We start from the raw sequence: 288,358 nt of genomic DNA, 5'->3' as shown, positions 1-288,358 counted from the left end.
GGCTTTGGGAGATGGTTCTGTAAAGCCACCTGTGTTGGGCTTGCAGTTGCTTGCCTGCAGAGTATCTGTGTGTTCGTTGTGGAAGGCTCAGGAGTGCTACCTTTGAATAACCCCTACATCTCTGATACTGCATGATCCACAGGGACTGTGGGTAACCCAGTGAAGTGGGGTCCGGGCCTTCCTGATGAGGAGCTGGTTTGTGTCATTCTCTTGCTTTGAATCTGTTCTTCCCTGGAGTAAGTCTGACTTCAGTGAAGTCAGTCCTGATTGAAAGGAGTAAAATTGTGCCTCGGCCCTAAGTAATAGGGCCATGTGAGTTGTTAGTGGCTGAAATGCCACGTAGCCCTTTCTTGGAAAATGAGTGGTTTCCTACTGTCTCGCAGTCATTTGGGAATGTGCCACGTGCTCGGACTGTCAGAAAAGGAATAGCTGGTGTGCCTTTTGGTTTATTGGCACTTGTGTTATAAATGAACTGCTAATTTTTCTGCTGGGCAACATTTCCAGTTTGTTACTCTTGCTGCTTCTGATTTGCACGTTTCTGTTTTATGGCTCCAGTTGTACAGCGTGGGTGTTCTCGTGCCAGCCCCTGTTCCCGTGCGTTCTTGCGTTATGGTCTGACGGCCTCTGCTGAATTGGGAACCATTGTGGCACTGACTGGCCGATAAACAACAGACAGAAATACTTCCATGTGTGCGTTCTTCAGGCTTATTAGTAGTTTATTGTAAAGGAAGAAGGCAGTAAGAAGCACATAAAAACATAGCACAGCTTAGTCTGTGTTGTCCTCTTGCTCTTTCCACTGTAGCAGTGCACTGTTTTCAGGCAATGCAAGTTCAGTCTGTGAGGTTTGTGAAATTCATTGCTGATGCTCAGTGGAGACTGAATTAATGCACATTGATTACTCTGAAATATGACAGGACAGTGAGTTATTGCGTTACTGAAATGAAGTCCTTTAAAATTCAGCCCAGCCCTGTTAGATGTTTTGTTGTGCACAGAAGCTATTCCACAAATACTTTTAAGATGACTCTTGTGAGGAGGAAAGGAGCAGAAGACCAAGGCAAATGGCACGGCGCCACAGGAACCTGAAGCCAAGTGACTCATTTCAAAGACTCCTGCGAACCAGCGGCTGAGGGGGGCAGGCACAGGGGCACCCCCTCTGCTGCGAACGGATCTTCATCCTCTGGTCTCTCCTCTGTTGTCACGGCCCTTATTTTCCAGCCTTTCTGATACCAGGGTTGCAGCGGGAGCTTTCCCTGCTTGGCTTGCTGTGTTACCTCATGCTACAGGATCTTTTCTGTGCAAGTTGGCTGCTGCAAGGACTTCAGTGAAGCATTTGGGATAGGTTATGCAGGGAAACTGACATCTGACTTTGGGGTTCTGGGCAGTTAGGGTTGATATTGCTGTGACAGTAATTACTGTTAGCGTGAGTTTACAAAGAGCCTGAAACAACACCCAAGACGAGCAGCTGCTTCAGTCTCAGTGGGTGCCAGTTCAGGTGCCAGTGGTGATACCTGGAAGGCCAGAGCTTGTAATTTACTGCTTGTCACAGGGGAGCACGAGAAGGGGAACCATCGTACAACTGTCTGTATCTTCCTTGAAACTGAGAGGGGAGTTGTATGCAGGATGAAGTCGTATTTTCATGAAAACCTATAGCCTGAAGCTGTGTCTAAACACAGCAAACTTTAACGCATAGATGGGATGCAACCCCTCTGTCATCCAGGCACGTTTATTCAGAAACCTGGTCTTAAACAGTCTGCTAAGGGTTTGCAGTTGCAAAGTAGAACAACATTTTGCACTGGTCTCAACTGTGCCCCTAGGCTGCAAGCAAGTGCGTAGCAGAGTTAGTGCCCTGGTAACACGAGGCGGTGCTGCAGTAGAGACTTTGCAACCTGTTGCCCCCAAGGGAGGGCAATTCAGCTTTCAAAAGCTTAAGGGACCATGGGTTCACAGCGGCACAAACAGCCAGCTTCTGCCTAGCACCCCTCCTGCCTTGGCTTTCCCCCTGTTTGGGCTGATGCTGCATTCAGCTTGGTGCAAGGTCCCACTTTGGTGGGGGTGGTAGAGCGTGGCTGAAGGGTCAGCCCGCTCTGAAGTGCTGAGTCAAGCCTTGCACAGGATGCCATGTCCCACGGTGTCCCTGGAGAGGGGGCTTGTAGCATAATGTGCATCTGCATGAATGGCGAGAGGCATCTTTCTCTCTCAAGGTCGTGGTTGTCTCTGTGAAACCAAATCCTTGTGGCTTTAGCCTTGCCCTCAGGTCCCTGGAGAAATCCCTTGTGCATTGCTGTGCAGGTGGTCCCAGCGCCCCTCAGCAGCAACGGAGCTGGGAAGGCTGCCTGTGCTTGCTTTTGGGGGGGATTTATTTCTTGGGCTCTTAATTGCATTGCTGTTGATCCATTTGCTCCTTAGCAATGACAACGCCTTGACAATTACTTCCTTTTACTTCCTTCAAGTAGCTCCAGTGGTTGAAGTTCCTTTTTTCTTTTTCCTCCTGCTGATCTGAACTTGCATCCTCCTCTGCCTACCTGGCACCTGAAAGAGGGAGCTAAGTAAATATGGCATGCCAAGACTTAATAAGGCAGGTAGCTTTCAACTGGCTTTGCAATGCCTTTGTTACAGTAGTGTGGCCAAAAGAACAACAACAACAAAAGCAAATAACATTCTTCATTTGCTAATGAGTTTCTGAGGATCGAAACAGTGCAGGACGTGAAGTACCCAGATAACAGGTGCTTTAAATTCATATGGGCTGCCCATAGCTTTTATTTTAGAAGGCTTAGGCTGAAAGATTGAGTACAAAATTGCCAATTCAGAACGACTTGCTGAAGATGAAACGCTTTCCTGAAATGCGGTATTAAATCATGCAGGTTGCTTGCTGCAGTTCCCTTCCTAGTATTTTACCTTCCAAATAGGAAAAGCAAAAGCCCTTCTGCAGTTTCTAGGGTGAATATTTGAGATGTCTAGAAAAAGAGATTATTCCTTTTTTTCTTGGATGGGGCAGCATCTGTATTGACAATCTTAAACCCCAGCTGAGCAGGTGGTAGGCGAGGTGCTGGGTGGCGGGTGAGGCGCTGGCTGTCAGCGCTTGCGTTAGAGCAATAGGTACGTGTCTGTGCCTGGGCTGGCTGCCTTAGGGCCCTTCCAGGAGGGGATGGGGACGGGAGCAGGAAATCCCAGCTGTGGGGGAGTCTGGATCGGTTCTGCTGAAGGGAGTTTGCTGCTGTATGCAATTCCTAAATCATTAAAATCCTAAAGCGCTTGCTGCTTCAACAATGATAAAAATATCAAATTAATTAAAAGCACTGAGGAAAACATCAGGGCAGCCGGTGAGTGATGAGAAGCAGAGTTTTTATCAGCTCATCAATAAGGGCGCTGCTGGGCGTGATGGCTCCTGGCCCTATGGCAGCAGATTTACCACTGATTTCAGTGGGGGCAAGGTGATAGTTCCAGCGCAGCGATGCCACGCCATACATCTGGAGACTGCTCTGCTCATCTCTACAGCAACATGATTTTGGTAATTTGATTTGCCTTCCTGCTGCTAAACGCCAGACAGCCGGGGCGGGGGGGGGGGATTGCCTGGCTCTGTTCTGCAGAAGGCAGTGGCTGGGACTGCACAGCCGGCTTTGCTCTGGCGGGGTGTCTGAGTGTCCCCCGTGTGCAGCTCCCGATGCCACCTGCCTGGGGTGGGTGTGCTAACCAGGCACCCGTCACTTACTCCTCTAGAACAGACCTTACAGAGGGGTGTGATTAAGGCATCAGCCAGAGCTGTCTCTGTGTCCCCTGGGGCTGGGGCGAGATGTAAAGGGAAACGGAGTTCAGGCACAGGAAGAACTAACACCCTTTAACTCTAGCGCAGAGGTGGCGTAGGCTGCTGAGGGCAGGGGTGGAACTGTTAGCGCTTTTAGGTACTTGTGAAACCTCTCGCAAAAACAGTTTGGGTCTGGAGCTGAGCCAGCTCTGGTGTGGGGAGGTGCATCAGGTGGCTTTTGAAGGGTGCGTGTCCCCAGCCTTGGCCCTGTAACGCTGTGAGAAGGGGCAGGAAATACAGCCGTGCCCTACACTGCCCTGACGCTGCCGCAATTACCGTGCCCGGCTTGTGAAGTATTTCACCAAAGACTGACCGTTGACTATGCATGTGGTGAAGTCCTTTTGAAAGTGTACCTGAGCATCCCCTGCCAAGCTTCAACGAGGTCGCCGCGTTGCTGGCACTGGAGTTAGTGCTGTGGCACAGCTGGGTTCTCAGTGGTGCTTCCAATAGTCTGCAGTGGCGATCGAAGCAGGTTGCGTTAGTGCTGTGATCCCTTGCATGAAGAGACTGTTCTGGTGTCTCAGAATCAAAGCATCAGATAATTGTGGTGCTGCCAGCTTGCTGCAAAAGCAGGTGAGTCAATGGGGTTGTTTCTTCTTTGCAAGTTAACGACCCTGTGCAAGCCATGCTACTGGAATGAAAGCTCATGAAGGTAAAAAGTACTGTTGTGTTACTGAATGATACTGCTACAGTCATAGAAAGCAGCAGTTTTCCTTCTGCCGTGGGGAAAGTACTAAAAGCATTGTGCTGAGATTGTTTCTTTCCCTGCAGGTTTATTTCCACGAGCTCATCTGCATCACAGAAAGGGAGAAGTTTGTTGTGCCTCTCCGAGCTATAGGTGCCTGAGCTATCCTGGACTTCCCCGACCAGGTGAATTTCTCAGCCTGTCCAGTCAAGTACAGCACCCAGAAAACACTGCTGGTTCGCAAATTGGTAACGGGGCGGCCCGCTACTGCATCAGCACTCAGAGGTAGGGAGCTCATCTCTTTTTGCGCAAAACACTGTTGTGTGATAGTATAGTTGGTAAACAGCGACAAAAAGGAGCCAGAGCATGTGAGCTGCCGTACTGCTGCCGTGGCTGGAAATGGGCAGGGCACGTGGGGTTTGCTGTTGATTATAGTGTTTGAAGCATGGCGCAGCCTCTGCTAAAACTCTGCAAGCTGCAGAGTGGAGTTTTATAGTGCAACGGTGTCTTCAGTGCACAGTCGCGCAAGACTGATTCTGTTAGATGGAACGAGCAAATGTAGGAAGGCAGCTGGACTGCCCTTGGGCTGTATAAGATCCTGCGTGGCAGATGACAGCTCGAGGAGCTCAGCTCCTGAAGACCAAAGGCAGTGTTAAGAAATGGGCAAGCTCTGAGCTGGTGGAAGGGACATTTAAGAATTTATCGTCAGCTTTATCAGCAGTTTGTCTATAGTAGCAAGTGCAATCAGAGATGATAGATCAAAGCAACTGGTATTGAGACCCTGACAAAAACCCTGTGGGGTCCAGAACCTGGTTTTCCAGTAGGTTTGATCTGGTCCCTGGGATCCAATATTCTTCATTAGAATGAGCTCTTAAGCGGAGATGAGCTGGCAGCGGCTACAAACCTGCACTTTAGCCCCAAAGCAGAATGCCAATGGGCGCACAGGCAAAAGGTGCAGCAAATACCTGGTGTGTGGGTTGGGAGCCTTTTCTAGAGCTTTGTCTCTCTCAGATCTCCTGGAAAGTGCTCTAGCATGCTGTAGTAGCTACCAGCAACCTCCTTGATCTTCAGTACCTTCTGAAAGGGTTATGTGGCCCTGTTGGCCAAATATACCCATTCCCTGGGAGGCCACAAGCACGTGGCATTTCGGCAGTCTCCTGGTCAAGCGCCTGATGCGTGCTGTGTCGTGGACAGCCTGTACTGTTCCTCTTGGTCTGAGAAGACAGTCAGTGGTTTTCCAGTTTGCTGAACTGGAGAGGGTAATGCGTTCTGGAAACTGCACCTGCAAGGAAACCACTTCAGCTGGCTGGTAGTTAGCTCCGAGTTGCTTGGTCGCAGAGGTTTTGGTGTAGGAGCTGAGGTCCAGAATGCAGCAAAGACCTGCTGTCTGCCTTAGTGCACCTGAGTTGCTTCGGTTTCTTCCCCAGGAAAACGGGTCAAGAGAAGGCTCTTTGCTCTTTCTCCTGGGAAATGCAAGGGTCCAAGAGGCTTCTACCAAAGCCTGGCAAGGCTGTTGAAGCAGGCTTCCAGGATGCTATTCAAGCAGGCTGCTTCTTTTCACTGTGGAAATACACAGGCAGGAACTTGTAAATCCCTGTACAGCTTCCCTCTGGGATTTCCAGATCTAGTCGTCACCACCAAAACAAGTACCCAGTCGTGCGTAGCATCTCTTGGCAATGTCCTTGCCAACTGTTCTATTGAGTGATACAGCGTATGTTGAATCCTGCTTGATACGGATTTTATGCTGAACTTCATCAATTGAATGTTTCAGTCCTGATTTGCAACAAAGGGATGGGAAGCGTTACGAAAGCTTTATTTCAAACTACACAAGAAAGTACAATTCTGAATGACTGGATTGCGTGTGCGCAGAGATCAAAAGCTGGTAAGATTTCCCATGTCAGCCAAAGGCATCAGTCATCTCTTCCATTTCGTTATGAACTTTTGAAAGCCAGTTTGAAATTTCAAGCTGATGATCTTTGAATATAAGCAGCGTTTTATTCTAATTAGGTCACCCCCACTTTCATTCAGATTTCTTTTTAAATACTCTGAGGTTCCTGTCTTTTTGCTCTTTTTTTTTTTTTTTTTTTGCTTTAAGTGTTCAGCAAAATGTCATAATGAATTCCTCATTGGGAACGTTCTTAAAGGTTGAGTTCCTCTAATGCCTGTCTGTCTACCATCTGCCTATATATATGCACAGATGTATAGGAAATAATATGAGAAATTTGGGGAACATGTGAAATGGAATTGGGCTGCTGGAGAAGATAAAATCATAGAATAACTTTGGAAGAGACCTCTGGAGATCATCTGAGCAAACACAGTGCTCAAAGCAAGACCGGTGTCAAAGTTTGATCAGGTGTGCACTCAACACGAAAAGTAAGACCAAGTGATACCAGCCTTTGTCTTTCCTTCTCAAGGCTGTGCAAAGCCATTTATCCCAGCATCTCCCTGTATGTGCTGTGCTCCAGCCCCTAAGCTCCTCTTCTGTAGAAAGGCTTTCGTGCCCACCAGCCTGTACTGCCAGGGATTCTTCCATCCCAAATACAGGTTTTTGCATTTTCCATCCCTCGGCTGCATGCGGTTCTGCTGTGTCCCCTGAATAGCAGCCCAGCCCTCCAGTATCTCGACTGTACTCCCCCAAGCTTGTATCCTCCACTCAAAATCTGAGTGCTCCCCACTCTTGACCAGGTCACCACGTCCCCTTGCAGCCTGGGAGCAGAACAACCACGTTCTCCCTGTGCGATGAGGCCATGGTGGGCCAGGAGTGGTTTTTCCAGCCAGTGCTGGGGACTGCACCGGGTGACAGTGGGTTCCCTGCTGCTTGTGCTGTGCCTGCCCCGACGTCCCAGGTGAGCTCAGTGGCTCCAGCAACCCCAGCAGAAAAGAACTGGCCTCCCGGCTGGCATGACAAGTTGGCTGGAGAGTCACACCAATACACTGCTCCACAGGCGATTAGGTCATTAGCTGTTAATTGTCTTTGAACAACTCTACTTACAGAGGCTTTCATGGGAGAGACCGCTTTCCTCCTCATGTCAGGGGATTAATTTCCCTGCGTTAGAGGCTGTGACCAAGGCTGCATCATTATTAACGACGGGACGTTTTTAGTTTAATGCCATGCATTCGTTTGAATGACTCCCGTAATGGTTGTTCAGCATCACAAACACTTAAACCTGTGCTTTGGACATTAATGCGTGATGTTTCCTGTCCTGGAGAGCTTAATGTGTAGATACGAGACGCAGTATTTAAGAGTTATGGCATAGGTGGTAGGAGTGCCAGCCTTACAGACTTAAATTCAGGACTGTTTTAGCTTCTTCCTAGTTAGTGGAGAACTGAAGCAGCTTTAGTGTGTGCTTAACTTCTGCTGAGTACGGATGTAGTGTTGTGTTAAAGCCAACATTAATATCACATAATAGTTTTGTGTGCCGCTATGTGTAAGCGTGCGTGCACGTGAGAGGGGGAGGAGGCTTAGTGGAGTAGAAGGGAATGAGAGATCAAAGTTTGTAGACCATCAGCTGGCCTCGGTGTCCTTTATTCTCTCTCTGCACAACTGAGACTTCTTAGTTGCTGCAACTTCTGTCATCTGGCCTGGGCGAATTCAGGCTCTTGCCCCTTTGCAAGGCAGCTGCGGGCGCCACAGTTTCCTAGTCTGATGCGCTGCTCCTGTCACTTCTCTCTGCCTCCTTTCTCAAGATTCCCTTCTCTATGGCATCAAGCGTAACCTACCAGCTTTCACCTTCAGTGCATTTTTCAGCCCATCTCCAATGCTAACCTTTCCTCTCGGTCAGTACTGCGAGCTCTGCTCTTGCAGCGGGTCACTTCATAAGGACATTCCTTGCCTCTTACAACTTTATCTAAGGACTTGTGTGGTGTATTTCACTCCACGGCAGAGCTCTCAAATGAATCCACGGGGCCAATTCAGCATCCTTCTGCTGTTGCTTGTTCAGAGCTCTCCCTTGCCATGGGATCTACCAGAAAACATGGCCACGTTTTGACTCCTCTTTAATAAGGGCGGGGGGGGCGCAGGGACCCTAACACCGAAGCACTCCTCATTATGCAGCTTGTCTTTGTGCCTGTCCTCCCCCTGCATGTCCATACCCAGCTCTTCACTGCATAGCGTAGTAATAACAAAATAATAATAGTATAAATATAAAAAATCTCTTCCTGCCGTTCTCATTGTTAAGGCTGGATCGTGAGTTTCTTCTCCACGGCATTCACGGAGGTAAATGTCATTCCAGGACACTTCAGTTGAAAATGGTGCCTGGAAGCAGCTCTCGGTGCAGCACTGCCTTTTCCTGACGTTACATTGTGCTGTGCTGTGCTATGGGTTAGAGAGGATCTGTCTGAGAAGGTCCATTTAGGAATGTCCCATCAGGCTCTGGAAGCTCAGGAAATGATCCTACATGGCACAGTGCTAGGAGCCGCCTTGCATCCCTCCCTGCAGTACCATTATACTACATGGAGGTGTGGGATTGGAGAGTTACCATGGGGTGTACAGGGACGTGACAACAGAGCCTGCGTGCAGGGAAAGAGGGAAAGAGAGAGCTTGTGAGATGCTGGCTCTGTGCAGGATTTTTTCAGTATGGAGATGGAGTCTTGGATGCTTTGACCTGACAGACTGTCTTTACCGGAGTGGTTACAGTGCTTGACTTTGGCTTTTATACCATTACCAAAACATTAAGTATGCCAAGATTAGATGATCTTTGGGTTTTTCTCCTGCAATAGGTCTTAGTTGACAGATGAGGCAATTCAATCACCAGTAATTTTACTGTCGGTCTTGGGGTTGGAGGCAGCTTTTAATGAAATCAGTTCTCACAAACTCGGATGATTTTATAATGCAAATTAAGGCGCCAGTGGAGTAAAGGGGTTTTGGTTGTAGAAGAGAAACATACCATGGGACGAAGGATGTTGCAGCCTCGTTGCACGCTGCACTGACTAAACGTACGGTTGCAAGAGAAAAGGCGGCGCGGTTTCGGGAAAGCCTGAGCCACAGAACTGTCAGCGTTGTTCACTTGTCAGTTGGTTGCTAAATTGCCAGGAGTATTTTGCCCGTGGTGTCCTCATGGGATTTAACTTTTGCCCAGCTTTGTCAAGATGGGGAGCTGATGCCTGGTGAAAGCAAGCAAGACGTAAACACCAAGACAGATCACAATGAAATTGCTTACTAATCTGGTGTTGTTCCCTTTCTGAAGGGCAATTACGGGCAAGAGCTCAGCAGGTTCTGCTGGGAAGGTCTCCCTCAGATTGGTGCGGCTAGATGAGTTTATACAAGCTGGGGATTGCAAGGCACCGCTGGGAGATCTGGACCTGTGAAAGTTTAGATGTTGTACAACAAAGCAAATGTACAAATGGACATAGTTAAAAAGCATGTCAGAAGAAGAGCTATTAATAAACCTCCAAACCTTATCTTTCCTGTTTTGTCAGGAGCAGTAGTTACTCATTACAAGGGTAGATCTAACAGGACAAGAATTACCGTAAAGAGCAGCTCACAATTAATGGCTAAAAGGCCAAAGTTTAGCCTGCCAGCTTCGTCTGTTGGCAGTGGTTTTCATGTGGCTATTAGTGTGTCAGGAACGTTTCCTTAGCATCTCTTATCTGTAGGCTGCGGGGAACAGCTTAGTGATGTGGACTGAAGTTCGGAGTTCAGGTGAAGCATGGACCTTACATCCCTCTGGGTCTTGGAGAACCAGGTCTACGTGAGGGTTACCAAGCTCCTGCTACAGCAGGAACCAAGTTGTCCTGCGGGTACAGCGTGGGGTGGGAGGCAGGAGGTGCGGTGTCTGACTTGCGCTCAGTTTCTCAGTCCTGAGAATGAGTCCTGACCTCGGTGGGATCCTCTTCTCTGGTCATTTGAAGATACGAAGGTATCTACTTTCTCGGGCATCCCCTGAAGTCATCCTCAGGAGTGTCATTCCCATCCCAGCTATCTGAGGGCAGGGGTATGCAGACAGGGGGACGGAGTAGGAAGGGGATGGGATGGGAGGTGGGGCTGAAGTGTGGCCTTTAACCAGCAGCTTTTCTGTTCCGGCAATGTTTCTGGTAAAAATAATAAAATAAAAAGGGGGGGGGGGCGATTTTTCTGTGCCTTTCCCACAGCAGGCAGTGATGCCAGCCAAGCACCAGCAGAGCCCTGCCCAGTATAACCAGGCACAACCCCCAGTGCTGGTGCAGGGCCATGTAGAGCAGCCCGGTTCTGAGGCTGGCGGCGCCTTGGCTTTCCTCCTCCCTCTCAAAAGTCTCAGCTCCAGCACGTGAACATTGCAGGCCCAGTGCTTCCCCATTAGTCACTGGCGATGTTCTTGCTAGTCGTGATGGGAGCAGGTCAGGCCCCCAATTGCATCAGTGTCTCCTTAACGAGCAGGAACTCCAGCAATTTCATCAGCTGTCACTGCTTACATGAACGAAGCTCAGCTTGCGCATGGCTCCCATTTTTCTCATTATTTTTGTGGGCTGCATTCCCCAATCACTGTAGAACTCTGCAGAACATATTTTTAAGGTGACAAATTGACCAGCAGCAAAGCACCAAACCCAATAACTTTTGCTTTCTAAGTGAGGCTGTACAAGAGCCGCAAAGCCCAGCTGCTGTTGTGCAGAAACATGTTGCAACTGACTTTTCCCTGAGCATTAAAGGACTGAATTATGTCTGTCAGCTGAGAGCTGTTTCCCTGGTGACAAATCATAATTGCTCTTGTTAAATCTAAAGTACACCGACACGTTTTCATAATATTTCCCACACATTGCACAGAATTTCTCTAGTAGGCCAAGCAAACAGTTACCAAGCCTGGATTACAGCCCAGAGCCCCAGACTGCATTGCTTGTGAATACGCAGAAAACCTCCTGTTAAAGGTGCCTTGAAATGCTCTTGGTAATGGTGCTTCATTTAGCTAGAGATTTAATTGTTCAGGCTGTAAATGGGATACTCCTTTTGTGTCTTCTTTTCTTGTTTCTGTATCACTCTAATCTGCCTTTGCACTCGTACAGATTTTTCTTTGCTTAGAACAGCTTTCATTGAAATGCTGATAAAATGTGCCCTTTCTGAGGCAAAACCAGGATGCTTTCAAGGTAAAAAAAAAAAAAAAAAAAAAAGATAGATAGATTAATTCTGCCAATTAAACTCTAATTATTCTCTGGCCATTCAAGAATAAACTTCTGTTCTCCCTGTCTGATTTCCAGGGTGTAATCTCACTGGGACAGGTATCGCCTTGACATTTGCATCTCTTGAGGTTTATAGGTGGCAGGAAAAGACGGATTCAACTCAGTGTCAAGTTGTGCACGCAAATAACTCTTGCCATCTCCGTGCCCTTCAAAAACCTTCCTCCGATCGTATCGCTAGCAGTCAGACTCTTGAGCCTTGCTGCAGAAAACTGGATGCAGGGTATGGGGGAGACGAGGTCATTTTATAGCTTAGGATCTTCTGAGGGCTGGAGCTCTTCAGGAGTTGGGTCGGTGGCTCAGTTCCTGGCCCTGTATGTTCTCTTTTTCTGCTGCTGACTGTGGTTTCTTGGCCCCTTGCTAATACAGGTGAGCTGGAGTGAGCTAGACGGCAGAAGGAACGTAGTCCCCAAATGTCCCACAGTAATACTGATGTGCCTCTCCGTGTTGCAGCCCTTTCTCTGTTGATCCCTCCGTTGGGACTCTTGGGATTGGCGATGCCATGCAAGTAACGGTGGACTTCCACCCAGAGAAGACTGGTGATTATTCCAGACCCCTGACAGTTCACTATGACACAGGTAAGGTCTGGGCGCTGCATGGTGCCCAGTCTCTGCGTCCTTCAGAACAGAGAAACAGAGACCTTTCAAAGCAGAAAAATGTTAAGTGCTTTGCAGACTACTTCTACAACCTTTTATTTCAAAACCTCTGTATGTTTCGGTGCTTGAGTGAGCAGGTAAGGGGCAAAGGCTGAGTGTGCCCTTGTTCTGTGTGGCTGTGTGCCGGTCTCTCCCTGGAGGATGCTGGCGTCGGCTGGGTGCTCTCCACCCAGCACCCCCCATGACTGTCATCTGCCATCATTCCCTGTTGTCCCAGTCACCTTAATTCCCTCTCCAGGTGTATCTCCCCTGTCCCGGCTTTGCCTCAAAGAAAAGTGACAAATAGTTGGTGCTTAGGGGACTTTTAAAGTGCATCCCCTCAAGCAGGAATGAGTTTTTTTGGAATCGGGTTTTGCTGGGAGTTGCTGAGTCGGAGGCGGGAGGAACCTTGATTCTCCGTTACGGTGTGCATATGCACGTGTGAAGCTTCATTCCTTGGCGGTGCTACGTTTGAAGCACAACGTGGGAATGCGTGCCTCTGTCAGACTCGCTCCAATGCCACTGTCTCTTACACATCTGTCCCCTGCACTGCTTCGACGTTGTTTTGCCGCAGACCCTTGTTCTTTCTTTTTGCCCTCTCCCACCTGCGTCCCACAGCTCACGACATCAGGACTAATGCAGCCAGGACTTGAGGGCTCTTGGGATTTGGCAGGAAGAGCTCGCTGCCTCCCGAGATAGGTGTAAAATTTATGTTAGGCTAGGAGAAGCTGAGATCAGGCCACAGAAACACCATCAGCTTTAAGCTTCACTCAAGAGTAAGCGGGGAATATCTTTAGGAAAAGGCGTCATGTTAAAATGCTTCTGTCGGCCTTGGCTCAGCAGGGGTATGTTGTGGTGCCGAACGAGATGCTTCCTCAGTTGCATGAAGGCACTTGGCGTGTGTTTCCTCTCGCCTGAGAGGGAGGTTTGGTTTGTCCCTGTTCCTCAGCGTTGGTCCTTGGAAGTGTGGTGTCCTAACCGAGGTGATACTGTGTGCTGCTTTAGCCCGGCAAAGAGCATTTTAGTTGTCTTGGGTTTGTGGAGTTACAAATGCTCCTGTATCTTCCAAATGCGTATGTAGCCTTACGACTTATTTCAGCTTTGTCTAACGTTTTTCAGTTATTGACATATTCGTGGAGAATGGTTGATGCTCACTCAGAGGAGCTTATTGTTTTGGGTAACAGTTTCTAGGAAGAGTGACTGAAATATCAGCTAGGGAAGCACAAAAAAGTGCCTTATTTGTACGCCTATACAGAATCTATAGGATAAAATTCAGAGGGCTAGAATTTCTCTGGGGCAGATGAGCAGTGACAGTGGAGATTAGGGCCGTAGGGTTTATACTTTGTGACGGAACAGAGTGAGCGAATAATTAGGGCCAGGATCTTTGTGGCTTGCTTTGAAAAACCTGAGAGTCTTGTTCTTACTGAAACAGCTGGTTCCTCCATAGTCGATCTTTGCAAAAGTGATTTGTGTGGGTAGGCCACGGGGATAAACTCTCTGCTGGCTCTGAGATGGGTGTTTTCCCAGGAACACGTGCAGCTCCCTGGGAGATGAACCCAGGATTTCATTCCTGCCTGCCAGTACAATGTGGCAGTTATTTTGAAATAAACTACGAATTGCGAAGGAGAGCAAGGGGATAATGAAGGGATTATCTCTCTAGCTTTGAAGCATACAGGTAAGTGAAAGGCTGCTGAGATTAATTGCTAAAGTGAAGCAGAAACGTTTAATCAATCAGTCTTTCGAGGTGTGGTGCAGAGCTTATTGCAGGAGTAGTGCAGAGCACCAGACAGCGTTCCCTGACCTCGCGCGGCGAGCCCTGGCTAATGTGTCCGGCACCGCGGCAGGCTCCCTGTGACGCGCGTACAGAAAGCAGCCGGGTTGCTCTTTCGGAGCCACCAACAGAGTGTTTATTAAGAAACAGAAGTGCTAAGAGCAAAACAGCAGTTTAAGGTGTTGGGAGGCGTTTCCCTCGCTTGGCTGTGTATCGGTACTGACTTGCTCGCAGGCAGCAGTAGTTCTCAATGGATCACACCCTTCTTAGGGTGACTTACGCAGGATCAGGTGAACATTGCTTAAATTTCTGCTGAAGCAGGGTCAGATCTGTCCCTAGCGTTGCTTAAGCGAGCATGGAGCTCTTCCATGTGAACAAGTCACAATTTTTCCCTTAGCGTATGATTTGGTTGATTTAAATTGTGTGTCCTTTGGGCTGGTTAGGAGCACAGGTACTGTCCCCTGGATGGACTGTGTGTGTGGTGGCAGTTCTGTTGCTACAAATTTATGGATGAGCATGGAGAAAATGTTTGCTGCTATGAGCGTAATGATTTACAATGAAAACTTGTCCTTCAGTGCTTTACGTGCCTAAACTCCTCCTTTTCGCCTGTGTACATGTGTCTGGGTGTGAAAAATCCCAGCTCGTACTGAAATGAGGGTGACTTGGGATGTTCAGGGTTCCAGCATATCCCTGTCCAGCACCTTAACATCAGATTATGGTACTTGAAAGGGTTTCTGAAACCTGCGTGCGAAGCACTCGTACAGCTTTGGAAAAGGTTTCAATACCACTGAAAGTCCTGTCGGTCAGTTGGCCTTTCCCAGATGACGTTCAGCCCACCCTGTGTGGACCGTGTGGATGTGGGAAAATAAGTTTATGGAGGTAAGTCCTAGTCTCAACCAAGCCAGCATTCATAAAGTTTTGATATTCTTTCAGCTGTCAAGTCCTGCTCAAGTGAGATGATGCCCAAGCTGCTTGCCCTGAGTGCTGCTGATTGTACACCAAACCCAGTCTGCTGCAGTAACAACATTTATTGCAGCCTGGCAGCGTAGCACCAGCTTGGTGTGGGAAGGTGAGCTTTGCTCAGGGACACGTGGCTCAGGAGATGCATGACGGGTTCCCAGAGGTGTGCCAGAGGTGCAAAGCAAATCCACCAGTCCAGTTTCATCCAGAAACAATAACGTCTACGGCAGGTGCTCCATGCAGGTGGAGAAGGCTGCCAGAGACAGGAGGTGCTGGAGAGATGCTTGGAGTTGTGGAAGGAGAATTGCTTCTCTACTCAGGGCTCCCTAAATGCTGACTCACATTAGGCTCCTGTCTCCAACGAGTACTAGTATAGTATGATGGGTGGTCTTCAAGGTGTAGGACCAGATCCTGTGCCTGTATGTGGGTGCCTCCAGTGCCCACTGGCCCTTGTGGCAAGGCGCTACAACACGCTTCTAGCCCAGGGGATCTGTGGTGCGGTATTGAAATTCCTCTGTGCAGTTTTTCCCCATCGGTTGCTGCATCCCTTGGCATCTCTTTGTCAGCACAGAAAACTTCAGTAATTAGCAAAGCACCACTGAGCTTGTGCATGGCTGAGAGGCGCTATATACTGAGATGCTTTTATTGCTGTCAGTAATAAAAGTAATGATGCAGATGGCTCTCTTTCAGTAGCTCTGTGAGCCTAACGCAGAAGCAAAAGCCTGGGGGCAGGATCTCACCCTCTTTGAGGGGAGGATCAGAACCCATACCCATAGGAGTATTTTAGGAGACAGCATACCCAAGAGGAGGCAGCCCTCAAGCAGAACTGCCTATTCCATACTCTTCTCTCTCCCCTTGGTTCGGAGCCCCAAAAAGCGGTTTCCCCAGAAGAGAGGTAACGTGTGTGGCTCAGGAGTAGCTCTCGGTGGTTTTAGTCCTGCTGGAAGCCTCCAGCCTTGTGCTAAAAGCCTGGTGAGGAACCATCTAGGTGTTTGGCAGATGAATACCCTGTTTTCCCTCAACTTCCCACACAGCTTGCAGGAGGGCTGACAGCTGCTGAGCAGGAGCTGTGCTAAAGCAAATCTTGGCTTGTTTGCTGTGGATGGCAGACCCAGGCTCAGAGCATCCTTTGTGGTTCTGCACGCCCAGGGCACAGCTGGGGGAGTTCAGCCTCGGCTCCTCAATTGCTTACTTCAAGGGCAGGTAGAAGGTGCGAGCAGGGTCTGATTCTGGCTCCGTGGTTGTTAATCAGGGTGAGTTTTCCTGCGCTGGCTCAGTTCCTGTCCCCATAGGAAGTGGGTGAAGTCATGTCTCCCCTCCTGAGCCCTGGGCGGCAAGACTTGCTCTGTGCCAGATTCAGGTTATTCCTGTATGGCAGGAGAGAGCAGCTAAATAGGCTTCTTCAGTGCAGCACGCTGGGAGCTGGAGGTGATGTGGAGCAGAGCTTGCCTTGCCCTGGGTCAGGGAGGGCTCTGGCTGCCTTGTTCCCCCGCCGCTGAGCTTTGCTGCCTGGCCCTGAAAGCACGGGGTCCCCAGTACCGTTTCCTCCCCATTGCTGCTTGCCAGGCGTGGGGCAAATGCCATCAGCCTCGTAGAATCATAGAATGATGGAGGTTGGAAAAGACCTTGAAGATGACCAAGTCCAACTTAACCCCGGATTGCCAAGCCCACCACTAAACCGTGTCCCGAAGCACCGCATCTGTGTGTTTGTCAAACAAAACACGTCAGGGGTGGTGATTCCAGCCTGCAGCGTGGAGAAGCAAGCCCTGCCGGAGCCGTCTCCTCCCTGGCAGGGTCCCGCCACCCCCCCAGTCCCGAAGGCTGGCCAGCAGCTGCTGCTTAGGCTGCCCGCACGCGGGGGGCTGCTGCAGGGGGGTTTGGTACTGAGCACCGGAGAGCTACTGGGATGTGTGGTTTGGGTTGGTCAGTAAGCGTGATGAGCTGGCCTCAGATCTTCCCCTTCCTCTAAGCCAGCACCAACACTTGCACGATAGACAAGATCTCCTTAGGGCAACGTAAGCATAAAAAATAACAACAAAAGAATTTCTTGGGTAGATCTGGGAGAACTGGCTGGGGATCACTGTACTTAGTGCGGCAGCAATGCTCAGGGTGGCAGGGGATGTCAGAATAGGATCTGGGTCTTCTGCCCTACGCAGGATGGCCTGAGCCACTGCCCTGAGGTGCCTCTGCCCTTCTCGGTCTAACCACAGGCAGCTTCTCTGTGCTGCAGCAGCCTCTGGAGCTGTGAGTGATAGCCGCCAGCTTGAGAAAACACCGAGGTTTCATCACAAATGGGGGAAAAGGAGGCATGAGATCACAGGAAAAATCAAGGCATATGAAACACGATGAATTAGGGAGCTGATGTGGAGCTCTTCAGTCACCTGTGGCACGACAGAGAGTTTGATGTGGTGTGTTAGAGCCATTTGGGTTTGGTGAAGATGACGGTAACTACAGAACCAGGTGTGCTCGGCTGGCAGCAGGGCAAGCGCAGCCTCTGCATCTTGGCCGCGGTGGGAAACTGTGGTAGGGGCAGCATCGCGTTGCATATGGGCCGAGGGGAATTGTCAGGGGCGTTACCGACTGCTCAGCTCCTGCACAGAGCAGCATGGGGTTCCCAGCCGGGAATGTCAATGTGTTGGGGTGCTGAATCCCTTTCTTCAGCTGAAATTGATGCTGGGCTTAGCTGAATCGGCTTACTTTGGTAAATGAGGCCACCTCTGCAAGGGCTTGGCGGTGTGTTAGTGGCCACTGTACACACGCAGGAAGCTCATTAAATCCCAGCCCTACGTGTTTATTGATGTTTGAGGCTGAACAAGTAACGGCAGCACGGGTGTGCCATCACCTCTGGGCATCTCAGCTACTCGCAAGAGTAAAACAGTACCTCGCTGTGATATTAGTCTGTGGTTTTGTGCAGACTTTGGAGAAGACAACCACCTCTGCATGCCTCTCTTCTCTTTCCTTTAAGAACCCCCTTTCTACCGAAGGTCCTGTCATCTTGCCAGGCTGGCACTGCCATCGGTAGCTTCCAGGAACTTGTTTGAAAACAAAATGAAAATCCTATTGACTTAGCCTCTAGATCAAGCCTTTTTCTTTGTCTTTTTTCTCTGCAAACCCACTGATGGATGTGGATAGGCAGCAGGGTTTAGCTGAGGTTCAGCCCTCGCTGTGTTGTGTTTCACGTTCCTGAGATCACTCAGGTTGCTGAGCCCTCGCGGTTTGTGCTGACTCCAGCCGGAGCGGAGGAGGCTCAGGACTTGCCTGAGCAAACCCTCTGCCTCGCTGCATCTTGACCTGAGCTGTGCCTGTGTCGTGCGGGATACCAGGGTGGGAATGCCAAAACCATTTCTGGTTTTAACCTTAGTCTGGTGTGAGCGTTCACAGGGGCTCTGATGTCGCAGTGTGTTCGGTTCCTATCGAGCTAAATTCACGGCACCAGCCCCATAGCTTCTGGTGGCCACCGCTGTGTGCCACTGCTGGTCAGGTCTGTAGCTCTTCATCGCCGCGCAATTCTCCGACCCTTCAACACCAGGCAGGCTGGTAGTGGCTTCTTACCAGTGCTGAGAGGTGGGGAAACCTTCTGCTTCCCTAAGCAGCAGCCTCTCTTGGCTCCAGAGCTTTACTGTAGTGCGTGAACTGATGTAATTATTTCCATTTGTGTCTAGTGCTAGCAGATGCAGACAAACTTGTTTTGTTTGGTGAGTTTTTAAAGATCTTGTTTCCCGTGTTATCCAAAGGTGTAAGCCAGGCTCTGACACCGTGGTTATTACAAGAGGCTGCTCTAGCTTTTCCTTGGACAGCCAGGCATTTAAGAACTTTGCAAAGGGATTTTCCTTTCTGCTTGCCTCAGGTCGTGAGTGCATGTTGTGCTTTTCTTCCTTCACTTGTGAGAATTCCCAGCAGGATTGGCTAGTTTCTGTTGGGCTTTTATGTTCTTGTACGTCTGCTTCAAAGCGAGTGCAGGGTGGCATATACTGTAGGCAAAAAAAGGTGTAAATAGGAGTTTGTGCAATTATATGTTGACTTTGCATCTGAATCGTAGCAGCGCTGCAACGGACTGAGGATTGGTAACTAAGACTTTATACAAATAATTGCTTGTATAGGCTTTTATAGTTCAAATCAATTTGATTGATGGGTGAGTATAATTGGTCTCCAAAGTGTTCCTTTATGTCAGATCAGCTAACAGTTAACAACCGTTTCCTGTCTTTGTTCCCCTTTTCCACAACTGCTTGTAACAATGATTTTTCTTTATATATACTGTTTTAGATAAGGTTGTTAAATTTCTTGCAAACAGAGTATGGCCTTCGCCCCTCTCTAGGGCCTTGTGTTTCAAAGCCGATGGTCTGTCGCTTTGAGGGTAGAAGAAAAGAAATTAAGTTTGTGCTTCATTTGCTTGATCGTTTTTTTTTTTTTTTTGTTATTCATGGCTTTATATCTCCAAAACTATGTGACACCCCTTCTGACAAAAATGCTGCTAAAGCAACCCGTGGAGTTGACTGCATGAGCACGGCTGGGGGGTGGGTGCTCGGAGGGTTATTTGGAGTTAAAAGTCTCCTTTAGGCTGTTTTGTTCATCCCCAGAAGCAGACTTCCATGTGATGCCGCCTCTCCCGTTCTTAGCCTGTGAAGGATTTCTGGAAGAATGTAGTTTTCAGCTCTTTGCAGGGCATCCTGGACTGCAGCTTGTCTCTTCTATCATCAGTGGAAATCACTAGTATGTTCTTAGGTGCCATGAACCCTGGATGCATTTCGGGGCAGAACTGACCATTCATTAGTCTCCTTTCCTCGTGGATCAATCAGCGTCTGCTGAGAAGCAGAGGAGTAGCTTGAAGGGTGATTGATTTATGAAGTGGCGTATTGAGCATGCCTTTGCCAGGCAATCAGAATGAAGGTTCCTGCCCTGTTTTTCCCCGTGGGCCAAAAGCAGTGTTTCAGCTGATCAGGGACCGCAGCGTATCATGGCTGTAGTGGCAATAACGATTAAAAATAGCCCACGGCATCCTGGATATGCGGCAGCGCTGTCTTGCGTTATCCAACAGTTTCATTGTCCTTTCAATCCATTCTGCGAGGCTCCTTCCCGCTGGGCAGCACAAAGCCTCTGTGCTGGCTGCCAGATATTCCTGCGCTGGAGTATTTCATCCTGTAACAAAGCCAACAGCCCTTCCTAAGCACGGTGCGGAGGAGGTAATGGGGAGTACTTTGGGTGCTCCACTACAGGAGGATGCACAGCAAGGAGCCTGGTGGAAAGCAAGGTGACTCCTAAGTGCAGGAGAGCCGTCTGAAGAGCCTGCGACCTGTCCCGTAGACGCTGTGGCTGGTCATTGCTCTCCATCTCCCTTTTCCTCCCCATCTGCTGTCTCACGGTGGCTTGCAATGCCCTGGGGTAGCAGATCCTTTCCTTGCGATGGGCTGCATGGGCTCAGAGGGGGCTTTGCTGGGGACTTTAGCTGTTGACAGCATCAGCTGTGGCAGCAGTGATGATTAGGGTGCCCTGAGCTTTGTTGTAGCCTGGGCAATGGTCCTGTAGAAACCCCTGTGTTGGCAGCAGTTATTTAATGGTGAGGTTTATAAACAAGCTGCTCCTAGGGCTGGAGTAACTAGCACGATGGTTTTAATGATGTCTGAAGGTAGCTCATGAACACTGCCTCAGAGAAACACTTAAAAATGACTGTCACTGCCCTGTGTTTTGCTCTAGTGCTGGAAATACGAGCGTGGGGACTGACAGGTGGCCTTTGTCAGAGACCCAGCACACTTTGTAGGTGATGCCATTAGCTTCCTGACAGCAAAACAGCTCAGAGCAGCGCTCCTGACTCTGACCAAGGTAGCTCTGTGGGAGGTGCAGCAAAAAGCGTATGGTGGGGAGGGCTGGATCCAGCCGCAGGGGACTCCTCTCGCTTTCCAGAGATCGTTAGCCTGGTGAAGTGACTCCCTTCTCCGGTGGTGAAGTGGTGCCAGCAGACCTTTGCACGCTGTTTGAAAACCCAGAATATGCTGGTGATGGTGAGGCAGTTGGGTATCGTGATAGCAGCAGGAGCAAAAGAACTGCTCAGAGGGTCGATGTGGAGGTACAATGACACTCTTCTGAGTGAAGAGCTCGGCTTTCGTTGCTTGCTTATATTTTCAGTGAAAAAGCAGCAGGACCTGTCTCTTTTAGAAGAGGTGAGAGCCAGGCATAGTTTTCTGACAAACTGGGCAAATTAATTTAAACTTGCTTTCCCTGTTACCCAAATATTCTGAACCGGACTGTCATGCAGTCCTAAAAAGGTTTAAAATCCAAATGCAGCGAGGAGGGAGTTACAGGGATAGAGGAAGAATATTATGGTGAGGACGAAAGGCAGCAGAGTGCTGTTTTGTTTCTCTTCAGTCTAATCCATCTGGCTACCAGCTTCCTAATATTTAGAGCAGTAATCGATGGAGGAAGGTACTGGCTGTTGAATGCTGGGAACGCATTCTTCATAAAACCTGAAATTTGTTTTGAAATCTTGTTCAAGGGTTTGCTTAATATTCGGAAAGATATTTTAGCTCTTCTGTAAATTCCCTCTCCTCCTGCACAGCAGGCCCCACAGAGGATGTCCCAGTGCTGGGTTTCTTACTTTCAGATAGTTAAAAGTTACCATGATGTGCTAAGATACCGGTGGCCATAGCCGTGCAGGTGGATGCTGGAATAAAACACGGTGGTGTTCCTGCTGTCTCAGGGAGCATCGTTCAGGAGTGCACAGCCCAAAGCATCTGCTCTACTGCTGTATAAGAAGCCTCTCTTTTAATTTCAAGTTCAGGTGTTGCTTTGTTCAGGTTGCAGAGTGAGCTGTGTCCTGCTGTCTCTGGGAAATACGTCAAAAGCATGTAAGAATGAGAGAGCTGACAGCCTGTAATAAGGTCATCGTGTTGTGTAAGTAACGATAGGGCAGGTACGTCTGGATTCAGTAAATGTGCTTTCATGGCAGCAAAGCATCCCAAAGCACAGACCCACGGACATCACCCCATCAAGTGAAATACCTAGGGCTACATTGCTGGTACAGTACAGGGATTGTTTTGTGGTTGGGTTGGTTTTTTTTCCTCCAGACTTATATATTAAATAACCAAGAGTCTTAAATAAATGTCACATCTAATTTGGCACCCAGGCATGAAGCCTTCAGCTGGGTGCCCTGGGTGCAGCAACCCTGACAGCTCTGCTCTGTGTCAGTTTATCTGCCTGGCAGAAAGACCTGCTGCTCCCTCCTGACTCGCTGGCATCCGCACGCTCTCGTCTGTACCGGGAGGTTTGTGGGTTTACACAGTCAGCACGATGCCAGATCCTTCTCTCTGTGGTAGAAGGTGCTCCGGCAAAGCCCTCCAGCCTTCAGAAGTGTCCTCGGTGCCTGCAGCCGGGAGTGTAAGTGCTCTCCAGGAGAGCAGCAGTAGGGGATGCTTAGCAAAGCGTGTAGAAGCAGGCAGTGCATGTGCTTTCTCCCTCGTGGGCCTTGGAGGCAGCATTTTTCTGTGCTGGAGGCTTTATTCACGTCTTTGTTTAATCGCTGCTGATGGTTTTACCTGCCAAGCCTTTGTCCAGTTGCTTTGTGGATTTATAGAGATGAGCGTCTGTAGGCACCTATGGCAGTACGTTCCAAAGGAAGGAATATTCCTTGGAAAAGTACTAGTACTACTTTTCTCTAATTTTGACTAATACTATTTCAGGCCCTCGGGTTCCTGTTTTACAACAAATTGTGACGTTTTTTTCCGCGTTAAGTTTTTCCCAGGCCATTCATATTTCTACAAACCTACCTATCTCCTATGTGGTTTCTAGGTTGAGGAATCCTGTTCAGTCTTCGTATAGAAGCTGCTCTGTACTTCGGAGAAGGGCAGAAAGAAAGATGAAATTTCAAAGGCTTCAGCTTGGTTTTTAAGATCAGAAGTATACCCATTATTTCAAGACCCACCTGGCCATGGGTTTAGACAGCGAGATCATGATAGTTTTTGTGGAGTTTATTTTGCAGTAGTTTGTTGTCTCGTAGAGCATTTTTCATGTCATGTTTCCATGAACCTGAGTTGTACATGCTCAAAGCACTGTGCATGTCTCCCATTTCTTGGGTCCGAGAAGAATCTTGAGCTCCGCTGTTGGCTGCAACCCAGTAGGCGTTGAGCGGTGGGAACATGTGCCATGCCAGACCTTGATGTGAGGAATGCCCCCCTCTGTTATAAGAGGGTCACCCAGGCAGGAAGAACATAAGATGACCCATTGAGGCACTGATTTGGAAATTGGAAACCACCTGGCCGACCATGAGGCCAGACAAGTAACAGGAAGTAGGAAAGGAGGAATTATCCTTAATACCAGATGATAAAAACCAAACTGTAAGTACAGATCAGGAGCCAAACTATTCTAAAGAAAACTTAAAGGTAATTCAGGACATGAATGATAAAATAAAATTAAGTGGACTTATTTAAGGGATGGTCGTATAGTGGTACCATCCAATTTAATATGGACCACAGCCCTATTATTAATAAGATGCATTGGGGAGCTGATGCTTTATATAAAAGTCTAAATCAGAAATTGATAGGGCGAAACTTGTATACTGTAATAAAACGGGTGACTCAGCAATGTGAAATGTGTTTACGCAATAATCCCAATACAGCAAATAAAATAAAACTAGGGAACATTAGTAGAGGAAATGTTCCAGGGCAACATTGGCAGATCGATTTCTCGGAACTTCCTAGAAAAGGGGGGTATCGATATTGGTACTAACAGATACCTTTTCAGGTTGGCCAGAAGCCTTCCCGTGCAGAACTGCTAAAGCCCGGGAAGTGACCAAAATACTGCTCCAAGAGATAATACCTAGGTTTGGAGTCCCAGCGGTAATGTCCTCGGATAGAGGACCACATTTTGTGTCCAGAATAGTACAACAGATCAGCCACCATCTAGGAATAGATTGGCAATTACATACCCCATACCGACCACAATCGAGTGGCCAGGTGGAAAAGATGAATCATCTAATCAAACAACAGATTGTCAAGTTAGGTCAAGAAACAAATCTAACTTGGCCCCAGTCTTTGCCATTAGCTCTTACACGAATTCGAACTAGACCAAGAGCAAAAGAGGGGCTTAGCCCATTTGAAATTTTATATGGACGACCCTATGGGGTACAAAAGGGGACGTCTTCACAGATTGGTGAAGAAACAATGACTTCCTATATGGTGGCACTAAACAAACAATTAATAAGAATTGAGAAGCATGTGATGGGAACACGCAGTAGGGGTCTGGATGGACCTGTTCACGATATACGACCAGGGGACTATGTATACGTTAAGTGTTTTGCAGATAAAACCCTGGAACCACAGTGGACCGGACCTTTTCAAGTCCTACTCACCACCTACACTGCAATCAAGGTGGAGGGACAGAATTCTTGGATTCACCATACCCGGATTAAGAAAGCCCCTGCAACTTCGTGGAAAGTAACCCCAGATAAAAAAGAACTGAAACTCAAATTTACTCGGACAAATGGCAACAATATGGGTGGCAAGTAAGTGAACCTGAGCGGTTGTGGATCCACTATATGGGAAGGGCACCACAACAAACAGTACAGAACAAAAGAGTCTGGGACTGAGCCAGTGGCCAGTCTTGCCCAACTTGTTATCAGTAAGCCCCAACTCAAACAAAGATATTTTTGATCAAAACAGATTTTATATGTACATATGAGGAACGTTTAGATTCTTAAAATGATCAATAGTGGGTTTAAACCATTTGTGGTTTTTGTACCCTCTCTCTTGCCTACAACCAAAAGCCTGATAACTGGCCTTGGAATCATGCCCAGAAAAAACACACTGGAATAATGGGAAAGGTGGACTCAAAGACAAAACTAGCTATGGTGGTTTATTCTGAAAATGAGGTATACCAAAGGAATCAATGGGACCGGGAGGATGTACACAAAGTCGACCGATTATGGGGAAAATTAGGAGATAGATAAAAGTAGGGTGTCAAACATATAATGAAAAGGATAACAGCAAGATTTCGGGAGACACCCTGATTAATGTCAGAAAGGTAGATAAGGAATTTACCCTTCTAAATACAGCCATGTGCTTCAATTCACGGGAATGTTGGCACAATTTTACCTTAACCGAGCCCATCTTTATAATATGCCTAGAAAAATATCCTTTTGAACATAGAACATGGGCCAGAAAGACAGGCGACAAGTGGCAAACAGTAGATTTAGAATCTTGTATTATGCGAGAGCAGCAGGGCTTCCTCTGTGAAAGCAATACTATAATGGCTCAGGATACTTGTTTAGATACAGATCAGAAAATATGTCATTTCGAGGCCCGACCAAATGCAAACTTGAAAACAGTAATTATATATGCAAGGAAGGGATGTGCGTGTTTGAGAACTAAGTGTAACACAATAACCGTAGATGGGGAGGTAAAGGAGACTGCACAATATTCAAATTACTGTATCTGTAATTTTACTACTATCACAGGATGCGATTTTAGTTACTCAGCCCCAGTAGTGTCTCATCAATTCTTAAAATCTAACTTTACCCTATCACAGATGATAATTCCTACCCCCATAGGACTAAATGTAAGTAGTATAAAAGAACTATTAAACCATGCAGATTTACAACGTGTACTGGAAGAAACCAAAGAAAAGGGACACAAAACTCTTCTTATGATCCATCATGATGTAGATGGGATCAAGAAAGTTTTAAAAAAGGTAGAACAGGATGGAAACCATAATTGGTGGGATACTCTCTTTGGCTGGTCACCTTCTGCAACAGGAATTCTTAACACTATGGTACACCCCATTGTGATCTTATTGATCAGTTTAGGAATTTCCTTAATACTAACCATTATGTTATATTTGTGGGTTTGGAGCATGTTTAAAAGGGTAACACTTATGTATGATGCTTTATATCATTCGGGAAGGCTGCTTAAGTAAAAGAATTTACTTAGTTTGATAGAAAAGGGGGGATTGATATGGAGAAATAGTGTGAAATGGGGACAATGGACATCGATTGTGATTGTATATGTCTGCTCAAGGAATGTGGGTATGGTGACTGGTCATGGGTGCGGTGTCTGGTCACATAGGCACACAGCTCTGAGGAGACAACTACAGTTTTGAGGAGACCCTGCCCTTCTTCCTCTAACAAAGGGGCTATTTAAAAAGAATGAGAAAAGGATGAGAGATATTCCAATGTTATCTAGAGGGAGGGAGTGCTAAGTCCCCTTGCTGGAGAAGATCAGATGGTCACAAGGACATGAATCACCTACAAACCTGCAAGACCACCACATTCCAGGCAAAGGACTGATAAGCTAATTAACATACGAAGCCGGGTTTAGGTAACGAATATGTATAGGCGTTAATTGAATATTCATTTGTTTTATTGTATAAATGTGAGATGGTTCATCACTTCGGGCATGCACGCTTGTGGAGGAGCGATCCCCTGTGCATCTGTGCGCAATAAACATACCTACTTTATAACTTTCGAGTTATAGAGTCTAATTCTGCACGTCACTATATGAGTTCAAAAGTGCTGTGTCAATGTTCTCACCAGAGAAAGCAGGGAGCAGAACTCTTGCGCTGTGCCTCACATGGCTACCATGCACGGTGGGAAGCAGCGAGAGAATTCCTTCCTGGTACCTTCTCCAGGGGAATTTCCCAGTTCCCGAGAGACTCCTGGCACCAGCTGCAAGGGGGCTCCCAGCCGAAGGGTGGGCCTGGGTGTTGTTGGGGTGGGAATTGGTGATGTCTCCTTTCCTTAATCACGTTAACACTTTGGGATAACAAATGGATGCTTCGCTCCTATTGCTCTTTTATCGTATCACTCACAGTAACTGCCACTGGTTCCTTTTATCATATTGCATGCTATTTTCTTTTATTGCAATATAAGAAACTGCGTTTGATATATTCCATTATTTGATATACTTGATAGATTTGATTATATTTGATGTGGAGTTCAGCTTTGCTGTGTATCCAGTCAGCCAGCAAAACATAATTCGGCGTAGTCGGCAGCGTACGAAGTAAAACTCTCTCTATTTAGGAAAAAAAAATGATCCTCAACTTGCTATTGTCAGGTGGGAACCATTGCCTTATGGTGTTTGGGTCAGAGTGGTCTGGTGGTGCTGGGCAGTTGGGCCATGCCAGGGACAGAGGGACGGGGGCAGGGGAGGGGGCGGGGGGAAGGGGTTTAGGGAGGGAGGGGTGGGAATGGATGAAGGTGTTTAGGGATGGACCGGGGTGTGTGGGGGTGGGGCAAGGATGTGTGTTTGTGGGAGTGGGTGTGGGGGGGGTGGGGGGTGGGGGGAGGTGGGGGTGTGTGTATTGATAAACTGGGGGTGGGGGTGTGGGGGGGGTTGAGGGTGTGTGTGTTATTTAGAGAACAGATTGGGGGGCCTGGGGGAAGGGTTTTAGGGACGGACGAGGGGGTTGATGAAGGCCTTTAAGGAAGGACCGGGGGGGTGGGGGAAGGATATTAGGGATGGACTGAGGGTGGGGGAGAGACTTTGGGGCTGGACCAGGGTCTGGGGGAAACGTTTTAGGGACAGGGTGGGGAGGTGGAGGTGGGGGATGATTTCAGGAACAGCCAGGGTGGAGGAGGGGGTCAAGGGAAATCTTTCAGTGTTGTTTGGGGGGAAGGATTTTAGGGACGGATGTGGTGTCTGGGGGGACGCTTGATGCCACTGTATAGATTCCACTGTATATACATTTATGTCCAGGGATTCTGTTAAGGGGAAGCTGCTGGCTCGGCAAAGGGACAAGATGTCTGAGCTCCCCAGTTACCACACTGATTTGGTGTGTAGCTCTACGTTAAACACACCTGCGCACAAAGGTTAGGCCAAGCTGACTCTCTAAAGCTGTTAGAAGTGACGAATTAAGGGACCTCTCATCCAGGGAGTCAGCCTTGGGAAGGATGGGGAACAAAGAATGGATGGGGGAAAGATCTGCGTTCTCTTCGGTGATGCAGAAAGAGCCTCCGGGTGAGGACGTTGTGGTCGCAGGAGGAGACAAGCCGATAGAGTGCTGTGATCCGCAGAATGTTGGTTGGAATTCGGACAAAGGTAATTGTTGTGGGGGGAGATCGTGACCTCTGACTCAGATAGCCCCCCGAGAGAGGGCAAGGCCCCGCTTGGGGAGCACGGGGAGCTAGTAAAAAACCTCAGCAGCGCTGTCTGAGGGTGTGTGCTCGTTTGCATTAAAGCAAGCAACTTGTAACCCATCCTGTGCCTGACTGAAAATGCGTGTGTAATGCGCTATGAGTGTGCAAGTGCTCTGCTGTCCGTAGTGCGTACCCTCGAGGAACTGGGTGAGCACGCTCAGAGGAAACATTCCCCCATGCTCCCAGCACTGCCATAAAGAATGCCGGCCTTCTGAAACTTGCAAGCAAGGCTTAGAGGGTTTCTCTCCATGACCGACTTTATGGCATCATTCCCACCATACTGGAGAAAGCAAATCCTTTTTTGTTTGGTGGTGAAAGCAGCTTGGGGAGTGTCACTGATGTGCAGCATCATTTTAACCTCAGGTCTAAAGTGCCACCGGTCCTACCGTGGGGTACGTCCTTCCTCAGGCTTTCACCAAACGGAAAGGATGCATCAAACCCACCCCACAAACACGTCCTGCGCTTTTTTTATCTTTCCTGGAATGTGGGAACATGACCCTGCTGGGCCATCAGTGCCACCTGCCTGGGAGCCAAGATGGTGCCTTTGCATTCCAGGCTAAGGACTTACCTTCTTTTTTTCCTTTTCAGCGACTTTAGAGCCATCCTTAGGGAGGCTGGTTAAGCTGGTTTACTGCACAGCTGGTCGCCAGTGGAGGGAAACGGTAAGCTCCGCTGTTGCCTTTGGTGCTTACTTGTTACTGTGTCGCTCATTTGAGTGATCTTACCATGCCCCGGCAAGCAGAAGCTATCACGGCACTTTAGGCCTTGGTCTAATAGTCATGCAAAGCAATATTGAAAGTCATTCTGAGATCTGGAACAGGCCCCAATGTGCATTTTATAAAAGTGCATCTTGGCTGCTCTTTATCTTTGTATGGGGTTTTTTCCCATTTCTCCAGACTGTTGAAGCTCTGAAAGGTGCCGATGAGCTGCTCTCCCTCAGTTTGCTCCTTTGCCTTTGGGGAGTGCGTTTCATGTTTTCTTCATGGCTTTGCAGAGGAGAAAATCCATGAATACACAGCCTTGCTTGAATTGATCTTGCAGGAAAGTGGTCGAAAGCTTATTGCTGCCCCATCTTGCAAATGGCATACATTCTGGTTCTGATTTGATGGGCAGCATGTCGGCTTGTCAGATAACTGTAGAACAACTCAATTGCTCAAAGCAGCAATGCTGATATTGAGACTTTACGTACTTCCTTGCACAAAGCAGTTCTGGGCTTTTTTCCCTCTGCGTGTGTTTCTGTGCAGACATGTGCATGAAACACGGGTGTCTCTCTGTGCCACAAGTGGGACTGATGACAGATGTTCATTTCATTTCAACTAGAATTTAAACAAAGATTGTGCCTGCAAAAGAATTTGAGCAGCTGTCCTTGTTTCCCAGAGCAAGCATCCAAGCGCTGGGGAGCAGTTGGCAGGATCAGAACCTGAGCCTGCTCTGGGTGGTAAATCCTCAGGAGAGGAAAGAGAAACCCCACTTTTTTCAATACAGATCTAGTTCCCTTAATACTTCGAGCAGCAGAGGGGGGTGAGGTGGGGTGGTGTGGTGGCAGGAGAGGGACAGGAGAGGGACAGAGGAATGAAGAGAACAGGGGTGGAGCTGGGCAGGGAGTGGAGGAAGGAAACCCCTGCTGAAGAGCCAGAAAACGATGAAGTATTCCTATGTGCTAAATTTCATCACACGAGCCTGTTTCCACAGCAAAGGCTCCAAAGTTACCCAAAGAAGAAGGAAAAGAGCAACTGGTAGCAGTGATGGCAAACACGATGGAGTTTTTGGCAGCATGAGGAAGTAGATAACTACTGTAGGAAGTTCTGCAACCTACCCTGATGTAAACAAATCTCTGAACCATTTAAGGCAGCTATTGCGTAGTTTTTCTGGCTGTCTGACTATCTATCTATTGATCAATCTTGCAGAAGACTAAGTTGCAAGATCTTGAGAACTATACCTCTGTTCCTGGTAATAATACTTAACCTTAAGACTTAACCCTAAGAATCGAACATAAGACTTAACTCTAAGACATCACCCTAAGACATAACATAATGACTTAACCCTAAGAAATAACCTTAAGACTTAACTTTAAGACTTAACCCTAACACTCAACCTTAAGACTCAATATTAAGACTCAACCTTAAGACTTAACCATAAGACCTAACCCTAAGACCTAAGCTAATGACCTAACCAGAAGACTGTACCCTAACACTTAACACTAAGATTTAATCCTAAGAATTAACGCTAAGACTTAACCATTAGACCTATCCCTAAGACTTAACACTAGGTCTAAACCCTAAGACCTGACCGTAAGGCTTAGCCCTCAGTCTTAACCCTATGACTTAACCCTAAGACTTACCCATAAGACTTAACTCTAAGACGTAACCTTAAGACTTAACCTTAAGACATAACCCTAGGACTTAACCCTAACACTTAACCTTAAGAATTAACCATAAGACCTAACCTTAATAATTAACCTTAAGACTTAACCCTAAGACTGAACTCTAAGACTCAGCCTTAAGGCTTAACCCTAAGACTGAACTCTAAGACTCAGCCTTAAGGCTTAACCCTAAGACTTAACTTTGAGACTTAACATTAAGACGTTACCCTATGACTTAACCCCAAGAATTAACCCTAAGACGTATCCCTAAGTCTTAACCCTACGACTTAAAAGTAAGACATAACCATAAGTCTTTACCCTAAGACTTAGCCATAAGACTTAACCTTAAGACTTAACCCTAATACATAACCCTAAGACCTAACTCTAAGACTTAACCCTAAGTCTTAACCTTAAGACTTAACCATTAGACCTAACCATAACACTTAACCCTAAGACTCAACCTTAAGACTTAACCTTAACACTAAGAATCAACCTTAAGACTTAACCTAAAGACTTAACACTAAGACTTATCCCTAAGAATTAACCCTAAGACACAACCTTAAGCCTTCACCTTAAGACTGAATTCTAAGACTTAACCCTCAGACTTAACTCTAAGACTCAACCTTAAAATTTAACCTTAAGACTTAACACTAAGACTTAATCCAAAGACTTATCCCTAAGACTTAACCCTAAGACTCTACCTTTAGACTTAACCCTAAGACTTAATCTTAAGACTTAACCATAAGACTTAACTCTAAGTCTGAACCTTAAGACTTAACCTTAGAACTTCACCTAAAGACTTAACCCTAAGAATCAACCTTAAGACTTATCCCTAAGACTTAACCTTGAGACTTAACCATAAGTCTTAACCTACAGACCTAACCCTAAGACTTAACCCGAAAACTTAACCCTAAGACTTTAACCTTAAAACTCAACCTTAAGACTTAACCCTAGAGTCTTAAGGTTTAGTCCTACTGTCGACTCTTAGGCTTAAGTCTTAAATATTAAGTTTATACGGTAACCCCAACGCTAACCCTACACCCTAACCTAACGCTAACCCTAACCCTAACTCTAACCCTAACCTGAACCCTAACGAACCCTATCCCTAACCTTTCCCCCACGAAGTCTTAGGGATAAGTCTAAGTGTAAAGTATTACAGTTAAGTTTTACGGTTGACTCTTATGGTTAAGTCTTAAGGTTAATTATTAAGGTTAAGTCTTAGGATTAAGTCTTAAGGATAAGTCTTAGGGTTCAGTCTTAAGGTTAACTCCTAAGGTTAAGTATTATGATTAAGTCTTACGGTTAAGTCCTACTGTTAAATCTTAGGGTTCATTCTTAGGGTTAGGTCTTAGGGTTAAGTCTTAAGGTTAAGTCTTAGTGTTGAGTCTTAGGGTTAAGTCTTTAGGTTAATTCTTAAGGTTATACCTTAAGGTTAAGTCTTAAGGTTGAATCTTAGGGTTAAGTCTTAAGGTTGAATGTTAGGGTTAAGTCTTAAGATTAGGTCTTCCGGTTAAGACTTAGGGTTAAGTCTCAAGATTAAGTTATAAGGCCGAGTCTTACGGTTAAGTCTTAAAGTTAGGTTTTAGTGTTAACTCTTACGGTTAAGTTTTAGTGTTAAGTCTTAAGGATAAGTCTTAGGGTTAGGTCTTATGGTTAAGTCTCCATGTTAAGTCTTTGGGTTAAGTCTTAGGGATAATCTTATAGTTAAGTCTTAGGGTTAAGAATTAGTGTTAAGTCTTAAGGTTAAGTCTTCGAGCTAAGTCTTAGGGTTAAGTGTTAAGTTTAAGTCTTAAGACTTAACGCTAAGACTCAACCTTAAGATTTTACTTTAAGACTTAACCCTAAGACTTTACCCTAGGACTTAACCTTAATACTTAACCCTAAGACTCAACCTTAAGACTTAGCCTAAAGACTTAATCCTAAAACTTAACTCTTAGACTTAACCCTAAAACTCAAACTTAAAACTTAACCTTAAGACTTAACCCTAAGTCTTAGTGTTTAGTCCTGCCGTCAAGACTTAGGGTTAAGTTTTAAATATTAAGCTTATTGGGTTACCCTAACGCTAACCCTAACTTAAACCTAACCCTGTCCCTAACCCTAACCCTACCCTAATACGCACGCGCAATAGTGGTAGTGGCAAACTAAGGGCAGCGCCTGCGCAGAATGGGCTCGAGGCCTTGGGGCGGGGTTTCCGGCTACGTACGTGTATGGGCTGCGCACACGGCGGGGGGTGGTTCTTGGCCGGCCGGCGCGGCGGTGGCGGAGCGGGGCTTCCCCGGGAGCCGGGAAGACTTTCGGGCCGGGATGTGCGGCGCCGCGCTGGGTGAGCGGTCGGGCTGAGGGCGGCCGGGGGCCGGTGGGCGAGCCCGGGCGCGGCCGTGGGGCAGCGGCCGGCTGGGGGGACGTGGCGGGCCGGCGGGCGGTTCTCGTCTCCCCGGCAGTGACGGTGGTCAGCGGGCTGCTCACGGTGCTGACTTTTTTTTTTTTTTTTTTTTTTTTTCCCTCGGAGCTGCGGTACTGCCTCGGCGAGGAGGCGAGGCGGGGCGGCCCCGGTGCTCCCTTGTGGCGGCGGGGCCCGGGAGAGGGGTCGGCCCGCGGCGCCCTGCCGCCCCCCCGCCGCCTCCGGGTGCCCGGGCAGCCGCCGCAGCCGCCGCAGCTCTGCGCGGGGCTTTGTCTTTCCCCCAGCCGCCGGCCGGGGCCGTGGCAGCGGGCTGGGGCCGCAGGGGCCGCATCGGGGCCCGCGGTAACGCTGTCGCAGGGGGCGGCTCAGGAGCCTCCTCAGCCCCTGCGAGCGGGCGAGGGAAGGAGAAGCAAGCCGGCGGCGGGATCCTCGGCCCCGACTGCTGATTTCTCTAAAAAGCGTTGCAAAGGGCAAGCGTTTAACTGCCGGGGAGGGTCGGGAGGCAGCAGCTCAGGGGTCTCGCTGATCCTGTGTCGTGACAGTCAGCTCCCGTGCGGGAGCAGCCGAGGGGAAGAGGCTTTGGATTTGCTTCCCGGTGAAACGGGGCTCTCTGTTTTTTCTTTGTATTCATCCGGAATGACAAGGTACGCTGACAAATCAAGGGGAGCTAAAGTGAAGGTCAGCCTAAATGTTACTTTTCCACATGTGCCTTGTGCTTGTGAGTCGGACTGCTGACTGTGGAGGGATAACTATTGTACTTGCCTTTTGTACACTGCTTCCGAGTGCTGCGCTGCTGCTTGGGCAGTAGTTGGACTGTAATGCCAATGCCACGTGTTAGCCTTTCTCCAGAAGTTACAAAAGCAGAATGAGCGTTAAGAATCTGATTACCTTTTAACTAAATTCAAAACAAAGTTGCGGGATGAAGTGACTGGAAGCCCTGCAAGTCTGACTGGGTATTGCTGCTGTGCATGTTATCCGCCTGTCTACCGATCGCTCCTGCCTCTTGTTCTGTTGTGGTAATTCCTCTGGGTAATGCGTTGGGCTCTAGATGGAGTGCATCTTGACTTCCTCCTGACCCCCCGAGATGTTACCGGTGTTTGCCTTCCTCATGTTTCACAGGGTGTGGGAAGGCCAGAGAGGCTGGAAGCCTCGGCTGTTGTGTGCGGGGAAGCTGTCAGCCTTCTAAGAGAGCATGTAGCCAGCAAGCGCGTCGTGGTGCTTCGGTACCGAGCTGATACCACAGGCCTCCATCTTTTTGTGAAAAGGGATCACAAGGAAATGTGCTGATGTTGAAGGGGGAGAGGTGGCGGGGGAAGAGGTAGGAGGCAGCTTTTAGCCACTTCTAGGCTTAACTCCTGTGTTCCTGAGAATGGTTCTGGGCTTTGAGGGGTTTGCTTCTGGCTTTTTGCCTTAAGCGCATCTACCTTTCAGGGTAACGCTTTCTTGGAAGTTGGAAACAGTCCTTATGGGACAACAAACCAAACCCCATACCTGGGAAGGCCATTTAGCGTGCTGCACCTTGTGTTTTATTCCCTGTCAATCACTTGGCCCTAGCCGTACACGCTCTCCCAGTTTGGCACGTTCTTATCCTGTTGGCTGAAAGATTCTGTCTTTTCACTTCCTTAGCTTTTCACAGGCCATAACACTTGTGTGTTCATAGACCGCTTTCCTTGCTTACTGCTTTCAGATTTGAGCGTCGATGGCATGGATGTAACAGGAGAGCAGCAGCAGGACATAGAGCACAAGCCGTTTAAACAACATTTAGATAAAGCTGCCAATCATGTGACTCCAGAAACAGAGAGACATGGTAAGATGCTATTCTGCCATTCTTGTATGGATGCTCTCATATCCTTTCCATCACTGTATGCCTGCTATGAGATTTGTGGGAACAAGGGACGGCTGAATTCACAGCGTTTTAAACACCACGAACTCCTGAAGAGTTTATAGGACACAAATCTATTACACTGGCAGATCAGACAAGCTCCTCTGTGTGTGTGTGTATATATATACATATTATACTTGGTACTTTTGCGAGGCAAGTCCCTCTGAAATTGGGACAAGGACTCATTGATGCATTTCAGGAGCAAAGCTGCTGAGTGAACAGGCTTTTCCTACTAGAAATCAAGCAGCTGCTCTGGCAGAACTTGATTTTGGTTGCATCTTTAAATCCTAGGAGGCTGACAAATCGGACGAGCTGGTTAAAGAGCCTCTTTCCAGGGAAGGCTCCACTGACTTGACCCTTAAGCCTAAATTTGTGTCTTACTACGTTTGCTTTGTGTGTGTTAATGCATACGTGATTCATAGATTTCAGTTGATTGATCAGTTACAAGTTGGAGTAAGTGGTCCTTGGCTACATAAATCTCTCCTCTGCATTTTTTTACATGTTATGACTTACTGTTGTACTTCAGTACAAACCGGGAACGCTTCTGGTAGTGTTGCAATCTAACAGTAATGCTGTCCAGACTTTTCAGTCTGCGTGTCTTCAGAACCTTTGGTCACTGTAGAGTATGAGCAAATGCCTCTTGCTTGCTTGAAGCTGGTACATGGGATAACACTGCCAGTCCTGATGTGAGAGGAGAGTTCTGGGAACAGGGTGTGTGTTGGGATGTGAAGTCAGTACCATCAGATCTGGATTTTCCAAGACCTGTGTCAACAACAAGATGTCTGAGAGGTTCCAGACCACTGAATTTGCCAGAGGGGCTAGCAGGTCCATTGAGCCTTGCGTCTTAATTCTGATTTCCTGAGCTGTGGCTTGTTTGGAGTATCAAGATTAAGAGTTGGAAACACTTCAGATCTTTTTCATCAAGGTGAGCTAAGTGTTGTCTTCTAGCTCCTATGGTACTGGCTTGAGTAGTGTTCCCAGTTGTCGGTACTGCATGTTGTACCTGCGTGAGCACCCGATCTTCCATGTCTGCCCACCAGTGCTGAAATACCTCTTCCTAGGCATCCGTCTTAACGCAGCCTCTCCCTCCGCTCTCACCCACATATGCATTTTTGGTCAGGCATCCCAGGGTAGAGCAACTGTCTTCCGTTAACTAGAGTTGTAACTCCTTTGCTGAAGTGCCCTCGTGTGTTCCATCCTTTGATGCTCCACTACTCTACCAAGGAAAGTGCAGGCTTCTTTCAGACCTTGTTCCCTGCTTCTCCCAAGGTGTGTGCCATGTTGTCACATGAAGGGAGGGGTGGGGGAGCAGTACACAGTCCTCTCAACCCAAGGTGTCTGATCTGTCTGTTAGTGCCCCAGGAAAGCAGAGACCCTTGTTCCCAACCAATCTGTCAGCATCCAAATACAGGGACCCTTCACTGAAAAGTCCTACTGGATCGAAGGGCAATTCAACTGTAGCAGCATTAGGGGGACCCCTCAGCGGGTCTTCCCGCTTTGTTTGAATGTGTTACCCGCTGCCGGCAACTGCCAGCGCCCACAAAGGACTCACACCAACAGTTCACAGAATAACGCTCTTTATTAATAGGAAATTGTGACAAATCAAGGTTCGTGATTGCCAGTGATAGGGCCTGTCTGCAAAAACAAGCTTTGAATTATATACAACTAAACTACATACAAGTAAATTATAGCTAATAACAGCTAGCATGAGTTAGTTATTTAGCATGCATAAAACAAAGTTCTTACCTGATAGGTGTCCCTATGGGGGAGAAAACAGGTTCAGCCCATCGACGAATCCCAGTTCTGATGGAGTCTTCCCTAACTTCTCCCTTCCTCTGTCCACTTTTATACTTCGTAGTACATTGCATATTCATTCATCATACACAGGATTAGTTACAAGTTTCTGGCTTCTAATACAAATTAGTACGTATCCTCAGATAGCACTGCTGAAGTTCTCTGCTAACTACACATGCTCCTCAGGCGGGGTTTTGCTCTCCTTTGGGGGGGCTGTTTGAGTTGGAGGTTGTGATCTCCCACTAAGAATAAGGCAATTGTCTTTGTCTTATTTTCAACTAATTTTCTGTTGATGTCAGTGGATTGCAACACCTTATCATCCTGTTTCCTATCTTGAAGGTTTCTTTCTGCATAACTCTCAATAACAGCATTGTTTTCGTACCTGTTCTTTGTTTCTCATCCTCCCCAAGGCTGACTACCTTGGTGAGAAGTCCCTGCATAACAACTGTAGAGAGTGAGTCAGCTTGACCTAGCTTTGTGAACACTGAATCAGAGTTGGGTAATCGGGGAGTTTAGACAATCCCCCCGCCACCACCTTTGGACTTACTTCAGTCCAGGACCAGTCCATTCCCATCACATTGAGGCGGAGCTTGAGTGACTTTGGTCATGCATATTGTTGTTACTAACTGGTGTTGTGTGCCCAGTGAGGTGTAGTAGTACCTTGGAAGCAGGCAACTTTGAGGTGGAGGTGTGCGTTAGTATTACAATGGGATTATTTCAGCTGAGGAAAGTAATTTCACCATAATGGTTGGCTCAGCCACAGACATCTGGATTCTTCGTGTGACAACTGGTGTGCAGCTTATCAGCTGTGTGGTGCCATCTGGTTCCCTTTCCTGCAGGGAGCACGACAGCCTGGCCGTGGTGTCTCCACTCCGCACCGTCCTCCGTCACCGCTATCCCCGTGCGCTGAGCTGCTGCTTAGGGAACTGTGGTGATAGAGATTCTGTGCATGCCAACCATCCTGAAGGCCATAGCTGTATTTTACCCTAAAAAAGCTTTCTGTAATGCTACGCTTCTTTTAGGATGCAATTTTCTTGAATTCCCACCCCCTCGAGGTGATTTTCCCACACACCTGCAGGCAGCAGGACTAATGTCATCTCCTTTTGCCCGCTTGGGCTAAAATCCCTTCCCTGGCTATTCTTTAGCTTTTACAGCCTTTGAGCCTTCCCTTGGGCCTGGTTGATAGTCCTTTGCCATTTCAGCCTGTTCACAGCCAGTGTGAGTCTAGGTACAGGCTATCTCAAGGAATTTCAGTTACACCATAAACCTGCTTTTCTGTAAATTATTTTTAGCATTTTAATTGCTTTCAAAGGGAACTACGGGAAAACCTGTCCGCATGGTGGCCTAGCATAAGCAATGATGGAAAGGTGCATCAGATGTGACCTCCGTGTCAGCTCAGTGTGCCTCAGACAGACTGCATTTGGCACTCCGTGGCGTGCTGCGCAGCTCCAGAAATTAATGCTAGGGAAAAAATGGGCAAAAATAATAGTCATGTAGAAACATGAGTTAGGAAGAAATGCTATGAGTTAGGTATTTCTGTTGATTGAGGCAGTTGATCTTGCTTTGGATCTTTGGGGTGTGAACTTGATGCTGAACGGCTCGTTTTTCATTTGATATGCCTTGAATTATTTTCAAAGAGATAGAAGAGAGGCTTATGAAATAGAATAGGTTATTGAGTCTTCCTAAAACGCTCACAACAATTATGTAAAAAGCCAAAGTGAAGGATGATGGAATAAAATTCTGTGCTTTATAAGTAAATACAGTACACTTAAACCTGATCTCTGTGCAGAGTCCTAGTTATTTCTGTTTTTAAAATCCAAAAGAAGTTTAGGAAGTCTTAGAGGTTAGTATTGTGGGAAGTAAATGGCTCTTCCACAAAAAATTCCATGTAAGCAAGGCTTTTTAGAACCAATTTCAAAAAGAATTGTTCAACTACAGCCAGTTAGCAGTTTAATGTTGAAACGTATACTTGCTCTCCTATAAAGCAGTATTTCATTTGCATTTCAGTGCTTTGAGTCATGACAAATTTGGGAAGAGCCTGAGGGAAACCTTTCATCCTGCGATACAGAAGGTAGGAGGTGACTTCTTTTTTTTTGTTTGGTTGTGGCTTTTTATTATTTTCTGGAAAAATAAGTTGTTACGTATAAATGCTAGTGGTTTGTTTCTTTCAGTAGCAGGATAATAATGAGGAGTAGGGTTACAGTTACAAAAGAAGCTGTCTTTATCAGTTGAACTGGCTACTTTGAAATTAAACCAATATAAGAGTACGTTACAGGGGGGTTTGTGCTGTACAGTACTGGTGGGCTAAAGATATTGTTTTGTTTATAGGATTTATTGGCTCTTGAAGAGCAAGAGGTAAATGTAAACTTTTCACTCCTAGCACTCACTTGGTGACGTATAACGACTTAGATAGCAATTGCTTATTGCAGTAAAAAAATGTGGTATTTCTGTGCAACACATGAGATCAAAAATCATTTTAGGCACCGGCATAATATATCATATTAATAGATGACCAACTTAGTAATATCATAAAATTCATAACCTATGATCAAAAGTAAATTATTAGGTATATGCTACTCGAGGATGTAATGGAGCTGGTATGAAGTGTATACTCCCGTTTGTAGGACATATACAAAAGATGTATATAAAAGTCCTTAGAGGAAACATTATTTTAGGTCTTTTGTTTGATTGTCTGTTTGTCCTGTCATATTTGGTTTTATTTCTCAGGGACCTATGAATTTTAAATTTGGAGTCCTTTATGCTAAGGATGGGCAGCTTACAGATGATGAAATGTTCGGCGATGGTGAGTTTTTCACCTTTTCCTTGGCTGAAGGTTGCATAAAATATTGAGCTTCCTTGTGAGTACAAACATTTGCAGTCGTGACCCTTTTAGAATTCATCTTGGGAGCCTTGAAGATTTGTATATAAATCAAATTGTTATACTGAATAAACTGTTTCTTTTTCTCTAGTGGGCGTTCCCACAATTAAGTGGTGTGGAGCTGAAGGGGACTATGATGTAATGGTGATGGAGCCGTTTGGACCAAGTATTGAAGATCTCTTCAGTTTTTGTTAAGGAAATTTAGTCTCGAGACAGTCCTATTAATCGCTGACCAAATGGTAGGAACCTGCTTTGTTGATCTTGATGGTGCAGTATGTTGGAATATTAAGATTCCTCGAGAGATCAGAACCAAATACGTTGTTTCTGTAATTTAGAGGTGAATAGGCCTGTATCATTAAAGGAAAGACTCAAAATTGGTTTTCTCTTAAATACAAAGTGCCCCATCTAAAGTGATTACAAAGTCTTCATTGATTTTTAAAAAGCAGACTTGCGCTGTTTGCAAACAGTCTGTTGCACTGCTCAAAGACAAAAGAAGTTCGTCCGAGAAAGTTTTTGGAAACAAATGTAAAATAGACACGGGGAAAGAGCTGGAGAGGTTTATGTGTTGTCTATTGAATTATGTTCTCTTTAATGCCCTTACATTTTACAATAAAAAGTTTCATTACCTCTTTTAGTGTTAAAGACAATGTTGCTAGTGTTTTTATAAGGAAAAAAGTGTATGCCTAGTCTGTCGAGTGATACTTTTTTTCTTTCCACTTTATCTAGACTAGTTGAATTGAATACATTCACTCTAAGAACTTCATCCACCGAGATGTGAAGCCAGACAACTTCATAATGGGCCTTGGGAAGAAAGGCAATCTTGTCTACATAATAGACTCTGGATTAGAAAAGAAGTGTCGAGACGCTCGAACTCACCAACATGTTCCATATTGTGAAAATAAAAACTTAACAGGAACTGCTTGTTATGAATGCATCAACACGCATCTTGGAATCGGTGAGCTGGAGAAAGCAGTAAATAGAAACTTTAGTAGTGTCAACGCACATAATTTTAGCACAAGTAGATGTTGCTTTAATGAGGCATAGAAGACGGTCCTTATTTATGGCACTTAACAGTGCAGTGTGCTTGGCCTCTTATCTCTTGATGGGGTGGGATTTGATCAGATTGTAATTCTCGGGAATTAACACATTTTTTTTTAATACTTGCAAGGGTGATAGGTTTTTTTCTTGTACTGGATGAGTTTATCATGGGCATAGTAACTCAACTATCTCTTGTTTTTCAGAGGGTTTTTATGAGTCTTGTTGCACAGTCTTTTGTTTTTCTAGTACTCTTAATGAGTCCACTCTTTTATACTGTTGTAGAGCAATCTCGCAGAGATGACTTGGAGTCCTTGGACTATGTACTGATGTATTTTAACCTGGGCTCCCTCCCCTGGCACGGACTGAAAGCAGCAACACAGAGGCAGAAATAGGAACGTATCAGTGAAAAGAATATGTCTACACCCGTTGAGGTTTTGTGTAAAGGATACTCCTGTAAGTTACTTTTCCATGGCACTAGGCTTACGTGTTCGTGTTTTAGTGGGATTTCTTTTTGCTTTACACTGAATTCTACTAGTCTTGTGTGTCTCTCTTTTTTTTTTTTTTTTTTTTTTTTTGTAAATTCCCCCAACCCTGCATGATTAGGCGTGTCTGTGATAAAGATACTGTGCTTTCAAGACCAGGATCTTTCTGTTCATACACCATTTCTAATTATCTTTTGTCCTAACTATTAGTAAACAATCATTGAGGTGCCCTCAATTCAAAGGGTAGCTTAGTACATCTGATTTGCACTGTTGTGTGTGCATGTGTTGGTGTTGGCTGGATAACTCTTGACAGCAAATAGCATTTTGAGAAACTACCCGTTTCTTCATATGGGTGGATACTGTTTCTTGAATTAATTGGATTGCAGTCAGATGCACCTATTGCAGTTGTTTCACTTGAGAATTGTCATTCCAGGTTCATGTAGTTTGGCCTCCTGATGGTCAGCATCTGTGAGAGGTGTAAGAAACCCTCCTATATCCTAGCATCGTGCTTCAAACCTTTTCTGTTTCTCAGTTTGGTATTTACGCCACAGTAATAATGAGGTGGTTTTGAGCCCTGCAAAATAGTACTTAAATCGATTTAAAAACTTGTTAATGTTAGCTGCCATCAGGGAATATTGCTGATCTTTGTAAAAAGAGTGCTGTCTCTGTTCTGTCCACGCTCTTGGCTTCAGCAGCTAGGTATGACAATGGGAACTATGGTTTCTGTCATGGTTGTGTGAAAACTTACTGTCTTCGATCTGTTTCAGCTGTCCTTTCATAGGTATTCCTTTACATTCATTAACTGTGCTTTTTCTCTGGGATTAACAGGCAGGAAAGACATAATCAACTTTTCTTGTGCTCTTTGTTAGAATTTCTTTCTTCACATAAATTACTAATATATCATTTCAGCCAGAAAGACTTGAGCTCGTTAGAGAAAATTTGCTTTTAATTTTCCCGGTTCTTGCTTACTCCGTAGCAGGCGAGATGGCTCAAATTGTTGCAAGTTTTCATAGCTTGTGCTCTTACTATCTTCATAATGTTAAAGTAATTCTTCCATAATCAAAACACATCCTTAGATGTTAACCGGGTTACCAATTAAAGTTACGGTTTTCCCATTATCTTTATACCTTGTTCTTAGTCAGGAAAACCTCAAGTATCCGGGTCACGTGGCAAGGTTATTAAGGAGAATTTTGATTGGCTAAGTGTAAGACTATAGAAAATCATTCATACCGCTGCTTACCAGAACAGTAAAGAACAGCAGCTGTTTGCCCATACAAGTGTGTTAGTTTCCTTGGTAAGTCTTAAGTAAATACGCTGCTGCTGTTCCTGTTTCAGGAAGCATTTAGACCATACTCCTAAGTAGAAAGCAAAGTTTGCTATGCAGATCTACTGATGTCTTATGTTAAGGACTACGTTTTTTATTTATAATTTGATAAATCAGTTTTGTTGTTTTATTTGGATGCCTTCGTTTGCTAAGGCAATGCTGCATTTGCAATCCCCAGCTTTCGTCATCTAGAGGAAGGGCTACTGCCTGTTGAACTCTGGGCAATGGAGATTTGCAGAAGTTACTCGGAGAAATAATGAAAGCTGTGTACTTCTAGGTAGAGTTCTTAAAGATGACTCCACATTTTTATCTTTTTTTTAAAAAAAAAAAAAGAGTTCCGATTAGTTCGATCTGAAACTGAGAACTAAGTCTGGGAATGTAGCTAATAGGAATGAAAATTCTCTTATGGAAAATACGTTCCTCCCAGAGAAATTTAGTGCTCGGGAAAATGGTAATTGGTAAGGGTAGCAAAGTGTCATGTATATTCCCCACCTCCAAGGTATTGTCCAGGCAGTACCTAAATTATTCTCATTAGAAAGACTAGCGCTTTGTAACACTAATGAGGGTTTATTGGAGTATCAGCTAGCACGTCTACAAAATGGTTCATGAAACTTCAGTGTTGATAAGGAAATTATGTAAATTCGATGTGTCACATTATTTGGTAGTTCTCCTGATTACATGGAAGCGAATGCAACAGCTACAAACCTGCAAGTTGTGAGATGCTTGACAGTGATAAATGTTAGAGTTGAGCAGTCAGGTAAAGCCTATTCAAATAAAACGTGTGTTACTGCAGTACTCCAAAAAACAATCAGGATGATGAAGTGGAGCCCATTGTCTCATATACAGGAACTATATCTGTGGTAAGTGATGACTGAGGAGGCTTTAGGTGTAATGGTGAAGGGGTTGGTGTGATGTCATAACAAAAGGGAGTAACTTCATCCTTGAATCTATGTATGGTATAGTAATGAACAGTAATTGAGACATTATTTCATGTCATTAATGAGACATGCTGGAATATTATGCTTAGTTCAGTTCTCAGAATCTTAAGTTCTTGGAAAACGGTATGTAACACAGAGAAGAGGCATAAAAGTTGAGCTTGGGAAAACAGGTTGTACAATGCAAGAGTTTCAAATCAGCGTCTTTCAAGTTTGTCTGAAAGGTAAGAGATCATCTTAAGTTAGTTGGTGTAGTATTTTATAAATTGATTTTAACAGGAACTGACAGTTATGCAAAAGACATAGGTGAAGAACCTATTGCTTACTACTAAAACCATTCACATTTTAAAAAAAGTGAAACTGAGATCTAAGTGAAGGCAGTTAGCCACTGAAACAACTTCTAAAAGAAGTAGAACATCTGTCCCCTTTGCTTTTGCATCGAAACTGGATTCATTTCTAGGTGGTGTATTCAGGTCTAAATTAAGCCTAAGTTACAGGTCTCTGAACTACAGCGCAGAGAACCCCTCCATAGGCAGCATTCTCAAAAGAGAAATAAATGCATGTATGATTTTGTTACATATACAAACACATAACGTTAGGCATTATATGTTGGTGATGCGGTAATGTGATGGCTATTTAACAATGATCCTTTCTCATCAGGAGAAACAGGATTTCTCTTGTTTGGAGATAGACACAGCTTTGAGGTCAACCCATATCTTCAGACAGCTTACATTTTATGGACTCTTCAACTTCAGCTATGGCAATGAATCTAAAAAGTAAGCATCGTATCTTTCCCTTTTCACATACACAAATACGATTTTTAAAAAACACAGAAACAACCAAAGGAAAGCGAAGACAGATACCGTTAATGATATTCACAGAGGAGGAATGTCTCACTTAGTCCTCAGAGCAGACTTTAGGGGACAGAAACAGCAAACAATTGTTACCAGTATTTATCCTAGCTAGTGCTAGCCAAGTGGGAACACCTCATTCTGTAACAGTACTTGGTGATACCAAGGGTCTGCTAAATGGCATTTTTGGTTCCTCCTTTCATCCAATTCAGCCACCATAATTCAGAAAAACCTGCTCAGCTGTTTCTCTTTCTCAGCATTTGTTATTATTGATTCCATTCCTATAATAAACTTTGCAGTCTGCTAGAGAGAATGGCTGCAGTGCCCATTTTTATTCGCTAGATGGCAGCAGCGCTCCAGCCAAACTAAGGGCAGCGCCTGCGCAGAATGGGCTCGAGGCCTTGGGGCGGGGTTTCCGGCTACGTACGTGTATGGGCTGCGCACACGGCGGGGGGTGGTTCTTGGCCGGCCGGCGCGGCGGTGGCGGAGCGGGGCTTCCCCGGGAGCCGGGAAGACTTTCGGGCCGGGATGTGCGGCGCCGCGCTGGGTGAGCGGTCGGGCTGAGGGCGGCCGGGGGCCGGTGGGCGAGCCCGGGCGCGGCCGTGGGGCAGCGGCCGGCTGGGGGGACGTGGCGGGCCGGCGGGCGGTTCTCGTCTCCCCGGCAGTGACGGTGGTCAGCGGGCTGCTCACGGTGCTGACTTTTTTTTTTTTTTTTTTTTTTTTTTTTCCCTCGGAGCTGCGGTACTGCCTCGGCGAGGAGGCGAGGCGGGGCGGCCCCGGTGCTCCCTTGTGGCGGCGGGGCCCGGGAGAGGGGTCGGCCCGCGGCGCCCTGCCGCCCCCCCGCCGCCTCCGGGTGCCCGGGCAGCCGCCGCAGCCGCCGCAGCTCTGCGCGGGGCTTTGTCTTTCCCCCAGCCGCCGGCCGGGGCCGTGGCAGCGGGCTGGGGCCGCAGGGGCCGCATCGGGGCCCGCGGTAACGCTGTCGCAGGGGGCGGCTCAGGAGCCTCCTCAGCCCCTGCGAGCGGGCGAGGGAAGGAGAAGCAAGCCGGCGGCGGGATCCTCGGCCCCGACTGCTGATTTCTCTAAAAAGCGTTGCAAAGGGCAAGCGTTTAACTGCCGGGGAGGGTCGGGAGGCAGCAGCTCAGGGGTCTCGCTGATCCTGTGTCGTGACAGTCAGCTCCCGTGCGGGAGCAGCCGAGGGGAAGAGGCTTTGGATTTGCTTCCCGGTGAAACGGGGCTCTCTGTTTTTTCTTTGTATTCATCCGGAATGACAAGGTACGCTGACAAATCAAGGGGAGCTAAAGTGAAGGTCAGCCTAAATGTTACTTTTCCACATGTGCCTTGTGCTTGTGAGTCGGACTGCTGACTGTGGAGGGATAACTATTGTACTTGCCTTTTGTACACTGCTTCCGAGTGCTGCGCTGCTGCTTGGGCAGTAGTTGGACTGTAATGCCAATGCCACGTGTTAGCCTTTCTCCAGAAGTTACAAAAGCAGAATGAGCGTTAAGAATCTGATTACCTTTTAACTAAATTCAAAACAAAGTTGCGGGATGAAGTGACTGGAAGCCCTGCAAGTCTGACTGGGTATTGCTGCTGTGCATGTTATCCGCCTGTCTACCGATCGCTCCTGCCTCTTGTTCTGTTGTGGTAATTCCTCTGGGTAATGCGTTGGGCTCTAGATGGAGTGCATCTTGACTTCCTCCTGACCCCCCGAGATGTTACCGGTGTTTGCCTTCCTCATGTTTCACAGGGTGTGGGAAGGCCAGAGAGGCTGGAAGCCTCGGCTGTTGTGTGCGGGGAAGCTGTCAGCCTTCTAAGAGAGCATGTAGCCAGCAAGCGCGTCGTGGTGCTTCGGTACCGAGCTGATACCACAGGCCTCCATCTTTTTGTGAAAAGGGATCACAAGGAAATGTGCTGATGTTGAAGGGGGAGAGGTGGCGGGGGAAGAGGTAGGAGGCAGCTTTTAGCCACTTCTAGGCTTAACTCCTGTGTTCCTGAGAATGGTTCTGGGCTTTGAGGGGTTTGCTTCTGGCTTTTTGCCTTAAGTGCGTCCCCCATCACCACTATCCACGTGCGCTGAGCTGCTGCTTAGGGAACTGTGGTGATAGAGATTCTGTGCATGCCAACCATCCTGAAGGCCATAGCTGTATTTTACCCTAAAAAAGCTTTCCATAATGCTACACTTCTTTTAGGATGCAATTTTCTCGAATTCCCCCCCCCCTCGAGGTGATTTTCCCACACACCTGCAGGCAGCAGGACTAATGTCATCTCCTTTTGCCCGCTTGGGCTAAAATCCCTTCCCTGGCTATTCTTTAGCTTTTACAGCCTTTGAGCCTTCCCTTGGGCCTGGTTGATAGTCCTTTGCCATTTCAGCCTGTTCATAGCCAGTGTGAGTCTAGGTACAGACTATCTCAAGGAATTTCAGTTACACCATAAACCTGCTTTTCTGTAAATTATTTTTAGCATTTTAATTGCTTTCAAAGGGAACTACGGGAAAACCTGTCCGCATGGTGGCCTAGCATAAGCAATGATGGAAAGGTGCATCAGATGTGACCTCCGTGTCAGCTCAGTGTGCCTCAGACAGACTGCATTTGGCACTCCGTGGCGTGCTGCGCAGCTCCAGAAATTAATGCTAGGGAAAAAATGGGCAAAAATAATAGTCATGTAGAAACATGAGTTAGGAAGAAATGCTATACATTGCCAGACTGTCACAGAACAGGGTGATTCCTGTAAGCCGTTTGGTTCTTTAGTCTTCAGTTTCTACCTTGGTTTTGCTCATCCTCTCCTTTTACTGTGGTTTTACTCTTGATGACAATATCATTAATATCTACCTTACTATATTTAAGTGCCCTTAGCACAGAGGAACCCAAACAAAGCTAATTTGTTTGTTTTAAAATTTATTTTCTGGGAAGTTTTGCACCTCCTTACTTGCCACCGTATTGTACACAAATTAACATTGTCTCAGTTTTCTTAACCACATGTCTTTACAATAGTATTATGTCTGAATGAATTACAACTGCTTGTATAGACCTGGAAGGGGTAAGAAAGAATGAGGAAGAAGGTAGTACATTACCTTCTCATTTAAGCTGAAAGGAGTCTTTGTTCGCAAAATGGTTTCATCTATGTTCAGGTCCAAAGAATCAGTTATTTGCTTAAAAATGGACCTAGAGGAAATAATTTAAACTATACTTAGGTGACACCGAACTCATAACTGGTGGCTGCAATGCAGGAAAGTAACATTGGAGTTCTCTGATGATTATCTTATATGTCAGCTCAAAATATAAAAATAGCCAAAAAAAGCCAATAGAGAGCTGGACATTTCAAGAGGACCACTGAGGAGAAAAAAAAAAAGAAGAAAAACCCCACCATGTAAATAAATCTACAGCAATAGAAAACCTCATCTCCAATCAGATAAAAGCATTGTGCGCTCACACCTTCGATGCTGTGTGCGGCTCTGTTGCCCAGCCTCAGCCCATCCCCATCCTCCGGAGATGCCTGATGCCCAAGGCTGGGGCTGCCCCCACTGCTGTAGGTGATCATGGAGGCGGGCAGTGTTAGAAGGTTCAAAAAATAAATGGATAGGGTTTTAGGTGTCAGGCTGAGAGGTACCAGTAGGAATGTGATATCCCTATCATTGCTAACCCAGTGACAGTGGATGCTGAGGGCTGCCAGGGGGTGCCCTGCAGACAGCAGCCAAGCTGGTGTGCTCCCCTACTGCCAGAGACAGAGTGGGTCCTTCAGTGGGTCGCTGATTTGCCCACCACACATTTGCTCTGCTTTTGTGAAGGGACAGAGGGGTATCACATCCACTCCAGAAACTCCAGCAAATCTGGAAGAATCTTATGTCAAAACAGCTGATAGTTGTGGTCTTATCTATGGCATTCAATCCTGCCCTTGGCAGTGCAGGTTCAGGAGTTCTTGCTGCCTGCCATTGGTCCACCGTTGCCTCAGTCGTCAAGTTGTTCGCATTCAACAGCTCCACTGCTTCATGTTGCACCTTCATCCAGATGTGCTGAGGAACCCACAGTGGCCTCAGACTCCTAGCTGCAGCATGACAGTGAACTTCCCAAGTAGCAAAGAGTTATTTCAACCACATCTCTCTTTTGTGCTTCTTCTGAGAGCAGAAGCAGATGATGCCTCATGAGAAGAGGCACTCTGCTGCTTTTTTACACCTCGTGCTGACATTATTCTGGAGAAGTGCATTGTAATGGCTCCCTGGTCTGAAGAGTGACCATATCTTTCCTTTAATTTCCTGGCTGACACTAGTACCAGTTCTGCCTTCCTCTTTACCCTACAGTTTATAAGCCTGAAGGACCAGAAAATAAAAATCCTCCATCACTGTACTTCTCTTCCTCTCAGAAAGGAACAAACACTATAAGAGTAATAAGGCGTTCTCACACACGTTGCCTGCACAGCACAAGCATGTCAGAGAATCCCAGAACTCCTTAAGTTACACAGAATGTGACAGTTTGATGCTGTCCCTCCACCTCAACGGCAAAGTTCTTTTCCATATGTCATGACAACTATGTGAACGTGAAAAAAGGGACAATCACCATTAGATAACCTTTCAAATTGCCTCATTTAATCAGCTCCTATTGCTGATCACTTAAAAACATTTGGACTACCTTCTCTTTTTGTTGTTTTTTTTCTTTGTTGGTTGGTGGTTTTTTTTCAGAAAATCAGCTGTGATATTTTCCACATAAAGCGGCAGCAGAGTGGAAGCGTTGCCTGTGGTATTCTTGGTCGGCATGTGCACTGGCCACCAGCTCCCTTGGAGCCAGCCTGCTGGCTGGGCTAATGGGATTTCCAGACCTGCCTCCACTCCGTACGATTGCTGTTCCTCACATACACTCAGAGCTCCCAGAAAGCATGCCAGAGAAGGGGTTGCCCTTCAGACAAGCTGATTAGAAAAGGAGTTTAGAGGAGGAAGATGAATCTGTACTTCCCCAGTCTTTAAATGAAGGCAGTGCCCTCCATCCCCAGGACTGTCCTTTCCCAGCCTAAGCATAGTGAGTCAATGCTCTCGGTTTCAGCACTGAAGCTGTCATTTGATAGTGGCTTGGGCAGTGCAATCAGTTGACCCCTAGAATGCATTCCCTGTGCCAGACTTGGGATTTGAAACTGTGCATATCAGGCTGACCACATGCCAATCCACTCTTGGTATGAAGATGCAGCCAGAAACTAAAAAATACAAGTTTGTGAGGGTTTGCAAGTATGAGAAACAGAAAACAGCAGAGGAGGTATTGATTTTTCTGCATTACTTTCAAAAAATTCATAAAGTTCTAAATGCTTACTCTAATGTATCTTTTAGCATATTAAATAACTATATTCCTGGAAATTGAAGTCAGACAATATTGGTTATTAAATGATAGTCAAAATAAACTTCAAAATCTGAATCTTATACCAAATTCAAGGGGCGTTTTACATTTCTGCCAGTGGCACAAATATATGTCTTTGGATGTATTCCTTTATGCCTCCTAAACATTAGGTATAGGTCTAACCAACTGCTGTCCTCACTAACCACACAGCCTTACAAAAAGTAATGACATGGTGATGGCTGGTGCTTTATTCCTTCAGCAACCATGGACTCTTCAAACACAGCTGAATATCACCTAGTTGTATTGACACACCAACACAAAGGAAACAAATCACTGTTTCTATACTATATAGAAACATTAGTTTCTATATAGTCACATTAAGTGACTATATTCAACATTAAGTCATGATCTTCCAGAAGCACAATCTACATATTCCACAAATAGTAGGCTGACTCAAACTCATTGACATTATCTATCAGCAAAAGAGTGGCAAAGGACCTCAATACTTTATGAACGTGTTAATTCTGTAGATATGAAGCAAAAAAACGCATTTGTAGCATGCAAAGGGCCTTGGTAACTGGCTGAAAGTCTACTTGTATAATTTTTCATGTTAACTGCATCACAAATTATGGCTGATGCTTCTGCTGCAGCCTATACTCTTTTTTTCCTATATGCATGAAATAGTGCCAAAATATCAAAAAGACCCACATTTTCTTTCTAATGGGTTCTGTTCAACTGCAGCTTCCCAAAAATGTTAACTCTGCAGGGTTTCTTCTCTCTAATTTTGCAGTGACAGATGCAAATAAAGAAACACATTCCCAGTTGTGGTCATTGTTATTTGTTTAGATTATTAGAACTTAAATAGTTATTTCAAAAAGAATGTTTGTGAAAAAAGTGATAACAAAATACCCTTTAGTAATATTAAATATAAGGAAGCACTAACAAGAGAAATCCTTACTTACTTGCCTTTTAAAAGTTTTTTTTACTTTTCAAGGATTATTTAATTTTTTAAAGGCAATAGATACCTACAGCCTCTCCTCAGCTTTATAATATTAAAGATTTCATGCGAAGAATGATGGGGTCCTAGAAGCAAATAAGATGGTATATTTGTCCATGAACAAATGCACACAATGGATTTTCTACTACATAAACTGTGGCCATAGCAAAGGTTTTGGTGGAACTAGGGAAAAGCATTTGACAAAGTTTTTCTCAAAATCTCGAGTGTCTTCTAGTCATTCAGGGGCTCCACATTCTCATATGTACATTTCTTCATGAATTTTCAACATATGTAAAAAACCCTGTATCATATATCTGGATCTGCTCTGCAGTCTTTTCGCAGATCAGCGTCTCTTCTGAAGTCTCAGTCTCTAGAACTGAAAATTATTTTCCAGCTTAGGTCACACTAGCTCTGAGGATATCAAAATATTAATTTTTCTATCTCATATATAATAGTTGTATGTATTGGCACTTTTTTGGAGTAAGATCACATTTTTGATGTGTTGACACCAAATTTCTTTTTTTTTTCAATATGTAACATACATACATATATATATATATATGTAGGTGGATGTCAAATTACATTAATTAGCCTCATGTTAGACAGGAAAGATAAATTTCCTTATTTGTGTGGTGCTGATGACAGTATTTCTACATAATGCTGTACTTTGAAGATAGTCTAATAGGGGTCCTTAAACTACGGCCCAGGGGTCCTCAGTCCGGCCCCCCGGTATTTACAGAACCCCCTGCTGGGGGTTGGGGAGGGAACCAAGCAGCCGCAGATGACTGCCTGCCGCTTCATCCGCGTGCCGGCCCCCTGGTTAAAAAGTTTGAGGACCCCTGGTCTAATTAGTCTGGACGTTTTTACCTGCAGACTCAGTGGGCAGGTGGGTGAGTGGATCAGAGAATAAGTGAAATTTCCTTCAGCAGACATTTTTCACAGTGAAACGTGTCAGGATTGACCTGGCTATGTTTGACACTACCTCAGGGGAGACTGAAAGTGATAATAAATCCTGAGCTCTTCATTTCTTTAAACCTCGCTTGTGGTGATTTGGCCACAAAGTGGCTATAATTTAGTTGTCACTTCTCAGCCTTTTCATATTAAGAAGACTGTGCCGTTTGTAACACATCTGGGGCCAGTTGACCTCGATGTCACATTAAGGGTGATGAAGTTTAGGCAAGAAAAACAGACTTTTGAAGAAGATAAGGACACAGACCTTTACAAGGCAATGTAACACAGTTATGAAATACGATGCAATGCTGAAATGATTATTGGAATTTTTCCTAAAAATCTGTCAATATACATGAAATGCTACAAACATGACGGTAGCATTGAATCAGATGGGCTTCATTTAGTTTTGTAGCTGTGACAGATTTCAGCTAAGAATCCCTCTGTGCCTTCGGAAAGTATGTCAAGGTATATCCCAGCATATCGCATCTCCGTGCGTTGACCATGTAACCTACTTTAATTTTGGCCTTTTACATCTATAATGAAAATACATCTAACTGCTATGTTTACAATGTCTGTATAGTGCATGGCGTTCTGTTCGGTCCTTTTCACACAGGGAAACTGGACCACCTGAGGCACACTTAACCTGAGAATCAAGGGAAGGACTGACATGGTCTCGGGTATGATTACAGTTCTAAGGGCAAGATGTAGGCATCTAGCTCCCTGTATGGAAATGGAAATGGAACCCTCAAAGGAACCCTCAAATGGAACCCTGAGAAAGGAACCCTCAAAGCTTGCATCATTGGAATCAAACATTCAAGAAACATGATGGGGGAAACAGGCATCAGCAGATGGCAGCTTTCTTGACCCAACCACTAGATGAAAAGCAAATGTGTCAAGAGCTCTGACGTCAAATGGCAGGCATCTTTCCAAGAGAAATTCTGTCAGAACTTCATATAAATCAAAAGACAGATTGTGAATCTTTTTATTGGCAATTGCACTTGTTCATGAAGATAAATTAATAGGGAGCAAAAAGGTAAGCCAAAAGGCATCTTTATTTTGCAGACCTTGCCTTGCAGCTCTGGAATTTCCTGAACTGACAATTGTAAAGAAAATCCAGGAATGGTATGTCCACATTGGATTAGCTGCAAAGAAAATTAAATTGCCATCACAAGAAGTGCTTCCTAAGTAGATATTTAGGAGGAATTTGAGACAAAGGAAAGCATGGGGAAAAGGTTCATTTCAGCCAGCTTTGCACTTCTCTAACACTGGTCACAGCCCGGACGTTAACGCCAAGGAAGTTTAGAGCTTTTCTAGACTACTTATGCCTTTGGATGGCTTTCTCTGTGTTTTATGGTGGCATATAGTTCGGCCAGGAATGTAAATTGTGATCTTGGGTTCAAAAACTCTCTGGAGACTTTTCCAGACTGTCGCTGCTATGACAATTGGAAAGCAGACAAGTGGTTCAGTAACAACAGTCCGAGGGACAGTCTGTCCTCAAAATCACTGCTGCAAATGCAACTTTATTTGCCCAAGCCTAGATTGTTGCTCCAAGAAGGAGCTGACAGAACTCACAGACAGCAGATAAAAACTACAGCTAGTACGTCAAAAATTATCTTGAAGAAGGCAAAATTTATTGCTATTTGAATGTCTCGTCAAGCCTGGCAGTTTTAAAGTACCTGAAGAAAAAATAAAATAAAATAGTTACGTAGTTTTCCTAGCACTGCAGGACAAATATTCTTGAGTCCACATTTTTTCTATTCAAAATGATATCACTAAACAAAATCTAGTAAAGAACTAATAGACAGGTACTGCCAAAGAGACATTTATCTTTTCCTCAGAGGGATAGCCTCCCAAGGTGTCCCCCTCCCTCCCTCTCTCTCTCTCTCTCTCTCTCTCTCTCTCTCTCCTTTGACTACAGAATCAGAAATCTGCAGAGGAAACCTGAATTTAGGCAATGCACTTCAGGTCTGAGATGCATTTTTAGACCATTTATACTAGAAGCTGCTGATGAAAACACATCATAACATTGCCTTCATGCTTACATGTCCTGCATATACCTGTGTTATCACTCATGGGTTACATTTGAGTTGACAGTGTCATTGTTGCACCTGCTTGGTTCTGTGGGAGAATTTTTTTTCTTCATCTATTCTAAACAAACAGAAGCATTTGTATAACGGTTTTATTTTTACCTGGTTTTCCCAGGTATTTTGTTTTCATCCTAAATTATTTATTTTTTCCTGTTTTACAGAAACGAAACCTCAAATCTGGAAAAATGCATAATGCTTGTAATTAAAAATTCTTGGGTTTAGGAGATCATTGCTCTTGAGGAAAATCTCAAACTCTGCAACAAACTCCTGAGTATGGAGACCTAAAACAGAAAATACCTATTGTCTAAAGAATGAGTGTTTATGAAAAATCACAGAACTAGAGAAAAGTTAAGAAAAACTTGATATAACCATTCAAGAAATACTGTTAGACCTATAAATTGGAGTGTTATTATCATCGCATTTCTTATTATTATCTTATTCTTATTTATGAATAATAAATCTGTGTTATAGCTAAAAATGTCCTGGTGAAATTTCATCAGCTGAGAATATGCTATGATTAATTTAATTCAATATAATTTTAAATAATAAGTTTGCTGGGCGGACTTAGTAGAAAAATCTGTGGTGTTTTAACACACAGCATTAAAAACAGAAACAAGATTTGCAAAGATTTCAGAACATGCATCTTCCTCATTATAAGGGAATATCACATAGATGCATCCTAATTTTAATTACAGACTTTCATCAGGAAGGTCACTATATTTTAGGTGCTTGACATAAAGATGTAAAAAAGAAAAAATGGGGACTACTTGGTTACTTCATCTACCCAAACACCAAAACAAGGTGTTTTCTACAAAATAATCTTTGTGCCCATGACACTTTTGTGTGAGTTCATCTGGAGTCCTTCAGGTGGGTATGAAAACTTCCTAGGTCTTACCCACCTCTTCAACAACATGAGGAACTGCAATAAATGACACTGACTTAGCTGGGCCAACAACGCAAGACTTGACTCACAGAAAATAACGTAGTTTTTGGCTGCCTCTTTTGCTTGTTGAGGAATGATGAAGTCCACAACAGCAGTATCTGAATTATGATCAAGGGCCCTTGCTGAGAGGAACAGGCAAGTTTGTATTTTTTGGAACTGCTCCCTGGAGCTTTAACATTCTTCACAGTTTCTTTGGCATTTTTACATTAGTTGTGAAATATGTTCGCCACGTATGTTTGGTAGCTTTGTAATTTTTAACTCTAGCACCTGTGATTCTAATGAGGGCTGGAAATCTATTAATGTGATATGATTTTCTGGTACAGACAGTTTCTACCAGAATGGGTCAGATGCTCCCAGTCAGCCACAGGTGATAATAAAAGCTCCTGTCTGTTGATGCTGAGACAAGGGGAGCCAGTGGGAAGCAAACTTTGGCTTGGATGGCATGGTGGGTGAAGGGGGACTCAGTCTCGGGTGCACAGGTCAGTTAACTCCTCTGTACTTTTATTTGTTTGATATAAGCACCTAGAGAACAGATACACAACTGCAGAAAAATCAAGAGAGAAGGCAGATCAAGAAAAAGACAGCGGTGTTTTCTCCAGAATGAAGAATGTGTTCCTCTTCACTACTACCATCATTAACGCTGAAAGTGAATGATTCGTGAAACGCAGCAATGACAATGCTGGTCTTCCCTATGGTTTGTGTGTACACTTCTCTTGCTTTAAATTCCACTTCATCTTCCCAAGTCTGTATATAAAACATGTTGCAAAAGAAATGCTTCTCACCTGCACAGTTAACAGTGTTGCTAAACGTTTAGAGGGAAAAGAACACCATAGGATACTTATACATTTACGTACCTACCCACATGAATCCTACTCAGAGGTGTCTAAGTCTACACTGGTACTGCAGTCTTGACCTCTTGGCTATTCAAAACCAGAAGATGCTGAAATGCATCACACTTCCCTTCCAGCCTGCTCAGCCAGGAAATGGTGTGCGCACAGGTCTCAGCTCAAGCATCACGTAGGCGTGCAGATGGGGCATGCACAGAAGACCAGGAGCCATAGCCCAAACAAGGAATAGGCTAACTTTTCCTGAGCCTAGATATCAATTTCTGCATTTGAACTGTTTTCCAGACCTCAAACACGGCAATGCTGACATACCTATTTCCTTTTGAGGCTGCAGCCTTCAATAGCCCACACCCTCCTGAGATTAACAGAAATATAATTAACATCCTAATTACACAGATAGGAAAGTGAGGTGCAAAACTAAGGCTGCTGTTCTCTAAATCCTTCAGGCATTTGACATTCAGCTGGCAGGAATAAAACTGACAGACTGTTATACCCTAACCACTGTTCTAGCCCACTGTTGGGTTTTTTGGGGGTTTTTTTTTCTCCTTTTTTCTCAGACATAAGAGATTGGTTTCAGCTCTTCTGGGGCCATTGACATTGGCTTATGAATACAAAGCAGCTGTCCGAAAGACTGTCTGAATGCCCTCAAAACCTACAGAATATTCTACTCTGGTCTGAGCCCCTTGCAGCTGAGATGCAAATACAGCTTTTTGCAGTGATCAGTGCGCTACATTTGAAAGCTGCTTGTGTAACTAATTGGATGTGACAGAGCATAGTTTACCATTTCTTAGAAAATTAGATTTTTATAATTACTACCTCAATGCAACCAAAATGTTACAAACAAAAATGCTCCAGCATTTATATCATATTTATGTATTAAACATACTCATTCCATTTTGCTGTTCTGCAAACTGCAAACTGACTGCATTTTCCTGTTCGCTGGGATCTAAATTCTTTCTAAATTCCAGGCAAGGAATAAAAGTTACTGGAATGTAAAGGTATTAGAAAAATGAATTTAAATCAAGTGAAGCATGAGAGAAATTAAATAAATTGGTCTTTGCTTCGTAATGAAAGTCTACAGCTGATTGAGAGGACTTATAGGAGATGGGAGGGTGAAGGATACTGTAATATGCTGAACTTGGCAGCTCTTCAGTGTTGCAAACAGACTGAAGATGCGCACTTCATCTTTACGCATACATAAGAGAGAAGCAGCAATAATTTATTGGTATAAAACAGCAATTTAACAAAGTTTCACAGTGAATGTGACAGTGGTTTAAGAAGATCCAATAGCAAGGTACACTTTATTTACTGCAGAGAGGACAGGGTCAGACAAAACTGTCAGTGAGACCCTCCCATTGAATCATGAGGTTCAGAAACAATCCCTTTGCTTTCTAAACTCCTTCTCAGAGGGGATTTCATGTGCAGATGGATCCAGACTTAGTCTCAGGCTTGGTCAATGATTTATATCTAAAGGATTATATGTGCACAATCAATCCTTTATACCACTTAGCTAATGTTTCAAAGTTTAGCATGCTAAATCACTTACCAAGAATCTGTTGCAGCAAGGAATCTCTCAGCCTTAAGGAATAACCTCAGAAGATGTCCCTACTGAAAGGGACATCCTGGCATGCAGGAATAGAGCTCAATGGGCCCTGGGTCATCCACTATTTATGGAGTAAGATAATTGACTTGCAGTCCTATTCGCCCACTGACTACTGAGGTCAGTTTCTGTCAAACTTGTCTCGAGTCGGACCCTGACCAGCCCTGTTAGCTGGGTGCACTGTTCAAATTAGCCCTTGGCTATTGCATCTTTATCTGTCTCACCTGAATCAACTTTGAGTCATATACAGCCATGACAATCGGATGCAGCCATTACAACTTCCAGTGGTGGTTATCACCTGTGCAGGGTTACTGAAATAAAGGCCAGGATGGCAAGGGCAGGGAGTACGCCACCACTTTTAGCCAGGCAAGAGAAAATTTCTGCAGTGAAGATTCACCACTGTGCACAGTATCTGAGTGTAACCAACAAACAGTAAGTATGGAAAAGAAAGAAATTGCCACCTTATTTGTGCCATGTGGTTTTATAAATAAGCTACTTACAGAGCTAGGTTTGAGTCATTCAATTCTTTGCAAGATATAAATTAGATATAAGTATCTATTGTATCAATAAATCCTCTTGGCTGCCTTCCTACCTGTAATCTCCCAGAGTTAACACACACATCTTGTGAAACACACATGTCGTGAAACACTGCTACCCATGCCCGTAACTTCTGGCAATTCAGATAATTTCCTCAGCTCACCATTTACTTGCAGAAGAGGTCAACATCAAATTTTAGCCTTCTTAAATCTGAAGTGGATTGGACTTTGGAAAACTCTAAAATGTGTTTGTCACAAAACCGCTGGCTTAAGCACTGCATTTAACACTGATTAATGTTAAAATTTCACAAAATAATAGTTTGGATGTGCCCATGTAAAGTGTTGATGGGCTACTGTAAGGGCCAAAGTGTATCCTTACCTGATTTCATCCATAAAAGAGATTAGTTTCTTCTGGATAAGAGTTGAGCATTTTTTCCTGGCTTGATATGTCTCTGGCTCGATATGTCTCTGGCATACGTTTATGAATCTCTACGCTGTTTCAGGCAGCAGTTGATGTTTGTGGACTACTGAATATTATGTAAAATATATGAAGTCCACTATCAAGTAAAATAAAGGCCATAAAATATAAATAAGTAGTATTTTAAAAGTTTAAGAATAGTATTGAAATAATTAGCACATTAGGATGTTATTTACATATTAAGATGGATAAAAACCTGGCTGGATGATCAGACTCAGGGGGTGGTGGTGAATAGGTCAACTCAATGTGAAGGCTGGGAACGAATGAAGTATCAGAGGGGTCTGTATTGGCATAGTGGGTTAGCTTTGGCCTGCAGCCAGACACCCACCTCTCGGTCAGTCCCCCTCCTCAACAAAAAGCAATAAGTAGGATGGGAAAGCTTGTTTGGTGAAAATAAAGACAGGATGATTGCTTACCAGCTACTGTCACAGGCAAAACAGACTTGAATTGAGGAAAAATAATTTTATTTACTGACAATTCAAATACATTTGGGCAGTGAGAAACAAAACAAAAAAACCAACACCTTTCCTCCACCTGTCGTCTTTTACCCAGAGGGGTTGCCCAGAGTGGTTGCACAGTTTACATCGTCAGAAGTTTTCAAGACTCAGTTGGTTAAAACCCTGAGAAATCTGGTCTGACCTCAAAGCTGAAGCTACTTCAAGGTGACTGGACTAGAGACCTCCCAAGATCCTTTCCTGCCTGAATGAGCCTACGATCCTTTTATCCTAATAATTATAGTAAATTAAAAAGCTAAGCTTAAAGGAAATGTGATCATCTGACAGTTATGCTAGCATGACTCACAGCATGAATGCATGCAGTGATAAGTCCCATTCCCACTGACATCAGTGGGAATCCTGCATTTCAGATAGTTTCTTACTCAGCATGAACATAAGGAAATGCAAAATTTTGACTCCTGAAAAATGTAGTAATGGCAAAATACATGGCAGAACAGATTAAGTACTGAAAAAATATATTCACTCCAAAACATCTTAAGGTCTAACAAAGACCTTTTACATTATTTAAAAATGTAACATGATTTCTTAGTTTAAGGAGCATAAGGTTTTATCCCAAATGACAAAAGCTTCATCTTTTCTGAATAATATCTTGTCTTTTTCGAGCTCCACCTCTGAGGATTCAGATGTGTCTACCACTACCTTTGGAAGCAACATCAAAATCCTGTAATAAAAATGGTGGGTGAATACCAAATATTCTGTGTGTGTGTTCCTGCTACATTTTTTCCTGCAAGTGAAATGCAATCAACCACTTTATTTTTTCCTCCTGTGAACAGTTTTAAGTTTAGAGAGATTTTTAAGACAAATTCAGCTGTAGTACTTCCAGGTTGTTCTTAGATATGTTGCAATCTCTTGGAAGTTATTTGTTCCCTTATTCTTGGTCTGAAAGTTGAAATGTTAAGAGGAGCATTGAAATGTGGCTATCAACATTTACATACCAATACCCAAAGTCTTTCTTTTCCCTGTATGGTTCATCACAACTTGAACTGCATAGAAACCTTAAGAAACCAGACGTTTTGTTCTCATGGACTTTTTCAGCATAGCCCATAAGCTCTTCACTCTCTGTGCAGAGAGAGGTGGAAGTTGGTGATGTTGTCAGATGTTACTTTGAAATTATGCAGCGTGTTTTATTCTTCAGACCTACCCAAACTGTGATCAATTTTGACATGAAATGGGATTTTCATCCCTATGGCATGCCATTCACTGGCAGTTGGCAGAGACGTCCTTCCCCACTGTAGGAACAGGACTGCCAGAGTAAAGACCATCCCACACTCCTGTTCCTTCACGTCTGTGTCATCTGCAAGTGTCTCTTAGTCTGTCCTAGGAAGTCTGTGCTCTCAACACCTGTAAGCAGCCAAATACAGCATCGCTGTATAAAAGGATTACTTTTCAATAATGTATGTATTATTTATGATGTAGAAATTGGATTTAAATATGCCCTAAGATTTATGAATAGTTGTTAAAGCAAGAATGTTGCTGAAGTGGTTTTATGACTGTAATATTCATTGTTCACATATTAAAGAAGATAACTACAATAAACTGGTACAATCAAGAATTTGTTTCTGAAGGTACATGCAAAGGTAAATGCAAAGGTGGTTTGCATTTCTGCCTCCATAAATTCTTGAAGCTATCAAATGTTCTGTTCCTGGCACTTATGAAGATAATCTGCTTCAATAAAAGTCAGCATTGTTTTTCAGCTTGTCTTGTTCTCTGGCACAAAGATACTTTCCTACAGGAAGGATTTCCAGGTTTAAGAATCCAAGGAATGCATCTTGTTCTGACAGAATTATTATGTTTGCAACAGTGCATCTGTCTTAGAGATATTAACAGCTTGCGAGTTCTGTAACAGGAATCTCAGAGTTTTGTAATAACATACACTTTTTTTCCTTTTGAATTCTCTGGTAAAAGATTAATAATTTGTTTCATAGAAAGACAATTCCAATTATATCAAGATTCCTATGGATACCATGCCTACATTATCTTTAAGCAACACTGATACTGTAAACTATCTATGCTCTGCATTTGACGAGCCTGACAGTGTTTGAAAGTTGCTTTAACTGGTCTCACTTCAGGGGAATACATCAAGTATGAAATTACACATCTGGACAGAGTCAGAACAGCTGGAAGGTACTTCCAAACAGCTGAAGTGGATTTGAGGTTTTTGATACTCAGTGTCCAAATGAGATCTGAAATATGACTTATTTCATCTGTGTCACAGAAATGTAAAGCTCACCTTAGTTTAGCCATGATGACCAAGACGAACCTCTTCCCTGCTCCAGTTTTTTCCTTTCTGGAAACATTTTTGTTCCTACTGGAAACTTTTTTCTTTAACTCTTTTCTTTTTTTTACTTGGCACTCTTCATGTTTGATTGTCCTACTTTCGCAAAGGATGGAAGTAGTCACAGTTACTCTCTTACAAAATCTGCCCTTAAGCTTTTCCTCTTCAGAACATTTGCAGTCATCTTGAGCCTACTGAGGGAAAGTAATTTACAAAATAGTATTTGGCTAAGAAACAACAACAAAGGTAAAGAAGTTTTCTTTCTACAAAATGATGCTATAAAAAGACTGAAAAATAAAGCAACAGTACCTCGCCCAGACTGAACGTCAGCTTTTACTTTGCTGCTTCACTTTTCTATCACTGAATACTAACAACGGTGTTGGATGCCTAACTTTTTCCACAAAGGATATATGCATTTTTAAGTACATTTGAGAGAAACAGTATGCTGGCTCAAACAAAATACAGTGCTGCCAGCATTCCTTTTTCTCTGTGAGGCAAGTCATGTCCCTGGAAGCTCAGGAGTGCCGATTTAGCCAAGGTCAGCGTGATGCGCATTTTTGGTATGCCCAGTGATCTTCTTGCTCATCACCAGTTAAGACACTAGTGTTTGTCATCATAAACAGCCAAAAGATCAGTCTTAACACAATGTAACAAACTTAAGAGAGACCTTGACCTGAGAGATTGCTGCTTTTTCACTTTATCCAAAGAATATGAATGTGCAAAACCTACAAAAGTTAAAGATATTTCAACCAAATGTTTGATTTGGGCTTAAATCTCATTTCTTATATTTATTACAGTATTCTTTGCAATTTCTTTTGAACATTCCCAGCTAGTAATGTATTTAATACAGTTCTCCATCAGTCTGTAACTAATTATTCTTTTTTCCTGGCAGTTTTCCTTTTTTTGTTTGTTTCACCTTCCCCGTTGTACATATGGCCAAAACATTCAAAATAGTCTCCTAAAGTCTGCTGAGCATTCAGTGAGATGAGACTATCTGGGTAGTTCTATGTGCTCTTTCAGATTGTCAGTGCTTACTTCTTTTGGAAACTGACATGGGAGGATCATAGGCAGGAGTTGAACACCAGCCAGAATAAATAAAAAATAAATAAGTAGCCTTATAGAACATAGAAAATGGGGTGTATGGTGTCTTCCAATCCGTGCCTCAATTACAACCAGAAACATTTATACCTTTGTCAGTCCTAATAAAATTACTCTTCAGGAGCCCCACAGATGCAGACATTCCCCGGTTTCTCAAGCTCTCCTAAGTGTATTTATATTCCTTATGGTAAGAAACTATCCTGTACTTAAACTGATTTTCCCTGCTGCAGTTTATGTCATCCACCATGGACCTTGGCATACTGTTCTGTTTCTTTTTCTCACATTTTATGTATTTAAAAATTGTTATTAAATGCCTCTTCCTCTCCTTCATCTTTCACCTTTCGTATGTCAAGCTTTCTAGATGTTTCGGGTTTTTTTCCCCTTGGTTTTCTCTACATTGTCTCCAGTTGATCTACACTGGTGTACACTACAAGACCTACTAGAAACTAGATATAGCTGAAGACCTTATTAATGTTAACAAAGCAGAAGTTTATTTCATGCCTTTTGCAAGTTATACTACAAAATAACCTATCATGTTCAGACTGGGACCTACTCTAACTACCAAATTTGCTGAAGAACAGCTACTTAAGTAATCATTCCCCTGTCATATTAGGATTATATTTGCCTAAGTTATTACTTTGGACTCGTCATACAGAATTGCATCCTTAATAAATTTAATTCTGTTCTTTTAGACTCTTCATTTTGCCTTTGCTTTTTAAGGGCATATGTGAGACTAAAGCAAATATGATTCTTAGTTATTAATGAAGAAGTGTCTTCTATGACTGGCTGGAAAGACCTCAAGGATTGAAATATTTATTGTCAAGTCTTGCAGTTTGAGGGATTAGTTAGATTTTAGCTTATCCAAGAGTGAAAGAGTAATAACTTGCCCTGATTTGTATCTTTCTGCCTACAGTTAGGAGTCATTGGTCTGTTCTTTCAAAGTTGGGTGTTGCCCTTGTAACCCTTGCTATTGATTACTCTATAATAAAGTACTGTTGTGAGCTCTCTGAAGGTTTATACTTAAATTCTGTTTATAATCTAAATCTAGGATAGACTTTTGTTAAGTAGAATCTCTCATCTTGCTTTTGCACCAGGACCTCTGACTTCCACTGATTGGTTTTTTTTTGGCTTTTCACTGGAATGTAAAGTGAAACCATGGGAAGAATTACAATAGATGTGGACAACTGCTAAGTTTTCTACCTTTTCCTCCAAAATACTCTATTTCAGATATATTTTAGTGTTTAGCTAAACAAGTAAGGAGGCACCTTTCTTTGCATAATTTTAATGAACAAACAAAAATTTTGATATTTCACTAATTCATTCCCAATTTCTCTGAGATTCCCAAATTGTTCTTTCATGGGAAATACTCAAAAAACTGTCTTGTAAAAAAGAAACCTGTTTTCAGATGGTCTTATTCTAGAAACGCCACTTTAAATTAACTTCCTCCACTTGGTTTCTTTGGATAAAGCATTTACACCAGTCTGATTTCTACCTCCTCTGTGGAGGAGAGGGTTCATGTTTGGGACCTATCTTGAGAGGATAAGGATCTCCATCAATTCCTGAAGCTGCCAGACAAGACCAGCAAACTTTCTTGTCAGCAGTCTACCTGCTAGAGGTCTGATGAGACGTCCTGTTTCAGCTTTGAACCACCTTTTTCCCCATGTTCATGTTTATCCTTGAGTATATCATTGATATACAAAACTTACAGTGGAACAAGGAGGACAGCTAATGCACCAGCACTGGTCTCTTCTTCCAAAAATTGGTTATGATAGATAAATTTCTAAAACTTATACTATGGGTGCACTACAATCTGTTAAATTCAGTAAGCATGAAAGTCTTCAGTGTCAGGTCCAATTTTGGCCGACAGCACCATATATCTTGCTAGTGAAAGTTTTTGGTAGCATCGCTATGAAAAGCTGCAGTTTATGTCTCCCACACATCTGAGTGTGTCCAACACATTTGAGCTCTTTAGTTCAAGTAGCTTGCTCTGAAAAGTATGGATAGACTGTAAGCTTGCTGAATCCCAACATGAGCAAGACCAGGCAGAAGAAAGACTAGGATGTTAAGGAATACTTTAGCCTTGTACACAGGCAAGATCTTAAGCCTTCAACAGTGGAGCTGCTCCCATTCCATTGCATCTGGAAAAAGAAATTTGTGGGAAACATTAGGAATGGAAAGTTTAAATAAGGCTAAATTGCAAAGATACCAGGTGTTATTTCAAAAAGTTGGCTTCTCACGTGGTTCTCTTCCATGAGAAAGTGAGTACAGTGTGTATGAATCTCAGGAAACTATGTGAGATTTTACCAAAAATTGCATGAAAAAATAACAATTTTCCCCTCTTTTTTAAAAGCAGGTTCTGATGGAAACACACACAAACACAAAATACAGTGTGTTCCCTGTTCATAAGATGTAACAAGAATATTTAATTGTGCCCTATTTTAACTCAGCATCCTTAACTGTACATTACACCGATGTATTACAACGTTACGTACCTGTGCCATGTCTTGGTTGCAGAAGGGAACACAACCATTTCAACTAACTGCTGTGGAAACAACGCTTGGTTTTTCCTAATCTTTTTAGTGTTTAAATGTTGCATGTATTTGAATTAAATTTTGTCCATTTTTTACCAGTCTAGGAAGATTAATGCGGAATTTCTTCTGAAAATGCACATTTCTCTGCTGCCTAGAATAGAGGCATTAAAGTTACATTTTATTTTATAAAGATATCCTTATACCTTCCTCCAAATTCAAAACTGGAAGGAACATCTTTTAATGAACTGGAATAGCACATTACTGGGTTTCTTTTTCATTTTTTTAACAGAAACATGGAAAAATGTCTGAAAATTGACATCTATTTACTTCCAAATTAGTAACTGTTTTTGGAATAATCTGCAGTATTGTATATAATGCCACATTTAAAAAATAATAATATTGAGTGAATTATTGCTGTCACCCTCACATTCTTACTTCCTTTTTGTCAACTACCAAATGAAGCTTTATTCAGCAATATGTGATATCCTAAGACCCGTGATTTAGGATCTGGATCCCTGTTCCAATCTTTCTTCATGAATCTTCTCTAGTAAAAGGCTAGACTTCGATGAGATTAATATGTCCCACCACAAACTACTGAAAAGTGGCAGTAACCACAAGCTCCTAGAAATGGGATGGAGTTCAAAATCTTAGAAGTTCTTCATCACAACTTCTCTTGATGAAGCCTGGATTTCTTTGTTCTGGTTTTATGGTTTGTTCATTTTTTTCACAAAATAAAGATACTTACACAGACCTCCAAGACAATCTACAATCTAACCTAACATACTTGATATTTCCTTTGCTATTAAATACTTGTTTAATATTCTCATGCATACTACAACAAAGAAAAAATAGATCAGTTACAATAAGAGAATCTTGTTTCCAGATTCTAACAAGGATCAGCAAAGGGAACTGCAAAAACATATGCCCATAAGGTGACTCCAACAAATGTTAGTCTGTGTGCAGAGCATTTATGTGAAAATCATCAGGAACTGGCCACAGAGGCGGCAGCAGCAGCCCTGTCTGTCCTCTGTCCTAGCTAGACTGAACCACACACAAAACCACAGTTCCAGTTTTCCTTGCAGAACCCAGTGTCTCATGTTCTCTTGAATAAAAGAAATCAATAGAGGGGTCTCATCTGCAGTTGGTAAGAGCATTCCTTTCACCAAATAATGACTAAGAGCAGAGGAGATTCTCTTTCCAAATGGAACATACTTGCCTTTCCCAGATAATGCCTCTTGAGATTCATAATGTGATCTTTTTAAATTTTTTTTGTATGTAAGACCAATCCGCAAAACAAATGAGTTCTGCTTATTTGACCAAAAATGAACTGATTAAATGATACCCTAAATATGAAACAGCAGAAACAAAATCTTTTTTGCGGGGGGACGAGGGGCTAGAGGGAAGAGGTTTCTCATTTTCCCCTCTCTTGCTCTGGTGTGTGGCAAACTGTCAGCTGCTAAGAACTGAATAACTGGAAACACGTACAGGTTGGGAAAGAAGCTGTGAGTGTCCTGAAGAGGTTTTCATCACATGCCCATGATGCTGACTCCATCACATGCACAAGCTTGTAAAAGGGGAACCATATCAAAGGGAAAACTACAATTACAGCTGCCTGAGCCTAGCGGAGAGCCGACATGGTGTTTTAGATGGTTTGTTTCTCTCTGCTTAGTAGCGTTAAAAGCCTCTGACATTTCAACAGATATTTTCCACCACAGCAGGGATGAGTTAGTGGGCATTCCACATGCGTGTGGTTTCTCATTATGACGCTCCTGTCTCACACCTATTTCAGTGTAGCATTTTGTTCCCGTGCACATAAAATGTTCCACTAGGTGTTGTTAAATAGGAATTGTTCATAAGCATACAGGAAAGGGGGTGGGGGAATGGAGAACAACACACAAAATTATGATTTTCAGTCTAAGCACATGTCAAAGTTGGGCCAGCTACTGGGAGCCTTAATAAACTGGAGTGAGATTAAATTCCTGTGAATAGTGTATGTACTTCCTTTATGTTTCAAGGCCTGTGAAGAGAAGATATTAGTGCAGGTCTTTCCACTCACTGCAAGGCCTTTGGAGAATTCCTCTTTCTATATGGCCAATTTACTATGCCTTGTACATATTAAAAGGTTGGAAATGTCTATTGCTTGCCAGACAAAACTTTTGGAGAAGGTACTGGAAATTAGTTTGGAAGGTATTTTGTGGCCTGGAAATAGCTACAGATTTTAATTGACAGGTATATATAGTTTTTTTAAAAAAGGAAAATAGGAGGAAAAGGCCTACCTCATAACTATACATGATTCATTAATAAAAGGACAGTTGTTTCAGGGGGTTATTTACAACATCGTTCTTCAGGCATCTAACAGAGACCCAGGTTAAGAGATGGGGCTCCCTCAACGGTCAGCGTGGAGAAATGGACCTCTGCAAAGATGACTGCTGGAACCAGCTGTTCATAACCTAACAGCTTTGCTGCTCTGGTTTGTCCTCTTCAGGCACCTGTCTTTCTCCACTGACAACAGAGATAGCTGGTTTTGAGTATCTAACAACAGCTCCTTCCCCACACCTATGCTGGACTGTGACGAAGAGCAATGTTGTCAGGAACTTGACATCAGTTATGTGATGGCCATGAGATACCTTAAGTAATGCCTCCATGCGGCATAAATACACCACCTTGTATTTTTTACTGTTTTGTTTATTGTCTTCCAAGACAGGGCCCTCCACCATATGCAAAGGCCCTGTTAAGAAAGCAGGAAAGCATCAAACCCGCTCCATATTTTTCTTCTCCACAAATTTGGGGTTTGAAAAACAATTCATGCTTAATGGTGTTTCCAGACATTTTCTGATTCATATTAGTACCACTTCTTTTTGCAGTTTAATAGTATTGCCTATAGAAATTACAGACATCAAATGTCTAAAAACCCAACTGTACATCAAGTAGTCTGATGGACAGCAATTTTGATGGAGGAAGCAAGCAAAAACTTATTTCCAATTGTGAAAAAAAAATAAAAATCATTAAGAGGTCCCAGCAAGAACCATAGATGGTGGACAGGGCTGTACTACACAAGTCCTGGCCTACTTGAGTCAAGGTCCTGTTTCAGCTTTACATTTACAAATCTAGTTGTAATGTTCATTACAGAGCATTGAAATGATTGTGCAAGTTGAAAATCAGATTTTTTAATCTGCTAAAAGTATGAGCTAAGAGTTGTATCGTACTTGTAGGAAACATCATGGACATCATCTTAGTGTGCCTCATTTTTATTAATTGAATCATAAAGCATCTTGACACATTGTGCTGATGGCACCCTTATGCCCAGATTGATTATGGAAAATGGACTTTAAATCACAGAGGTCAAAAGGAAGGTTATATTTTCTAAAGCATGTATCTGTAATCTCAAGAAATTAACCAAGCTGCATTTCAGCTTGATCCCATAGATCTTTCTGTCCCTATTCACTTATCCTGATCCAGATTCTGGCCTGTGTAAGCCTTGATTTATATCTAATTTTACAAATATCTCAATGAATTCTGTAAAGGACTTTCTAGACTAAGGTAATGTTTAGAAGCAATAAAGCAATAAAAGCAATAAAGATGACAAAATGTCGCCCTGTAGTTTGTAAAACTGTTCTGTCATGGAAACAACTGTTTCTCCTAGTAAAATGTGAGGGTATGAAAGCAATTGGTACAAATCCTCTTTTTCACCACATTGTCTCATGTTAGGTGATTTAATTATTATACTCAGGACAACTAAGACTATAAGCATCAAATAGGAATTCAAGGTTATTGAGTACAGCCTGCTGAATTCAGAGGATTTACGATAAGAATATAGCATTTCTATTACATTTGATTATGCCTGTTGAGGAAAGGAAAGAAAAAAAAACAGCTGAAACATTGCAGGGCAATCTTTATTTGGAAGCAAAATTGGTTACATACCAGAGAAAAAATGTGTACAGACACCAGAGGTCAGTGAAACCTATCTTGTCAGCAGGGATTGAGCCAAAGAGTAGGACAAAGGTACAACTTTAACCAGCATCTGAAATTCATTATATCTCCAAATGTAAATTCCAACACACATGGGGAATTTGAGCTCTGAGTCTGTATGATATTCAGTACTTACACACTGCCCCCCCTGTAAAGTCTCCTATTATTTTTGAATGCTTTCTTTGCTTTATTTTGACCTTTTCCATCACAATGATGTTCATTTGAACTAAGTATGTATTACATAGGAATTAACAGCATATTCTGTAATAAAACTGTTAAGAAACACAGTGTTACATCCTAGCCTGAACCTGCAAACACCATTAAAAGAAGAGAGTGGAACATGGGATGTATATTTTTGTTTCTATGTATAGGAGGTGATTTACAAATTTTGTAATACTCCTTTTCACACAGCTATGTTTCATGGAGAATTATACCCCATCTGGTTAATAATGACCACAAAGCAGATCAAAGTCACAGCAAGATCAGGGCTGGAATGTCACCCTGGCTCAAAATAGTGAATAGGTTTTCTGAGGTATTATGCAAAGTTCTTAATGCCCTGTTCTTTCTTCTCCAGATGTCATGCCCCTTTTTACTGGAATTTTTCTCCTCTATTTCTTTCCCACTCCTCTTTTTACAAGTTTTCTTATGGGAAAAACAAATCAAAGAGCTTTTAGTTTGAATCTAGCTTTAAGAGCTCCAAAGCCTAAGTGGATCCGAGATCAGATAAAGTTAATAAAACTCAGCTCTAAGAGGGATCATTTATGATAGTCCTCATTTAAGTTCCTCCATGGTTTCCTGCTTAGGAATACTGCTGTTACCTTTCATCTTCTCTTTTAATCTAGACTGTTCTTTCATTTTATCTTTAGATGATGCAAATCACTGTAGCTCCACTCAAAGCAATACTGTTGTACTAATTTAGAGCAGCTGAAATATTTTTCTGTCCTCTACTCTGTACTTATTTGGCAATGAGAAGTCTTTAAGTTACCACTTTATTTTTTTGGTGCTTAGACAGTTGCTCCATATTAATTTTGCCAAATTGATTTTATTTTTCATTCAAGAGTGCTTTTAACTTTCCTACAGTTCAAAGATACACTCCCTTTCCTCTTCTGCTTTTCTCTGCTGAACATTTTCTTCTGGAACATCCTGTAACTCTATAATGCAGCCTCTTCCTTTGGAAGAAACCAGGCCTCTAATAGTTATTATGTCCTAACTTTCATTTATCATGCCTGTGTCCACCATTGAGCTTCTTTCTCTGTTTGCACTTAGAAACACTTAATTTATTTTCCAGTTTCCTCAAAAATAATCATGATCGAGTTTTTATTATTTGCCTTGTTTTAACTTTGAATTCCTTTATATATTCTCTGTAATTGTAATATTATAAACATTTATTGAAAACAGCTATCTCTGTCTATCTCCATGTTAAAATGCAATTGTTTTCCTCCCTCTTCACCAGAAAGAATTAGTTCTGACTTAATTTGTTAAACTTTCTTGATCATTCCTCTTTTCTCTCATTCCCATGTGTGTAAGCAGGCATATTAGGTTTGCTATCTGCTGCTTTGCTCAATGAGAATACTTCTACTCTCAAAATGTTGTTCCGGGCAAAATACCTTATATAAGAAGCTATGAATTTGTTACTAGTTCAACTCATTCTTTAACAGTCAGATAATCAAAATTCTTAGTTAATACAAAGAGTCTCGTAACTTGTTTAACTTCTAGCACAAAACCATCCCAGCATTTACCCCTTTCTTATGGTATTATCTTCAAATTTCCAGTATCCCTCCAGGTCCTAATCTTGACAGTTCTTGTCTTCCTCAACAGAAAAGAGGTGTGGCACTTAGCATAAGCTGTCAACATCCCAAAGTCTTCACCAGGAGGAGTGTGATGCTTCTTATGAGGGTATGTGTGCACTCCTGCAGTGGTCATTGATGGACAAGTCTGATTGGTGTACACCATCTCGAATATCTGGTATCATCTTGAGCTGATCACCATCTCGAGCTGATCATCATCTCTTCTGCACTGCATTTTTTTCTAGACATATACAGTTCATTCCGTAAAGAATCACTACCTGTCATGAATGTAAACTAAACTGCAACAACCTTAGACATTCATAACCTGACTCTTAGATAGTTGTTGCCACAAGTGAAATGAGCTAACATCAGCTCAGGCCAAGAAAAGCCCAGATAAATCCACAGACCTATATTGTCAGGCTACTACAGAAGCCAGAGTAAGAACATTGACTTTTGACTTCCGTTGTTTTGGAAAAACAATTGTTTATAAAGAATCGACAATTTTATACAGCAATTACCTGAAATTGCAAGCCAAAATTAAGATTTCTGCATCTGATAGCTCAAACTAATGAAAGCCAGCCATATAAATGCTGCTTCTTTGCATCATCATTGTACAGGAACATCTGCTTAGACCATGTTCCCACTGAGGAACAAAACTACATACGCAAAAGCGCCTTTGTGATAGAGTGAATTAGAGAATGGGGAAAAAATCCAGTACTTTCCCCTTGTGAAACCAGAACTTAGCCATTCTCGGATGCCAGGAAAATGGCTCATGAAACTAGAAAACCTTAAAAAGGGTACTAAGGATTTGAATAGCTCCAGTATAGTTGGTATACTGGCAGCAAAATGGCTTTTCCACCAGAAGTTCTGCCACAGATCACCATGCTTCTTAAGAAATACGGGCCACTTGAAGCCACATAAAAGCAGATTTGAATTCCAGTAGAGAACTGTAAGCAGCAGAGAACAAATGAAGCAATGATAAATTATTATTATCTTATGTGAAATGGTAGAAAATGTAGGTAAAGAGCACCACTTCTCTGATGTAATGACCACAAATCAATTTTCTGGCACTATTTAAGGAAGAATTGTAATTCCACTCTTCAGAAATGGTTGTCCTGGTCCACAACCAATCACTCCAAGTGAGATTTATGTTCTTTGTTGGTGATTCTTTCTACACTTTGTAACATCGAGGCAGGAAGTTTTGAGTTTTGCAAGGTATCAGATGCACCTCTGCAACAGGTCCGTATCTTCCTTTGATGAGACAAAGTTACCCAGAAACTGCAAGTAACCTTATAATAAAAGTGCTGTGTTAAAGGAAAGCATCTTCACACCTTCAGAGATCTATTAAATGCATCAGTTTAAGTTTAGCTACTGAAGCAGTGAACCTCACTAAATTGTTCTCGTTCGTTCTAGAGCTATTAACAGCAAAATCAAGGTCTGGTTTCAATGCCACTTTGACTGCACAAGCATTATTGATCTGAAATCTATACAAAGTCTATATAAAAACAATCACAATTGGAACATAGGAATTAAATTTTATATTTACACTACTATACAGAAGAAGGTTTGGTTTCAGCTTCAAGAAAACAGCTACCTAATTAAGGATGACATTTCCATGCATTGGCTGAAACGGGTTTTAATGTCTGGGACCAGCTGTTTCCTAACAGAAACCCACAGTAGACAGGCTGGAAAAATACTTCCCAACTGATATTTCTGTAGTGTTACTGCCATGGGACTACAAAAGGGGTTAGTGAAAGGAGTCAAATAGCTCCGAGTTTCACCTGCTGCTGCTGTCTAGGAAAAGAGGTAGCAATTCCAAGGTGGAGAGTGAAGGGGGAACAGCAGCAGATGGAAGGAGGATAATGTTACCTCCCATGTTTTGGCTCAATTTGTCTGGTCACCTTTAAGTTGGTGCAGAGACTGTGTAGGCAGGATATATACAACTTGAAAATGAAAAGAAATTTTTAATTGACTATCACACAAAAAAATATTGAGGATTTGAGAAGCTGTTAGACTAAGCATCCATGTGCTCAGTACTCCATTACAACACCCAGAAAGTCTTTGCTGGCTACGCAGGAGGGGAAGGTTGGCCTTTGCAGCTTCTGGGGACAAGTTCTCAGTCTTGTTGAGTTGCCATTGTCCCCTAGCTCCATCGATACTGGTGACTGATGACTTGACCCAAAGCTTCCTAACCAGCCTCTAGCAGACTCTTTTTTTTTCATTAGTATTACATACATTTCCAAGTTGGTATTTCTCCTCTTGAACCCTTGAGTTACTAACAATCCTGACTCACCAATCCCACCTCTACCTTCTCTTTTTACAGACCCTCTCAGAACTCTTTCTCAAGACTGAGGAATTTATTCTACAGTCTGAGCCCAGGTGGTACTACTGGGGCTGGTCACGGCCTGGGGTCCTGGGCTGGCAAAGGGGGAAGGCTGCAGTAGGGCTTATGGAGACACACTAAGGAGAGATAAAGGTGCAAGAATAGAATGCGTATTGAGCCTCAAATATTTCTTGCCAGACCTGTGTGGATTCAGTCAAAATTCAAAAATATTATGCTCAAAAGCAAAGTAAAAAAAGGAAATAAAAAAGTAAATCAATTGAGTCTGATGAGAAGCCTGCATTAAGTGCTCCACCTTACACTGAAAGAGATTAGGTACATTGCAACCAAGCTGTACACAGTGGGATTTTTTTTTTTTGGTTGTAGCTCTTCACAAGTATTTATAAACTTTTGTATTTTTTTTACATCACTCTATCTTCATGAGTAAAGACATAAATTAAAAAGTTTGTTACAATGATCATAGGTTAGCATACATACACTTTATACACACATAACACAGTTTTTAAAAGTTTAGTAGAGCAGACAGAAAGTCATTTATTTGGTTTAGAAAGTTTTAAGTACCCTGATTGCAACTTGCATGTTGCCTGACAGATAGCAAGCCTGTCCAGCTACATGTTGAAAATAGTTTGGGGTGTTAGTCAGGATGAATCATCCACCAGAAATGCTTACAGAGCCAAGTAGGCTTGCCACTTAAGGTTCTTGTTTAAATGTATAACACAAGATGAAAACAGGCATCTGCAAGACTCTCAGCTTGTAGACCACACTTTTGTTTAAATCCTTAATGCAGAGATTTTGGCCTGTGGGTGTGAAAGCAAGCTGCATGTCACTGGGAGGGCACAACCCATGTGAATGCAAGAAGAAGGGAAAAAAACCCAATGATTCACCTTTGTGTGCTTAAACATCTGAGGGTGAAAACACCTACTTTGAATGTGTAAGTGAAGAAAATTACTGTTTATGAGGTGGTGGTGTGAGAAAAACTAATGATATCAAAGAGGTTGCCTTTCAGGGAAAAGAAAAAACAGACAACAAAGACACTGAGATAAAGCCATCAGAGAGCAGGAGAGGAAGAGAGGGACAATACCAGCAGAAGAAATGCTAGAGAAAAGGTAAATAGGTTAATAAGTCAGACAGAACATGTAATGACGTTGGTATGATACTGAATTAAAAAATAATCACAGGATCACAGAATCATATATATGATGGGAGTGACAGCAAGTAGAGAGGCTATCTTGCCCTGTGTCTAAATCTTATTATACCTAGATCAGCCTTTACTGGTATTTTACAATCTGTTTCTAAAATACTGCTGGTCGTCTAGGCCATCTGTTCCAGAGCTTACTTATCCTTGAGTTTGTCCTAATGTTTTTCTGCATGACTTTCTGCTCTACACTTGGTACACACACAGTTTGGCCCCCTACTATACGTAGCAATCTTTTACCATAAGCCAAAAAGCATTAGCATACTTCGCCCTGCCCTTCCCTTCAGCCCTATCTTCTCTAGAAGAACCAAACCAAATTCTTTCTCTTCTTCCCAGGCCAGGTTCTTTTTGGCCTCCAAGCCAAAACACTCCTCCATGCCTTCCTCAGGGCACTGTCCAGTTGGAGTTGTGAAATGTAGTAATTGAAAACGCATGAAATTTCAGAAGTCTTGAAAAGATGAATAAAGTGAAGAAAGAAATACTGACTGCATCTTACCTTCCACTCTTCTTCCTATATCTGAGCGTGGCATCTGCCTCCTTTCACAGCAGCACCAAGCCTATGACTCATGCTCACTTTAATCATCTGCTCCATCTCTGAAGAGCTGCTGCTTAGGCAGTTACCCAGTCTGCATTTATGTAGTTCCCTATTACTACCCATGTTAGGTTCTTGCTGTAGCTGGTCAGGAACTTTTCAATTCTAATCCTGCCTTTTGAAGTGTTTGCATTTCTCTCCTCTCTCAGCTTTGATCATCCACAACACCACTGAGAGCGTTGTTTATTCCCATGCCAGGACCATTAATGGATACATTGGCTTCTGCTCGGCCTGGGACTGGTCCATAGGGAATCTGTTCAATAAGGCCTTCAAGTCTGATCATGGACCCCTGATAACTACCCTTTGAGCACAGTTTTCCAGCAGATTTATGACTTATTTAGTCCATATTTTCTTAACACGCTCATGAGAGAGTTTCATGGAGCAATACCAAAGCCTTGCTGAAGTCACTGGTAGGTCATTTCTCTGACTCATTGGTATTTCTCTAAGAACGTCATACATATGCATATCCGGTCTCTGGATGGATGTGCCTTGTAAGCACTTGAGACTGGAGACTTTATCAGTATTAGCAGTATCTATTGGAGTAGGCCAAGCCAAGATCAAGAATAGCATGGATTCATAAGCCCACAAGCTCTTTCAGTCCAAGTTTGTGGAGACGCTTACTAGACTGCTATGAGGAAAAGGAGAAAAGAAAGTTAATTAGTACATGGATCGACATGCGCTGAAGAATATCACTCACTCTGTCAACTCTCAGTGAGCACACACAGTGCCCCAGGTATTCACAAGTGCGTGGTGGTTTGTTTCAGGTTGCTTCAAGTGAACAAGGATCTCAGCACACCTTTTCCCAAGGAAAAATCATTTTTCAATGCTCTGAAAGGACACAAGGCTCTGTGAAGGCCTGAAAGGGGCTCCAAGTTGCCATAACTAATGGGAAGCTTGATTCCTTCAGTACAGGCTGTTCACCTCAGATAAGCAGAATCAGTTCCTACCAAGATGAGCCAGACCTATTCAAACTTCCAGGCAAAAGTTGTCTCCTGATCCAGGTGAATCAAAAAATAGGTCTTCCTGCTATGAAATATAGGTTATAGGTTATCTTCCCAGAGAAGATGGTCCCTTGCCAATAGCATCTTTACATTCTGGGATCAAACTGCATCCACAAGATTGTGCTGACCACAATCACAGCTACCTTCACCTTTCAGAGTACTGGAGGTTAAAGAGAGTTGGAGGTAATTCACATGTGTCCTGCAAAAAGTATCAAAAAGTATTTATTAGAAGGCCCAGATTTTTGCTTTTTTTCTGTAGAAGTCCAAGGAAACAGATGAGCTTTGAGTATTTTGGAAAACTGCATATAGCTGTTGCTGAAACTCTGGGCAGAACAGGCTGCGGTAGTTGGCAATGTATTCAGTGTCTGGTTGTTACAGCACTGGGAGGAAAAACATGTACATGTGTCATGCACAAACCCAAAATAAATGTCTTCTCTGCACAATAGAGGAAACTGAGCATCCTCAGCTGCTTCATACAGAGCATTGTAAGGCTTGTCAACACTTGGATATGGCAACATCAAGAGACCTTCCTCACTGTTCTGGGGGCTAAAAAACTGGAATTTGTAGGCTAGCCCTTTCCTAGGGTCACCAAAGGCTCTGGGCCTTCAGGTCTTACGAGTAAGTGTCCCCATCCCAGCAGAGAAGGAAGAATAAATCATGATAAAGAGAAATGTGAGGAAGACTGGCATGGCATGCCAATCAGTTTGCCAATACAGAAGAGTAGACCCTGTTATATGGGGTGTTTTCCTGAGAAGTTGGCATAGTGCAGTATTATTTGCAGAGTTAAATAACACACACCAGCAAGAGAGAGGCAGCCGTGTACTTACAGTGTACTCCCAGGTGAGCTGTAGAGTATGTCCCTGTCAGGGACAGAGCCTCAGGAAAGACAAGTCCTGACCAGAATCACATTCAGATTGCCCCTGTGAAGCCCAGGGACTAGATTGTCTTTAGCTTTCTGCCTGTTCTCCAAAGGATCTGAGGAGTTGGAGAGCTCCACAATGACCCTGCGGAGGGATACCACGCTGCTGAACTCAAGCAGCTGTTTTAGTTGACATTGACAAGGGGCATGGGGAATATGCTCCCCATGAGGATCCATTTTGCCTGCATTCCCCATCATTTAATGTTGTAGGGTTTATTTGTCCTTAAGCTTTAGCTTCATTTGTCGAGCCAATGTTTTTGGTTCTGTGAGCATCTCTGAGAGCTGGAATACCAATGCTGAGCTTCACTAGTGGCCATTGGGGGCCAGGAAATGTGGAGCAGGGTTGTATTGTGCCAGAGTTAAACTCAAAGACCTCTTATCCAGTTACCATGTGGCCAATGGGCAAGTCCTTGTGTCATCCTAAAAGGCAGCCTCTTCGCTAATACTGGTAAATAAAACTGGGACAGGACTTGTTCTTTTGCCTTAAGGACAGATGGTAGATGGCGTGGCACGGTTTGCATCCACCGGGCTAAACTCCTTCACTCCTGTCTGTACTGCCTGTAGGGAGCAGCTTCAGACTGAGCCTGAGGAATCGTCTGGGGACTGCCAACTGACACAGGTCAAAGCCATGCCAGGCAGTATGCCAGCAGTTGCGCAGCTGGGATAGTTGCAGGCAAATGCTCCAGCCTATACCCAGACCCTGTTTATTACACTAGTATAGATGTCATCTTCGGTGCTGATATGGACTGGGCTGGCATTGCAAAGCCCAGGGCTCTGTTAAGACACAGAAAATTTTAATGAGAAATTTCTGCAGACTTTCTTCTCCAGAGTTTTCTGTTGCATACTGGTTTTGAATCCCAGGGTTAAACTCTTGATACTGTTGGAATTTTACCTGTAGCAAATGGGTTATATGTCTAAACCATGCATCCCAGAGGATTTCCATACGTTCCCATACATCCTCCTGCTTTGGGTGTGGTCACTGAATCTGGACTTCAAATGGAACTTCAAAAAACAGACTGTGTCCATATGCACCAGGTCTCTGGGCAGACCGGAGGCTCGGCAGCTCCGACCGTCTGAATATCAAAGATTAAATAAAAATGCCTCTCCCTTTTCAGGGAGAAATGTGCCAAAGGGAGAGAATGAATGAAAGGGGTAAGTCTAGCTAACATCCAAGCTGAATATCTAAGGCTAGATCAAAGAAAGCTTCAGTCATAAAAAGGGTTCCATCTAGATGTGCAAGGTGATCTGAGGACGCATGGGCAATAACCAAACTATACATTATGCATGGTCATTGCCTGACAGGGCAAAGGCAGGGCAGGCACTTGTTTGATGATGATTAGGCTAGAAAAGACTATGGCCATGAGATGTGGTGCCTGTTCAGTTTGAATGGATCTGTAGACAACCGCTCCAAGAAATGTGAAGTCAACTGCTCTTTTCTTATCAACAAAGTTGCTTGCTGTTTTTCAGAAATGGATTCAATGCATCTGACATTACATATTCTGGACAGATATGTGCTGGCTATTGCTCATCTTTTTCAATTTTTTTGTCTATGTTCTTATTTTTCCCAGTGCTTTTCTGAGAACTGAGGCTTGGCAAACTGGTCTATAATGCCCTGAAAGCTTCTTTCCCCGCTTTCTGAGTATATTTCAATGTATTTTCCAGTCCTAAACATTACCATCCTCCTTGAGTGTCCAAAGACAGTTACTACTGGGTCTGCAGTTGCTTCTGCTGGCTCCTAACAACTCCAGCATAAATTGCAAGCCCAGAAGATTGAAAACACCTCCCTTTCTATGTATTCTGCAACTTATTCTTCACCTATGCAGGCTTCAGCATTTACTGTACTCATCTGTGTTAACTGTGGTAGTGTTCAGATCCCAGCTGAAAGTCTCAGTGAAGACAAAAGCAAAAAAATCCCATTAAATATTATTGAACCCTTTGTTCCAACCTGTGCTCAGTAAGAAAATTATGTGCATTAACAAGATGAAGAGCAGTTCATTAAAGTAATAATAACGGAAAGATGGGGAAAGATGTGGTGTGGATGTAGGATTTGAACCTTGCACAGTGACTAGCCTCCTCCAGAGTTGACAAAATTTGTTAATGAACCCCTAACTAAAATGCTAATAATTTCTTTTGTATAGTCATGAGGAATTCATGAGCTATCAAGACTCAAATCAAAGCAAGTTGAGAGCAATATAAGCTTTCAAAAGACACAGTAAGAGTGGTGGTGGTGGTGACCGCTGTGTTTGACAAATCTAATCATACTCAGGAGAAAAGCAACAGGAAAAAGACTAAAGCAAGAGTCTCTCCATGTAGCAGGGAGCCATGAACTGTAAAAGAGCACCTCATGCTGCAAGAAATCAATTGCATGTTTTATGGTAGTATGAACAGAGGGAGTAATGAGAGCACAGACATCGTTCTTCTGGATTCACAAGAGGGCTGGATGTCTGTTTGGAAAAAAAAATGTGCTGGGCATTAATATGTTTACAGATCAGCTGAAGAATGGTAAGTAATGGCATCTTGCAGTTTCAGAGTTTCCCTCTTTCTGCCTTTCTGATTTGTTCTATCAATAGCTGTTGTGGTTTAACCTGGGCCAGCTAAGCCCCGTGCAGCTGCTCGCTCACTGCCCCCGCCGTGGGGCCTGGGGGACAAGAACCAGAAAGGTAAAGGTGAGAAAACGTGTGGGTTGAAATAAAGATCGTTTAACAGCAAAAGCAAAAGCCACACACGCAAGCAAAACAAAACGAGGGATTCATTCACCACTACCCATCAGCAGGCAGGCTCAGCCTGCCAGGCACACAGGGCTCCATCACGTGTAACGGTTACTTGGGAAGACAAACGCCATCACTCTGAATGTCCTCCCCTTCCTTCTTCTTCCCCCAGCTTTATGTTCTGAGCATGATATCATACGGTCTGGGCTATCCCCTTGGTCAGCTGGGACCAGCTGTCCCGGCCGTGTCCCCTCCCAGCTCCTCGTGCCCCCCCAGCCCACCCGCTGGTGGGGTGGGGTGAGGGGCAGAAAAGCCCTTGGCTCTGTGCAAGCGCTGCTCAGCGGCACCGAAAACATCCCTGCGTTATCACACTGTCTCCAGCACAAATCCAAAACACAGCCTCATACTAGCCACTGTGAAGAAAATTAACTCTATCCTAGCCAAAACCAGCAGAGAGGATTCCTTTCCCTTTGGCTTGCCCAACCTTTTATTCTCTCTGCAGCTCCCCTGAAGAACACCCCTCTCCTCTGCCGCCTTGACTCATCTGGCACCCTTCTCCTGCTGCCCCATAACATTTCTGACTAGCTCTGAGGGGTTCTTCACCATGGCCCAATTTCTGAGATCTAATGAGTGATGTTAGGGCTCTGTGGGGAGGCGGTAGGTAACCAAGCCGTTTCCCAGCTGAGAGGGCTGCAGCTGATACAGACAGATACACTGTTGTGCTGGGCAGGTCGGGACCAGGGCCCTCACCCCAAAGGGCCATGCAAACCCCTCCTGAACCAAGATGCTTCCAACTGCCAGTGCAAGCAGCCTGCCTGCCGAGCACAAGCCAAGCCAAGAGGGGTGCACACAGACATGCATGGCACGAAGTGGCTCCCAAACATCTTCCAGAGGTGTGACAGCTCAGTTCTCCTGGGCTCCTTCTCCCACATCCCTTCTGGTGAAAAAGGAGGCCTGAGAAGGAGGTCCTGCTTCTTTCAGTGGCTGGGGGAAAATGCATTTGCTCAGGAAAGGTGGTGGCAGTCCCTGAGGGGCAAACCCATGCCCATCAGTGAGACGCCCATCGCTGGACTGGGCTGGATAAGCAGAAGAGGCCATCTCTGCCCCCCGTGTAGATGTAGCACTACCGTACAAAAAGGCAGGCTGAGAAATGAGATTTCAGGAAGGTCAGCAGCAGTTGAGTTGGTGGGGACATGGAGAGGAGACACCACAGCAGACACGGTCCCATCCTCCTCCCTGCACCAGTGGCTGGGTGGGACTGCTGCTGACACACCGCTGCTGCCTCTTCTCAGAGTTTACGGAAAGGAAGCAAAAGACATGAGAACAGCTGTAGGTTTTGATTTCTTGCCAACATATTTTTTGTCCTTCATTCAGGGTTAAACCTGACATTTCAAATTACCATTCCGCATGCAAAGATAAAAATAAAACCTGTGTTGAAACATGGGGCTAACACTGTGCAGCTCCATTTTCCATGCAAACAGAAAGTGTTTTCAGGGTGAGCTGGCCTCCAGAGCAGTGTGGGGTGGCCCCTGTTTTGGACCCCCCATACTGCTCACAGGTCCAGGCACCAGCTCACACGCAAGGGCAGTAGCATGTCCTTGGAGGATTTCTAAAGTGAACACCTCAAATGTGAAGGCAGTGGATGGCCTGCAGGCTACCTGTTGGTCCTGATTATATGTTCCAAAGTCCTCTATATGGTGTCCACCTCTCTGCTGTAGATCCAAAAGCTAGTTGGAAAAGTGAATCCTTACTCAAAAGTGATCTTTACTCTTGTTTCATATATGGAAATGCAGAGGTTTAGGTGATGTGTTCATGTCCGCACAGGAGTTGCTGGGAAAGCTGAGAAAGAGCTCAGTGCTCCCTTCCACACAATCCCACGTCTAGAAAAATGTCCACAGCTGGTAACTGCTTCCAAGGACAGGACTTGGCTGAGCAGCTCTGCCCTGCCTTGCATTCAGGTTAGATTTGGATCAACACGGTTGTGCCAAAAGAAATTGCTGTCTTTTAAGTTGTTCTTTCAAAGGAACATGAATCAGATCTGTTTTACATAAAAAGGTCTAGCTCAATAAAACCATCCAAGTGTCCACATCTCCTTATCTCCTTTCAACTATGATGGAAAGAAGGTCTCAACTAGTAACCGTTGAGAGTCCAAGAGAAGCTGAAGGGAGTAAAGGAAAGGTAGAGACCCCAGGATGGGACTTCCTACTACCTTTGCTGACATTACTCATGGTTATATTTGTCTTTGGCCAATGTAGTACTGCCTCCTCCCTCTGTCAGATCTGTTTACAGTCACTGTGAGGATCTGTTTCTTTGTGGTTGGGGGGGGGGGGGGGGAGCAGATCCCCTGTGCCCCACTTCACCGGCTCCCTCTGGGGACTGCTGAGGGTTGGAAGGGAAGCATCTGCAAAGCATTACCTTCGCCCTGCTCTGATTCACAAGTAAATGAACACGAGTGATCAAACCCCCACTGGTTTAAGAGAAGAGTGGTTGCTTCATCTTTCCAGCGCCGGTGCGCAGGAAGACACCTGTGCTCTGGTTAAATTGAGCTGGGGGAGACAGGCAGGCAGGCAGGCAGGCAGGAAGGAAGGAAGGAAGGAAGGAAGGAACAAGAGATAACTGTGTTTGCCGCCGCCAGGTGGGCTGACTTTGGCTTACATTCATTTCAAGTTATTTTTAGTTGGATACACATTCCCGAGCCAGGAGTGTTCATAAAATAGGAGTTTACTAAGTATAAAGAACAAACCCAAACCATTGCCGCTTTCATAACCCTCAGAGGGGTTGAGACTCACCAGAGCCCAGGGCCTTCTGCTGTGTCAGGTACATCCCAGCTGGTCCCCTGTGTCCTCAGCCCTCCAAATCCACAACTGATTCCAACTCTTATGCTCCTCTGTGAGTGCTGCAATGCTCCCAGGGACAAGGCGGCCCAAGTTTATGGCTCTGCGTTCATATTTGTTAACATACAGTTTACATAGCGTTAACAGCCTGGATTTACCACACAAATTTATGAGCAAAGGTTGAGCCAAGAGCTTCCCTTGGATCTAGCACCACGTTGTGTTTGATGCCTGGAGTGAGGCTACATTCCCCATTGCTTTTAAGGTTATCAGAAAATCTCTGGGCTTTCTTCTGCTGCAATTCTTTTAAATGTTGGCAGCATTTTGGAGTTTCAGTTGTACAAAAACCACCTCCCCAGATAAAGCTGTTGGGAGGAGGTCATGCAGCATGTGGAGTGGGTAAAGGAAGGCCTAAAGCAGTATATGCCAGGGCTAATTAAATGGGACCATTAATGAGACTGTTGCCAAGACAGCAGTAAATGGTATTTGTACTTTCATGAAGAAGTAATTCATATCACCTGTTTAAATTGCCTCATTATAAATTATCACCTGTTTACATAGCAGTATTTTTTTCTTAAGAAGACAATCTACCTTTGAGCAAACAGATAAAATTCTTTTGTTTGAGTGATCATAAATCACCCTTCCACCATCCTTCTTTCTCCTGTTACAGAGATTCTAACTCATCCTCTTTGTTATTAATAGATTTTTGCTGGCTACTCCCAGTGCCACAGAAATCAGAGAGATATAAAATGCGCTGTAAATTACAAAGTCTTTCTCTCGGCCATAAATGGACAATAATCTATTTGTGGTAACATCTGCGTAAAGTGGCTTTCAGCAGACTTTTTTACAGATTTCTCATAATATTTACACATTGAGTGCAGAGAAGTATTAAACAGACCTCAATTCAGCAATGAGACACACGGAGCTCTTAGCCAGCACCAGCTGAGTGCCGCTGTGGGCAGGCTCGGCGTCAGCCCAGGGCAGCACACAGTAGGAGAGGTGGCACTGAGCTCCACTGAACGGGGATGGAGTGGAGAGCCAGGGAGCTCAAACCTTCATATGACCAAATGGAACAACTGACCAAGAGCCTCAGCCCTGGGCGTGGAGTTTGAAGCTGGGATAAGGGGAAGCCTGTGGTGGAGTCGGTGAGTGATGGGGAAGCTTTGGCACCAAGCACATGCACCTCGCCAGGGCTGGAGAGGAACAGCAAGGGCCAGGGCCACACACATGGTGAGACGCTTGGCAGGTCTACATAAACCTGTCCAAAGCAACCCATGGAATACACCATGCTTGAAGAGCAACAGCTGCACTGGGGAACACGGCTGAGGCTTGCAGGGACGGTGTGAGGTCCCTGGTACTGCCCAGAGGGGTTCTTTGGCAAGTGGGGCTGCTGGTGTGCTCTTGCTTTGAGAATTGGGACCCAGCAGCTCTTTGCCTCTGGCAGCAGAGAGCTGTGCAGAGGAGTGACTCCTGCTTCCCTGCGGGCAGACTGCAGCTTCAAAGCGGCGAGGGAGGCAGGGCACAGGGCAATACCCAGGATCTCCTTTAATTTCTTCTTTTCCGAGCACCACATTTAGACACCAGAATATATATTTGCTGCCCCAAAGTACCATGAGCTCAGCAAATGGACCTGTGGTGTTTCCTAAAGGAAGACACCAAGCCCCACCAACCAGGTGTGCACCTAGGTGGTTTCATCTCCTCCGTATGTTGCTAACTGCACCACTCCAGCTGCCTCCCAGCACCCACCAGACACAGCACGACAGCTGTGACGGAGTCCCGTGCCTCTTTCAGGGAGGCTGCTTGTGTTAGACCATCCCAAATAACCATGCTGCCTTAAAAAAGATCATCCCATCTAAAACAAATGTAACCTGTTTTCCTGGTCTTCAAACATTACACCATGCTCAGGCCAAAGTCATCCTCTTTCTTCTCACTTGCTTTCTGTCCCAGCAGCTCTTCTGTGGGCCAGCAGGGAGGGAGAGCTACCCCCAAACACCACCCTGCAGGGTCCGGTTGTGCATGATAGAGGAATTTGATTAAGAATGATGACCTGAACGAGGCAGCCAGTGGGTGTGAACCTGCCTGTCTCTCTCTGGAGAGACACACACCAGTTCTCGCTGGTGGGACTTTGTGCCTTGCACAGAGTGTGGTGGGCAGAAACCTCACCAGCCCAGCACTTAGGGAGTCACCAGAGAGCTGCGGGGTCAAATTCCTCTTGGCAGGAGGGAAATGCGGCTCCTCAGCGTGTGGTCTGCGCTCTCCCATGGGGGATAGCAAGGCTTTGTCTCCTGCAGCAGCAGCTGGAGGAAAAATCTGTTGCTTTGTTCCTCCAGTGTTAATTATGAAGACCTGAAATCAGATATTTTTTTATATATATATAAGATATATATATATATATATATAAGATATATATAAATCTCTTCTCATCAGATGCATAGAATTTTGTTTCTGCCTCTGGTCTTTCACCAAGTAAGAAAAAAAGAAAGATAAAAAAAAGGAAATGGGAAAACAGTTTCCTTTGGGACCACATTGCTTTTTCTTTTAGAGATTTTTAAAAAATTTGGCCACTGACCCAATTATTCCTATAGGCTCTATGCGCTCCTGAGGGCTATGCATCAGCACCCGCTCATCACCTCGATAATGAGATCAACTGCTTAGTTTAATCAAATAAACAGAAATGGGCACATTCAGACACAAAGAGAGAAGGCTTTGTGTGAGGATGTTACTACCAACCCTCCCTCCTGCTACGATCCCAGTGCAATCCATGGTTCCAGACCTAATCCTGTAGCTCTTGTCCCCACTCCCCCCCTGCCCTTCCTCTCAGCCTCTCACTAACCAGTTTTTTCCTGGGTTTCTTTCCTCCTCCCTGGGAGCCTAGGAGGCCTTAGCTGCCTGCCCAGCTCCACCTCCTGTTCTGCTTGCTGCTTGCTCTCCCTCCTCCCCCTCATATCCAGGATCCTCAAAACCTCAAGGCTTTTGTTTCCAGTATTTTGATTTTCTTTTCTTCCTCTTACCACCTTCCCCCTCTCTGGGGCACTGAAGCAGCATCTCCACCTCTTTCTTAAGAACAAGCGCTGCTTTTTCATTTTTCCCTGCTTCTCCCTCGCCTTCAACAGCCAGGTGTATCCTTTGCTCATTGAGATTTTCTTCCTGTTTTTTCTTTTGACTTCTCCTTCAGGGTTATCTTTGATGGAGGTGTTATCCCACTATTCCTTTTATACCTGCTTATTTGAATCCTTTTCCTCAGTTATAACTATCATATCTGCACTAACAACTCTGAGTGAGCAGACAGACTCATGTATTTTCCTTGCTCTCTTCTCCTGCAAGGTCTCCTAATATCTCAAAACTGACTTCATATTTTTTTTCTCCTTCCCACCTTCTCCACGACTATTAAAACTCCAGTAAAATTTCCATCATTACAGCTCTTAACCTGAAGCTTATTTCTGGCTCCTGCACCACCCTCTCTCTGCTCAAACAAAGGCCATCCCACGACTGCACTAACAGTTCTGTAAATTCCTGGTAATTATCCTGTTTGCTCATCCTTGCTGCTCAGGCAGCGCTTCCTTCTCATTCAGAATAATTTTACATCCTCCTACCCAACTGCTCATCTCCCATCTTTGACCACAGCTCTTCCCACTCAAAATACTGCCCTGGATTTGCCTTCCACGTCATGGGTGTAGCTCCTGCCCTTGTGTGCAAACTGCTCTGTGTGCAACAGCCACTGTGTGCTTGCCAAAGTGCTCAGCCCTGGCACAGAGCTGTGTTCGGGGGTCCAAGCATCCCTTTTCTGTATTACAATGCATTTGTAGACAGTCTAGAACAAACACAGCGGAAACTGTGTTTATACTTGCAGAGAGGGCTATATAGTTAAATCGCTTTTATCATACCACCTTCTCTTCCATATGTAAATTCCGATAAATGTGGTTTATGGGTTCTTAATTAACACTGAGGTTGAATTTTTGCAGCACTCCCTTGAGGAATTTTACCGAGAGATAAATCTTCAGATATCAGAAAGGGAGTGTTAGTTTATATCTCACATCCTTTTATAAACACAGGTTTCACACCGCTTCCTCCAACTCTCCCAAGGCAGGATACAACACACAGGCTCTGTAACACAGGCAGCTTAAAAGGAGAGAGTGGTGGGTGTTGACCTTGGGTACTGGAGCCAGATGTGCTCAGAAGAGGCAGGGCACGGGCAGTAGTAGCTGCACCGCTTCAGGGAGGGTTCCTTCCCAAGCTGTGGAGATGCTCCAGCCTCGCCCTGCATCCCTGCGGACCATGGGTTGGGGTGGAAAAGAAGGGCTGGTCTCGTGCAGCCACAACACCCAGACCTATCCAGGGAGAGTAAGCCAGCACAGCCCACAGCCATGGCTCCCCACAGGCTCTGGGGGAAGCTGGGGGAAGCTGGGGACAAGACCTCCTTAGCTGCCATGCAGTCTTGCAAAGAGAGGACAGAAGAAATTGGGAATGAAATATAGAAATTAATTTCTAACCTGGAAATACCAAAGCAGAGAGACTTTTTTATCTTCCACTAGTAGCAGATACCAGATACAACGACACTTCAACAAACTAGCTGCCATCTTTGAAAGACTGAAAGAAATGCTAGTAGTAATTAAAAAAGTATTTCAACTATATCTTTGCAATTCATAGCTGAAGTGCTTTTGAAATGTGGTATGAACAACAATAAATGCAGATTTCCCTGCAGGGGAAAGGTCTCTTCATCAAGGGATGACTAGCACATTTGATGTTTCAGATTCCTCTTCATAAAATGCCCAGTTGGGAAATTTGACCAGATTGCTTCATAAAACCAAAATAGTTCATCCACTTCAGGTAGAATTAATCTAAACACGTACTTGAGCATGAGAATAAAATCTGGTTTGGAACAAATATATCTCTGTAACCTTTACAGTAATTATAAGGAACGAAAATAGAAGGTAATTAATTTCAATAGTTTAGCCTGCAAAATCAGTATCATTGCACATCAAAATTTTAAAATAAGCATTTTGAAAGCTTAGGCATGTGCTTACAAAAAAGAGCCACCATCGTCTTAACACTGACTGTCCACTCTCTTCGCTGCAGTTGCCTGAATACTCTCTGTGACTTGCTTGCACCTACTTAACCAGGGTGTTAGTGCTTTTATGCAGTCTCTGGAACAACCGATCAGTGCTCCTCCAGGGACCTTTTATAAGACTGAGGTCTTGATACCTCCCATAATTCCCAATTTCCCAGCCTCTCTTTATGGTATTTTACTACTGTTTCAGCATAGAAAATGAAGCCTGCTGGCATCCTGCATGAAGGAAAGCACTGCTGATTGATGCATCAAGAAAGACAAGAGCAACTCAGGTACTTAAAGCAGCCTCTTGGGGTTTAAGTTATCTTTCATTGATGACATTAGGGGGAAAAAAAAACCAACAGGCAAAAATAATCAACAAATCATGCAAATCTAATCTAAAGTGAAATGCAAACCCAATCTTGGATTTCATGCATTTAAATTAGGAGAAGAGACCCCACTCCCCTGCAATAGATGTTGCATTTGAAAGGATCCCTGGAACATCTGCCTTATAGTGCAGTAGACACCAGAGCCCACAAAACATCACTGATGCCCAATAGCAAAGATACACCCTGGAGCTGAAAAACCAAAAGCCACAGCCCTAATGGGCCAGAGGAAGTGAGCACAAAGACAAAAGGCATCACCAGCATCCCAGACCCCTGCAACGCTGAACAATACTGCCTTTGTTAGGAGTCACTAGTTCAACCCTGCTTCCACTGAATTCAGAGGGGTTTTCATCACTAATGTCAGTAGCAAAAGAACAGAATTCTGTGCAGAGCAGAACCAAAATCATCCTCCTTCTTACCCAGGAACCATGGCTGTGTTGTGGTTAACATAACAATTAGGAAATTAAGACAATGAAATCCTTGCAAAAGCATGCTTAAGTCTAGCTCTTGTTTCTAGAAGCAGACAATTATTTTTAAGGAAGTAAAGCACAATATGCCATGCAAAAAAACCCCACTCAGATCCTGAAAATCTTGTGCTTGATCTAACCATAAGACCTGAAAACAGATAAGCATTAGAATTGTCTTCTTTTTTAAGAGGTTGGAATTCACATGCTCCACAGTTGTAAGGGTTATACATGGACTTTCTCCCCCTCCTCTTTTAATGAAAATTTAGTGTCACGTAATAATAGAACTCTTGGTGCTACAATGTGAAAAAATATTTTGAGGCACAAGATGGTAGCAACATATGACCACCCACACAGACCTGTTGTTGAAGGTTCATCAAAAATGCTGAACACCGTGATTTCCTTGGATAACTGGATAACTCATGAGACTTCAAAGAAAGTCTTCTCTCTCACCGGTTGCTCACCACATTTTGGAGTTTGTCAGAATATCACAATTTGCATTTTGAGTTTCTGTGCTGAAATAAAAAAAAAAAACCCAAAGTTTTTTACTAAAATGACTAAGAATTTCTCCTGGAATGAAATGTAGGCCCTACTTCCAAGAATTGCGCTCTTTTCCAGAAAGGGGAAAAGATCACTAGGGACGTGCTCCAATGAGCCTTATCCTTGCACATCCAATGACAGGAATCCAAATCTAAAAATACTTCATATTACAGCCTAATTTGTGTGAGGTATTTGTTGCCAAGAATTCTCAGACTCTGTGCATCCACTTTATTGTTCTTGGCACAAAGGGCACTTCCATTCTGTTGCTATTGTTATTTGAGCAGTCTGAAACAAGACATAAAGTAATACCAAGTCTATCTCTATGTTAATTCTCCCCAGTGATGCTGTTGCCATAGCAAGGTTATACATGGATTTCAATGGACACACACAAATTGAAATTTATTGGCTTTTAAAGTCAGTTCAGCATGTTTACAAGTGCTATGTCTGCCTTTTGGACTCCTTGCAAACTTTGGGAATTTCACAATCTGATTTTCTGTATGTAAGAATGTTTCTCTGGTTATATAGAAAAATAAGAGAGTAAGTTACTACTTACTTTCTAATAGAGAAGAAAGAGCAGAAATGACCATGCGTAACATCTTGTCAAATGTGTACAAAATCTGAAATCTGAATTTTTTACACATTTGTAGAATTAATTTATTAAAGCAGTATGCCACTTCCAGAGAGTAAATGCACCATGACTTGTAATTGAATCATATTTGATTAAGGAGGTGCTACAGTCACCACATACCAAATCTGTTTTTATACATATACATGCACACATACATATACATGCACACATACATATATATCTATCACTATTCATCACCACCTATGTGAGTCAAAATATTTCACACATAACAAAGGTTCTACAATGTATTTTATTTGTGTGCTGATATGTAAAATATATATTGAAGTTTTTTAGGCTTTGAATTTATGAAAAATTTCTAACTTTTTAATTTTAAAAAAATTATAGAGTAGGCTTTGATTTAGTTTTGAATGCTTTATAATTAAAATAGCAAAACAGTAAATGGAAGGAGATACATGGTTATATTTGAGATGATTGTACACTTACAAAATAAAATCTTGACAAGTGCCTGAAATTCTTGTTGGCAATGTGAACTATTAGTGTTTCAACTACAGCAAAAGACTATGAAAAGCTTTGTGAACAAATGCTTACTAAAAGGTGTTGGGGTTTGTACTCTGTAGTTCACAAAACCAAGAAATTCATTCTTGTTCAACCTCGTGTCCAAGCCTCCCACTGCACAGTGACTCATTTTCTTTGAAGTTAAGAAAACAGCAGAATTCTCCCACAAACAAACAGACACATAATTCTGAATATAAATGCTATTTCTCTAGAACTTCAAGTCTGCAGAGAAGGAACACTGTGGATTAAAGGTGAGCGGGAGAGCGAGGAATGGCTCCTTCTTCTCCAAGATTTATGGAGGATGTAAACACGGACATGCCATAAATTAAACAAGGTGAGTTTTTACTCCCAGTTTCTGTAGGTTTTTTACTTTTAGATTGGAAACTTTTTCCTCATCTTGATAAAGGAATCCCAAAACACAGATCACACAAGTGTCTGAGTGCCAAATACAATATTGTCTCATAGGATTATCATCACCGGAGCCTGCCTTTCACCACCCTGAGCGCTGGCAGATACTGTACTGTTGTGGTTCTCTTCCTGTGAATTATTTTTTTCTTTGTTCCAACTTAATGCGTGCAAAACCATATTCTTGAAGGGCAGATTTGGCTCTGTCATATCTAGTAATGACTTCCCAGTAAGGGAAGGGCCAGCACAGGCAAGGGCCAGTGACCAAGGACACGTTATCTCCAGCACTGAGGAATTTGGCCTTGGACAGAAGGAGATGATGTGCATCAGCAGGCATCAAGGGTCACACCATGGGGACGGACAAGGACTGGGAATCGAGACAGAAAAGAACAATTATGCTCTTTGATGTCACCAGTGCATAAATCCATCACATCTCTTACTTTGTTTAAACTGGCTGAGAAGTGTAGTCAAGTTTTTTAGTAATAAATTATGGGAAAGCACTGCCATAGCAATGAACCCTTCCTCTCCACCTCCTTGCAATGCCCCCAAACCCCAGAGCTTGTGGGTGACTACAGTGGCTTCCCCGTGTTTAGCTCAGAGAGAGATAAAATGAGCAGTCGGATCAGGTGAACATCTCATGCCTCTCTCTGAGCCAGTGCCACCTGTCACGCTGACATTTCTCTGCAGACAGAAGGCAATGCATCACACTGAGAGCCCCTAAATTCATCCTAAGTGTGGAAAAGACATTTGAAAAGCACAAAGCAAGCATGTAGAAAGCTGAGTAACTACAGAACGACAACCAAGGAGGATGCAAGAGCAATGAATCATTCAGTGATACATCTTTTGAAGAACAGTCTTTAGGAGTGTGGTAACACCCAGAAAACCTCCTGAACAAATACCAGTGCCGCCTTGGCTGGAAGGAGTCTGCCAACTGAAGAACTCAAGAGACATATGCACACAAGAGCCAAACCAAGAAAGAGGACAAGAAAGGGCCCCACAGGCTACATTTGTTTTTCTCTTTCCAAACCTATGGAGATAGGACTCATCCAAACTGCAATTGCACAGCATGAAATGGAAAAGGTCAAAAATGGTATGCATTGAGGGACGGGACTTTAAAAGAAAAGGAATAGGATGTGGGACATGCTGTCTGTGTTGTATTCTGAACCCTCTCACCACTGTCCAGCTGGGGAGCAGCGGGTGATTCCCGTGACCATGTTCTGAGAGGGGCAGACAAGAAGAAAATACATATTCCAACTGTGTTTCTAAAATCCCAGACAAAATACAAGCCCGGAAAAAATCTGTGGGATAGGAGGAAAAGCTGTTTCCCTGAGAATACTTGGTGACCCCAGTATAAATATGTTGGGTTTGGGTAATAAGCAAGGGATCAGATTTAAAGTAAAACCAAAGGGGACTGGAACTGGCAGTTTCAAAAGTGAGATGGTGGAGCGGCCACCACCATGGAAAGACTTGGGGAGGGGACAGGGGCACTGAGTGCCAACCCATTAGTTCAACCTTGAACCAGATTCTGAGGGAGACGTGGCAAGCAGAGCAATGCTTGAACTGGAGCCTCCAACTAGGAAAGAAGAAAGGATCCCAGGTAAGAGATATCAAGCCACTAAAAATGTCCCTGGTTTCTAAGGGGGTGTGGGTTTGGCACTTTGAGTTGCATTTACGCAATAATTTTTCTTCTAATCTTGAAATTAGATGCCACAGCCTCAGCTGATGCTGGTAGTGAAGTCGGTGAAGATGAAATACATTGAAGCCTACTCCATGTTAGGAAGAAATCTGTCCTATAAAGCCATGCATCCACGCTGTGGGGTGCCTCATGTCATCTTGCCAGGACTGGGGTGGGAGCAGGTTTGGCTGAGCTCAGAGGGAAAACCCCTCAGAGCGTGCTGCAACCAGCACCCCCCTGGTGAGGGGCCGGCAGCAGAGGCACATGGCAGCGGAGAATGAGCCGGGCAAGCCTCCGAGCACCTCAACGGCTCACCGGGACATCTCGGGATTTCTGCAGCAAGGCTTCACGCCTCCTGCACAACACCGAGATGCGCAAAAGCTAACTTAGAGAGATCAAAATGTTCATGTGTGAGTGTAAAAGTCTGACAACAAAACATATCCATAGCTCCCAGTAACTGACTTTATAGGCTGCAATGGGAATTATGTCACCCTAATTTTTTAAGCCCTGCTTTAGTTATGAGGTTTTCAAGCAGCGCAAGAAACTCAACATATTCCAACAGCTATCTATAAATCATCTGAATTAATAGAAACTATGCCTAAGCAACAGGGCTCTGGTTTTCTTGTAGCAGCAGACCATGGGAGGCAAGAACTAAAAAGTCCCTGGGAAGCCACACACCAGCAATATAATCTCTTCATAATGCGGCCTTCCAGCTGATTTCACATCACGTCAGATGGTGGCGTTTGGTCTTTCTGGTCTGTGACCAATAAACTGGTCAAAACCTTTCCACAAGGTGCACTACACCCAGTGCTTTATGGATGCAAGCACCGTGAGAATTTGCCTATTCTATGAGAGGCAGAACAACAACAAAAAACAAAAAAACAAAAACAAAAAAAACCAAACAAACAAACAAAAAAAAAACAATTGAAAACCCCAAAATTGTTGCCTTTATGTCTGACCATTTTATTCTCAGACCTTCTAGGTATATTCAAAGGTATTATTTTATCACAAAATTGTACCCTTTTGGTTATTTGTTCTGCTGCTCAGTGTTTTTCTCTTGAGAACATCTCTCTAGGACCTGTCCCCAGAAAACTGAATTATTTTTATCTAGAAGCTAGACAAAATAATTCTGCAGAGAGAAAATGAGGATGGCTGAGTGACCGGTTAACAGAAGGCAGGAGAGCTGGGGCTCACGCTGCACACGCAGGTACCGACCGGTGTGGGGAAAGACAGGGTTGCAGCAGGTGTCTGGAAACCCCTCTGCACCAGGGGCAGCCAAGCTGATAAACGAGTGGCCATTACTGTGGTCTGCAAAAGCAGGGGCGGGGGGGGAACCAATCTGTGCAGGAAAGTAAAGGACACTGGAGCTTCCCAAGCAAACAAGAAATGCTACTTTATCCCCTCCCACTCTTTGAAAAGACAAAAATTAGACTAGCAGAAAATGGTTGCCACTAGTAACAAGGGACGTATATTCTGTCTGGGACGCAGCCACAGTGCTGGCATCAGTTCTGTGGGATATGGAAAGGCGAAGGGAAAGCTCCTGTCTCCAGGCTCTTTGTGAGACAATCTGCATCTAACAGCTCCTCCCCCGTTTTGGGTTCCACCTCACTAGAAAGGGGAAGCTGAAAGAGGGAAGAGGCAGCTGAAATAGCAAAGGGTGGGCAGGTGAAGGAACGGCACTGTGATCACTCCAGCAAAGCCAACAGGGCAAGGACAGGAACGCTCAGGAACCTCCTTCGTGGCAGTGCGGAAGGTGCCAGCCTGCCTTTTGCTGGAGGGAGCAGCCAAGTGTCCCTCCACTTCTCCAGCCTGGGGGCGAGCCCACGAGCTGGTTCCTGCCCATTCCCACCCATACGGCTGCCCTGAGCACCTGAGCCAGGCCCTCCCTCATCCCGCATTTGAATCCCAAATCCAAGCCCATTCCAAAAGCTCTTCCCAGGTATCTGTGCAAAAAAGCAGCCATGCGCTCAGGAAATATTTCAGTCCTTATGAACAAGGCAAGGCAGGCAGCACAGCCAGGTTTCTTGCCTTTACCCCTGTCTCTCAGCAGCTTCCCTTGAACTACTTCGTCTTGGGTTTGCAGTTCTGTGGTCTGCCGGGTCCCATAGCTACACGGGGTCTGTTAACACACCCTTGTACAGCCTGAGATTCCTTTTAGCTGAAGTCGTGGGATTGACTTTGCTCGAGCTAAACTTGTACGAAGATCCCTGGGTGTTCACACATCCAGAGACATGCCCTGATACACAGACCTGGAGGACATAGTTATTTTCTGAGTGATAGGGTCACCCCGCAGAAACCGGGAAGGGGTGACTCCAGGGGTTAGACACAGATGGACAGCACTGGAGCTGGTCACCTAGCACACACCTGAGGCTGGAAGCTGGTCCATTGGTGCTGTCCCCCTGACTCCAGTCGGGGTTGGGAAGAGGACCAAAGACATGTCCTTGCACAGCTCTGCAGTCAAGTCCAGTGGCCCCAGAGCCATGTCAGAAGCATGTCCCTCCAAATTCTTCTCCTGTGCTGAACAGGCTGGGCTGTCTGCTCCCACCCAAAGATTGATTCGAGCTGTCTGCATTGGAGACCTGTTGGCCATGCCAACCCCAGGCATTTGTCTGGATCTTCAAAATCTAGGTCATCATCCTCCCAACTAAATAAGGCACCATTCAGCAGTTAGCCGCCTCCTGGTGCAGCCACTGAGTTCTATTGCTGCTGGGTAGACTTCCAGCCCTCTCAAAGCACAGATAATGGGTCACATCAGTTTCTCAGGGCCTCTGGTTGCACACCCGCTGTATTTATGGGATGCTGATGGCGCAGATGTTACCATTGCAGAAGACAACAGTAGGAAAAGGAAAATAATAGAGAAGAACAGCAATGGCTGGGGAAAGCAACAGAAGTCAGGCTAAGAAGGTCAAGGTTTCCAAGAAAGAAGATGAGGTAGGAGACTAAGAAGGAACAGAAGAGACAGAAGGAACTGAGGCCTGGCCGTTGCAAGGAAATCTGAAAATGCAGCAGGTCCTTTGTACAGCAGAAGACACATTCAGGATGTTGCAGAAGCGTTTAGTGGTTTTGAGAGATTTCAAGTAGCTTGTGCATGTTCAATACATGCTGGAGGACTTTGCGGTTGTGCAGCCTGCTCATTGGTTCAGATCCTGGTATCTTCATCAGTGGTTGGAGCACATTTGGTGTTACACTTGGGACTGAGTTTCTGATTCAGTCTCCTCTTAAAGGAAGCCAACTCACAGACACCAAAACAGTTTTGCATACCAAATAACACGTGGTAAGTGGTGGTAATCAGGGAGTTCACTTCAAAACAGAACTATAGCTTTGAACCAAAACATTTATGCAGACACAGCCTTAGGCATTTAATTCATGCCTAAGAACATCTGAAAGCAAATGCCCACATTCTCTGCAAAGCTAAGGAAGGGAGCCTGATGCTTTTCAGGACCTGCTGGAGGACCTGCTATCCATTTACATAGCTGCACCTGAGCTAGATGATATGGATCCTTCTGACAGGTACCAGGGAAGATGGTAAAAATTATTAGTTGAAGTGTGGGCAGATCATCAGATGCATGGAGGAATAGCAGCTCTTCACTTAAAATACTCACACCCAGCTGTGGTATTAGTAACCACATCCACATGCTGCTTTCCACCTAAGTAGGTCACTACTCAAGCAGCAGTCTTTGCCTTTGGACCTGACTCTGTAATTTGCACCAGCACATGCAGCAGGCACCAGCCACTAAGAGGGTGTAACATACCATCAAACCTATCACACCCTCAAAAGTTATTCTGATCTCCACGGTCAGCCAGCCCTTTCTCTGGCTATGCCTATGCTGTTCATCACTCCTGGGTCTGAGTTTGTGCTGAATTCCAGCACCACCTACCATCCATGCTTGTCTTCTGAATGCTAAACACCAGATCTGCCTGGAGTGGTGAAAGCTTGAATACTTGCATTATGCTATCACATGCATCCAAGCTTTCTTTCGCCTAGTCCAGACAGACTGAAGTGGTCCACCAGAAGATGTCCTGAAACTTGGGTCTTCCCAAGCACAGCCCAGATGATTTGTGCCTAAACCGCAGCTACTAAAATGAAAAGAAAATGGACAGATAATATGGTTGAACCTCTTTAATATGTATGTCCTCAAATCCATGTTCCAGCTAGCCCTAAAAATCATGGTTAGCATGTTTGATGGGACTTCAGTGCACAAGAAGCCTAGAGCCAGGAATGGGATGTGCTCCAGGCTTTGCAAACCTACAGGCTTTACAATGACTTTCCATAAACACTCCCAGCTTTCATGGGAGCAGCAAAAGACTGCTTTGCTATCAAAGATCATCTGCACCTCCTCACAGGTCCTCACACATGGGAAATCCTGGTTTGACCTCACTGCAGTTGTTCAAAAGTATGCCTAGAGATATGTAAACTGTGGCTCCCTACATTGGTACCTGTGTCCTCTCCCCTTCCAATAGCCTTGTGCTCCATCAATTTAAAAAAAAAAAAACAAACAAACAAAAAAAAACAAAACAAAACAAACCACCAAACACCCCTTCTCAAGCCTCATAACCATGCCAACAAAACCTCTCCTACAGATGCTTTCATACATGCAGCAACTCCTTTCTGGCCACGTAACTCCCCTCTGGGAAGCTGTCTAACTTTCACCTTCATGGGCAGGGTTTGCCAGCTGCAGTTCTAACAGGAAACCCCCTTAAGTGGAAACAAGCTCTGATGTTATGGCTCCCATAGCAGCAAAAAGCTGCTTCCCTGCATGATTCCCTCATCTTCTGGGGTGCCTGCTGCCCAGACGGATTCCAGACAGCTGTCTCCAGCCTGCTGCTCCTGTTCACACGCAGGCTCTGGCTCCCTCCCAAGCCTTGTCTTCTCTGACCCACGACTGCCAACTCTGGGATTTTATTGCCAGGATCATGGTATTTGATGTTTTTCTTACTGTCCTCATTCCTAGACCGAGAAAACTTATTTACCATTCAAAATTAAAATGAGATTCTGTCCTTCTTGGAGGCAAAGAAAATCTTGAAAGGCATGCAATTTAGTGACTCGCAAAAGTTGCAAGGCATATATATATATAATTAAGTCTTTTGATTTTTTTAAGCCAATCTTGTGACAGGAAAAACTCAGCAAAATGATTTACACGTTAATTAGCAACACTGCTGACATGAAATATTATGTCCTTGTCTAGCACTCCTGATATTACGTGGCATTCCAATGAGGCAAAAGAGAGCTGCAATTCTGACACTCTGTGCCCAAGAGAAAATCCTGTGCGGTGTAGGGGGGCAACAGCCTTTCATACTGCCTTCCTTCAGGGAAGGGGTCCCTTGTGAGCGGGGGGACACCAAGCATCAGCAGGGAGAACGTAGCGATCCTAACACCCTACCATGCATGCGAGGGCTGCGCCCAACACAAGGACCCTCCTGCTCTGCCAGTGCCCGGCTCATCTGTTCAACAACCCCTTTAAGCAGGTACCTACAAAACCCTGGCCTAGGCACTACTGGCAAGAAAACCATGGAGAAAATGACTGAAAATAAATTGAGTTCCCAGTACTCATTGATACGTTGTTCTGCATTTATAAACAGTGAAGTTACTTAAATAATGAAAAAAAAAAAGTCTAAACAGCTTCCATCTCAGTTATCTTTTCTACTTCTGGCAGAAAATGAAGTTTCCAAACATTTAATGAAAGACTTTCTGCAAAAATAAAAGATGTTTTGATTAAAGTGTCAACAAAATGAATCATGCAAAAGCAACTGGCTGCTTTGTGCTTTCTTTTTCTTCTAAATAGGACATTTTTCATTAAGTCTGTCAACCTTCTATTTTTCAGAATCATTTCAGGCAGCCCTCCAAAATCCTTGAGGTTTTGTTTCATTCAAATTGTTCCAAGTAGGAAGTGATCACTGCCATTATGACCTTTTTTTTTTTTTTTAATAGGAAGGGGATTCTTACATACTACAGAAATATGGAAGAGGAAGGTGGACATGAGGAAATAGACAACAAAAATGTTAAGCCAATTCAGAAAAATACAAACATCAAGTGATTATTAAAGACACCTGGTCTGGTGGAAAGATGGATGAAACAGTTTTCATTAGATACTGGGCAACAAGGTGAAATTTATGTGCAGACAGAAGTAATTTACGCACAGTTGTTACACAAAGGATCATCATTTATTGCTAATAAACGAGCACATTTGATGAATCTAATCAGTATTCAAATACCTAACGTATTTTAAGAGCAGCTAGGGTATAGTCTCTGTAGAACAGCTCATTGCACTCAGGAATTCTGTCAAATTACATGGAGCTGTAGTGAAAGGCTGGAATGCAAAACAAGGGCAGAAAAGCAGATGGAACAATTCCAAGAAAATAAAAATTGACAACAAAAATTTCCTCCATTTTCTCCTCTACCTCTTCCCATTTGTCCAGAAATAAGTATTGGCACGTTTCTGTTCAGCAGCATTAATCTAACCATCCGAGCTACGGACAAAAAGCTCCAAATGACACTGTCGTCACAATGTTCAGATTTTACAGTATCAAAGACTGCCTCCTCTTATTTTCTTTCATTATGGATTTCAACCCAGGATATTTTCCTCCCATTGTTTCTTAATTAATTCTCTCCCTATTTTTTCCTGTGTCTTTTTAAGAAGAGTACTTAGGGCGTCTTTAAAGGACCACTTTTCAAGACATCTTTCATCTGTGCTTGCCCAGGTTAACCTCTGCGAGTCCCTTCCAACCGGAATTTTATGTTCTACACACACAACTCCCAGAGCAATGGATGCATCTTTGGGAAGAAAAATAGTATGGGCAGCACTTAAAAGATTTAAATTTTGAGGTCCTTAAAAGGTCTAAGGATGAAAAGAAAATCTGTCTAGTACAAGCTCAGGTACAAAGTACTGAGAATTTTTATGGGAAAAAAATTGTACCTGACATTTACAGTCACATCAAAGCCCATTCAGGATCAGCACAGCACTATTTCTGTGCCTTCACAGGAATAGGTGCTCTGTGTTTCTTCCTGAAAAACGTACTTAAGTGGAAGGCATTTTGTGCCTGAGCTGTTTGACCCCTTCTGCTGAAGGCCACTCAACAGCAGCAGGAACAGCACTTCAGACTTCCAGCTAAGAAAAAAGATCAGTTTTAAAATGTTCTGTCTCTGGTGGCTTCCTCTGTCAAACTGCCACCAGAAGAGTAAAAGAAAAATCAGATACCCGTTCTTCTGGAGGAGCTAAATCCCCATCACAGACTCCCAAGGCTGAAGGTGCCAAAAGATTCTGCTTTTGTATTCGTGCATTTGACATAAGGCAGAAGCCCACAGAAATCTTACTGGGAAGTAGTTTCTGGATGGGATAACGGTTAGATAGTACATGAGGTAAATTCCAGGAAGGACTGTTGTGGCCTTGGGACAGTTTTGCTGAGCCTGGAAAGCATGGAAATGTGGGGCATTTCTAGAATATTCATGGGATACAATGGCATTGGACAAAGTCTAGAACAAACGCATCTTATTAAAGACAGAGCTGCTTTGGGATACGAGTACATGTGTGTGTATACATATACACACAAATACTAGTAACAAGCTTTCATAAATTCTTGTATGCATCATCTATAACATTTAGTCTTTGCTATACATAATTATACTCATCATCATTAGGAATTCATTGCTATTTTGAACCTGACATTGAAGCTTGGGTAGAGCGAAGGATAAGCACAGCTCAAGACCATGCCATAACCCTGACCTGTTTCAAAAAAGCTTGCATCCCTAATCCCCATCTGTGCCACCAACTCCCAGTGGTTGAGCAGACATCTCTTTAGAGAGGGTGAAATGCATTGTGTCAGCTTCCTACACAACCTGACACCACGCAGGTAATTCATAAGTACATGCTCATTATTCACCAGTTATCTTACAGAGCCATGGGACAAGTTCAGTTATAAATTACTTTAACAATCCCGAGACGTACAAAGTGGATGGTTGTTATTTCAACTGCTCAACTGGAAAAGAAATTAAAAAAACCTATAGTAACATAGCATCTTCATTCTAGAATGTACATGCATGGATTCATGGGGAGATGGAAAGAAACTTTCCGTCCTTTTCAAAGTCTTTGAACAGGTTTCTTGGATCATGCAGACTCAATCACAAGGAATCATCACACCAGGTTCTTTCAGTCTGGTTTCTTACCTCTCATCCAAGAAATACCATCCATTTGGAAACAGCACCTGGTATTTTGCGTAAAGTCCACTGCTGCCCAAATGTGAGGTTAGGATAACACTTATTAAAAGTACATGTACTTGTGAACACGTCCTCTGCATCTTCACATGTCACTCTCCAAGAAGTTGATTTGTCATGGGCAACGTAAGCAGGTAAAACAGGCTGCTCAGTCACACAAAGTAACAGGCAATTAAAGATGGGTGAAGGTAAAGAGAGTGAAGACTGAGGAGGTGGAAAGCAGCAACCAGCTACACACAAAAGAAAAAAAAAAAGAGAGAAGAAAAACTGTTTCAGAGCAAGAATTTCACCTCCCATCTACTCTAGACCATTCACTCTGCCTCTCTCCTCAAAACCAGCCTAGGAAAAGAGGGCGGGTACAGACTGTCTGCATTCCTGAAGCAGCAATGGGGAGAAAAACCCAGAATGATCAGAGCAGTTCAAGGGACAGGCCTTTCCCGCTGGCAGGGTTTTAACTTGGACACTATCAAGCCTCATCTTTTCTAATCTGAAATAAGGAGGTTGAAAAAGAGAACTGGAATGGATGCTTCCTTAAAGGCCAGTGGAGAGTACAGGGAACCACACGCTTTTCCATTTGGCTGGGTATCTTGCACACCTGTGAGTAAAAAAGGAACTGCATGAAGGAAGGCTCGTTTCTTCCATCTCCTATAACGTCAAACCCTACTTAGCTTCCTCAGGAGCTTCACAGTAAATAGATTAAATGAGACTATTCTTGATATCAACCCTCGAAAATATTTTCAGGTCTTTTTACAAAAGAAAATGGCAGCAACAACAGAAGAACTAAAAGAATTTTTTGGTAATTCTACATTTAGGCACTAACGTGGAGGAAATATGCATTATTTTTACAGTATGGAAAAATGGCTTTGCCTTGATTAGGGAAAAGAAGTACTCCAAAATTCTCCTACATGGTCCTACTACAATACACATTGGATGCATCATGATAGTTTGGGAATAAACCATCAGGAGCAGCACACATTTGGGGTCAGTGCCTGAGCAGTCCCCCTACCACAGAATACTCTGCAATGGGTCTGCCTCAGTCTTTCTTTAGTTAAGGCAGTTACGCTTACATAAAATAAATAACAGATTAAGAACCAAGGTGTTCCCTAAACCCCATGATATCCACAAGTTTTCTCTAGCTTAGTGAATATTTATTATACAGGGTGAAACGGTACAAGCTGTTGTAACCTACTACTCAGGACAGAGAGCTTCAAAGTTCCTCCACCAAGTGAGACAGAGGGGGCACTGGAATCTGGGTCTCTAGAAGTCCAGGACATTGATCAACTATCTTGACATAAATTGCCTCATTTCTGTGAGGCAATTTGGTCTTGTGAATGTAGTCCTTTGCTTCCACATTTCCTGTATTTGTAGACACAAGCAAAGCTGGAGCATTTCAAGTCAAACAAAACATTCTGTTCAACCCAAAATCAGTGGTTTTGACTCATACGCACAAATCAGAGAAGTTTTTCATTTCAGTCCACTGGGCCAAAAGGAAGAAGATGCTTCCAGTACTACTGGTTTCAGGTGCATGGAAACCTTGGACTTAAACTACAGCACAGATCCATCATAAATTAGTGTAAGACAATTGTTTCAAACAGCATGAAGAGCCCAGGACTCTGCCTTACTGAAGCAGCAGTGAGTGAAAAATTATTTGGCATCAAAGCTGCAATCTACAAACTGGACTCACTCCGCCCTTTGCTTCTGAGAGGCAAGGAAATACAGATACACACAACATCCCCTACCCATTCAGAGCAAAACCCAAATACCACAAGTCTTGTCTTTGGCAAATAACATACAACAATGCTCTGCATAAGGTTTGGGCATATACAGAGTTTGTTGTTTACAGGCTAGCAACAGATGGTTTCAAGGACCAGTTGTACACTTTGATCCTTTTGATGTGAAAACTTCTAAGCAACATTAGAGTACACGGAAATTTTTGCAAGGCACTGCTTTCTCCTTTTATGAGCTTCAGTCCTAACAAAAAATTTGTACAATGACTAAGAGGAAAGCACTGCCTCTTGAACATAAAGCCTACACTAGGCAACACGTTAAGACACAATGGTCACCTCAACTCTCTCTCCGACCTCTGGGGCCATCACACAACTCTTTTTGGTACCGTGGCATTTTGAAGTTCAATAATTTTTGAGCAACTGGATGAAAATTCGGATTTGATAAAGGAAATAGCACAACTTCCAATACACAAGTCACTGTATGAAGGGAGCTTATAAGGGAGGGAACCAGCTACTAAGAAATCTGGCAACAGAGGCTACCACAAGATTCCTGTTTAATATGAAACCATCTGTGCTGACTGAACTAGATTGGGCATTGTACACCGGACTTATTCTGGGCCTGCGTTTCATCAGTCTCAGAAGCAGCCCCATGTGACAGAATGCAAAACCATGGAGTTAAATCAGGCAGATCACACCTCTCACAATGCTTAGCACGGAGTCATACCACAAGTCCACCTAATCCATTACGCTTTCTCCAACAGCATACATACAGGTAAAATACAGCAGTATTATTAGCCCGTTACGTAAAATAAAACCTAAAGCTTCCATACTTAAAAACACCTAACAATATTGCTGCAGGTCTGTGCGCTCCTTTCCTACCTTCCTCAGCTCTGTCTACAGCTAGAAGGTGGAGCAAAAGTCAGCAGGAATCAACCCGCCCAAACATAGAATTGAATAGTCTTCTGATTGCTTAGCTTCCTCAGATGAGCACAAAGACAGAGGCAGGTAGGAGTTGCAGCTTTGAGAGGGAAAAGGGGGGGAAGCTGGAATACAGACAACCCTGTCCTGGATTGCCACAAACTGCCATGAACATAGTCATGAAATTAACTGTCGCTCTCCCTGTAAGCTGTTAGCTATCACACCCAGTCCTGTACTCGGATCGTTTGCTAAGCTATTTCGGCATGTTAATTCGCCAGAAAACCTGACTAAAGATGTCCCCCTCTTAACTGACTTCACAGACTGAAATAGCTCAGTTAAGACTCTGGAAATGCAGCTGCCAGAAGAGTTTAGACTGCAATGAAACTTCAATCCAACTTGCTAACAGGGTATCAGAGCAAAGCATACTATAGCCCCCAATAAAGCTGCCACTTCAAAACCAGGAAGTCAAAGCACAACCAAGAGACAAATAAGCAAGCCTTGTGCATACAGCCCACACAACAGAGTTAAAGTTGTACCCACACAGAACATTTCAAGATAAGCCTCCAAACAAGACAGCACAAATCTAACGCAGTGTTTCCCATATCATACCTCCGGCAGTCTTAACTCTGCCCTTGACATTCAATCTATCCTGTCCTGCGCCTGTTTACAAGTTAAGTGGAGAATATGCACAAGACAACTGCTTACTACACATTCTTTCTACACGGATCTTTCAAAAGAATACTAAAAAGGTAACTCAGTCTAACAGAAGCAGCACTGAAATCAACTACACACCTCAAGAACGAAGGATGATACTCTTAATTTGCATTTCTGAAGTGGAATGTCAAAACTGAAATACTTGGAGCCTTGGCATTTGGTCACACTGCAGCTTGTCTTACTGGGTTTTATATAAACAGAATTTTGCCTTTACATTCAAGCAGGTATTATAGCCAGATAAACAGCACAGCAACATGCACCTTTGAACTTTCATTTCCAAATTCACTTCTGAAATGTGACTTGACACTACCGCAGGGATCACCAGGCAGTCTAGTGTCATGTAAACAAGTTCAAAAGCCTGATAGATATAGACTAGATTAAGTGTTAGTCTGGAAGAAGAACTTTGCTAAGAACTACTAAATATAAACAGATTTTGGAAGCAGCTGGCTGCTTTAGGTTAGCACTAGCTGGTTTTTACAAGCAGCCTCTACACATCAAGCTGTCTTATTGCCTGCCAACAACAGGGTACAAGGATTCAACAGCCATCAGAAAAGAATTTTTAAATAGTCACCAAACAATTCTATAAGCAAGATTTGAAGCTATTCATTCCACCATGGAAACTGGTAAGTTGGTCTCATTTGTTGAGATAACAGGGACATAAACCATATATTCCCAAGCATTTCTTATTCTTCTTCCAAGCATTAAAAAGAATAAATAAACAAAATTCTCTGCAACACACACATTTTGCTCCTCACATACCAACTGCAAGGTGTAAGATCTAAAGAAAGCCCTTAAATCATTTTAAAGGGAGACCACCTATCACATGGAATGACATCACAGTATTTTTTTCAGTCAAAATAATCAAGCTACAGCATGAATTTTACATCAGACTACTGTGAAACCCAGGAGAGGTTTATAAAAATAATTATGTGCAAGTAATTACGTTGAATATGATTATCCATCATGAATCATCTCAGAACTGCGGGATAACCAGCACTATTTTGTTACAAAGCAATCAAGTATCAAGTCTTGCTCTTTTTGCAGAGAGAGGCACTTAAGTGTGGTACTTGCGTCATGCGAGCTACTACCTTCTGGCTGACAGGGCCAACATTGTATCATAGTTCACCTTCAGACACCTATACTTGTTTCAATGAGCACTTACATTCTTCACAAACTCTAAGCTTGTTTGCATTAAGCGCCTAGATAGCAGACTTCATGGAGGAACCCATCCCTGTGCAGTTTCATTGAACTGAAACGCCACTTGCTCTTTGACTTTTATTAAGTTCACTTAGGTTGACCAAATGAGCTTCCCTCAAGTAAACAGGGTTATAAGATACCAGGATGATTCTATTTTTAGGTGCTCAATAGAAACAAATACTTAGTTCCTAGAAAACTTTTAAAATTACTTCAGATACAAAAGTGTAACAATTATACTGTGCGATACATCTTTATATATCACTAAGCCCATGAAATTAAGAAAAAAAACCAAGTTTTTGCACCATCAATAACAGCCACAAGTCCTGAACCTCCATTCTTTACGCATCCTTGATCAGAGTAAACTGAAACTTGGGAATGCTTGGGATTCAAAATACCCTGAGCACATACTAGTGCAACACCACAAAGCATACACGATCCATCGGAAAGGGGGGCGGGGGGGGGGCAGGAAGAATCAGATGGTGCTTTATTATACAAGCATGAAAGTAAGTTCCTTTGGAAAATAACTTCTTGGGTGGACTTCTGGACCAGTGAGGTAGCCCAATGGGGGAGGAAAAAAGTGGAAGTGGAACTTGGTCCCCACGCACGATACCTGCCAGACGGTCGCTGGCGCCTCCCCGCGCGCCGGTGGGCCGGGATGGGCCGAGGGGCGCTGCGGCCCGGCCCGGGGCCAGGTGGGCCGCCCCCGTGCGGCTGGGGGGCCCGGCCCCCGCCCGAGCGAGCCATAAAGTGCAGCAGCAGAACAAGATCCAGACAACAGCAATGTAAACAGGTGACTGATATTGGTCCCTTTGTCCGTACCGCGGCGAAGGTGAGGCGCCGGCCTGCCCCCCCTCCCGCAGCCTCAGGACGGCGCCACGGGGAAGCGGCGCACCCGCACCACGGGAGACAGGTCCACGCCGAGGACCCGCTGCGCCCGCCGCCGCGCCGCCACCAGGCTCCGCTGGCTCCAAACGCTGCCCCGCACCCGGATGGTGGGGAAGGTAGTGAGGCGGGGGGTGGCCGCCTTCCAGATCTCCTCCAGCGACTTCCCGCCGAAGGGCTCCCAGGCGGCTACCGCCGGGCTATCCCGCTCACTGTCCGCCTCCTCGGCCGGCGCCGCTGCCGCCTCCGCCTCGCCCCCGCCGGCCGCCGGTGCCGCTGGCTGCTGCCTCCCCCGTTCCCTCCTGCGGCGCCGCCGCCGCCGCCGCTTGGCGCTGCCGCCCGCTGCCGCTGCCCGGCGCCTGGCGGCGGCGACCAGGACGCGCCGCTTGCCGACGCGGCGGCGGGGCCGCTCCGCCGAGGGCGGCGGCGGGTCGGGGACGACGGCGCGGCAGGAGGCGTATCCGTAGACGTCCTTGCTGCGAAGGATGACCGGGGAGAACTCGTGCTTGAGGCTGCAGAGGAAGTTCCACAGCTCCGAGTCGGAGCTCATGAACTCCGTGGACTTGGGCATGAAGAGCTTGAGGGCGTCGCCCAGCGCCTTGGTGCCGGCGAAGGAGACCTGCGAGCGCGAGTACACAACTTTCTCCGCCTCCCCTTCCAGCGCCCAAGCGGCGGGCTCCGCTCCGCCGCCGGCTGCCCCCGCCGCTGTCACCGCCGCCCGGGCTCCCGCGGCCGCCTCCGCGGCGCTCCCCGCCTCTTGGTTCATGTTCCCGGGTTTTCCCTCCAGCGCCGCCTGCTTCCAGCTGCGGGTCATGGAGGCAGAGGGACGGCAGAGACGCCGAGAAGGGAGAGCTGCACAGAACGCTGCCGGGGCGCCGCCCGCACCTCAGCGGCGGCCGCCGGACGCTCCCGCCCCACCACACCCCGCCGCCTCCGCGCCGGGAGGGGAGCGGCGATCGATATCTCGCCGCACGGCACAAAATGGCGCTTTAAACTCCCAGGCGGGGACAGCGCGCCGGCGCGCCCTCCCTCCGCGCCTGGCGGTTGGCCCGTTTGAACGGCGTCGGGCGGCCCCAACCCCGCCTCCCGGGCGGCGGAGGCGGCCATTGGGGGGTCGGCGGGAGGCCCGCCGGGGCGGGGGCGGCCCGGGGCCCGCTGGCTGGGGGCGGCGGGGCCCGCCTGCGCCACCCGGAAGGCGGCCCGCGGGGTGGCCCTTCCCTCGGGGACCGGCGCTGCGCCGCGCCGCCGGGATGGGGCCACATGGGGCGGCGGGCGAGGGTGGCTTCTTGCGTGGCGTGGGCTTGAGTAGGGCTTTGGCCGGGGGCAGGCTGCCCCGGGGGGGCAGCAGGAATGGGTTAACAGACACGGTACCGTCAGGCCCGCCGTGGGATGTGACACACACCCGCCCTCTCGCAGAGGGAATTTCCGTCATATCACGGGAGGGTTGAGGTTGGAAGGAGCCTCTGGAGGTCTCTTGTCCAAGCTCCCTGCTCAAGCTGGGCCACCTAGACCAGGTTGCCCAAGACCATGCCTGGCTTTTGAGTATCTCCAGGGGTGGAGACTCCCCTCTGGTGACCGGCAATAGGACACGAAATAGAATGAAGCTGCATCGGGGGAAGTTCAGATGGGACATTAGGGAAAAGTTCACAGAGAGGGTGGTCAGCCACCAGAACAGGCTCCCCGGGGAAGCAGTCACAGCACAGAACCTGTCAGAGCTCAAGGGACACCTCACTGATGCTCTTTGTCATATGCTTTAGTCTTAGGTAGTCCTGCAAGGAGAAGGAAGTTGGACTTGATGTGTCCCTTCCAACTCAAGATAGTCTAGGATTCTGAGATTGCACAACTTCCCCCGACAACCTGTGCCAATGCTCAGTCACTCTCACGGGGAAAAGCTGTTTCCTGAGGTTCAGAAGGAACATCCTGTGTTTCAGTTTGTGCCCATTGCCTCTTGTCCTGTCACTGAGCACCACTGAGAAGAACCTGGCTCCGTCTTCCCATCAGGTATTTGTATAGATCGAAGAGGTCCTCTTGAGCCTTCTCCAGGCTCAACAGTCCCAGCTTTCTCAGCCTTTCCTTGCAGAAGTACTCCAGTCCCTTTGTCATCTTTGTGGCCATTCATTGGACTCTCTCCAGTGCGTCCACGTGTCTCTTGTACTGAGGGACCCAGCACTCCATGTGTGGCCTCAGCAGCACTGAATAACCTGAAAGGATCACCTCCCTCGAGCTGCTGGCAAGACTGCCTAATGCAACCCAGGATATTATTAGTCGTCTTTGAGACAAGGGCACGTTGCTGGCTCATGTTCAACCTGGTGTCCACCAAGACCCCCAGATTCTTTTCTGCCAAGTCATTTTCCATCTGGGTGGCCTCCAGCATATATCAGTGTGGAGGGTAGTTCCTCTCTAGGTACAGGACTTCGCACTTCTTGTTGAACTCCATGATGTCCCCGACAGCCCATTTCTCCAGCCTGTCAACACTGAAATACTCACAGCATTGTTGGGCTTGGCTTCGTATCCCAACAAAGCATATCCTAAATGAAGTCGAAAAAACTCAAGCCTTTGCATTGGTTGAGGCTTTGTGAGAGTCACCAGCACGCTGAGTTCACAGCACCATTTCTTCCTGCATGGCACTGCTATGCTTGCAGCTTTATAGCATGATTTTTTCAGCTGTTGTGGAATCCCGTGTGCCTCTAGAACATGCTTTCCGATACTTCAGAGATTGCTGTCACAGGGAGAGGATCTTGTTAGGTTCCTGGATTGTTTCAGTTAAACCAGAGCTTTTTCCAGCACCCAGAACAGCAAGGTGTCAACGAGGGCAGAGGTGGTTTAACCTTCCCTATAAATCCTACTCAAGGTTTGATTAGACTCCTAACTAATTACTTTCTCTCAGCATCAGTAAAGGACGAGGAATAACATTTTTCTTCATAGACAGTCTTTGTTCTGTAATTAATCTTTCATTTTAGAATAGGGAAATCTTTTATTCTCAACTCATCAAGAACCTAAATTGGAGTGTCTAGAAAGCCAGTCAAATCAGAGGCAGAATTCATGCATAAGAAATTATTCCTTACTGCCAGTGGAAATAAATGAATTTTCTTCACAGTGTAATTCGGCTTTTGTATTCATGGGAAACTCAAGAATATTAATCCAAATAACCATGTAAAGTGGATAGTAACAAAGCTATTTTAAATCTTCAGGGGGACAGTCTTGAGGTGCAGCCATATTCTAAGCCAGCTTAATAAATGACCCATTTTTTAAAAAAAAACTTTCCCAAAATGATGGTGTTTGTGCTGGTTTTAATCGGATTAATTTCACAGCGTACTTTAGGGCACAGCCGTGCAGTCAGGTAGATTTACCTGAGGGAGGTATCCTACAATGCAGAGGATAAGAGCCTGGAGCCAGAAGCGTCAGGGCCGGCCATCTCTTGATCCAGCCATGCTGCAGTTAGTCACGCTCTGGCATATGCGTGCCTGGTCACAGCCATGGGGGTCACCAGAGCTTAGCAAGAGGCTCATCACCTGCTGGACCAGAGGAGCTGACCTGTGCTTACGTACTTGGCGGCAAGAGCTCCCACACAATCAGATTCAGCAGCTCAGCTGACAAATGGGGCCCTCATTAAACGGCAGAAACCCAGTTGCTTATAATCATTGGCCATAACCTTTTTCCAGAAATTACAGACATTTCTGGCATATGACTCGAAAATAATTGAGGCAGAGATGGGGAATTTTCAGCAAGCGGTAAACGAGTCACTGTAGCTACAAGTGAAAAGACAGATAACCGCATTTTTGTGTTAATCAGCATTTATTAATTATTTTTACTTTTTTGCTTCCAGGATGTCCAATACCATTTTAAGGCATGGGATGTAATTTCACTTTTACAACTTCATTATGAGTTTGCTGCAGTGTAACGCTCTCCTTTTAATACCTTACAAACTAATCTCAAGAAAATCCACAGTAATTGGCTATCTTTTAGTAATTTACAATAGCTCAGTATGGTAATAATGAGGAAAATAAAACTAATAATCCTTTGGAAGTGCATAGCTCTTCATTTTAATCATACTACTTCTTATAAGCATTAATTATCACTCAGGGTACTCCTGAGTTATGTAAGTAAATATTGGCTTTCTTTATGAGATAGCTAAGATGAAGAAGTGGATTAAAATGGCTTGAATAAGATACATAGACTCAATGACTCAATATTCTGTAGATGTTAATTTCTAACAATCATTATTCTAAAAATATAGTGAATGTATACATTGGAACAGAGAAGAGGAAAAAAAATTGTAATCTTTGTTCCCAATTATTTGTTAGAATTTATTTTCTTTATAGAATTCTTGAGAAGGGGGGTGGGGGCAAAGTATCAACTGACAAATTAATGCAGGGGCACTTTATTTTTTTAAATCATTCCTGCCTAGTACCAAAAACCCACTTGTAACTGCTAATTATTTTAACTATTAATATTATATCTGTACATATGATTACATCGACTTTGAGTCCTGCTGATGAACCCTAAAATCCTGGATACTAAGTCACACCACTTCTGCTGCTGGGGCTTTTTCTCCAGCATACTCATGCCCTTCTACCCAGATTAGCAAGGACACTCTTAACGTTCAACACCTCTGAAGATAACTACTTTCTTCTAGTATCTTTACCTCTGCTGTTGAGAAGTTGCATGAGCTGGCAGCCGGCTTCAGTTAATTTGCTTCCTAAATGTCTTTAGTGTACTTTCAGGAAAGTTTGCATGAGAGTACAAGCATGACTCCACATTCATTAGCAACTAAACTTCACATTACCCAACAGTCATCAAGTTCGTGGGTCTGGGAAGTGCCCAGACAAGCACTGGCAAAATTCCTGAAAATACTTTCAAAGGGAGACAAAAGCAAATAATTTACAAGAATAGTCTCTCAATCAGTTATTAGAAGAAAAAAAAAAAAACCCAAACATATGGAATCGCTGTGTGTAGGAATCACAGTTGCAGTCAAAATGGGAAATAAGATGTTAGGAATCACTGTATCACTATAGAAGGGATATAAAGCAAAACAGAAGACAGCATTTGCTGAATATAAGTCCATTGTGCCTCCACAAATCTTGAATACTGTGCATTTCTAGTCTTACCATCTCCAAAAGGATATAGCAATGATACAAAGAAAGGCAACTAGATGAGCAGAAATTTGGAACAGCTCTCTATGAGAAGAGATTAAATAGGCTAAGGCTCTTCAGCTTGAAAAAACAGATGGCTGAGAATATGATAAAGGTTTGTAAAACTGTGATGGCACAAAAAAGGCAGATAAGTGATTACGTCTTGGTTTTCATAATGCAAGAATGACAGGGAAGCACATGAAGCTATAAAGCAGAATTTTTTAAAAGACCAGAAAGACATAGGGTTTTTTTTCAGATGAGTCATAATTACTCTGTGGAGCTTGTTTTCCAGCAAAGTTGTGGGTCCCAAAATGGAAAAAATGTACCCCAGTACTGAACATAAGGGTGAGCTCATTAAGAAGGGGTCTCACGCATTACAGAGCACATCATTCAAAATTATTAGACATGAATGGAAGAAACAAAAATCCATCACGGGCTGTTGTACATGAAAAGTAAGTGTAGCACCTTAGGCTCAGAAAGCCTGTGAGCCAAGGGCTAGGAAAGGAAGGAAGAATACATGGAGGAAGTTAACCCTCAATGTATGCACTGTTCTCACACTCTTTCCCTAACCCTCCTCTACTGGCCTGGGACACTGGACTAGGTAGACCCTGAAGCTGGCCGTCATGACTGGCTCTACAGACCTGCTAGGAGGCAGAAGAGGGCAACCCCAACAACAAAGTGTAGTGTTTCCTTCCCAGAGCTTTACTGTTGCAAAAGCTTGCAGCAACTGGAAGAACGTACTCTAGAGCTAAAAGGCAACGAAGCATACACAAAGAAAGAAACACAGAGGTTACGGAGTCCAGCCGCAGCTAGGAGCCACAGTCGGGCAGAAGCTCAGCAAGGACTGAGCCTGAGGTAAAGCATATTCCACTGGCTCTCGTTGTTGCATGCTCTTTTTTCACATTCTTCGTAGCCTCAATACACCCTCCTTCAAAATGGTGACTGACTTTGTGCAGAGAGGAAGAAAGGATTATTAAAAAAAATAAAAATAAGCCTTTTATTTAATAACATATGTTGACGATGTTTGGAAGAGGAAAAAAATCTCTAACATATTTTAGCAGAAGACTCTTGATACATTCAAAAAAACCCTGAAGCAATAGTAAAAATAAAACTAAACAAAGGAGCATGCATTGTGATACAGCAAGCAGTCCTAGAAGATATTTTAGCAGAAGCTGTTTAACATTTCTTTCCACATTCTGGGAAGTAATCTGTATGCAATGCACATAACCATGCAAACTGTACATCACTTACGTCATCATTGCCCTGTTATTAATAAACATACTGATAGTCACTACAGTCTTAAGGGTCGATAATGGTCCCTTAGTCTAAAATTGTGAAGTCGTCCTTGGTTTATATATCCAAAGTGAAAACTTTTATTGCTAATCCTGGTTTTATTTCATCTTATTTCACCTCAGCCATCTGTTTAACCACCCATGTTGGCTTTGACTATATTATACTCCCAAATCTTCTGTCTTTTTTACCTCTGGAGTAGTTCAACTGATGTTAACTTTACCATAGACAAGGTAGCAGTACTTTAACCACTATACCATCTTTGGAAAGCCAGTACAAAGTGAGCGACATTGTGGTAGCCACACTGTACTGTCTTTGCCAATTAAGCCAGTAAGGTGGAAAAACACATGGGGGGGAAGTAGTGTAGATAGAGCATGCGGGTTTTGGAAACTTAATATGCTAGACCAGGAGAAAAAAAAAACACCAAACATTCTTACTGTAGAATAAATGCTTCCACAAATGAGATTATTTCAGAATAGCTACTCCACTTTCTTTTCTGTTCCCACCTATTTTATTCTAGGACAACTTCCAGATGGAGGTTCAGAAGGAGGATGCAGCTTTGCAGGTCTCAAGCTGCAGGGAGTGCCTGGGACCCCTCGTGGGGGCAGGGGCAGGGTCTATTAGCCTGCAGAAGACCTGCCATTGTTGAGAATCTGTGTCACCAGGTCAAGGAGCCATGAGATATCACCACACTGTACAGCAACATCAGAAAAAAATGTTTTTATTATAATGGTGATTGTATATTCGACCAGGTTGCCATTAGTTGTGGAGTCTCAATCCTTGGAGGTGTTCAGAATCCTTCCGGACACAGTCCTAAGCAGCCTGCTGTATCTGACCCTGCTTTGAACAGTGGGGTTGGATTAGATGATCTGCGGAGGTCCCTGCCAACCTCCACAATTCTGTGATTCAATGATTTCACTGATTGAGGAAAGGCAAACCCTTTCTTTATTTTCCTTTTTTATCTTCATTTTTAATTCTGTTTTCTGCTGGTATAATTTATGCTGGAACATTCTCTTTCTCCTATTCCCTCAGACACTTTCTGTCTAAAATGTGTATCCTACTGTACGTCCTTCAAATGGTAATACTCATTTGTAAAACAGAAAGATGATCTGCACTACTTTCCAACACAGGACCAACTGGTATGTTTTCAGTCAAAACTCTGTGTTATCAAAGGTGTAAAATACATCAGTCTAGTGCTGCTTTCTGAATATAATTCCAACATAGGAAATATGTTGCTCCAGAACATGGCGCTCACACTGAACGGACCATGTCATCTTGTAATATTGATCACAGTTTCCTGAGGCACTCTATTTATTAAGTACCAAGACTATTAGAACAAATGTGAATTTTATTCACTTGTTTCAAACCAAAAAATTTTTAAAGCCTACTAGCAATTATTTAATAAACATTAATTAAAACTTATTTCTTGATACCAACTGCTGCAGACTATGTCAGTTCAATAATTCTTTTCATGATACACTCCAGCCTGTACTTCCATTTTCCTTCCTACCAGATTTGTGCATTAACAGATGAGCTGACGGTACAAATTCACTCCAGAACAGCGGCAGTATGCAACTGATTTTTTTGTTGAACTTGCCACAGGATACAATGCAATGTTTATATTGGATTTATGTTTTATGCTGGCCTAGGGAGGGCACGATACATGGTCCAGCATAAAGTCCGTGGAGAGAAAGTTACCTTTCAAAATGCTTTGAAAAAATTAGAGCAGGGGAGCTGATACTAGCTCAGCTTTGTATATCATATGGATGTGGTTTTATTAAACGGATACTTAGAGCAGCTTTACCATGTCACTGGACCACGTCTCAGTCAGGCTTCGCTCTTACTTATTCTCTTTGTCCACACGAATCTTGCAAACCTTAGTGCCCGCTGTGTTTTTGCTTTAATGGAAAGTGACAGAAGCCTGTCCTTTTTCAGGTCCTTTCTGGCACTTTCACAGGACAGAGGAGTGTTGAGCTTCAGACGCCTTAGGTGAAAAACGGTCCTGATCTCTCCGTTTCAGTGAATGCTGGAAGCACTCAATTATTATGTAGATGTTGGCTGCTAGCATTAACACCTCCTTTTGAATCTCTCTTTTTGTTCTCCGAGTTAGGCGTGGCCTTCAAAAGCCTGAAGAAAGCCTGATCTCTGCTTCCTTTTGCTAAGACACCCCCGCCCCCGCTGCAGGGGTGGGGGTGGGGGGTTAGGTGGCCTCTGGGAGCCGGCACAAGGGACCCGGCTTTGGGAGCTGTGGAGGTGCCGGCTCACCTAAGGTGAGCTGAAGTTCTTTACTAAACTGAGATCCTGCCCCGGCTTAAAACCTGCTAGAAGTCTGCCCATATTGCTTTCAGTTGTAGCATTTTCTATTCCTTAAATGTATTTCAAATGTTATTCAATGCAGTTCTAGTTCAAAATGCCTGAATTGTGATTTATATCAATGTCCCCGAATATTCTAATAATTTACAGTTTGGTAACACTTGGTTGATAGCATTCCTTACAATCCATTTTAAATTATTGTGAATTCATGTCAGCACATAATAAATATCTAAACAGGTTTATCTGAACACATTAATTATTTTGACCATTTTCGAGAACACTGTTAGAAAGAATGAACATAGGTTGATAATACTTTGAGAACTGGGCTTTTAGATTGTATGCTTTAAAAATGAAAGACAAGATTCTCCATAGCTGTAGATGCTCTTCATTTCAGTACACAGTGACTGATACTAGATGAGGTTTTGACCCTGTACATGATCTGCATTATTATAAAGCCTCTCCTCAAAAGACAGTAATATTCAAGGCAAGTTCATCCTCTGTGAACCTGCAGTGGCTCCAGGTGGGTGAGTAGCTCACTTACTGGTATTTTATCTTTCAGAACTGCAGTGAATTAATGTGTTTATTCTCATGAAGGCAGAGACATTTTATGAACGCTATCAACCAGCAATTGCATTAAACACTTTCCAAAATATACAAGTGCCTCAAACTCATTATAAAGTGAAAAAGTCATCAGAGATAACAAATCACCCACATTTGATCCCCATTCCCCTCAGCGACCTTTGGAAAGCTCCTCTAAATAAGAAATGGCAGTGGTTTAATCTTTTACTAATTTAATTAAACTCATGCTAAGGCCTAGTGTGGTCACTCCCTCCAGTTTGCGTGTGGTGCATTTCAGTTTATTTTATACTGGCTCCTGTTCAATTTGAGCTCGGTGGGCCATTGTTACTCATATTTAAGAGTACCCACATAAAGGTTACCACTGGTTTAATTAAAGCCATCTAATTAAGCCAGAATTTTCACTACCATTAGCATTCTCTTACATTGGCATTTGGAGTTATAAGGTTTTGACACTAGGAACCTACAGTTAAAGTCCCAATGCATTGTCTGGAGGGAGCTGCTCAGGGTTATCATTGGCAGTTCATGGCCTGAACCATTCATTATTCTCTTGCAGGTAATGAGAACTGCAGAGGTCCCCTCACTTTGGAAAAAGCGGTCATTACTTAGACTTGTAAATGAAGATACCAAAGGAGAACCTCAAGTCCTGCCTGAAACAGAAACTGGTGTCTTTAATCTCTGGACTGTAGCAATGGATTGGACGTATCGTAACAGAGAAATACCACATTTATCCTCAATACTACATATTACATGCACCAGAACTATTTTTCCTTTCATATTCCTCATACTCTCCATTCCTTTTCTAGCTTCTTCCTGTTCCACATTCTTCCTGATCATCCCTCCCTGACTGAAAGCTGAATCACTGAAATTCCTGCTCATTTGCTTCCTGCCAAAATGAGCCAGTGTTTCCAAAAGCACCACTTCCTCCCGGTTACTCATATGTTACAATACAGGTTTTCTTTGCTTGCTGTGTGTTCTGTTTTGGCCCAGAATGGTTATAGAATGAAAAAAATTAGTTACAAAGCAAATATGATATGCAGATCTTGATACGTACGTGCCACGTACAATAGCAAAGCTAAAGTACATCAGGAAAGAAGCAGAGAAAACTGAAAAGCTGAGACTCCAGGACTGATGTAAAAGTTACCGCTAATGAAGAGCTGAACCATTGCTGAGAATGGTTGCCAGATATGATCTGTATTTGCATGACATCTGGAGGGAGGAGGAAAATCTACAGTCTGTATCACCCAAGGCAGAAACTATAGAATGGCTTTCCCTGGTGGCAGGCATCTCCTAGCAGACGGCTCTTTTGCCAGGAGAGGTTAAAACACATGGAGAGTTGGCCAATTATAGAAAAGAGGAAGGATTAGAAAGGGATTAGAAAACAAGCAGAGAAAGACAAGTACATTGCAAGGAAATTGCTCACCTGATGGCAAATTAAATCAGGCACATTTTAAATCGCTATAGTGTCTGATGTAGGCTAGCTGTCAGGGTGCATATGGGCATTTCATCCATTTATCTGCACGGGGTTTAGGAACGTGTTATGATTAGTTTAGATGGGAGTTCTCTGGGAGTCCTGATTAAAGTGAAATTAGTTCTGTCACAGGCATAGATATATTTTCAGTCAAAACTGATAATTTCCTTCAGCCAGTCTGTCCTTTAAACTGACCACCATCAGTTACGTGACACCCAGAGCAGAAGCAGAGTGATCTGTAGCAAAATCAAATTCGTCATTGCTAAATAAGTTCAGCCTCTAAGCAGCCTTCTCCTGTCCTCATGGACTATCTTCCAGTACTTAGCTTTCCTAGAAGACACTCACCACTTCATATTTGTTCAAATCCCTATCTACTTCCACTTTGAACAGCATCTCCAGGTTCTGATCTAGAGATGCACCATCTGGTTATGGCTGGTATAAAAGGCATTGCTCTTAGCAATATAACATGTGCTGTTATCACAGATTAATGAACCTAGAAAAAGTATGTAAAAGAGCTTTCACTGGGAAAACTGTTGGATATACAGCTCCTAGTACTACTGGTCATCTGGCACATCCATGTTTGACCCTAACTTTCCCATTGTCACTCTTCAACCCAATTGCCTCAAACTATGGCTAATATAGTGTAGGATTCCTTTAGTATAATTCATTGGCACTACTGCATTTTGTAGAGCTGACTAACCATGCACTGGTAGAAAAACATAAGCTGTGGTCTCCCAATAGTGCTGTAAGCCCTGAGCCAAGACACCTACTTTGGATTTATCACCAAAATAACTATTCTGAACATTCTGATGTTTACAGCAAGATAAAATATTTTTGAAATTTGGAAAATTTCTTCAGGACAAAAATCCCTTTTCCCTGCCAAGCGCAGTTGGCATGCAAATACACTTCATGTCTAACAGTTTCTCCATTTGAAATGCAGAGCTCTGTAAGACGACAGGAATGGTGCTGGGGGCAGCATGGGCAGGCTGCTCCACCAGGGAAGGCATGGAGGCCAGGAGCTGAGGGTGACAGTGACACAGGCAGGAGCACTGCCTTGCCAATAGGGTGTCAGGAAGTTGAGTCAGCGAGTCCGGATCAGGAGCAGGTCTGGAGGCAGCAATCAGAGCCAGCTTCAGGCCACCTACCAGCCAGGAGGGCTGTCATAATGAAGCAGGTCTGAGGCCAAGCCAGGGAGTCAAGTGAAGCCAGGGTGTCAAGGTCCGGGTCAGAATGAGAAGGACTGAGAGGAGCTGCAGACACAGCTGCAAGGTAGCGCAAGCAGCACCAGGCAAGAGCATCAACTTAAAAGCAGCTCCCAAGGGAAGGATGGGCAGGCCCACTCTCCATTTCTTTCACAACACCTCTTATCAGTGAAGAGGTGGAGCTTGACTCAGCCGGCCAAACTCCCCAGAGCTGGGGGAGGCACGGAGGGCTCCGACAGCGGTCTGTTCAGGTAGACTGAAGGACCATCTGCAACAGCGTCCACCTGTAAAAAACTGACTTCACCCTCTTTGTTTTGCCCTGTAGGTCAGGCAGCCTCACTTAACAAGAAGCTCTGCTCCTAGCTGTCTTTCTCTGCATTTCCTCCTCCCCTAACACCCAGGTAAGGAAAGGTAGAAACAAGGAGGAGAAGAACAAGCACCACTACGGCCGCAGCCCTCAGTGGCCCCACCACCAGCATCAACAGTGTGAGAATTGCCACCACCATCTTCTGGAGTTTCATCTTGCGTTATGCCTGGGAAAAGCCAAGGACTCTGTGACTACTGCGGTACCCAAGACCTTAGTACAGCAAAACCCGTAAATCGTCACCTGAAAAAATAGCTCCCACCATTCCCAAACTTTCTTCTGAGTCCCCAGGTGGGGCTATCGGGGTCAGCCTTACTTTGTTATGCATATCACTACCCTCCTCAGCTACTGCTTCTCCTTTCCTCCAATTATTGCCTCCCTTTTTAGTGCAAACAAAAGCCATTCACCTTTCATTGTCTTTCTATGTAATGTTTCTTTTGCATATGGTTCCTTCTGCTCTCAATCTGTTTTCATTTTCTTCTTTGTCCCTTCTTTCGTTTTTCTTTCACCTGTCACCAAACCACACCATTCCTTTCCACCTGTCTACAGGCAAAGGGTGACTTGCATTGTGTCAGAGCACACCTCTTGGCTCCTGCCACTTGACCTGGTTACATGGTAGTATCAGTGGAGGTTCAGCCAGCAGCAGAAGTGCTGCACATTCAGCAGTAAGGTGGGAATTGTGTAGTGCTGTGGTGGCGCCCCTCTTTTCTTTCCCTGGGCAAGGGTTGCGAGGGTGCAAGAAGAAAGCTTTAGTCTACTTGCATGCTTCTGTTCCCCTCTGTGCTGGATGCCGAGGGAGAGAAGATGCTCTAATGTCACAGGTGGTGACAAGTGGTGGCCAGCAGCTGGGCTAGCACCCACATTAGGTGGAACGTTGCTGCTCTGGAGCAACTGAGAGACCACAGAGTTCTCCTCCTTGACTATGCTTAGGCTTCCTTCCCCTAACACATGTGAATTTTTAGCATTCATAACATCACCTGCCCGGAAACAATTGTGGGTCTTCTGTGCAATGAACACAGTCTGGCAACCAGCAGCTGAGGTTTAGGTTACTCTGGAAAGAATGGCAAGGAGAATATAAAGTATTTTAAGGAGAGCTGCAGAAAGGCTAAGGGCAACAGCTCGGAAGAGCCTAATTTTATGAAGAAGTAGACTGCACTACTAGTACCACAAACACATGGCGTAAATGTACCCACCACACAGCACAGAACTAAAAGCATTATAAAGAGATTGAGATCAAGAGTGAAAGTGGATGCGTTGCAGTGGGTTAGCCAGAAATGTGTGGTTCAATCATTTGGTTTTGGAAGGAACATTTGTAGTTGCTGTTGGCAAAAACATTCTCCCTCACTTCACAAACATTGTGCAAAAGATGCGATGCCTCTAGACGGCTGCGGCCTTCCTTACACCACAACACCAATCGCTTGGAAAGCGCCATGGCAGTAGCTTCAGGTAGGCAGCAGTACACACTACTATCATCCCTTTGCTAAGTATGCATTTGTATAGCGTGCAAGCAAAGTTCCTGAAATAAATTAATCATAGCCAGCCAGCCAGCCAGCGACAAATGCTTTCTGTGCTTGTGTCTGAATTCATGGGCTTTGGTGTGGCACTGGGCCATGTGTTGAGGGTACCTCTTCTCTAGCATCTATTGTCACAACATTTCTTACATCTTCAGGTAGCATGAGACTTAGCAAGCTGCAGATCAAGCATCCTCCTCTCTCCAAGGGGCAAATGAGTCCAGGTGATGTTATTTAAGTGAAAAAGTATTTTTAATAAAGGACAGGAGGCCAAAATAGAAAAAAAATACCAGTATGTGACTGTAAATCCATAGTGCACCCCCCCGAATACAATGTACAGGTCTTATCAATACCTTTGGTATAGTAGACCTAGAAAAACTGTGGGGATGAAAGTTAACATGGTAAAGAAGCAATGAGACTGTTTCTGTGCAAGGAATGAGTGCTTGGACTTTTAGCCTGTGAAAAACAGGTTTATGCCAGAGAGAGAAAATCCCAAGCGCCTGAGAAAGACAAATGGGGAACGGTTATGTGCTGTCTCTCCTAATACGAGACCTAGAAGGCATAAAACCAAATTCTCAGGTGGCAAACAAAAGAGACACTTTTCTACACGGTGCATAATTAAGCTGTGGAACTAATTGCAAGATGACATGAGTTTCAAAAGCTTACATGATTCAAAGAACAATTACACAAATTCATGGCTGAATATTACGTACCAAGCACTATTAAAAGACACCATACTGCAGGATCAGGCCTTGGTCTAGATCTGCTAGTGAGAAGTCTGGTTGTGTCTCCAGGATTAAGCCCAGAGGATAGCCTGGAGATGCTGATCCTCCTCCAGGTACAGAAGTGGCAGTTGCTGTACTGATGATGAAAGTAATAATTAACATTACAGGGCTAGACAAAATTATAGTCCTGAAGGATATTGCAACAGGGTGTACCTAATTTGAGGGTGGGAAGAATGACAGAGACAGGGGCCCTGGGTCCCCCTCTAGCATATGAAAACTAAAACCTGTAAGGAAACTTCTGATTTTTGTTTACACACTTCACACTTATTAATTTAAAAAGGAATAAATATTGGTAAAAGACATCTGCCATGATCACTGTAGCCCATAAGCAGGCCTCAAAGGCTATAATTAGAAGCTGGGGGGAAGGGAGTGGGGAATAAAAGATTCTCACCATAACCAGGTTTAACTGGGAATATGTTAATACAAGGTGGAACCTGCTGAACAAGGTAGTTTAACAAGAGGAAATAGAAACCTGATAAAAATATCAGACTTGTCCTAACGAAGCAAGCAAAGGATGTAATCACATACTTTAGGCATCTAAGTTAGATCCTGAAATGCCCATGGAAAATGCATAACTCTTCAATTAAAGAAAAAAGCAGCCTTCTAGTTTCAGATGCTCTGAATTTGTGTTTAAAATAGGCTAAGGTAGATAGTGTGCATGCCCCAAGATGGCATTTTTGGATTTTTTCCAGTCACTGATGTACAGCATACTCATACATTTTCTAAGCTTTAGCTGTACTAAGGTGATGCAAGGGAATTCTGGATCCGTTACAAGCAGGAAAAATATTGAAGGCCAGTAACGAGACAGCAATCACACTTCAGCCAAGATAAATGGACATCAGGATCAGCACAAAGCAAAGGGAGAACAAGAGAAATACCACCCTGAAGAGGTGCCCGTCACCTCCCTAAAGATTTTTTGACAGAATGAGGGCCAGCCAGGGGTAGGTGCTGTACAGATATTTGCTCTGGTTACCTGTGGGAAACACTGGAAGATCCTGGAATAGGGCTTCCTGTAGGCCAGGACAGGCAGATGTGTCCTGGGACATCCACCTGTGCATGGTAAACTACCCTATACCAAGTGTTGCTCTGAAACCAAGGCCACCCTTAAGATACCATGCTTCACTAATGCCAAACAGCTGCAATCTAGTTTTGAGTTCAGCATTAACACATTTGTAGCTAGCTGTTTGCATCTGGCTAACTGTCTGTCTGCAAAGATTCGAGTAATATCAAGATTATTTTATTAACACTGAATTTCTTGATGAATGGATTTGGTTGTGACACACGGCTGTATGAGCACTTACAAAAAATGCAAGGCATTGAATCTAAACCATAAAATAGCTACCTATCTTAAAGTATCATAAAACAAACATTAGATAAATAGTAATAAGACAAGTGACTGCAAAGGAATGGGAGTATGACCTCTTCATTGCATAGTGCTATATCCCTCCACTGCAGTCCAATATGCCCTCATCCGAATTCTTACCCTTCATCACTACAAGCCTGGTGAGCACAAGACATTCCCTGTTTGTGTCACCATCCCTGCCCAGCTGCTATGAGTCATTTACCTCCTAGCTGCCTGTTCTATATCACCGATGCCTTAAGCCCACTTCTGTGCATATATGTCTTCCTTCTCCTGATAAGTATTTTGGAGGTGACGGCATGCAGCAGTAATACAGATGACATTGGCTTCACCAGTGTGGTAGGAAGAACCATGCCTGTTGCCAGCCGTATGCTCTCCTGTCACTACCGAGTCATTGAGCATGGTAAGACCTGTTCCCCCACGTAGGGCACCTTATCTGCCTGCGCTGTTCCTGTGCCTGGCAGGAACAGACTGAAGGCAGGAGTATTCCCATATGGAAAGCCCTAGGCTGAACACATCGGCAAGCTACACCCCCTCCAACCATACAGCAGATATTTCCTCTTTCAAGATGGAAACAACTGCTTTTTTCTCTCTCTTTTCTCTGGGAGAAAACAAACTTTACATCAGCTTTTCTTCAGCTTAAGACCAACAAGTGAATGCCCAAGAGACACGTTTCCCAACAGTCCCTTGCACAGAGTCTCCCAGTGAGTTACAGCTCTTCCTGTTGGAAATAAGTTGCTGCGCTCTCACTGGTATTTGGGGTTACTTCCTAACCAACGAAGGGCCAAGACCACCTGCAACTTAAACAATATAGTCCCTCTCCCATGGCCAGTGACTGAGGACAGAGAAGCAGGGAAGGCTATGACACCACCAGCTCCAAAGAGTCAGTTCATGCTTCTACTTACCCATACAGATTTTCTGGAAAACTTTTAATCCAAGGAGGCTTTTGGGACGTCATAGCACCAGCAAAACTAGCTGGCTGCAACAAGGCTTTTTTACCATCCCATACCAGATTAACTTCAATAAGTAGTTCCCACACCTTGCCCCGGCATGGCCACCAGTCCCCCACAAGGTTCCAACAGTTCATCTACTGTCTGTACTGCTTCTTCATCCTCTTCAGGCCAGTCCACCCTGCCTTTTGCCTCTACTGCATCCCGATTCTTTCTTTTCTGGACTCCTCTTCCAGCCAGCCTCTCCTCATCTGGGCCCCCTTCTTCTCCACGAGCCTCTCCTTCATTCAGGGTGCGTGCTCGCACACGCGTTCTCTCTCTCTCTCTCTCCTCCCTCTTTTTCTCCTAGGTCTCTCTTCATACCATACCCCTCTCCTATACCCCTCAGAGCTATTTAACTACTTAGCAGGAACCAGCCACAGCTGCACATTATCCACATCAGCCAAGCCAGCCCCCAAGCCAGCCCACAGCTGTATATTATCAATGCTAATTAACCTGCCTTCATTCCTCTATAATTCTTCTACATTGTGGGGGTTTGGTATTGTTCTAAATGCATTTGAAACTTATTGATGGAGGTGTAACTCCTTAAATTCCCATCTTTCAACTTTCTTGTAACATTCAATTTGCTGCAGAAAAGCCTAGTGTTGAAACTAATTAATATCACTGACCACATACCATTCAACTTCATACTGTTCTCCAGAAACTGTGACTTCTTTCTAAATACCATTTCCCATAAGTCAGCATGCAGTTCTACTTGTATGCTTTTCTTTCTCTTTTTTTTTTAATACAGTATAACTTGATCCCCTTCTCATGTTACTGGAAAAGTATTTGTGTTTCATAAATATGTTTCATTTGGCTTCTTTTACTGAACTTGATAATAGCTGCTGTATCCCTTCTGCTAATACCTTGACTAGGTTCTTTACATCTGAATTTAATAATAACTTTGTCCTGTACTCTGCATACCTGTGTTAGGTGTAATTATTGTCTTATGAGCTTGAATAGAAGCCAGCTCATCAGCTCCCCACCAGATCCACTGGTGCTGTGAGGGTGCAGAGTCTTACCATCCTCCATGGTGATGTTCTGGCAGATAATATTCTGTCATAGATGTCCCATTATGTCCAATAACTGGAGTAACAGTAGCTTTCATTTAAGGGTTTTCAAAGACTTTTACCTGAGAAGCTGGCCGCACAAAAGCAGAGGGTTTGAGGAAAAAGGTTGGGCTGGGTGCTGGGGAGGGTTTTAACACCTTTGATTTGATGTCCAGCATCACACACGGCAGATTCAGTATTTCTGACACCACTCAGGCAGCCCTTCATGCTTGGGGTAGTTATCTGGTCCAGATATCAGGACAAATAAAGTATGTATGTTCCTCAAACCTAGCCAATGTACAGCTAAGAGAAGGGAGAGCGCAGGGTTGATGGAAAGGTCCAACAAAAGTACAGGCAGTGCTCATGCGCCTGGGTACACGTATAAAGCAGGGAAACATTTTGCAGAAAATGGAGTCAGGAAGATGAAAAAAGTTCAAATTAAAATAGAGTTGGAAAGATTCAGGTTGCTGGGAAATTACAGCAGCCAGAAGGCCTGAAGCAGCCCCAGCATCAGCAGCCACCCTGTCAAGCAACATGTTCCTCAGTGCCAGTCTCAGACCAACCTTGTACATGAGGGAGACCTCTATGTCAGCAGCCCTCAGCAGTCACGCTGGCCTCCACGGTGCCCCTGGATGAGTGAGTTTTGCCGGCCCTCCCAGCTGTAACCACTGGCAGGGGCAAGTGGGAAAGCTGCTAGAGACCATTGTAGAGGAATGAAGCTGGGTTAATTATCATTGATAATATCCAGCTGTGGGCTGGCTTCAGGGGCGGCAGGTTGGCTGATGTGGGTAATGTGCAGCTGTGGCTGGTTCCTGCTGAGTATTTAAATAGCTCTAAGGAGTATGGGATGGGGAGAGATGTGGGAGAAGTAGAAGGCTGGGAGAGAGTGTGTGCCCTGGATATAGGAGAGATAAGGAGCAGGATGCAGCAGAGGCAAGAAGCAAAGGGGCTGGCCTGAAGAGGCTGATGGTAACAGTACAGACAGTAGATGAACTGTTGGAACCTTGTGGGGGACTGGTGGCCATACTGGGGCAAGGTGTGGGAACTATTTATTGAAGTTAATCTGGTATGGGATGGTAGAAGCCTTGTTGCAGCTTGATAGTTTTGATAGTGCTGTGACAGACCACAGGTCTGTAGCTGGGCTCCTTCACCCTGGCTGGCTGCCCAGCTTTGCCGAAGCCTTGGCTCTGGATGCGGCGAGCAGCAAACAGGCGGCCCCAGCACCCGTGCCAGGCTCTCCCATGGAGCCCATCCTCAGTGAGGGGAAGTCGCTCTTCCCTGTCCTGCTTCTCTCTGCTGAGCCATGTCCAGGACTGGATTTAGGTGCTTACATGATACAGTGGTGACCTGGCGGAATGCTAAAGCTCACTTTGGACAAAACACAAAATCACGTTGTCAGCTCCCTTTCATAAACACGCAGATACTTTGCATTTCTGTACCATGAGGATCTTGAATTACTTCAGATACTAATGAATGAAAACAGAAGAGCCCCATGGGTAGCTTTGGCGAGTAACATTATTCTGCACATCCCACATCTGTGAAGAAGACGCCGATCCGCCGGCTTCAAGGTCTCCTCGTCGAAACTCTTTGTCTTCCAGTTTCGCTTCCGAGGGACGGACAGGCGAAGGGGGCGGGCGCAGCTGTCCCCGCAGTACCGCGCCCGGCGGCCCCCGGCGCCCCGGTGATGCTCCCGCCGGCCCAGCAGGTGTCACCGCAGCGCCAGGGTCGCCTGTGTCCCGCCGGCGTGACGCGATGCCGGCGCGGGCGGGCTGCGGCGACGGGCGGCTCTGGAGGGCAAAAGTGCGGAGGAGCCCCCTCGCCGTGCCGCCTTGCGCCAGGCCGGCGTGGCTGCTCCGCATGGCGGGGCGCTGGCACCCGGGAAGGGGCCGGGGCCGTGCTGCAGGGGACACAGGGTGCAGCTGGCCACTGAGGCGCCTCGGCCGAACGCTGGGAGTGAGGGGCGTGCCGGTGGGTGAGAGGGCAGGGGGTGAGGTACCAAGGCGCCTACAGGGTGAGGTCACGGAGAGCATCTGTGGTCGGCGGTGCACCTGAAAGGCCTAGGCTCATGCCAGCCGGTGCAGCCGACAGACACACACCTCCACGGGCTGGTGTAAATCCTCCTCCAGGGGCTGAATCCACACTCGTGTTCAGGTTCCTGGCAAGCTGAAGTGCCAGAAATGGCACGTGTGTCTCCCCAAGCGCATCAGACATGAGACACCCCCCCTTCTCTCTGGCTGTGACAGATTTGCTTATCTCAGAAATCCAATGTTTCAACATACATAATTTGTTTAAATGGGATTAACAGACTAACTCGGATTCAAACAGCTGTTTTCCCTAATCACTAGCAGAAAGATTCCTTGCTTTTTGTGCTCCTTTCACAGAATTCAGACTGGATAATGGGGTAATGCCAAGTCCCTCTGAGATGACTCCAACACAGACACTGCCACCACTGCACATGCACCTCGTGTGTACACAATCAGATCCTTTTTGTACTTTGTACTTCTCATCCCTTAACTATATGGAACCCTAAAATAATATTTCTTTTTTCCTGTGCACTGACCATGCATAACCTAAATTGTGGTTTTGTTAATTAAGGAGTTCATTTGGCTTGGGTATAGTCCCTTGGCCTCCATACACTTTGACTGCCATAAGTTTCAGTGGGGTTAGTTCTTGGTAGTCACCTCACTGGTACTGGAGCATCATGTGAGCTAAGTCTGGGATTTCAGAGCAATCAGCCTTTGACATGCCTTCGCTCTTAGCGGATGGACACTGCCTGGAGTATCTTGCTGTTTATCTAAGTGCAACAGAGAGAGTTCACTCAGCCACTATTGTTTTTTCCTGAGCTATTAACACAGGCAATTCAAGTTTTGAACCCCTTGACTCAGGTCAACGCAGGTATTGAGCATGTCACAGTCAAGCCATGGTCTTCTGGGCTGCTTCCCCTCATCAGTACCCTCCAGGATGCAAAACCTCAACTCCTAAACTCCCAGAAACACGTTTTCAAAGGTCCCTTTCATCTATAACTGTTGTGATGCCAGTTACTTGAAACAGAAGCAAAAATAAGGAAAAGGATGAACTAAAGTGGGGTTGGCACCTCCAGTGCTCAGCCTGTCAAGATACAGGAGTCATTACACTCTTCTGGGGTTCACTTTTTGAAGAGAAGTGCCATCCTCTGCAGAGGTGCTGATGCCCAAGGGACGATGCAGCCTTGTGCTGGCAGGTCACCCTTCTGCAGGGCCAGCTCCACGCACTGCTGCAGTGCTCACCATCCTCGTTTCTAAGGACTGGCTTCCTATCACACTCCTCAGGGGCAAGCCCTGCAGCGCCTGCTATCCCACTCCCAGCAATTTCTGTGCCTAAAACAAGCTCTGCTATGTAGCCTTCTGTGATCCATCAGGGGGATCACGTCTTCTTGATGGATTTTCAAAATGCTGCCTCCAAAGTCACTCATTCATTTGGGTTTGTTACATATCCCAAACATCAATCATTCCTCCATGGTGTCCTCTTGCCCTCCTCCTCTGGACATAGCAGGGATTCACCTTCCCCGCATCTACTTTCTTCTCTTAGAATGGAATCCAGGAAGAGTCAAAGGACAATCTGGAGTATTTTAGATCATCTGAGACCAGAGAGGGAATACCCTCCAAGTATTCTCTCACGTGTCCCTCATCTCTATATCCTTATTCTTGTCAATCTACCAGATGCTTTTGGGGTACTATTGTACTTTGGAAAGACCACAGCATCTGGTCTATCCAGTACTAGGTCACCCTCTTCAAGGGGGAAAATCACACCATCTCAGCCAAAGCATTTTGTTATTGGAGACACATGGGAAAAATACTGGGAAAGAACATCAGCTTCCCAGAGAAGAACAATTGCTCCCTGCTGGGATGAAACACAAGGCTCCTGTATGTCTGCCTCATTATGTGAATTTAGGAAGACTTCCTGCAGCTTCTGAAATGCATCAAAGAGCCTCTGAATGTTGTTCAAGAGATTAATATCGTGGGCTGTGCCTGTTCAGTAGCTGATAGATAACCAGACAAACAGCCACAAAGAGTTCCAACTCCATCCCTGGCCTGTTTTCAGCCACATAGCCGCACACAGGCAAGCTGGCCTAAACAAAGCCTGGAGGTGCATCAGTGACCAACATACTTGGGATCACTTTGTCCTGCACACTCTGGAAAGCACGATCTGGCCATCTGCCACATTCTACCTGCAGAAATAAGAGCCATTAAAAGTTTCTATCACACCTGCCTAGCTGATACCTGAGGTGGCGTGACTACGGCCGAGTCACGGTGCACAGACAGACGTTGCTACGTCCCCTTTGGGCTTTGGGGTGCAGAACTGCAGATCAAGGGAGAATAAGGCACAGCTTACTTTCTTGGGCACAGGGAGTGTGCGAAGAGCAGACTCTGACCAGCACTTTGCAGCAGTTACTGCCTTCCATGAGGGACCAGGATAGTCCCATCCAAACTGGGCTCAGTTACCATGTCCTCCCCTGATGAACAGCGCAGGCTTTGTGCTGTAAAACGAGATGACTGAAGAGGCTTCACAAAAGTTTTCTGGAGAGCCCTGGCTTTCCGCTACAGGCAGGAAAGTATGGGGATGTGCATTTTATAAGTAAGGTAATAAGGTAATGTAATATTTGTGATGGTAACTTCAAGTCCTAAAATAGATGGGATATCTGGCAATACCAGCTTTTTTTATCTGGGCAGTGCTCCCACATTTGTCTTTTACCATCCCTAGCAGACACAGACGATGGAGGGCCATCTACACAGACCAGACTGCCACGTGCTGAAGCACTAATATCCTCACCATAATGCTGCCCTCATTTTGTGTGTAAGGGTTGACACTTCCCATCCTCCTGGTTCCCAGCTTTCCTTAGCTTTTCCTTTCTAGGATGCAAAGTTCCGGGTCGGAATCTGGCTTTTTCCTCATTGTGGTTGTGCTGGCTGGCTGGCAAGGCTTTGATCTGTCTGTAATGGCAGAAGCTCTATATTCCAATGTGAAGATAGGTGTTTGTTTAGCAAAGCTACCACTATGAGGAGGTACTGTCTCAGGTGCATGAAGTGCTGTCACAGATGTGATCCTGGCACCCCAACAGGCTCACCAGCACCCAGACAGGATCTCCAGCCTCCTCGTGAAAGAGAGACCTGCCCAGAGGCTCTCCGTACGAGGGATTCGGCACTTTGGAAAGAAATCTTATTCAGTCAAAAGAACCCTAGATGTGGTGATCTTCTGGGCACTCTGCTAAGGCCAGCCGTTACAGCTGTTGGAGAAGTTTTAAGGGTATGTTTCCAGAAGGGATCAGGCTGGGAAAGAGCTTTCTTTGTAGCTGATTTTGAATTCAACTAAACTCTGAGGAACAAATATGTTCCTACTTGAATGTTTTCTTAGTACGCCCAAGTATTATGACAGCAGATCAATTAGCCCACCGGGTGCCTGGAACTCTGGTAACACTTTTGCATAAAGGATATGTTACTTCGATATACAGAGAGAGGCAATGAGGTAGTTTAAAGGGAAAGCATTTCGCATTACTCATTTACAACAACAAAAATACAGAAATCCTCTGATGAAAGGCTACCCTTATGTAACTCCTACGGCAATGCGAATGTATTTGCCTCCTCACAGACAGGAGGATACACTAACAAATAAGCATACAGCTGAGCAAATTTTTGAAGATTAAGAGAAATAAATATCAGGACAGGAAAATAACACAGCAACACAGTTCAGAGAGCTTGTCTAGAGAAACCTCATAATGTAGTCCCTGGGCAGCAAATTAGACTCATTATTTTTGGTGTCAGAAACTTTCAGAGATTGCCTACCTGTATCTTATATTTAGGAGTACTTAATATAATGTTATTAGACTAGAGGCCTTGTTGGAAGTGTGAACTCCTTTTTTTCATACTTCTACTTCTGACCTCTTTCGTTTTCTCCATCAAGTCCCAATGCCACAAGATGATGCAATATTGCATCACCACCTAATACTGAGACCTCTGACAGCAGCCACAAAAACTCAGGAGTTTCCCCCACCCCCCTTATGAATAACCAGTGGTCTTTACGCACTCTGGTACCATGAGGAGTCCATCTCTCTCTGACAAACTCGTACACATATGAACAGACAAAAATAGGTATTAAAGCCAGTAAGAGGTATTATGTGAGTTTTGCATCTCAGCTGATGTGTGTACATATGTGGTATGGAGGAAACAGCTTGCGCTCCCACCCCTGTGCTTTAAATACCTAGTCTGTGGTGTAAGAGCCTAAATCAGTAAAATAGCAGACAAAGCCTTCAGCAGATGTATCTCAGAAGGGTTCTGAACACCTGCCGTTTCCTGTTTTGAAAGCTTTAGATGTTTGAAGTGAGGGATTTTGTGCAGAATCTTGATCACCAGGAGCACCAACCTAGTAGGAGAGAAGGACAGAGCAGGTATTTATTGGAGAAGGCACTAGAGATAGGCAAGACTCCTCTTTATCTTGTTTGAGCTTCCCTGACTCTGCTCTGCCTGCAGAGGTTCACAGGGATCGTTCTGGATCAGGTCACAAGGCTGCTTTCGTGCCCAGCAGATGTTAAAACATTCCCTGGGAACACAACCTCATATAGGACACATCTTACAGGGGATTTAACTGCCTGCTGGCATCCTTTCAGAGGATGGGCAGCAAAAGCCCACTCTTAATTTGCTCTTCTTCTGGACCCCTCTACTCCCCCAGGGCCTGCTGCTGCTTCCCCAAGCAATGACTCAGAACCGGCATAAAAAGAGATGGGCTGCCTTTCCCATGAAATAAAAGCTGTGAATGGAGGACAGATCTGCAGGCAACACTTAGCTATCAGTTATACCCACTACATGAGCAGCTATCATACCTGGAATGTGATGCAAAAGCCAAACCAAAGTCCGGCTCATTCCTCCTCTGCTTGTTGGAAAGTTAGAGTAAGAAGAAAAACTTTTTTTTGATACCGAAGTTATCATATGATAGTGCATATGGAGAAAGCAACTGCAATGATGTTAGCACAAGTGATCGCATATTTACACAATCAGTTTTCAGAGCACAGCCGTAAAATAAAAGGATTCTGTCAATTTATTTTAAATCCTGCATTGAATGCATCATAAAGTGCTTACAACCCAACGAGAAAATTCCAGCTTATAAATTCCACAAGAAAGGAGAAAACTACCTACTATTCCATCAGGAAGCACAATGTATCCCACAATGGTTTTTTTTCAATTTTCTTTACATAAACTAGCAATTACAAAACTGAATGTAGCTATTGCTGGGATAAGGCAAGCAGGTTCTGGCTTTGTTAGTAAAGACCTACAAAGCTTCTGCATTTAATTTTTTTTTTTTCTGCTAGCAGTATAGAAAATAAAAAAACAACCCAAACTATTAGATACTATTTCCTAAATTGTAATGAAGCCAGTCTGTCAAAGACAACAGAACATTTACATCCAGTTCTAACATATGTCAGTATATAAAGTTGTTGCTGAGCATTTAATGTGGCTGTTACTCTTTATTGCAGTTCTTCATGAAACAACATAAAACCTGATGTTCGACTGTGCAGAGGACACAAAAGATACCATCTTACATTTTTTCAACCTCCCAAACTCCCATTTAAGATCATGACAGCAATTCCTTGTCGTATTTTTATTACAGCTGAAAGAGAAAGGAAATAATTGCATTTTGACTGCACCTCACAAGATTATATTAGCTAAATGATTGCTTCTTTGCATGACTAATTTTGATTAAATCAGCTTCATTTAAATATCAAATTGTGTTCTTCACCTTACTTCATTAAGCTATGGTATTCCTGACTATTTTGAGGTTCCACTTTTTATATGGTAAGATGTGCATTTCAATTTAGTGTAAAGGCTGTTATTGACTGGGGGAAAAAAAAAAAAAAAGACCAACAGGTAATTTATGGGAAAGGTTTTAAGTCATATTTGGAAATCAACAGGAATAAAACAACGTTAAAGTGTATATTTCCAAAGAATATGCAACCTATAAGGAGAGCATCCTTGGCAATAGGGAAGCTTGTATTACTTGATTTGCCACAAAAGGCAATAAAGGATATTGTGCTATATATAGAGGACCTGAAGATAAACTCCAAAAAATTATTATTCTATTAACTTACTAAATCCTGAAGAGACAAAGATTTTCAGTTTGCCTCCTTTTCTCAAATATAATACATACAATACTTTATTCTTTCATTTCCAATAACATTATGTTGATTTATCGCTATTGAAATAATATTTTATACAGTTTCGGCTGAAGTCAACATCAAACGTGTCATTTGCTCGAGCTATAAATTATTACCTCTATAACTGTCTTTTGAAAATTGACAATCTTTTTTATTCAGCTGCTCAAATCTCCGTATATTTGTGCATCCCCAAATAAAGTCCATGGATTTTAACTGGATTAGTTGCCAGACTGGCTACACTGGCTACATTCCTGGAGTCATCCATCTGGGGATCCAGCCAATAACAACAAAAAAAAGGCTTCCTATTTTGATGAGGTTTTTTAATCTCTTTTCAAGTAATACACATGCTGTGTGAAGCTGAACTTCTTTGACCGATATTACCCATTATACCATGCAAAACCAAGCACGAAGTGAGCGAGTCTTCACTATGTTTCCCCCATGCTGCACACACATCACGTGAAGGTTGTTAAAGGTTTTTACTTTGCTTTAGTATTTGTAAAAAGGGGAACTAGAGGCCAGTAGAGTTATGATTTCCTATAGCCACAGTTCCTTGTAACGTATATTCATTTTGAAATTCTGTGTTTATACAACAGTTTCTAAATTACTTTCTGCTTCAGGCTGATATTATGATTCTTAATGTCACACAAATGATTTTTTAAGTCAAAAGAACCCTACTGCTATAATGACAATTATCCAGCTCTTTATAATAGCATCTTTATGTGTAACACGCCAGTTATTTCCTCCTGATGTCTTATTTCTATGGAAGTTAATAATGTGTACCTAGAAAAATCACATTCATTTATACAGTCTTTGTGGCAACCTGTGGTCAGCCTATGAGTCCTGTAAAGCTCTCCCTGAAGATGTAACCTCGCCTGGCTTTCAGGGCGAGTGTGCAGGCTGCGTGCTGTACAGGGTCAGCCTGTGAATCTCATTGCAAGACCCGGGTCAAAACAGGTCTCAGCACAGTCATAGAAGGAGTTTTGCTGTTCATTCCAAAAAGGAGCTGCAGAGATACAAACACTCGGCTTTGTTCAGAGCCAAACAGCCAGCAGCCAGGGTGGGGAAAGAGTGGTGGTGGGGGGAGCTGTGTGTTTGAATTGGATGTAAACGGTTATGCCTGGGCTGCACTTGGAGCCCTGGCACTGCAAGGCTGGTGAATTAATCCTGCCGTAGGCAGCCCTGGCAAGGCCTTAGCTGGAGTACTACTGCGTCCAGTCTTGTGCCCTGCCTTCCAAAAGCAACGTGGCCCATTTGGCAAGGACCCGGAGGCAGGAATTGCAAGAGGTTTAAAGAACATGACCTAAAAGGACAGAGCCAGGATTGCCCAGTCTGGGGCTGGGAAAATGGTAGGAAAACAAGAATACAGCACCCTCAAATAAAAAGTAGCCGGGGGGTGGGGGGGAGACAAGTAAGAGGCTCAACCTGTAGCAGGCATTTAATCAGACAGTGTGAGTATCTCTCCGGAGGAGGCCACTGTGCTCCAGAGCAGAATGCCACCCCTGGGGGAGTTGAGGGCAACTTAGACAAACCAGCCCAGCCCTCGCCGGAGGAGCCGCCGCCAGCCGCGGGCCGGGCCGCTCGGGCTGGCACTGGCCCCACCGGTGGCCGCTCCGCAGCAGCCGGCCGAGGCGCGGGCCGGCCCTCGGGGCGACGAACCCCTCTTTGAAGCCGCCTCGAGCGAGGCTTTGCTGCCTGTGCTGACCGCCGGACGCGTCCTGCGTGCCTTGTGCTGGCGATTAAACCCCGCTCAGGCAGCGGCGGTTCACCCTACCGGCGGGGACACCCGCACCAAGGCCGATGTGGCCGTACCGGGCCAGCGGACCCCGCACCACGGCCGGGCTGCCCGCTGCCTCCAGGCGGCAAGGCCGGGCACCGCGCTCCGCGGAGCCGCAGAGCGTCCCGGGCCAGCGCCGGTCCCTTCCCCCGAGCCCCCGCCTCGCCCGCGGGAAGGGGCCCGGCCCCGGCAGCCGGCTCGGCGGGCCGCGGCTCGGGCCGGTCGCAGCGGCGGGGGCCGGGGCCGGGCGCCCCGGGCCCGCGGCGGGGCAGGGCGGCGGCGCCTGAGCGGGGCGGGGAGGCCCCACAGCCGGTTCCCTCTTTGCCCGGCGTGTGATTGGCGGCGGCTCCGGAGCTGCCTACCGCCGGCCATGGAGCCTCCCCTCCGGCCCCCGGCCCGCTCCGCTTCCTGCTGAGGAAAACACCTGTCCGGAGCCGGGGCCGCGGCCGCGCCGCTGCGGTGAGTAGCTGCGTCCCGGGCGCCGGCGGGGGCGGCCTGCGGACCCTGCCCCCGGCCAGCGCTGCCCGAGGCCCGGGCTCGCAGGTGGCGGCGGGGGCGCAGGGCCGGGGCGGCGCGGCCCGGCTCCCCGCGGTGGCGGTGGGCAGCCCCGCCCGGCCGGCTCCCCGCGGCTCCCGGCTGCCCCGCCGGGCTGGGCGCGGCTCGCCCTCATGCGGAGCCGCCGCTGCTCCCGCGGGCGCTGCGGGGCGGCGCGGCCCGGCCGCCATCTCGGGGCGGCGGGCGGGGCGGGTGCGGCCTCGGGGCCCGGCCGGCGGGGCCGGGGGAGGCAGGCGGCCCCGGCCCGCTGCTCCCCGCCGCGCCGCGGCTGCCGGGCTGGGCGCAAGCGAAGCGCTTGGGCCAGAGCCCCCTGCCAGCCGGGCGGGTGTGACTGCCCGCGGTCAGCCCGCAGCGGCCGCTGCAGCCCCCACCGCCGCGCCCTGGGCTGCCCGGCCTTGGCTCCAAGCGGCCCGGCTCCCCGCGCACAGCCGGGCCCGAGCAGGAGTTACAGGTGTGGTGCGGAACCTGCCGAGGGAACTGCTGCAGTGCCGGATAACACGGTGCAAAGCGAAGGAGCATGCTAGACAGCCGTAACAGTTCCCACGGGTCTTAATCCATGAGTCATCTCTGCTACAGCGCGGGTTTTAAACAACAACTGTGTTTCCTTATCCAACAAATAATAACCTCTTGTGACTCTCCAGTACGTGTAGACTGTAAAACCTTCCCCCACCACAAATCACCTGAAATAACAGCCGAGGGCATTTGGGAGCTGGTGTCGGTCACAGCTGCCATCTACCCGCCTTGAGCTCTGCAAAGTGTTGGGCTGAAGGCAGATGGCCCAGTCACTTGTGTCACTCTGGCTAACCAGAGCTTTGCCAAAATCCTTACCCAAGTTTTCGGAATCAGCTAGAAGTCACTGTTTGTTCCAGGAGTGCCCCCCAATAGGCATCTCTTGCAGAAACCAAAATAGGCAAAGGTCTGTAGTGAAGGGGGGGGAGCTGAAAGTATTGCAGCTGTAACAGGCGTCTGATTGACTCGACAACCTCCTGACTGAGATGTTGTGCTTTATCTGCTGATTTGTGTACTTTTTGATGAAGAATGTGACTGTATTATCTATGAAGTTTACTAGCTAATGGGAACCTGCTCTGATTTAATTCCCATGAGAGCAACTAGTTGCTGGAGAAGTCCACAAAAGGATCAAGCAAAGTGGGTTTGGCAGTTGTGTTCATGCTTAGGGTATCTTGCCTATGTAGTTCAGCACTGGATCATCGCAGATGTAGGGAAGATACATTGTACTCCTACCCAGCAAACAGCAGTCCTCTGCTACAAGACAGTGCTGGCAAGTAGATACAGTATGCTGCTTGGAAAACTTCAGGTCATGTACGGTCATTTTCGTTCTGGTTCTTTTTCTAATTTATCTTTAAACTTTGTGAATGTTAACACATTATTATGTTTGCATAATGTGTGCATGAGGTGAGTCTTACTCCAATAAAGTGCCTGCTTTCTTGCAGGTTATATTGTCTGGGAAAAAGTTCACACTAAAGTGAAAAGAATAATTGTAAAATAAGGTTTTCGCATAGTGGATTAAGGCAGAAGCAGGAACTAGTATAGAATAAGCATTAAAATAACCAATGAAGAATAAGTAACTGGTAAAACTCTTAACACAGTCCCAACAAAGCAGTGAAGCTTGACAGATAATCTGGAATTTTTTGTAGCAGAATATGCAAAGTAATTAATGATAGTAACACATTGTCTCTTTAAAGCATCTTACAGCCAGTGTTTTCAAATCATTTAACAAGTTTACTCATGAATTTATCTCCTAATCCTGCTGTGAATTATGTTTCAGTCTCGGTTACCGTAAACTGCGCTGGCTCCATTCCCTTCCCTTCTCTTCCCTCCCCTGCCAAACCACTTCTGCCAGTGATGAGTCAGATCAAGGAACTGATCCGGCTGAAAATTAACCAAATTTTGTGGTTGTTCTTGTTATGATCAGTTTGCTGACCTGAGTGATGTGATAGGAATACGACTGAAGACAAAGGCAAGTCTGTTTGCTTGTCTTAGCTACCCTTTACAGGCCCACCTCCTCCTGCTCTATTGCATCCCGTCAGGATTCGTGGACCAGTGGTACCACAGTTCTAATACAGGGAAATTCGGGGTTGATGAGGCCTATCAGAATTATAAATTTAAAAGAGTGATTTTTTAAAATTTTGTGGTGGTGTTGTTGCAGTAGGCATATAGAAGTGTCAATACTCTTTAAGCAATGTTTAGGCATGACAAAGGTTTCAGGAAGTTCTTTTAAATGATTTTCCATTATAAACATCAAAGTTTTCTGATGCATATCCATGAGAAAATACGGTCTTGTCATGACTACACATGGACTAGTAGAAAACAGATACAATTTGGTGTCACCCTCTGAATGAGGACACTTCTATGTCTGTCATTGCAGAGACTGATTAGAGACAGTCATCCCTCCAAGAATTGGCTTTTAAAGGTGCTGAAAAGGGGTCAGAGCTCAACTGGAGATGGAGACTGGACTGGACTGGATTGGCCTAGACATGACAGGTCACAGCCCAAATGAATGTGGGAGAAGAGACAGTCTTGTATGGGCAGTTACACAAGTGTCATACATTTGCATTGTATCTGCTGCAATTTGAGGGGGAATATCTGAACCTTTCACAATATTGCTCTACCTGTCTTTTTAAGTGGATAAGTGTGTCAAACAATTACATTTCTTGAGCAATGTACAGAGTAGTTTTCTGCTGTATGAGGTAGCGTTGCTGCCTTTGATTGTCTTGATAGTCTTGGTCAATGGTGTAGTGCTAGAATAGCTTAGCAGGAGATGGAATATTTGAGTATATGTGTTTGAAAAATTGATCTTTACGTGTATAGCACATGGTGGCAAGATGAGGGTATTTTAAATCAGTATGCTTTCTTAGCTCTGGCAAAACCCAATGAAATTGGTCCAGGTTTACTTAATAGGGTCAGCACAACTTCTAGATTGAGGGATATTTGCAAAAAAATCTATGTAGCCTGTTGGTGTGACCCCCCCCCCCCCCCCCCCCGCCCCCCCTTACTGCTAGTTACTTATGTTTAATTGAAAAATAAGCAACATGTTTTAGAGATTATACTTCAAAAGACAGATTCTGACAAAGCCTTGCAAAGGTAAGCTCTCCAAAGTCAAGAAATTTGAAAACACAGGTTTTGCAAAATAAATTTTCCCCTTCAGCATAACTCCTTTTCCTACCCCTCCAGCTCCTTTTCCTTTTTATGTGAAACTGTCTGCTTCCATCTTCTCCGTCACCCTGGGCACTGCCATGAAGGTTGCAGGTGCTCAAGTTTTCCAGCAACTGAGTGCTTTTTTCAGATGAGAGGAGGTCCAGAGGGGAAAGTGGTGTCTGGTGCTGAGATGCCCCAGAGACTGGCTGATGAATGCTGACAGGCTGCACATATGCAGAGGATGAGTGTTGGAGATGTCTTGGGCAAGATGGGTAGATTTCGTGGCAGTGACAAAATGTTTGGGGCAACTTCACCAGTTCCTTGAGAAGTTCCAAATCCTGGCTCTAAAAGATAGAGGGAGCTAAGACTGAGTATGTTTTCCCCAAACTCACTTCCTGAAAAAAAGAACCTCCTAAAAAGAAGTCAGTCTTAGCTGAGAAGCAAGATGATGCTCTGATAAAGAAAAGCTACATCTGTGGTGGAGGGTATTCTCTGGGGTTTTTTTAACTTTGGCAAAATCTGAAAATTTCAGAGGTTGTAAGCAGCATATTGGAGGCAGGTAAGAGACTCAGATTTTTTTTTTTTTTGCCAATACAGAGAGCCCTTTTTTTTTCCCCCCTCCTTTTTAGTAAGAAAGGTGTCTTACAAGATAGGAAGCATGCATATGTTAAAAAAAAAAAAAAACAACAAAACAAATACATCACCATTTCACTGTTGCTAAAAGACTTCTCAGTTGTTTCAGATTTTTTTTTCTCAAAAATCTTAATTTTTGTAGGCTATGTACTGCTGTAGGATATGTTACTGCTCTTCAAAATGGTCAGTGTTTCATTGGAAAAGTCATAAGGAAAAGGGATACAATTAGAGGATTTTCTGTCTTTTCTTTCTGATTTGTACATGTTTTCCAATTTTTTCCTGTGGGGATTTTTTTTAGTAAAGGAACAGCTCTTCAGGTTGTAGTTAACCACAAGGATTAGGGTTTAAAGGCCATAGTTTAAATTCTTCCCAAATTTTAAAATATCATATTTAGTGGATTTCACTGTGTGTTTTTAATCATAAATGAGTGAGTTGAAAATATTAGGAGGAAGATGACCTGGCAGTTCTATTGCTGAGTTTACCCTGCAAGATCCTTGGCAGATACCATCTCCATGTGATGCCTGTACAGAGACTGGCTTTAAAAACTCGCAGGGGTTTAAGTTGGGAGACCTCAAAGGGCTATCAACATGAAAACAAAAATAAGGAAACATTGCGGATTTACTTGTCTTTTATCTACTATTTTTATTTAACTCTTTTATAAAGTAGTTAGGCTCTCCAAAATATACTGTTTTTAAAATGTTTTATTTGGATTCATTAGGTTTATTGCCTGGGTTATTCTTAGGTGTTTTTAAAAGGCTTTAAGCATGCCTTCTGTGCATATGTGTTAAAATTAAATCGGTGTACTGTTAGTGTATTTTTAATGTTGTAACAGGAAAAGCATTCTGACTTTTTTTTAAATGAGCAATCATATGTATAATCAACTTGGTTAAAACTTCCTTCCTGGTAAGTGCAGCACTTCCTTTGCATCTGGATATGAAGGCGAGCAAGAAAAGCAGAACAACTTAAACAAAGAATTTCTTTTTTTGTGAATGATCTTCCTTTAAAAATATAGGAAATTCAGCTATAAAACAGATGAATCTTCTTCAGCAATTCAGCCTTTATTTTATAAGCAGGTAATATTTCTTTGTTCTTTGTCAGTTATAGAGGTGGTGCGTCCATAGTTGTTGCTTTCCGGAACTTGAAAAAAGAATTTTAGTTAGCATGCTATGTTGTTTCAGTTTAACCTTTTACATTTTCATCTTATTATTTTGTTATCTGCTAAGGCATTGGTATATTTGATTTAGTTTTTCCAGCAGTTAAGAGAAAGATTTTGTGTATAAAAAGCGTTGTCTGGAAAAGTTCAGTGTGTTTCTGTAACTTAGCTTGTGCAACCATGCTCGGTCAGTGCTGCCTTCCTCTTCCAAGCTTTCAGTGAATAATTTCCACTTTAACATTGTTCAGTGAGGATTAACTGTAACAGTATTTTTTGTTTACTGAAAGCTGATAAGGTAGGCCATTCTTGTTCGATGTTGTTTTACAGGTGTTCTAGGTGTGATTTGGTTTATAGAGTAATAAATCAGCATCAGCTTGGGAGGTTTTTTTCTTCTGTAACAAACTATTTGTTTATACTTGAAGTATTTACTTTAAAAATGGATGGATGTTATCAGTCTGGTGAGTTGATTTATTTTAAATAAGCACATTATGCATACTAGGCTTGAATTTAGAGGTGTGTTAAATACCTGTCTTCAGAAGTAGTCCCTGACTTTTGAATCCTAAGGGCTTTTTTTGGTGTAAGTCCTTATTCCTCATCGCTAAAAAGAGAGGCAGAGGAAAGTGGGAGTAGGCTCACCTCTGTCCAGCCTGCAAACAAATTGCTTGATGTTTTGCTTTCCTGGAGCTTGGTAGGGCCACTTCCTGCTCGTAGACAGTAGCATGGCTTTTGATTTCTATGAAAATACACTTATGTTAATATCAGCAGCATCAAAACAGAGGAGGCAGCAGAATAGTCAGTGCTTGAGCAATAGAAGCAAGAACAGATCATTGTGGAGGAAATACAGAGTCAGACTGCTTATCCTCGGTGAAATCTGGGAAGGCTGTTTAAGAGCTCTGTTTTAATTATTAAATCACTGGAGGATTGGTGTTTTGTTGTTGGGGGTTTTTTGGGGTTCTTTTTTTTTTTTTTTTTTAATATTTGGTATTGAATTGAATGTATTACGTCTGAGGTGGTTTATGTAAGTCAAGTATTTGTGACCAGAAAATCAGGGGAAATATAAAAAGCATATATATAGCAGGATTCTGACTGGCCTGTGATTTTAATTAAGAAGATTTAAAAAAGAAGAGTAAAGAAAAATGAGAAACTAATCAAGTATTTGTATGTTTTGCTAGATTTCTTCTGGCATGGAGTTGGGGGATTATGAACAGCCTGTTGTTATGAGAGAGGAAAACAAACGAAGGAGAAGAAGAATGAAACCTCATTGTACATCGAGTAGTTTGTCATCAATGGAACTGATATCCATTGAATTCATTTTACCTACAAGCAACAAACATACTAAAGTACCAGAAATGATGTTACTTGAAATAGCTGGCAACTGTACAGTCGAGCAAATGAAAGCACAGATTTGGATGCGTGCAATAGAGATGAGTCAAACCACAGACTTCTACCATGCGTTCACCCCAGATCAATTTATTCTGCAGTACCAGAAGAAAGGGCAGTGGTATGAAATTTATGATAAACATCAAGTATTACAGACCTTGGACTGCATACTGTACTGGAAAGTGTTACAGAAAAAGGTAGGCAAGATCTATGTTGTCCAGAAACAGAAACCATCAGAAGAAGTTCAGGAATTTCAGCGGCAACTTAACAATTTAATTGGTTATGACGTCACTGATGTAAGCAATGTGCATGATGATGAACTAGAATTTACCCGTCGCAGATTAGTCACTCCACGAATGATAGAGGTAGCCTGTAGAGATCCTAAATTGTATGCAATGCACCCATGGACTACATCTAAGCCACTCCCAGAATATTTATTTAAAAAGATCACTAATAATAACATTTTCATAAACATACATAGAGGAACAACTAGCCAAAAAATTAAAGTGTCGATAGATGACACTCCAGATACGATTCTCCACAGCTTTTTCACAAAAATGGCAAAGAAAAAGTCTTTGATGGACATTCCTGAAGATCATAGCGAACTGGATTTTGTTCTCAGGATTTGTGGCAGAGATGAGTACATTACTGGAGAGACACCAATCAAAGATTTTCACTGGATAAGACAGTGCCTTAAGAATGGGGAAGAAATCCACCTCGTCTTAGACAACCCCCCTGACCCGAGTGAGGATGAGGTTCAGAAGGAGGAGTGGCCCTTGGTGGATGACTGTACAGGAGTTACAGGTTATCACGAACAGTTGACTATAGATGGAAAAGATCATGAGAGAGTCTTCACTATCTCTTTGTGGGATTGTAATAGGAAATTTAGGGTGAAAATAATTGGCATTGATATTCCAGTTTTACCGAGAAATACTGATCTTACTGTGTTTGTGGAGGCTAACATTCAACATGGGCAGCAGCTCCTTTCACAGAGGAGGACTTCATCAAAGCCTTTTACTGAGGAGGTTCTGTGGAATATTTGGTTGGAGTTTGATATCAAAATCAAAGATTTGCCTAAAGGAGCACTCCTGAATCTTCAGATATACTGCGGCAAAGCACAGGGACTGTCCACAAAGACCAACCTTCAGTCACATGAGTCCCCCAACTCTGATTCCAAATGCAAAACTCAGCTTCTCTATTATGTAAATCTTTTGTTGATAGATCACCGTTTCTTGCTACGCAGTGGGGAGTATGTGCTCCACATGTGGAAAATTTCAGGCAAGGGAGAAGAACAAGGAAGTATCAATGCAGACAAACTCACATCAGCAACTAACCCAGATAAAGAAAACTCAATGGCTATCTCTATTGTGCTGGACAAATATTGTCACCCAATTGCCTTGCCCAAGCACAGGATAACATCAGACCCCCAGGGGGACAGGACACGAGCTGAAATGCCCAACCAGCTTCGCAAGCAACTTGAAGAGATCATAGCAACTGACCCACTTAATCCACTTTCTCCTGAGGACAAAGAACTGTTGTGGCACTTTAGATATGAAAGCATAAAGCACCCCAAGGCATATCCTAAGCTGCTTAGCTCTGTGAAATGGGGACAACAAGAAATAGTGGCCAAAACATACCAGTTGCTAGCTAAGAAGGAGGTTTGGGATCAAAGCACTTTAGATGTTGGACTCACAATGCAACTTCTAGACTGTAACTTTTCAGATGAAAACGTCCGAGCAATGGCAGTTCAGAAACTAGAAAGTTTAGAAGATGATGATGTTCTTCATTACCTTTTACAGCTTGTGCAGGTAAGGTTTATTTGCACGCTTGAACTCTGCCTTCTGGGAATGTTTGCATGACCCCATCATCATTCCCCTGTTGGTAAGACTAGTTAGTAATCCCTGGTTTTGAAGTCTCCGGCATTTAGTCAAAGCAGTGGTAGTAACCAAATTAACCCAAAACACACTTTCTACATTTTGCCTTTTGCCTGTGTTGTTATTTTTATGTTACTGTAGCCTTGTGTCTTACAGTTCATATCTTGCATTTACAGTAGTACATTTTTCTGGAAATTGTCAACACTAGCACAGTTACGATGGGAGCAAAGCCTAACTGTGCTGTCTCTAATTCTGTTCTTATCAGGTCTGAATCACACAGCATTGAAGAATTGTTGACCAGCTGTAGCAATATTTAGAAAGACTTTAGACAGAAAGAAAGTAAAAGCAGATGTTGACATGGGCAAAGCCTGAAGATCAACCTGGGGTTGGGTTTTAGGTCAAGAATAACTGTGTAGTTACACAGCATGTTGCAGTGACTTCAGTCTTTTACTTATAAGGGCACCAAATTTAACTAGAAACTTCTAAAAAAATTTAAAAGTAAATCAATTGTTGCTAGGACCCCATAGTAAGATTAATTCATTCTGGGAAGTTGGGTGAAAAATTGTGGTTTTAATGACAGTGAATCACCACTGTATCGATTTGAAGCGTTTATATCAGTTATACAAGAAAATTGGTTTGTTTGCTTTTTTGCAACACAGCGCCAGAGCTGGGCAGCCTGTCAGCGGTGAAGTGTGTCTGATGGCTGATGAAAGGTGTAACCCTGCAGTTCTTCCTGGTAAATGCATCCCCTGAAGCAAGGCAGCGCTGCAGGCTTCCCAGCACCTGGCAGGGCACTGGTTCCTGAGGAAAGGCTGTTGCCCTGCAGAGCAGGAAACACTTTTTCAGAGAATCAGAGGACAAAATTGGCATTCAAAATTAAAAAAAAAAAAAAAAAAAAAAAAAAGGAACTGCTGCACTGCTGCAGTCAGGGAAACTGCAGGATTGGGTTTTTAATTTCTGTGGGTTCAGAGAGAGCCCGGGTTCCCAGGAAAATGAAGTTAGTATTTCAGATTTTGCTGCACATCAGTAGTGCTTTAAACAAAGCCTTCTTAGTCTTGTCTTTGCTTGTCTGAAGATTAGGCTCCCCAGGCAGAATTTATGCACTTCTGCATTAACCAAGGGAGTTGCTACGGTTACCTCATTGGGCCTCCCACGTAGCTACTGCTATATATATATGCTTGGCTTGTGAGCTTTTGCTGTCTACATGTGGCTCAGCAATTTTATTCGCTTTTATATCCAAATTAGGAGTTTGGGATGGTGATTCGTTGATATCAAAGTGCCTGAGAGAATGGGGGAAATACTAGGGTTTCTACCATTTGTTTTTTAAATTATTTGTTTTCAGGAAGTACAGATCTGGAGAGTTTTAAAAATAAATCTCTCTAACAGTAATTTAACTTACTGTAGCATAAAATCATAGTAGTTTAACTTCATTTTTAGTAAGACATGTAGTAAGAAATAAAAAGATTGCCATCCCCCAAAAGGAAAACAAATACTAGATCCCAGCTTTTACCTCTCTGCTCCTTCCTTGCTTTCCTTCCTTGGCTAACAACAGAGCATGGGCCATCAGCATCCTGCAGGAAATATATTGGTACCACAGTGTATTTGAAAATCCAGATTTTTGGGAGAATGGATGTCAGCCATTCCTGTGCTCTAATGGACACATCTGAGATGCCTCTTCTGCAAACAGTCATCACTTTTCACGTGCATGCCTTCATGAAAGCTTTATGGCTTATTTCACTCTGCAAAGGATATTCCTGTTTTACCTCCCATTCGAGTTAGAAATCAAACAAACATTTTATTTCCCCCCACATTTATCCCAAATGGAAGCAGCCATGCCATAAATAAACCTATTGAGTTTTCTATAAAGATCTGTTGTTCTCTGTGCAGTTGATAAAACATGGATAGGATAGTTAAAGTACAGCACAATCCATTTTAAACCAAACACCAACGACTGTACTGGTTGTATATGGCAGTGAGTAAAGCTCTTCTGCTGAATTGACAAGAAAAGGTATGTGCAGGGACCTGATGGAGTGCCAGCGAATGGGTTTTAATGGGTAGCTTTTATTATTGCTCTTCAAATGCTGATATTTGACTTTGTGGGGCAATAAAAAGAAGAAAAAAAGAAAAATGTGATTGACTTTTAAAATAATTATATCTAAAACTTAAGCGTAATAAGGATGCGCATAATAATTTTTGCTAATACTATGTTAAAATACATTTGCTACCTTAATCTAATGAGGTTTTGTTCTGAAGCAATGGCCGGTTGCTTGGCTGTATTTCATTCTTAAATTGTTTTTCAGGGATATACACCAAGAACATTCAGCAAAGTATATACCAGAATTAGTTTTTTACTAGGCTTTCTTGGAACTGTAAGCAGATCTGTTTGAATTTATGTAATAATTATTGCTTTTGAGTGCCTTATTGCAGTGAAAAATAACTTTTATTAAAAACGCCTTGTATCTCATAATGCCATACACAAAGTAAAAGGGTCTATATATTTTAAAATCAGTTTACGTTTATGAGTTCTCATTATCTTTCCTAAATAAGATGGTGTTGCTTGGGGAGATAAAGCAGTATTGCAGAGATGGTCAAGACAGTTCTTGCAGAATTAAGGAACTGTAGAAGGGCAAGTTTGGTGCTTGGCTTTCTTGTCTGTCCGTTCGCCAGCAGCTGGAAAGAACAAGTCTTTGTAACATTTTTGTAAGTTGGTTCATTCTAGAAATTTGGCTGTAAAAGCTTGGGTTGTGGGTTTTTTTTCCTTTTTTTTTTTTCTTTTTTTTTTTTTTCTGTTGAATAAACCCATAGGACAATTTACTATTTCAGAAATAGTGTTGATATTTTAATAATAAAAACTACAACTGTGTGCTGCAGTACTTGTAAGAGTTTATAAAACCCTATCATTCGTTTGATGGATTTAGTAGACCTCTGCTGATGGCTCGGTTGCTTCTTTGCAAGCCGCAGACCAAAGTGATCTTGAAAGAGCCATTATATTCTGTTGAAGAACTATCGCTAGAAGTTTGCATACTTTGTTGCTTCTGAAAGCTGAGCATACCACATGCACCCAGCTCTCTGCACATCCCTTTGTTTTCCCTTGATCTTTCTAGTGCCTCTTCCTGGTGCTCTGTTTCCAGAACCTGAAGCCATTCACCAGCCCCCTCAGTCCACAACAGGGATTTTGTGACTGTTCCAGAGACTGTATGCTTATTTCTCTTTTCTTGCCATGAGATATACATGCATACTTTTTTCCTGCCATTAATCTTAATAGAAATATTTTATAAATTTAAGTTCCTCAAGCAACAGGGAAGAAGCTGCTGGAAAAAACACTTGAAGTGGACAAGTTCCCTGGTACAGCCCAGTACCTAGAAGTATGATAATTCTTTGGCAGACCAATTCGCTTGGTTATTGGGGTGGGGGAGAGAATAACAGCAAAAAAAATCCAATCCTGGCACTTAAAAAAAGTTGTTGGCTTTTTGTTTCCACCCTTTTTTGGTGCTAGCTTGGAAATATCTGTGAGCTTGGGTGGAGGGGAGCAGCTGTTGGAAGAGAAAAAATATATCTGTGCTCACAAGTCATTTAAAAAGCTCCGGTGAAGTTTTCTTCTTAATTGTACTCCATTAATATAGGATGTGTATCGGAGCCTTTATTCTGTTTTGTCGTTCAGTGAGGGGCTAAAGGCCAGATTAGGTGCTCCAAAATACTGCTCCAGTATCCCACGCTTGCTGGGGAAGCCAGCAGTGAACACTAGCACCCCAGTCCCGGTGGATAAATAATAAACCCAGTGCTTTATTATTGAAAATTTGTATTAGAAGAGTGATTACAAATACATCATTTCATTTGCCAGTAGTCTTTTTAAGCCTTCACAGTGTCAGTCAGACCACAGACTGTTTTCTGATCTTGTTGGTTTTTGCTGTGCCCTGAGAATGATGCTGCTTTGTTCACATGCCTTCATATGCTCGGATCAGTCTCGCTGGTTAGCAACTCTCTGCACTGCTTTATTTGTCATTGATAATATACCTGAAAATAACCTGTTGCAAAGAAAAAGTGCTTCTTGAATCAGACACAAAGGAGCTTTGCTTTGTTTTTTTCGACTTTGTTTCCTCAAAAGACCTGCTTTGTTACACATTTTCTACTCCTGCTGCAGTGTTCTCTAGATGTCAGTGGTAAAGTGTAAGTGCAATGGGATCATAAATGTGTTAGTAACATGTCTTCTATGCTTGTATTACTCAGGCTGTGAAATTTGAGCCATATCATGACAGCGCATTAGCCAGATTTCTGCTAAAACGTGGTTTGAGAGTAAGTACTTCAAAATGCAGCCAACTTGCGCTGAAGTTATGGCATTATTAAAACCCTTTGTCAAGAAATGTGTGCTGATTGTAGTATTTTTCTTTACCTCTAGAACAAAAGAATTGGTCACTTCTTGTTTTGGTTCTTAAGAAGTGAGATTGCCCAGTCCATGCATTACCAGCAGAGGTTTGCAGTCATCCTAGAAGCCTATCTTAGGGGCTGTGGAAAAGCAATGCTACACGATTTCATGAAGCAGGTCCAAGTAATTGAATTGCTGCATAAAGTCACAATGGAGATAAAATCAGTTTCTGCAGAGAAGTATGATGTCACTTCTCAAGGTATTTGCTAACAGGCATTTCTTTGTTTGTAATAATACTGCTTTTTCTCTTTAGGTGTAAAAATCTAGGCAGCAAATTGCACTGTTTATTTAGAAAATTAATGGATAAATTACTGTCAAAGGGCATCATTATTACTTCTTTTAAAATGCCAATGTAATAAGTTATTAGTGATTGACCAATAATACACTGTTTGCTCATTCCACCCCAAAAGGAGAAGTATATCAATGTTATAGACACCCAGTACTTCCCCATGCGTTGGCTTATCTTCTTGAACCTCACGCCATAAAGCTGGAAACAGCTAAGTTCTTGTACATAACCCTTAGCTGACTGCCAGCACTGAAGAAAGAAACAACCCGGGACACAAATATTAATGGAAAATAAAGAGGAAAAGTGACACTTGCCAAGAAACACGGCCTTACCTAAGCAGTCACTAAAAGACTTTTGGCAAGAGGACTGGGGAGGAGTCCAGTACAGCCTCTGCTATGCCGCAACAGTAGCTGGTGGATCAGCATATCGTTGGGGCTTTGCGATATGCTGAATAGGAGTCCTGCGAGACACAGATGTGGTATTGTTTTTTCTAGTTTTTGGAAGCCACAGTAAGGTTATGCAATGTCTGTTTACCTCTGGGTTTTGCCTGCCTTTATTTTTTCCCCCCACACTTCCTTAAAAGCTTGTTTGTCATCATTCCTGTTAGTTGCTTGATGTTGGGGGTAAATACGAGAAGACATATGACAATATTCAAATTTTAAAAGCTGCAGAGAGACCAGCTCTTCCTGCATGTTCAGCCTGGTATGTCCCAGCCCAGGAAATCCTTGGTTTGGAAAGCCTTTCCACTCTGGTTATGCAGAAGTGGCTGTGGTGGTGTTTAAAAAAATATTGGAGGAAGTACGCATTTATTCTTCAATATATAATGTAATACCAGTTAACATTACCACATAGTATGAGTTAGGGGTCTTACTGAACACCCATATAAAATATTCTTTCTAAACAACTTTCTAAAATTTATCTTAAAATGCTATATTATCTAAGTGTATTTGGTCAGAATCCTGTATTTTGGAAAGAAACTTTACAGCCTTGCAGATGGACATGTCCGTAACAGCAGTGGTTTCCATAATACATTATCTTTGAGAGGTATGTGGGCAAAGAAGAAAAGTTTCAAGGAAAAGCAATCACATTAACACCCACCAGGTTTTGAAGTTAAAGAATCTTTGCATGTAACGTACAGCAGAACATTGAAAGATGACTTATATTTGTGTCATTTTCACTGAATAAGGCTTCCTGAAACTGTGGAGTGTCCTACTAATGCTATATCTAATTTAATTTATTCTCAGATTATTGAGGATATGATTTTTCCTACAGGCACTCTGTACTTCTGACATTTTTAAAAATGTATATCCTAAAATTTCTTCTTTATTACATTTTTTCCTCCCTATCATTTCTAATGTTCGTCATTGTTTATGTTTTCAGTCTGAATGTTTTGGACTGTTTCACTTCATTCTGCTATGCAGCCTCATCTAATTCTTGTATATATTTCTCTTCCTCCAGTATTTGTGGATTTTTTAAAAGAATACATTCTTTCCTGTTAGGTCCATACTAGTCCAGTAGCAATAATGCTGTCAAACTTTCTTTCGCTTTCCACGTAATCTCTTTGCTTATGTTTGAACACAGAGAGTAGTATTAAATAAATCCTTAAGATCTTAATGTTACATAGGTTTATCTGCTTTCATCACCACTCTGTTAGATGATTTGTCTCCCAAGAATGTGTCTATGCAACTGTTTCTTCTCTTGAAATGCATAGCACTTTGTTCTTAAGCCAGATCAACTTGAAAATTGTTTTAGCAAGCGCCTTCACTTGTGTTTTAAAATCAGCTAATTCCTAATCTTTACTAGCTTCAATTGGTTGGCATACAATTTTCAAATTACATTATATTACAATGAGGAGACTTACTGAAATAAAGCTGGATTTGTCTAGGAATTCAATAGTAACATTTTAGAAAGCTGTTTTGTAACCCAAGTTACTACAACCTAGGGTTTTTTTGGGTTTCGTTTGTTTGGGGGTGGGTGGGTTAGTTTTTGGGGTTTTTTAAGATGGCTGATTATAAAGTCCACTCACTAGCTCCTATATATTGCTGTCAGATTTATTTATGTTTTGCCAGAAATGATACCACATTAGTCACCTGGCACTGCTGGGTAGTTCTTTTCTAAAAGCCTTTAGAATAGATGTAACATTTGTGGTTTGAGTTCTCAGGTAATCCCTTTGGCTTGACTTTTTAAAATTGATAGCAGCTTTTGAAATGTCTTCATTTTCTGGACATAAGACAGCAATATGTGCTCACAGCCCAGAAAGCCAAACATATCCTGGGCTGCATCAAAAGAAGCGTGGCCAGCAGGGTGAGGGAGGTGACTCTCCCCCTCTACTCCACTCTGGTGAGAGCCCCCCTGCAGAGCTGCATCCAGCTCTGGAGTCCTGGGCAAAGGAAAGACATGGACCTGTTGCAGCAAATCCAGAGAAGGCCACAAAAATGATCAGAGGGATGGAACATCTCTCCTGCGAGAAAAGGCTGAGAGAGTTGGGGTTGTTCAGCCTGGAGAAGAGAAGGCTCCGGGGAGATGGGCAGACTTTGTAGTAGGACCTGCAGTATTAGGACAATAGGTAATGGTTCTAAACTAAAGGAGGGTAGATTTAGACTAAATACAAGGAAGAAATTTTTTACAGTCAGGGTGGTAAAACACTGGAACAGGTTGTCCAGAGGGATGGTAGATACCCCATCCCTGGGAACACTCAAGGTCAGGTTGGACGGGGCTCTGAGCAACCTGACCTAGCTGAAGGTGTCCCTGCTTATTGCAGGGGGATTGGGCTAGATGAGTTTTAAAGGTCACTTCCAACCCCAACCATTCTATGACTGTATGATTTTAGAATTTTGTATATTAAGATATCTAGGTCCATTTCCTATTACAAATTTTTTGCTCTTTAATTTTTATCTCCAAAATTACTTGAACATGTATATGCAGCCTACGCTGTGTAGCTGCAGTTTCTTTTAGACCAGTGTGCAAGTCTTTGTTGATGAACAAAGTTCATCATATGTAGTTTGATGCATACTGCTCTAAGCTGAAGATTTAGAAGCTTGAGGTTCTGAGTGAAAAGATTCAGTTCATATATGAACATTAAAATTCTTGTTTTTATAAACATACAACATTTTTTCTTCATACTGGAATGTGAGATTAACAAGGCTGCACTGTGAAACTAGTTTTAGGAGGACAGGAAATTCAGTATCTCCATAGTTGGAGGCCTTATAAATGAAATATAATTGAATCCAAGAATTCAAAAGCCAGGAGTCTATCTGCAAGAGCAATAAGATGTGTCAAAATAATACTGGAAAATGCAAGGCGCTTTTAAATGCCTCCTTCTGAGCCTTTGATAGATAGATCATCATCTCCTTGGCTGGAAAGGAAAAAGGGCAAAATATTTTTTAGTGTGTTATACTGTGTTTCGTTTTGTTGTTTAAACAAAAGGTGACATTGTAATGTAATCTCCTGAGTCTTCAGAAGAACACCAAGTGCTGTGCAGTGTTTCCAACACTTTGTAGAGGGCACATGACTTTGTGAGGTGCTTGAAGACTTTTCTTTTAGGTATCTGAAACAGCCCTGGCCATTAATAGTGTAAGTTAAAAGAGTTTTCCTCCATTCCTCAAATCAGAAGATCCTTGAGGAGAACAATTTAAAAAGTAGCTTAACAGAGGAGGTTTTTAGCCAAATCATCATGGTTAACAAGTTTGGTTACCTGTAATGGTTGGACTTGGTGATCGTAAAGGTCTTTTCCAACCTATATGATTCTATGAGCTTTTTTTGCCTTCCAACTTTTGATTTCATTGTGTTGTCTTACTTGTAATTGCAGTTATTGCACAGCTGAGGCAAAAGCTTGAAAAACTACAGAGCAGCAAACTTCCAGAAAGTTTTAGAGTTCCATATGATCCTGGTTTAAGAGCAGGAGCCCTAGTGGTAAGTATATTCTGCGTTTCTACAACCCCTTTTGGAAAAAAATCTCCTACTTGCAAGTATGTGTCACTGGATAAAAAACCTTTGCTAATATGTCTAAAGGTCTTATTTTACTGAGACTATAATGACATTTCATGGTCTCAGAAAGTTTTTATTCCTAAAGCTATTAGTACTTTTCTGAATGTAATGACATGCCACCAGGCGCTAAAAAAAATGCAATTACCCATAAATTCCTAAACATTAAACAGCAGTTATGATTTTTCCATTCATTTAATCCAGGATTTAACCAGGTAACTGACACTTTTTTTACATTTAATACCTGTATCACTCTTTTATCTGACTTCAGGGGCTTTGGGATACTCAGTTTCTGTTCTTCCAGTTACTTTCTTTGTCTTGCCCTGATTTATATCTGTCATTAATGTTTAGGTCCAGACATCTTAGTAGCAAAAACGTCTACCTTATCTGTTTCTGATTTTTCAATATCTCTATGTTGCTTATGTTGCTTTTGTTGCTTGATTAGAAAATACATTAAGATTTTGTTAGAAATACATTAAGAAACACTTGGCATTTTCTGTGTTGCTGCGTCAAGTTTTGTGGTGAGATTGCAGTGGATAGTTTTGACTCAGAGTTAAAAATAAGATTAATAAATCAGCAGATGTGTTGTGAAAGGAATTGGCTCATGCATCTGCTATGCAATGTGATGTTTGGGTAAAGAAGCACACCTTGGGTTCACTTGATGTGCAGCAAGGAGCCTAAAAGAAAAGAATCCCTTGATTTTTTACCTTAGCAAAGGACGACAAACCATCTCACCTAAGGAACAGGTTGCTGAATAGTAGGGTAGTCAGTTGGGTATTAGTTGTCTAGATCTGGCCATTTTTCTGTTACTTAAACCTGTGCCTTGACAGGCTATAAGCTAGTCTATCTTCAAGCTGAGAGAGTTAAACCCCTCCCAGCTACTCATGACAGAGGTGATGTCAGTACAGAAGTCAATTCAAACATTGTTTACTCAGAAATATAGAATTTGCGGCTTCTTAAATACCATTTTCTTGACTGTGTTTCTCTCTCTTTATTGTGTACAAAAATCATCAACTGCTTGATAGGAAGTAGATTTCAAAACAAAATAAAAGATCTTGCAGGATTTTCTAGTTTTCCTTCACTTAGGAAGTATTCAGCCCTACCAACACCTTCCTAGATGAAGGAAGCAGTAGATTTGCTATGGAAAGTAGTTATGTCCAAAAACAGATGGGTTAGAGCCTTTTTCTTTTTTTTCCAAACTATATAGACAAAAACATTTGATATAACAAACTGCATCGTTAAGCTTTTGTTTCATCTTTATTCTAGCAAGTGCTACTTGTCCATAATCTTCAAACCCTGAAATTTGACTAGTCTAAACCAAATATTAGAAGCAAAATCAGTGTTTCTATTAAGTTCAAAGATTTAACAACTTCTTTCCTTTTTAAAAATAAGGATAGTAAAAACTCTTTTGTTTTAAACTTCAAGCTCAGAACTCCAATCTATGAAACATGAATATTGCAAAATACTTTTCTTTGATTTCATTGATTCTGTTGGCTCTCAAACACTAATGTGCAATTGCTTTTATTATTTTAGATGGCTTTGTTGTACACAGTAATGTTCAACAATGGGCCATGAATTCCAGAATAGAAAGTATTACATACTGCAGTTGTATTAGACATAATAAGTTGAGAAAACATTTGAAATAATGCAATTTCAGTAGTTTTAATGCTGAATTTCTCAAGATGAGAAATGTAATAAAACTAAACAGGGAATTACTTTTCTTATTTTATGAATGAGTATGTTAAATTAGTTTCACAAATGCCATTTTCCCCATGAATTTGAACGATTTCCTAAGGGAGTTGAATCAAGCAGTCTGGAATAACTGAAATTGCTGGAAGTCACAAGGGTGGATGATGTGGTAAATAGCATTGAACAATGTTTCAGTTTTGCAAAGCACCTGCCAGAGTGCTGTTGTGAGGGTACATATTTACCATTTTTTTTCAGAATCTCTTATTCCTGGTTTAAAAGTGTGGGGTTTTTTTTATTCTGTCTGAAGCAGATTTCCAAGTTAAATCCAGTTTCAGAGAGTCAAGGTGTTTCCTTTATCATGAGCAATGTTAAAAGTTGTGCAGGTTTAGTGTGGCTTCATGTGGCAATTGAATACCGTTGCTTGCATGTGCTTTCAGTGTGTTTTTTGTGGTATAACTGATTGGAAGTCAGTAAACTACTCTGTAGCTGGTGTGTGAAAAGCTCAGTTGTGTTGATGTTGGAGTACAATGGCTAGCAAGCAATAAATGTGTCTTTCACAGATAGAGAAATGTAAGGTAATGGCATCTAAGAAGAAGCCCCTCTGGCTTGAGTTTAAATGTGCAGATCCAACGGCTCTATCAAATGAAACCATAGGCATAATCTTCAAACACGGAGACGACCTACGTCAGGACATGCTTATTTTACAGGTATGGTAGCTAAAATGTATAAAATAAGTAACATGAATATTTTAAAATCCTTTTACTTTTCAGAAGTGTGTATATGTTGTCTTTACTGTCCATATGAAATATGAGGATGTCTTTTGTTTTTTAAACTGTGTATAGCAAGGCTAACATCAAAACTGGATCTTCTTTCTTGTACTACAGTTTTTATGTTGTTGTGCTTTGGGTTAACCCTGCTGGGATGGGGAAAGAGGAAAGGAAGAGTAAAAGCAAGAAAACTTGTGAGTTGAGGTAAAAATTTTGTAAGAAAAGGAGAAGTGGAAGAAGAGAGAAAGCAAGCAAAACAAGTGATGCAAAGGTGGTCACTCACCACATCCCATGGGTAGACCAATGCCCAGCCAGTTCTTGCGCAAAAGATGGTTAACCTACCTAACCCCCTTCCTCTCTGGTTTATTGTTGAGTATGACATTTTTCAACATGGAATATTTCTTTGGTTGGTTTGGGTCACCTACCGGGTTGTGTCTTCAACCAACCTCTTGTGCACCCCTGGTCTATTCACAGTGGAGCAGTGAGAAAGAGAGGCAGCCTAGATGCTCTGCAAACACTGTTCAGCAATAGCTGGAACATCAGCACATTACCAGCGTTGCTTTGGTCAACAGCCTAAACCACAGCACCGTGCGAGCTGCTCTGAACAATATTTGAACGTCAACCCAGCCAGACCCAGTACATACTGTTACCCTGTTTTCCCCTGCCATGTGCCATGCATACTTCACAATTTGGTGTTCTAAAGAATCTTCCTTAGTGCAATATGGCCTGTTTTTCTGATGAAGCATTTTTATCATTTATTTATACAATGAATGAAGTTAACAAGTGAAAAAGAAATCAGCAGGTATCAGTGGTTAGTCTGACAAACTTTGACAAAGTTTGTTAGAACTTTGGGGGATACTTAGGGGAAAAAGCTGGACATACCTGTTAATGTACTCAATCTCAGCCCATGTAGAAACCATACAATATATTTATTAATACTTTATTAAAAGTATAGATTGCCTGGGCACAGGACAGATGAGAAAATACAAACCCTTGTTCTGTAACTGATAATCTTGAACAGCTGCATACTTTCTGTATTTATTTCTTAATCTGCAAGACAGACAAGTAAGTAATGTCTGAATAATTTGAAATATCTTAGCTTCTATGTTTGTTTTTACTAGATTCTTCGAATTATGGAATCCATTTGGGAAGCAGAATCCTTGGACCTCTGTTTGTTACCGTATGGTTGTATTTCTACAGGGAACAAAATAGGTACGTGATCACACTGCGATTATAACTACAGTATTTTGAATTTCTAGAAGTTGCATATAGGAAAACTTTTCTGGTCTGCACTGCAGTCCTGTGATAAGTAGCAGTTCAGTATACTTTCTGTGAGCAGCCTTCAGTTGTCTCTTAGCGATGGTTTCTGCCCTTCCGATGATCCTTAACTGCTGCGCTAGGTTAGCTCAATGCGATTCCTGTGCAAGTCCAACTGTTCGGGTCCTGCTCCAAGTTGCTCTTTTGTTATGAAAAAGCGCTGAAGGTGACCTGCTCAAGATGTGTTTTAATGTATTGATAAGAATAAAACAGAGAAAAGAGTTAAAATACCAAAACATTTTTTTTTTTCCTGACCTTCATATCCTATACTACACAGAAGCATTACTCAAGAGGATGCGCAGGCAGTATTTCTTAGTGGGCATTAGCTCCTGCAGTGCAGGTGAAATTTTCCGGAATTTGTGGTGGGAGAAATCGAGTAGTTGCTTACAAAGCTTCTGGAGAGCTGTGTGATGCTGTGTAGATGTACCGTGCTGGGGCGTCAGGCGTGTGCGGCGGGCCGGGGCGGCCGCCGTGCGCAGGTGCCCGCAGCCGCTGCCCGCCAGCCCGCGCCCGCCGGCTCCGAGGCGGCCCCGCCGCTGGGCCGGGCCGAGCCCTCAGCCGCGGCGGCGGCGCCCGCGGGGGGACAGATGGCGGCGGGGGGGAACCCCGGGCCGGGGCAGGGGGTGCCCGGAGGGGGCCGCAACGCGCCGGAGCGGCTCCCGGCAGCGGGGAGCCCCGGCCGGGGCCGGGCTGCGGGCAGGGCCGGTGCCCCCGGGGGCGGGGGGCCCGGGCTGGAGCAGCCTGTGCCGGAGGGGCTGCGCCCCGCGGGAGGGCCCCGCGCAGGAGCGGCCCGGGCAGAGCCGCAGCCCCCCGCGGGAAGGGCTCCCGCTGGAGAAGGGCCTGCAGGAGCGGCTCCCGCCGGAGGGCCCGGGCTGGAGCCGGGCGCCGTGTGAGGAGCCTCCCCCGGAGGGGGCCGCGGCGGCAGAGGCGGCGGCGGACGGACCGGCCGCAGCCCCGGCCCCTCGGGGGAAGGAGGTGGAGAACTCGGGAGTAAAGTTAAGCCCGGGAAGAAGGGAGGGGTGAGGAGGACGTACTTTTAAGATTTGCTTTTACCTCTCATTATCCTCCTCCGATTTGGGGGTATAAATTAATTTCCCCGAGCAGAACCTGTTCTGCCCACCGGTGAGCGATCTCTCCCCGTTCCTATCCCGACCCACTGGCCCCTGTGCCATGGGGCAGTGTCAGAGCAGCCTGGTGGGCACCTGGCAGCCAGCCAGGGCCGACCCACCACAGCAGAGCAATCTGATCGGCTCTGCAAGACTCCAATGACATCCAAAAATGCCAAACTGTTGCATAATTTATCCGTCCTGATGGCTCCAAACTGACTCTTGGTGGTTGGATTTTTATGTATTATGTACCCCAGCACGTCCACGTTGCAGAGTTTCCTGGTATCCAGATAATACAAAACTGGCCATAGAGTCAATTCTGCTGAGCAGTTCTGGAGCGATGGGCTCGAGAAAAGCCTCCTCAGTATAGAAAAATTGGCCATGCGCAAACGCAGCTATTGTGCCGAAAAAAAATGCTTTGGCTGGTATAAGCAGCATGTCAGTGAGACGGATTAGCAAATACAGCTCTGCCATTTACTTACAGCTTGAACATGTGTAAAAATTAGCAAGTTTGTTAATTCCTGTCATCTGTGTAGCTGGCAGTGTGAGAGTAATTGCATGGATTAGTAAAATAATGATATGCTGTGTGTCTCCCATGATGCCCAGCTTTTTAGTTCTTTTCTTTTTCAGCAATATATTTTGTTTTATGGATTGAACAATAATGAACTGAGTCCCAGTAAAATTAAGAACTCTTTGTAATACACATCTGTAATGTAATTCCTCTCTGAAATCCATTGCCCACATAGAATTTTTATCATCCTTTTTTTGACTTCAAGATATCTCAGCAATGTAGAAAACCCAAACTCGTTGATATAATACTTGGTAGTGTGACACAAAAGAATTTCCTTTCTCCTAATGTAAGTGTTTTAAAATTATATAAATTGTATTGATAGAATTCTAATAGTAAAGGAAATGGAAAATTATATATAAAAATACTAACTAGATATAAGGAGGGTTGGTTTTCCCCCTCTCCTTTAGGTAACCTGATTTTTAGAGAGATTTTTAGGACTTGATTTTGTTTAAAATCATCTTAAGACAATATAATGTATCAAAACAGTGGAGGAAGGTGGAGCAATTCTGCAGTCCTAGCATTCATATGTTGAAGTTACAGACTGCATTATTCTTTCATGAATTTTTAATTGACTCCCCATTCTTTTATGTCAAGGAATTAATTGTTTATTTTCCTATACACATGGGGGAGATGTAAGAATTGGGCATCTCTTCAGCACCACAGTAGGAGCATGGTTAATTACATAAAGACTCCAGTTTGCTGAGAATACCTGCAGCCTAAATTAGTAATACCCAATGTGGGACACTTTGATGTAGAGCTTATGCTTGTTTGGAACAAAACCAAAGAGTAGTGGCATGCAAATGTTCTTTCACAGTATTCATATGTGGTTTTCTCCCAAGCTGTTTCTTCCCTCCCTCTTAACATTTCCATGGAATCTGGGGTAGTTTCTGTGGGTTGACACAAGGACGGTACCCCATTCTACGCTGAGCCCAGGGAAATAGCCTGGTGTTTTACACCTGGGGCTGGCATCCCTTCCTGTGTAGAGCTTAGTCTGCTGAAGACATCTGCATTCAGTGTAGTTTGCAGTTTTAGAAACCATCCGTCCTCTGTACCGCGCCACCAAATTGACCTCTGTAGGAGCAACTTGCGCTTCTGTGTATGACTGGTAAAAGATCGTGCCCTATTCTCTCTCCGTTTGACATGGCCATGTGTTGTTCGTGGCTCTGCAAGGCAATTATCACTACTTATTATGCTGCGTCACTGCCAAATTTTGAGAAGTTCAATCTGGCACTTAGTTTAAGAGTCACCTGCTTTAGTACCACAGATCCTCAGAAACACGTAGCATGGTGTGTTTACTGCTCTACTTCCTCCCAGTTAAATACAGCCCAGCTGAGATCCTCTCTCCAGTTACTGAAGCCTCCTCTAGGGCTAACCAGACCTACTGAGAGGCATGTCTGTAGTTAGAAGGATTTGCCAGTGGAGCTGTACTATTCCAGCGGATAATTTTTTTTACCATGATACCTTTGAAGTGTTTACTTGGGCAGAATAAGCTGCACAACATTCTCTGTAGGTTTTACACCACTCTTGGCAGTGCAGTGGAGAATGATCAGTAAAGGGTTTTCTTTAACAGCTGCTTTAAAAGCTGGGGACTTTTCACACTGCTAATCTGCATAGTTATCCTGGGAGAAGTTTTAAATGCAAGGGGAAGCACAAGATGCCTCTTGCCGCAGCTCTGCTCCCCTGAAATCCAGGAGCTGTTGGCCGGTAGAGGGAGATTTGTGAGCACAAGCGGGGAAGCCTTTTCCACAGCTGGAATGTGATCTGGAGCTCACTCCCAGGAGGAAAACAAGAGCTTGACAAGCACAGACCAAAATGCAGAGCTTTTTAATTTGTTGGTGTTGGTGATGGGTTTTGGAGGTCGTGTTTCCACAGTATTTTATTACAAACAAATCCAGGCCACTGTCAAGGCAGAAGAAATACCTCCAGGGGTATTCAGCTATGAATTCAGCCATGTGTGGAAGACAGGGGCAGGAAGAGGTTACTGTGTCATTACTCTGTTACTGAAAAATTTGCACATAATTCAGTAATTTCAAAAGAGTAGGACTGTGAATAGATAGAAATTCATCCATTTCAGAGAGAGTCAAACTGAAACCAAATGAGAAACTGCTTTGAAACACTTTGGGAAGAAATGTTTGCTTGCTTATCTTTGAGCTGGAGCTGAAGCCAGACTTTTACCTAGAAGACACTACTGAACTTGAACCAGAGGAAGAAAATAAAGTATTTCCAGTTACCAAATAAGTTCAACTAAAATCTGACCTTCTGCCATACAGGTATGCCCAGTATGAGGGCAGACTGCGTTTGCTGGTCTTGGCTATAGTGCACAGTTGCGTTGCAGGGCAGAGTTGTGTTGCAGCCTCTCTTTCTGCTTTTCTCTGTAGCCTTCATTGCATGCCATGTTAGTATGAACAGTACTTGTTTCTGCATCATGTTCCTGTGATCTGCTGATTTGCTTTTGCAAGGATCTGTTCAGTTTAGGGACTGACCTCTGGGCCCCAACAGCCAGAGCTTTCCATGAGCAATCCCGCTGCTGTACCTCACTGTGTCATAGAGTTTCTGAACTTTCTGTGCATATGCACACATAAGCTTAAATTGGATTTATCGCAGGAGGCCCAGCTCTGTTCCTCTGCCACAGCTCTAGCCACACTTGCATCCCTATGCTGCTGCAGTGCTGCAGTGTCTCTTCAGCTGCTCAAATCTGTGAAGTTGGAGAGAAGCTGGTGAGAATGTGAATGGTACACGGGCTTCTGCAGGGGATCAAAACAAGAGATAGTTCCTCTCCTTGAGAAAAATCTTATGCAGAGGGTCCCCACTCATCATCTGACTCTTTCCATTTTAAAAGATTTTAAAGTGTCCTGGAAGAGTTTAGGATGCCAGGCTAGTTACGAGCTCTGGCTGGTTTCAGCTGGGAATGAGCAAGAACCACTGTTGATTGTAAAATAAATTTCTGCTCATAACCTATGAATTTCTGCAGTTGATTTTAAAACCAGAGTTTAAAATTTAATTTTGCATATTTATAATATGTTTGATATAAATGTAATAACTTATAACTTCCTTCTTATTTTCTCTAGGAATGATTGAAATTGTGAAAGATGCGACAACAATTGCCAAAATTCAACAGAGTACAGTTGGCAACACTGGTGCATTTAAGGATGAAATACTAAACCAGTGGCTCAAGGAAAGATGCATGATTGAAGAGAAGGTGAGTTCTTTGAATTTTTAAGTAGGATTTTCAAATGCACCCTACTAATTTAGGAGCATGGAGCTCACATGGTTTTCTTTGTGTTACATGAGTTTGAAAAATCCCTTCATTTTCCCTGTACTCAGCCACAGGTGTCTGTGAAAGAGCCTTTAGCATCCAGCTGGCAGGAGAGCTGCTGAGAAGCAAGATGCTTTAGAAGTGACTCCTTTGTCCATAGTATTTAGAATTGATACATGAGGGGCAAATTGAAAGAATAGCTAAGAACACTGAAAGGCAGTGTGGTTTTAGAAGACTTAAATACAGGTTTGGGTGCTCACAGTTCCTTTGCTTATGTAGGTCCACTGACCTACTAGAGCTTTCTGACAGCTTTTTTTCTCATAAAGTGTAAACAACTATATGCTTATTTTATTTGTGCTAAGGGATAGGAGCATTCTCACACGGTAATCCCAGCTGTGCAACAGTGTATTTTAAAGGACAGGTTGTCTAACTGTTGATAGGTACGTGTTGACAGAAGGGTACATGACTTTGAGAATGACTGAATTTAGTTTCTAGCATCGAAGTATTAAGCATCTCTAAGATTTGTTTTTAGTTTCAGGCAGCTGTGGAAAGATTTGTTTATTCTTGTGCTGGATACTGCGTGGCAACCTTTGTACTTGGAATAGGAGACAGGCACAATGACAACATTATGATTACAGAAACAGGTGAGTTATTTTTTTGAGAATTTCATAGAAGTGGGACTTCGCTAGATTTGTCTTTCATTTTAATAAATAATGTATTTAACAGTGCATGAAGAGACACAATCCAGTTCTGTCAGCATTGCTTACAAGTTCAGCTCCTCCTGTGACATAGAGATGTACAGTCACCCCTTTTGGCCTTCATGTTGGCTCTAGTTATTTACCATTCATAACGGCATTCTTTTCAAAGGACAACTTTGTTACAGACTAACTCATGAGGAGTAACACTGATATTTTTTTTTTAGTGTCTAGATCTAAGATCTAAAAGCTAAAAAACTTTAAAAAGCAGACAGCTGTTCACCTGTCTGAAGTGTGGATGTGGTTCTGACAGCGTTCAGTGGAACTGTGTCTGTGTCAGAATTCAGATGTTACTGGACTATTTTCACTCTGAGGAACATTATTGATTTATGTACCTTTGTAAAAAATCCTAGAAGGTAAGCGTACATGGAATGTATTTGTTTTGCTACTGAAGTCTGTGGGATGGTTGCAATCCTCCCAGAAGAACTGCAATTTTACAAACTTTGGTAATTATTTCTGTTGCCGCACGTTGGTTCATCCTTAATTTTACTGACCTCTGGAAGCCCTGGAAAGGACCCCAGAATGAGCAATACACATGGAGGAGTTTTATTTAGTCTAAGAAATTCACTTCCAGTTTCATGATCCCCTTACTTCATAAGCCGTCTTTACATAATGCTAAGAGACAGAAGATACTTTTGAGCTTAGTTAGAAGGCTGTATATTTAATATTAATCATATTATAGTTAAAGTTTTACCAGTTGAAGGTTAGAGAGAAGATGTACCCTGAAGGCAGAAATGAGCTAATTGAAGAGTACAGTAAAAAAGTTCCCCAGAACTCCTTGAGGACACGAAGACATGAAAATGCTGTAATTGCAGCATTATATATAACATAATGCGATGTTAGTGGCCATTGGCAGAAAATAAGGGACAGTTCAGTAGAAAAAGAGACAGAGAAAGAAAGGTTATTCTGTTGTGGCCAGGAGCAGATTTGCCTTAGAATCTTTAATGGGAGCTGTCTTGAGCAACAGAAGCCAGAAGGATTTCCGTCTGAGAGGTCTGCAGAGCGTGTCAGATTCGGTAGGTGGGTAGGACTCAAAAACTGGCTGAAATGCTGGAACACTGAAGGATATTCCACTGAAGGATTATCCACTGAAGGATATCCACTGAAGGATTTTGAAGGATGTAACACTTGGATGAGTGTTAAGTCTCGCCTTACATCATTTGATGTCTTACCTTTTTTTTTATACATGTACCACTATTACAAATCTATGTTTTTAAGTAATCATACTCTTTTATCCTTACATCTTTTCTGCCAGTGAAAGTAATAAAGTAATTTGAAGAGCAGCGGCACACTCCAGTCCTGTAGGTGTAGTGGCCCTTAAAAGGGGAGTTTTTCATCATTTTCCTGGGAGCTGACACAACCTCAAGGTTATCCAAAGGGTGACAATGCACGGTACAGAGTGGTTTAGAAATCAGTAATGCAGGTCTGTGAGGAAGAAGCATGTTCTAGTGACTGAAGCCAAGGAGCTGGATAGCACCAGAATCCCATGGGTATTTGAAACATAATCCACAGCCTTTTCCATGTAGTGGTGTAGTGAGAGGTGATTGTTAAGGATCTGTGGCACAAGCTTTCCTTGGTTGATTTTTGAAAAGCTGTTAAGTGTATGGTTAGAAAATACAGCAGTTCTGCCAGGTTTTTAACAACTGCCAAAGAGACATAAAAAAGTAACTTCGCCAAAAGGACAGAATTATATATTTAAACAAAAAGAGAGAGAGAGAGAGAGAGAACAGTCTTTTCTGCTGAACTAAAGAGTAATCGTGTATACTCCAACAAAGAGTTTTTAGAATTATTGTCGATACAAGTAAGTGTTCCTGGCAGATTATTGTATTTGAGCCTAACTGTGACTTCTTCTCTTTACAAAGGTAATCTTTTCCATATTGATTTCGGTCATATTCTTGGGAATTATAAAAGCTTCCTTGGAATTAATAAAGAAAGAGTTCCTTTTGTGCTGACTCCAGATTTTCTGTTTGTCATGGGGACTTCTGGAAAGAAGACAAGTCTCCATTTCCATAAATTTCAGGTAAAGAGTGAATATCTAGCTGCAAATCAATTAAGCAGTGTTTTTTTACCCTCTGAAATGAACATTAGTGCCTTAGTATCCAAAGGTCTAGGCTCCTGGGTATTATGTTAATAAAATTTACTGAATAATAATACAATTCCAAGATATTTGAGGCCAAGCTAAGAGCAAAAATTATCAGTAGGATTATGGGAACTAGAATTCAAACATCAACAAAGCCACAATGAAAAGATTCAGTTAGTAGCCGACCAGATAGGCTGTCCTTTCTTGTCTTGATTAAAAATACTTTGTAGAGGGCTTCAGTATTTGTGCAGTTGGAGGAGACTCAAAGCACTGAGCAGAGCCTTTTGTGTAGTACGAGCAGGTGCGAGGCATTCCTCAGCTGGCTCTATCGTGTTACTCCCTCCTGATTCTGCCTTCCTGTTCTGGGGCTGAGACTAGTGCATCTGAATAGAAATCTGCAGTGACCCTAAGCAGTGTCAGGTTCTGGTTTTGTGAAGTGGATGGACTTAATGCTCTGGAAGAAGAGAATGGTGTTAAAGATCTGTTCCATTGCGGCTTCTCTTTGAAACTGAACCCCTCGAAAACAGTTGCTATTTTTCAAGCTTGTGTAGGACCTGGCCAAGGAGGGAGCAAAGCAAAATGTTCTTTAGTATGTTTAATGAAATGGCTAGAGCATGGCTGAGCAGGAGTAAATGGATGTCTGCGGTGTTACTCCTGTGCTTATCGTTAGGGTCTTTAAATTCTTTAAATAAATGCCTGATTTAGAAAGCAGGTTCCCTATAATATCAAAAGAAAAAGTTTCCTCCAGAGGGTGAGTCAAAGCAAAAGCCTGACTTAGGTGTTCTGGATTTCTTGTGGATGAACCAGTCTCTCTGTCCTTGTAAGGAGTCTGTTTTTCTAACCTGAGTACCTAATTAAGGATAGTGAATACATCACTTTGAAGACATACATGACTGGACAGCAAACAGCAAAGCAGTTGTCATCCTTGAGCCCAGACATCTGAAAATAACTAAAGAACCAGTTGCGTTTTTTGAGTCTGTTTTGCGCAAGGACTGGTTTTATCACAGTGCAGGTGTTTTGAAGGAGGCTTGTAGCTCAAAAGATTTAAAAGCAGGGTGGTTTTGCTGTGGGAGGGGAATGCTGAGCCCATGCTCTCAGAGAAGCCTGTGAGCTGTGCTACCTACAGGAAAGATACTGTTGCTGCAGCTGTAAGCTGTGTGCAAGTGTGGGGCTGAAACACCACTCTAGGGTATGTCATTTCATAGAAGACCTCTGTTCTGGAAGCAGAAAATAACTGAAAATGTGAAACTGCGCTAATGGAGAATTGGAAGGCTAGCAACCTGTTAGTGTCCGCAGTGAGGTGATGGATCGTCCAGCTTTTTATAGAATATCTGACCTTTACTTCAGCAGCCGAAATACCAAAATCCATAGGAGGTGATTTTGGTCTTAACCTCTCTTCCGTAAGCCATGCCTTCATCATACACTCCTGGATTTGACTGGATACGCATTTTGTTAGTCTGGTACACGTTTCTAAATACTGCTACCATCCCACTAATGTGGATGGTTTAGGAATGCCGTGATAGTGCCAGTGTCATTTCTGCTGGTGTCATTAACCAGATGAAAGGTGATTGATGTGCTTTACCTTTGTGAACTGTGACCGTGATATGTGACCTGGTCATTTTAAGTGGATGATTTAAGCACCGGCAACAATAATACCAACCAAAATGTGTAAGTTCATGTACAATTCTACTGCATTAGATACTGTTTATAAACTTCTATTCCAGTAGTACATTGAAAGGCTTTTCTGTCTTAAACACCAATAAAAAGTTAAAATACTTCCATACAAGTAAAATAGTAATACAGAGCAAGATCTGCATCGCATATTTTTTGGTAAAAAAAGTATGTTTTAATTATATAGTCAGAGTACAAAAATAAATGAAATATAGCTTCACTTTTCAACTGGCTGATTTCATCATGTTTCCGAATATTGAGGGATTCATGCAGTGTGCCTGCTGACTCATTCGTGTATTAATGGAAAAGTCTCAGCATTTATCCTTCATTAATTTTTAAGAGCATCTCTCATTAATTTGTACTTCAACTACATTAAAATAGGTTGTACTTTAGAGGAGTCCTTTGTTTTTTACAGGCTTCAGTGGTTTTAATATTTTAAAATATCTACTTAAAAAAAAAAAAAGTATTTCTCTGTCATCTGTTGGATACAGTCCATACAGATGTGTTAGCTATAGCTCTTGTTGCAGCTGTCAGAGGAGGCTAATTAGACAAATAATTTTGACCAAAGTTCACTGCAACAGAGCATAGTTTGTTATTAGTGAACTTCTAAAGCTGCCAGTGGCCTGGCAACTTTTCTGGAACTAGCAATAATGCTCATTCCTATAAGCTTAATCTAAATTTTGCTTCCCTTTTTGTTTGTCTTCACTGTGATGGTTTAATGAAAATTAGAGGCCAGAGGTTATTAATGACATCACAGAAATGCTTAGTAGGAAGCAGTATTTGATGGTCTGTTGTCCTAATTGCAAAAAATGTATTTAAGCATGACTTAATCTGAGAAGACGAGTGTTTTTCTGTTCCATCTATGAATTTTTCAGCTGCCTTAGTACTGTCCAGATTTCTCTTGCTGTGAGTATCATATGTGGTGGCATTTCCTTTCCAGCCTTTGGCTGAAACCCATGCAACTCTTACTCCTATGTGCATGTGATTTTTTCACTTCTTACTTGTAGAAACCCTTGAGAGAACCTCATCTGAGATCTTTGTGGTCTTTTGAGCTTTCTCCACCTACCTATTATTAGTTTGCCTAAAATTGTCTTTGCTAGTTTTTGCATTAGATTTTGAATGCATTTGTATTCATTACATTTAATTTAATTCATTCATTTTCATTCTCTGCTGACTTGATAATAGACAGCTGTATTTTCAGTACTAATCAAATTCTTCTATACCATTTGTTTACAAATCCTCATGTGTTTGTCAAATAAAGGTGACAGAAAGCAGAAGGGTGTCCAATTCGTGATTGAAAAATACTTACTTGTAGTACACTGTACAGGGAAGGGATGGCTTATAAACAGAACTCGGACACTTTGTATTATAAAAATGTCTGACCTTTAGGATACTAATACTTTGAACAGTTTCAAGCTCTCAAAATAATTGGGTTTTTATTTTCTGTTGGACAATGGGATTTTCGTTTCTTCTCATTTTGCCTATGGCTTATGATTAGTTAGCAGCTTCCTCCTTAACCCCATGGTAAACATCTACATATCCGTGACACATAACTATGTGTTATTTTTAGTTCTCTCTGCCTCTCTCAGAAGTGTAAAAATTAGTTTTCTTGGAAGATGTTAATTCAAAATTCCATTCAGTTCCTGTCTGAATAAATAACTGTAACAGGCAGATACAGATTTTTTAAATCTTCTGAATTCCTGGAAAGACTGCCTTTGAGATGCAGTGATGCCAGGTTCTTGACTGCATAATTGTTTTACTGTCTCAGACACTGCAGTAGTGAGATGCATCATCCATAGAGAAATATAAAACCTTTGATATAACTATAAAGAGCTTTCATCCCTTTCAAGGGGAACAAAACACACACTAACTCTTGTGACAAGATTTCCCTGTTTGAAGTTGATAATACATAAGTAGAATTTGTTTTTTTTTACTTTTCCCCTTGGTGTCATGGAAAGAAACTAATCCCTGTGATAAGATGATGATGTTTTTTGTTGCAAATTGTGCTTTGACCATTGCAATTTATCTTCTGCTTCACTAGAGCTAAACTAACATTAGAGATCATAAGTATGACCTTATTTCAGGACAGGGTTTATTTGGAAACAGTGAAAGATTTAAGGGCCCAGGCAACAGGAAAAAAACAACCCTACAGACAGATCTTCAACATATCATCTTCCTTCCTTAGTATCTTCCTAACCTGTCTGGTTGGTTGTCCTGGTGTTGCTGATAGGAACAGTGATAGATGTTAAGACTATTCGGGTACTTAGTGTTTCTAAGGAAGAAAGATACCATAGACCTTGTCAAAAATAAACTGTGTTCTAGAGGGCTGATGAGATTTGGTGGAACTTTACATGACAATATTTGGATTTCTTAAGAATTATTTAATCAATTCATGTACATTTCTGGAATTATTAAATTGGATATTTACTTGGTTAAAAATTAGCATTGCTTAAGCTTTGATTTTAATAGCAACAACTTTCTTAGAAATATTTTTAACCTTTTTACATTACTGCATTACAGGCTCAATTTTCTATATATGATTGATTTCTTTGCATTGTATTCCTTAAGATGTTATTTCTAAAAGTAAATGAGTAATAAATTTAATATAAGACATAATAATGTCAGTTTATGTATTAGTCACTTAGCATTAAGTATTCTTTTAAAAAGCATTGCATGTTTTTCCAAGCTGCAGAATTTTCATTCTTCTAAAGGTTATGTTGTTAAGCACAAATTACTTATATGTGGAAGTGAAAAAGCTATAAAAAAAATATCTATGGAATCCAGTATGACAGTACATAAACATAGAAGTCCTACAGCAAGGCAGTGTGCTTGAAAACTAGAGCTGTCAGATGGAAAAATTTATCAGAACGCCAAGCCTGAAAAATCTTCTCCATTAAAAAACCCGTCACCTCTGCAAAGTTAATAGACGTATATATGAAATAAAGAACGGTCCCCTGGAGGTGCTGCTTTATTCGGTATCACTTGCCAGCTATGGTCTTTAAATGGGAACATACAAATTGGAAAGAAAGATAGTGAATTATTGCTGTCTATTTTAACAGCCACAGAAAGAGATTATATGACAGGTAAATTAATTTGAAGTTTTTGTGAAGCTAAGGTTTTATGCTTTAGCAGTTAATATTATTAAAAAGAGCCTTTAGTTTCTACGTCAAAACAGTACCTGTTGCCCCAAGGTGTGGTGATGAATGAATATCAAATGACAGATGCAGAAGTTTGCTTCATGTTTCTGCTCAGGTGAACGTTTCTGTTGGGTCTCCTCTCTCTGATGTACTCGAGCGATTCCGTAGTGTTGGTTAATGAGAGTCCTGTGAAATTCCTACACCATCCCTCTCAGTTCACTCATCAACTAACAAAAAATCTTCTCTCTTGTAGGATGTATGTGTGAAGGCTTATTTAGCTCTTCGACATCACACAAACCTGCTGATCATCCTGTTTTCCATGATGCTAATGACTGGTATGCCCCAATTAACCAGCAAAGAGGATATTGAATATATCCGGGATGCACTGACAGTAGGGAAAAGCGAAGAAGATGCCAAAAAGCATTTTCTTGATCAGATAGAGGTTTGCAGAGATAAGGGCTGGACTGTGCAATTTAACTGGTTTTTACATCTTGTGCTTGGAATTAAACAAGGAGTAGAAAAGCATTCTGCTTAATATTTTATGTAAATTAACTGTGGGCGTGAATAGGAGGTTAGTTAATCTACATGTTATTTAAGAATTTTGAATAAATGAGCAGTCAAAATTGCATTTACTTTGCTGGCAGCTTAAATGGATCTTCTAAAAAGGCAAGGACTTTTGCTCTGCCCCTCCAGAAGATCTTCCTGCAGTTAAGATTTTATTTTTTTTTTAATGTCTAATGACAGTTCAAGTTGCTGGATTCTTTTAACTAGTTACTTTGCTGATGTTGCCTGCATTTTTCTTGTTTTCTTTAGTAATAATTTCAGATAAATATGAAGGAGGAGCTTGATTAAGACGATAACCGGCAAATTCAAATAGCGAATTCCCTGATGTTACCTCAATTGTTCATGAGGGTCAAGTCCTTCAAAAGAAGAAGAATCTATTTAAAATCTATGGTTGTATTGAAATCCCTGTAGGCAATTCACTTCTTTCTCGGGATGACTTACACTCAGGTGTTGTTCACCCACATCCTTCTCTTTTGTCCCTTCCTTAACACTTTGTCCTTTTTGGTTTTTAGTATGTTGTCAGTAGAAAACAGCTTTGGCTCTACCACTAGAGGAAATTACCTTACTATTATTGTAGTCTCCTGACATAGCCAACTGAGCTTGCCTGTCCTGCCAGGAGAACTTCGTAGTTACCTGGAAGTTCCTCAGGTTTGAACCTGAAATTCTGAAGGTTTCATTTTGAAAGGTTTTTTATTGTACTTTTGAATGGGGAATGTCCATATTATATCGCAGATTATATTCTTACTGTAAAGTTATTAAAATTCCACCTGTATAGTAAAAGCTTTGTAAAAAGCAATGGTACTTCCTTAGTCCTCAGAGAAAACTCCTTATGTAAGAGTAATTGACATTTTACCAGATATTTGAGAAACCCAAAGTTATTTATTCTTTGGTAATATATTTTCAGGATATACCTAGAAGAAATTAAATGTAATCTTTGAAATTGTGTATATTTTGCTATTTATTTTTAAATTCCTAAAGAGACTATACTACTGAAAAACTATTTATGAAAGAAAAAAATCCTTATCTTTAATTTCAATATTTAAACTTAAAAGAGGAAAAAATGGGCAGTGTTAAGTAGAATTGTAATTTCTCTACTGTAGGATGCTTGCAAATCATCAAGTCTGCCTATGGTAGGAAAACAAAAAAAATATATAGCATGAATTAGTCTTTGACTTGAATTACTATGGTATACTTCCTGCTAATTGATCTTTACCAAAGAGAGAAGATGGCTTACACTATTGCTTTTTTGCACTTGTGCCCATGTAATTTCTTCTTTCATTGTAGTGTTACATGGGTTTTACATTACATATAAATGATTAACTGAATTTTTAAATTCTGTTATCATTTGCTTTGATCATTTCACAGAACTTAAGATTTTAACTACTGCTACCACTGTTACTACTGAGTGTATTCTTGAAGGATTTTTGATAAATGTACTGTAATTGGTGTCTCAGTTATGAGATATAGTCAATCTATTCTTGAAATGTAGATGTTTAATTGGTTAGTGTGCACAATTTTTTTTGGATGATGTATATGGTAAGACTCTAGTTAAGGAAATTTTAAAAGTTAAAATATAGACTATTTTGTTGTTCTGTTACATTATAATTCTGTGCAAGATAGGCTTAAGACCATACTAAAATATAAACTAAATGGTGAATATTGTCTGTAAAATGATATTTTTTAGATTTGTATTTTCTAGATCTGAAATAAATTTACATGTTATATTCATTTGATTATCATTAATGAATAAGCAGCTTAGCCCCAAATACACATAAATATTTTATGTTCAGTTACATAAAGACTATGTAACCTCAGTAAGAAATCATATTCAAAGTCTCACACAGAGGAATTGGTTTAGCTCCACATTAATAACTCCATATGATGTCAGATATCTGAATTTCAATAGGCTGTCATATTAGAATTGCAGTTATTAGAATTGTAAAACGTGAATAGAATATTACCACATTCTAAGACAACTTTATTGATTCCTAGTTTATTCTATAAAGAAAAATCTGAAGATTTTAGTAAGTTCCTAGTTTTAAAAAGTAAATCTACTGCTAAATTTAACTGCAGCATGGGGAAATAAATGCTAGTCACAACTTCAAGGGAAATGGCATTTTTGAAGCAGCCTCCATTTGCAGAAAAGATCTGTGAGAGATCAGCACCCAGGGGAAAGCAGTTTAGTCCTGCACTAAACCGATGATTTTTATCAGCAGTTTACAATGTTCTGTACCGAATTGTATACAATGTTTGTTACAGACATCTGAAATCCTCTGTGCTGAGCTACTTAGCAGACTTCTGCATTGCTTTCCTTGCCCGTGAAGCCCACCCTTGGGCTGCCTGGGCAGAGCTAAGCTGCCTTGTGCCTTCCTTTGAACACCCCTTCTGCATCAGGCGTTGGGTGTTCGCCAGCCTGACTTCCAGGAGATCAAAAGTAGCTGCCAGATCTCCTTTTTACCTACAGAACAAGCTATTAGGCAGCTTACCAGCACTTTATTTATAAATAACTGTGCATTCATGTGGCTGATTTTCCTTTGGCTTTCATATGCTTCTGGAAACCTCCACCCGCAACTGACTGTTTTCTGGCAAGCCCTGACACAAAGGAGAACAACGCAGAGATGTGGTTTCAGGCAGCCCAGCTTCAAGGCAAGTGGAATTGCTTTTTGGGTGGTGAGCGGGTGGGCATGAGTACATGTCTGCCTGTCCCAGCGCAGCATTCTGCGGTGGCAGCTCTGTACCCACGGCCTCGAAAGCTGGAGCTTTAGCACAGCCACCACTGCCGGAGCAAGAGTCTGAACCACGGTTTCCTGAGGTTGGGCCTGATGTCTTCCAGTGCATAAACACACCAACTCTTCAGAATAGCTGTGTGACAAGGGCCATAAAACAGGAAATGTAAATTAGTCACTGACCACATTTTGCACAGGCTCTAACACAGCCTGCAGAGAAAGAAAATTACTAAAATTTCTGAGCAGGTCTCTATTATCATCCTTGTTTCCTGTTAGCCTCAAGATTTTTTTTGAAAAGTATTTTTGAGGGCTACTTTTTCTTTAAGACGTATTATATTTTCTTGGTAGTCTAATTTTGTGTTACTACTCTGTTACTAACAGTGGAAATTTGTATCTATTCTTAGAGTCAGTGCCTCGAACTCAGCTATGACTTGACCTGTACTTTGGCTCCAGCACAGAGATGTCGGTTAGTGATGAGTGTGTCCCTAAGGTTCCTGCCTAATTATATTCCAGGACAGGATGAGAAGTTGAAATGGACCTCAGGTGTACAGTGTGATTATATTGAGATTAAATACACTGGTTGCACTTGTTAGAGGTATTTAATCTATCATTAGCAGGATATTTAGTCTTATTTAACACATTTAGTGTAATTTCCTCTAAAATGTGACCAATTATACAGAAATACAGATATGAACAACTGACGAGAAAAAAAATAATCAATGGAAATTATAACTCTTTTAGGGTATTTTTCATTATAAACTTTTTTACTGTCTACCACCAGTGTTCTGCAGATCCCCCTGAGTAGTCCTAAGGATTATGCAGATTACAGACTCTCTGCTGATGACTTTCTAATGCAGTTTGTGTAAAGTGATTTTGAAAATAAGAAATAACTAAAAGAAAAATGTGGGATACTAAACTGTCTGCAGGGCCTGGTGGGCCCTTTGAGTCTTCCAGTAACACTGAAGTATTTTAAAAACAGTGATGTGCTTTCATGAATTTTCTAATTGCAATTTATACAATATATGTTGGCAACAGCATTCCAGAAATCACCTATTCTGGACAAAAGTCTGCAGAAAGAGGTTCCTGCTGTGCTCACCCCACTCCGCATTTTGGAAGGAGGATTGGCCAAGAAAAAGTGCTCATGTGTTTTTAAAGTGTGTGGCCCATTTACAGAAAATAAGATTCATGCTGCAGAAGAGAAAGCAGTTCGTCTGCAGTTACACCGTTAATAATAATGACTAACCAAAGATACAATTACATGGTTATACCCGTGTGAGGTTTGTACGTTATTATGCTGTTAGAGAAGAGAGGCGTTGGCAAGCGCTTCTAGTAAAATACAGGGAGGGGGTCAGAAGGACATGGCTTTTCCTGGCTTTTTGAGCATCAGTGGGGGGTCTCATACCTGGTGAGAGAGAGGCTGGTGTCCTGCCTGTTGGTGATGAGCAAGTGGGCACTTGACAGGAAAAACTTCCCTTCCTGCCCCTGGGAGTGGTTGTTTCAGCGGGTGCATGGCAGCACTTGACATGGCAAGAGCCCTTTGCATACTGGAGATGGCAAGTAGGCAGTGTTTAGAAAAAGATGTAGCGCTTCTCAGGTGTTCTCTTGGGGATGCAAAAGAAGAAGCTGTCACTTTGGAAACAGCAGCAACACAGTGCCAGAAACACATGCCAGTTAATTTTAGCTACCAAGAAAGACCTACGTATGGCAGAAGTGCTATATCTAGTAAGTACGAGCACAACCCATGCTTTGGTGCAATCTCTCTGGTATTCAGCAGTAGGAGTCACGGTTTGCAAGTGTTGGTCACACCCTCAAAGCTGTAGTGTCTATGGTCAGACTTTACCACCGACCCATTTATTAAAAAACAAATGGAAAATAATCGTATATAGATAGCAGCATTTCTTGAAAAGATAAACGTAGAGTAGATACACAAAGTTCAAATCTAATGTTATGAAAAATAACCAGGGTAGATCCCTGAAAGGAGGAAGAAAATAGAAATGTTAATGGCCCATCATACAAAAGAGTTTTAAAACTATAGCTCAGATTTTGTATCAGATCCTCCTTTGCCTTTGAATATGTCTTCCTTTATTGAGACTAACTAATTTTCCTGCAAAAGGTTATGAGGGCTATGGCTGTTTAATAACCCAAGAAATCTGCTGCCACAATGCAGTTCCATGATAAAGACTTCATTAACAAATCAAGATATGGCCAGAGCTGAATTTTGCTCAGAATATTTACTGTTAAATTAGTTGAGATTAAAAAAAAAACTAAAACCCAACAAAAATCAAAGAAACCGTTAGTCTTGTGCTTCTTGCCCAAATCAACCAGCAAGTGTCTGGGATTGGCATTAAATACATCACATGGAGAAGTTATTTCCCATCATGATGGAAACACATTTTTCTTTGAAGCATCTGGAGCTGGCCCTCATCAGGGACAGGATACTGGCCCGGACAGACTCTGGCTCTGATGCAGGATGGCAGCTCTTCTGCTCAGCTGTCAAATGTCTCCGCACAAAAGAATCTCAGTGAGATAAGCAGGTCTCCTCAGGAAATGCTTTCCCTCCATCCAAAGTTATCCTTCATTTTGATGAAGTTCATGACAGCATCTCTGTTTTACAAACCTGCTTGTTTCCCACAGAATATAATGTATTTTCCAAATCTTATAAAACAGTAATTCTGCCTGCCTGGAGGTAAAAATATCCAGAGATCTCAGTAACTTCAAAGCAGCCCGAAACCAAAACACTGTAGGCAGGGACCTTTCAGTTCAAGGTGGTGCCTCATGCAAAGGCAGGCAATTATTTTTCATGCCACCACAGACCCTGCGTTCTAGAGAGAAGCCAATTCGCTAAATATGGGCCCTTTTCAGGGTGTCATTGCAACAGCACACTGAAATGAAGGTGAAGAGTGGCTTCTATGAAAACCAGACACTTGAAGGTCCCGTGGAGACTGACACCAGCTTCTGGGGACTAGGGGGCCATTGGGTGCAGCTGCATCTCTCCCAGGGCAACAGGGACCCAGTAGCAGCAGCCTGGGAAAAAAAGGGTGTTAGAAGTCAGGGTTTATGCACCAGGATGTGCTGGGTGCACCGAAGGCCAGACAAAAGCCATCTGATGACAGATTCTGGCCTCATCACTCAGGTTTTCTGAAAAAGGGAAGGCAGACCCCTGACCCTCCACCTGAGGGTCGCCCCCCCTTGAGGGCTCTGTGTGAGCAGCCAGCACCACCAGCCGGGTTGAGACCTCAGCAGATAAGGTACGTTACTGAAAGGACCCTTTCATGGGATTCATGCAACTGCTGTGCACAACTGCAGTTTGTTAACTCAATGTTAGTTAAGCATCCCTCTCAAGGGTTCAAGGAATGCATCTCTTGGAAGACTTTTTCCTCAAGTCTCATTTATTCCCACTATTCTCCTTCTATTATTCTGCCCCTTCTTTCTTCTGTAAATGCTAACATGAGCTCTTCAGAGATTAGTGTGTGCTTAAAATCCCTTATTTATCCTTGTATAAAAGTTTGTTAAGTTTCCACTGTCTCCTGGAGTTCTGTGTTCCAACAAGCCATCTAAACACAAGCAACAGTGTATAGTGTTAGGATTTAAAAAACGGACCAAGAGGACCGTTTTCACAATGTTGTTAGCACTAGAAGAAAGGGACCAACTATCTTCAAGGGGGCTGACACACAAGACCCTCACCCCAAATCGGAGATTAAAAACAACCTAACTCATCAAGTGTATTCTTAGAGTGCTGACTACTTTCACTCCCTTCTTTTCTGTCTCTGTGTACGCACAGTCATCTTATTCTGAAAAGCCAGCTGTGGGTGTGCACATAAATACACACCACTCCGTGGCTGCTCCGATGGTGTCTCCTCTAACCCTCCGTCAGTCCTCCAAGAAGGTGACCACCACTCACTCCCTGCTCTCTCTTAATTCTCTGTTGGACTGCTTTCCCACAGGGCCCCATATTCCTTTTCTATATCAAGCCTACAAAGTGCATCTGGAGAAAGAACAATGAACATCCAAGAAAAATAAAGCATTCTTCTTCTACCTCATGTTTCCCAATAAAGATTCACGTGAGCTGCAGAGATCTGTATGTGGAGGAATATTTTTATGACATCAGCCACCCACATAAATGCTGGGAGAAAACCAACCTGTGCAGAGTGGTTTTAAGTTAATGCCAAACCTGACCTCACAGTCCTTAAGTACTGGTGTTATCAGAACTATTCAATGAGAATAAATACAGTTTATAAAATCTAAACTTGCTTCCTTTTTTTTTCATCAGTGAATTCCCTGCTGCTACTCAGGATCTTTGCCCCAGTTCCTCAGTTCTATTCTCTTGTTGCTGTTGCTTGGATCTCACAATCTAAAACCAGAACAGACTGTCCGCTCCTTATAGCCAGGAAATGCAAAGCCGAATGTTAGCAAAAGAATCAATTGTCCGAAATACAGGTAACTAGGGATGCTGTCAACAACTGCACCGCGAGAAACTTGTTAAAAATGCTCCTGACTGTGAATCTCTTTAGAAAAGGCATCTAACAGCAAAAGAAATCAGGAAAAGCTGTGTGTATGTGCTTCAAGGTGCAAAGCACTGGAAGACCAAGCTTTCCCAAGTTTGATGTTCTGTTTTCACCCTCCTGACTACTATCATCAGTGGGCTCAAGGTGGAAAAGGAACTTTATAGTGAATACACATTTGACTGGAAAAGTTGAGTAATCTTAATGCAGTTAGTGCAGTAGTAGCAGAAATACAGCTCTTCTCCAGGATGACCAAGACTCAAAAAAAGCAGAAAATACCCAGCTGGTGTTATGTGTGCATCCTAACCAAAACTGTGATTGATCTAGCTAGTGGCATCAGCAACTGGACCTGCTCAGAAGCAAGTTAGCTACCTTCAGTACTCCTCGTAAAGCAATGCTTCACTGAGTACCCTTTAGTATACCATCTTCACGAGGGACAGGCCAATAAATAAGATACATGGAAAAGTCTTTATCATAATTGCAATATCCTAATTTACAACCGCATCAGAGGCAAAGCGCAAGAAATATCAAAAGATCAAGACGATATGACCTGAAACTGAATCACAGGAAAGCAATTAAAAGCACCATTTTGCGAACAAGACATGGAAACTGCAGTACAGATGGTAACAATCTGCCAGGATTTGTTTAAATAACGCAGATACCACGTAGTCCACAGCAAGACCCCCCCAAAAAAACTTAAAGGATACCACAACCCTTGAAAAACAACTTAAACACCACTAGCAGACAACTACTAGCACAACTACTGGTGTCTACTAGTAGCATCTACTAGTAGACAACTTGTGGGCACCAGGGAGAACAGCACTGTTAAATGGAGAAGCTCCATGAGTGCAGGCAAGGGCACAAAAATCCATATAGCAACATTTCTGTCCAAACAGGGGGAGGAAACATTTGTAGATGTCAGAAATTTCACAAATCCACAACGGGTATGATTTATAAGGCTTAAAAGTATGGCATGAAAACACAAAAGTCAACAGGAAAAAATACCATTATAGAAGGCTGAAAAATCCCCCAACATCTGGAGAAACACAAACAGGTAATTCCCACCAGCTGCTCAGCACCTACTAGAAATCAAGACAAAATAAGACCAATGAGACAATGAATCTTCTGGGACAATCAGTCCTTCAGGAGAATTTAGGAAATCTGGCTAGCTTGCAGGATGATGAAGTATTCTTGGCTACCAAAGACTTTTGGAAACAAGAAACAGAGCTAACTCTAGAGTATGAACCGCAGAAACGGAGTACCTAGTCGTTACAACTGAAATGCGTCAAGGGCTCTGAACAGGACACCCAGGAGACCCCTCAGAACGGTACACATAGGGAAAGGTGGGCTGTGTGCTTCCCCAGCAGGGATGATCAAAACCACTTAGACTGTTCCCTTCGTTCTAAGCACCAGACCCAGAACTCAAGGAGCTCGATGGCAATGCCCGATGCACCCAACAGAGCACAGCAGGAGCTGGCTGCCGTGTTATCATGCCTGTAACATGGGGGATAATCGGGACGTTTCAGGGCAGCGTGGCTTTTTCCAGGTGAGAGACAACTCATTGAAGTGCGAAGTTAAGAAGCAGTGTCATCATTTAAAAAACCAGGGCATAATCTAGTGAATCTTCACACCATGTTTTAAGGTCCTAAACCCTCAAATGAGACTGCTCCACCTCCAGCTACTTTTAATATATGTATTGGTATGTACTAAGCTCTGTGACAAACAGATTGTCACAGCTGTCAGAGTGGGTCACAGAGAAATGAGCTGCATTTGAGAGGGAATTGGCTTATCCTTTAAAGAACAGGCATGCAAATAAACTGTGGAAAACCTATTTAACTTAGTATATGCATTTACTTTGCTCAGAAAATGAGCTAATCCTGGGGGAAAACCCCAACTTCTTTGTAAACATCTTTTGGTAGATTATATCCTCATAGACAGACTGGTCCAATTTTCAGTAGCTTAGTCATCAACAAGGTCAAACAACAGACTTTAAACTAACACAAAAACATGACGCTTCCATTTTTTCAGGACCCCTGATCTTTCCCCCAAGAAAGCTAATCAGTTGCAGTCTTACACTGGAAAAGGATTATTTACAAAAATACTTCTGAGAAATAAAGTACTAAGACTTTCAGCCAACCGTGAAACAACCAAGGTCCGTAGGCACACATCTACTTACAACATCATGACCTAGAACAACAGAGGAAACCACTGAGTCTAGAGAAGGGGATTGCTTGGTTATTCCAAATACAACAAATATGTTCACCGATATCCAGAAGTAAAGAAGGAAAGCAGCGCTGGCTAGAAGTAGGTCTATGCATACATAAGGAGAAGAGTCTATAGAGTTTCCCACGTAAGCAGCTACACTAGACATGTTCAAAGAACCATTTTTTCCAGTTGAAAAGGCTGAGGAGAAGGAGAATTGAATGCACTGGAACGATAGTAAGGATTTTTGTATCGCCCATTAACTTCTTCATGAGGGAACCACCACAGTGGGCTAAGCAAAGAGCTTTGCACTGGAGAATTTGGTTTTGTTTCCAACCTACAGCTAGGGAGCACCTGCCATAAACAACAGATAAGAAGCAAGTTAAAAAGTTAGTTAATTATTCATGGGATCATCACCTTTCAGAGGGGAAATCAGAAATGCCACAAAAGGAGTAAATAGCAACGGGACCAGCAATTCAAAAGTTTAGATGCCCTTTAGTAGGCTGAGATCTACTACCTGCAATTCCATTAGCTGTGATGTTTCGAAGGATTCAGAATTCCGGACCTTCCTCTGTGGTAAATGCCTTTTGCTACAAATGGCTTTGAAACTGGCCAGGTGTGGCAAAGTCCTCAAGCAAGGTCTGGTCACAGCAACTAGACTGTCTTTGAATCCCAGGAATGGGGTACTGCCTCTTCCAGCTAACAAGGTGAAGATCAGTGTAGAGGTGCTCAGAACCAGAGAGGATGGTGCTCCAGGTAGAAGAGGGCTAGAGAAGAGAAGATTTGTGGGTTTGGGGATTCACCGCCCCCCTCCTACCTCCCCCAACCCCTTTCACTTGGAATAGTGAAAGAAGAGACAGAGTTCTGCAGCCTATTTCAATATTCTTTAATCACTGTCAAGCTATGAGTAATGTTCCCCTTTAAAACCTCCGTGACACGTACCATGGGTTTCAGCTGAGTGCTCTTTGTCTGGAAAACAGCTATTAGGCACTCACCCTCATCTCAAGAGTCAGACAATCAGTATTGTGGTGTCATGATGTGTTCATTCTCTTCAGGTTCCTTATGTACAAGCTGGATTGCTTGGAATAAAAGTGGCTTTTCTCTCCTACTGTGTCAGGAAATAGAGATATTTCTGCCATATAATACTTTTTGTCCAAGGATAAGGTCATCTTACTGTGCCAAGGAAACTCTTTTTAAGGACACAGAATGAAGTAATTCCAAAAATGCCCTAAGTCTTATTTATGTTAATACATAGTTTTCAAGCTTTCTGTCTAGCCCAAGGCATTGTTAATATTGTCATGAATACATATTTGGCTTCCAAACTGGCCTGCAATCACTGTTGCTCATCTATATTAAATATAAAAACTTTAAAAAAAACCCAGTTGTTAAGACTTCACTGCAGTCTAACCCTTAGCAGGAGATTCTCATCTGTTTTCAAAACAGATTTCCAGTGGGTTTCAGCTGTGATCACTTCTTTAAAAATCACAGATTTCTACACTCCTGCTTGTCCTGTTTCATCAGTGTGAATAATCTTTTCCATGTTTGAGTTATTACCGTTTTAGTAGAGGAGCTCAGCCTCATTTTGTAATTTCTGCTGGATGGGTAACTCCTCCTCACCCAAGTAGTTCCCTTGAGTTTCCATTTGAGCAAGAACTTGCAAGATCAGGACCTTTCACTCAGCAGCACTGCCCCTTTATAGAGTGTAGCTATTTTTATTCTCCAGCTTCCAGGCATAAAATGTTGATATCTAAACTGAGGAATGACAGTCAATGAGACACAAAAAGAAAATAAAAGCCATTAATTAAATCATGCTGATTTTTTTCAAGACATCATACTGTTAAGCAAGGATTTGTTTACACAACGGAGTAATTTTAAGATATCTATGTGTTTTAAAAGTTAAAATCTTAAATGCTGCCCATGTTTAAATTTAATTGATCTTTAATGCTTTACTGAGTAGTAGATACTTTAAAATAGTAGATATTTTAGTAGTAGTTATTTCAAAATAAATTCTAGCACTTATTAGTCTGTTTCCAATAACATACACTCTTCCATAACCATTTAAAACTCTTCTTACATTTCCATATATTTACAAGTAGAAATTAAACCTTCAAGGGACAAAATCCTTATCTGCTCCTTAAAACAACTTGGGTAGATGTTAATCTGTACTTACCTATGATGAAAATGCGGAAGCCAGTCACTAGCGCCATCCCCAGAGGTCACCCTGTACTAGGGTGCACCTGCGTGAACAACCTGGGTGGTGGGACAGAGTGCACCCTCAGCGAGTTTGCAGAAGACACGAAACTGGGAGAAGTGGTGGATACACCAGATAACTGTGCTGCTATTCAGTGGGACCTGGATGGGATGAAGGCTCTCCAGTGTTTTTAGTGGGGTGCTCCAGTACAAGAGAGACATGGAGAAACCACAATGAGTCCAGCCAAGGGCCACTGCCATAGATGAAGGGCTTGTAGCTTCTGGCATACGAGGAGAGGCTGAGTGAGCTGCGACTTCTCAGCCTGGAGATGGTGTCAGACTGTTTGTGGAGCCCAATGACAGGGCAAGAGGCAACAGGCAGGACCTGACATACACAATCTAGACAATCTCCAGAGGTCCCTGCCAGCCTCACTTGCCCTGTGATTGATTTTTCTCTGTACTTTAAAGACTATGAGACATTGTTCTTATATCTTTTTCACCTCTAAATAAGTTACCATTTCACACGAGAAAATAATAGTGAACCCAGGAACCTGACCCAAACATCTTCTGTCGTGGTCAGCAGCTTTCAGGCAACTTCACTGAGCTCTGTATTGGTTCCGCACATGGTGCACTGAAACACTGACAGGACGTGAAAGGTTTACACCGCTTGTAAAATGTAGCCATGATTAATAAAGGCTGCCGTTTTCTGTGAACGCAGACCAGTTTTACTATGATACAGTCAATACTGGCTCCATGCTGCCCTCCATCATTTGGGAGTGTTGTACCATTTCCATGGCAGAAAGGAGCATGCCCTTTCAATCTGGCTGCCTAACGTTAGTAAAACAGGACACCCACCGCCTGCATCTTCCTCTTCTATTCCTGTTCAGGGAATCTGCGAAGCACCTGTACTGCAGTCTTTCCAGCTGCACCTTGACATTTTTGAGAAAGATGAAAAGGTGAGGACTTTGGAAAATGGCTGGTCCTGCCAGGGCTGTGGTTGGTCAAGGGGAATTTTCTCACCTGAAGATCCCCACGCTTCTGTGCCTGCATTCCTGTTGCATTCCTTCTGCATCACCTTCAGAAAAAGAACCTCAAAACAAGCATCTAATTATTGCAGACCACCAAAGACAGAGATGCTCCATGAGTGGTTCTTACCTTTCAAAGTGACTGTTCTGGGAAATGTCACTCCCCTTTCTTCCTTACAGAAGAGGCAGACAGGCTATGTTTTGAAGTCTCTGCTGGTGTTTCCACCCCAGAAGTGTCCTGTCCTAAGACACTTCAGAGTGAGTCTGCAAGGAGAGATTTGGATCTTTCAAACACGCACTCAGGAGATGGAGGGGATATGATTTTAGAAGCATACAGATCCATATGGACTCCGGAAGCTGTGCTGTCTGCACAGACCTATTTGAGCTCAGAGGTCCTAGAATCCTTTAGCCGATTGCTCACAACGATCTATAAAAACTGTGTGAAAAAAGACTTGTCTTATTCTCAGAGCCAGGTCTCTTAATAAGCACCATCCTTTGAGGTGCTCAGAGCCCAAACCTCTGACAGGCCAGAGATGTTACCAGGGACGAGCCTACAGCCCTTGCAGCTCTTGGTTATACTGACTTTTCCCTTTTGTTTCTTTTCCTTTTGTTTTTCTTTTGGAAGGAAGGGAGCATTTTGCAGTGCATGCCTAATGTGGATTTCTCTTGGTCAATTGGCTTGGTAGACCATTTTTGAAAACAGTTATTTAGAAGGCTGACTGGAAGAACAGCAGTGTACCTTTCCTTGGTAGCCGTGGCTTTTCAGGGAAAGATGCATTTGGCGCAGTGAATTCTGTGGAAGGACCTGGCCTGGGAGGCTCCTCTTGATGTTGCCAGTTTGGGAGGCTCCACTTCCATGCCACTTCATGGAGATCTGGCTCCCTGTAGGTGCCAGATTTCAGAATATGTCTCCTCTTTCCTTCATGAGTTACGTGGCTTTGGACCTTGAGAGGACTTTTTGCCTGGTGCCTGTGTGAGTTAAAAGCTCTAGACCAGGGGTCCTCAAACTACGGCCCATGGGCCGGATACGGCCCCCCAGGGTCCTCAATCCAGCCCCCCGTATTTATAGAACCCCCCCACCCCCCCCTCGCCAGGGGTTGGGGGGGGGGGGGGGGACCAAGCAGCCGCAGATGGCTGCCTGCCACTTCATCCGCGCGCCGGCCCCCTGGTTAAAAAGTTTGAGGACCCCTGTTCTAGACAATGGTATCAGTTGAGAAGACTTGCTAAGGAAGAAGTGTGTATTACTTGCAACCTTGCAGTTTTGCTTCCTGACTCACTGCCCCAGCAATGGACCACAGTTTTGACATGTGGTCATTGACTCAGACCCAAGGACAACCTACCTTCTTGCCTTCCCACATCTCGGTAGTCCATGTGCCTTGCTAGCTGATACCAAACCCACATGCTTCTGGTCCAAGTCCCTATGGGACAAGGAAGCTGTGACATCATCTAGGCAGCAGAAGGATGGTGGAGAAATCCACAAGGCGAGGGGTGTACCCTGGCCCTGCCTTCTTGCTATATGCGTTATGAGGGGAAGGGTCTAGCCACTTCTGCAAGCATTCAGGCCAAACCTCTAGGGACAAGCTCACACCTAGGCTAGCAGGTACAAGTCAAGACAGACAGAAGAAGCAGGAAGGACTACTGACCTAAATATCTGGCCTCAAGACCACACCTCTTCCTTTCCCTATTTGCCTGAAGGCTTTGCTGGATCATGCTGTGGGATAAGGGTAAGGCATTTATACAGGATGCCATGGCGCACGCTCCGTGGTGCACGTACTGCAGGTGAGTTGGGGTTGGGACAGGTATTAAAATGTCTTTTAAACAGCACACAGCCACGGCGTTTGGGAGAGGTCTTCTCCAGTGCTGCCCCGTTTATGTGAAGACTGGGCACGTCTCGGGCACTTTTGTAGAGGACTGTGCTTGAACTGCAGCTGTGTCTGAGCACAAGAGACCTTGACTAGGTTTTATGGTAATGATATAACAGGACTGTTTGCATGGATGTAGGGACATTGTCAGATTGATTTTAACACAAATAAACCCTTAAAGTAAATGAGAGAAAAAAGTTCATCAAGCGAAAGTGATCTTAGGGTAGGGAATTACGGAAATTTCACCTGGAAAGCATTGTGCAGATTTGGGTGGGTATGTTGACTAAGGACCATGTCCTTATTTAGATAAATTGTCCTTCTGGGGCAGGTTCCACAGCCAGATCTGCTCTCTTGTACAAGAGATGCATCATCAGCTTGAACCTCTCCATAGCTCTTTATGCAACTGGTATGTTGTAAATCGGTGTAAAGCTTGACGTGTTCTGGCTAGCCCCAGATCACGGGTGGTTCCTACAGATTAACATGCTATGAATTTGGGAACCCTCCAGATTGTCCTGCAATGTAGGGCCAGAGCGAGGGATTTCAGCAGAACATCAGCATCTCCCCAACAACTGCTGGGCCCTGTTACACTCAGCAGAATCTGAACAAAGCAAAGATTCTGCCCCGTTGGCTCCAGACACAGCTACATGCATGCAGCCTTTAGGTGGAGTGAGCATGAATAATGGCAAACCCTGCAAGGGGAAGAAGAACAGACTGTTACCACCATGGTGGGAGACTTTCGCTAACTTTACATGGCCACCCTTTCAACTGCACTCATGGAACCGCTGTCCTCAGCAAACGGGTTCAGTATGAGCAAGGATTACTTATACGATAAAGCATAAAAAATTGCTGTTGCAAAAGTACTTGAATCTGAAAAAAAATGCACTTGGAAATAAATAGGGGGCATTGGGAAATCGCGTTCTGGCAACTGCACAGTATGTGTGCATTTCCCATAGAATTGAATAAAAATAGATTGTGCTGAAAACAACGATAAAACCCCCATGGGAATGCATGTCTGGCACTGTTTATATTCCGCTCCTGCGGCTAAAGTTGGAATATCGAAAGGGTGGTGCAATTATGAATTTTACTTGAAAAATGTAAATAGTTCTGTTTCTTATAAAAGTATGAAAAATAATCACATACTTTCTTTGATGATCCGTAAGTCTACATTAAAAAGCCAGTCTTCACTCACTGCAAGTCAACTAAGTTAAGTTATTTATACTGCATTCATAGAGTGATTCATATGATGGGGTCTTAAGGTTCTGCCAAAATAGAAACAGTAATGTCACATACAGACATATATGTATGTGTGTGTGTTTATGTATACATACGCACACATATACTCATATGAGAGAGAGAGATAGACAGTCTTTCTGTTCCAGAATCTGTAAAGGTCATCACATTTAGATTACTTTTTAATCAAATGCACATTTAAAAGTTCTTATAAACAAACCATCCTGAGACAAACTGGAGACTTGGCACTCCAGTGCACAGCTCTGAAGCATCCATATTTGTCCTTTAAGGTCTGCTGGTTTGAATTAAGGTTCTCTCAAATGTAGCTCTTTCAACTCCAGGCACACGCCTTCCCTCACAGAACAGGCAATACCTGAATCCCTCTTGTCTGATGCCTTCAACACAAAAAAGTGTCTGTCATACAGCCCAGTGTCTCTACCTACCCAGCCCAAGCTGTGTGTAGGTGTGCAGAAACACCCAGTTTGAGAAGGAAACACATCCTTCATTAGAGTCAGAATGGTGTTTTACTTACTAATGCTATTGTCAGTTTTCACCAGGATGAAAGTCTGCAGGAGCGTTACCACTGCATTAAGGTTCAAACCCAGGAAAATATTTCAGCTGGTGCTTATATGTCCACTTTATCCAATACTTATGCAGATGCTTTATTCCTCCTGCCAAGAATAACACTGATTTATTCAAGAAAATAATAACAATTAAATCTATCAGGAAAAAACCAAACCAAAACAAAAAAAAAACCAAACCAAAAAACAACCCAACCCAAAACCTCAACAGTTAATATCCACTGAAAAATTTGCCTCTTCTCTGGGAGAAGACATCACTTAGAACCACAGACTCCACAGCATTGAGACCCTCCATTTGGAAATTAGCTCCCGAGAAACCTAAGATAATTCTCATAACAGATCTGTTTGGAGGAACATCGGCAGTTAATGAGCAATGCAAGGCACAGAATTGTAGGGCTCTACTCCATCCAACAGCTATTTCTACTCCTTTGCTCCTTGTTTTTGCCACACAGCAGATGATCTGAAGATTTCAGATCTAAGCTCAAGACTACTAAGAGGAGAAGAGGGTTTGCAGGGAGACAGTTAATTTTGCAAAAATCATCAGATTCCCCAGCTCCCTCAAGGAAAATGAAAAGCAAACCTATTCACTCACTATAGCTCTTTTGCATTTAAATAATACCCAAGCATCCACAGTGGTGACTGTAGGTTTTAAAAAGCATATTTGTACTATGATTTCCTCATTGTTACCTCATATTTCATAAGAACTAAGAACTACTTCATTTTTAGAGGTATTTATGCGTTCCTCTAGAGACATGAAAGAGCTTGCCTTCCCAAGAGAGGTTGAGCCGTTTTCAATAAGCAAGACCAGTATTATTCTTTGCCTTAAAGGGGCTAGAAGGATCCACTAGACTATCTAGACTGATACCCTTCATCACTTAGATCACTCAGCATAAGCCTCTTCTGCTGAGCATAACAACAACTGCTTAGATAAAAGCTGTGAATTCTCCCAGTCTTTTCACCTCAAGGCATTTCCTTCAGCTTATGAATAATTCCCGTGTCTTTTTTCTGCACATCTCCTATTTTTCCATATTCTTTTGAACATATGCGCATGAAAATTGTAGGCCATACATTTTTACTGGATCTCAAGAGTGCTTTACAAAGGGAAGATCCCCCATTCCTATTTTCGGTCTCCCTCTTGAAACAACCAAAAATCTCGTTAGCCCCTTTCTCTACAGAATTATACTGGGAATATGAGTCAAGCCTGTTTCTCCATTTTGATCCCTAAACTCTTTTAGAAGCACTGCTTTCCAAGATAAAGTCCTCCCATTCTGCAGAAACATCTTGCACTCTTTCTTCTGAAGTCAATGACTTACTATGTAGCTGTGTAAAGAAAAATTATATTTAAAGGACAGGTTATCCAGATCACTCCGTGCTTTCCTGAGCTCACTGGTATTACTATTCTGACTGGGTTTTGTGTCATCTGGAAATTATGCCAGCGACATATACAGTTGCTCCCAAATGATTGCAGGAGGTGTTGAACAGAAGCAGCCTACTGTCAATTCCTGGGGAACTTCTCCATCTGATGATAATTTTCTGTTGTCAGCTACTTGGAGACATGTCTCTGTTAGCCATTTAACAGGTTGTGTTGGCAGTGTACAATGCCATTTTTATAAACGGAGTAGGACATTGTATGAAATAAGATCCTCAAAATAGCCAAAGTCTACTACATCTACACTGTCATTTTATGTCATTACTTTTGAAACGGCAAGGTTTACTTTTAATGGCAAATTCAGCACTATATTGACTTTAAAAATTATAGTCAACTTTTTCTGAAATTACAGGTCATTGTGAGTGCCCAGATTGAGGCACATAAAGAGGACTGATTTTCTAAGAGAGGGTACCCAGTATTTTCTGAATATCAAGACCCACAAAAGATAGATTTCAATGGAAATCAACAGCTCTTCTTTCACTGAATCATAACAGTTGTATGCAGAGTTTGCAGTAAGTCATGAAGCTCTTACTTTCTGGAAAGTCCAGCTTTGAGTTAAGAAGGACTAGGGCTAGTGGAATAGCAAGGGACTTGAGGTCAAAAAGTGTGATGCTCTGAGATTCTTCGGACCAGATATCTGACATATCTCTACCATTATCTCAGTACATGAGGTTGTTTGAAGACTTGGTTTTGCGACCAGTGTAAGCCAACCTAAATTTCAGTTGCTGGTGAAACGATAGTCTGACACTACCCCTGAGCCATGGTTTCTGCTCTCTTCTCCTTGTCAGAATGATGATTCTTCTCAGCTCTATCAGGCCTTTAATTTGACTGATTGCATAGCCCTACAAGTGCTAAAAAGGTGATACAGTGGAGAGGAAAGAAACACTTGTTCAGTGGTTAGCAGGGTGCCGTTTTGGTGGGAGGAAACTCCTCAAACCTTACGTCAGGTTAAACTGATTATGAATTGGTCCTGGAAATGGCAGGGTCTATTTCATTTGCAGTACTTCACCGCTATTGTGTTTCCTGCGGTGGGTTCCTTCCACCCCAAGTTTTGAATGTGGCCTTTCTGCTTGCTCAGGGAAAACCCTCATTGGCATAAATGAAGATTTTACTTGAGTGTGTAAATGGCTACTTGGTTCTTGCTATTCTAGACTTACATTAGGCAGGATAAGAGCTAAGTGTTTTGAATCCACAGAACAATAACTACAGGCAGGGCAAAGGGTATGAGCTGAAGAACAGGAGACTCAATAAAAGAAGAGTCATGAGGAATGTGTTCAAATTTAATCCGTGAATTACAGGCACTAGTTTCTTACGTTGTTGATAGAACCAAACGTTTTTTTCTGATAAACAGATTTGGGTTTGGTAATGAATCTGGTAAAATAATAATAGTGATGTATTCTAATGAGAAGAATAGAAAAGCAGGAAATTGTGGATCTGCACAGCTGCAAGTTCTGTTATTGCTGAAAAAGATCTATGGTCAAATGATTGCCATTAAAAACTGTTAGTAAGAAAATTATGTGAGCAAGATTTTCCTAGTAAGCCTGCATGAGCTGAGAAGAAAAAAAGAAAGTCAATAGATGTGACATTTTAAAGGTATTTTTAAAGATCAGAAATGGGTACGTGATTATTCCTATGAACCGTGGTTGTTCAGAACTTACAAACCAGCTATTGTTTGATCAAGATCCAGCAAGGAAGAACACTGCCATATAGCTAAAGAGATTTTGAAGTAAATATAAAACATGGAGGGATTTGCAGGTTGCTTGTCAGCAGCAGCTTTTAATCATGCAGTATGCAAAGTGTGTCTGAATTTAAAATTTCAACAGCCAGGACAAAAAGTTTAAGATAACACAAACCAAAAATCTTTAAAACACAGGAAATACAGAGAGTAACATCTCCCACACCCGCATGTCATCTTTTCCTACTACACTGCAGTAGGTATAGAGCCAGGTTTTGTCCTGTGTTTTCGCCAGTACTACACAAACTCTCCATTGAGAGCCACCGCTGGGCCCAGGTTGCCGCCTTAGGAAAGAGACTGCTATAGACAAGAGATCAGGGTCTCTTCATTCTGGGCTAGCTGCGCAGCTGGTCCAAGCAGACGATAATAATAGTCCCTCTTGCCTCCAAGGAGGTAACCAAGAGAGGAGTTAAAAAGCCTGTACACCACTAGTGTGCTTGCTAAAGTTACTTCCCACTCAAGAGAAAAGTTTGCTTTACCCAGACTTACACTCACAAGATGAAGTGCACACTCGTGCTCCCTCCGTACGGCACGTATCGCGCTGCAGAGCTTCGCCAGGGTTACTCAGGAGATGGCTGTTTGAGAAAATGTCTTTGGAAGGACTGGAGAAGGATGTTCCCATCAGGCAGAAAGTTGAAAGTTGGCAGAAAAAAGGCTTGTAGTTGGCTGCTGGGTGGACTTTGTTAGTTGAATTTTACAAAACTTACTAAATTTGCATTTACTCTGGTAAAGACAAGGCTTGAAAGCCTGTCGTTCCTTCCTTCCGCACCCTGTTCATTGGCACCTACGCGATCAGAAAAGACCTCATTATCTGATCTCCGACAGAGCCGTCCCAACCACGGTCTGAAGTATACTGTCCGGAATTGTCACCTGGGAGACAGAGTGCTTGCTATTTCTCAGCTGCTAGCTGAAGTCTCCTAGTTTGTCACACCTCAGACCAGGTGAAGGGACAGATTGGCATGCAAAGCTGGTAAGCAGCATGTTATGAAGAGTGCATCTGTTGGCTAGGAGGAGAGGAGACAACACATGCTGTTACGTCATGTTCTTGGTAATTGTGAGGGGAACGTTCTGCCCGATTCCTTTTCAGCACAGAAGAATTTTTGAAGGTTTTTACATTCTCTTTCATTTCGAGATGTTTTTCACAGCTGAACTGGGATGACACAAAAATTAGTAGCAACTAATAAAACTCTTCAGAGAGGTGTGAGCTGATTCTCTCATCACCTAACTGTTCACTCTGCTAGACAGAACACATTTTGGGACAGCTGTTCGCCTTAAGAGGATTTAAAAACAATTTAAATGTCAATACAAGCTCCTTGGAACAGAAAGTATCTAAGGAAACCAGATGACGCCAACTTGAACTACAAAGTTCACAGCCATCCTTTGAGATTCACCAAAAGTCAATATAAGTCTCACTGCACACAACTGTTTTGAAAGTTTTAACAAAGAATCATTCTTTAGAATACCACCACTTAGGAATCTCTTATTCAAATTATCCCAGTTTTGCATACAAACATCAAAGACTGTTTTTTGAGGATATCCTCAAGAGAAGCAATCTCCTTTCATGTCTGGGAGGATGGGGGCTCTGGCAAGCTAGGGAAGTCCTTAATTAGATGGCAAAAGACACTATGCTGCTGGTAACTTCCTAGAACAATAGTGCCTTGTCTGGCTAAGGGAAAACCTCAGGGATGGCAATCCTTTTAGCCCTGGAAGACTCCAGTAAATGGGTTACTGTATGCTCACAGAACACCTAGTGCCTGGAAGGCACCAATTACCAGCACTTCCCTCCCCAGACGTTTCCTCAGAGCTTAGGTGTCTCTCAACCTGGTGACGAACAGATCAGCCCTCTCAGTGGTGTGAGAGGGGTTTTAAGCCTCTAAACTTGTAAAGGAGCCAATCTGGCATTTTGAGCTAAACCAGCCTCTAGAATGACTAAGGGCTGTAACGTACAGACATCAGGTCTCCTGCTGCACTTGATTCTTGGCCCTTGTAATGTATGTAGCTACTTGCTACACCCGCAGCACTTTGCAAAGGCAGCTGTGGTCAGGGCACGGTGGCGCTGGGGTATGGCATGGAGCACGGGTGTGCTGGGTTAGGCGGTTAGCCCCCCCAGGACGCTGCAGCGACTCTTAGAGCCTGCTGCTGGAGCGAGCTCCTGCAGCCCGGAGAGTGTTCACGTCTGTCCCCAGAGGACTGTGCTTGACCGTGAAGGTGTTCCTCAGGCTGGACAGTGCTAAACAGCAGTGAATTTCACTTCAAATAGGAACTTCATAATGGCTAGTTGTAGGCTTTACCTGTAGAGAGAAGGGAAGCCGCAAGATGTTGCTCAGAGGCATCCCACAACTGCATTGGCAGAGGCGTCTCTTGCCAGCTACAGGGCAGCAGTTATCGCCCGTGCATGCATGGGTCACTTGCTTCACTAATTTGCCTGGCCCATAACACTTTGAAGTTGCCACTTGTGGATGAAAGCTCCATTTGAAAATGCACAAAAGGGGACACTAGGCTCCACTTGGAAACTAATTCGATTAAAAATGGCTTTGAGATCCAGATGTGCGTGAAAAGCACCATAACGATTGCTGTATTTTGCTGTCACATTGCTTTCTTGAAGGCAGGTCTTTCAGCATCTTGTTATTACAAACTCAGATTTTGACCATTTATCTTACCCTGCGCCCTTATCAAGTATATATTTCAAGGCAGTTTGAGTAGTGCTGAACGTTTAGCGAAATCAGTTATCAAACAGCCAAGTAGTCCCACCCTTAGACGTTGTAGCAGTTAATTTGTTTGGTGCATAAAAATGAGATTCTAACAGATATTTCTGGAACCCCAAAACGTTGGTGAGAAGCCCAGAGGTGATTACAAATCAGGGGATGATGCAGTTTTCACACATTCCAAGGATCTCGATTTCAATAAGCATTTATAAAACCTTATGAAAAACACAGCACCCGTAATCACCACTTAAAGACATTTACGCTTCCAGATGATGGCAAGTGGCACTCACTTGCCCCTCGTTGAGTGCTCTCTGCAGCATGGCTTGGAGGAGCGCCTATGCCGTGCACAGGCACTCGGCAGTGTTTAAATAGGAGTGGAGGTGGGGTTTTTTTGTTTTGTTTGTTTTATTTAGTTAGTTAGTTATTGTTTGCAGTTTGTTTGTTTGCTTTGTTTAACAAGTGTTTCCTTCTCTGGCTAAATTTTTCACGGACCTTAGACACGCAGCTGACGAACAGGATGGTTTTTTTAGCATCGCATCACCACTCTCATCCTAAATAATACCGCTGACCCCGAACAGACAGCGCATCCCTGTGAGGGGGCAGCGGCCGTGAGGCAGCGCAGTGGCGGCGGGCGGTGACAGGCGGCCCCCAGCGAGCGGGGACGCGCCCGCCCGTTGGGAGCCCCCGCTGGGACCCGGCGCAGGGGAAAGGCGCCCGGAGCCCGGGGGACACGGGGAGACGCGGGAGGCCGCGGTGCCCGCCGGCGGCGGCCCGGCAGGCGAGGGGGCGTGAGGAGAGCGCACGGCGGCGGGGGGAGCCCCGCGGCAGGCCTCGGGGGGGCTCACAGCAGCGGGGCCCGGCCGGCCGCCCGCCCGCGGGAGGCTCTCCGCCCCAGCGGGTCCGCGGCGGGCGGGCCGTGCGGCAGGCCGCTCTCCCTGCCCGCCTGGCTGGCTGCCTCCGGCGGCGCGGGCGGGGGCGCGCTGCGGGCCGCAGTCCCCGGCGGGAGGTTGTCATGGTTTCCCGGGTCACATGTGTGCGAGGTTCCCCCGGCGCGGGGGGAGGAGGCGCCGCCGCCGAGGCTGAGCCGCTGCCCCCCGCGGATCCGCCCCCCGCCCGCTCCCACCTGCGCCGCCGCCGCCCGCCCCTTTCGCCGTTGCCCACGGGCGATCCGCCGGGCGCGACTCGTCCCCGGGCTGCGGACCCCCGGCCCCGGCCTCTTCCCCCTTCCTCCTCCTTTCCCCTTCCCCTCTCCCTCCCCCTTCCCAGCCAGGCTGCGCCCCCCCGGCCGGCCCCGGCATGAGCATCTCCATCCCGGCGGGGCTGACGGAGCTGCTGCAGGGCTTCACGGTGGAGGTGCTGCGGAGCCAGCCCGGGGACCTGCTGGAGTTCGCCCTCCAGTACTTCGGGCGCCTCAAGGAGGAGGCGGCGGCGGCCAAGGCGGAGAAGGAGGCGAGCGGCCGCAAGGCGGGCACCCCCGCGCCCGGCCATGACAGGGGCAGCCAGCCGCCGCGCCGGCCCCCCCCCGACGCCCGCGGGGTCAACTTCGCCGAGGAGCCCATGCAGACCGACTCCGAGAGCGGCGAGGACGAGGAGCAGCAGTTCCCGGGTACGGGCCCCCCGCCGCGCCCGGCCCGGGGGGGAAGCAGCGAGCCGGCCGGGAAGGGCGGGCAGGGCGGGGGCGGCTCCCTCAGCTTTCCGGGCTCAGGTGGGCAGCTGGGGAGGGGACGGGACCGGGACCGGGCGGGGCGGGAGGGGGATCTCGCTGCAGCGGCCCCCCGCGCCGTGAGGGGCGGCCCCGGGGCAGCCGGGGGCCGCGCACAGGCCGCGGTGGTCGCGGGCGGTGCGGGGGTGGCTGCGGGGCCGGTGGGCGGCGGGCAGCGGGGGCCGCGGCGGGGCACGTCGGCCCGGGCGGCTGGTGGGTGGGACGGGGCGGGCTGCGCCGTTGGCCCGAGGGAGCTGCCCCGCGGCGGAGCCCACGGGAGGTGCCGTCTCCCGCCGCGAACTTGGCCCTCCCGGGCAGCCCCTTTGCGCGGCCGGTACCGGCGGAGCCCGCAGCTGTGCGGCTTAGCGCGTACGGGCCCGTAATACCCCTGACAGAAAACCTACGCGCTTCCCTCTGGTAAGGGCACAAGAGAGCAAATCCACGTTTTGTGATTAGTCCGGTGCTGCGTCTGCTTTAGAAAACACCTGCCGTGGGCATGTTACTGTATTTACGCCCTTGATTAAGCATTTCACGTAGATGTACTAATCCGTGTTTCAAAAAGTAGAGCACAATTGAAAACGTAATTTCTTCCTGAAAGCCAGGGTGAGATTTTCTGCGTGCTGGAAGGGCCTGCGGAGCACGCGTGGCGGCGAGGCCGGCAGAGAACGCGTGCGGTACCCGCGTGTTGCAGGGCAGCACCTCTCTGCTGGCAGCTAATGACACCTCACCTTCGTGTGGCTGGCGGGCTTATGTAGGGGCTGTGTCAGCCCCAGACGGGCTCGTTTATGGGGCAAGTCGTAGCTGTCTCTGAAGGGTGTGTAGTGCTTGGTCTTTGTGTGATGAGCAGCCTAGCTGAAGGGTCGGCCAGTACGGCTTGATGCTGAGGGTCAGTCGGTGGGGTTAGATGGAGAACAGAAAGCGCCCAAGCATCTTTACCGTTAGCTTATTTTTTTGAGAACAGCTTGAAATCCAAGTCTAGCTCATCAGATCATTGAAGCATTCATCCCTCCAGGTCATGCTGGAGGTAGATTTACTTAGTGGAGTACAGAAGCCAGCTGTTTGCTAGATGAGTAGCAGTGCAGTTTGTAAAATAATGTCTGATGTGCATTTCGTCAGGAAAAGAATACAGATGTTTAAGAGCTGGGTAAGTTTTCTAAAGGCTTTATGTCTAAGACTGTCCTAAGACCCTAAAACTGTTGCCGTTCTCTTCATCTGTTCTTTGCAGCTATACTATGTGTATTTAAATGAGAACTCGAATCTGTCAGTGAGGTTCTGCAGATTTATGTGGTAATTTTGAACTTTAATGCTGATTATGTGAGATTAGTAAAAATCTGGAAATTTGTTGTCTTTGAAAACAGAAGTGGGGATAATGTGGAAGAACAAAATTATTATCTTAATTCACTAACACTAGACATGGTGTTAAAACATGAATTACTATAACACAAACCAGACTCATTGGTGAATGGAGAACTGGAACGTTGTGTGGAGGGAAGTGCAGAAATGTAGCTTGATTTATTAGCATGTATGTATTACATACGTAAAACTTTACAGGGTGTTTTATGAAGCTTTCTAAGCTTTTCTAAAGAATACCTGTAGTCAAGGTTCTCTTTGTACTCTCTTTGTCGTCATCATGAAGAAGGGAAGCCATTATTGTCAGTATTCTCATTAAGGGACATGCTAAAATGACTTAGTTTAACTAACCGATGTACCCATTTGACAAAACCCCTTTAAAGTATTGCATTTTTAAAGTTTAATTGTATTATGGCTTGCAATCTCCGTCAGTTGGAATAATTAATAATTAAAAGTAACAAAAATGGAAATATTTGTGAAACAGTGTGGAAGGTGAATAGCAAGTTTTAGTAAATGATTACTAATGGTGTGCTTGTGTATGCGTGGATTGTGCAGGAGTGTGTATTTTAAATTCAAATTTTATGTCTGCCCTGAATAGGTATTCTTTTAGGTAACGTAACAATGCATCCACTCAGCCTTTTGTTAATAACTGAAAGCATAGACTCGCATTCAAATCGTTAATGGATTTAAATACCAATTTTAAAGCATATTTCTTTTGTGCTTTTGCTTTCTGTTTCTATAAGTAGCAGTTTTTAAGTTTAAATTGGAGGGTTTTTTCTTAAGAACTTAAGTTGGAGGGAAAATTTTTTTCTTTTCTTTTTTTTTCTTTTGTCTTTATGAATAATCAGACTACTTCTGAATAGTCAGTTTTTCCTGTTTGTATACTGTTTTCATACAGGAGAGGAAAACAAAGCTTATAAGCAGATGTAAAATAAAAATCTCTGGGAAGGAGCTGAGACCTGGTGGTGGTATCTTTTCTTTGCTAAAACAGTGCACTTGAAATGTCAAGCTGATAGTGTTCCTTAATTATTTTAAACAGAACATTGTTGAGTGCTCCTTGTAAATGCTATTGTCTCCAACCTTCCACCCCCCAGTACGTGTTTCTAAATACCTACAAGAACTGCAGTTGAACTCTTTGTCAGTATTAGTTTTGTCCTTGAAATGCATTTTGGAAGGTACATCAGCATTATCCTGTTTCAGAAATGACAAGCTGAGGCATAAGCTGTGTTTAAAAGAAGAAAACCTATACTCGGGATTGACTCATATGTGAACCATGAATTAAAATCACTTCAGGCCCTCTCCTGTGTCTGTTGCATCAGTTGCCGAAATGAAAGATAAAAGCAGTTATGTTGTCTGGAAGGAGAACTTTGTCATATTGGTGTTGTAGTTCTGAATCGGCACCTGGAGTTAAGGTGACCTTCTTTTCAGAGAATTTAGATCATCCCCTTCTGAACACACAGCTTAATTTGGGAGTGATTTTTAGGTCTCCTAGTTGTTGTTTCATTGGTTGTTTTAATATATGTTGTCCTACACGGGTGTATTAGCATTAATCAGTGATGACAACTAATTCCTACTAATACTAACAGCAATTACTAAATTGAATAGGACATATAATAAAAGAGCCCCTTGAGCAAATTCTTCTAACTTTTTGCAGGTTTGAAGTGCATCTTAAAATTTACTGTGTCTGGAAAAATTTGAAAATGCCAAGTTATTTGTTCTTTTACAAATGACTATATTTTACTGCTTACATGTTGATGCGCAACTTATTTAGATGGGTAACAACCCATGTAATTTGTAACAGCTGTTTTTAAATATTTGCCGTAGCTAAAAGTTCATATTTCATCTAGCCTTAATATGTATTAGGAGAGATGTTGTTAGAGGTAACATTGCTGTTCTTTAAACTCAAAAATTGCAGTGCTGCATGTACCGTCTGGCGTCACATAGCCTTGGTTTACTTTGTTTTTCTTTTGTTTTACTTTGGTTTGTTTTGGTGTTTTTTGTCAGATAGTGATGTATTTTAACAGGAAAATACTACAGCTGTCCCTTTCCTCCCCTGTGTCCTTCTGTTGGTGTGTTGGTTGCTTTGAGTACCTTCCTTAAAAACTTGAGCTACAAAATGCAAGTATGTATCTCAGCTTCACCTACTGATTATGTTCAAATAATACAAGATCACTCCTTAGGTAAAACATACGTATTCTAGCTTACAGTATCAATGTTAAAGGCATGTCTTTATTTTAGTTCCTTTATTGAGTCTGAATTGCTTTACGCATATACACAAATTTTGAAATAATAGGTAAATTGTAGAAACCAGAGCATCAGAGAAGACTTAGCATAGAACCACATCCATGCCGGCTTTGTGATAATAAATGATATTTCATCAGTTCTACTAACCTTACTTATGGTTTTCTTCCTGAAATTAAACAAACCCAGAAAGCACTGAACAGTTTGTAACCTTCCTGCAAGTCTGTTGTGCGATGACAACGGGTAGATTAGAGCAGTGGAAGGAGTCAGTAAGAGCAAGGGGGCGATACAAAAATGTGTATAGGCTGTAGTAGGATATCATTAAATCAGGGACCATACAGCAAAATGTGAAATTCTTAAGAATGTGTATATTCAAATTAAAATCTGGGTTACGATGGGCGGTGGCTGAAAGCATTACTGTCTGATACGTGTTTAACCAACTTTAGGAATGACGATTTAATAATTTCTACAGTCACTTACCTGAAGTACAAGAAGAAATAAAGCATTGTTTGTATGGTTGTAAGGACAAACCCAGTCAGGCGCACGCTGGAGCAGCCTTACTGCAGATGCAGTTTAGTCAAGTTTCCAGTTACAGGTGAGTCCCTTGAGAGCGTGTGAGCGTGGCATTGTGGTGCACTCCTTCGCAAGGCTTTGGGCTGAGTCTCCGTGCGCTTTTCCAGACTCCGTCTGTCTGCTGTGGTTCAGAGCACGGTGTGTGTAAGAGACCATTCAAGGTGAATGTTTGGGAAGAAGACAGTTTTCTGGGAGGGAATTAGCTGCGTGGGTGGGTGCCTTTCTGGTTCAGTGGGTCTTGGTAGGCAGGGGATGGCTACTGGCCACTCTTACGTAGTAGTCACAGTCACAAAAACTCGGAGTTTTCAATCCTTGTTATAAATCTTCAGAATAATAGAGCTTTTTGAAGTAATGGCTTCTGGTATTTTTGACAGGAGCAAACTAAAATATTTTCTTTGTGTTAACAGTTATTTTCGGGAGCAAACCTGGGCAGGTTGGCAGGTAGTGTCTTTTTGTAGATCCCTTAGTTTGACCCAGGTGGTGTATTCAGGTTGGGAAAACTGCAGTCCAAAAACTTAGTTTGTGAAAATCGTAAGCAATTAAACAACTAGAATTGTGAACTTGTAATGGGTAGCATTAATAGTCCTTGTGGTAAGGACTGTGATTCCCTCTCAGACATGTGTATATATGTGATTGTAGATGAAAAGCATACTTCTTCTGTAACCACTTTCTTTTTTTTAAAAAAAGTGCGTTTGTGTTAAGAATTTAGTTGAAATGATAGCAGCCTCCACTCAAAAGTATGTATGTACCCCTGCTCAAAACAAAAGCGCTCATAAGTGAAGGTGTCTGCCTGCTATTATTTTGTTAAAGTTTGTGTGTGTATTTAAGAGAAGCAGGAGAAAATTTGAAAGAACAGAATGTATCTCCAGCTTCTTTTTCTCTAAAGTAACAACTTGAAACTGATTTTTGCTGGCTGCTCAGCTCAGAAGGAGAGCAGCATTAATTCAGTAAGTATAGGAAGAAATAAAATTTTGTTGGCATGAGTTTGCAATGATTGCATTATGAATGATAAGGTATAAACAGTGTCAGTACTAACATTTGCATACCACTGCTCCGTTTCTTGCACGTATCATGTCTGTTTTAAAGAATTGGCTTCCTCAGCAATGCTCTAGGAGTTTTGTGTTACTTGCTGACTTCAGTTCAGTTTCCCAGAGAAGCTGAATGTGTTTTGTTCCCTTTGTTTACTCCTGTTTATACATCTACATGAATGAAAAAAACAACTGCCTTTTTAAAGTGAAGAGAGTAAAGATGAATCCATGAATGTCGAGAAGGTGCCTGCTTTTAGAATTTACTCCTACTGAAGTTATAAAACCCAACATAATGGCCTAGCATTTGTAACCTGCACAGACAGAGGTGCTTCATGCATCTGTCAGCAAGTTAAGCTTGGTTAAATACATCTATATCTCAGAGTTTATCCCCAATCTGTTATGCAGAAGTATTGCGTTCTGTTCTCTAATTCTGTCGAATGAGAAACCTCAGTCTGAGGGAAATCTACCTTAAATAGTCAAATCTCTGCAGACTTACTGGCCTTAGCTGCTCCTATAAATCTGGAACATATGGTTTGGAAATTGCACATTTAGGTCACAAGGTACAGATTAATCAAGGTATGGGCTGCTGCCCCGCTTTTGGTTTTCCAGTATCAAAGATGATCTCTGGATTGGGAAATTTCATTTGTCAGGACAGTGATGAAAGAAGTAAGAAGGCAAGGTGGAAGGCAGGACATAGAGGCAGAAAAGGAGTTTGTGTGTGGTAAGGAAAATACAAAGGTAAAAAGCAAGAGGAAGGAGGAGGAACAGAACTGAAGGGGAGGAAGACAAAAGAACAGAGCGCATTAAATTCTCTGCTCTTATTTTCTCTACCCAGATACAGCCTGGTCTCCTTGGATATACATCCCAAATTTATGTCCTGAAATTTTCTGTTGAAATTGTTTCGCTTATAAATGTGTTTCACAGGAACACAAATGCAAACAAACTAAAATTAGTGGTCAGTGCATTGTATGAAAATGAACTTGGTCATCTGATGCTGAGAGATCTTTTAAGTATTTTTGACGTGGGTCATCTGTCATATTGCTATGTCTGGAGACTCATAACACCTATATTCTGTTGAGTGTGTATTCTAATGAAAGTTTCAACTTAAATTTTAATGTAGAATCCAGATTCTTCGCAACCGTTTTCTGTTTAAAAAAGAAACGGTAGTGATCATCATCAAGAAAGTCAATAGGCATGTGGGTACAACCGCAGGTACAATTGCAGTCTTCGTAGAGAGCTAAGAGGGTCTTGGTGCTGATGGAAAAATGAAATATTGTGTAGTATCTAACAAACACTTCATGAAATGTCCCTTAGTGCTTAATAAAAATCAGAGCGGTTATCTCACCAACTATTATTTTAATGGGAATGCCTGGAAGTCATGCTATAGAAAAACTATTCCCGCTCCAGGTTGCAGCTCTTCTTTTGAGCTTCAAGTGAGTGTAATTTTAGAAAAGTTCTGTGCTTTAAAAAGATGAGTGATTTTTTTAAAAGTGAATGATGGGAGGGAGAAGGCTTTGAGAAAGAGAGCCATTTAAAATGGCTCAGTATTCTCTGCTGCTGGAATAGGTCTTGACGTACATGAATTAAAAGGGGTTGATCTTACTGCAGATGATACATTTATCACATGGTCTTTTTTTATATTGTAGGTTGTTACATGGGTGTAGGTGCATAAAAGACAAAGTCCATGCATGCATGAGTTACTACGTGCTAGGTGAATCTATTAAAAGAAATGTGCACCTATACAAGCAGGTATTATTCCATAAACATCTATCAAGGATGGTATTGTTTGAAAGCAGCCTTATGAGAATTCTAAAGGAAATAAATACTCTTTTTTTTCTTGGATGATGACACCGATAATGCTTGATAGCTTTATGTAGAGGTTTTATACTAAAAGCCCTTACCCTTTCAGGCTAACCCTTTCCATTGCTGGGTAGGAGTGATAACCTCTTCACTTTATGGAACTGAACAGGATGTTCTTACTGTGAATTTTGCTCATGACAAGTAATTACAAACTTCATTTATTTATTTATTTATTATTTTTAGAATACATTTTTGTTCTGTAGATCAGCTTTCAGTTATAGTATCTAACAAGATGTTGTTAAGAGGGTGAAGTTTGACTTTGAGTGTCCTTTGTTTTCTTTTCTTGTTTTACTTTTCTAATTGACTGGCTTTATTACTTTTTTCTGTGAAGAAATTCTTCATGTTTGTCAATTCTGCTTTTCATTTAAAAATTTGAAGAGCTCTATTTTAAGATTTTGTGCATTTGGTAGCAGAACTACTCGCACAGAATTTCTGTTTGCAGTCTCTAGGCAGTGCAATACATGAATCAAGATTTAAATCAATATGGCAAGTAACCTAGAAGACGTACGGTTTTGGGGCTACATCAAAAAGATGATGCTAATCAAAAGTCTGGTGCCTCATTCAGCATTTTAAATTATACCATGCCATAGAAAAAAGTGTGAGATCTGAAATGAAGGGGGATGTAGACAGGCAGGGGTGCCTGAAGTGCATGGCAGTAAAATGCAGGTTGTAGTCACAGAGTGAAGTTTGCCACACTTTCTATAAAAGGCATCCTTTTAGCATTGCTGCTCAGAAAAGTAATTTATGGACCATAGATAAAATGAGGAAATCGTAAGGAATGAAACAATAAAAAATTTCCAAATTTTAGTTGAGTCAGCCTTGCCTCATTTTTCTGTAACACTCTGGATAATGGAAGGCAGTGTGGTAAAAAACATACTGTAACAACAGAGGGACTTTTTCACTTGTATGTTTGCCTCTTAAATTGCTCTGCTTAATGATATTAAGAAAAAGTCATCAGAGCAAGAATTTGTAGCTCAGAGCTTGAGCAGGTAAAAACTGACAATGAGAATAGCTTTCTTACACATACTGTTCCAGTTATTTGACTAAAGTGGTTTTTGTAAAGCTGGGCTAAAAGGGTCAATTAGAAAATATTATGAAGACTTCCTTAATGGAGGGACTAGAAAATTGCTGTATAAAATATATTTTGAAAGGAGAAGTAACATGATCTTTCCTGCTCGGAGTTGTTCCAGATACCATCCTGCTTGTATAATAGAACTTTATAACAGCCTCAACCTCTTCTGAATCCCTGTGATGCAGATTTAAAATGTGTTTATATAAATAGTGATAGTCTCATCATAGTATAACTTTCTAGCAGATGTATCTATTGTAAAATGTACTTGACAGGAAGAAGAGAAATCCTTGCCCAACACTGGAAAGAAAACATTCCTTGCAAAGCCTCAGTGTAGACTATAAATAAAAGATGTACAGAATCCTCAGTGTTGGGATGATTACAAGTTGGAACCAAGTGTCAACCTTCAGACTTGCTAGCCTGAGAGCACAGGCTGAAAGGTTAGGTGTGTTTTCTCATTTTGATTTTAATGATAGGCTTGTTATACTAGTGTAAAAAATAAAATCCCTTGCCATGAATTTTAAGGCATTTGTAACTGTTGCAGGGCATGGATTAACTTGAGCTCAGTCTGTCCATGAAAGCATTGTTGTGTCATTTTGTTGGATGACCCCATGAATGGGTATGTATTGGACTTAGCTGGTCCTTTTAATTTGATTCCCATTACTTTCATCACTGAACTTGTTCCCTGTTCGATTCTGTCTCTGCAGCTCTAACACTGCTTTTCATTGGTGCTTAAGGAACTCCATCATTCAGCCAATAATTGCCTTTGGTAAAAAGTGCAGACTAATGTCACAAGTCCTTGAAATAGGTGTTGATCATGGAATTTTAAGGTTTTGTAAATGGATGTGTACAAGGTAGTAAGCATATTTAAACACTCTTTTTGGATTAACAATGGTTAAGAACTTTAATGACAAAAACTTTGTCTAGTGGAGAGCTGGGATTGTTCTGAAATTTCTTGTTCTTTTCTGAAACTGTTTGTGATACTCATCGCACCGTTGGAAACAAGTAAGATGTGTACTATAGATGTATGTTAAAATTTTCTTAAGGCTTTGAACACAATGTTTTTCTGCCATTCTAATAAAAAACATTTTTTCATAATGAATGAGTTTTCAAAACTGTAGTTCTTAATAGTAGACACTATTAAACATTAAAGGGCCAAGTTTTTGGGGGTTTTGTTTGTTTTTTTCATTTATGCCTAATTTCTGTTGAAATTGAGGAGTTAGGATCCAGTACTTTCTATAGATCTGCTTCTTCATAAGTCTCTTTAGTACTAGACCCGGTCATCATTTTCTCTTCAGTTCTGTTTTTTTCCCTGTTTTTAATGCACAGTGTTTTCTCTTTCCAGCCATTTCGTTCAATACCTTTGAGTAATGTTCAGGCATCTTGCTCTAAAAGCCATCTTTTAGCTGGTAATTTATCTGTCTCTATTGGTTTTTAATAGGTACTCAAAACATGAGAAACTCTGATCTAGCCCTACCACTACATTATTTAAGCAGTTCTGAGGTAATTTAAATATGAAGTTAACAGCCTGCCTTCCTTCCTGTTGCCTCAGTCTACAGGAAATATTACTTAATAGCTAATGCATGTATAAAAAAATTGGTCTGAAAGAAGGTAGACGGTTATTTGGTCTTAGATACTGCTAACTTCAATTCTTGATAAAAATGTATCTGCATATCCTCCATGCTAATCTGTCAATTTTGTCCTTCTACTGGAATGTAGCTGCTGCTGGCAGTTGAGGTGGGAGTAGATGCAGATTCATTTCCATTATCCACCTTGCAAAAAGAAGTAATTTGTTCTTCTGGTTTTGCTTTCTTAGAAACATTAATAAAATGGAGTCGCTGTTTGAAGTGCACTCTTAATTTGCCGTCTATCTGGAATATATTGTCATATGAACATGGCCTCTCTGTAATTGTTTCAGGTTATGGCCTCAAAAAATTGAAAAAAGAAGAGAAACAATGCCATGCCTTCTTAAAGTCCATCTTTCAAATCACTGCATTCAGCACTGATGCAGGCTGTGGGATGTATAAAGAGATTGGGAAGTCTTGGGATCTTGGGATGTCTCAGTCAAGGAACAGTTTAAGCTTGTGAGAGGAAAGGCATGCTTGCTGTGCAAACATGTAAGTGTTTCTCCTTTGACTTTGTGTTTGGGGAGTTTTGGGAGTGTGGCACAGCCTCTAGATTGAAGGTTCTTAACATGAACTTCTCTAAATACTACTGGAAAGACCCGGTGTTCATGCTGCTGCCAAGATTGGATGTCATTGATCCATTACCACCAAAGAGAGGGTTTTCTTGGGGAGGTTATATGGAGCTCAGAAATAAAGCAATGAGTTGCAACCTACTTCTTCAGTCTCAGCTTTTTTTTTTTCCCTTTTTTTTTTTTTTTTTTTTCTGAAGGATCTTTCTCATGCACTGAATTTAAATAAAAAAAAAGTAAGAGACAGTAAAAGACAGTGACAGCATTTGTTTTTCCACCTTTTGTTGCTGTTAAGAGTATATAGAGTGTTTTGTTTTCCTCCTTTTGCTTTTTGCAATATGTAGAATTAAGAAGGTTGCTTGACCTGCTATTTAAACAGAAGCTTAATCAGTGGCTAACATCCATTTTCCTTGTTTTGAGATATAGGCGTATTTGCAGTTCTGCTTGGCAGTGATGGAAGATATATCACAGAAACGTGTGTGATCACACTTGTCAATCGAAAGGAGGCAGGTTGATATTTACAATTCCAGCATGACACTCGCTGTCTTTATAGCTGTAACACCAGATAATGGAAGGCAATCTGGGAGTGAGTTTAAAGGTGCATGTATAGACTGTTCAGAAAGAGAGACAAGTTCTCTTGGATCCAGACCATTGTGGTGACCTTGGTATCAGCCTGTACATCATTAGGTGCTTAATGGAACATTTTTTTTTTTTTGGTAGAAAAATGTTTTCCTGTCTAACTCTGGATGAATTCTGCCACTATAGCATCTGAATCATTGACAGAATCAAAACAAAGCATGCAAATTTGCTTCAGAAAGAAATGGCCGTAAATCCTACAGGTTAAGGAGCCTGTTAGTACTTCTCCCTAATAAAGTATGCCCTTTGTTACTTCTTCTGGCCCGGGGGTGGCAGAGCCAGGGTCCTGTTCTGGGGTGGCAGAGCCAGGGTCTTGTTTTGGGGTCCATGGCCCCCCTGGCAGGCTGGGCACAGCAGAGCCTTGTCCCATTGGGACAAGGAAATTCAACCATTGAGCAAAATACTATTTGTTCTTCTTACGTGCCTGGAGTTTTCCGTACTTTCTAAGATGTGGTTTACTTCTGAGGAAGGAGTTACCGTTTGTGGCTGTGGTAGAAGTCAGTACATTGCAATCTGATCTCTCACCTTCAGTGTTTATTGCAAGTTCCTCTTCGGTGGATTATTTTTTTTTTAAGTTTTCATATTTTATTTGCTGAAGTTGTTACACAGTTGCTTGTGAAGAGACGCTGAACGTACAAACTGGCATATGCCTTTATTGTTTCTTTAAGTCACAGTGTAAAAATCGTAGTGTGAAGTTATTCCAGCACTGGGTTGGTATACATCCGGTTCGGTTGGGGTAAAACCAAACCAAAACATGTTTTATGGCCTGAAAGAGACAGTTGGTGTATGGCATTGTGTGTATTGTACACTTGCAACATCTAGTTTTATTCAGGAAGTACATTACAAAAGGTACGTTACAGCGCTGAGAATAGAGGCAGCACCTTCAGAGCTATCTAGCACTGATGACGTTCAGAGCTGTCTAGCACTGACCAGCTGGCTGGCAGGCCAGATGAGGCAGGTGAACACTGAATTATGTGAATTCTTTCAGTTAGGTACTAGTTTGGTATCAGATAAGTTTCTCAAATTAGTAGGAACTTTTTTTCTTTGAGGCTTTCTTCATTGTTAAATTTAATTGGAATTGTTCGGCAAGTTCAGAAGCTAGTAAGAACAAGCAGATGGGTAATGTAGTGGTATAATTTTTTTCTGTGAACCAAGACAAAAGAAATCAAGCAGGAAGCAGTTTTCTTGAAATGAGGTAGTTATTACTGACAGCAAATAATAGCAACAGAGTATGCAATAGTCCTTATTGCTTTTTTGTTGTTGTTAGAAATTAGCTTGCAAAATGAAATTACTCTTGCTTGTTTCTGGTGTTTGCATAGTTTGTATTGAAACTAATTAAAAATTGACAGGTTGGGTTCTGTGGAAGCACACCCTTTCTTCCCAAGTGTCAAGAATAGAAACATAACTGCTTTTACACTTAAGGCAGTAACCAACACCTGGAAAGTAATAAGAACCTGGTTATTGCTGAGAAGTATTTCTTGGTTGTTTTTGTTTTGTTTTCATTTAGAAAATGGACAAAGTTCAGTACATAAACACATGGGCTGGTTTAAAAATGTAAAGGCAGAGCCAAGAAGATTTACGCATTCATTCCGGAAACTCTACTTTATATTTACTTCTGGCTTGGAACTGACATTGTTTAACTTGCGTTTTCTGCATTCCAGGACAAAACAGTTTATAGAGGTGAAGGGATGAATTTAGCTTCTATCTCGATGCTAGAGTTGTTTTTTTTTTTATGGAGTACATCTAGGTAGTAAAGTTTTGCTTTATAAAACTAGCCTCATACTTTTTCTTGCACAAATTGTGTAGTAGAGTTTCAGGAGTTGCAATGTTTTCTAAAGATAACTTCTCTTAGTGTAGTTTGTTTGACACTGGGTTCTGTGTTTATAGAGTGAGGAATCAAATGCATATAACCAATTGCACTTTAAGGAGTGGAAAGAAGGTTGAAATTTTGTAACTGGAAAGTCACGGAAATTCCAGTTAGGCTATGAGGTGAAACTCGCTACTGAATATGAAACTTGCTTTTTTTCTGTTTTTCTCGTGATTAAACTTCAGTCATAGTTCTCAGTTTTAAAAAATTATTTTTGGTCATCAGTAGTCTTGATTTCTAAGATAGTAAGTATCACTGTTATTTGACTACTGTTTTCTATTGGTCAAATCCTACGTATTTTATGTAAGTGGTTTGATTTCTAAGAAACTTCTTGTTTTAATAGCGAAAAGGAGAGTTTGTCTGTGGAGCTGTGAAACAAATGAAAGAGGCATGTTAATTAGAATTATTGGCATGCCTGTAAAACTGGATAGCATTCATCTATAATACCTCTAGAAATTTTAAGGTCATGATACAGGAACACTTACAGGGCCTATGAACCTATATGCTTTAGAAAATATATACACATCTATTTTTATATGCTGGCCTGATGAAGCTCTCATTGTCTGCCAGGTTGATAAACACTTCAAAATGAGTACGTATGGTGCTGTATATATGTATACTAACTGAGGGCAACTTTTTCCATATCCTACCAGTCATAAGAGATTAAAAATTATGCAAAAAAAATTATTTAAATACTCCATGGGTCTGGGTGGAATCCACAAGACAAAGAAATTTGCACTGAAGTCTAAGGTTTGGTCTTTTCTAATCTCATCCCTTGATAATCATCCTTTATGGAAGAAGAATGATCCAGCAATTAAAAATAGGGTTCTGAGAGTTAAGACAAATTGGGTTGAATCTCCATGTGTGTTACAGGCTTGCTGTGTGCCTTTGAGTTGTTTGCACTTTATGTCGGAGCACATGCTGTAACTTAGTAAAATGGAATATTTGCCATCCCCATCTTTCAGGGACTTTTGTAGCAATATGTGTGTGAAGCATTTTGAGGGGCTCGTGTAGCATTGTTTGCCTGTAATACTTCAAAAAAACCCTAGCATCTAGAGTCCAGGGCCTAGCTGATGCTAGAATTTAAGAAATTTTTGTCTGATGTGTTTTTTTTTTCTGACCAAATATAGAGAATAATGAATTTATCTTTCACTGAAATGTGCAGGAATATCTGAATAATCAGCAAAGCTCTTGTAAACAGAGGAAACCTGGGCTACAAAGGTCACTGATAAAAAGGAGTACCAAAACTCAGAAAGCTTCAGTGCATTTTGCCATTGTCCTACATAGATTATATCTGGACCAGCTTGCCGCCTTCCAGATTTTATCGTAGGAGAGTGCTATAAGGCTGTTGATAACTTCAGTACTGTGCTCTAATGAAAAGTATATTCACAAATGAGCATGAACTCATCTAGGGGAGCTTGGGGGCAGAGCCATGGGACTCTGGGGTTGGAAACTCTGTAGGAGCCCGAGTGAGGAGAAGGGAGCTGGGAAAGGCAAAGCTGTTTGCCTGGCCAGCAGCTGCCCCAAAGGGGGTTGGCTGTTGTGGGGAGTGGAACGTGCTGGAGATGGCCTTGGGTAGCTGCATGCCAAACAGCCAGTCCTTCTCAAGCAGAGCAGACTGTCACAAGCACAACCTCTCGTCAAGGGAGTGCAGAACTCCCTTGTCTGCACGCTGAAGAGATTGCATTGCTTAATATTCCTAACTCATACCGTCGTTTACCAAATTGTTTATATAAAAGGCAGTTTGTGGTTATTAATACGGACTCCTGCCGTATAACCATTACAGAATCCTACATTGAGCCATGTGTTCTTCTGGTCATGCTTAACATGAAGGTCACGTACAGACCCAGTGTATGAATTCTTGCCTTGTGTTGCTGTTTTTAAAAACAAAAAGTTATCCTTGTTTGTAATTTTTTTTCTATCTGCTACTAGGTCAAAAAGTAGAATTAAATTATTTTTTATTGTACAAAATAATTTTTAAAAAAAAATCATCAGGAATACTCCTCATCTTGACTTCTAGTAACCTAATGTCCGTGCTGGGAATTGAAGTTAAAAGTAGTGTTTGTCCTAAGTTTATGAAGTTGAGTATCCTTTAATTTCAGAAACTTTCTGAAGCAGTCTGCATCCTTTTTTAAAAAAATTTTTTGAGAAAGCAAGGAAGAAATGTTAATTTGTTAAGTAATTTACAGAAGTGGATTTTATTTTTTTTTCTGCTGAGGGTATAATGTAAAAGCATGCGTGTTGGGAAATAAACTCTAGCCTGTCTTTGTGGATACTTGGAGTCAGCTTGGAGTCAGGTGCCCTACTTGCTTTTTAGCATGCTTGCTTGCATATTGACTTCAAGAGAAGAGCCTTTAGTGCTTGCCCTTGGAATATGTCATGGCCTGAGGAATAGGGCTTTTTTTTTTTTTTTTTTTTTTTTTTTGAGATGTGGGTTGCTAGTTTGTATGTAACTAGTCAAACAGACTCATCCCTTAGTTTTTATTTCTCCCTTTTTGATGTAATCTTGACCTTTCCTGTTTACCTGCTCTAAAAGAAGTAGAATTTGTTGCAAGGCAGTGGTGGCTGGAGTTGGACACTAGACAGGCCAAGTACCACTTCACCAGACACAGAGTTAAGAGTTATTGCCATGTCCCCAATGCAGAGCTTGAGCAAGACTCCAGATCTCCAGCTGCATCTCTTGGTCTGCCTTTTTTGTGTATAGTTCCCTGTTCAGTATCCAAATCTCAGGTTATCTGCCCAGGTAGGTAACTGTAAATAGACAACATGCAAAAGTATGTGTCAGGCATCTTGGATCAACGTGGAGGGAAGGGATCTTTGAGTCATGACCACATACATTTTTTATGATTTGTTTTAGCTCTATTTCAGGTAACGGTGTCATTATCAAATGTAATTTTGTTAGGGAATCCAAATGGGGAGCACGGTGGATTTTGTTTGTGTTCTTTTTTTTAAAGCCCTCTACTGGAAGACCGTTATTTTATGCCAAGAGTTATTTCATTGCCTGATGACTAATCAGCCCGTTGGAGAGTTTTGTTATCAAAAGCCGTGGAAAGTTGGCCCCTGGTAGGAATCTCACAGATAGTTATTGAAGGAAGTCAGGACTATGTTCTCAAGCTTTGCTAGCCAGGAGCAGGAAGAAATGGGAGTGAAAGTGACTGTGATACCAAAGTTTACTTAAAACAGATGTGACTTTTTAAGTGCTGGCCAAACTATTGAGCAAAATGGAGTAGCACTGAAAAATCCACTACTTTCCATTACTAGACATTTCTGAATGTGACCCATAAGTAACGGAGCCATAAGGCATAATGGGATTTAGTTTTACGTCATCTCATAGAATGCTTTTAATGCTACTGCAGTGTTAGAAGAAAAAAAATGACAGAAGATAGGTCTTTGTATGTGCTTTGACTACTCCTTTTCTTGGGGGCCATTGTGCCGGTGCTACCAGTAATCTCTGTTTCACGGTAACACTACAGAAGGTACTGAAGTGAACTGGTATCTGCAGCTTTCTTTGCCACCCCTCACCTCTCTTGCACAAGTCCATTGGTTCAGGACAGAAAAGACATATCCTATTAACCTGTCCATAAGGTCTGTTCACACTGAGATCTCTTTGACCTCTCCATTCTCTTGAGAGAGTTATTTGGTTGCAAAGGCTCCATAATTGAAGCACAGGTACTGACTCGGCAAGGAGCAGTTTGAGAATAAGACTAGATTTATAAAAGGGCTCAAGTGACAGCATTTGGTATCATTATGCCCAAATTTTACCTTTGGGACACAAACTTCTCCACACCAAGTTAGGCAACTGAGCTCTATATTAATTATCTTACGTGTATTCTGCGTAGGCTGGGTTATAATCCTGGGTTGTTCTGGGGAAGTTCTGAGTTGTTACCACGGAAGAGAAAAGCCAGTTTGAGATGAGTGCGGGCCTGGAAAAAGAACCTCAACAAAAGCATTATAACATATATACACTATGTTGTTTGCTGTTGTTTGTGTCTTGGCACTGGGACAGTAATGTGAAACAGCATGGTTCTGTGTTTGGTCATGGTCATACAAATGCTGGCACAGCTGTATCAAGACTGAGTGCAAGACAGAAACTGTGCCGTGCTGCATATTATGCTGGGAGGTGCAACATGTTCTGCATGCCTACATTTGTGAGAAAAGGGGTGGCTGATGGGACTATCATGTTCCAAAACTGAAAGTTGGCTATTCAGGGGACAGTTACAGGATCAGGATGGTGGTGATCATGGAGTTGTGGTCCGTGTTTTGTTTGCTCTTTGTTCAGTAGCTAGCTGTCACGTGGCAATGGGTACAAGGGAGGGTGCTGCCTGATCACTTGGAAAGTGGTCATCCCTAATAGCCACCATTATTTACCTGCTCAATTCAGGGGAGTAGACAGCCAGCTGTGCAATTTGGGAGGTGCTATTTGTAAGACTTTCAGTTGATACCCTTCCAGGTTACAGAAACACATTAGATAATGGACTTTGCTTACATAAGTTTCTGCAGCTTTTTTTGGCACCGTTGACAGGATGATATGTGTATGTGGTGCTCCTTTGTGTGATTCTTTATCAATAGGGAGAACAATGATTTGTTCTATTGCAAGTCATGGTAGTTCATTTTTGATGGATTTTTGCCATTATCCACCGTCCTGCAGTTGGTCTGGCAGATTTCACGATGTCTTCAGTAGCGCCTGCACTGCTGGTGCCATGTTGGCAGGCCAGTGTGTGGCTAACTCAGGATTAAGCCTGTGAAGATTAGTGGAGTCACTTAGGTATTGTGGTCACCAGGGATTCTTTGGTGGCCTTCTCTACCCTTTTCCTTGACTCAGAAAGGCATCATGAAGATCAGCCTGAATCACACCTGGGCTCTCTACAAGTTAGTGCATCACCAGTAGTCTTTTGGATGTGGATAGTGGTTTTTACTGTCTGAAAGGGAGGTACAGGCTGGTATTATTAAAGATGGATCTGTATCCTGCCTTCTCCCTGGAGTCACGTTTGCATGCTGTCTGCATGTTTGCAAGAGTAAATGAGAACAGATACTGTAAGGGTACCCAAAGCCAGTGCTGAAGCAAGCGCAGCTACCAGCACTAGCTGTGCTTCGTTCACGTGGCCCTGAGAACTGGAAAGTCTAAATCATGAAGGGTGCTTTGGCTGACAGCTTCAACATAATTCCTGACAGTTTGCAGTAGTTTAGCATTGTACATTATGGGAGGTGAACAGTAAAATCTGTTTTTCTTTTCCCTTCCCACTCTCCTCTCTCCTCTTCTAACCTTTGGCTCAACCTCTGAAATCTTAACATTGCAGGTTTTGGTAGCCCAGGCTTTTATGTTGCTAGTGTTCCCAAGCTTGCAGCCTGACTAGTACTGACTGGCTGAGGGTGTATTATCATGAATGCAAGAGAAACTCCCTATAAGTACACAAGGTTCTTAAAATATGCAAACTTTTAAACACACCTCAAGTCCAAAATCTTAAATTTCACCAGGAATTGAAATAAGCAGGCAATGTAGATTGCAGATCATACATATTGATGTACTTTTTCATCAAGGTACTTTGTACCACATGTTTTTGCCAAGGTAGTCCTAGGAAGCAGGCAGAAACTTCATATAAAATCTTAACTTCAGAAAGTTTGAGTGGTCTTTGCCCATGTAAGATTTGTTGTAATAACCTAATGGCAAACTGTCAAAAACATGAATAATAGTAGGAAAGCCTGAGTCTTAAAAGGTTTGAAGTTTTGGTTTAAACATGGGTAGTGTGAGTGCGTATGGGAGAAAGCAGTTATGTTCACAGTTGTTAAACCATATAAAAGAGAGCAGATAATTATAAACTCTACACAAAGGTGTACTCCCTCAGAGAGGAATACTGACAGCCATGACATGTTCTCCAACCCACTACCATCAGCAAGATTGCAACACTATTCCTTTGTAATAAATGTATCTTGCAGGTACTGTCAAGAGACAAAAGACATAAGCTAAAATTTTGTAAAAAGGGACAGCCTAAAGCGTTGTTTGTATAATGAGTAAAGGAAGCTGTTGGCTATCGGGATTTCAGGACAACAGGTCACTCTTGTAAAATCTTGGCTGATCTAGTTTGCAATTTGACAGAAATACTGATTCAAGGACAGGTGCAGTTTATTCTTCATCTTAGGAGATGGCGATCCTGAAGCCTCATGCCATATCAAATGTCAATGTGATAGTTTTACAGATGAGCAGCACCACTCAACTGACTTGGGCATTGCTGGTAGAGCTTTGGCAGAATCACCAGTTTTTCTCCGGTTCTGATAGGCAACATGCATACTTTAGTAAATATGCTTCAGGCAGCAAAATTAGAAAGCAGAAAAGAACATGAAATTGGATCTAAACACCTACGCTGCAGTGTTAGAAAGCAAATAACCATAATATTCTTAAAATAGCTTATGAGATTTCAAGTGGAAAGAAGCCATTTACAGGTGGTAAGAAGATAAAAGTATTACTGACATTTTGTATCGGGTGGGGTTTAGTAGCAATTGTAAACTGTGCTATGGGCTATAGCAGAATATTCCTTGAAGATGGTAGTAAATTTCTTAGCAAAGAGGGATGTTACCACAAGTGATGTTGGGGTACAGTGATAATGTGAAAAAAAATAATTAAAAAAACCCAGCCCACTCTTCTAGGCAGAACTAGGCAGTTTGGTAAATTGTACAGAACAGAGAGTGAAAGAAAAATGGGATCTACGGGTGGTGACCAAGCTAAGGCAGTGCCGTGCTTCATGTCTTGGGTTTTGGCTCTGTGGGAAGGCTTGGGTCTTCATGGCCCAGGCATGTCTCAGGAAGGCTGACATTTATTCCATTGGTATTTTTAGGTGCAGTTTCATATTCCCTTTTTGCTTTCAAAGTATATTGTCTTTGGTGGGTAGAAATCCTCTCATATACATGCTGTTAGTTTTCACCATATGTACCAAGTAACCTGGCTTTGAGGGCAGCAAGTACTCCAAGCCAGGGCTTCCACACATGTATCATCTTCAGCTTGTTCCTAGATAAATTCTAGCACAAATTAATTTGTCACAGCCTGTGGTATAACTGGGGATTAGAAATATTGCTGTGAATGATCCCCCCCCCCCTTATCTAGATGACTGATTACTTTTAATGAGATAATGACTAAGTGTACTGGTTGCAAGCAGTAACAAGTATGAATTTCTAAGGGGAAAAATGCTGTGTAGCATGCAGCACTGTGTAACAGAATGCACATTTAAGATAGAAAAACTCAGTACAGGAATGTCTTCACTTTTATGTTCTAGCATGAGACATTAAACTGAAAGAAATTATAGATTTTAAAGGGGGGGGGGGGGGGGGGGAAAGGCAGCCCAAATCTCAAACAAGCTGCTTGGGTGGAAAAGTACATACATTCTCCAAGAGCAGCATTTCATTCCCATTAATGGGCTACGACAGCCCATTTCCCTTCCTTGGGCCTTTGGTCTAATACATCAGTCAGGCATTTCATCTTTTTATTTTCAGTGTTAATAATTACGTACAGCATCAATTATTCATAAGAGCTGAAATCTCTTAACCAATAAAGTGGGAAAGATTTCTTTGCTGCTTTTTTGAGGTTTGTGTTATGATGGGTTAAATAACCAGCCAACTTGTGGCATGATGACTGGCTGTATGTATATGCCAAAACATGACCATGAAAGTGCGCAGCTCCATAGTAGCATTTTAAAAACAAATGTAATTAACATCAACACTAATTATAACCTGGGAATAATGTAAAAATCCTGAAGTAATATATTAGGTTCTCTGTTTGTTAAATGGGACTCCATTTATAACACTGCTTTTTTTGTTTTCCTGACACCATAGTGATGCATTTAAATGGATGCATGGTATTTTCATCTTCAGCAAAGCAAAACCCAAGGTATCTATCCACATATTTAATTCATGTTCTTGTGTGGTGACATCTTAATAATCGATGAGCTCATTTGCCAAAAAAATCTACGGAGCTTTTTTGATGCAGATTATCCAGTGAAGCTTTTTGGGTTTTGAGAAAATTATTTGTGTCTTGTTACTATGTATGTATGTATGTTACTATGTAGTCATGCAGCCCTTGGAAGTGGAAAGCCCTTGGGTTTGGAAAGGGGCGATCCTAGTATACTAGCACATAATTCCAGACATATGAGCTGTAGGGCTAAATCGCAAGGAGTACAAGGCAATTATCCAGTCTAATTTACAATCGTGACTATAAGGCTTTCCCAGCTTTCTTGAGAAAGTGTTCTTCAGTGAAATAGAACTTGTTTTCCAGACTGAAAAATGAAAAGAAGTTATCTATAGAGCCAATAAATATCTTAGAATTTGGTTTTGACTAACTTCATTTTAGGGCTACAATCTCTTGTATATTTAGTTTATTTTATTGCATATTATAAAAATGGTTATAACAGGATATTGTGGTTTCTTTTACAGATATGTTGACGTCTTCAGAGATAGGAATAATTATGTATATATTTATATGTTGTGGTACAGATAGTTTTAAAATCTATAGATGTAATTTTTAATTAAAAAAGAATCTTAGGGCATCCCATCTGATGTAGCTATTTTCTGTCACCAACATCTGCTTTTCTTGCAACAGCCAAATTACTCTCTCTCACTTACTACTCCAGTAGCATGTATATACTACCACTGTAGCATTGTTTCTTCCTCATCTTGGGCTTCTCAGTCTGTGTCTATGGGAGTCCTTGAAAGCATGCATTTACTTCATGTCTCACTGCCTGCATTCTTCCTGTGTATATGAATGCGTGTATATGTATGCATTGTGCCTCCTTGGGTACATAGCAGCCGTGGCTCCTTAGGAAGCACTCTTCCGAGGAGCACTTCCTTGCAACGCCTTCCAGCAACACACCCGTCTTTGGGAGCCACGTCCCTCTGTGTACAGATCCTACCCTTTGAGGAACTGAGGATTTTCCTCTGGGGTGGACTTCAGATTCTCCTGGAATGTTAAGGCTTTTTTATTGGGAAATTCAGCAGCGGTGTTGCTATCTAACCTTTCAGGTTCTTTGGCCAAGTGTTACAGCATGCACCTGTGTGGTCCTGATTTACCCTTTCTCCTGTGTAAAGGCCCAGCCTCTGTGCTGTTCCTGGATTTTGTTTTTAATAAAAAGTAGTCTTTTGAGACTGAGTTATTTGGTGATGGATATAATAAAATATATTTTATGTATTTCATCATTAAAATATTACTGTTGCTGTTATATTTCCAGAAATTGAAACACGCTTATTTAGAAAGCTGTCCTGTCTCGACTGGGTTGCAAGGGCTGTTTGTCTTGCGAATAATGGTTGTGTATTCCCTGGGCTTATCCCTTCTCCTCATTCCTCAGTTCTCATGGCCTTTCACAGAGAAACAAGAATAAGTCTCCACAGACCTGACAACTCCCTCCTTTGTCACAGTAATTTCTTCAAACTGTCAGTGAATGTACCAACCAGAGCCTGGTAACTAGAAGGAAGGATAGCTTTTTCAGAGTAAAGCGAACCGTTTCTGAAGTTATTCCAACTGTAACAAATTTCTTAAGGAATATAGAGGTTTGTATTGTACAGTTCTATTATGTAATTTAACAGCTTGATTTTATAATCTTCCTAGATCTGTATTCTAGTACTGTTTAATATTTAGAGATCCTGAGAAAGGAAAGACCATGTACCTTGACCTCGGGTATGATACTGACTGTAAATGCAATCTGCCGTTAATTCTTCACTGGTAGATTATCTGTTTTGGATAGTCTGTGCCGTTGCGGTTGTGGATTACCTGTGCCACTGCTACCTGTGCTGGTAGTGCAGCACAAGCACAGCTGAACGGCTGTTGGAGCCAGCTCCAGTGCAGCCCCATGGCTGCCCCTGGGCCTGGCTGCCCCCATGATGTGCCTGCAGAACTAGGCGTGCAGAGGTGTCTGGCTGGATTTAGTCTGGGGAAGACTGTTTTGTTAGCCTGGGCTCAGCATCGGCCATGCAGAACCTACAGCAGCACTGGGACAGGTAGGCATGCCCCTGCTGAGACTGGCTGTGCGTGACTCCCGTGGGTGGGAGCACACAGAGTGGTGGTGCTTGTCCTACCTTCATTGAGATTTTGTGAGATCTTACTAGTGTGAAGGTACATTAACATAATTTTATTATCTTATGTCTGTCTAAGCCTCTGAAATAATTGTTCTACCTGTAATAATCTTGACCTAAATAAAAATTTCCTGTGATGCAGGGAAATTAGAGGGGCTTCGAATTATTGCTGCTATTATTACTGTTATCATCCATGGTATCTCCGTCTGTCATTGTCCTGGGTAATGGGGAGTTAACTGTATTTCATCCATTTGGGACATAAATATGTGAGTCTGACTAAAGCATGTATTTGAGAGAGACATTGATTTAGGTTTGATTTTTCTTTTGTTCTGATTAGTTCATTCTCATTATTTATCTGTTTATAAAACAAGGCAAGTAGATGTTAATTTCCATAATATAGGAATTTGATTACAATAGCCATAATTCAAAGTATTTCTGAAAGGTGCTGGAACTCTGAGAAACAGCTGAGCTTGGAACTGAAAAGGTGGAGCCTGTAGCGCCCATGATGCTCATCACTTGAAACTTGGCCTGGGATTTTGAGATATGTGATGAAAAAAATCTGCATAAATTTGGAATAACTCTTCTGAAATCACAGTGTAAAATCATGAGGTGCGTTGAGAGCAGGTTCTCAGACTCTTGTTGAAATTTGGGCTATGTTTAACCCACTGATCTCCGCGAGGTCCCTGGGAGTTTTAACCCTGCTTTGCCCTCAATAGGATAAAAGAAAAAGGTATGATTTGGCTATAACACTTGTTTCGTAACCTCACTGGGGGCACTTGTCTCTTTCACGCAAGGATTACGCACCACAGTGCAGATATTTCTGTTTGTGTCTGCCCTTTAAGATATATTAGTGGTATCCCTGCTGTGTGAGTAAAGCTGGGTTTTTATGGGCTGTGGGCTGCAAATCTGAGGGTTTTAAGGCATGTTATGGCTGAATTTAATATTATTTTTTTTAAGGGGTTTAGCCCTTCACTCTATGGAGAAATTTCAGTGGCTAATTGAAAGTGGGCCTTGTGGAAAGTGTTCTCATTTTTAATATGGAAGATTAATTACTAATCTGCCAGCCCTCATCACTCGGAGCAAGTGTTTTGGCTTTTTGTGTGTTGCTCTAAAAGAGCATTGCTTTTCATTGCCATAAATGTGTCCTGAGCGGTCTCCTGATGGCCTCCATCCACTGGAGCAGCTGCAGGGAGCCATGTAGGCTCACTCTGGCTTGGGCACATGTAGGGGTCCCACGCACTCTGCAGCATGCCACAGGGTTGTGTATCTGCCCTGGTTTGCAGACCTGCAGAAGGCACTAGTTTACAGGTCTGGTTGTCAGAGGGTGCTTGAGCATGTCCTTAGCATGCTGCCTCTGATAAGCAGAACCTCTTGTTAAATCCCAGGGTGACAGTCCCAGACTACTTAGGAAGGCTGCATGTCTAGTGATGTCTAATGTCTGTGATGTGTTTAGCTTCTTATTCCAGGTGACGTTAATGGCACAAGAACCTCTGACAGTTTCTGAACCAAAGCTGACTTTGAGCGCTTAAACTGGGAGCCTGCAGAAAGGGACAGCTCAAGCTACCAGAAAAAGTTAACCCTGTAGAGGATGCCCAGCTAGGAATCCTTTCTTAGCGTTACCTTATTAGTCTTGGTGCTCTGCAAACAACCCCATGGACTCCCGTTTCCTCTGCTTCCAAAATTATGCTGCTTTTGTGGTCTGTTTCACTGGGCTATTGTGATGACTGGGCTGCTTAATGCTCATGAAGAACGGTGTGAGAGATGAAGTACAGTGGGGAGAGGAGCAATGGTTAGACAGTTGTTGAATGATGGAAAAATGTTTAGTGTGTGTTTCATGTAGTTCACTGTTTTTACAGCTTGTATTCTTGGTGAATGGATATATTAAAACACTTCAGCCTCTTTTAGTAATTTACCAATTATTTCTGTTTATTTACTTGATCTATATGGCCAAAATATCTCAAACCCTGTACTTTTATACAGTCATCTGAACAGGGATTTGCAAATGTGAACTTCAGTCACCAGCAGGTAATGTCTTAGATGGTGGAATTTTCTTATGTAGCACTAACAACAGAACAATTGTAATATGTCATGTATCGTATCAATAGCTTGCACAGTTTCAAATGATAATTTAATCAAAACTTTGTCAGGATACAGACCCCTGTCATTCCCCCCCAGCCCCCACTACATTTTCCCCTATGGAAGTTTATGATATAATTTCGTTGAGACAAACTAGAACATGAAGTCATGTTTAATATTGAGTGTGACACCATGCACTTAACAAGATCTGTGCACAGCAGTACGTTACTTGGTTGTCGTGCAGTGCTCTTTTTCTCACTGTAAAAAAAGATTAGATGTCACTGGACACGTTCTCAATTTATCTGCATGTCAGTTTACCCTATATTGGGAAAAAAATCCCTGGGTTTTGCAATGGTGAGGTTTTGCAATTTGTTTTTTGTTCCTTTTATATTTTGCACAAGTCCGTGGTGGGTGGTGGTGTAGTTGTAAGTTCTGTAAGCAGGTTTTTTCTAGCAAGTTATTTTAGTGAGTCATTCTAAGCAACTAACACTCAGCACAACGTCACTATAACCTTTAAAATTAAGTATATTTTTGGTGTAGAGTTAACTTAGTAGCCGTGTAGGTATTGCCCCAAGCCCATTTCCCTCCTGAGTTTACCCTCGCTGGAATATTGCGGAGCTGAGAAGTGGTGAGTGTCAGCAGTGTTGCAAGAGGCTTGTTGTCAGGGATGGGGTGTCCCTCCGGTGGGGCTGCCTGGGTTTCTCACAGTATGGAGCAATCCTCCGGCAGCCTGTAGAGCCCAACAGCCAGCTGCTTTGTTCCATGCCTGCGGGCAGGCACTGAAAGCCCTGAGAAGCTGTTTGTGGGCATGGCTGGGAGGAGAGTGGTGAGCGGGAGCGGTGGGGAGAGGCTGCAGAAGCTGGGTGCAGCGCTGCTTGTCGTGTGTGTGTAGCTTGGGGCTTCAACCCACAGATGTAAGTGCAATATCGCTGTGGCCTGTGAGCGGGATTTCAAAGCCGCTCTCGTAGTTAGACCTGGATGCCAAAACTGTTTCTCGGCGTGGTGCTCTCTGGGTGGCCTTTTCACTTGAGCCTTGTGAATTGTGACAGTCATCCCAGTCCAAAACTAAGTGTCAGCCTAGGCCAGAACTCGGAAGGACGGTGGCTAAAAAAAGATATCCAGGGAAGATGATAAGCACAGGCAGAGCAAGTGGTGCTTCTTCCCTAGAAATATCTCAGCTGCTCCTGGTGCTGTGTGGCTCCAGGAGGAGTGTTTAATAGCCCTCATTGAATATTTCTGCCATCAATTTGTCCATTTGTTTCTGAGCCAAGATTTCACCTCCCAATGTGTATGAAAGATAATATATTTTCTTTTATGGCTCCAGCAAAATGCTTCTTAGACTTTCTTTTGCTCACCTTACTATGCTTGTATTGCCAGCCATTGTAGCGACCTGGTTGACCATGCATCTACTTTGTAGTGAAAATACCAGCTAAATTTCTGTAGGGGTGATGATTGTCTGAGACCTTCCTGTAAGCTAATGCTTCTACCTTTCTGGGCGAAAAAAGTATATTGTGATTTGCCACAAGAGAAATACGGAGCAAGATGAACTACTGTTTTAACAAAGAACAGCGGGTGCTGCCTCTAAATCTCCCAGCAACACATTTGGATGACCTTCGCCAAATATGGTGTCTATCTAAATTTCTTGTCTTTTTATTAAAAAAAATATATATTGTTGAGGGGAATTGGAATTCATTTTCAAAAATAACTTTGATGGTTATGTTACACTTTTGTTTATCTATATATGTGTTTGGGGGTCGTGATGGTTTATTCGCTAGGTTGCCTTGCTTCTGACTAGCACTCTGAACCACCGTACTTGGGCTTCCTCATGTATTTCTTGCCACTTGGACCTGTAACTACTGTATGTGCTTACACAAACCATCTGTGACTGTGGTTCAGAAATTGTAGCTTTGGTGTGGTTTTTTTGTACCCAAAGGAACAAAAAGTCAGTTTGTGTCTCGAGCTGTCACTCTCTCTCCTGTTCTCTCAGCAATTTTTTTTCTCTTGGTTTAGGCTCAAAAAATTATGCCTAACTCCTACATAAAATTAAGTGGGATCAAATAAAAAAGTTTGATACCTTTCATTTCTCAATTCCATGTAAACATTAAGAGCAGTTTTTAAGGTTGAATATTAATAAGCACTGTAAGGGCATACATTTTTAATGTAGCTGCTGCCCATGTTTGAAATTAGGTCATTCAGATTTTCTTCTTACTGTTTATTCCAGCAATGTATCACATGAAAGTAGAGTTGAAGATCAGTGTTTTATACTAATTAGGGGCCGACTGAAGGTTGTATATTGAAAGCAAAATATGAAACTTTTTAGAAAATGTATTTTATCTCTAGTAGCTCTTGAAGAAGCTGGTAAACCTGGAAAGAGAGGCAGAACTGTGTGCTTCAAGATGTATTTTTGCAGTCTCTCCCAGTTGGAAACAAGACAGGAGTCTGACTCCAAATGTTTGCAGCACACAGTTGGAGATGTGCCAAGGTGGCATTATAAAACTATCATTTGCACTGTAAAACTGGGGTTTGGGTGGGGGTTAGCATTGTTTATTGACTTACCCAAGGTGTTTTAAAGGTTAGTCAAAGCAAAAGTTGATCTTTCAGATGGGATTGCAAATTAGTCTTTTTCTCTGTAGGAGTATCTTTGTGCCAGGTTTCTAATGGGTATATTTTGTAAAAGTAAAATTAACTTTTTTTACATCTTTTTTTAATCTGTGTCTGCATCATTGTTCACAAGATGCCAATTTCTGTGCTCTCAATAAATAATGGACGTACAGGTCTAAATGTTTCACAGCCAGTCACGAACAGCAATAAGTAACAGTAACTCTTCAGAAGCTGAAAATTGTCTTGAAAACTTACTGGTTACTATCTACCATATCTCTTGCAAAGCTGCTTAAAAGTTTAAGTGTGTATGAAGTTAACATGGGTTTCTATAAAGATACAAACCCAATGGTTAACAGATTTTTGCGCTTCTGAATGAAGTACAACATTTTTGTATTTAAAGTGTGTTGAACTATTACAAAAAGAATCTAATTGAAATATCATGTTTTCTTTCAGCTCCAGCGATAAACCGGTTCACCAGACGGGCTTCAGGTAAGCTGAATAAAGTTGCACATTTCATTGTTCTACATAATAGTTGAAACATAACACTCGTGGTGATTGTCCTTGCAAAACAATCTGACGTCAGGTTTCTTGAAAGATGACTGAGGTTAACTTCAAATTTGTTACCTGGTTTACTGAAAAATGTAGCCGAGGTTTCAGGTCACAGAACTTGCATGAAGCCTTGTTGTTGCTGTGGAGTTTGTGAAAAAGCTAAGCTTTTCTTATTTCCTTTAAAGAAAATAATTTTAGTCCTAACAGAACAGAACTTTGAAGGCAAGAACTGAATGTAATCTGATGCAGGGTTGTCTTGTTTACTTCATGAACAGCCTGAAACTACAATTTGGCGGTCATCTATGCATAAGAAAATGTACAACTGTGCTAGAAATCTCCCTGCATTTTTCAGAGCTGAGCTGGTTGGTGTACCTGGTGCGTTGTTCCGCTGTGCAGAGCTGGCAGATCGGGCCCTAGAAGCAGCATTGCTGTGGTGGTGGTGTAATTTGCTGCCGATTTGTGCATTCTTCAAGTTATCTTGGTTTGTGTTGGCTCAGAGAACTATTTTCCTTATTCCATTAGATATGTAACAGATCCCTCCAAGTTACGCATTATTAAAAATTAGTATTCTTGGCCTCTCTTTATTGTTCTGTTGTATCATAGCCTTCAGGCTTAATTTTTGAGGGCTTTTTCTCCTGAAGCATGAGGCCCAAGAACCTAAGCTTATTTGCCTGAAAGTTGGGTGTAAAAGCCACCACTTAATGTAATGACACTCATGACTGACTCATGAGTCAACAGAGCAGGAGATGTGAGCTGTTCTAGTCCTCAGTATGCTAAATTTCAAATCTGAGTATAAAATGTGTTTTGTTTTCAGCTGTAGATCATTTTGAGTAAATGTTACAAAGTTTGTATTCTGTAATGCAGTAAGTCTATCCAGATATCTAATTTTGCTAGTTACAACCTCATTTATATAGTTCCTTGTCAGTATAAAAATATTAGTGGATTACTAAGGAACTGTATAGAAAAATGGAGGTTTGCAATTGCAGGATTGGTGCATAGCATATGTAGCACAAAGTAAGAAAATGTAATGAATTCTAAATATTCTCATGTTTTAAGTAATGCTAATACTTCATGAGGTACTGTAGCATGAAATGAAAGGAATGATTTGTTGCCTAGCTCTCGGCAGCAGTGAGCAGGGCTTTATGCAAATTAAGCTGTGTGTTTTAAGGAAAGTTTTGCTGTGACTGATTGATAGCTGACTTTAATGAATGCAGTCCTTATAACAGACATATGATAAGCTTTTGCATTTCTGTAGGAGAGGTTGATTGTTTGAAAAGCTAATACTTGCTCAGGAAAAAAAAATCTGTTCTTTTTAATGTTCCTCTAAAAGGAAACTAAAAACATGTTAGAAGCCTGAAATTTTTGCACAATTATTGCGGAAGTAATGTCTATGGGCAATTAGTATTTCATGTGCTTCAGTTTTGTTGTGGAGAGATAAAAAAGAGTTTTCAGAATAATGAGTCAAGTTGTATGGTATGGTCCAGATGTAAATCATGTGAGTGCACTTCAAGCTGGAACAAGGTAATACTGCAGTCTACTATATGTACTATTTTATTAAGTTTCTGGCAGCTTTAATAGTCAAAATAATTATTTTTCAAACAAGAAAGCCTGTGAAAGGTGGTAGTCCTTTTTAAATACTAAATGACTGCTGGAGAGGTACAATACATCTAAGAAACTTGACTGATAAAATACAAAATTTAAAATACGTAACAGACTATGCTGATAATACAAACATTTTACAGGGATGTTTATAGTCCTAATCATATTTGTAGATAATTTTTTATTTTTTTGATTGAACATTTAAAGTTTGGATACACTAAGGTAGACAAGATTCCTTGCAGGTGGAAAAGTCAGGTATTTTATGCTCGGTAGCTTACTAGCATTCTGTAGTCAAAGTTGATTTTCACATCTAGGAAATGAGAGGCTGACCAAATGAAACATAAGGGTTTTTTTTCCTTGAATATGGGTTTCTTTTAATTTTAGGCTATTTAGCGAAGAGCTATTTTAAGATTTGAAATGTGCAAGATTGTTGATTCTTGAGTAGTTTTGAAGATTTGCTTCTGAATGAAATTATTCCAAGATAATGATGAGCATTTGGAGAGTTAGTTGTAGCACATTGTTTCATGTTGCATCTGATCTAGTCGTACTGCAGACTGATACTGAGAGTGTGATTTTTAGAATCTCTGCTTTTGTCACACCTCTGCCCACAGGTTGTCTCTTCTTCCCTTGCATAGACATAGGAGTTGGGTTGCCTGAGGGTCCGTTGATTTAAAGTAAATAGAAATACAGTAGGTTTCGGTGTGCTGATTTTCATTGGGTCTCCAGCTGACTTCTGCTGTGGCTCCCATATAACTGCGTCTGAAAGAGGGGTAGCTGCTAGGCTGCCTCTAGCCAGTGGTGGGATGGGGAAAGAGCTAAACTGCTGACATTAGTTGAGGTCAAACATCCAAAGATATCTGCAGCAAGGGCTCCTAGACTATTCTGCTAAAAGTTGCTTTTTCAGCTCTTGCCGTCCAGGAGATGACATACATTTCTTCAAAAAAAAAACAACCCAGTAATTCTCTACAGTGGATATCTTGATTTTGATGTTTCTGTTATTCTTTGGATAATGCCTGGCATTTTATTTGGTGGCACAAGATAGAGTTGTTTTTCCTAACTGAGCTAGAAATTAAGCAGCTAGAGTATAATTGCTGAAGCACCTGCTGAAAACAATATAATAAGGCATTTATTATTTAACAGCTGTTCCTGTTAACATGCTGTGAATGTATTAATGTACTGTCATTGGTATGTAGAGGATAAAGGCATAAGTAAGCTAGGATCAATTAATTGTTCTTGAATTTCAATTCTTAAAATTTATTGAGCTACCTAATTTAGTATCTCTTCTGTGTGTTCATGCATATGTGTGTATATATGCAATGTGGACTTTATGCATAAAATATACGTATACCAGTGCTGATGATGTAGCTACTTAAAGGCTAGTTAATAATGCCCTCTGTTGTTCTAGGCTATGCCCAAAGAATAACGGATCTCATAGCCTTAAATAGAGGAGTTTAGCAAGAAGAAGAGATAAAAATACTTTGTAGAGCTCAAATGAACAATGAGACTGCTTTAAGTAGTTAATCCTTAATTTGTCTTTTAAAATCTGGTGGGACTGTGATGAAGAGAAAGGAGAAAAACTGTTGAGGCATTCAAGAGACTTGGATGAGAAGAAACGGGAGGTGTGAAGGTAGAAGCAGCATTAAGTGGAAGAGAAAGCTGTATGTTTGAGGTGAAGAATGAATGGAAATTCCTGAACAAGCTGAGACAGCAAAGAGGCGCAGTTTCTGAATATAGACAGATAATTTCTTGCTATGGATGAGATTAGTTTTCATGAGATACTTAGGGGTGGAAAGCTAATATGGTTCCTGCTTTTCAGCATCTTGATAGGTAGATAAGCAAGTAAATTATCTCATTAAATACTGGCAGGATTTTAGAATAATGCAGAAAAACTAGCATGGGTTTGCTACAGAAGGAGCTTAAATGTATACTTTATAAGATACCGTTTCCAGAGGCTATTTATAACCATTTTACTAGCATTATATACAAATGTATAATTTTATCTTAATTAAGAAATACGTAACTGAAGTAACTTTATAGACTTATCTGTCTGCTTAAGCTTCTGAAAGAGTTAAGAGAACCTAAATGAGGTTGCTGTGAGTTAGCCTTCTTAAACTAAGAAGAGCTGGTAAATAGGCTCAAAGGCATCTCTGGGGCTTCTCTTATTAACAACAGAGATAACTTCCTCATTTTTTTTCCCCCCAAACAATATCTAACTTCAAAATGCCATTTCTGTCCTGTGGGGAAAAAAAAATGATGCTTTAAACATTGTTCTCTCAATCAAATGGGAAAAGAGAAGTAGCTTTATTTGTTTGCCAGCTGCTCCACAAAGCTCTAAACAAAAATAATGTAAACATAGTCAACAAGCAGAGTACATCAGCGCTGAACGTCCAGGAAGAAACTGTCTTAGGTATATCTGGAATAAAGTTGCAATCAAGAAGATGCCACTGTTGTGGAAGGAACTGAAGGAAGCAGAGAAGGCAAAAACTTTCAGGCTTCTTCACTGTGGGTGCCAGTAAGAACCTCTCCAAACAATAGAGAAACACATTATAGGTAAATCGATGCTCACATGATACACCTACTGCATCAGCCATCAACCTCAGTGAAAAAGAGGTAGAATGTCAGGTGATGCTAGAGGAGATCTCTGTGTGACAAACACTATTTTTCTTAACTTGCAGTTGCTGATATTAGTGCATTTACACACACTGCTAAGTACTGTCACTTTTAGGTACGTAACTGATTAGCTGAAGAAGAGAGGCTGAGAAAGAAGGAAGCCATTTTTTATGCCCTGTGAAAAGGACGTGTTTAATTCGTGTAGTGTTGCAGCGCTCGAGCTGCAACAAGGTCTTTTACCATCTCATACCAGCACACTCTTCACGCCAGTCCCTCTGCTGCCTTCTTCTGGTCTCTCCTCACCCAGGGCACGCTCGCACTCTCTCTTCTCTTGCTTCTTCCTCAGCTGCCCTCTCTTCTTTGGCTGCCCAACCACTTAACAAACCAGCCACAGCTGCACCTTGTCTACATCGGCCAGCCCACCGCCCCTGAAGCCAGCCCACAGCTGGATATTATCAATGATAATTAACCCAGCTTCATTCCTCTACAGTGTAGCAGTTATTCAAATTCAGAATATTTTTCTATATACACTTACGTACTGTGGTAATTTCTTACTTAAGATGGACCTGCATTTAGTGGCTTGTCTTCCCCCCACCTCTGCCTTTTTGTGGAAGTATGGCAGTTTCTCTAAGAACAACCTCAAGTTACACCAGGGGAGGATTAGATTGGGTAGTAAAAAAATTTCTTCATGGAAAGGGGTGGTCAAGCATTGGAACAGGCTGCCCAGGGGGACGGTGGAATCGCTGTTCCTGTAGGTATTTTAAAAACGTGTAGATGCGGTGCTTAGGGACACGGATTAGTGGTGGACTTGGCAGTCCTGAGCTAACAGTTGGACTTGATGATTTTAAAAGTCTTTTCCAACATCAATGATTCTATGATGATGTATAATGATGACATCAGTGGCGGGTTGCCTGTCAGACCTCCAAGCCCTGTGACTACACAGCTGGGAGCAGCATAGTGCCACCACATCAGAGGCTGGACACATGCATGCACACTGTGTCACATACAGGTCATGTTACAGGGCTGTTCCTACAGTACGTCTGGCAGGAAGGGCCTGTCCCCTCATCGCTTGGCTGTGGAGATGGGTGGTCTCAGCTCTCCCTGTCCGACACGACTGGGCTCACACCACTGCATGGTATGTGATAGATGCCTGTGTTTTGGCACACTATCAGAGAGGAGGAGGGAGGTTCTGTGCATCCCTCATAAAAGGGAAAAATCTGTGAGTGATTTTGCCAGGGCAATTTATTCTTCATCCCATTCGTCACCTTTCTGTAAGGTGCCATTAGGAAGAAAGTGGCAAAATAGACGTTTCAGGCTTCATTATTCTGAACAGATGTGTGGACTGTGGATTAGTCACGCCCACGGTGGCTTTTACATATATCACCGCTAGTTTTCAATTTAATGATTTCTACAAGAAATGTGACAACCTACTTAAGAAACACTGAGGAATTTTACTGAATTTAGACCGTGGGAGTCCTGTTAGTGAAGGAATGCCTAATGGCTTTCTTAAATTATAAGTATGGAAGAACATAGGTAATATTAAATTCAATTGTTAAATATAAGCTAGTATTTAGGAAAAGCAAATCAATACTGTTAGCCAAGAATAGAATATGCCACCAGGAACTATATTTCATTTGTAATTTCAATCTGCTGGAACTATATTGAGATTTTTTTAAAAAGATTGGCACTTACTTTCCTATGGCATGTTAAAAATTGTTGGAGAAAGGCAGCTAACTGAAATGAAATGCTGTTCATTTTTATACAGTAAGGCAGAAGCTGGAGCTGTACCAAAAATAGTGGTGAGGAATGAAGTAACTGTAAACTTCCCTTTGGAATGCTCAGGTAGGAGGTAGTGTTCTTGCAGAAGCATACCAAGTCATAGTGACAGAAGGAAGAATAATAATGAACTTTATTGATGAACCAGCAATTCCAGTGTAGTTCTTCAAGCAGAGTCGCTGGTGGTGGTTGTTCTGAGTGATGAATAACCCCCAAACTGAATTCAAGTGATGTCGAATTAATCTTTTTTTTCCTCCATTACAAGCATGTAGTCAATCCATAATTTAAAACCTCCAATCCTTCAGGTTTTTTAAATAAGGAACATAGCTGACGTACAGTAGTATCTAATACTAAAATTAAGTTGAGCTCGAAGGCTGCCATTGTAGTGGTGAGGAAAACCAGAAGAAAAAGTGCTGTCAGAACTTCAGGGTGCATCTACGTTGCATGACATGTCAGTGTATGACAGTAAAGGCAGCACCTAAGCTTATAGCAGCACATCAATGTGGCAAGCCGTGGCTTCCTGGAGGTCACAGAAGCAGAGCACCTTACTGACGTTCAGCCTGCCAAAGCGACCGTTAGACTGTGCTGGCTTCTGCAGGGCTGCAGCTGTACGTGGGTGCAGACATGTGCCATGCAGCACTGTGTGAGTGGACATGCCCTTCCTTTACTTCCTGCTCCTCTTGCAAGGCAGGCACCGCTTCTGTTTCAGGCAGCTTTCCTACGCGGCTGTGCCTCTTCCACCATGTTCTGGAATAGCAGCTGTCTCGCTCTCTGAGTACTGAGAACATACTCCCTTCTTTATTCTATGATTTTGCACAAATGCATTGTATAGTCTGTACTCTTCAGTCCTTACAGAGAATATTGTCTTTCCTTGTCATGGTCTCTCTTACAATTACCATCACTGTCACACTTAAATCCTTTGTGAACCTTGAGGAATTGCCCAGCACCCATTTCCATTAGCAAATGAGGAGTATCCCAAGCTTATAGGAACTGGAACATTGATATTTAAGTCAGAATGTGTATCACTAATTTTGTCTACATCAGAAATGGAATGCCCTACATGCAATACCTGTGTGTTTTTTTTTCTGTGAAACGCATAGCATCATAACTGCTACAGAGTATAGCTGTACTTGTATGCGCACAGCAGTTTAGAGATAAGGTGATTATATCTCTTTGCCCTGTGGTATGTCTGCGCTGTATTTTTTTCTGTGTGCCATAGTGAAACTTGCAGCTCGTATTCTGTCTGCTCTTGCAAGGTTATCCCATGGCCAGTGTTACAGGTAGAAACGAGCCATGGCGTTTTCCCGAGAGTAACCTCTGAGACCAGGTGCCACAAGAGCTGGTGGGACATATCTCTGGACTGAGCTTAGGCTGCTGTGTAACAATATGGGCATGGTGCACTGAGCTGTAGACATCTTATAGCCACTGGGTCAGAGGGAGCGCTGTGCTTCAGTCTGGGGTCCTGCTTCTGCTGAAAGCACGTGTTTAACTCTTGAGAATGAAAAACTGATTTCAGTGGCCTGTCCCACAACATTTTGGGGTCTCTGGAAAGTTAACGATAGATGTTGTTTCCTACCCAATCCATAACCAAGTGACCCAGCTTCCTTGCTTTAGTTTCTCTTGTGTGGCTTATGTGCTGTGCACACAAGTTCTGCTGCAAATGAGACCGTCACAGAAACAATAATTTAATTTGCTCTGTCTAGTCTCCTCTTTATGGGAATTTGAGAGAAGTTACTGTAATAAAATTATGGAATAACATAGGCTTAGAGAGCATGCACATTTGCTTCCCAATGCTAACTGTTGTTTTTGTTCAGAATGTCTAATAAAATAACATCATGACATTAAACTTGGAGTACTTGTTCCTGACCTGTTGTTACCTTGAGATTTGTTGTTTTTCATGCAGATCTCAAGAGGAGCTTGTGTACTCACAAGCTTGTCTGCCTCCTTCCTGGTTTAGTTTTAGCTGTTTTGTGAAAGATGCTGCCTGTGAAACTTTTTCTTCTCTAGATTGCATTGCATCGATGCCATTACTATTCCATCCTGCGGCGTGTAGTTGGACAGTAGTATTCAAAAGAAAACAAAATTTAGGGTAGCTGTGCATTGCTTCTGGAACTTTTTAAGTGGTTCACTTTCAACATTCATTTATCCCTGTAATAAACCTCCAAAATCTGAAAAAGATTCTAGCAGGTTGTATCAAAATGTTTCCTCGTAGAGATCATCAGCAGAGGCTGAATACAAATTTTTCAGAGCCCATTTATGGAGCTGAGTTAAGAGAAATAGGCTAACCGTTGCAAATTAACGTCATGCCAGATTTTAGATATGGCTGTGCTTAAGCTGTCTCGTCATAACACTTTAAGCTTAATAAAGGAAGAAGAAACGTAGTAGATGCATACTAGAAGGCAAAGTTTGAGGTGGTGGAGGAAGGGAGGAAAGGCAGCAAGAGGAGGGAGGGAGAGGTGGCAGTGGGAATATATACATGTCTTGTGCTGTGTGATAGGTTGCTACAGAGAGGATTATCGGAATTAGTCCCAAGGAGGTGACAGGGAAAGAAGGAAATAAACAAATAGCGATTGGCCTAATTTTTACACACACTAATATTTAGGCTATACTTTGGGGAGAACTTTATAACTAAACCCTTAGTGAAGCAATAGACTAAACTGCTCAGAAATCCTGTGTTATCTGAGAAGTTTTAAGGGAAGGTTAGATGTTTTTCTGCAGAGACAGGGGTGTAATTTATACTGCAGCAGTACATAGGGATGATTTAGATGATTTCTTGAGGTTTCATCTGTAGTCTTGTGTTTGTTTAGATGTTCTTGCAAGCGCATATTTCTAGGCTGCATTTTATACATTGACTAATGTACAGAGTAGTTACTTTTTTAATTTCACAGTTTGGTAAAGCTAGATAGCTGCCTCTTTATAACTGTGTTTTGAGTTCACAAATTACTGCATACATCCCTTTATGGGACATCATATTTTTTTCCTGCTGTTTTAGTATTACCTTTGGAAAGTATTCTGTGTATATTTTTGTATCAGTAAAATCAATCACCGTAGTTTTGTCAGCTATTTGGGCTGATCTTATTTCACATATATGAAGCATAAACTGGAGATTTGTGTTGAAATATGAATCAAAATCATCTTAATGGGCTATTGCCCAGTCAATTTGATTAAGAGCTCAGATATTCTAGCAAGGTATGGAGCTGTTACACTGGCTGAGCAATTCCTTTAAAATCGTTTTATGTACATAACTAGTAAATAAGATGGGTGCAGGAAAGTGCCACAGTAGACCTTGTGTCTATATGCTAATCCCTTCTCACAGCCAGCAGTGTGGCCTCATCCATACTGCCTGTTTGGGACTGTGCCAGGGACCAGGCTGGAGCCTGGCTCCCCCAGCTTTCTTGGGTACTCAGGTCAGTGTAGTCCCCTGTTCTGCTTGAAATTAGATAGGGGTCTGTCTAAGGAGCTAATTTTTTTTCCCTCTTGGTTAAGACAGACCAGTATTTGCACTCTCATACTTGGAATGTTTTAACGTAGTATCTAATATTTCTTTTGTGACCAAACAAATGCATTCTAGGCAAAGAGATCTTCTTGCTGTGTAACTAAGTAGTAGTGAATAAATTCCAGAGAAAGCAGGTTTTTCAGACAAAACATTCAAACTATCAAACAGACTATTTCTATCAAAATAAATACAGAAATGAGGCCAAATGTTCATATTAGTAACAGTAAATATGCCTGTTATTTATCTCAAACAGTCATTTGCACATGTCAATGATTATTGAATAAATGTACGAAGATTTCTCAATGAATGCTTTCAGAATGCAGTGAGTGCTGTGAACTAATTGATATAAGATACAGGTTAATCTCTGTTGTGTTTTAATTTATCTTCATTTTATGCCCACATTTTTCTAATAATTCCTCTCTTGTCTCTGGTTAACATTTGACACACCGCAAATTCTTTCTCTGCCTGATAACATGTAGATCATACTGTTTTTCCTGTTTTAACCTGCCTTTGAGTGTGTGTTCACCATTGATAATCTCAGCAATCCCAATAACACCCCAGAAACTAAACATGATGAGAGAAGCCAATAATTTTCTAATGCTTTTATCGGGATGCTTGTAGCTCGTGATTTCTAAAGAAATAAAATAATTGCTGTTTTTTGGATGAGTATGCACATTACTGAAAGAAGTAGGAAGGACTTTAAAATTATTTTTGGAGCAGATGTGTATTGATAGTCGTTATTTAATAATTTGGACTTCTCTAAAATATTTCTGTATCTGTGTTTATAATAAGCTCAACTTCAGTTGCTGTGCTATTTTGTTCTTCAACACCTGTATTTAGATCAGGGAGGTATGCTTCTTCCATTGTAGGTGACAGAGCATGAATCTGTAGGCTGTACTATCTGCTTACCGGTTTTCCAAAACAATTCCATTCCAGATGTGATTTCATGTGATTTTGTTTTTGTGCTATAGAAAATTTGTTCTAGAGTATGAGAGATGAATAAGACAAGTCATGTTTTACATAGTGAGTTGTTAAAAATGGAATAACTGTACTTGAGGAACATTTTGCTTAGCAAGTTTTCTTGTAGAACACTATAGTACAGGTGACTTGGCCTTTGACCTCAAGTTTGGTTTAATATTTGGCAAGCACTGCTTCTCTTAAATACTTAGTCAAAGGGGAAAATTATATATTTAAATATCTTTGCTAAGTACTGTGGTGCTTAAAACACCAGATGCCATTTATACATGTTGTATAAAATGAGCAGCAGACTGATGTTTTGCTTCCTAAACATTCAATGTCAGTTCTGTATGTTTTGTAGGAAGCGTGATGCCTTGAGCTGCAGTGTACTTCTCGGTTGTTTAAACAAAATGTCCTTTGTCAAAGCACAAGCCAAAGGGTTTCTTGCCATCAAATGCTCCCTATTTCCTGCACCCACCCCCCTGTTGCCACATAATCCTGTTCCACAGTCTCTTTGCTTCGTGTGTCTTTATCATGTATCTCTTAGATCAGCTTCTCCAGTGTCTGGTTTGTAGGATATAAACAAGTTTGAAGCATGGGAGGAAATACAGGATAAAGATAGCATCTCTGAAATCAGTATTTGTTTTCTTGTCAGTAGGTCCCACAAGTCCCCCAGAGCCACTCATACGTTTGTGTAGGATGTTCATATAAGTTTATAAGCCAAGCACTGGTACATCCCAGTAATAGTTTGTTGTAACTGGAAACTGTATTTCCTGTCTGTAACACTAGGCAATGCCTATTTTCTCACTTCAGATCTTGCTTTCTTTGCTACATAAAGATGTGAAAAGTCTTCCTAAACTCATTGGAAATCTAATTTTTAAATAGGTGTGTATGTATGCTTTCAAATGGTGTTAGAACCATGCTAGGCAAGTCAGTATTGCCATCATATTAGTTTTAACACCTGTGGATCCTAGCTCATTGCTCTTTGTGAGTTAGATGTGTTTTGTTTACTATTGTATACAGAAACTAATGGAAGTGGGTTTGTGACCATTGCATACAAACAGTTGGGGCAGACAAAGCAAGATTAACTAGTTCTTATACAGTGCCTAGTTGTGTTTTAGCAGCTTGAAATGACAGTGCAGTATTGGCAAGGCATATTGCAGTAAGAGACTAAAGACATCCTTCTGCATGCACTATTTTTACTCCCACTTGTCCCACTTGATTATTAGCTTACTATAAAGGAATCTCCTTAATAGATTTTGAACCAGGGGTCTCTCCCTGTGTTTCAATCTTAAATTGACTAAGTCAAGAAGAGTCCTGCTCCCTCCCATGGTGTTTGATCACATGGCAAGTGAAGAATCCGGCCATTGTATGGCAGTGGTGTTTCGTGTATGTGTGTAAAGGAGAGTATACGTAGCTTTTTAGTATAAAATTTGTAAGGAGATTGTAGGAGGACTGAACATGAATTTGAAAATCTCTCCTGACTTGTAGTTTCAGAAATTCCTCTGAATAAATATTATAAATATTTTTCTTATTTGTATTTCTCTCACTCAGATTAAATCCCTTTTCTTCTTTAAGGGAAAATTAAATTTAAAAATAATAAAATGTTGTTGTATTAATGCAATGCATCTTTAAAGGTTTAGTGTTTAAGCTAGTGGTGTAGACCAGTAACAAGAATGTAAATAATTCCTGTTCTTGTTCTGATCACTATTTAGTGTGAAAGTGAGAAAGACAGTTTTCTGGTTTCTTCACGATTACTGTGAAGAATTATTATGGGTGTGCCAGAATAAAAAATTGCTATGTGCCACAATCCACTCATGAAGAAAATTGCGTGTATGTATAATAGGTACTAGAACTTGACCAGAAAATAAAGAAAACTGAAGTTGTCAGAGGAATACATTTCAAATGGCAGTGTTAAAGACTTGCTTGCTTTTCTTGTTAAATGTCAGTCTGCATAGGAGCACTCTTTCCTTTCTCCATACACAAGGAAGTAATGAAAATATCACGCAAGAAGGACCCCCACCAACCTAATGTCAAAGCTTCAGTCACCCTCTGAAACCATCTTTCATGCCGAACATCAGCCCCACACGGCGACAAAACTGCGAGTTTATACCTTTACAGTTGCCATGCATGCAGTCTAGTAAGCGATGAGTGCGTTTTTAAACCACAAATTCAACACCTACTTGCCAGCCTTGATCTTTCCCGCAATCACAGTCGTTGTTTTGGAAATACAGCTTTAGAGTGGAGCAGTACTGCAGCAGAAGTGTGCTCTGTGAGCGGGGGACTTAAAACAGTGAAAGGGGTGAATCCTAAACAAGAGTTACTTTCTGCTCCCTCGTATTCTTGGCAGTGAGCAACAGAGAGAGGCATCTTTCTTCCTTTTTTCTCCTGCTAGCATTGATTTGGGAACACCTGTTCTATGTAGGTCTAGAGCAGAGTGCACCTACTCTTTTATTAATTTTTTTTTCTGTCTCATCATAGTAATATACTTTGGTATTGTGCAAGGAATAGTCATGCAGGACACAATTTTTTCAGGCATTTTCTTTACTGAAGAAAATGATTTAGTTTTTAAAAATTTTTTTCAAAATATTTAGAAGATAGATATTTAATCTTACTCTTTTATTTTAAAGGAACTGCTGCCCAATTTATGCTAGCCATTTGGGAATAAATTCCTGTGGAATGTCAGCCATCACCGGTTTGGGGTTTAGGCTCGAATAGGCTAAGTCAAAGAATCAGCCATCAACAGACAAAAGTGTGTGTATGTATTTATATGAAACATGGCAAAAATGGCTCCTTATATAAGGCTTACCTGCTGTTCTGTGCGGTTTTTAGGCACATCACAAGGAGTCAATCACATTTTTCTCATGGTTGGTATGAAGGAAGGGTTCAGGTGCAAGACAGCTAAGAAAGGAGAAAATAAGTACTTAACGCCTACTGTGCGGCATAAATTACACTGAAAAAGATGAGCTCTTAATCCAAAAGATCTTCCTAGGGCGTGCCTCTGTGATCAGTTCCTTGGTGTGTAATTACAGAGGAGAATCTGAATTGTCATCATGGTTCAGTAGTGCCCAATGACACTGTTATGTTGTTGCATGTTGGTGAAGACCATCGGTTTTGCTAATCAAATTTCTCGATTATACAAGTCAGGCTATGTAGGAAGGGTGAGTATGGAGTGCCCCATACTGCATCTTAATAAGCTCCATGTTAAACCAACCCAGTGAGTTTCTTTTGTATGCCACCCAAGAAACTTGTCTGCTGCAAGAACGAGGAAGGGGAAGCGGTACAATTTTTGTTGATTGTGTTCTTGAGCTGATCCATGTGTGAAGGATGGTGTGGAAAAACACGAAAAGGGCTGTTGAAAAACTGATCAGGCAGCTGTAGCAAAGCAGAGACAGAGGGGAGTAACACAGTGTGACAATAGCTGATACTTCGAGTTAGTAAGGGCCTGGAAGAGGAGAGTAAGAAGCCTGGGCTCGATACTGTCAAAAAGAAGAAGCTGAGTGGATTTCAAAGACTTTGTGGTACACCTACCACCAAGTGCCCAGCAGGGCTTGTTTGGTGCAAGACATCCTGGTTTCTTGCACTGTGCACATTCCCATCTCTGCAGAGAACCTGGTCTCAAAGGGGAGGAAGATTAAAATGCATGATGATGGAAAAGCTGTGCTGCATAAAGGAGAGAAAGACTGCCTGCTGTTAGAGAGTGCTTTGCTGCAGTCTGACAGAGGTGTTAACCATGTGTATCACTATGCTAATAGACTACACTTCATGATGCAGTCAAACAGCTCATGGTGTCCTCACACCTGATTCTGGATGCCAGTTGCTAAAAGCCTCCTGAACACAACTTGACTGTGAAACGGTCAAGAATCTGTGTAGATTTAAAGTTGAAAATAACAGGAATAAATTCATTCTTGTAGATGATCTGGCCCCCACAAAGATGGAATATTACTGTCACCTGACATAGAACAAAAAGCTGTCCTGACAAATTTACCTGAAAAGCAGTTAATTGAATTCACAAGTACATTTAGTTGATCATGACCCAGTGGCGATAATAAACAAGAGTACGTGGGACTGTACCCCAGATCAGTGGGAATTACAGCTCAGGCTCTTGTGATATTACAGAGCAGCAGCAGAAATGGTGTATTGAATAAATAAGAGTTAGAAATGAAATAATCTGTGTCGTTGTTCTCTAAGTGATTGGGAATGGTGTGCCTGGAGTGAGCTACAAGCTCTTAAGGAACAAGAAAATAAAATGGGGGGGAGAAAAAGCGTTGGTTGTGGTTTTTATTGTGATTTGCAGAATAGTAGCCTCCTGCCCTTCTAGCGTAAAAGCATACACGGAACAGAGAGGTCTTGGTCTGAGTTGACGGTCAGCCCATGGCAGTCTCAAAACAGAGTGTGCCCATGGAGTGAGGAGAGTGTGTGAAGCAGCGAAAGGACTAACAGGCGTGGGCACGCTCAGGCGCATGTGCTCATGCACATGCAGCTTTTGACATATATATGCTTCTCTTCCAACTGTATAATAGTAAATTGTACAGTTTTTGTGGCCATGTGTGCACATGTACAGGCATGGCACATTACCTTATATTTTATGTTTTCTATCTTTTTAAATTTGGTAAATCTAGTGGAATATTTACAGAGTGTGTAATTGTTAGTGTAGAGAGGTGCCTGAAGTGGAACATGGGGTATGTTCATGATTTTGTTAAAGAATAGACTCATTTGGAAAAAATAACGATAGATAGATAGAAAACACTAAGTAATAGTGTTTGCTAAAGTCACCTAAAAGCTGTAATATGTTTTGTCACACACTGTTGTTCATTTATGCATTCTTACTTTCTAAGCAGAATCGCTGACATGTTTTCTTTCTCAGTGCTTCTTGTGGAGTCCTAATTTTGTTGTCCTTAAAGTAATACTCCTTCATCTCCTATGGCAGGTAGACATGTACTTACTTTTTTCTTTTATTTTTAATCACTGTCTATTGTTTGTGTTACATTTTAAGTTTCTTTCATTCTGAAAGAGCAGACAAGGTTTCAAGGGTGCTAACTGGATTTTGCTGTCAGTTGCTGTGGCAATGATTTACCAATTATTTTATTTATTTATAGTATTTTGGTGATCAAGTTGAGGGGAAAACCACTTGAAATTGTGTAGTGCACTGACATTTATTTGAAATGCTTAGTTTGAATTGCAATTTTTTCTAGAGTGAGTGTACCAGCCTTAGTCTTCATGAATCATAGAAATTTATTGAGTTTCAGAATGTGTTTATTCTATTAAACAACTCTTTAGGTAACTGGACTTACATAATTTTGGTTACTAAAAAGTAGCAATGACACCCATAATTCTCACATACACATAAATTTCTGGCAGATAATTTTTAGGAAGTAGTATTTTGTGGTTCATCTCTGACCATAATGTAATTCTTGTCTGAACTTTGAGCCAAAGTTCTTTCAATATCTGTGACATTTTCAAGGCTGAAGCAAAATCAGTTTCTGTGCTATGTGATTTTAGTTTAATGACCAGATACGTGACCAAAAAAAATAGCTTTAAAATTTGTGGTTAAAAGCTCTGTGTTAAGGTTGAATTACTAAATAGAAGAAGCTTGTTTACCAAAAGTTAAAACTGACTGAGAGTTACGTTTTCTGTCATAAATTTATTAAGCTTATGTATTCAGGACTAGGCCTTATTTTTAAAAAGCACCGAGTATCACTCACCTATTTCAATAAGAATGAAGGTGCTCAGTTGGATGGAGATTGAGGTGGCAAGTGGTTGTATTGTGCAAGAGAGGAAGCAAATTTCAGGGGCATTTCTGTTCAGTTCATACTCCTCATGCAGGGCGCCTTAATCACAACACAATGACTGATGGATCATTTTCAGACATTATTTATATGAGCATTTAGAATTGTGTCTATTTATAGGCTGATTGCAATCACATCTGACTACTGGGTTTCTTAGCACATTTATCATATGAGTGGTAGCAACAGGAACTCTGCATTTACATCCCCCCATGTTGCAATTTTTAACGAAAAATGTTTTTTTAATGAAATGTTTCCATTTTGCTGCCTTGCATTGGTTTTAGGACTGCAAAGTTAAAACTACCACTGTCCTTCCTTCTGAAGATAAAATCAACACACTTTAACAACTAGTTTGTGAAAATTGCACATTTATTCAAGTGAGTAGAGCATACATAAGTGGCTTAGCAGAATGGAATAATATAACCCTGGGCTGGCTGGATTAATGGAAGGTCATTGTTCCCAGCCATCTGGGATATGCGTGCACACTACTTTCTCTATTAACCAAATGTTTAGTATCAGAACTTTGGGGGGTTTGTAAACTATGGTTTTATTTTGTTCCACACAAAATGAAGTAGGACTGGCATGACCATTTGCTTCTTCGTATTGTCTTCTTATATTTGCAGAGGATCGTGTCCAATGAAGACTTACAATTCCATTTTCTAGTTGTCATTGATCCTTTAGTTGATACAGCCACAAACATATTTTGCCATTTCTCTTTACCTCTGATAATGGATGTTGGGGAATATGTTAGAATTTTAATTTCTTTTTGCGGGCAACAAAACTGGTGACTAGGAAACTTTCTTTTTAGGCTTTTGAGGGTTCCTTTTACTTTCAAGGCTTTTGGTCTTTGCTTCCTTGAGAAATCCAATTTTATTCATGCTATCTCTTCTATGCTTATCACATTATATAATTACAGTGATAAACATTACAAAACAGTTTGGAACAAGAGCCTGTTTTTGTAATCCATTCAGCAGTGCCCTGCCTTCTAAAAACTGTGTTAAGCATTTTGCACCATTCCCTTATGGCCATTAAACTTCAGAAGGGGTTTTTTTTCATGATGGAGAACTGAAGGTCCAGAGTTCTTGGGTAGTCCCTGGGTGAGGGAGTGGATACCCTGAACCCTGTGTTCCTGTCTTCTCTCAGGTCTTGAAGCACCCTGTTATGCCTTTTTTGTCTATAATATTCTTGCAGATAAACGGAATGTCTGGGGACTATGGGGGACAGCGGAGGCTCTGTATGTGGTATAGCCACAATTCTGTGGATCGCAGAGGCTACACATACTGTCTGTACAGTGCTGTTGTGTTGTGTCTCTAATTCTTATATAGTCCTATAGTTATTAGCTAGCCTCATCCTTACAGGTGTATTGTGTTAATAATATTTAACCTCAGGAGGGCCTAAAAGTATTCTGAGGGCTTTCTGCTGGGCCCACTGAAACGAGTGGTAATATTTATTCTTTTTTTTTTTTTTTTTTTTTTTTAAACAGAGTGTTTTGCTGATTGACTGGATACCAAGCAAAAATGAACTCCAAATCAAATATAAGAATAAATGCGATTTATTACATTACAATACAACAAAGGAAAACAGTATGCGATATGATAAAAGGAAACAGTACTAGTTATGCACAATATGACAAAAGAGCAGTAGGAGCAAAGCATCAGATCATTACTGCAAAGTGTTACAGAGACTATGGAAAGGATACACCACCAATTACCACTTTAACATCATCCAGGCCCACACTTGGGGCAAGGAAGCCTTATTGCAGCTGGCACCAGGAGTTTCTCAGTAACTGGGGAAATTCCTATGTAGTGCATACACCAGTAGGTGAGGCTTCTGTCCCAGTCCCAGAGCTTGTCCGCCTTTATACTCAATGAAAACCAAAAATAGTTTACACACCTAGTATATGTAAACTTTTAGGTTTAGGCGAAGTGCAGGCGTGCACTGTGTCACGATTTGTAAGGTTCACACATGCGAGGGTTGTTGGCCAGATGCCTGAGCGTGGTGGTGTTACTGTCATGACACAGCTGCACACAGTATTTATTGTCTGGATGATCTTGCTCATATCTTTCTTGTTCAGGGGGCTCAAGACAAACACCGCCTGCCCATTAAAGTTGTCCTTGAGCTCACTGTCCAAGTTAAAAAAATCCCTAATTAAAGACAAAGACCCTTTCATAAGCAGTAATCAATTTAATAAATTTTCACTACACCAAGTTTTGACTGATTTTTTTTATTTATAATTTTCAAAGGTTAGTGTAGTATGGTAATGAGTTATGAATGGGTTTGTATGATCTGGATGATCTTAGCATCTCCTTTCATTAGCAGCTCACTGAATTTATCTTCCCTCTTGAACTGTGCCTTTTCTGAGTCATTAGATTTTCAGTAGTGACAGCGTAATAGCAAACACTTTATTCTGAACTGTTCTTGAAAAAGAATAAAAGAAAATATGAAAGGCCTTTTTCTACTGGATGTAACAATAGGAATTCATGGTTATTTTAGGTAGTTTTGTTATTATCAATAAATAATTCTGTCTTTCAGCAGATGATGAACATTCACAGAAAGTGAACATTGACAGTGTCAGTATACATACTCCTGACTGCAGATCACATCGTTATTTTCCCTTGGCAGTACCTGTAGGCACTCGATGCCTGACCCTCTCTTATCCTCAGAGGGAGGAATGGGTTACAGCATGAGCTGTAACGTTCTCAGGGACATGTCTGCTCCTCCAGCCACTCTGCAGAGGTGAACCAGTTTCTACTTAGGCAGATTTTTTTCTGCATGGTGGATTATTCTGTGTCCTGTTCTTTTTGTTTAAAGCAGTAATGCCTTTATAATTCATGTCTATTGCTGTGAAACTTGGGAGGTTTGAATGCCATCTTTGATCAATATGTGAAGTATTTTTATTGCTTAGAAAGTGATGAATAAGTGCTCTATTTGATGTTCTTTTAAATTTAAAAAGTGAAGGGATCAGGTGCCTGTGGTGCACAGGAGTGGAGCTGAGAAAGCCACAACGGCCTCATCTGGTTCAGGTGTCTGAGGTTGCAGTGAGCCTCTTGGTCACTGCCAGGGACCAGCACCATGCTGTGCAGCTCTGGGACCAAACCGACTGGGATGCTGTTCCTAAGATTACTCCTCAAGGAGGTGCCCATCTCTTTCTCCAAACTTGTCACGATAAAGATGAGACCAGTGGGGCCTGTGGAGTTACCACGGAGTCTTGTGACATGGATGGAGCTTATGTATTGACACTGACACACACCAAGATGTTCAGCATATGTCAGCTTTTCCTAGTTCAGCAGCTGTGTGATTTACAGCTCTGTTGGATCCCCAGCACCAACTGGGGATACCTTTGCTCTCAGTAGTAATACACAGCACTTTGTTCGACAAAGTTCAAGAAAGCAAATTTAGGTTGTTACAGTACCATGTTCTCTCAGCCTCATTATTAATCCCTCAACACCAGAAATAATCAGTAGACCCTCAGTGCTGTGATACAGTCCTTGGGATGTGATGGATATGAAAATTAGTGTTCTCTTGGGCACTTTCTTTGGTGGGTGGTAGTGGTCATTTGGAAATGCATCTTATTCCAGATGGGAGGAAAAGGAGCTGTGGGTATTTTAAGAGCAATTGTCATTCACTGCATCTGATGAGTTACTGGATTCTTGATGTAAATACCAATCTTCTCGATTTGTAATTCAACCAGCACTAGCATTGGATGCCTCAGTTCAGCTGCTTAATTGTGAAGTAGATAGACGTATGTATCTCACTTCAGGTTGTGGGCTCAGCCTTTTTCCCTCCCTGCATTCCCTTGAGACAGTGGCAGTGGCTGGGTGTTCTCCGTCTCATGCTAAAGAGGAAAGTGTTGTCAGGTTACATTCAGGTGAGTGGAAGCTTAGCTGAAGATTTCTTGTAATTAAAACATGTGGAGACCCCATGGATATTTTGCATCAGCTCTCTGTGCTTCTGGTATTACTGCCCAGGAAAAAGATTGACTTTCTTAGGAGAAATGTTCTCTTTCGCCATTTTACTACCTATAGAACTGCTGAGGTAGGATTGTGTTTTGATGAATGTGGACTTTCTGTGCACTGATGCAGTTTGTTCATTCCTGGTGATGTTAAATGCCTGGTAGTCTGGAAAAAAAATGTTTTAAAAAAGTAAAAATAAATAAATAGCGTTTCATCATTCTGACTTGTGATTTATCAGATTCCATCTGCTCTGAAAGACGGCAGCTTGTGGAGATCTTGCATTGTCTTTATCCAGCTTTCTCTAACAGGACTCCTTGCTGAGGCCCAAATTGCTTCCAGAATATCTCTTTGAGGTACTCCAGGTGTGTAGGGGTGGCCTCAAAGTTCATGGCAAGAGGCTGTTTTCACCAGGTTGTCATGGTTGCAGAGTTCTGGCCTGTACAGAAACATGCTGACATCTGTTAAGAATCTGTCATATGATGGCTCCTCTCTCTTTTCAGTCACCAGGGCAATGTCCTGGTTTCTTTCAAAAATTGCCTGACCATTGTTAGATATGTTCAACATTTTCTCTTTTGACTTTTCTGTGCTTTTATCAGGGTCAAAAGCCTCGGGTGAGGCCTCAGATGGTTAAGTTAAAGGCAGTATCTGCAAAATAATAATTTGAAATGAACTGCACAAAAGCAGAAGTTTCTTTGTAACAAACTTCGGTCCCTCTAATCTGTTAGGGTATTGGGGCATAAACACCAATAATGTACTCAGGGCTACAATTGATAGCATTTTTGTCTTGTATGCATTTGGCTGTCTGCAGTTCCTGCAGTCTTCACCAGCATGCTGAAGGCAGATACTGCTCATGTTAAGCATTTGGAAATATTTTTTTCCATATTTTGATAATCATTCTTCTGTATATCCCATTATTAACTAGATTTCTCAGTTTCTCTGTATTATTGATCTCTCTTTATGCATCTGGTTCTCAAAATAAGCATTTAAAAGCCAAATCTTGTATCATCACAGAGTATAAAGTTCATTTGACCAGTTGTTGACTTTGGAACAATAAATTACAGTTTATACTAACTGTGAATCAATGGTTTTCCTTCTGGTCAGCTGCTCAGTGTCAGTGTCTCCTGTGACAAGTGATGTGCTGAGTTTGTGTGATACTTCACATGAGATTTTACTTCCAGTTCTGGCTTCATTGTATTCTTTTGTGATAAATCTACACAGCAAGCAGGTCACTGTTATGGTTCTGCAACACTTTCTTGCGACAGGACCAGGCTCAGCTCTGCAAGGCAATGTCTCCAGTTTCCCCGTCCTTCAAGAACAGTGACATCGATGTGTGCTTTACTCGGTGATGACAGAAAAGCCTTGAGCTTGCTTGTGGCATTTTATAAAGTGGTTCTGTAATTGCTCTTTTTGATAAGCGTTCAGATACCCTTTGCCAGGTAATTACTTGCATTAGTGGAACAACTTGGAACTACAGGTAATATGAATATACTTGTGGACTCAAAGTAAAAAAGATCATTTGTCAGTGACTGAATTCTTCTGGATCTTAGGATAATTCAGGTTGGAAGGAGCCTCAGGAAGTCTGTAGTCCAACCTCCAGGTCAAAGGAGGCCAGCTTAGATCAGACCTGGTTGCTGAAAGTTGGGTTTTGAAAACCTCCAAGGACTGAGAGGGACTGCACAACCTCTCTGGGCAACCAGCTCCACCACTTGACTGGCCTCATGATGAGGAGTTTTCTCTATATCCAGTCTGAGACTCGTAGCTTTGTCTTCCCACCATGCACCAGTGTAGAGAGCCTCAGCGACCTCCCCGTAGCTGCTGCTAGGCTGCTGTCAGGCCCCCCAAAGCTCTCTCTCCTCCAGGCTGAACAAACCAGCTGCCTCGGCTTCTGCTTGTTGGGCAAGTGCTTGACCGTGCTGGTTACTCTCCACTGAGCTCATTCCTGTTTATCAAGATCTTTCCTGTGTTGGAGGCCCCCTGAGCGGACCCAGTTACTCTAGATGTGATCTAATCAGTGTGGCGTAGAAGGGGACAATCACTTCTCCTGTTCATACAGCCCAGGAGGTGGTTGGTCCTACTTGCTGCAGGGGCACTGCTGGCTCGTGGTCAGCAGCTGCCCACCAAGATCCCTGGGGCCACTCTAGGAGTGGCCAGAGCAGCTCCCTAAGCATGGGGTGTCCAGCCTGTGCTTTTGCAGGGCTGGGGGTGAGGACAAGGGATGTTTGGGTGCATGTGCCTCTTCTAAAGGTAGTCTAAGACAAAAAATGTTCACCAGTCTTGAATGATCTATACACTGCTTGTGTGTACTATGCTCCTTTGAGAGCTTCAACTAGTTATAAGAAACTTTACCTTTGCTTTATGTGTTGGTACATTACAAGGCCCGCTGAGAGTGTAAAAAACCAACCCCATGTTGATTTATAAGTGGTTACACTAAATGCAGTACCTACCAGTCAGTTTGTCACAGTATTCCAAGCCTGGCACTGTTTATTTTTAACACTTGTAGCTTTTAATTTTTATTGCTTTTTATTATTTCCTATTTCCTTAAAATTAGAATAGTTTAATATATCAGCAATGGGTACCTCAGTCAACAAATGGTCTGGTTCATTCAACAGGAATATTTTTGTTATCTCCCAGCTCTGCTGCTATCTTGGTAACTTTAACACTGAATAATTATTTAGTCATCAAACCTGAAATTTCTAAAAGTGTCCAGGCAACTGTATATGAATTAAATCAGGAAGTTCTTTAGCACTGCTGCTTAAACACAGGATATTTATAAAGGAATAAATTCCTTGGGGTTCTTTTAGCTTCTCTGTGGCCTTGATTATTCCCTCTAAGTTTTATCTCTATAAGAACATTCTGTTACGAATGACTGTTTTGGCTGAAGAAGCTAGATGCTGCTCTGTCTTACCCTAAGGGCTCATTTCTTCTCCTTTTGGTATTTAACAGAGTTGTTGCTGAGGAGCATCTGTAGGTACTTCCTTTCTCAGGAGAAAAAGAGTGAACTGTAACCCTGAATTCTAGCACCCTGCAAAGCGAGATGTTAACTCTTTGTTTAACTTGTTCTGTAATTCTAGGAGCTTTTCTGAAAAGTGGTCACCTGGGATACTCGATTTCCTAGGATATTGGTTTCAGTAAATGTAAGGTATCTGGCTCAGGTTAGGATCTCTATTTCCCACTGCCCTCCAAATGTAAAGGAATTGTAGTTTACAGGGTGGGTATATTTATTATCTCTCCTCCCATGAAGTAAAAGTAGAAATAAAAATCTTTCCTCCCTTCCACTCAGTAAGAATAATTTCATGTGTATATTATTTCCCTGGAAGTATGGATCTGTTTTGTGTGTATAGCTGACCAAGAGGAAGCAGAGTTAGAAGCATGAATTTTATGTTTAGTTTTCAAAATGACAGGTCCACTTTTATTCTGAGGTTTTCTGATCTGTATTCAGTTGCTGAGAAAGTTGCTGCATTCATACTCATGAGCTTTCTCGTGTTGTCTGACAGTTTTAATTTTCTGCTGAAACAATGTAAGGTCATGGTTGTGCAGGGGGGACACAGGTTGGGTCCCAGTGGAGATACTGTGTATTAAGACAAGAGACTATGTGTTGAGATTTGTGTCAAACAAGGAACTCTGCAGAAAATGGAGACTACTCGAACAGGGACTGGAATACAGCAGCAAAGTATTTGTGGAGATGTGGTCAGCTTTTTCTGAGATAATGTTATGTAGCTATTAGAGATTCATTGCAGAAGACTGCAGTCCATTCATGCATGGATCACTTTGGTCCTTTCTTCCTTAAGTGAAAAGAGCACAGTCTTTCTTTGTCAGCTGCAGGTGGACAAGTGTACTTCTGTCATCACAGCCATTTAGGTATGGAGTAGACCGGGAAGTCCAAAACAACTGTTCTGATGGTCTTAGGCTGTTTGAGGTCACATTTCCAGGTGTTCATCAGTGATCTTCTCCTGCATACATTATGTCAGTTTTTCTGGGTTTGTCTTTATCCAGCTTCTCTTTCAAGTGTGATGTGGTTTTAAGTAGGTACTGAGAAAAGAGTTAAGTGATGTTGACCAGCATAAAAGAGTAATACAACTCGGAGTATCCTACACGTGTTGATGACACCTCATCCAGCCTTTATGCATCTTCTTATAACAGTATAAAACAGGAGGGCGCAAAACAGCACTGTGGACACCTGCAACATCCCTTGATAGCAGAAGAAATAAATCTGATTTTACAGAATGCAGAAGAAAGCTAGATTCACCTAATTTTGTGTGTTCACCCATTTAGTCTCTTGAATAAAGTAGCATTTAGTTCATAATGGTACCAAATGTGTATGTGTGGGAGAGGTGGAGGGTGTTTAGAAAGCTGGGAATAAGGATGCCTTTTTTTTCAGTCATCAGAGTACACTACATTTACCTTTGGCTAAGGACTTTCTGAGAAATATTAGTTCCAAGTAGTGAAGTAGTGACAGCTTTTTAGCTGAAAGGGTGGAGGTTTGTTTTTGTTTTTTGTTTTTGGTTGTTTGTTTTTTTTTTCTTTGAGAAAAAGTTTAGTTCTGTGAGACCTTGGTGCCTTCTTTCTTGTTCTGAGTGCTAAGTAGTCATGCAGTTATGGACAACTTCTACTGTTTGGAAATGTGTGGTAATCTGTGTTCTTGGGGTGATTACAGTCCCAGTTCTTGAAGGAGAGTATTTATAGTCCATCTTTTGGCTTGTTGTAGTTGTCTGCACCATAAGGGAGGATGTAGGTGAGCGTGTAGCGATTGCTATGTTGCTTTCTTACTTTAGTATGTGGTACCAGTATTATTTTATATCAACAGTTTATATTTTGACTATGAAAAAGTAAAACAGCATATATTATTTCATAGTTATGATTTGTTTTCTAAACTTCCTGTGGCTATCTAAAGAGAATCCTGTCAGCAAAAGGTCTTAAATGGATTTTCTGGAATTGTTGAGAAACCAGATGTTCAAAATCAAACTTTGCAAAACTTGGCAGAAAAATTTTCCATAAAGTTTCTTGTCTACCTGTCTTCCTGTTTCCTCTGGAACCTGTTTAGTAAAACTGGTTTATCATATTTCTTATATAGAGGATTATGTGAGCATATCGTACCCATTTGACCCAAGCAACATACCTAAAATCAGCATGCTTAAAATTCCATTTCGTTTTGCCTGACAGCGTGGGCCCAGGAGGAATGAAGAGCATCTCAGTACAGAGAATTTTGTAATGTAGAATGTAAGGCGCTTGTGGAAAATGGGGAAAGGTGGGTTCAAGCTTCCTTCTTTTGGTCCTGGAACTGTGAAAAGCAAAGGTAAATTTGCTATAGCAACCATTCTCTTAGGATAATGACTCCACCTCTTTTTTAGGTGCCTACCTTCAGCTTGCTATTCCGAATCCCACATGGATGCAGAATTTTCTGTGAAGCCTGTTGAGACTGAATTTTGCACTCTTTTAGCTGCCCAGACCAAGTCTACCATGTATGTGGGAACACTGGTTTTGACACATGCCTCTGAGGAACTCTTGTAATTATGTCTCAATTAGACATTCCAAAGGTTCCTAGGAGTATTCTAGATTTAGTGTTACCTGTACTTTCCTCGTTTTGCTGGATGATCAATTGTACTGCTGTTGGCAGGTTTTTCACCTTGTCTTGGTGAGATCCATTCAGTCCGCTGTCAGGACACTGAGACAAGCTTGTCAGAGCCGGTAGTTTTGGCTTTGTCCCTAACCTCCCTACTCTTTGCATGAGTCTTTGGCTTGGAGGTCACCTTCTGGCTGCCCTTAATCTACATTTTTTCAGTTTTCTTGAATCCTTTTATATCTTTCCATGTCCTGTCATCGGTGGTGGTTTTCTTTGTGTGTTACTCCTAATAATTTTCTTTCCCTTACTACATCCTTCCTTTAGCTATCAAGATCTTGTGTTAGTCTTCAAAACACCAGCATATAAAATAGCCACAAATACATGCTTCCATAAAATAACCACTTTCTTTTTGTGTCTTCAGCCTTTGTAACTCTGCAGATCTGTAGCACTGGTCCCTCTCTTTGCCCCAGTCCAGTTAAATCAGTGGTGCTTGGCTGTTTTACCGGGTGACCTGCCGGCAGGCCTGAGTTGTGCTGTTCATTTTCCCCTCTTGAACGCTGCATTTGTTAGGCTTTTTTCGTTCTACTTTTCCAAGCGCTCCTTTACGCAGCATGGGCACTCTCCCTCCTCCAGTGTGTTAGATCACCTTGGAGAAGACTGTCTTTCACCTCTGCCCCTTTTATACGTCCTTATGTGTGTTATTGTGGTGCTCGGCTGGTGTCCCTGCCCCCCAGCCGGGCAGCGGGAGCAAACCCCAGGCCAGGCCCGCGGCGGGTCCGAGCGCGGAGATCGCTCTGGGGGCCGGGGCCGGGGCTGCGGCCGGTCCGTCCGCCGCCGCCTCTGCCGCCGCGGCCCCCTCCGGGGGAGGCTCCTCACACGGCGCCCGGCTCCAGCCCGGGCCCTCCGGCGGGAGCCGCTCCTGCAGGCCCTTCTCCAGCGGGAGCCCTTCCCGCGGGGGGCTGCGGCTCTGCCCGGGCCGCTCCTGCGCGGGGCCCTCCCGCGGGGCGCAGCCCCTCCGGCACAGGCTGCTCCAGCCCGGGCCCCCCGCCCCCGGGGGCACCGGCCCTGCCCGCAGCCCGGCCCCGGCCGGGGCTCCCCGCTGCCGGGAGCCGCTCCGGCGCGTTGCGGCCCCCTCCGGGCACCCCCTGCCCCGGCCCGGGGTTCCCCCCCGCCGCCATCTGTCCCCCCGCGGGCGCCGCCGCCGCGGCTGAGGGCTCGGCCCGGCCCAGCGGCGGGGCCGCCTCGGAGCCGGCGGGCGCGGGCTGGCGGGCAGCGGCTGCGGGCACCTGCGCACGGCGGCCGCCCCGGCCCGCCGCACACGCCTGACGCCCCAGCACGGTGCGCTTACTTACTTCTACGATGTTAGCTCCCCCCCCCCCCAATAATACTCAGTTTTTTCTACACACCCTTTCTTATGTCTGAGTGGTTCTTACCTCTCACCTTCAGTGTCATGACAAAAATCTTTCTGGCATTCTCTCTACTTGTATTTTCCTCCCATTTTCTTGGATTATTTTTTGTTATTGTTCTGTTTTATTAATAGTTTCATGTTTTGCTCTGCTCGGTTTGTAAATTCAGTGGTGTCTTTCTGCACAGATCTTTCGTATTTAACCCATCATTAAAAATATTTTTAAAAATTAAGCCCCAAATACACATATTTCATTTAACAACCAAACCTAATGCCTCCTTTTCAGATACTTTCTGAGACTGAGGTCAAAACATGAGTGGACAAACCAAAGGAGAGGTTAAAAGAGATTAATGGGTAATAAATTAATTTGAACGTCTTACTTATTTTTCTTCTTTAAGGTAGTCAATATATATGGTTTTGCCATCAAGTTTGAAAAATCTGTGAACGGTAGTTTTCCAAGAAGTGACTATGTATGCTATTGACCATTTTAGCGTGTCTCCAAATGTATTAGAACTCATCTAAATAGTTTCTTGTTGAAGTTTACATAGTTCAGTAAAAATGGACAGTGACTGTTTTATCATTTTTGGCTCTATTATATGAAACCTGATGTGGTGTACAGTATAAATTACAAACACTGTCAGACTGGACAGATAATTCATTTTGGGTAAAAACAAGCTCCTGTTGTGGTTTACTGCATTTTACATAGTTTCCTTAAACTGTGCCACTATGTTACTAATTAAAAAATGCAAATACGTGCATCTCAGGATGTAGGCTCTGGAGATGAACAGTTGTAGCTTCAATTTTTAAAACATTTGTTGCAAATTTCGTTTCAGAGCTGTTTGGTATTTGAAATGCATTTAGAATCCTGAAAAATATTTTGATGTAAAATAATAATAAAGCTGATTGTGTAAACCAGATGCAAAATAGGCAAAAAGGTTAAGCTTGCGTTATTCAGAATATGTTTTCTTAATAGCTGCAATTTATACTTGCTCACTTTCTCTGTAAAGGATGGGTTTTCTAGTGTGAAAATAATGTGCACTCTGAGATCTTCCTGATTCTCACTTTTCAATAAGAAAAAAAATATCTGTAGTAGATGCCTATGAAGTACTAAATATGGGAGGAAGTGCTGGGCGCAGTTCCCTCTTTATTCTGTACTATTAGAAAATATAAAGTTGAAATGTATACAGAGAGCTGTGTGTTTGCTCAGACTTCGTCAGACATTTATGCATATTTCAGATATGTCCCAAATAACACACTGTAGTATGGTGAACTGCTTGGACTTGTATGAGAATGGGAACAGAAGGTTACACGAGTCAACATCAAAGTACAGTGTGTTGCTATATATTATGCTACTCCATATACCATATTGGGAAAGCTCAGAGTCAGTAGTATAGCACATCATACATACTGGCAAACTCTTCTAGTGGAAGCGCATCTTACTTTTGTAATAGTTTTATTGTTTAACAACTACCTGTAGCGTTCTGGACACTGTAACGTGTGCTTGTGCTGATTTTCACTAACCAGACAGATGAAGTCAAGCACTTTCTGAGAAACCAAACAAAACTGTCTCCTACCACCAGCCAGAAGCTGAGTTGGTTGTTTTTTTTATAGCTCCATCTTGACAAATTACAGTTATGGAAAGAACTGAAATAGGACTAGAAAGAGGACTAAGTACTCTGTAAGTCCTTAGGGAAATTCTGTTAAAGCCCCTGTCTGATTCCCTATTTAAAAATAGGGAGGTATTTTCAGCTACTTGTGGTGAAGTCTGAATGTACTGTTTCTGTGGAGAAGCTTATTTAGTGATTCAAACACTTATTTAGTGTTTTCAGGGAAGAGTACACATCTTTGACCCAGCAATGAGTGTGCTAGCTGTGATGCAGAGTTCTTTGGAGTACAGGAAGGTATTGCGCTCTGACACAGCTCAGTTTTCACTTTTGTTTACAAAATAATATTAAGGAACTTGCACAAAGGTGCCCACACGTAAATAACTCACGTGGAATAAAATTATCCAAAAATGCCTGTGTGGGCCATCGTGTTTCTTCAAATGGGCTTTCATAATGTTCAATACAATCTTGATGAAATCCCTGTTTTGGTGGGAGGATTGGTGGAATATGAATAAACCTCGTGTGGACTTTTGAATGGAGAATCCTTGGGAGGTTCTGTGACTCACTGTTGGCATGGGCCTGATTCAAGATGCTACATGTTATATTTGGCAATTCATGTTATTTAGAAATGCTGGAGGAAATGAAGGTTAACTAATTAGAAATAGCATTGGTAGCAGATGGACAAGAGAATACTGTAGAAAAGTTGGTTGTGCGAGTCTGATTTCTTGCAGTCTTTTAGTGCAGGCTGAGCAAGGTCTTCCAACTGGCAAAAGGTTTTGCCGTTGAGCTGCATATCTGAGCACAAACCTGGTATTTGGTATGTGTTCATGACTATCGGGCAGTCTTTGGAGAATTTCAGTCTGTACGCTCAAAGCAAGAGTAGATAACTGTCCTTCGTGAGCAGCTGATCTTGAAACAGTGTGTTTTGGCAGTGCTCCCAAGACTAATTCAGTCAGTCCCCACCTAATGAACTGAAGGCCACTTTCATGATAATTAAGAGAAAAAAACACTTTCTGGATTTTATCCAGTTTTGCAATTTTAGGCTGGTGTCCTGAGCACTTGGTGATTTCTGTTAGATAGTGGACCACTCAAAAGTCATTACTCCATAAAACAGGTAGAATAGAGGGGAATTTCTTCACTTTTTGTTTTGTTGCATGTGAGGAAATCTCAAGAATGTCTCCGTGACTGCCAGACAGAATCACAGAATGGTCAGGGTGGGAAGGGACCTCTGGAGATCATCTAGTCCAACCCCTGCTAAAGCAACTTCACCCAGAGCGGGTTGCACAGAATTGTGTGCAGGTGGGTTTTGAGTGTGTCCAGGCAAGGAGACTCCACAGCCTCTAGGCAGCCTGTGCCAGTGTTTGGTCACCCTCAGGGTAAAGAAGTTTTTCCTCACATTCAGGTGGAACTCCTTGTGCTGCAGTTTGTGCCCGTTGCCCCTTGTCCTGTCACAGGGCACTGCTGAAAAGAGCCTGGCCCCGTCCTCTTGACGCTCAACCTTGAGGTATTTGCACGCATTGGTAAGATCCCCTCTCAGTCTTCCCTCAGCCCCAGCTCTCTCAGCCTTCCCTCAGAAGGGAGATGCTCCAGTCCCCTCATCCTCTTTGCAGCCCCGCGCTGGCCCCTCCCCAGTAGTTCCCTGTCTCTCTGGAACTGGGGAGCCCAGCACTGGACACAGCACTCCAGGTGCAGCCTCACCAGGCAGAGCATAGAGGCAGGAGAACCTCCCTCGACCTGCTGGCCACGCTCCTCCCGATGCCCCCCAGGGTCCACTGGCCTCCTTGGCCACCAGGGCATGCTGCTGGCCCATGGGCAACTTGCTGCCCGCCAGGGCTCCCAGGTCCTTCTCCGCAGAGCTGCCTTCCAGCAGGTCAGCCCCAGCCTGTACCTTTTTTCTGACCATACATACTTTTATTCCAGTTTGAATAGCATTTTTAATATAAGTGCTCTATATCTAAAATAGTAATAACACAGAATTGCAAGGTGTTAGGCATTCTGTGTATTAATCTGCCTAATTATGCCTAGATAAAGTCTCAGTTCAGTGACCCTATCTGTTGTAGGCATTTCACAGATGCCTTTTTTACCACAGTGTCATGGAAAATGATAGACCCAGTGATCATGCTTTGTTCCAAATCTGCTTGTATTCAAAGTAAACTGAAGTCCTTGGAATAGTTTCAGGGTTTTGCACAAATGGTGGATCTCAGCAGCAGAGCCAGTTGATATTGCCTTATATCATGCGTAGAATCAGATAACTTTTATCTCATCTCATTGTGTGTTCAGATAGAGGAGAAAGGTGATTTCCTTTCTCTGGGTTATTCTTTAGTCCATATTTGTGACTGTTTACTTGCAGCTCTTCAGTCTCATTTTCTATGTGGTCTAGTCAAAAACAGGTCTAGAAATAAGATGGGACTTGATAGTTGCAAGCATCAGAGACCATGAGCAGTTATTCCTCATTGCTACCATTGTACAAGGTACATTGTACAAGGTTGCTTTTGTTTAAATGAAAACTACTTATGAAATTGGGATTTTGGGATGCAGGGTGCTCTTGCTAGTTCCTTCTGCAGTGGTAGAAACTGCTGAGGTGTTAAAAAAGGGGTTCCTGTGTCAGAAGCTTTGAAGGTCCAGTAGTATTTGCGGTCTAGTTTGAAACTACTACCTGCCATTCAAGTAGTCTCTGTGTACCGTGTTTCTAATCTGTGTTTAGTAGATGAGGAGAAGTGTGTCCCAACAAAATGAAAAAAAAAAAAAAATTCTCACTGTCAGTAAGTCACCTTAGCAATTTTTCTACAGCTAAACCAGGGAAGTGACATTCTTGCTGTATGAGGGGATGGGCATACCTGTCATAGTTAGGGATGTTTGTAGGGATTTATGGCATGCTGGCATAGCTATAGTGGCTAGAGATGGTCTATTTTCATGCTCTAGCCTGATAGTCATGCTGGCAAAATTGTAGTCTTGATTTGCCTGGAATCAGATGAAGAAATATTTCCACATCTCTTTTTGTCTTGTAAAATTCTTCGTAATATTCTTTATGACTTGGAGGTTCTGTGCTTTGGAAAGGGTACATACATACTGATTGTTCTTCATGCCATGTTTTGAGTATAATACATTCTTATAATTATATATTAATTTTCATTCATTTCATTATTGATAACTTGTTTCCCGATACATCAAGGGAATAGATACAACATGAGTAACATTTTTTGTGATCTTACAATTAATAACTGTATGTTAGTTTTCATTTTAGATTCATTTGTATCTGAAGTGACTGTATATTTGGTTTTGGGTATAAACCATATTTACTAACTGAAAACCAGAAAATTGACTTGGCATGTTGAGTTAGAAAATATAAAAGCTTACCTCTTCTTGCTGACCAAGCAATCCATCTAGTCTCGTGTGCAGTTTTCAGTGCATGTGTATTTTAATAATGCAGTGCCTTTTGACAATTCAGATTTTTCCTACAAATACTTTATGTTCATATATTTGGGCTTGTTTGTGCCTATCTTGGGGAATGATATGAGGAACGTGATCCTTAGTTGCAAAACCTGAATAAAAATTGTTTCACTTAGTTGAGCTTAGCAACCAATGGAGAAATATATACAGTGGTTTTGTCACTACTTTTTAATGCCATAATTACACATGGGAGGAAATAGATCCCTAAGAATGTTACGAGGACTGCTTTTTGAGCAATGATGTGAGTATTGCATTCAGCAGTGACATGTAGCAAAAAGTGCTAGGGCCTTTGAGCGTGATGAAGTCACCATGTACTGTGTACCATTGGGAGTGTGGAATGGGCTGGAGAGGTAGAAAAAGTGCTGAACACTGTGAGTATTGCAGCCGCCAGCAGCAGAATGGTTCAGATCAGTTAATGTCTGTGGTGCTGGTCTAGTGTTAGACAAAAGAGATGAGGACCACAGGCTGTCTCCCTGGCATATATGAAATGAATAAAGAAAGTGTGCTATTGCATATGCTTGTCCTCACCAGATGATTAATTTCTTTGTTTCCCAAGAAATATGGGCGAAATGGAGAAGTGGGGGATCAGCCTTGCAGCTTGTTACAGCACAGTCATCTGAAGAGGGATAGGATTTATCTCAGCCATTTAGTTACATTTTTAATTAATCTCAATGTGGACATGTAATACAGGTCAAATGAATAATTTCTTAAATGTGCTGGTTTCTCTCCTCTGACTGTAATTGGAATCTAGATGGCTTTTGCAGATGTGGATGTCTATATAAGAGGCATCTCATTTAGTTTTAGATGGTTTACATCATAGGGATTCTCATGTGCCAAACCTCAATGTACATGTCATGAAATTCAGTGGACCACAGTAGTATCAGAGACCCTATTTCAAGAACAGAAGTAAATGTATCATGTTTTCCCATGCCACGTCTGCTGGTGTGCCCTTAGAAAGTAATGTCTTACTAGACAATAAAGTCTGTAAGACAGGCTACTGAAATAAGCAGGGAAGGAAAGGAAATTCCGTGCTTAAAACTGCAGAGCCACAGCATTGGTATAATCACAGAAGGGTCAGAGCTGGAAGGGACCTCTGGAGATCATCTAGTCCAACCCCTGCTAAAGCAACTTCACCCAGAGCAGGTTGCACAGAATTGTGTGCAGGTGGGTTTTGAGTATGTCCAGGCAAGGAGACTCCACAGCCTCTCTAGGCAGCTTGTTTCAGTGCTCTACCACCCTCCAAGTGGAGACATTTTTCCTCATATTCAGATAGAACTCCCAGTGTTGTGGTCTGTGCCCGTTGCCCCTTGTCCTGTCACAGGGCACTGCTGAAAAGAGCCTGGCCCCGTCCTTCTGCCCCTCACCCATGAGATATTTGTATGCATTGCTAAAAGCCCTTCTCAGACTTCTCTTCTCCAGGCTAAACAGTCACAGCTGTCAGCCTTTTCTCGTGAGGGACATGCTCCAGTCCCCTAATCCTCTTCACTGGCCCCTCTCCAGTAGTTCCCTGTCTCTCTGGAACTGGGGAGCCCAGCACTGGACACAGCACTCCAGGCGCAGCCTCACCAGACCAGAGCAGAGGGGGAGGACAACCTTCCTCAGCCTGCTGGCCACGCTCCTCCTGATGCCCCCCAGGGTCCCATTGGCCTCCTTGGCCACCAGGGCACCTTGCTGCCCACCAGGGCTCCCAGGTTCTTCTCCGCAGAGCCGTCTGTAAGTTGCAGCCCAAATGAAAGATGCATCCTTGATTATGGCTAAAAGATAGGCCCAGGCAAAATATGTATGGAATTTAACCAGAAGAGTAAGTTTCTCATCACAGATGATAAGAATAAATAATTTTAAAATTTGGGCAGATGGGCACTAGCCAGAACAAACTGCACTTCTTAAATATATTGCCCATAGTCAGTGATAAGAAGTATTTGATAAAGGCATCTGCTGACAATAGTTAACAAGACTGACTGAAATTAGCTTCTAGCAGAGAAGAGTGAAATCAGAGCAAAGACACTAGATGACACGGAAGACCTCAAGAACGTTTTTTTCTGGACTGATCCTGCTTCAGGCTAGGTGAAAGGGAATGGTAAGATGATTCAGGATGGGCATGGATGAGGCTAAATTTAGTTTATCTGGTCTGGAAGACTGTTAAATGTCCGGCCGGGCTCTCTGAGAGCTGTCAATTCTGGGATTACAGTATCAAAGCAATTAAATTCGCGTTTTGTATGATTTTTTTTCATGTTTCGGAGGTAAGGACAGGATGTAACTGTGCTTCATGTTGAGACAGACCGTTCACACACCCAGTAGCACACTGTACTGTAATACAGATTTGTTGACTCCATGTGCAGGTAAGTGCACTAGGGCACAGAGGCTGATAGCAGTTGAAAAAAAGCAGTGATTTACATTGTGATGGGTTATGGTGCTTACTTGGCTTGTTATTATTGTTGCTATTTAAATAAAATCCCCTGAAGTCTATTTCAGACAAGATTAAAGTAACTGTAGTACCATAAAACAATTGGTAGGAACAGTTTGTTTATGTAGAGGTAGAATATTACAGTTGTTCAATAGATTGCAGAGTTCCTTTGGTGGACATCTGTAATTATTTGGGACTAAATCCACTTCCTAGTAAACTTGACAGGAATCTTTCAGTCAGTTCCAGAGGGATTTATATCAAATTTCTTTAAAGTTTTGAAGATGCCAAGTTTTGTAAAGCTGACATTCCTTTGGGACTCTGCATAATACGTGCAATGATATGCTTTGCTGTGAAATAGTCTTAATTGGATGGGGTGATGAGGAAGTTAATGCGTCTACCTGGTCACTACTTTAGAAGTTGTTTGTATAATAATACAGGAAATATGGGGAACAAACAAGGGGACCAGGAATCTTAACCCATGAGCAACAGTGTGACTGAACTGGCATTGCAAAGACTCAGTGGGAGGACGGGGAGGAGGAAGAGGCTGTTGCTGTTGTGTATTGGGTTCAGACACTTGTACAGAGTACAGGGGATGGTGATGATGGGAGATTTTAATTAATCAGTCATCTGTTGGAAACCAATAAAGGAGAATACCAGCTGCCCAACATGGTTTGCAGTGCACTTAGGACCAAATTATGAGATGGTGGGAAAAGCAATCAAAGGGGAAACTATTCTATTTGATACCAACCTTAAGGGAGAAACTGTTCAAGAACAGGGAGAGAAAAGGCAGAAGCCGCTTGAGTGAGGATTACCCTGGGGTGACAGAGCTTGCAGATTTCAGGAAGGGAAAGAGATTGAGTAAAAGAATCAGGACAACGGGTTTCAAGGGGATATGGTAGGACTGTGGGCATAATTTCTTTGGAAGGGAGTCTGGAGAAAAGAAGTTAAAGGAACTGGTTGTTCCTTGTAAAAATGTAAAGAGAAAAAAAACGCAAATTGAGACAGCGCAGGAGAAGGACAGAAAGCACAGTAAAAAAAAATCTGTCTAAAATACAAGTGTCTTGTATCAAACACAAGAAGGAACCATGTAGAAAACGAAAACTACTTTGGATTATTCAGAACAAGTACAAAGGAATAATAAAAGATGTAGAGGGGAAAAAAATACTCTAAGAAGCCAAGGCTAAAAAATGAGAACAAGAAAGGACTATGTACAAGAAAGAACATGAGGAGTAACAGAAATTGTTCTGGAAGTATATTTTGGGTAAAAGCATCTTTCAGGAGAGTGTTACTCTACTGTTTAACAGAAGCACATCAGTCTTTACTAGTGGTATTAAGAGCATGTGGACAACTCAGCCTGGAATAGAGAAAGGACAAATCAGAGAGTACTTGATGTGTTAGGTGTTCGCACCTTAGCTGTGTCTGAGACACACTATACTTGGGAAGTGGAAGAATTGGCTAAATCAGTCTCAGCCCTGTTAGCAATACCATGGAGAATCTGAAGAAGAAAAATGAGAGTGTGAAAAAACAACAAAAAAAAATAGATAAACTGATCCTTTAAAGGGGGGGAAGCTACAGATGGAAGAGGCCTATCAAATATTTACAGATCACTTTTATTCCTAGAGAAATTGCAGACAAATATTTCAAACATTTTTTAAGTACCCGGAGGAAAGCAACAAACAGCAATCAGTGTGAATTTGTTGGAACTATCTAATACCCTATAACGAGGCATTAAAATTTGTGCATAAAAGAAAAAGAGCAGATGCCCAACGTTTTCGCTTTAAGAAACTTCTGAATCCTGTCTCACAAGACTCCCTTATAAACAAGCTAGGGAACATCAGGCAGTGTCTTAATGTAAGTTGCATGGGATATAGCTGTAAAACTGGTTGCATAAGGTAACCCCCAAGCATCTACTGCTGTTTCACTGCCATGTGTTATTTCACAAGTTTATTTTAGACAGTATTCTGTTTTTTCCAGTAATAATATGGATTTATGTATTAGAGACTATGCTTATTGAATTTGCATTTGTCACAAAGTTGAGAATGGATTGGAAGGATGCCAGAGAACAGGATTAGAATTGAAAGTTATCTTGACACATTGGAGAAATGGCTTGGGGAATAAGGTAATGGTTAATAGGTCTAAGTACATGGTACTACACTTGGGTGGAGTAACTATGTACAGGACACAGGAAGCTGGTTAAGCAGTGGGTTTTGAAAACGATACATAGATCATGAATATTACATTAGCAACGATAATCAAGCTGTTGCGAAAAAGGTATGGATGGACAAAAAAGATATATAGGCCTGCAAAATGTATGGAGTAATTCATCTGTTGTACTCAGTACTCTGCTCAGCTCAAATATGGGATCTGGCTTTGAGCATCACACTTCAATAAAGATAGGGCTAATTGGAGAGAGGTCAGAGAATGGCATTGAGGATAGTTGGAGAGCTGAAAAACATGAACTGTAAGGAAAAAAATCAAACAAGCAGAATTATTTACCCTAAAAAGTAAAAGATAGGTAGCAGAGAAAAGTTCTCCAGAATGCAAAAACCCCACAAACCCAAAACCATCAAACCACCTTGAACTTTCACAAATGAAGGGAATGATGTGATGATCTCTGCATCCTGTATGAACAGCTTAAATTCTAACAAGAAAGAATTAGTTTAGACATCAGAAAAAAAAAAAATGCTGATAGTAAGGTAAGATCACTTAGAACAGGTTAGGTGAGAAATGTATGTTAGAGGTCCTTTAAAACACAGAAAACTTGTCCAAAAATGATGCAAGTGTAGCTTTGTTTCACTGGCAGTTTGGACATGACCTGCTATAGCCAGCACTATCTTCTGTGGTTCTCCATGCAGTGTTACATTACTGCATATTATTACTGTGCCACACAATGCATTTTCAGTTTTGTAAATCTTGTGAAACAGTATTGTTCTTTGAATTAAGATTATACCTTTTTCTTAATTTCAGTGTGTGCAGAAGCTTACAATCCAGATGAGGAAGAGGACGACGCAGAATCTAGGGTATTTAATGCTTTGAGTCAAATACATAATACTTTCCACCTGCACCCTCACCCCGCAACCCCAGTTCTCAGACATTAAATTTAGGAAGAAAAATGTAACCAGCATTACCATTCCTTGCCAAAAGAATCTTTATTATCATAAACTTTAATAATGTCTTGGGTTTTCATGTTAAAGGAATATTTAAAAATTCTCTGTAAGAGTCACCCATGTAGGACCTGACGTATTACTCTAAATCACCACACCTTTGGTACATGTTAAGGAAACGTTTTTGTGCAATTTGCCCAGAGAGCACCTGCTCCTAAAAGTACTTATCTGATGTCCTCATAATCTTGCAGTGGTTTCCTCAATTATCTAATATTTCTCATAAGGCAGAAAATAGGTAAATTATAAAATCACCAAGATTTTCAGATGTACAATGCAATAACTAGTGAACTTTTACTTACATCACCCTTTTAAAGGCATTTACTTAGCTTTTAATATGAAATAGCATAAAGATGACTTTTAAGACAAGTTGAAATGTTTATATTCGAACTAATTTCTGGCTTGTAAAACTGTTCAAAAAGGTTATCCTACAGTATCACAGCTTTGAAACCTAGCATATCTTTTTAAAGAGATGAATTGAGTGAACAAATTGATCGATACTCACATTAACCAGACATTGGTAATTTAGTAAATCTCTTGCTCACTTGGATAGTGTCAAGTCTGCTGTTTACTCTGTGTAACTTCTGATACAAATTTAACACAGATACTATTTCACAAAATATTATTTGGGAAGCAGTCATGGCAAATTGCTAAATTTAACAGTGGTGGTTTTTATAAAACGTGCATGCTTGAAATATGATTAGAGAATAGTTAGAGTAATGTTTATGCAGCAATAGTTGGGATAAAGGTATCTGGAATGGCTTGCGGAAATGAACTGGATTTTACAAATGTAAAGATGTTCTTAGCTGAAATACAGCAGTGCTTTGCTTGCTAATGCTATGGTGATACAGTGTTATCATTGAGTGTTATTCAAATCCTAATGGTTTTGAAGTGGAAGTGTTATGAAGCATGGCCAAAATATTGTATAAAACAGCTGAATTAACTCAGTCCTTCAGGTAGTGCTACTATATGATAACCACTTTAAAGGCTTTTCTATTATATCCCTCAGATTATTCATCCTAAAACAGATGATCAAAGAAACAGGCTGCAGGAGGCATGCAAGGACATTCTTCTTTTTAAGAACCTAGATCCGGTAAGAAATTCTTCGTAATGAACAACATTTAGCAGTGCTGCTAAGAATTAATGCTCTTGAACATTTGAACATAAGTGTACAGATTTGACATTTTTAAGCTCTTATGTGTGCTTTCTTGACCATTTCATAAACTCCAGAAATGCCATTTTTATAACTGATAAAGCATATAGAGAGAGCCTTTTGTCCACCACCATGGATGATAGTCTTGAAGTACATTAATATGAATGTATGCATTAATATGATTGTAAAGTATTGTATTTTCTTATTTTAAATAGTCTTGTTGTACGTTGATGTATATAAATTCATCAGTTAACTGGAATGTTGGTTGCTTCTACTAGTTACTTTTTATCATCCAAAAGTGCACTGAGTCCTCCATCAAAACATAACATGACCACCAACAGTTTAGCTACAGATGTTATTGAACAAGCAAGTTATGAAATAGAGGGAAAGAGAAAGGCAATAGTGAGGTGTGTATATTATTATTTCACTTGATATAGATACCTACACCACAGGTAATTTTCTTCTGCAGAGGTAATTTCCTTTTATTGCCTGTGAGAACACGTATGGGCTTTTAAGAAAGCTTAAATCCAGTGAATGAATGATCTGGATCAGACAAAGGTGATAATGCTGCAAAAAAGCACAAGGCTGTTTAAGGGAAAAGGCGAGTGTATCAATCAAAGCATGCATACTGACATTGGGTTGATTCATGGCAAACCAGGTGCTTTCTCAAGAGAATTGATTCTGTGCTGCCAGGGAAGGGAGCATGGGGGAAAGAAATAATTATGTAGAGTTTTAGGCATGAGAGCAAAAAGTTTAAATTTGATTCAAGAGGGAGCTAATGGAAAGACCAGCCTGCAGCTCTGTTTGGAAGTCAGGTGCTGTTACAGAGCATGCATATGAATTTGTGGTGCAGATTTCCAGCTCCTGCTTTTGTCTGCACAAAGACTGAGCCCTGACCCTGGGTACCTGCTCCCAGAGAGGCCCTGGTGAGCCGTAGACACCCAGCTTTGCAGAACCCTGTAGTCAGAGCTATAGGGGAGCATCAAAAGTCTCAGTGTAGACGTGTATATGTGCGTATTCTTGGGACACTTGGGATCCTGATACAGAAGATTTTCTAACTCACTCCTTCATGCTTTGTGTTTAATGGGTAGTTAGTTATACTATATATAGTTCCACTATACTTGTTCAAGCTAAGTTCACCCAAACATTTGTTCCCCCCCGTCGTGAATTCTTCTTCTGCTTAAATTCAAGGATACAAAGTGGTTTATGGGCCTCTGCTCTGGGTGTGGAATTCCTTTATTATATGTTTTCCTTCTTGGTGCTGTGCCTTGGCTTCCACTTGGCTGGACCATCATTACATCAGCCTGCCAATAGCATTTTGTCAGACCCCCCCTTGGTTACTGTCTGAGCATTTCTCTCTTATGAGCCCTGTGACCCAGTGGATTGTCATGTGCTCCTAGAGTCTGCTGTGATGTTAATTTTGACCTACTGCTTTCCTGATTCTGGCTTTACACAGTTTCTTGGTAGTATCTGCTTATAGCATCAGTCCTCTGGATGAGATCTGCTTTCCCTTCCAGTGAGAACTAGATCTTCTGTCTATTAAATAGTCATCAGCTACTTGGTCTGCAGGACCAGGGATCTGTTGGCTTTCTGTCACCTATATCATCATGCTGTGTAGATATAAAGCATTAAACTGGTCCAGTGTGGGTGCTTGATAAAACTCTTCCAAGGAATACTGAGAGATTGCTTCCCCTGTTTGTGGAGGTCTTCTCAGGACTGTGCTGCTGTCTTGATACCATATCGCCTTGAAGTTTTGAACTCCTTTTTCTTTTTGCTTCTGAATCAGTTACTTGTAATTGCTAATAGTTCCCACCGTTTGTTCCAGGCCTTTAGCAGACTTCTTAGTTGAGCTCTCCCCTCACGGAGCTCTGCAATCCAAAGCCTTGAAAACCACTTCTGGGATCTCTGAGGTCTTGTTTACCCCCCTTTATTCAGGTTGTCCAGTGGATTAAGAACACTTCCTTCTGCTTTAAATCCTTCACAGACAGAGTTCTGGAAAGCTGAACAAGGTAATTTTTGTAAAGGAGTTTTTCATTATAATAAATTTACTCTTAAAAGGCATTGGAAAGCTACTGAGCTCTGAAGATAGTCTGGCTTGCTTCTTCTGTGAAGCCAAGATCTGTAGACCCCAGGGGACTTCTCCCACTCCTCCGTCTTGTTCTGCTGCTAGGCAGTGACTCGAGCTCTGCTGCTGTAGTTGCAGTAATTTAAGTGATCCCATCCCAGCTCTCTTCCTCACCTCTGCTTCTCCACCCTGCAGCACAAGTGCACGTGGTGTCAGCTGCTGCAGTTTGCTCTCTGGTGCATTAGCGAAAAAATTCTTTCATTTCATAGAGACATAGTATCTTCAGCTGCTAAAGCTAAAGTCTCTGGAACAAAAGTCAAACTGTGTATCGACAGGGTCTCCCACTCCCCCTGTTTTTTTTCTTGCATTGAACTTCAGCCTCTTTCTGCTGTAGTTTTGTGTATGAAAAAATTTGTTTCAGAGGTCAGTGGGTTAGAGGGGAAGAGACAATGTGAAGTACTTAATGGCTTTTCCCTGATGGCCTTTTTAGGCAAGGTGTCAAACACCACTCCTAGATAGGACACCACTCTGAAACACAGTATAACAAAGTGTCTTAGAACATGATCAGAATTGCATTCAGTACATGATGCTAAATGGAGTCACATTTTCTTAAAACCCTGACCCCTGTGTTTTAATTTGAATGGGAGGCTAAGATAAGGGTATCACTATTAAAGCAGAAAGAGATGTTGCAGTAGTCGGAAGGTGACTTACAATACTGCTCAGCATCTTAAAGAGTCCATCTGAACAGACAAGAGTCTTCACATAAAGGTAAAAAACAGCAGAACCATTTGAATGTGAGACTAAATGAGAGAGAGGACGAAAAGATAGACTTTGAGACAGCTTAGGACTTTCTAAACACACGCAATGCTGTCTTGAGTCTGCATTTACCTGATAGCAGTGTTTGAATATCAGGTATGTAAACTTATGGATACGTATTTATAAATATCAGTATTTCACGTATTGGCTCTGATTGAAAATGTAGCATAGTATAAAGGAACACAGCTCTGGTACAGTTCCCTGAGCAGTGCACTATGCTTTAAAGGTCAACTCTTATAAATTCACAGAATGACAGAATTGTCACAGTTGGAAGGGACCTCTGGAGATCATCTAGTCCAACCCCTGCTAAAGCAACTTCACCCAGAGCGGGTTGCACAGAATCATGTGCAGGTGGGTTTTGAGTATGTCCAGAGAAAGAGACTCCAAACCTCTCTGGGCAGCCTGTTCCAGTGCTCGGTCACCCTCAAAGTGAAGAGGTTTTTCCTCATATTCAGAAGGAACTCCCAGTGTTGCAGTTTGTGCCCGTTGCCCCTTGTCCTGTTGCTGGGTACCACTGGAAAGCACCTAGCCCCATCCTCTTGACACGCACCTGTAAGTTACTTGTATGCACTGCTAAGATCCCTTCTCTGTCTTCTCCAGGCTAAACAGCCCCAGCTCTCTCAGCCTTTCCCTTGTGAGGGATATGTTCTCCTTCGTGCTCCAGATGCTGCAGTGTAACCAGAAGCTAGCTGCATGCCCTCTTTCCTTCCACTTTTACTTTGTATGCCTTAAAGTCTGTGAAGTTACTTGAATTTTCTTGAAACTTCCTTTAACTCTGTGGGTTGATGAGGATGTAATTGGTCAACTAATATCACTTCAGCAAGGCACTCCTGAGTTAACTCCCTTAAATACAAAGTATTTTTAAAGAATTGGTATGTTACCATTCTTTTCACCTTTCTGGGGTCTTGGTCAGGTTCCATCTGGTTGCTGTCACTCAATATCAGTTTTAGTATGTAACTATTGAAAAAAATTACTTGAAGAGACTATGCATTGAAACATGCACTTGCAACAAGATGAGGGAAGGAGGTTTTTGCAGAGCTCTTTGGGTACTTTTTAGAGGAGGAGGTCAGGAAAGAAAAAAAAAAATTCAGAAGCAGAACTACGTGGATGAGCGAATTAGAGAAGAGAACATTTGGACGTTCGCTTTTCTCTCCCCATGCTATTAATCTAATTTATGTTAGAGTAACTCATTCCTCTTCTAAAGCACTGGTTCCTGTTCTTTTTCACAGGAAAACCTCTTCCTATTAGACCACAGTTTTGTTTATCGTTTGTCTCAATTGCCTGCCACACCATTGCCAGAAATCCTAATATTGCTTTTGTTCTCCCAGGATTGCCATGGTGTGCCAGGCTGCATGCACGCGCAAAGCATGTTAACACCCCTTCTCCTTCATGCTCCAGGTGCTGGAGGTTACTGGCAGTGGAATCAGAAGCTGCATGCCCTCTTTCCCCTCCACTTTCACTTTGTATAAGCCAGCAAGGCGAAAACAAGATGATGACCAGATGCCTTGGGCCACAGCTGAGGATAAGCCCCAAGTCACTATTACTGGGTTTTGTGTCTGTTCAGCTTAACTGTTATCACTGGGAGGACTAACAGCAGCTCCTCATCTAGTGGCCAACACAGTCTTCTACACTTCCTTTTTACAGTGCAATTCAGAGAAATTACCATTTTGGTTTTGTCTTTTAAGAGGAAACTTTGCTGGGGCTGATTAACAACAGGCTTTTTGGTTTGGCTGTTATGGCCCATAGGCCAGCAGTTAAAAAACCGATGAACCTATTATCAGAGTAGCTGGGTGGCTCAGAGGACTGGCACCATCAAAGCTGTGCCGCACCCTTGCACTTGAAGTTTGAATCCTTTCTCTCACTAAAATTCACAAGCAGTATTAGATCATCTGTCCTCTTTCAGGACAATTATTTTTTTTTTGACAGCTTTGCCCTGCTAATGCTTGTAGAGAATATTTCAAATAGGTCTTGACCCTTTTCTCAAAAGTAATTATACATATTCTTCACAAATATGCAAGAGCAATTTCTGGGCATGTTGGCACTCATGCACCTGGGGGACTATTATAAGAGAACACAAATATTGATCAACTAGTTGTAATTGATTAACTCAAAGGAAGATGAAGGAAAGCATAATGCAACTGTGGTTTATGAATAGTGGACTCTTATACGTAAGGCCAAAGCATTCCTTGCAGAGTGCTACTAACAGAAGATACACATGATACTCTTACATTTTGGTGAAGAATTAGGACTACAGAATGCCTGAATATATTAATACTCTGCCCTCTAAGATGGCAGAAAACTCTTTGCAAACTAATGGGCTACCAATCAAACAGGCTTGCACTTAATCCCCATGTTTTTTCCTAGGGCAAAATTAATACTTATAACAGATCTAGCAAACAGGGATTCTCTCCACCTTGCCTATTGTGTTAGAAATAGTGTGGTCAGCAGGACTAGGGAAGCGTACTTCACCCCGTACCGGGCACTGGTGAGGCAGGACCTCGAATTCTGTGTTCAGTTTTGGGCCCCTCACTGCAAGGAAGACATTGAGGTGCTGGAGCGTGTCCAGAAAAGCTCAGCTACGGCACAAGTCTTACGAGGTGCGGCTGGGGGAACTGGAGAAAAAGAGGCTCAGGGGAAACCTTATTGCACTCTACAACTACTTAAAGGGAGGTTGTAGTGAGATGGGAGTCAGTCTGTTCTCCCAAGCAACAACTGACAGGGTGAGAAGAAACAGCCTCAGGTTGCACCAGGGGACGTGTAGGCTGGATACTAGGAAAAATTTCTTCCCTGAAAGGGTGGTCAAGGATTGAAACAGGCTGCCCAGGGAAGTGTTGATTCACAATCCCTGGAGGTATTTAAAAGACATGTAGACGTGGGACACGGTTTAGTGGTGGCCTTGGCAGTGTTAAGTTCATGGTTGGAGTCGATGATCTTAAAGGTCATTTCCAACGTAAGTGATTCTATGATTCTGTAATCAGTTACTGAAGATGTTCTGCAAAAGAGCTGCCCAATGTAAGTGCCTTCACTTTTGGCTTAAAAGTTTTGGAAGCTATTTGCAACTCTGAATTATTTCTGCTCTTTTTTAGTAAACTACTAAAAAGAATCAGTGAACTTGCTCACAGGTCTAGTTAAAAAATACGAGAAGTGTTACTGAGCCTAACTGATGGGCATATGCATGATATTTGAGAGGCAGAGTACTAAAATAATTCTGTGGAGGAAGGTTAAGGTATATTCTCAAGAAAAATATTATTGCTTGAAAATATTGATTATACATCAAAATACAAATTGGATTCTTTGATAGTGAAGTAATGAATGCCTTTTGATTAGTTTACAAGTGGATATCATACAAGGGAGCTAAACATTTTGAATTGGATCAGTAGTGCTGCTTACATTTATATCAGAATTCCAGGGGAGTATATGTACATGGTTTTGTTCTGAAAAAACAAACGAGGGGAGCTGTAGACATGAATTCTGTAATTTACTTTTCCTTGTTGATTAGATATTTCCCTCTCCCTCTCCCTCTCCCCCCCCTCCTCCTTTCCTATTCTGGTATTCTGTCCACTTCATTACCTATTACTTTGTTGATATTTTATATTGCACAAAGTAAGAATAAGGTGCCAGCAGGATACCATTTTAATTCTTGTTCATTTTAATGAAATGATTGTAGGAGTGAAGAATAAAGTGGTTTATGAAGTCAGTTGGAGCAATAGAAGAGTTGTGGATTCACTTTGTTTGTATGATAGTTTTATGGTTGTGTCTCAGAGCGCTGTAAGCTTTACAAGTCATACGGGATAGGCAAGCCTTGTTACTGCTGTTGTACAGAATTGCAGGGCAGCCTCATGCCTGCTTAGATTGCACAGGGTGTCTTGCATCTAAAAGGGAAGTTAACTGAGATTTCCTGTCTACCAGGGAACACTCCAGCAGCACACTCATCCTTTTGGGGGATTCCCAGGCATATAGAATCCCAAAATATCATGCAATACTTCAGGTACTTACTGCATCCAGCCTAATAGGTGGAGTTTACCAGCTCCTCTCAAATGCCAGATTAAGATTGTCTCAGTTTCCTGCCAGAAGCCACATAATTTTAATTGTAGAAGTGCAGCTGTGCCTTCTGTCTCCTGAATACCTTTTCTTCAATGATGGGGAGGGATATTTTTGCGAAGTTATTTTTTTAAATTTGTCATTGTCATGACTCCCAGTGATGATAGTGTCCTACTTTCCATTTTATCTACAGTGCCTTCATTGGTTCAGGATGTCACTGCACTTTGTCAAACAACAAAAGTGTGTGCGAGCAGTTTGAACACTGATGCTTCTTAGAAGCCCCAGTGTTTGAGTGGTTGAGTTTAGTATGGAGAACTTTGTTCTTCTTTCTTTACAAAATAGCTCACAACAGCTTTATAAATTGCTATTACAGTTACACATACCTGGCACAGTGGTAGCAAATCACTTGGTAGCCTGGTAGTTAAAAGAGCCATTGACATTTACAAAAGACATCGTCTACCAGCATTCATGAATGAATCAAATGCTGTCTTGCAAGAGCATGCAAGTGAGTGGATTTTTAATCTGTGTGAAATATATACCAAGTAAAATGCAGTTTTAATTATACTCATTGTCCATTATCTGATTATTTTTTATTTCCCCCAAGGAATTGCCTTGAGTGTAATTGCCATGTTTGTTTTGTTGACTTGAAAGAAATAGAGGCTAATGTAACTATTTTCAAATGATGCAACATGCATCTGGAGGGCAGTACTTTGTGATACAAAGTATATGTTAGGAGAGTTGTGAGTGATTATTTGCATTTTTTTAGCTAACCGTGCAAGAAAGCTGGAATCGGACACTGTTCTGGGGGCTATCCTTGATAAACAAACCAGTTGTCATTCCTGTCTGGGGCTTTGTTCTTCTGAATCTCATGTCATGTCTTTTGTTCGTAACTGATAGTGAACATGCACAATACGAAATGACAATACATCCGGCTTGCAGACACCTTGCTATGTGGGCATCACCACAGGCCTAGATTCACGAAGGTAGCTGGTGTCTGAGTAGCACTTCAGGCACATAAAATATTTCCTAATGCATTAACAGAGTGATTCATAAAACCTCTGCTTAGGTGCTGTGCTGTTCATAGGCACCATGGTAAGTACCAGAGGTATTCTTTAACTTTAAAGTTCTGCTTCTGTGCTAGGGGTTCATGTGACTACCATGGGATAAGGGAAAGAGGAGAGAACTACTTTGTGATGAGTGTGTAATGTTTAGAATACTTAGCGCATTGATGAAGAGTATCTGTGTAACTGCCATTGAGGAGAGAGAGCTTGCAGGAGCATTGCAAAGAGAGCAAAGTAGGAGAGACTCTGCAGTTGAGGTAGTTTGTACAGATGGGAGTTTGAAGGGGAACTGGAAATTGTGCAAGACAGCATGGGGCTCCTAGGGCTGGTGCAATGGCAGTGATAATGGGCCACAGGGAGTGCTCCCCAGTGGACCAGCCAGCCATGGCACGTTTAGAGGTTTCAACCCAGGTCCAGAGGTAGGATGTGACCATCTTGGTCTCAGGCTGCTGGGAGGACGGGTGTCTCTCCTGAAGGCTGGGGGACAAAGGTAGCTTCACCTATGGGAGATGTGCTGTGGTCAGTGCTGAGCTGCCAGCTGAAGGAACTGCAGAAGGACCTGAGAAGGACTGCGTATCATCAGGGAGGATAAACAGGAGCTTGGCAGCATCTTTCAAGGGTTCACTGAAGGGACAAGACCACCTTTCTACAGCAGATGGAGGCACCAATCTGTTGACCAGACTTGCTCGCAAGTGGTACCATGACAGGATAAGACACAATGCGTACAAACTGAAATACAAAACATTCTGTTAAAGTGGTCAAACAGGTTTCCCAGAGAGATGTGGAGCTGATTTATGCAGAGCTAAGAATACCTGCTACCTGTTTTTTACTAGGTAGCAGTCATAGCTGCATGCCCTTTGTATTAAATGTTTCCTTAGTTCAGTATTTTGAAGCCTTTAATTACAGGGAAAACGTCATTTGATTAACTAGAAATACAGATTTTGTTTGCCAGGAAATTAAGAAGGGTATGCCCAAAGGCAGAATTTGACTGACTGCAGATTATTTTGACATTTTCCATTCTTGTCACTTTTATTCATTTCAGTAATCAGTAACAACAAACTAGATCGGAGGATGTTCCCTGTCCCTGAGGCCACGCAGTGCATTATGACACACATATGTACAGCTAAATCGTCTTGCACCTTTTTCTCCTCCTAACCTCACCTGACAAAGCAACTAACATGGTGGTTTTGCTGGGAAGAAGCCCTGGCTCAAGCATTCCTCCGAGCTGTGGCCAGGGTTTGTCAGGAGGAGTGATAGCTGGCACAAGCCAAAACTGTGTTGCCAATTGCACCAAGAGCAAACCAGCCCAGACTATACCATGTCAGTGCTTCAGTACATCCTCTGGTCCTGTTGAATTTGTAATTCATGGATGTAGTCTATGATTCTGACTGGTCTAAATACGCAAAAGAACTTTACTAGCACAGTTCATTTAAGCAGGTATAAAACTAGGGTAAGTACCATCTTAGTCTAAGATCAGAAAGAAAACCATATAATCTGCACTTTAGGTGATATTAGAGGATATATCTTGCTGGCTGATGCTGTTAAGAGAGCTAATGCTCCTTTGCACCACTCCTGCTTCCCAGCAGTTAAATCCACACTTGAAAGCAAGGGTGATTGAGACACTAATGATAGCGGTAATGATGACATGTTTATTCACTTGTCTAGTAAATTATTTTGTGAAATCATGCTGTCATTATAGTAGAATTGTTAGAAAGACTTTTTGAGTAACTACACTTGAAGGGAAGAAAAGTATCTTTGTAAAAGCATGTCTTTGTTGGTGATCTGGACAGTGTGATGGAGTGCACCCTCACTCAGCAGGTTTGCCGACAACACCGAGCTGAGCGGTGTGGTCAGCACGCTGGAGGGCAGGGATGCCATCCAGAGGGACCTTGACAGGCTTGAGAGGTGGGCCCGTGCAAACCTTGGGAAGTTCAACAAGGCCAAGTGCGAGGTCCTGCATGTGGGTCAGGACAATCCCAAGCATAAGTACAGGCTGGGCAGGGAGCGGATTGACAGCAGCCTTGAGGAGAAAGGCTTGGGGGTGTTGGTTGGCTCACCACGGCCTGGCAATGCACACTTGCAGCCCAGAAAGTCAACTGTATCCTGGGCTGCATTAAAAGAAGCATGGCCAGCAGCTCGAGGGAGGCGATTCCTCCTCTCTACTCTACTCTCATGAGACCCCAGCTGGAGTACTGTGTTCAGCTCTGGGGCCCCCAACCTAAGAAGGGCATGGACCTGTTGGAGTGAGTCCAGAGGGAGGAGCATGAGGATGATGAGAGGGCTGGAGCACCTCTCCTATGGAGAAAGGCTGAGAGAGTTGGGTGTTCAGCCTGGAGAAGAGAAGGCTCTGGGAAGACGTTATAGCAGCCTTCAGTACCTAAAGGGGCCTACAGGAAAGCTGGAGAGGGGCTTTTTACAAGGGCATGTAGTGATAGGGCAAGGGGGATTAGCTTTAAAATGAAAGAAGATAGATTTAAATTAGATATTAGGAAGAAATTCTTTATTGTGTGGGTGGTGAGACACTAGACCAGGTTGCCCAGAGCAGCTGTGGCTGCCCCATCCCTGGCAGTGTTCCAGGCCAGGCTGGATGGGGCTGGGAGCAACCTGGCCTGGTGGCAGGTGTCCCTGCCCATGGCAGGGGGGGTTGGAACTAGATGAGCTTTAAAATCCCTTCCAACAAACCATTCTAAGAAAAGAAAATCTTGATAATCTAATTTGTATTGTATTGTCTTTCAGAAAATCTGATTTCCCACTCAGCCTCCTCACTTTTAAGGGAGTTAAAAGTATTTCCTTTATCACAAAGGATGGTGATCAAAGTGTGCTTTCATGGCAACAACCCAAGATTCCCATAATTTTCTCAAAAATGTTTGTTCTTTGAAGCATTTACATGCTTCACAATTTAGAATGGGGAAAAAAATATCCATTGCATGTATTAATTGGAGTATGTAAATAAACATTATATAAAAAATCAAATTTCAAAAAATTTAAACTTTAGTTTTGGTTCTTTGTATTTGTAGAGTGCATTATCCTTAAGAAAAATAGATGCTTTATTATATTTGAAAAAACTGTATTAAGATAGTGAAGTATTAGCAGAAGTCACAAAGACTGCACAACACACATGCTTAATACTTCAAATTCTTTCTAGATTTTATTTCTGTTAGAAACTTAACAATGCTTTTAAAGCGTCATTCTTTAGAATATTGATTACCAGATTGCCACAGCATTACACGTAGTAGATTTACGAACACATACAAAAAAACCTCCTCCTGTTTTCATTTTCTGTGCTTTTTTTTTAAAGCTGGAACTGCTTTATGGCAGAAAAGCTTTCAGATGGCACTGTTTTATAAAATACCAGAATTAATTCTGTGTATGATAACATCTACTTTTTAATTCTAAAATTAGCCATCTTTATCCTGTCGAAGTATCTATGGAGAGTGTCAGTAAATTGAGCCTCAGTCTGGCAGAGAATCAAGAGGATTCACATAGAGCAAGCCAGGCAAGCAAGTTTTGTAATTCTCATGGTGAAAGCAAAAAACGTGTGCCTGGTTTGGTTATTTTAGTCTGCTCTATCTTAATTTTACATAGAAAGCTTTGGGAAAGGGACCAGTTGTCTTTAAGTTAGTTGCAATTTAATTTAAAAAGTTAAAATACATGTACAGTACTTCAGCAGATAATAGACAGCTCTCAAATGTTTAAAACATTTTTAAAAATGTATTTTATTAGAATTCACATATATTTGTGGATTTTACTCTGTTGTCTGAAAAAGTCATAATTTACCTACCTGAAAAGTTGTGGTTTGGTGAGCTTGATTCATAATTATGACATTGAAAATGTTTTAAGCTGAAATCTGAGATGAAGCATGCTGAACAAAGAATATAGCTATATGTATTATAGCTTCAGTACAGCAAATAACCATCTGTTAAAGTTTAACGTTTCTTCTCAAGATGTCTTGGGAGTATTTTGATTTCAAAGGATCAGGACCCACGTGATAACGTTTTTCTTGCATTTAGAGGGTAACATGTACCCTCTACCCTCCCATAAAATGCAGAGCGTTCTGCATGTTCTTCCTTGTTTTCCAATGGCAGCCAAGGGCTGTTGGTTTGGGAGCCGCTTGCCAATTCAGATGTAAAGCAAGGGGAAGGGAACCTGCTGCTTCAAATGCTTTAGCCAACTAACAGACATCAGGTCAGTTTACCAGATTCTGTAGGGGTTCCTTTTAGTTTACATAGGGAGAACCGAAAAGACTGAAACAATATTACCTATTGATTTAAGCATGAAAGTTTTTAAAAGGCAACTCCTGTACCTAATTTTCAGTCTCTTCCAATGGCATTCCCCGATGCTTTTCTCATTCTCTGAAATGAACTCTAGCCCATTCACTGGTAGTGACATGATCCTTCCTTTTTGTAAATACATACCTAAAAAAGGTACTAAACAGAGACATAGTTAAGTGATTCCTTGCTGGCCTAGGTAGGCTGCATGATGTCTTACTGTATTGTACCATGAGCAGCTGTACTGAGGATGGATGCTGCCACTCTGTTGTTCTTTGTGCCTACACGCAGTGAACTCTGTGAAGTAAAATTGTATTTAGCTTCTGTTTTTTAGAAAGGCTTGGATAACAAGGTATTGCTAATATTTTTAAAACCTTTGACTATGTGAAGAAATTCAGCAGAATAAGGATGGAATTCATTTCACCTACTTTTATATGTCTAAAATTAAGTGTCTAACTGTGAGGTACAGTAGATCTCTCTGTCATCAGAGGAAAAAAAGGGGAACCTCTAGAGAATGATTCTGAGCTAGCAAGTGTAGTTATCTCTGTCCGTGGGCTGCAGAAGGACTCTAGAGGACTGACTTAGGCTGGTCCTGTTTGGACAGACAAATGCCATCCATATGCCATCCATCTTTTCAGTGGCTGAACCAGCGTAAAATGCACGGGGATCTAAATCTACAGGCTTCTCCTTACCATGGTTTCCTCTAGAACCTGCTTGTTCCAATATAATCCAATATAAGTTTCCAAAAGTGGAGGATCATTTTGTGTTTGTTCTGAGAATTCTAGGCACGTTGCTCTATAAACTGAAAATAAAATTCAAATTAAGTTACCTTTTTAGGATTCATATTGTTAATCCACAGTGAGCTGTTTGGTTTTTTAGATGTGAATAGTTTAAGTTTTAGCAGATTTACACCAAACAAGTCAAATTATATAATTAGTGATTTGTTTTTCTTATTAGACAGCCATAATTCAGATGATGACATTTTTTTAGTCTGTTAACATTTCTCTCTAAACATTCCTATTCCATTCAAATTAACAAATTAGTTTTATAGCTGTGTGTAAATTCCTACTTTCCAGCGAGTCCAGGATTTACTTACTCAGCCAAAGCACTGCAGACCTGCGTGGTTACATCTATCCCACCATTGTGCAGACATTGTATAACTTAGATTTTCAAAATACTTTACAATCATTTTGAAACTTTAAATTCTGTAAAATAGTTCTAAAGACAAAAACAGGTAAGTGTATTGTTGGCAATAAGGGATACGGTTTTTTTCTTTTAACTGCGTAATTTGCAGTTTTGAAGGGTGACATTCTATCTTTGAATGCTCATGAGCAGTTTGTATTGCTGACAAAATCTGTGTTATCACTGACAGGGACATGAAGGTAAGCTGGGCTCTGAACACTGGAAGAGGAAAAAGCTAACATTGAATACTAAATAAAACTGTCTTTCTGATTGATCCATGCATTTCTGTAGCATGAATATTTTCTGCCCATGAACATTTTTTATCTGCATATTGGGAAGCTGGACAGTTAGTTAATTTGAAGAGTAAAATTTTTAAGCAGATGATAATTTCTTGTCTTTGTGTCCTTTTAAATAGGAACAGATGTCTCAGGTGTTAGATGCGATGTTTGAAAAGCTGGTTGAAGGAGGGGAACATGTCATTGATCAAGGGGATGATGGTGACAACTTCTACGTCATTGATAGGTGAATCGCTGTGTCTTATTATAGCACAAAGTATGCAGAAGTCGACTTAAAAAAATCTATTTCTCTACATACTTGTATTTAACTCTTACATATGTTTGCATGGGGGAAAGGAAACAGAACGCATGTGGACCAGTATGGCTCTGCCTGAGCTACAGAGAGCGGTTTTTGAAAGGAGGCAGATTTTTTGTATGGAAATATTTTCCTGTCCTCTTTTTGTATTGCTACATCCCAAAGGCTGTTTTTTATTTTTTGTTTGGTTTGTTGTTTGTTTGTTTTAATGGGAAGACATCTAATACAAAACACAATGGAAAAAGTTTTATAACTCGGTGTTTGAAATCTGACTGCATTTCAATACTGTCTGTAGACTTTCATGTTTAGATTAATACTGTTAGACTTTGAGTTGCTGAGTTATTATTCTTCATTTGGTGATCTGTACTGGGGAAAGCAGGTAACTCAGTAAAACCCCAGTTATCGATTAATGTCGAACTGGGGGGGTTAGGAAGAGCATTTACTTTGGCATCCTTCACTAGTCTGTTGGCACCAGGCTCCAGCCAGGCCATCCCAAAACATCTGTTCTTATTTGAACCTTTAGTTATAGGCTAACACGGTGATTTCTGCAAGTGTCTGAAAGAAATATTACGCTAGGACTCTAAAAGAAATGCAGAAGGTTTTGGTCAGTGTAGATCGGTATAACCAGCCGGTCAAAAGAGGTGATTAGCCCACTGTGTTTAGCATGGGTGCAGCCTCCCCTTGACTACTGTGTGCGGTTCTGGGCCCCGCAATTTCAGAAGGACGTCGAGTTGCTGGAATGTGCCCAGAGGAGGGCAACAAAGCTGGTGAAAGGGCTGGAAGGCATGTCCCGTGGGGAGCGGCTAGGGACTTTGGGTTTGTCTAGTTTGGAGAAAAGGAGGCTGCGGGGCGACCTCATTGCTCCCTACAGCTCCCCGAGGACGGGGAGGTGGAGAGGGAGGTGCTGAGCGCTTCTCCCTGGGATCCAGTGAGAGGACACGTGGGAATGGTCCAAAGCTGCGCCGGGGAGGTTCAGACTTGACGTTAGGAAGCTTTTCTTTACTGAGAGGGTGGTCAGACCTTGGGACAGGCTTCCTGGAGAGGTGGTTGATGCCCCAAGCCTGTCAGTGTTGAAGAGGCATTTGGACAATGTCCGTAATAACATGCTTTAGGTTTTGGACAGCCCTGAAGTGGTCAGGCAGCTGGACGAGATGATCGCTGTAGGTCCCCTCCAACTGAAATATTCAATCAGAAGACTGTAGAAGTGTGCCAGGATTCTCTGCTGAAGAGTCAGTTGTTCAGCTTTGTGAGGTTACAGTTTGTCATCTCTTATCCAAAATGCTGCAGGGACTTCACAGTATTCTGTCAGCCTTGCAGTTTTTAGGAGCAGTGAATCACCTCTGAAGTCCCTTAGCAATGAAATCATCGTACAGATTTTTGCATTACATTCACATGGTTTATCAGCACATACCATACAAGTATTTAACACTGAACAAAATGATGTCTCAGCATCAATGGCTATGTCATGTTTTACAAGATACCAGATTTTACTGCACTCCCAAATAAAAAAAAAAAAGTTATTAATTTAATGATGCGGAGAATTTCACAATATATGAGATAAATACTTATCTTTATTTCATAATCTTATGTTACTTTTCATATACATACCTTTTGTTTCCTACATCTCCTCTATTACGTTATAAATTACTACTTTAAGATATTTTAAATGTTAAATAACTTGTGTTATTATTTCAGTGATCATATAGCAATTTTTGCAAAGACTTGTTACATTCATTTTAAGTGTGTTTAAAATGAAGTTGAGAAACAGATACTAAGTTGGATCTTAATTTTTAATAAGTTCTGGTGATCAATAGATCAGTGTACATCCAGTCTGTCTTTAAACTGAGTTAATGTAAAAACTAATAATCCTATCCTTCCCTTTAAAAAGGCTCTATTTTTATTATTATGGAAGTGATTAAGATGTCTCTGCAAGGTGTTTAATATCATATAAACAAGAGAATATATTTCAAATGCTTTGTCTTTGGAATTCATGGTATTAAAAAAATAGTGAGAGGCTGCTTAGCAAAGGACTGAATTTTTCTCACTGTATTTGTATATTTTATTAACAGAGGTACATATGATATTTATGTAAAATGTGATGGTGTTGGGAGGTGTGTTGGAACCTATGATAACCGAGGAAGTTTTGGTGAGTTAGCCTTAATGTACAATACACCCAGAGCAGCTACAATTATAGCTACCTCTCCTGGTGCCATCTGGGGTTTGGTAAGTGAAATACTTGTTTTATTAAACTATTTGTTTTAATTATTTTATATAAATCACATTGATATTTTATATCAGAGTAAAAAAAATCAATTAAAATTTTGGAAAGTTTCATTTTGAAAATTGTGAGAACTCTAAACGCAATACTGTCTTTTTTCCAGAATCTGAGAAGCAAACCCAAGGCTTGAAAAAACACTGATTGTTTTTTGTTTTGTTTTGTTTTATTCTATTTTAATGAGAATTTCCCAAACTGCAAACCCCTTGACAATTACTTAGGCGCATATATAAAATATTTTCCCACATCTTGATAGGAAATGCCTTTGGTTCCAGAGTAGGATTCAAATACAAGGTTATTTATCAGTGTTATACTATCTGGATCTTTGACAACAGTAATAGAATTTACCAGAAGGGTGAAACTGGGATAGCCATCTTCTTCAAGTTGTACAGATCAGTCTAATGACTGATCCCAAGAGAACATTTCCCTGTTGAAACGAAAGGTGTGTTTTTTCACCAACTTAATCCACATGACTGTAGGGATCATGGCAGGGTTTAGGACACTACCAGAGTGGCTTTAAATTGGATTGGGTTGTATCGGCCAGCAAATTCCATCTGTGGCAGGGAAGGCTTGCAAAGCATTTTACCTCTGTCACCAGGACCCAGTCATGTGAAGTTAAGAGAATGAAACAGTATACGTGTAGTTTTTCCATCTGTCTGCTTTACTTGGTTTGCCAAATACTAAAGAACATCCAGCTGGCTGTTTAGGGAACCAATGAGTCTTATTCTGCTAAAACAGCAGAAATTGGACTGTGCCCTAAGACCCAGACCCATGTATTTTGGTTCTGTTTGTATAATATAAAAACCTCTTTGAGTACATAGTGATATGTATGGGACTCAGAATGATGAATAAAATTTGTAAATTAAATATTTAAATATTGAGGATTTCTTAAATATCTTAAGTTACCCACTCAGCGTTCATCATTTAGCCAACCTGTCTAAGGTAAATTCTATACCCTCTGTAAGTAAACTGTATATGTATTCTAAGAGCAGAGCTTTTCAACAATGTGAATCAGGTAAGGAGTTTACTTTAGGAGCTTTTGATTGACCTTTAGAGGAGTCTCTCTCAACTGACTGCATGGGGAGACTACCCAGCTAGTTTGGTGGCTACGCTGAGTGACTAAAATTGGGTAAATTGAACGTATTCAGCCACTTCTGAAGTATTTTCTATGACACATGCATTTTCTGTTAACAAACTCTCATTTTCTCTTTGTGTTTACAGGACAGGGTAACATTCCGAAGAATCATTGTAAAAAATAATGCCAAAAAGAGAAGAATGTATGAAAATTTCATTGAGTCATTGCCGTTCCTGAAATCTTTAGAAGTAAGATTTGTATTGCTTTATTTTGATGGCTGTATCAGAGATACCTACTAAGATTCTGCTTTTGCAAGGTTACATTTGGAATTCAGATTTTCTCCACAATAAAAGTTTGTATACTTTTGTTTTGGAACAAGACCATATTTTTTATATTTCTTAATTTTCAGGATAAAAAATTATTGTTAATATTGTATTTAAAAACCACCTGTGGTTTTTTTTACCTTTACTTTGATTTTCTTAAGCTTGATTTTACTAGTTATTAGCCCATAAAAATAAACAATGATATAGGGAATATAAAAATATTTTCATTTAACAGCTACAATTTTACATGCATGCTTTTCTGAAAATAATTTTTGAAGACTTGGGATATATAGACTTCTTACAAAAATGGAAATTCTATCAAAATGTCTAGCTGTTAAGACTATAATATACCCTCTGGAACAATGTTCAGTAGTTCTTCCTTTTTTTAATGGTTATCAAAACAGGAGAATAATGATTGACTCTTCTGTGCAAAGATTCATGAAAGGAAATATGAAGGGGATTTCTGAATATAAAATATTGTAAGGTAACCAAATATTTCTTACATTTTCTTTTTTTTAAATGAAGGTATCTGAACGTTTAAAAGTGGTTGATGTGATTGGCACCAAAGTGTACAAAGATGGAGAACAAATCATTGCTCAGGTATGGTTTATTTCTAGTTTTAGTTTTTCCTTTCCAATAGGTAACAATTACAATGTTGTCTATAGACAATACTTACTTTTAAACTATTTTTCTTTCTCAGATGAAACCAAACCAATGAATCTTGCATCTAAGAGGGGTGATTATTTTGTTTCAGAACTAATTTTTCACTTATGGTCCTTTGGAAAACATCTCTCTTTCTTGGTATGAATTAAGGAGTCAATGTTTTTCTTATACTTAGAAATTCGAAGTATATAAAAGAATGATTGGTTCCAATAAGGAGCACTGAAGACTTACCTTGGTTAAATTGTTAAAATTGTTAAAATATAATCTTTTGAAGAAGAATGCAGAGGTAAACTCTTCAGGGTAGGCAGTGGAGACTGTCTTGCTCCAAAGTAGTTATTGGATATTAGATAGCCCTTGGATGCGTTTTATACTGGAAACTCTGTAAGGGGAATAATTTGAAAGGAATACAAAGGTGGAGAAACAGGAGTAAGGATCCTAAAATCTTCCATATTACTGTTTTTCTCTGCTTTTTGTATAAGACACAGTCAGCTATGTCTTTTCATGAAAAGGCCTTGCTGTCAGTTCTGTATAGAAGTTTTGATTATGTGCCTAGAATATGGTTTTCACATTAAAAGTTATTTATTTTGCAACAGGTATCAAAAAGATGAGCTTCAAGGCACTGGCTCAAATATTTTAATTTTACCATGAAACTAAAAAGGAAGTTTCACATTTCCTTTACTTACTTTTTTTTAATTTTATTTGTCGTCGTCTTCTACAGGGTGACTTGGCTGATTCTTTCTTCATTGTGGAATCAGGAGAAGTAAGGATTATAATGACAAGGAAGGTAAACATCCATAAACCACAGAATGTTATTTTTTAAAAATCTTGATGTATTCTAAGCGTTACACAACTATGCTACCATTGGTACTGATTTTGCTTATCCAGTCCTGTGTTCAGCGTCTCTCTCTCTCTTGATCTCTCTCTTCCTTTCTTTTTTTCACGTGGTATTTCAGGGTAAACAAGATGTAGAAGAGAATGGAGCAGTTGAAATAGCTCGATGCTCGAGAGGACAATATTTTGGAGAACTTGCTCTTGTAACTAACAAACCACGAGCCGCTTCTGCATTTGCTCTTGGCACCGTCAAATGTTTAGGTATTGTTCGATACTATTTTATATCTAATAGAAAAAGATAAATAATCTCTGGTGGTTTTTATTGTGAACTCTGTCTTCCTCCAGAATATAGGATTTAATTACATTTACCCAGATAAGACTGTTTAAGTACATTATCTGTTACTGTGTATTCCTATTTACATTATTCATCTGCAGAAATTGTTTGCAATTGATAACTGGTATTAAACACAAATTCTCCAACATTTCTCTGATCACATGGAAGTAAAAATTGGGTTAGGACAGTACAGAGTATTGCTGCAAACCATTTATAGCTATCAGATAAATGTCTAATGCTCTGCAGAATTTCTTTTCTCAGTAGGCTGACCCTCATCCAAGAAAAAACTGTGGCAAAAATCCTGACCTATTTATCACCATAACTTAAGCTTTAACAAAGCCTTTGTCTTCACTAGCCATCGATTTAATCATTCTGTCACACTGTAGTCTCAGGCACAGGAAGAGCAAGCACTGTAAGAGTTGGGCTCATGGACAACCCTTTGCATCCATTGCTTTTCATGGTCTGAAGTTTAGCTCCTAAATATTTGTATATAATTATGGGAAAGCTGTAAACTGCAAAGATGGATTTGGCATTCTTGATTGACAGCTTGATTGCCAAGCCAGTAACCGAAAAGTTTCTCACTTACTTAAAAAGGTATTATTTTTAAAATCCTCATCTCCAAACACAGATGATGGGGCAATACAAGATCAAAGATGGTAGGAAAGAGTAAGAGGCAGTGGTGAGTAAGGGTGTCATTACCCAGTATGGGTGAGTCACAAAGATCTCTGGCACTTCCCAAACAGCAGAGGTCTTGACCTTTTCTCAGGAGCCCAGGAGACTAGGCCACCGGTTTGGAAGCTGGCTGAAGTATGAAGTTTCCTTCCTGGCCTATAGGCTAGAACTGTAGAGGATAACATTATGTAATAAGGTAAAGAAAATATTCCGGTTGGCTATACATTGACATTGCATGTGAATGACAACCTCCAGCCTTTTGTACATTTGCTGAGAAATAAATATGTATTACAGTTTCCACTGTGGATGTAAGCAAGAAGAAATAGTAAGGAAATACACTAAGTTAGACCCCAAATAGAGCCAACAACATCAGCAAAGGGTGTGGTGTTTTTTTTGGTTTTTTTTGTGAAATCTCAAGGGTATTTTGCGGGAGAATCCAGGCCTCTCCAGACTTCTTCAGCAGGTCTTGGGTGACAGAAATCTTAATATGAATATATTTTCAAAGTAAGAAACACAGGAAATTCTAAGTTTGTTTATGAAGTTTCAAGACGGCAATGTGTTGGTTGATCTTGGTTTTGCTATGCTAGGTGGTTCTCTTCTGTGCAAACAAGTACATGCCTCAGTAGTATCTGTCCTGTTATCATTTAAAATTTTACATTGGAATGTCATGAACACCAAGATTAGTGTCTGCAACTGACAAGCACGTTATATTCTTTCTCTTTCTCTCCCCTTTTATCTTAGTTATGGATGTGCAGGCATTTGAAAGGCTTTTGGGACCTTGTATGGAAATTCTGAAAAGAAACATTGCAAACTATGAAGAGCAGCTAGTTGCTCTGTTTGGAACAAACATGGACATTGCCGATCCCAGTGCATGAACTAAACATTGGAGCAACAAGATCTGTTATGAGAATATAGCACAGTAGTGGTTAGTCCACTGAGAAATTGTCTCTCTTCCTATAGATGCCAAGCATTTTCTGTGATTTTAAGGGTGGGTTTGGGGGTATTTTTTTGACTTATTACAGTGGAAATACTAGTAAACAAAATAGGAATTTAATAAATTGTGGGCTTGATTTTTAAAAGTGCTTAGCTTTGATGGTTCCATCTGGCATTAAGATGACCTGTATTAGCACAGCACCTTTGAAAATCAAGTCCTTTACCACAGCATTTCCTTAAAGAGTAGATTTCAAAAAAACCCACATGCGATGAACTTGTTAAACCAGCTTCTGTTCTTCAAAAAGGTTACAACTTTTCTGGAAAGACTGTTAGTTTGAATGTGATATGTTGAAAGTATTAGTGCACACAAAGTGTTTATATGTATTAATACAGAAGATATACAGTAGATATTACTTTCTGACTATTACAGTTGTCATGATTTTATGTTGCATTTATCACAGATGTAGTGAATCACAGACTAATCGTAAGATAAAGCATGACAATGCATTTTGTGTAACACTCATGACCCAAATCTGATTTTTAACATACTGTAATTTGTTTTAAAGTCCTCTTTGTTTAATATGTCATGTTTCAGCACGACATTGTAATATCTTATGCAATTCAGAGGACTTGTATATTTTTGCAATAAACTGCATTTTTTATTGGTTACATATATTCTGTACAGTCTAGAGTTAGGACAGCTGACAAATTAACCTTAATGCTTTAAAAGCAAAGGTATAGGTCATTGTCATGTTCTACCTAATCATACATAACCTATATTGTTTTCCTTCTCCCTTGTTTTATATTTATGCATTTTGTCTCTATCTATGCTTGTTCTCTAGTTAATTTTTTTTTAGATCTCACCTTTTTTATCTGTTAAATCTTATACCTATTTCAAATGACATGATCTCTGTATATCTCTCTTCTTGCAGTCTAATGTTAGCTGTCAAAGACCAGATTCAGTTACTGAAGTGATTTGATGTTGAAAGCCATGCTGAACTAAGCTTGTCCTTGAAAAATCCTTATCAGGAAGTGCAAAAATACTTTTAATTTGAAAGATCAATACTTCAAAAGCTTTGCACAACTCTGGAAAGTATGTCATTGTTAAAGCTAACATGTCGTGCTTTCAAAATCCTGTAGGTCATCAGAAATTACTATCATCTTTTTAGCCATAATAGCATGGGATACCTTCTGAGACTGAGGAGAGAGAGTATCATCTTAATTAGGAGCACAGGGCTCATTGCTTACAAGGGTCTGTGGCTGGATTTCAGGCCCAATCCAATTTTAATACTGCTTACTGACCTGTTTGTGGATGTACATGGAAAGCTAGTGCACATAATGACGATCAGCAGTAGTTCTGCCAAAATGATACAAGAATTGTAGGAAGGCTGCTTGTGCCCTGTTCCAAACACCTGAATTGTAACATCTTTCCTTCTTAGATAATGACTTTTCTATTGCCATATATTTGTGTATGTTGATGTAATTATTATCCTATAGTTAGTGAGATGTTCTGACAATTTATATAATCATACCTGTATATGAAATTATGATTATATAATATGATAAAAATATATAATTTATATCATAAAGTATGGTATAAATTATAAGTCAGATTCCTAACAAAATACAATCTGAGCAAAATTTATAAATGTCATTTTTTTTTACCTAGAAACCTGGTACGAATAATTGCACATATGATAACTTGCCTTTGTACTTTTGATTTATGGAAAAAAAAGAGAAGCCTGTTATACTAGAAGGAAATATCAGGTAACCAAAATCTATACTCTTGTCATTCTGTATGCTTAATCTCTAAAAGCTACCTATATTTTGCACTAGCTTGATGTGATTAAGAAAAATGCTAGAAATTACTTGTATGGCAGTAAACTACAATCAAGGCCATAAATGCCAGTCATGATATTTTCAATATTGTTGGTTATATTTAAAGTTTCCTTACAATAAACAACACTTTTATATATAAAAATGTTTATTGATATTGTTGTGTTTTAATTCCATTATCATAAAGTTACAAGTAACCTATTTATATTCATTTATTAAAACATTCGTAATTCTTAGCACTTCCATGTTGATTTCCATAAATGATGTTACGTGGATGCTCTGTCTGCTCAGAATAGATTGGTGTGGTAATTGTTGTAGCTACTTTGGATTTGATGACTTGCTTATAATTTATAGCTGGGGAGAAGCTGCAGGGTGAAAAATTTAAGATAATTAGAGACATTGGATTTTTTGAGTGCCAGGTACAGCTTCATGTTGCAGCAGTTTTAATGTGTTGCTTTTGGGGACTGGATGACTTCTAGAATTTTTTTTGTTGGTGAATTGGGGGGTGGGGGCAGGCAGGGAGTTAAGCAACAGTAATAAATTATCAGTTTGTAAGTTTTGTCCAAATCATTATATCCTTCGTCAGTCACACTTGGGATTTCTCCTGGATCTGTTCATATGTGCACTTCAAATGTGCTACTCTCAGTGTCATAAATGTGGCAAGTGCTCATCCTAAGAAGGAAATCATACTAAGTCACTGATTTTTAACCACCTTGCCAAAAGGTAGATAGTTCTAATAATTTTAAACCATACTATGTTGTGTTTATCTTACGAGACTATCTGCGTCCATACTTATATTACCTGATGCTTCTGTTATTAAAGATTTTTATTGTCCTTGTTTGTAGACAGGTCACTAAAGAATCAGGACTTTAGCAGTTACTTGGCACATACATGTTAGTTTGTTTCTCTCCTCTCTCCTCAACCTCGCCAGCAATTTATAATTCTGCAGATGATTTAAATGAATTTGATGGATGGCTAAGTTCTAAACAGGAAAAAATAAATAAAAATGCTCCAGTGAGTTTTTGAAAATATGCCCCACTGGGTGAGAAAAAAGCCTGAGAGAAATCCTGTGCTGGAAAGGCATTCATGGGTTCACATGTTACTAAGCGAAAGAGAATCCACATGACAGAAAATGTTTACAAATGCCTTAAACATGGGAAAAAAATCCAACCACAGCCCTCAGTTGATCACAAGATGCAAACCCCGGAGGAAAGCAAGCTTCCTTGGTTCTAGTGCTGATGCGGTCACTTTTGAAATGTCATTTGTTTGTCTTCATGAAATTTGATTCAAGTTCACATGGAATAAACATTTCTGAAATCATTCCCTTCTGGATCTCCTGTTTGAGGTCCAGAAGTGACCAGCTGTGGAAGTCTTGGGGCATAGCTGTGAAAGAGCATTGTGAAACCATCTACAACCTAAACCACTGTCACTCCATCTTCTTTCCTCGTGTTGTCTTTTGTAGTCAGCAAAGACGATTTTGGTTCTTGCTGGAATGGTGGGTTTGGTTTTGGTTTGATTTTATTTGTTTGAAATGTTTGCTGCTGTAAGTTTTCTGTAAGGTGACTCTGGGATAGTTACATCATGATTTTTATAAATTTGTGGTTTTTTGTAACTTTGCAATTTCCATGGGAAACAGTATTGTTTTTCAATATCAAGAGTTCCCAGATGTGTAAAATCAGTATCTGCTGGTCATCCTTCATAGACCTGGAACATCAGTTTCCTAGGCTTCTTTTTTCAGACGCTTACTACATCTGACACCTTTTGCTGAACAAAGTGATTTGCTGAAAATCAGTTTGCCACAGCATGGACATTCTTACCATGCTCTTGCTAAACTTTTTATGTTAATTCAAAGCTCTTTTTATCCATTCATACATGTGACGGTTATAGATTTGTATTCTTTTGGCATTTCTAAGACACTTTCCTGTGTATAGTTCTCAAACAAGGATTACTGCATTTATCTCTGGGAGGAATTGCCTTGTATGCTGAGTGTGTACAGATCTGTGCTGTTGACTGTCTTACAAAATTTAGCATCATTCTCAAATCACTCTGCGAGTTGTATTTCCTTCAGATATATACCAAGGCTGTTTCCAATTTCTTAATCTACTTGTTGGCTCAGAAGGACGCTTAACAGGCTAGACACTCTCATTTGTTGGACCGAAGGGAAGCTGAATAATCTTGGTAGGATATGAAAATCCCAAACAAAATTACATTTTAATGTTGTCTCTTCCTTCTTCCCATTTCTTTCCCTCTAAATTATCTTTGTTCTGATAGGCGGGTGAAGAGCCAGTGGCAGTAGGGGGATGTAAGGCAAGTGGAATGACTGGCTGGGTCCGTGCTGGGACGCAGTGATTTGGTTGACTGGGCAGTGACACTCTCTTCGTCATCCCCTTTGTCCCACCCCTGTCCCTTCTGTGGCAAATCAAGCTGAGCTGGAGAGCAGTAATGGCATTGCCATGGCTGTGTGAATACTGTGGGTAGGGTTGTGCTTGTTTCTTAGAGCTAGCAGAGATACATGTATGTGTGGGGAACAGGGAAGAGGCAAAGGCCAAACTGCTACACAAAAGAAACTGCGCCCAGTCAGAACTGTGTGGAAGAACCCTCACACTAGGTTATACTGGGCCATTATGACAGTATCTGCTGACTCAGCCTTTTCTTATTGAGGTAATTTATATTAGGACCACCTAAAAATTGCACCATGGCATGGTATGAATACTTTCTCCTTTCTTCTTTGAAGGTATTGAATTATTTCAGCTGAGCAGCTATGGAGTTTTGGGAAAGGATAGCGGTCTGTGCAGGTCTCTCTGAGGAGGACTAACTCCCTGGCACCTGAGCAAGCCTCTGGGACCTGCTCCCCCACATCACTGAAGATGCTGGAAACGCAGTTCTGATATATGTCTTATTTGGAAAAAGCCATGCAACTTATCACCAAGCTCTATCTTCTTTTCCTCTTTGTTGCTCTGTCTTTGTGCAGTCAGGTGGTGTGACTATCTTAAGCGACCTTAGCTTCACTGTACCTTTAGTTTTTGGCTGCATCTGTATGGTTGCGTCCATCATAGGAAATTTTATGTGCCTGAGACCGTTTGTTAGCACTGAGGCACTGAATGACCAGCATTCATGCTGTTTTCCAGTATTTGTGTGGGCTCATTTATAAGCTGTCTTAGAAGGGTTTTTTTCCAGCTTTCCGCATGGGGTGGCCATACGCAGATGGCCAGCTGAGAACAGTCCTTGGCCTATGGTAGCTCCCAAACTGTATTCAAAAACTATTTGCTATTGGCCCATGCAAAAGCTATGCCAGGGCTATTGGGGGGGGGTGGGGGGGAAAAAGACCACCAAAAAGCAATACAGATGGTTGTATTCCAGTGCCCAGGAGCATTCCCCTGGCATTTTAATTTACCAGCAGCATAGTGGGAACCTACAGATTATCTGTAGTCTCTTCTTGACTTGTTTTTTTGCAAGCTTTGAGCTGGGATAGAGTGGTTTGTATGTATTCATTATTCTGGATTGATTCTTGATACGTCAGGTCTGTCTTTTTTCCTGATACTATAGTCATTTTTTGTCTTGCTCTGTCTTTGTAGGTGGTAAGTTTAGCTAAAGCTGGAATCTGCCATAATGATATGAAATAAATTTCTCAGTAATTCCTGTCCTGTATTGGAAGACAAAAAAAATAAATATATCTCTGGCCTGTTATTTGTTGTTTCTTCCCAACTTCTCCCCACTGCAGGAGTCAAGTGAAGTTTCCCTTCTAGTACTCAAGAAAAAAAAATCTTTCCTGGGAGTAACGAGTCTTCTGTTCCTTGGCTCTGCATTCCCAACAGCATTCTCTGTGAGGAGATTAAAGAGGTGAAATGTAGGGGTGGGCATGCTTAGAGTTGTCATTAGGAAGTGGGGGAAGAGCCAGCTACCATTGCAGCTAGCCACAGAAGGCTGTGAGAGGATGGAATGAGTAAAAATAGCCTTAGGAGATACTGAAGTCATTGTGAAAGGAGAAAACTGATGTGAGAGGGTCTGGCAGAGTGGCTGCAGAACAGAGGCTGCTGCATTGTGTAGAAGTGGAAGCTCTGATGAGTGGGTTGCTCTGATGTCTGGGGAGCATTTAGTTAATTGCTGAGGGTGGATGTGAAAGCTTCTGTAGCAGAATTAAAATAATGACGTGAGCAGTAGCAGCTGTGTCATAAGGGCAAGACAGGACATTGGCTTTGAACAGAAGAGATTAAAAGTAGAGATGGGCACAAACCCAATAGATATATATTTTACTAATATGACTTTGACTGTAATGTGCATTTTTAAAATCTACTTTGAGGTTTCTTAACTTTGTGGCTGCCAATTTTAAGAGGTAAATAGGATGCAGATATATCTGTATCTGTAATTTCTATTTGCGTAGTCTTTCCTGCTTATTTTGTGCTTCTTGGTAGCCATCTGTAATGTGACAAGAATGCACAACTAACGCTTCCCAGTCCCCCACCTTATTTTCTACCTCTCTTATAACAGCAGAAGCAACTGAATCAGCAAAGCTACCAACAACGTCCGTGTTACACAGTATTGATTCATTCTCTGAGCACCCATTCATTTTGGGCATGGAGTAAGGTGAGGCAGGGTGTGTGGGGGTGGAGGTGGGTAATGATTTAATTAGAGAGTAGGCATACAGAGCAAGGTGTATGACATTGGCATAATCTTTATTCTGAAATTTTAAAGCTACATATTTGACTTCAAACAAGAGGTTTAGTAAGTAAGCTTTGATACAGTTTTATGTGTCCTGCTGCCACGCACTGCATGTACCTGGCCTTTTATTAATTTTCTTTTTCATCCTTACTGAGTAAATGTTAATTTACCAAATGCAAAGGAGAAAATGTAGATTTGAAAATAAGAAAGCTGTTACATGTCTGTTTTTTTAGAATCTCAAAACAATTCAGACACTCATCCTTTCAAGCTTTTAATCTCAGTCCTCTGTAGGATTCATATTTTTGTGCTTTCTGGGTATGTCATAGATGGTAACTGTGATATCAAGGCTCTAATTCAGCAGTGGTATTTACTTGTCTGGACCTGTACCTGGAATCTGGACCGCTGGATCTCAGAGGACTGGGTTTCACACCTAACACTCGTGTAAGGTTTTCTAGAGAATTGGGGACCTTCATGGCAAATAGATTTAACATTTAGTTGGGGAAGAATGCTTTTTGTTTTGGGTAAAAAATTACATAGTGGGTGGAAATGTGCTCCATAACAAGGTATGAACCTTCAGGCTAATGGTGGTTTTCTGAAAAATCTAATGGGTCTTGAGACAGGATTTTGTCTTCTGCAGCTGCTTGATCTGGCCTCTGTGCTCTCCGCCTTCCACACTGCAGCAGATGGAGCTTTCAGAAAACTGTGAGTTTTACCTTGCAAGTGGCTGTACCACAAGCAGAGTGGCCTATTTGCAGAATAAAGACATCTGCATGCACAGGTCTTCTGCCAAGCCTTGATCTGGAAGTGCAGTGTCTGCAGTAAGATTTACTGAAAACTCAAGAAGCTTGGGTCTCTCTCCAAAGAGCCTAAGGGGTGTTTAGGTGTGTAAGGGAGGAGATCAAGAGAGAGAGGTGAAGGGCAGGAAGGAACACAGCTTTAAAGTTAATTTTATTGTGGAGTGGTGTAAAAAAAGATGATTCCTGGCTTACCAGTTTTCACTTCATTAGAAAATGTATTTTAGAGAGAGCATGCTATGAAAGCTTTCTTGTACAAAGATGTATCAGTTGTTTAGGAAAAGCCTGAGTTCTAAATATAGGAAAAATCTAAGCTTGTGGGTTGTGGAGTTAGACAGCTGATACTATAATAAGCTTTCTAGTCACTTAATGGCTGAATCTCAACATTAATTTTCAGCTTTTTCCTGGAGGCATTTGCTCAAATAACTCTTATGTTTTTGATCTGGGAAAATGATCTGTAAAGGATTGGTTTGTTATGTGATTAAGCATAGAAGATTTTTAGTTAAATTCCATGGCATTGTTTCTTTTTCTACTCTTTTTTTTTTTAAGCTAAACTTGCACATATACTTATGAAAAGTAATAATTTCCAGTTCACACTGCAGAAATATTGCATGGTTTTGAAACATGCTCAAAAAACAAACATGCTTTTTTGAGACACACTCGTTGAACAGTGCTTACAGAATGGTGATGACTTTACTAACAGGCAAGCTATTACTCCTTGGAAAGGTAAATCTTAAACTGATGTGCCAATGCTGTTTCGATGCTAAGTACAGTTTCTGGGTGTGTGATTTGATATTTTCCCTTTTCAACTGCAATAGCCTTATAGACCGGTGGAAACAATAAAACAAACATTCCCTCTAGTGGCCACTAACAGCGTATATTTCATGGGACACAAAGGTTGCTGAGAACGCTAAATATAGACCCATTTCTATTTAAGTTGTAATAGGTAACTTGTTTATTTGTTTATGTTCTCGCACAACTATGATAGTGTGCCCCACAATCGGAGCTGTTGTAGATACCAAATTACAACAACAGCTCTGATACAGGATTTAGGACACGTTCACGTGATTGGGATGATGTTGAAAATAGGGTAAGGAAGAAATGCTTTTCTTGGAAAAATCCCAACAGTTGCAAAATCTTGGAAACTCTTTTATCAGTTTCTAAAATCCTATTGGTTATTTCCGAATTGTGCATGTTTTTTCTTTGTATCAGATCACGCGTAATAATGTGTTTGACGAGGAGGATTTGGCATCAGGAGTCCCTGCCTCTGCAGCCTCCCGGAGTTACCGTGTGAGCACACCTGGTGCTACCTGCAGCCTCCTTCCTCGGTCAATAAAACAGGACTAACGTGGAACTGAACCAGGCGGTGCTTTTGGCTGTAAATGTACGGGCATGCCTGGGAGACGCTAACGGACTGATAAACCTGCATGGATCTAAAAAAATTTCCCCCGCCCCTTTTTATTTCAGCCCTAAGCTGCAACCAGCGTCTTTTTAATGGCCCGGAGCGGCGGGAGCGCGGCTGCTGACTCACCGCCTGACCTTTAGCGACTTCCCCCGCCCTCCGCAGGCCGCAGCCTTTATTTGGCGAGGTGCGAGCGGGCCCGTTTCGTAACAGCCTTTCGGAGCGCTGACTAACGGTGGGAAATCACGGCAGGCACCGCCCCCCCCCCCCCCCGGGTTCGCTACAGGCAGAGGCGCCAGCCCGCGGCCCCGCTCGCCGGTTCCGGGCCGCCGCCATCTCGGGGCCCGCGCCCCGCCCGGCGCGCTGCGGGAGCCTGCGGGGACCTGCCGCCGCCGGGGGG

General features: G+C 42.3%; 4 protein-coding genes across 49 annotated transcripts; 3 read left to right on the top strand and 1 right to left on the bottom strand.

Annotated features, from left to right (window-relative positions):
- The first annotated feature begins 32,595 nt into the window (after nt 1-32,595).
- On the top strand, nt 32,596-62,708 carry LOC308065602 (GTPase-activating Rap/Ran-GAP domain-like protein 3). 39 transcript variants are annotated; one of them, XR_013928820.1, is made up of 10 exons: nt 32,707-32,801; nt 33,422-33,551; nt 34,019-34,197; nt 34,567-34,686; nt 38,563-38,626; nt 39,283-39,358; nt 39,525-39,672; nt 40,160-40,924; nt 43,873-44,610; nt 45,811-62,708. XR_013928820.1 is itself a non-coding variant. In XM_080391685.1 (8 exons), exons 1-5 carry the CDS (start codon nt 32,686-32,688, stop codon nt 39,626-39,628), a joined length of 387 nt encoding a protein of 128 aa, XP_080247811.1. In that variant the 5' UTR covers nt 32,596-32,685; the 3' UTR covers nt 39,629-39,672; nt 40,160-40,924; nt 43,873-44,610; nt 45,811-60,023. The 39 variants fall into 39 exon arrangements, 4 of the variants coding, with proteins under 4 accessions (XP_080247811.1, XP_080247812.1, XP_080247813.1 ...); XR_013928821.1 differs by having other exon boundaries at nt 33,422-33,597; nt 33,999-34,197; XR_013928822.1 differs by having other exon boundaries at nt 32,708-32,801; nt 33,999-34,197.
- Nucleotides 62,709-95,343: 32,635 nt separating this feature from the next.
- Nucleotides 95,344-106,184, bottom strand: CCDC71L (coiled-coil domain containing 71 like). The gene has a single exon (XM_080391684.1). The coding sequence runs from the start codon at nt 105,697-105,699 to the stop codon at nt 104,866-104,868; it is 834 nt and encodes a 277-aa protein (XP_080247810.1). The 5' UTR covers nt 105,700-106,184; the 3' UTR covers nt 95,344-104,865.
- Nucleotides 106,185-132,605: 26,421 nt separating this feature from the next.
- Nucleotides 132,606-168,968, top strand: PIK3CG (phosphatidylinositol-4,5-bisphosphate 3-kinase catalytic subunit gamma). 5 transcript variants are annotated; one of them, XM_080392774.1, is made up of 11 exons: nt 132,606-133,342; nt 139,553-141,568; nt 145,862-145,927; nt 146,031-146,256; nt 150,152-150,255; nt 152,577-152,723; nt 153,905-153,995; nt 158,846-158,976; nt 159,566-159,677; nt 161,651-161,808; nt 166,930-168,968. In XM_080392774.1, exons 2-11 carry the CDS (start codon nt 139,565-139,567, stop codon nt 167,209-167,211), a joined length of 3,321 nt encoding a protein of 1,106 aa, XP_080248900.1. In that variant the 5' UTR covers nt 132,606-133,342; nt 139,553-139,564; the 3' UTR covers nt 167,212-168,968. The 5 variants fall into 5 exon arrangements, with proteins under 5 accessions (XP_080248900.1, XP_080248899.1, XP_080248901.1 ...); XM_080392773.1 differs by lacking the exon at nt 132,606-133,342 and adding an exon at nt 133,373-138,300; XM_080392772.1 differs by lacking the exon at nt 132,606-133,342 and adding an exon at nt 138,317-138,838.
- Nucleotides 168,969-190,091: 21,123 nt separating this feature from the next.
- On the top strand, nt 190,092-284,409 carry PRKAR2B (protein kinase cAMP-dependent type II regulatory subunit beta). 4 transcript variants are annotated; one of them, XM_080392778.1, is made up of 11 exons: nt 190,092-191,033; nt 219,128-219,163; nt 256,791-256,843; nt 257,994-258,077; nt 271,986-272,092; nt 274,231-274,384; nt 275,658-275,759; nt 276,360-276,434; nt 277,216-277,281; nt 277,451-277,589; nt 279,076-284,409. In XM_080392778.1, the coding sequence occupies exons 1-11, from the start codon at nt 190,724-190,726 to the stop codon at nt 279,207-279,209; spliced, it is 1,260 nt and encodes a 419-aa protein (XP_080248904.1). In that variant the 5' UTR covers nt 190,092-190,723; the 3' UTR covers nt 279,210-284,409. The 4 variants fall into 4 exon arrangements, with proteins under 4 accessions (XP_080248904.1, XP_080248903.1, XP_080248905.1 ...); XM_080392777.1 differs by having other exon boundaries at nt 190,092-191,132; XM_080392780.1 differs by lacking the exon at nt 190,092-191,033 and adding an exon at nt 191,571-195,315.
- The last annotated feature ends 3,949 nt before the right edge of the window (nt 284,410-288,358 follow it).

Source organism: Falco punctatus, assembly GCF_963210335.1.
Source record: "Falco punctatus genome assembly, chromosome: 6".
Lineage (NCBI taxonomy): Eukaryota > Metazoa > Chordata > Aves > Falconiformes > Falconidae > Falco > Falco punctatus.
This window is presented reverse-complemented; position numbering and strand designations above follow the sequence as displayed.

What these genes read in the sequence shown, in the direction of transcription:
- LOC308065602 (XM_080391685.1), top strand. Translation starts at nt 32,686, where the DNA reads ATGGGCTGCGCACACGGCGGGGGGTGGTTCTTGGCCGGCCGGCGCGGC. An exon ending in TGGCTCTTGAAGAGCAAGAG is followed by an intron (nt 38,911 to 39,282) that starts GTAAATGTAAAC and finishes TTTATTTCTCAG; the next exon opens with GGACCTATGAATTTTAAATT. An exon ending in TGATGAAATGTTCGGCGATG is followed by an intron (nt 39,359 to 39,524) that starts GTGAGTTTTTCA and finishes CTTTTTCTCTAG; the next exon opens with TGGGCGTTCCCACAATTAAG.
- CCDC71L (XM_080391684.1), bottom strand. Translation starts at nt 105,699, where the DNA reads ATGACCCGCAGCTGGAAGCAGGCGGCGCTGGAGGGAAAACCCGGGAAC.
- PIK3CG (XM_080392772.1), top strand. An exon ending in AGGACATGCTTATTTTACAG is followed by an intron (nt 152,724 to 153,904) that starts GTATGGTAGCTA and finishes TGTTTTTACTAG; the next exon opens with ATTCTTCGAATTATGGAATC. An exon ending in TTCTACAGGGAACAAAATAG is followed by an intron (nt 153,996 to 158,845) that starts GTACGTGATCAC and finishes TATTTTCTCTAG; the next exon opens with GAATGATTGAAATTGTGAAA.
- PRKAR2B (XM_080392777.1), top strand. Translation starts at nt 190,724, where the DNA reads ATGAGCATCTCCATCCCGGCGGGGCTGACGGAGCTGCTGCAGGGCTTC. An exon ending in TTTTTAAGAACCTAGATCCG is followed by an intron (nt 258,078 to 271,985) that starts GTAAGAAATTCT and finishes CCTTTTAAATAG; the next exon opens with GAACAGATGTCTCAGGTGTT. An exon ending in CTGGTGCCATCTGGGGTTTG is followed by an intron (nt 274,385 to 275,657) that starts GTAAGTGAAATA and finishes TTGTGTTTACAG; the next exon opens with GACAGGGTAACATTCCGAAG.